The sequence below is a fragment of the Pelobates fuscus genome, chromosome 2 (genome assembly GCF_036172605.1).
Source record: "Pelobates fuscus isolate aPelFus1 chromosome 2, aPelFus1.pri, whole genome shotgun sequence".
Classification (NCBI taxonomy): Eukaryota; Metazoa; Chordata; class Amphibia; order Anura; family Pelobatidae; genus Pelobates; species Pelobates fuscus.
Window position 1 is genome coordinate 35,163,675 of NC_086318.1, and position 245,373 is coordinate 35,409,047.

A 245,373-nucleotide genomic window follows, 5' to 3' on the forward strand; every position below is an offset into this window, starting at 1 on the left:
CATGTAAAGGTTTATTCTTGTAAGCGGAGCAATCAAGGAATCAACAAACATGCATGAAAAATGTGTGGAGTAACAAAAGGAGCATGATAATCATTAACAGCAGGGAGAGGTAAATGCAAACTGTAAGAACAAATCTTACAGAACTATTGTGCAACTCCAAATAACCTCAGTTTGAGATATCAATAGGGACACAGATCTTTCATAAAAGGAGAAGCTTATTAAAAATAAGAATTTTTATTTTTATTATTAAAGAAACTTTGTCCAAATTTTCATCAAAAGGCTTGGAGTCTAAGATCCTCAACAAACAAGAATATGATTTTTTAAATGTACCCTGTCCTAAAATCCTTGTAATTTATCTTCTACATAAATTACATAAAGATGAGAAAAACCCTTCAGGGAGACCTATTGTCTCTGGTATTGATATCATATTGTCTAATATGTCTGAGTACATTGACATTCTCCTACAGCCTTCAGTCAAACTCATGAGCTCATATCTAAAAGACTCTATGACACTGCTTCATTTAAAAAAAAAAATATTTGGAATCCCGACTACATTTTAGTTACATGCAGTGTACTTCCGAATGACCAAATAGATGAATTGCCGAATTTCCAAAGTCCCGAAGTACCGAATTTTCGAAGTGTCGAAGTGCCGAAGTTCCGAAGTGCTGAAGTGCCGAAGTTCCGAAGTAGCTGAAGTTCCGAAGTGTCGATGTGCCGAAGTGCTGAAGTTCCGAAATGTCGATGTGCCGAAGTGCCGAAGTTCCGAAGCACAGTATTGCCTTGGTTGCTTAATCTTAGTGTTGCTTCTAAGTGTGTGTGGTTGGAGATATTCTGGAGAGTTTTACAGAAGCTTCAACTGTCTAAGAGTTGTGCTAAGAGTTTTCTTTTTTACTGTTACAGGTAAGATGCATCTGTAGGAAAAGGTTACTGATTGCACAAGGTTTTATTTCCTGTTGGTAATTATAAGGCATTTGATTTGATTAGTTAGCTACTTGCTGTTGATTGCTGTTTAAATTAGCTATTGTTTGCAAATAAGCAGAGGCCTACCCAGGTGTTAAACATTCCTTGTGGGTGGTGATTTTAGGAGTATATAAGGGTTGTTGTCATTAGCTTGGCAAATATAGCTTGGTTTCTTCATCTAAGTGTTGCTTCTAAGTGTGTGTGGTTGGAGATATTCTGGAGATAAACTGGAGGTAATCTGAGTTATTCAGGAGGATAAATAAAAAGTTAAAATTAATTTGATTTAAATTATTCACCTCATTGGAATGGCAGACTTAGTTCAGTGTAATAGTTGCTATGCATTTGTTTCACATTCCACTTTTTGGAGGTTTGGTATTTGTCTAATCTGTACACAGTTCTCTATCTTGCGGCAGGAGATTGTATTTTTGAAGTCTGAGATTTGTAAATTATCTGGTAAACAAACTCAGGCTGGAACTGCTGCAAAGCCACTGCCGCAGAGACATAATAGGAATGGCAGATTGATCACTGTAGGATCTGGTAGACTTAGAGTTGTGGATAAAAGGCATATTGCACAGTCTGTTGCTCTACATAATTAATTTTCTGCACTTTCAGAGTGTAATGGTGTTGTGGAGAGAGGCACTGAGGCTAGTGGTGTTGTGGAGAGAGGCACTGAGGCTAGTGGTGTTGTGGAGAGAGGCACTGAGGCTAGTGGTGTTGTGGAGAGAGGCACTGAGGCTAGTGATGTTATGGAGAGAGGCTTGGAGACTATGGTGAGGCCTAATAGAAAGCAGTTGCTGTTGGGGGATTCCATCATAAGAGGTGTGGAGATGGACAATGGTGGTCTTGTGAGGTGTCTTCCCGGAGCTACTGCTCACAGAGACAGGAGACGTATCTGTAATATTGTTAAACGAGCAAAGCAGGAAGGGGAATTGGATGTACTTGTCCATCTAGGGACAAATGACTTGGCTTGCAATGAGTTTTCAGAGGTTAAGGAAGTTTTTAGTGTTTTTGCCAATGATATACGGCAGGTTGCTTCCACACTGTCATTCTCTGAAGTTCTGCCTGTGCATAACACTCAGAATGACAGGTGGATACGTATTAGGGACTTTAACTTGTGGCTTGGTGAATGGTGTCGGAAGCAAGGAGTTGGCTTTATTTCTCATGGTAGCTCTGTTCGGAATGGAAATAAACTGTACAAAAAAGATGGTTTGCATCTTTCTCGAAAGGGAACAAATGTTCTCAGTGAGCAGTTCAGAGGTTTTTCTAGGATGTATTTAAACTAGGAGGAGGGGCAAAAGGGTGATAAAACATCAATCCAATTGTCCCCCAAAACAAGGACAGAAGGTGCCTGTAGCAAGTGTGTTAAAAAAATGATGAACTTAGAGTCATGTCTACAAATGCTCGCAGTTTAGGGAATAAGATCCGTGAACTTGTGGCAATAATGGCAACTGATAGTGTAGATTTAGTCGCTGTTACTGAGACATGGTATAATGAGAAAAATGACTGGGACATAGCAATACCAGGGTACTCTTTATATAGAAAAGACAGGGAAGGCAGGAAAGGGGGAGGGGTGGCCCTGTATGTGAAGGATAGCATAAAATATAGCCTAATAAAAGTTAGTGAGGTGAAAATAGAGTCCGTTTGGGTTACGTTAGAATTTGGTATTCACACAGTAATTCGTGTAGGTGTGATTTATAGGCCCCCAGGAAAAACTGAAGAGTGAGATAATCTACTAGTTGAGGAAATAGCTAAAATGACAATGAAGGGGGAAGTTATCATCATGGGTGACTTTAATCTTCCTGATGTGAATTGGAAAACAAAAATAGCTGCTTGTGCCAGTAGCACACATATTCTAAACTCCCTACTGGGATTGTCTCTAAAACAACGTCATCAGCTGTTGAGGGGTGTGGTCGGAAGCCGACCTTGATTGCTGCACACTAGGTGAGCTCCGGTAGCTCCAGGCTCTGAAGCACGGCTAAAACTGTTTTCTGAGAGCTTACCCTTGCACTATTAACCGGGCAAATAATTGGACAGTTGATCGATAAATGATTTGATTTGAATACTACCACTCTACAATAAGCAATAAGCAATAAGCCTATTTGTCTACAGCAAGACTATAAGCCTACAATGTCCAGACAGCGAGGAAAGAAGCTTGATAAATCTACCTTTTTTACGGCCAGAACAACTCAAATGAGACAAGCGGATTTTCAACCCCAAGATGGCGCCGATAAGTCAGATAACGCTGACAATAGCGACAACGCTGACTTAAACTCAGCTACAGATCAGCTTAAAGAAATTGGAAGAAATATTGAGGCAGATGCCCCTCTCACACAACGAGTCCTAGCATCCATGCTTCAAACTATGCTGGATACGGCAGTCTCTAGAATGCAGGCTACAGTTACAACTGCGGTAGCCGAAGTAAAAAAAGATATCCGGGAACTAGGTATTAGAACCATGGAAATGGAAAAAGAAGCAGAAAACCTACGTACTGAAGTAGGAGATTTGAGTGAACGAGTATGCAAGTTAGAGGAACTGCTATCCTCACAAGATACCAAAATCATGGCTATGGAGGACAGATTTCGACGTAATAATATTCGTTTGAGAGGGGTAACTGAAGAGGTGAGTGGAGAAAATTTAACAGCTTATATTACAGAATTATTCCAGGCACTACTTCCAGATACCCCTGCAGATTTTTACTGGATCGAACACACAGAATCCCAAAACCTCAACACTTACCTGCCTCCTCACCAAGGGATATCCTTATGAGAGTACATTTCTCCATGTTAAAGAGCTGATCCTGCGAGCCCATAGAAATAACAAAGAATTACCGAAGAAATTTGAAGGAGTTTTAATGTTTACAGACTTGTCGACAGAAACATTAAGGCGCAGACGTCTTTATAAGAACATCACAGAACATCTGAGACAAAATCGCTGGGGCTACCCAGCTAAGCTACTTATTACAAAAGAAGGAAATCTACAGCAAAAACACCAGCAGAAGGAATGAAGTTGTTACAACAATGGAATATCCCTTTAAATCTCATACAGAATATACAGGAAATACAAGAAACTTCAATCAACAAGAAGACCCAGGAAGATGGACGACTTCTTAGATCAAAAAAATCTCTCCCGAAAGAAATTTAACAAGACGTATATAAGAACGCAAGTTTTCACCCTGATATATTTAATGTTTAATGTTAAGACTGTATAGAGAATATGTTATATTGAAGTATAATTCAAGAGAGAATATAAAATAGAATAATTTAGAAGGTAAAAGAAATACAAAAGCAATGTATAATCCTTACGCAAACGGCTCAGATATAAATAGCAACATTAAGAGCACTAGGTTTAAAAACTTAGCTTTAAAGGCTCTGATACTGTTAAAGGAAAAGATGACAGCTCTAGAACTGGTTCTGAGATAATATCAGACATGCATAACTTTATATAAACCTACGGTAGCTCATGACGTTTAGATATATTGCTTATTCATTTCCTATTGAAAAGGAGTAGAACCACTCTAAAGCACATATATCAGATGCAGTTATTTCATAGCACACCTTTTCTTCACCCTGTCTTTTCCTTTTTTCTTTTCTATGATTGTAATTTAGAGAGAGGAAAGGAAAAGAGAAAATTTAAAGGATAGGCTGTTTGAGACAGGGTGGGTTATATGCTCACTTCTCCCCACCCACTACCCAGACGTACCTAGTATACAGTTTGATAGTTGCTTATAAATATTTACTCCACGCTTTAATAGTTCACTCTCCGTGATAGCAGGTTTATAATGCCACATTCTGTTCCATCGTAGGCTGGAGTTTTACTGCAGCTGGGCTTCTGAGTTGTACTCAGAATTTGAGGTATATGTTATCCAGCAGATATTCAGCAGATATTCAGCAGTCAGACAATCAGGAGTTACATTTGTAGCATGTTGTAGAGCAGGCATAGGCAACCTTTGGCACTCCAGATGTTTTGGACTACACCTTCCATGATGCTTTGCCAGCATTATGGGTGTTAGAGCATTATGGGGGATGTAGTCCACAACATCTGGAGTGCCGAAGGTTGCCTATCCCTGTTCTAGTGATTGACGACATGTATAATCAGGCTATTTAGCCATTGGATACAATGTTACACTACTCACATGTGATACAGACTCTTAATTTACTTGCTACTTTACCTATGTTACGATGAGCAGAGATGTAATTACCTTTTTAGTATCCCTTTGAATGTATTCAGAGTGCATTATTGAATAGATACATTGCAGGAAGCAAGGCTACTAAACGATAATTCTACGTAGCAGACTGGGATATGGTGAACGTTTAGAAGCCCCTGTAGCCTGATCTGAGTTGTTTCAGAGCTACTCTTTAGAGGTATAAGAACCATAGTATGACTCAGTGTCTTTTTTCTTTTCCCTTTTAGGTTATATCTCGAGCTATAGATTTTTTATACAGGAGAAGCCCTTGCAATCTTTGGCAGATTTTGGAGAAAACTAGTTGGGCATACCTTAAATTCATAAGATTGGCCTTTTGTGCCTCTCCAGCTTGTCTTACTGTATTATTATTTATAAAAATGAAAAATACTTTTTTTTTTCTCTTCCTTTTTGCCTCTTTAAATGGTGTGTTTGTCTTCTATAAGCTTCATATTTTTGTCTTTTAAATGAATTAATAAACGTTATATCTTAGCATTTATTATATCAGGACCTTCAGCTTTCAGTTTTTTTTTAATTTTTTTTTAGCTTTGCTTATCGCACACAAGTAAGGGTTATTCCCTTTAGGGTCACCCTAGACATACAAGCTACTAGTTCCCTTATGTGTTACTAGTTTATAAAATAAATTAAAAATAATTATGTTCAAACCACATGATGCTATAACTACAGTATATTAAGCTTAATTTAAGAGATAATTATCCAGACAGAGAATGGATTAAAGTAATAAAACTAGGAAGCATCAGCAGATAGCGGAGTATATGCAAGATTTCTCGGTATTCTACAAGGTAACCTGAACCTTTTTGTAATTAAAATAGAGAAGCGACATTTCAAATATTTATGTGCTTTTACACTTAACTTCCTTAAATAACTTTTGGAGCTTTAAGGGATTTAATAATTAATAAATAAGATGCTAAGTGGTGCTACAGATTATAGATTATAGATGATAGATGTAATAGAATAATAGTATTATAATAGTGCAATGTATTATTCTATAGATGTAATAGAACAAATGTATTATAAAGTGTTAAATGTTTATGTGATGCTACAATCTACAGAAGTAATAGAACAAATGTATTATAAAGTGTCAAATGATTTGGAAAATGTCCCAGAGATGTAAAATAAATAATAGAAACTTTAGTAGAAAAAAAAAACAAAAACAAATAAAACAAAACTCCAAAGTCTAAATAATAAGAGAGACTAATATATTTAAATTATTTGAGGCTGTTATGTATTAAGTCTTTAAAATAAAAGGAATTTATGTTAAGAAGGGACAGCCAACCAAAACAGAGCCAAAGTTGCTGTCACCAGGGCCCGAACCGCCCACTTTAGCCCCCACCGAGAAGTGCCAGTCTTGGCACTTGTTATTCAATTCTTATAATTTTGTTTCTCATTTAACTTCTCTTTTTTCTCTCTCTTTTTTTTTCTCTCTCCCCCTCCTTTTTTTTTCCTGTACCGTGATACACAAGTTAATAGTATCCTAGATTCGATATAGATTTGATTAAAGAAGTTATTAACTTTAATTTAACATACAGACCAAACATGAAAATATATACACATAATATTAGAGAATTAAATGTACCACAGAAGAGATATACGCTTTTAAAAGACCTAAGGATCTCTAGAGCAGATATTATTTGTCTCCAAGAGACTCACTTTAAGCATAATTCTAACCCGACTCTTAGTTTCAAAGACTTCCCACATCAATACCATGCAACATCCGCTAATAAAACAAAAGGAGTATCAATTTTAATAAGTCACCGCCTTGTCTTTGAACAAATAACAGCACATATAGATCCACAAGGTAGATTCCTTATCTTAATTTGCATACTGAAAAATGTAACGTATACTATAGTAAACGCATATTTCCCTAATGAAAACCAAACAAAATACATACATACTCTAATGAACGAAGTATTGAAGCTTCAATCCGGTATTACTATCATTTGTGGAGATTTTAACCATATCTTGGATCCCAATTTAGATTCTACTGCCCTTCATTCACGTAAAAGGAAAACCTCCCTACACAAGGCGTGTAATACTTTTAACAAGATACTAACATCTTATGGCTTATATGATATTTGGAGGACATTTCATCCCAATACTAGAGAATATACACACTACTCTCAAGTCCACAATACATATTCTCGTATAGATGGATTTTTAACGTACAGTTCACACCTACCTCAGATCAAGACTTGTGAGATCGCTTCATCCACGCAATCTGACAATAACCCTGTAATACTTACTATAAGCGATAAATATAATTACACTAATAAAAGACCGTGGATATTAAATGAAGAATTATTAAATAACTTAGAATTTACAGAAGAAATCCGACGAGAACTACAGCAATATTTTGATCTGAACAATACTGGAGATATAAGCCCAACAACACTATGGCTAGCACATAAACCCGTAATCCGAGGACTTTTGATAAGTAGGGCATCATATCTTAAGAGAACCACCCAAGTAACTTTTCTCAACTTGCTTGAAAAAATGTATGATCACCACAAACAAAATCAGATAAAGCCATCTATACAACTGCAAAACATTATACTACGAACACAAAATGATATTAATAAAATTCACTTACGACAAGCTACCTTTGCGTTGAAGAAATGTAAAGCTACATCATATTCATTAGGTAATAAAGCTACAAAAATATTAGCACAGAAATTAAGAAAAAATCAATCACAATCAAGAATACCATATTTGATCTCACAATCAGGACAAAAGATTATTCATCCTGAACAGATCTGTGAGGAATTTGCAAGATTTTATAGCACACTATATAACTTGAGAGATCAACAGCATATATCACAACCTGCTCTGACCACCATTCGTCAATACTTAAATAAATTAAACCTGCCTACCATACAAGAAAATCAGATAACGCAACTCATAAAACCTATTACTACAGAAGAAATAATAAAACATATAGAGGGACTGCCTAAAGGAAAAGCACCAGGACCTGATGGATTTACCAACTTGTACTATACCACCTTTAAACATCTCTTGGCCAAAGCTCTTACTCAGTTTTTCAATGAAGCAACTAAAATAGAAACATTTCCGAGCGAATTTTTATCAGCAAATATTATTACCATCCCTAAATCAGGAAAAACACCAACTATGTGCCAAAACTTTAGGCCCATTTCATTGCTAAATATAGATGCTAAGCTATATGCAAAAATATATGCGGAAATCCCTTCTTCCTACTCTTATTCACACAGATCAAGTTGGATTTGTGATGGCTAGACAGGGGCCAGACAACACAAGAAAGGTTTTAAATATCTACAACATCTTGAATCTGTCCAAACAAGAAAGCATAATACTATCTCTAGATGCCGAAAAGGCTTTTGAACTGCCAATTCAGGCTTTTGACCGCCTGAATTGGCAGTTCCTATACGAAATTCTAAGTGCCTATAGATTTCCATCTCAAATCCTTTCAGCGGTCAGAGCTTTATATAGCAATCCCATAGCTACAGTGATGAATATGGGCCTATGTTCTAAACCTTTTCATATTACAAACGGGACACGACAGGGATGCCCTTTGTCCCCTCTGCTGTATGTTCTGGCATTGGAACCTCTAGCTACAGCTATTCGTCATAACAAAGATATTCGTGGAGTTCAAATTGGGACAGAGGAATACAAACTCAATATCTTCGCTGACGATATCCTGTTAACACTCACACAACCACACACTACAATACCAAGCCTCAATAAAGAAATACATAAGTATAGTCAGCTCTCTTATTATAAGCTCAATACCATTAAAACCCAAGCAATGTGCTTTAATTTACCTAAACAAACAGAAGAAAAACTTAAATCTGAATTTCGGTTTGATTGGAGAGTAGACCACCTGGTGTACCTTGGAATCAGATTTACTAAACTACACAAAACTACACAAAACTACTTAAAGATATTGAAAAACAATTGAAATCGTGGGGAAACATGTTCCTCTCTTGGGTTGAAAAAATAGCAGCAATCAAAATGTCCATTATACCAAAATTTTTATATTTATTTAGATCATTACAAATTAAAATACCGCAAGTGTATATATCAACCTTGCAGGCGATATTGGTACGCTTCAGCTGGGGCGGGAAACATTCCCGAGTTCCAAAATAATTAATTCTTAGACAAGTAAAAGATGGAGGTATGGGTTTCCCAAACCTGAAATTATACTATCATTCGGCAATTTTATCTAACATAGTTAGTGCATTTTCAAGCAACAACACCCCTCAATGAGTAGCTATAGAGAATAGCTACAGTGGAACCTTTGACCTACCTTCCTTAATATGGATGCCTCAGCAAAGACGAAAAATATCCCCGAATATCTTACCCACTACCAGACTTCTACTTAGTATCTAAGATACAAATAGAGGAAAATTATGCTCGGCACACCCATGGTCATTGGCGACTCCTATCAAAATTTTATATGACTGCAACAACACATTTCCTTACGCACATTGGAGCAGAAAAGGAATTACACATATCTTCTATCTATACAAAACAGAAGCCTTAAAGCTTTTCCCTGATCTTCAGGCGGAATTCAAACTTCCTTCACAGTTTATTTTTTCATACCTTCAAATAAAAGCACTTATGATTAATAATAAGACAAGTACAATCCAACAAACTTTATGCTCCTCTTTTACAAAATTCGAACAAATGTGTGCAGCAATATCCCCACCAAAGAAAATATTATCGACTTGTTATGATAACCTTAATAATTTACAAGAAATTACTACATGGAAATTTATGATAGACTGGCAAACGGATATTCAAGAAACAATATCGCATGAAGAATGGAGGAAAATTGTTATAGCACATGAAGGACTCTCTTCATGCGCTGCACATTTTGAAACATCCCGAAACATACTATACAGATGGTATATGGTACCAACCCGTCTTAGATCAATTTACCCTGAAATAGAAGACATATGCTGGAGGTGCCATTTACATAAAGGTACCATGCTGCACATGTGGTGGTCATGTGAGAAAGTAAATACTCTCTGGAAATATATAGAATTAGTAGCTCAGGAAGTTACATCTTATAAGATTGAACACACACTGAAGATGATACTTCTTAAAGCCCTTCCAAGAAATATAGACAAAGTCTCACGAAAAATCATATTTCTTCTCTTATCAACAACAACAACACTAATAGCCAGAAATTGGAAATCTTCAAACATGCCATCTTTACAAGAAATAAAAAAAATTAATGACCACTACAGTGGACTATGAACTTATCATATGGAATCAGACAAAAATAGGAAAACTAACCCCTAAAGTAGCTGATAAGTGGCAGACTTATTTTCAATAACCTCCTTATTAATTACTAAACGTGAAAAGTGAAAAGATACTGGATCAGAATCAAAATCAAACTAACCAATAATTAACAAAAAAAATGTATATCGGCACAGAGATTTTATTTTCCCTTACCCCTACTTCATTCCTCCCCTTTTCCTTGCTTCTCCCCTCTCTTTATCTATTTATTTATTTTCCCCTTTCCCTACTTGGGACCCAAAGGGATTTATGATTTAAATATATTCAATATTAGAACTAGATACTAGCTCAAAAATATAAATATATTGAATATAAGATAAGTTAAACCTTAAGATAAATATCCATAAGACATTATTCTAATTTGAACACTATATAGAGATGATTTACATATGTTAAAAAAAGTGAATGTATATTAATTCAACCCCTTTTATTTCCCTTTTTTTCTGTACCCCTTTTTTGAATTTAAAGAAAAAAAAAAGGAATAAAATTCTAATTGCAAAAAAAAACAAAAAACAAGTCGTTGAGGAGCCAACTCGTAAAGAGGCCATACTAGATTTAGTGTTAACAAATGGAGATTTGGTATCCGATATTACTGTAGGTGAAAGTTTAGGATCCAGTGATCATCAATCAGTGTGGTTTAATATAAGAACAGTGCCTGAGTCACACCACACAAAGAAAAAAGTTTTAGACTTTAGAAAAACCAGACTTTTCTAAAATCAGAATATGGGTAAAGGAGTCATTATCAGACTGGAGCAATTTAAATGGCGTCCAAGAGAAATGGGATTATTTAAAAGTTGCACTACTAAAGGAGACAGAAAATTGCATTATGCTTGTCAGTAAAAGCAAAAAATTCAAGAAACCACTGTGGTACTCCACAGATGTGGCCAAAATAGTAAAAAACTAAAAGTTAGCATTTAGTAATTATAAAAAAAAACCAGAGTGAGGAAGACAGAATGATAGAGATGTCCCGAATAGTTCGCTGGCGAATTGTTCCTGGCGAACATGGCTTGTTCGCCACGGCGGGCGAACATATGCGATGTTCGGTCCGCCCCCTATTTGTCATCATTGAGTAAACTTTGACCCTGTACCTCACAGTCAGCAGACACATTCCAGCCTATCAGCAGCAGACCCTCCCTCCCAGACCATCCCACCTCCTGGACAGCATTTATTTTAGATTCATTCGGAAGCTGCATTCTTAGTGAGAGGGGGAACAGTGTAGCTGCTGCTGATTTAATAGGGAAATTGATAGCTAGGCTAGTGTATTCAGTGTCCACTACAATCCTGAAGGACTCATCTGATCTCTGCTGTAAGGACAGCACCCCAAAAAGCCAGTTTTAGGGCTAGAGCGTATACTGTGCACACTTGCCCAGTGCCACCACTCATATCTGGTGTCACAATAGCTTGCATTTAAAAAAAAACAAAACTTTTTTGACTGTAATATAATAGCAGTCAGTTTCCTTCACACGTGTGCGTTTCAGGGCCTGCCAGGGCACAGTGTCACACCAGTGCAACTCATATCTGGTGTAACAGTACTGTACATTAAAAAAAAAATAGAAATTTGACTGTGAAATAATAGCAGTCAGTTTCCTTCACATTTGTGCGTTTCAGGGCCTGCCAGGGCACAGTGTCACACCAGTGCAACTCATATCTGGTGTAACAGTAGTGTACATTTAAAAATAACAACACTTTTTTTTACTGTGAAATAATAGCAGTAAGTTTCCTACACACGTGTGTGTTTCAGGGCCTGCCAGGGCACAGTGTCACACCAGTGCAACTCATATCTGGTTTAACAGTAGTGTACATTTAAAAATAACAACACTTTTTTGACTGTGAAATAATAGCAGTCAGTTTCCTTCACGCGTGTGCGTTTCAGGGCCTGCCAGGGCACAGTGTCACACCAGTGCAACTCATATCTGGTGTAACAGTAGTGTACATTTAAAAAAAACAAAACACTTTTTTGACTGTGCAATAATAGCAGTCAGTTTACTTCATGCGTGTGCGTTTCAGGGCCTGACAGGGCACAGTGTCACACCAGTGCAACTCATATCTGGTGTAACAGTAGTGTACATTAAAAAACAAAAATACAATTTTGACTGTAATAGATTGAATAGCAGTTAGTTGTCTGCAAGCGTGTGTGTCAGGCCTACAGCGTCTACTCTGCCAACTTCTGCCAGTGCACAGTGCCACTCATATCTGTTGTCACAGTAGCTTGCACGCATAGTACCACTAATTGAAAAAAAATGACAGGCAGAGGCAGGCCACCCCGCAGGGGCCGTCGTGGTCATGGTGCTGTGATTCCCTTTGGCCCTAGAATAATGCCCAGTGTTCAGAGGCCACGTACCCTGAACTCGAAAAGTTCTGAGGACATAGTTGACTGGCTAACACAGGACACCCAATCTTCTACAGCTTCCGCTCGGAACCTTGACGCACCATCCTCATCCAGCTTAGCTGCGGGCACCTCTCAAGTTACCACTCTCCCGCCTGCCGCCACCACCAACACTAGCACCACAGCCGATTCACTTGATCTGTCAGAGGAGTTATTTACACATCAGTTGGAAGAAATGAGTGATGCGCAACCATTATTGCCAAAGGATGTAGATAACAGGGATATGTCTCAGTCAGGCAGCATTACACACATGGACGTACGGTGTGATGATGATGATGTTGTACCCGCTGCTGCTTCCTTTGCTGAGTTGTCAGATACAAGTTAAGCGGTTAATGATGACGATGCGTCCGTGGATGTCATGTGGGTGCCCGCTAGAAGAGAAGAAGAACAGGGGGAAAGTTCAGATGGGGAGACAGAGAGGAGGAGGAGACGAGTTGGAAGCAGGGGGAGGTCGTCTCAAGGAGCTAGTGGCACAGTCAAACAGCATGCATCAGCACCCGGGGTCAGACAGACAGCACGCCAATCAACGCATGCTGTTGCCACCACCAGAATGTCGTCATTGCAGAGCTCAGCAGTATGGCAATTTTTGTGTGTGTCTGCCTCTGACAACAGTGATGCCATTTGCAACCTGTGCCAAAAGAAACCTAGGTGGAAAGTCCAACACCCACCTAGGTACAACTGCTTTGCGAAGGCACATGATCGCACATCACAAACACCTATGGATCAACACATGAGTACAAGCAGCACACAAACTCAAAGCCGCCATCCTCCTCCTGGTCCAGCATCTTCAGCCACGTCAACCACTGCTGTTCTCCTTGCCACCTCTCAACCATCCGCCACTCCGTCTCTCGCCTTGAGCAGTTCCTGCTCATTTGCCCACAGTCAGGTGTCTGTCAAGGACATGTTTGAGCGTAAGAAGCCAATGTCACAAAGTCACCCCCTTGCCCGGCATCTAACAGCTGGCTTGTCTGAACTCTTAGCCCGCCAGCTCTTACCATACAAGCTGGTGGAGTCTGAGGCGTTCCAAAAATTTGTAGCTATTGGGACACCGCAGTGGAAGTTACCCGGACGAAATTCCTTTGCACAACAGGCAATCCCCAACCTGTACTCGATTGTGCAAATGGAAGTAATGGTATGTCTGGCACACAGTGTTGGGGCAAGGGTCCATCTGACCACTGATACCTGGTCTGCAAAGCATGGTCAGGGCAGGTATATCACCTACACTGCGCATTGGGTAAACCTGCTGACGGCTGCCAAGCATGGAATGCGTGGCTCTGCAGAGGAGTTGGTGACACCGCCACGACTTGCAGGCAGGCCTGCTGCCACCACCTCTACTCCTCCTACTCCATCCTCTTCCATATCCTCCTCGGCTGAGTCCTCTTTTGCTGCTGCGTCTTGCTCCACATTAACGGCACCCCGCCAGCTCCCCAGGTACTATTCCACATCACGGATACGGCTGTGTCAAGCCGTCTTGGGGTTGACTTGCCTGAAAGCAGAGAGTCACACCGGACCAGCACTCCTGTCCGCCCTGAACGCACAGGTGGATCAGTGGCTGACTCCGCACCAACTGGAGATCGGCAAAGTGGTTTGTGACAACGGAAGAAATTTGTTGGCGGCATTGAATTTGGGCAAGTTGACATGTGTGTATTCTGATCGTACAACGCTTTGTGCATAAGTACCCAGGCTTACAGGACGTCCTGAAGCAGGCCAGGAAGGTGTGTGGCCATTTCAGGCGTTCCTACACTGCCATGGCACACTTTTCAGATATCCAGCGGTGAAACAACATGCCAGTGAGGCTCTTGATTTGCGACAGCCCGACACGTTAGAATTCAACACTCCTAATGTTTGACCGCCTGCTCCAACAAGAAAAGCCATTAACGACTATTTGTATGACCGGGGTGCTAGGACAGCCTATGCTAAGCTGGGAATTTTTTTGCCACGTTACTGGACGCTCATGCGCAATGCCTGTAGGCTCATGCGTCCTTTTGAGGAGGTGACAAACCTAGTCAGTCGCACCGAAGGCACCATCAGCGACATCATACCATTTGTTTTCTTCCTGGAGCGTGCCCTGCGAATAGTGCTGGATCAGGCCGTAGATGAGCGTGAAGAGGAAGAGTTGTGGTCACCATCACCACCAGAAACAGCCTTATCAGCATCGCTTGCTGGACCTGCGGCAACGCTGGAAGAGGATTGTGAGGAAAAGGAGTCAGAGGAGGAATGTGGCTTTGAGGAGGAGGAAGACCAACCACAACAGGCATCCCAGGGTGCCCGTTGTCACCTATCTGGTACCCGTGGTTTTGTACATGGCTGGTGGGAAGAACATACCTTCAGTGAGATCACTGAGGACGAGGAATGGGACATGAGTAGCTCGGCATCCAACCTTGTGCAAATGGGGTCTTTCATGCTGTCGTGCCTGTTGAGGGACCCTCGTATAAAAAGGCTGAAGGAGAATGACCTGTACTGGGTGTCCACGCTACTAGACCCCCGGTATAAGCAGAAAGTGCCTGAAATGATACTGAATTACCGCAAGTCGGAAAGGATGCAGCAGTTCCAAAATAAATTAAAAAGTATGCTTTACACAGCGTATAAGGGTGATGTCATAGCACAACGGGAATCTAACAGGGGAAGAGGTGAAAGTAATCCTCCTCCTCCCACGACCAGGACAGGACGCTTTACAGATATGTTGTTGATGGAGGACATGCAGAGCTTTTTAAGTCCTACGCATCGCCACAGCCCTTCGGGGTCCACCCTCAGAGAAAGACTCGACCGACAGGTAGCAGACTACCTCGCCTTAACTGCAGATATCAACACTCTGAGGAGCGATGAACCCCTTGACTACTGGGTGTGCAGGCTTGACCTGTGGCCTGAGCTATCCCAATTTGCGATAGAACTTCTGGCCTGCCCCGCTTCAAGTGTCCTGTCAGAAAGGACGTTCAGTGCAGCAGGAGGTATTGTCACTGAGAAGAGAAGTCGTCTAGGTCAAAAAAGTCTTGATTACCTCACTTTTATTAAGATGAATGAGGGATGGATCCCGAAGGGACTGACAGTGGGCGATACATTCGACTAAAAAAGGCCTGATGAGGGGGACGTAACAGGGATTAAAATGATAAGAATAGTACTACTTAACACACCACTCCTATCTGGTGGCACATTATATTACAAGCGCAGTGCCCCAAATTTGAAGTAGGAGGACCAACCAAGCATCTTTTTCCATCTCCCGGTTCCTAAAATCGATGCCATATACACGTCCCCTGATAGGGGACGTAACAGGGATTAAACTGATAAGAATAGTACTACTTAACACACCACTCCTATCTGGTGGCACATTAGATTGCACGCGCAGTGCCCCAAATTTGAAGTAGGAGGACCGACCAAGCATCTTTTTCCATCTCCCGGTTCCTAAAATCGATGCCATATACACGTCCCCTGATAGGGGACGTAACAGGGATTAAAATGATAGGAATAGTACTACTTAACACACCTTATAATAATGCAGAGAGAGGCAACGAAGAGAGAGGAGTCTGAAGAAGAGGAGTCAGAGGAGGAAGGTGGCTTTGAGGAGGTGGAAGACCAAACACAGCAGGCGTCCCAGGGGGCTTGTTGTCACCTTTCGGTGACCCTTGGTGTTGTACGTGGCTGGGTGGAGGAAGAGACCTTCAATGACATCAGTGAGGACAAGGAACGGGACATTGCTAACTTGGTATCCAACCTTGTGCAAATGGGGAGTTTGCGGTTGTGCAAATGGACTGTTTGCGGTTGTTTGCGGTGCGTTAAACGGGGAGTTTGGTCTGTCACTGTGAAGCGGGCATAACCCTTACACTACCTGATCGATACAACATCATACCTGAAGTTTTAAAGCACGTTATTCCAAACAATTTAGGAATGTTAGGTGATTTATGCCCTTTATGGATTAAAACCAGACTCTGCATCAACTATGTAATTTTCCATGGGAGTTTTGCCATGGATCCCCCTCCTGCATGCCACAGTCCAGGTGTTAGTCCCCTTGAAACAACTTTTCCATCACTATTGTGGGCAGAAAAATTTGCCTGCCTTGAAGTCTATCGCGGTTCGCCCATTCGCGAACATTTTTTCGAACTGAAATTTTTATGTTCGCGACATCTCTACAGAATGATCTATAAGATTAGGCAGAAAGAGGCTAAGCAAGTTAGAAGAGCTTCCAAATCACACACACAAGAGAAAATAGCACAGTCAGTAAAAAAGGGGGACAAAACTTTTTTTAGATACATAAATCAGAAAAGAAAAGTAAAACAAGGATTAGTTAGATTAAAAACAAAAGAAGGAAGGTATGTAGAAGAGGATAAAGGTCTAGCTTACTGCCTCAATTAATATTTTTGTTCTGTATTTACAGATGAAAATGAAGGAGAGGGACCTCAGTTAAGAAAAAGTATAAATGCGTGATTTATTACACGTGAGTTTACAGAGGAAGAGGTTCTATTTCAGCTGTCAAAAGTAAAGACAAATAAGTCAATGGGACCTGATGAAATACACCCAAAGCTATTAAAAGAGCTTAGTGGTGTACTAGCAAAACCATTAACAGGTTAATTTAACCAATCATTGTTAACAGGAATAGTCCCAGAAGATTGGAAGTTGGCGAATGTTGTGCCCATTCACAAGAAAGGTAATAGGGAGGAGTCGGGCAACTATAGGCCAGTAAGCCTTACTTCAGTAGTGGGTAAAGTGATGGAAACCATGTTAAAGGATAGGATTGTTGAACATCTAAAACCACATGGATTTCAAGATCAGAGACAACATGGGTTTACTTCAGGGAGATCATGCCAAACTAATCGTATTGATTTTTTTTGATTGGGTAACTTTAAATTATAGATCAGGGTGGTACGGTAGAAATAGCTTACCTAGATTTCAGTAAGGCTTTTGACACTGTTGCACATAGAAGGCTTATCAATAAACTGCAATCTTTAAGTTTGGATTCCAATATTGTTGGATGGGTGAGGCAGTGGCTGAGTGACAGGCAACAGAGGGTTGTAGTCAATGGAGTATATTCGAAGCTTGGGCTTGTCACCAGTGGGGTACCTCAGGGATCTGTACTTGGACCCATTCTCTTTAATAATTTTATTAGTGATATTGCAGAAGGTCTTGATGGTAAGGTATGTCTTTTTGCTGATGATACTAAGATATGTAACAGGGTTGATGTTCCAGGAGGGATAAGCCAAATGGATAATGATTTAGGTAAACTAGAAAAATGGTCAGAGTTGTGGCAACTGACATTTAATGTGGATAAGTGCAAGATAATGCATCTTGGACGTAAAAACCCATGGGCAGAGTACAGAATATTTGATAGAGTCCTAACCTCAACATCTGAGGAAAGGGATTTAGGGGTGATTATTTCTGATGACATAAAGGTAGGCAGACAATGTAATAGAGCAGCAGGAAATGCTAGCAGAATACTTGGTTGTATAGGGAGAGGTATTAGCAGTAGAAAGAGGGAAGTGCTCATGCCATTGTACAGAACACTGGTGAGACCTCACTTGGAGTATTGTACGCAGTACTGGAGAACGTATCTTCAGAAGGATATTGATACCTTAGAGAGAGTTCAGAGAAGGGCTACTAAACTGGTTCATGGATTGCAGGATAAAACTTACCAGGAAAGGTTAAATGATCTTAACATGTATAGCTTGGAGGAAAGACGAGACAGGGGGGATATGATAGAAACATTTAAATACATAAAGGGAATCAACACAGTAAAGGAGGAGACTATATTTAATAGAAGGAAAACTACAACAACAAGAGAAAATAGTCTTAAATTAGAGGGACAAAGGTTTAAAAATAATATCAGGAAGTATTACTTTACTGAGATGGTAGTGGATACATGGAATAGCCTTCCAGCTGAAGTGTTAGAGGTTAACACAGTAAAGGAGTTTAAGCATGCATGGGATAGGCATAAGGCTATCCTAACTATAAGATAAGGCCAGAGACTAATGAAAGTATTTAGAAAATTGGGCAGACTAGATGGGCCGAATGGTTCTTATCTGACGTCACATTCTGTGTTTCTATGTAACTAATATACTTACCCAGTGGAAGAATGAAGAATGTTACACTGTATACAATTTTAAATAAAAAGTATACAAACATAGCCAGGATTCAGCTGTAAGCATTTGCAACACAACAATCAAGTAACACACATTCATATAAAATGTAAGTTACTTGGCCAGTCAATGTAATGACAGGAATGAATAAGTAGATCATTCCCAAGGTATTATGGAGCTATCTACTAAAAGGCTGAAAGACCTAAATTGGTCTTTCAGACAAATTTACTAATACTAAGTAAAGATTACTTAGTATTAGTAAATTATGCCCCTACTCACTATACAGCGAGTAGGGGCATGTTTAGTAAACAGTACAAACGTCCACCCCTCCTGAGCCCCCACCCGTGCCGCATGAGTGGGGGCTTCTAACCTAAAAGGGGGACCTATTCCCCCCCAAGGGGAACCTATTGCCCCCCCCCCCGTCCTCCACCCTTAACGGCGGGGGGGGGGCCTAAAGTAAAATAATGGGGGGGACCTATTGTCCTACTCCCTGGCCTCCACCCCTGAGCGGCAGGTGGGGGCTCTAAATAAAAAATTAACCTCCCCTCCCCCAGGTGACTAGGGGTCCCCAAACCTCTAGTCCCCCCTCCCAAAAAAACTAACCCCTACCTAAAAATAATGAGGGACCATTAACTAAGTACCTGTAAAAAAAATAAACTAAAACTTACCATTTGATGTTTTCTTTCTTCTAAAATCTTATTTTTTCAGCCCCAAAAAAGGCCAAATAAAAAATCCATAATAACCGACGCATCAAAAAAAAAAAAGAGCGAAAAACAAAATAATTTACTTTCAATCCACCAATCAGAGAGTTATGAGTCAAATTGTCTGCGCGGAACCCACCATGGGTGAAGAAGGATTATTTTTTTTTGCGCTCGGTTTTTTTAATTCTAATTTAGGGTCCCCACCCACTACTCAGGGGTGGGGGCCCCAACCCACCGCTCAGGGGTGGGGTCCAGGGGGGAGGACATTAGGTCCCCCCCTTATTATAATTTAGGGCCTCCAGCCGCTGCTATGGGGTGGGGGCCAGGGGGGGTCAAAAGGTCCCCCCCTTATTCTGATTTAGGGCCCCCACCCGCCACTCAGTGGTGGGTGCCCTTGGGGGAGGACAATAGGTCCCCCCCATTATTTTACTTTAGGGACCCCACCCGCCGCTCAGAGGTGGGGGCCGGGGGGGCAATTTTTTTTTTTTTTTAACAGTAAGCAGTCACAGGCTGCTCACTTTTTAATAGACATGCCCGTACTCGTGGTATAGTGAGTAGGGGCAAAATTTACTAATGCTAAGTAATTTTTACCATGGGAATTAGGGAGTTATCTACTATGCGCCTGCAAGAGAAGTCCCAAAGTGCCGAAGTCCCGAAATTCCGAAATGGCGAAGTTCTGAAATACCGAAGTGTCGAAGTGCCGAAGTTGCCAAAGTTCCGAAGTGTCGAAGTGCCGAAGTGCCAAACCGAACCGAATTGCCGAAGTCCCGAATTGCCAAAGTTCCGAATTTCAGAATGCCGAACCGTACATTTTCCCCATGCACATGCCTAATGCAGGGCCAGATTAACATAGGGGCTGGTGGAACTGCAGCTCCAGGCCCATGGTCATGTGGCATGCAATATGTAGGAGTGACCTCCAGATGCTTAAACCTAATGCTGTAACATTATTGTAGGATATCTAATAACTCCATATCCAGACATTTTATTAAACATGATAAAACATGATTTTGTCCCACACCTCTTTGCAGATACTCTCCAAGTCATTAATGTTTCGTGGCTGATGTTTGGCAACTCAAACCTTCAGCTCCCTCCACAAATTTTCTATGGGATTAAGGTCTGGAGACTGGCTAGGCCACTCCAGGACTTTAATGTGCTTCTTCTTGAGCCACTCCTTTGTTGCCTTGGCTGTGTGTTTTCGGTCATTGTCATGCAGGAATACCCATCCACAACCATGCCCTGGCTGAGGGAAGGAGGTTCTCTAATTTTAATGGTAGGCATATTTTAACAGTGAAAGACAGAAACCTTAATGACTTGGAGAGAATCTGCTAAGAGGAGTGAGACAAAATCACTCCTGAGATATGTGCAAACCTGGTGGCTACAAGAAAAAAAAAGAACTACAAGAAATGTCTGACCTATGGGATTGCCAACAAGGGTTTTGCCACCAAGTTGATAGGGTCAAATACTTATTTCACTCATTGACATGCAAATCAATTTATAACTGTTTTGACATGTGTTTTTCTGGATAAACTGTTACTGTCACTGTTAAAATGCAAATACCATTAAAATTATAGACTAATCATTTATTTGTCAATAGACAAACATTCAAAATCAGCAGGGGATCAAATACTTTTTTCCCTCACTGTATGTCTATAGTGAGCCCTAATATGACATCCCCCATATTGCCTTGTGTGAGGTCATGTGGTGCTATTTTTAGCATGTTCTAAGCCTTGTTAATTTATTTCTTTTTTTCACAAAGTGCTCCCTCTCCAAAGTATTTATTTATCATATGGTTTATATTATATTTTATAAAATGTTGCAAACATGGTAGTGACATCATTTAGGCGCCAAATTCAAAATTGATATGCCTGTCTTTTCTCTATATACCCTTGTCTGCCAGGTTTTACTTTTTATCTCCACTTGATAAAGCCCTGTGTTGGTGAAACGTGTTGTGGATGTATGAAAACTGTTTATAATAAAGTGAGGACTACTCCAAAGAATCCAAGGTGGGGATTACACCACTTACACCCTATTCATTGAGCGGTTTGCTGGCTCAACCACATGTGAGTTACCAATTGTTATCTTTATACTCCTGGTATTTTTTATACAGTGAGAACTTTTGTTGTTTCTTTTTGTTTTTATGATCTTCATATTGCTTTGACATCTGCCTAAGTATATCTCTTCACATATCCCATAAGTGGGGATTATACCATGGTACGCTATCCATACTAAGCTAGTTTTAGCTCTAAACTTGAGTGGGACTATATAAGACCTAATATTTATTAGAAACACATTTTTCTCGGATATATTGCACCGCATCAGTTGTTTTTTTCATTTTTTTTAATACGGATACCAAGGAATACCTGATATGGCACTTTCATAGAAGACTTTTCCTGACAGGATTTTGGCTGTTTCTCCTTGCAAGTTTTTATTAGAACATTATATTGGTCACTTTTATTATTTTACTGTATATTCTTCTGTGTTATTTCAACTGATATATTATCTATACTTTTTGGTGCAACGTTCCTTTCTTTTTGCATTGCTTTACTTGTTTCTGGAGTTCTGAGGGAGTTCTATCATTTTAGGTGTGCTGCCTCTCTTTAATATCTACTTGGTTTGGTTCAATAGCACTTATCCTTTTGCTTGTATTTTTTCATTCCTATATATCTATTTCATCAGCTGCTCCCATCTCCAGACCTCAATTTCCAGTTTCACCCACATCATCTCTAGACTCTATCTCACAGCTCTCTATCTCAGTCTAAATATATCATCTCAGTTGTTTGGTGCTGTATGCAACTATTATAGCAATAATATCGCTACACTCTCAAAGTTTCAGTAATGTGTGCTGGATACGTGAATGGAGGCTGGTGCAGGGTGAGGGGCACAGGCTCCATGAAAACTAATGCATTTAACCCCATGTGGTACTGGGTTAGATTAGTGGCCCATCCAACCCAGCGTAAGAGTGGCATGTTTCTTATATGTGTTAAGCTGTTCCACTGAATAGTTTGCCTGTATTACTATATATTTTTATTTTAACATTTTTGTAGTATGTTCCAGCTATTATATTCTGGTTTAAAATAAATGCTAGTTTATTAGGATACCATTAGAAAAAAAATATGAATTTAATTGTGCTCAAAGTTGAAATATACAGAGCAACAGAAACAACATAAGAGCAGTAAAAAAACGTATCTTAAATGAACAGATGCTCAAAATAATTTCATTGTAATTATTTTTGTCAAATTATAATAGATTAAGTTCCAGCACTGCTCATGTTTTTCATAGATCTAGTTTCGAGGTATTGCACACAAGTGATAGGGTTTTGGACTAGTGGCTATACCATCCTCATGGGTGAGATCAAGTTCTGCTCCAGGTGGGGGCTGGAAAGTGAATTTCTGCAGTAGTCGCGTGAAAAACAGGAACAACTCCATTTTTGCTAAATTCTCTCCAGCACAACTTCTTCGACCTAGAAATACAGAAAATTACTATACATGTTAAAACCCACTGATTATTTATGCATCGCTTAGCTATGTTTAATGTTCTAAAGGGTTTAATAATTACAAAACACTGTAATGTAAAAAAAATACATCTATTTTTAGTATTATGGTTCTTAGGAATGAGATTATCAGAACTCCCCTTGTAAAATAAAATGTAAAAAAAAAACATGTTTTTACTCATCTTTCATGCAGCACCATGAAGTCTCCCTGCTCCTCCTCTTTTGAGATCATCATTACTGATTATCTCTGGTGTAATCCAATGCTTCTTATAGAGAGGCATTTGGCACCTACTCTGAATGCATGGCAATACCGGTTCTCAACCATTTGGATGCTTCTCATGCATTGCATGATTACCCTGAGTGTGAAAACATTAAATTAGTTAAATTCTTCACTTAGATTCTAGTGGCTTTTTAGATTGACTTCCACTAGAGTCGTACTGATTCATGGCAATGTTTACAACTCTCAGACTGCAGGGCAAAGCATCTATGCACCAAACCCGCAATGAAAGCTATGGACGTTTGATACTCTGCCTTTCATGGGATTTCTATACCCATAAAAACAGATTTAGACCAATGTTGTTATGGTCACTTAAAAAAATCAAGCAATTATATTAATGCCTAATTATTGATGGCATTGTATCAAGCTAATATATGCTGCACTACTGACTGAAATATAGAAACAAAATGTGTCTTATATCTGGGGAAAAAAAACATTATACCTCAGTAGCTTTATGTAATAATTAATTAATTAATTAATGCTGTAACATTGTGTAGTAAACACAACTCAAATGAACAAGAGTTTTTTCATATCAAAGGTGATTAATCAAGCCTCGGTAATACTATGTACTCATTGATTAATCATTGTGGCTGCAAGGAGCTCTTATTAGTTTGAAGCATTTGTATTGCATTAGATTACACACAAAAGGAGATTATGTGTTTTTATGCCATGTTCAATATTTTATTGTTCTAACTTCAGTGACTTGGAGTGAAGGATCCAAAACCTACCTGGTATGTTTAACCAAGGATCCATGCCTACCTCCGATAGTGGAAAGTCCCAAATATGTCAATCAGGCTTGATTTCAATTGGAGAGTTGAGTTGTGGTAATCTTATGATACTGAGTAGGACTTGAAATTTATATATAATTTAAATTGTCAGGGATTCATATACTATAAATTAATAGTGAATTCAAATTTTTGGAACATTGTACTGTGTTTTCACTTTGGTTATTTTGGCTTGAAACTTGTAATTCACTTTGAATTCCTAACAATTCACCCAGTCTATATTTTATATCCAAAAATTTACACTATGGCCCTGATCTGCCCTACAATTAACTCAAATTAGAAATATTACAAAAATAGTAATAAAGTCAACCTCATTGCATACAGTGAGCTGTAAAATAATTTCCGTGAGTTGGATATGTGTACATTACAGATATAGTCACTGAAAAACATTTGTGATGCACTTTTTACACATTTCATATGCATTATTATACTTAATAATTCATATACATTATTACAATGTATATTAAAGCGAAAACTGTCCCCCACATTCATGCACATACGCATATCTACGCAGTCACAAATATAAACAGACACTTTCATTCACAGACACATTTACACACATTGGTACTCACTAACTCACATGTCTCTTCCCCCTTCCTTCCATTACTCTCTTACCCCCTTCCTTCCATGTTTCTTTTCTCCATTCCATATCTCTCCCCTCCTACTTCCATGTGTCTCTCCCACTTCTTCCATGCCTCGCCCGCCCGCCCCCCCCCCTCGTTCCTGAGCAGCAGTCAGCTGCTGCCCTTACAGATCAGGTGCATTAGGCAAAGCTAGTGCTGGCTCTGCTCACACACAAATTGGTGCTGCCCTCTCTGCTGTTTTACCTGTCATGGCATGGGAGGGGGCTCTCAATGCCTGGCATGCTGCCTGTAGTTTAAGACTAAGCACTGTGAAGTCACAGGTGCTGCACTGCTAAACTAGTGTGCGTGTGCGTCTCTTATGGAGCTGCACGCTACCTGAAAACCCTCTCCTCCAAAAAAATTATGTCAAACGTCAGATTAGGAAGGTAAAGTACCTTCCACGAATAGTGGACAATTCCATGAGGAATTTGCCCAATCAAAAGTAAGCAATGCCTATTTATACTTACCTCTCCCATTCCTTATTGCCCTTTTGTGGTTTCTTGATAGCCCAACAGTGCGTTCCTTCTGTTTGATTATTTGGCACCTTAACTGGCTTTTGTCTCTCGTTTATCCTACTCTCTCTAATTCTTTGATCTCGGATTATTCAATCGTTATTCCTTACCTCTGTAATCCTCTGACCTTGGCTTGTATTCTGACTCTGCTTATTTGTATAACCCGGCCATTCTAAGGGCCGGTATTGCAAATATTCTTGTTTGTGATTCTGTTTGTGTGTTCTGGTTCCCAGATTTCTGACATAGACACGTCGAAGGCAGAAGATTGCTGCTCCCCTTAAAGTGCTCCCTGGTTCCATAGGCCCAACTGGACCCATTGTAGGTCTGACTCGGCTAGTTCCTTTTCCAAAACTACATACGAAAATTCACCATTTTACTTATAAACCAAAGTCCTAAAAGCAAAAAACTTGTTTTCTGGTTACTTCCTATCAGCCTGTTTTTCCATAGCAATCTATCCTGTCAGGGTCACCCATCATTATCTGGCCAAATGTTATGACAAAGCAGGAAAGATATAGAGCAGGAAAGACGCTTACGTGTTTCATGCCAATAAGGCAATTCCTCAGGCATGATACACTGAGATAGAATAAAAATACGATTGTATTTTACAGGATTGAGTTCAGATGTCTGTCCTTGTGTAGGACTCGACATTGTTGCAGCTTTCATAAAATTACATTACCTGCGGAGAAAGGTATAAATGCTTCTTTTTTCACAAAATTTCCTTCAGAGTCAAGAAAATGCTCAGGGAAAAAGTAGTCTGGGTTCTCAAAGTGAGCCTTATCTTTCAGTACAGATGTTAGTAATGGAAGAACATGGGTACCCTAAAAAAACAACACAAAATGAGCATTCCAAACTGTGTTTTGAAATTAATCTGTGTAAATAAAATACAATGTTTTTGTTCTATATTACATTTTAGTTGCAAAATTTGTTATTAGTAAGTCACCTATATTTTCTCAGAATAGCCCAACCCCTGGTCACACACACACTTAATATTGTGTTGCATGGTGTAATAATGTTTGCTGTATCATTCCTGCACACTCCAATGTCTCCACTAAACAAGATAACAAAATAAATTTAAAAAAACAGTATGTGAGTAAGTAACACTGTAATAGAAGACATCTCCACTCCACTGTAATAGAAGACATCTCCACTCCACTAAAAATTAAACAGGAGAAGAATGTATAAATTGGCACACAAAAGATGTGTGAAATGGAACATGATGAAATGGAAGGAAGAACAAAAATAAAAAAATTAAAAAATTAAAAAAGCTGGAGAAAATACTGGACCAAAATTACAGAGAAGGAAGATGGCAAATGTATTAGCCTGGTGTACACCATGACCAGGCCTTTCGCATGTTTTTTGCCTTAATCTCTGTTAAGTAGGAAACAGTCTTACATAAGTATTTGTCTTCATTGCTTCTTTTATTTTCATTGCTTGGGGTTGTTAGGGTGAGGTATGATTTCCTATTGTGGGCATTAAGGGCATGCAGTACCTGTATTTACTAACAATCTTATTCAGTAACCTATCGACATGGGGGTACATCCTTCCATTACCGCAATACGCACAGTCTAGCTACAGTGCAAACCCTATGCCGCAGTTCCACTATAAGAGATGGTCATTAAGTAGAACCAAGAGGAAGACTGAGCTGAGGGTACCCACAACAAGTTACTCGGGGGGTCAAAGACCGGAGCTCCAAATTTAGAAATTTCAGAACCATATATGGATGTAGTTTCCTACTCCCAAAACATTAAGGGGAGTAGCCTGGAAAAAAATATAAGGCTTAGTTTTAATAGGTCTGAGTTTAGTACCTCATAAAATATTTGATTTTATTAAAGACACGGAGGCTCATATTATGCATAACTCTTTCTTTATTTCCTCAGCAGCAAAGATAGAGGAATATAAATATATCAAAATGAAAGAAAAAACTGTATAGGTACACAGGCAACCAATCACATAACAGAGGAAGTGACTATATAAGACCTGTGTCTCCCACAATCCCCCTCTTTCTTTGCTGCTTACCTCAGACAGCTAAGTATTTTGCTCTTGCTCTTGGATTTCTTTTCATGATTTAATGTTTATGGTTTGTTGTTATTGCCTGCTATTATTGCTTATGGTTATTTGTTTCTGGTTGCCTTTATCTGTGCAACCTTCCGCTGGTGTGCTCAGGCTATCCCCTGTCCTGTGCCCTGGGTTTCCCTCTCGGCTCTTTGGTTTTTTCCCCTGCGCTCTCCCTACCCCCTGCGGGTGCCGCGCGGGACCCTGTACTGTTTTCCCGGCCGCGGCTGTGTTTTTCTGCTCTGCTGTTTCTCCTCGATCGCGGGCTGCCTGCGCGGGTAAGGTGCACGCGCCCCTTCCCCCGCCGGGAGTCAGTCCGCGATCGTTCTGTTGCACGTGCGGCAGCCATTTTGGGCGGTCCGTCTAGCTATGATCGGTCTCTCACTCTGCTACCGTGCGGTTTGTCTCCCGGTCTCTGGGTCCCCTGAGTGCACCAGCGAGCAGGTTCTTCCCCTTTCCCTTGTACTTTATTGTGGGTTACTCAACCCTTCTGTTTTCGTTTATTTTAAAGGTACATTCCCTAGTCTACTATAGTTGTAATCTGAAAGATATATTTGCACATATATTTCTCTAGCCTTTGATACTTTATTCGCTTAAAGGTATATTTCCCTATTATTTTTGCCACCATGCAGGATAGGGATGATGGGCCTGAAGGCACCTCTGATGATTTTAATGCTGATAACACTGAGGGAGCTATGGCCTCCCATGAATTTCAGGCCCTGCTGGATGCCACTATGGCTTCTTCATTGCAAAGGCCTTTGCTTCAGCTATGGATGCTGTTTCTTCCTCCTTCTCTCAGTCCCTGCATTCTATGCTTATGCCCTCAATAGCTACTCCTACCCACCTGGGTGTGGGGTCCCTGCCCAGACTGTGCCTGGTGCCCATAAGGTGAAGGCTAAATCTAAGCACGTTGATTCCCACTCCTCGATGCAGGTTTTACCTGCCATGACTGACACACTGGATGTGATCACAGACAGCGCGCACCCCACGCGCAAGAGAGCCCCTGGCCGGGCTAAAAAGGCTAGACTGTGGAAACGGGCTACGGCCCTAGAGGATGAGTCGGATAGCGACCGGAGTGTGGAACGTGACTCTGATGCTATGGAGTATGACTCCTACGATGAGGACGAGTCATGCGAGGAATTACCCATTACGGGTGTTACCCCTTCTGGTTCCTCTGCCATTACCCTTGGTCAGGCTAAGATCCCCACTGGGGACAGTAGGGCACTTTTCGACCACCAGGGCAACCCCCTGTTCGACCCTGACGACCTTCGCTACCCACGGTCAGCAGAATGGGTCCCTCCGGACCATATTGCCCAATGTGTGGCTAAACGCCTGCGTACCCCCCTCTCCCAGGAGGGTCGCAACAAGCTACGTGCCGAATGCCCTAGGCCCTCTCTCCCGGGCTCGGCCTGTAAGACTCCGGATATTGATACCCATGTTGCCCAGTTCCTGAACAAGTCAGGCTGGAAGCCCAAAAAGGGGTTTGATTTTTCCCTCAAGGGATGCCAAGATAAAATATTAGATACCCTGGGCCCCCTGTCAAAATTGTATGAACTGCTAGATGCCGCTAGAGCGGGGGATTCCGTTTTGGATGTAGATGTGGCCATTGGATGGGTCCAGAGGGCGATCTGCCTTTTGGGGAACGCAAATACCGCCATGTCTTCGGAAAGGCGTAAGGCGATTCTCCTTAAAGAGCGACCCCAAGTTGGCTGCCATGTCGGTGGCGGAACCTGACCCCTCTGAAGAGGGTTTATTTTTCGGAACCTCCTTTGTTAAAGAACTAGGTTCCTATGTGAAGACCTTTAGCGGCCCTAGACAAGGCCCAGGCAAACATGAAGCGCATGTTCGCACCCAAGGTTTTCGGAGGGGCCGGGGCGTAGCGGGAACTGTCCACCCGGCCGCGGCTTCCGAGGCTCGTTTCGAGCCACCAGAGGTTCCTTCTTTCCTTCCCGAGGATTTCAGGATACGAGGACACCTCCCTTCTTCCCGGCCAGAGGGAGATCCTGGGGCTCCAGATACACCCGCGGTGCCACTTCGGGCAGACGTCCTTATGGCGAGTACCCCTTTTTTCCCCTCTCGATCATGTACGGGTGGCAGGGAGGCTAGCCTTTGTTTTATCGAGGGTGGTCAGAGATAACTTCGGACGCTTGGGCTCTGCAATGTGTGAAGGGTTATCACCCGGAGTTCGTTTCTATGCCTGTCCAAGTTTCCATCCCCAGAGAGTTGTCCCTCCCGCTGGATCAAGACGAAATGATTTCCGCGGAGGTGGAAGAGATGTTCACGAAAGGTGCTGTAGAGGAGATGCCGTTGGCCTCTCCAGGCTTCACGGGCAATCTTTTCCTGGTGCCTAAGACGTGAGGCGGGGTCCGCCCTGTGATTACTTACCTGGACGGCATTTTGATCATGTCCCAGTCCAGGGACTCCTTACTGTTACACTTGGATTGGACGATCAACCTTCTCCAGAACTTGGGTTTTCTGGTCAACTGGGACAAGTCGGTCATGACCCCTTCACAGTCGATAGAGTTCCTGGGTTTCCAAGTGGTTCCCATCAGGTAGCTCCTGTACTTGCCGGATTCCAAGATGAAGACCATTCAATAGGAGCTCCAAAGGGCTCTTCGAGTGCCGGATATGTCCGTCAGACAACTGGCAAGGATTATCGGTCTTCTGGCGGCTTCTATTCAGGCGATATTTCCGGGCCCGCTACACTACCGTGCCCTCCAACGGCTCTAAGGTTCACACCTCCGTTCCGGTCATTCTTACGAATCCCGGATACGACTGGACGAGGAATCCAGAGGCGAGATGGTGTGGTGGTTGGCCCACATGGAGACCTGGAACGGAAGAGCCATCTTCAGTTCGATCCCGGATATCGTAATCGGATCCGATGCCCGCTTACACGGCTGGGGTGCTTGTTGTGGAGACGTTTCCACGGGAGGCAGATGGTCCGACATAGAGAAGTCCTTACACATCAATTATCTGGAACTTCTGGTGGGGGCCTTCGCGATCCGCAGCCTGACCCCGGACCGAGCAAACTGCTGCGTTCTTCTCAAAATGGACACCGTGTCGGCAGTCCGGTACATAAATCACCTGGAGGGAACAAAGTCCAGAATGTTGGCACTGTCGGCGAAGGACTTTTGACAATTTTGTCTTCTCAACAATGTCTCGGTGCAGGCGGAACACATCCCAGGTCTGGACAATTCGGGAGACTTGGGGGTTTGACGCTTGCACGTTTTCCGTATTCCAAGGTCTGGACAGTCTATGGGGACGGTTCGAGTTGGACCTATTCACTTCACGCCTGAACACTCAACTCCCGGAGTTTTACAGCTGGAGGCCGGATCCGGCAACTGTGGCGACGGATGCTTTTCTCCAGGAATGGACACCAGGCCGCCTATATGCCTTCCCACCGTTCAACATGATCGCTCGCACGATCTCGAAGTTGATTCGTCACGATTGTTCCCTGGCGCTGATCACACCTCTGTGGAGATCCCGTCCATGGCTTCCACGCTTGATGGGGTTGTCGGTGGACTACCCCCAACTGATTCCGAACTTCCAGGACCTTCTTCTGGACCCGGATGGGAACTCGCACGGACTGGTACTCGGTCATCAGTTACCTCTGATGGCGTGGCTCCTTTCAGGGGATCCTGGGTTGTCCCGAATGTTTCGCAGTCTACTCGCCTGCTCCTCGATAACGCCTGGGCTCCAGGTACAAGATCGGCCTAATGCTCTTCATGGAACTCACGGTCTGGTTGGTGCATGGAACGGGCTATGGATCCCGTATCTGCCCCTCTCCATATGACTTTGGAGTTCCTCACATTTCTGTTTGATTCGGGCAAGGCGTATCAACCTTTTCCGTTCCGCTATATCAGCTGGACGTAGTGAATTGGATGGTTCGCCCGTAGGCAAGCACTCTTTCGTGTGTCGCCTTCTCAAGGGCATTCGCCTCGCTCGCCCTCCCAAGGCTCGTTTCTCTGCCTTTTGGGACGTTAACGTGGTGGTACAGTTTTTCTGTCGTCATGGTATCCTAACCAAGATTTGACCCTTAAGCAATTGTCCTCCAAGTTGGTCATGTTGCTTTGTTTGCTTTCGTGTAAGAGGGTCTCCGACGTCAGGGCCCTTGGCCGGGACACCATTGTTTTCACCCCGGGGGGTGTTAGCTTCAACATATTCAGGAGGACAAAATCAGCTTCTAAGTCGTTTGTGTATCCTAGATTCTCAGGGAGTCCGGCACTCTGTCCAGTGGATTGCCTAAAGGCCTATCTAGAAGCTACCCAACCTCTACGTTCATCGGATTCGCATCCCTTGTTCATTTCTTTTCGTGCACCTCACCGACCTGTTTCAACGCCAGCGCTGGCGCGTTGGGTAAGATGGCTCCTGTCTATGGCGGGTATAGACACCTCTGTCTTCACGCCGCATTCGGTTCGAGGGGCTATGGCTTCGAAAGCGTCTACGGTTGGATGTCGTTTGGAGGACATTATGCGAGCAGCGGATTGGTCTCGAGAGTCGACCTTCCGCAATTTCTACTTCAGACCTATTGTGCACATCGCATCTCAGGTGATAGCACAGCTTTGAACTTGCATAATATGAGCCTCCGTGTCTTTAATAAAATTCCCAGATTTTACTATTAACATGACGTAAAGTCATGATTTTATTAAAGACACGGAGGCGAGTATTATTCCCTCCCACCCTCCCAGTGTCGGGTATGGGGTGAGATGCGATTGGCATATTCAGGTATGTTGAGATTTGGTCTGTTTTTATTTGAATTTCATGTATTCTGTTTGGTTATATTGATTAATTATGTCTATTATGTTTTTCAGATTTCGGTTTTGTCATATGAATAATCGACAGTCTGTTTTGGTAAGCCCACAGTTTGGAGTTTGGTTATTACCATATTTCTCTCTCTCTTTTAGCTTGAAGTTATCGAATTGTTTCCGGTTTTGGCCAAGTGGGATATCGTTCTTCTTACCTGGTCTTCGGTTTTCGCAAGAAAGAGGGGGATTGTGGGAGACACAGGCCTTATATAGTCACTTCCTCTGTTATGTGATTGGTTGCCTGTGTACCTATACAGTTTTTTCTTTCATTTTGATATATTTATATTCCTCTATCTTTGCTGCTGAGGAAATAAAGAAAGAGTTATGCATAATACTCGCCTCCGTGTCTTTAATAAAATCATGACTTTACGTCATGTTAATAGTAAAATCTAGGAATTCCACTCATCTTAACAGTGGTGCAGAAAGTGTTTTTTTCTTAGTGGTATCAAAGTATCTAGCTCAAACCTCATCACTACTTTTGTGGCCGAAGTCTCTATCTAAAGTCATAGGTAGTTTGACTTCCCCATTTAGTTGGCAAACTAAAGTATGGAATTTAGAGAGAGACCCTTAACAGCAGACCTTAAAGGGACACTATAGTCACCTGAACAACTTCAACTTAATGAGGTTGTTCAGGTGAGAACTATAGCTCCCTGCAGCCTATCTCATGTAAACACTGTATTTTCTGAGAAAATACAGTGTTTACCTTGAAAGCTAGGAACACCTCCAGTTGCAGTCACTCAGAGTGAACCAGAGGGACTTCTGAGTTGATGGAGGCATAATATGCCTCCATCCACTAAGATCGGCTGTGCACGAGCATCCTGTGATTCAGTATCTCCTCCCACTGCATGCAGACACTGAACTTTCCTCATAGAGATTCATTGATTCAATTCATCTCTATGAGGAGATGCTGATTGGCCAGCGCTGTGTTTGAATCATGCTGGCTCTGCCCCTGATCTGCCTCCTTGTCGGTCTCAGCCAATCCTATGGGGAAGCACTGTGATTGGATCAGGCTATCACATGTCAGCAGACTGCTTGTTTTTCCTGAGTCTAACAGCATGCATATTTACAGATTCTGGCTTGAATACAGTAAGATTTTTACTATATTTATGGAGGCATGAGGGGCTTAGGGGGGCTAAATGGTCGTGTTAACACTATAGGGTCAGGAAAACATGTAGTTGCACTGGTGACTATAGTGTCCCTTTAACTTGACAAGGGTGAAGCTAAGACAAGTGATAAATGCTCTGACAAAAAAACAAAAACTACGATAGCAGGTAAGCAGGTAAGCAGTCATGCCTCTTGATTAAAGTACCAATAATAGGAACCAACTCCTTATGGGCAATGTGCCTGAAAGTCACAAGGTGATAACTCTAGCACCAACTGGATTCATCAGGGTGTGTCTTAAAGGGACACTCCAGGCACCCAGACCACTTCTGCTCATTGGAGTGGTCTGGGTGCCAACTCCCACTACTCTTGACCCTGCAAGTGTAATTATTGCAGTTTTTCATAAACTGCAATAATTACATTGCAGGGTTAACTCCACCTCTAGTGGCTGTCTACTAGACAGCCACTAGAGGTCACTTCCTGGGTTCTAGCACAGGAAACCTGTGCTAGAGCGTCGCTGGACGTCCTCACGCTGTGTGAGGACCTCCAGCGTCGCTCAAAACCCCATAGGAAAGTGTTAAGACACCTTTTGTCTTAATAAGTACGTCACCGTTTAGTCCACCTTCCCCTCTCACCATATCAAGTCCTTGTTCGTATACTGTATCATCCACGAACCGTAACCAGGGGAAGTAGTAATCTCTCGAGTAACGATATCCACCAAACGGCATAAGTTCCCAATAATAGTCCTTGAGCGTAAATAAGAATCCCCCCAATAACGAGACTGAAGCTCCGTGTTGAGGGTCAAAACAAGATCTGAGGACTGGAACATCCAGCCTGCTTTTTATTAGGAAGAAGCACACACAGGGCACTCCCAGGGGGAGGATGAAAATAACCAATTATACACAGGGTAACACCCCGACCTCTCCTCCCCTCAGATAATCACATAACACAATTAAACTGTACAATAATTCACCCCAGTTATGGATGTACCCCAAAACCAGGGGGTACACCCTTGAGTCCAGCACCGCTTGAAAGGTCTTGGTTAGGGGAACACTCTGTCCAAATCTCAGCCCATTCGGTTAAGGGGTTCGGGAGTTATGGACGATTGAAGTTTTGACCGACTGCACGGATCTTCTAGCCGAAAAGAGTTCCACAAGTTTTGGCCCTGCAGTCGGTCTCCGTTCGCCGGTTAAAATCATACGAAATCCTCATCATCCACAACTATCTCCGAGTTCGCTGGATTCCCCATAGCTGATTACAAGTAACTACCGAATGGCTCGTCGTTCGGTAGTTCCAACACGAACTTCTGGGTGTATGGAGGTCTCAGCGGTGTTCGCCTGTTTGGGTATCCGTTTTTAGTTCCACGCGTTCACAGGCAAACACCGCTGTTCGTACGCAAGATGGCCGCGAACACGTGCAACAGTCCCAAAATGGCGGCCACCCATATGTTAGACAGGGAGTTCGTGCGGAATGAGGTGAACGGCTGGAAAACAGGCTGGAGCGGTAAAACATGCTTTATAACATCACAAATCAGTCCTTTAGACGGATGGCCTAAAATAGCCGAATCCACGAAAGTACTAGACAGACGGATGGTTCCGTCACACGGCTCCCCCCTTGTGGAACACTCCGGCAGACCCGGCTTGACCCTGTGGCGGGTCAACTTGGGGATGTCCGGACTTACGAGGTGGTGGATATGTCGGTCTGTCGGGATAAGCCATCCGCATTTCCGTTCAGCTTACCGGGTCTGTAGCTAATAGTAAAGTTGTAAGGTTGTAATGCCAAGCTCCATCTCAGCAGTCTCCCATTGTCGCCTGAGACCCGGTTAAGCCAAACGAGGGGGTTATGATCTGTTACAAGGGAAAATTCTTGCCCATACAAGTAGGGACTTAACTTTTTCAAGGCCCAGACTAGGGCTAAACATTCTTTTTCAACTGCCGCATAACTCACTTCTCGGGGTAGTAATTTTCGGCTGAGGTATGCGACAGGATGCTCTCCTCCATCTTCCCCAACTTGGCTTAACACAGCCCCCAGTCCATACATGGAAGCATCTGTGTGAACGAGAAAGCGTTTGTTAGGGACTGGGGCAGCCAAGATAGGGGCATTCACGAGAGCTTGTTTCAGTGCCTGGAACGCAGCTTCACAAGCCGGGGACCACAGGACCTGCTTAGGCAAGTTCTTTTTCGTCAAGTCTGTCAGGGGCTTAGCAATAGAGCTGTAGTCAGGAACGAAACGTCGGTAGTACCCGGCTGTCCCTAAGAAGGCCAATACCTGGGTCTTAGTAGTGGGTGTGGGCCAGTTAGCCACCGCTTCTACTTTGGCGGGCTCTGGCCTCTGGTTCCCACATCCCACTCGGTGACCCAGGTACTGTACCTCTGCCATACCTACATGGCACTTTTCTGGCTTCAATGTCAGGCCAGCGGCCCGGATCTTATCCAGCACTACCCCTATGTGTACCAGGTGTTCCTCCCAGGACCCACTATAGATCGCTATGTCGTCCAAGTATGCACAGGCAAATTCTTGGAAGCCATCCAGGAGTCTATCCACCATCCGTTGGAAAGTAGCCGGGGCATTCTTCATCCCAAAAGGCATGACCCTAAATTGGTACAGGCCAAATGGGGTGACGAAGGCCGACTTGGGGATAGCATCCTCGGCCAGGGGAATCTGCCAGTAGCCCTTACATAGGTCTATGGTGGTCAGATAACGTCCCCTGGCAATACGATCCAATAATTCGTCTACCCGGGGCATTGGGTAGGCGTCAGTGGTAGTCCGCTCGTTGAGTCGCCTGTAGTCCACACAGAACCGGGTGGTCCCATCTTTCTTAGGTACTAGGACTACAGGCGAAGCCCAAGGGCTGTCAGAAGGTTCGATGACCCCAAGCTGGGTCATCTCCTGTATCTCCTTCCGCATTCCATCTCGGACTGCTTCAGGGATACGGTAGGGCGGCTGTCGTAAGGGGGTCTGTCCGGGGGTCTCTACCTTGTGTATAGCGAGGTGGGTGTAACCTGGATCCTGGGAGAAAGTTGCTTGCTTCTCCCATAACAACTGTTTCGCTTGGATCCTTTCTGTGGGGTTTAACCTGTCTCCTAACTGTACGAGGGAGGTGAGGTCAGTCTGGGGGTCCTTTTCTAATAGATCAGGGAGAGGCAAATTCTCAGGGTCATCTGTAGCTGGGGCACATACAGCTGCAATGTTCTCAGGTCGTTCTTGATACTCTTTCAGCATGTTCACATGAAAGGATCTCTGGACCCTTTCGTCTGAACAGCTGGCTATCAAATAGGTAGTATCGCAGATCTGCGCCACTGTCCTGTACGGGCCTTGCCAAGAGGCTTGCATCTTGTTGGCCTTCACAGGTTTGAGCACTAATACTTTTTGCCCCACCTGGAAGGCTCGCTGTCGGGCACCCTGATCGTACCACCTCTTCTGTTTCCCCTGGGCCGCCCGGAGATTCTCCGTTACCATCAGGGACAGTTTCTCCATGCGGTCCCGAAGTTCCAGAACATATGGTACTATGGGGGTCCCTTCTTGCTCCGTCTCCCCTTCCCTGTGTCCCCGGATGAGATCTAGGGGTCGCGGACCCGTCTCCCATACAGTAACTCAAAAGGGGAGAACCCAGTAGATTCCTGGGGCACCTCCCGGTATGAAAACAGAAGGTGCGGCAAGAATCTCTCCCAGTCCCTGCAAGTGTCCGTAAAGGTCCTCAGCATCTGCTTGAGGGTACCGTTAAAACGCTCGCAGAGACCGTTAGTCTGTGGATGGTAAGGCGAGCTAAGCAAGGGTTTAATGCCACATACTTTCCACAGCTGCTGGGTGAGCACCGCAGTAAATTGGGTTCCCTGGTCGGAGAGGATCTCTTTAGGGAACCCAACCCGGGTAAAAATCCTAACCAGGGCATCAGCAATCGTCTCTGCCTCTATGTTCGACAGCGCTACTGCCTCTGGATAGCGAGTGGCATAGTCCACTACAGTAAGAATATACTTCTTGCCTGATGGACTAGCCCTGGCCAGTGGACCCACAATGTCAACAGCTATGCGGGAAAAGGGCTCCCCTATAATAGGCATCGCTGATAGTTTAGCCTTAGGGTGGTCCCCTCGTTTTCCTACCCGTTGACATGTGTCACAAGTACTGCAATATATCCGTACAGCCTGGTTGAAGTTGGGCCAAAAGAAATTCTGGGAGATCCTATAGGCTGTGCGACGTGACCCTAGGTGTCCGGCTAAAGGGACATCGTGCCCTATCCGCAGCAGCTCCTGCCGGTATTTCGCGGGCACCACCAGCTGGTGGTTCTGCGGAGGGGCTATCTTTTTCTGGGAAGGTTTCGGGATCCTGTATAGCCTGTCCCCCACCCACTTATACCGCTCTCCGTCTATCCCTTCCTCTCCAGCATCTGCTCTGTCCCTGTACTTTTGTAAGGTAGGATCTGCCCGGGTTTCCCTCCCAAACTCCTCTGGGGAATCCCAACGTAAGGGGGTCTGAGCTAAGGTGTCAGTCGGGGAAAGGGGTCTTACCTGGGCCTCCTCGGCAGGTGGGCTGGTTCCAGAGGCACGGGTCTGAGAGCGAGTAGTCACTGGGTTAACGTCCAAGGGGCCCATTGGAGCATAGGCCGAAACCAAAGGGGCCAAATCATTACCAAGAAGCACATCAGCGAGCAAGTCTTTCATAACCCCAACATCCACGTGTCTAGCGCCCACTCCCCAGTCCAGGTGAACACGGGCAACAGGTAACCGGAATACGGCTCCCCCTGCTACCCTCATGGCCACTGTGTCTCCGGTGTGCTGGTGTTCTGAGACCAAGTTCTTTTGGAGCAGTGTCATGGTGGCTCCTGTGTCTCTAAGTCCATTTACCACTCGGCCATTTAGTTTCACAGTCTGCCGGTGTTGCTGGCGATTGTCCTGATGGGCGGCTTGCACCGGGTCGGCTTCGTGCAAGATACCCCAGAATTTCTCCTGCTCTACACAGTGAGCAGCAGGCTGTGGTGGTCGCTGATTCGGGTTGGCTGATCTCCTCCAGGACTGAGCTTGGTTAGCTTGGTTCAGCGGACACTCCGGGCGCTTGTGTCCCAACTGTTTGCACAGAAAGCACCGGATGGGTTGGGAATAATCCCTGGCATTAAATTTGGATGGCTGTACATAATTATTGGACGGTGGTACTACTGGGCTGCGATGCACTGGGGGTTGGTAGGTTGTTGGCGTCGGAGGGGCTGCTGGTCGGTATTCCACTCTGGTCGGAACTTTAACAATGGTACTGTCCAGTTTGCGAGCATCAGTATATTCGTCTGCCAACCGGGCCGCCTCGGGTAGGGTAGAGGGTTTTCTATCTCTGACCCACTCCCGGACCCCGGTAGGCAATTTCTCGAAACAGTGTTCCAGTAAGAATACCTGTAGTACCTCTTCCCCCGATACTGCTTGGCATCCTGCCATCCAGTGGGCTGCAGTACGGTGAACTCTGCAGGCCCATTCCACATACGAATCGCCACTTTGTTTGTTGGTTTCCCTGAAGCGCCGTCTGTAAACTTCTGGGGTCACCGCATACCTGGCTAGGAGCGCATCCTTCACTGCCCGGTAGCTGGTGATCTCCTCCTCTGGGATGGCCCGAAATGCGTCACTAGCCCGGCCGGATAATTTCCCAGAGAGGATGGTGACCCATTGGTCTGTGGGTACCTGATGGAGGGCACACTGCCTCTCAAAATCGGCCAGGAACCCATCGATCTCTCCTTCATTTTCAATAAAATTTTTGAATGCAGCAAATGGTACCTTTTTCCTTCCGGAATCGTTATTGGGTACCTCTGCTGCTGCAGCTCCTCTTCCTTGGAGTGCTTGGTGTGCTGCTACTGCGGCTTGCACACGTTCCACAATGTCTGCTGAGGGGTTGGGGCCTTATTTGCACTGCCCGGTTAAATTGTATCTCCTCGGGTGTTAAATCCAAACTGCTGGGCACATTAGCGTTCTCCGTTCCCTGTGTTGCATCCATTTCCCTTAGCAAAGCAATAATTTCTCGTTTCTTTAAATTGCTTGCTGATCGACCTCGGCGTTCTATTATGTCCTTAAGAGTAGCACGTCTTAACTGTTCATACTGCATTTCTTTCCTTCTGTGTTGTGGGATTCATCCCGTCGCTTGCCACCAATTGTTAAGACACCTTTTGTCTTAATAAGTACGTCACCGTTTAGCCCACCTTCCCCTCTCACCATATCAAGTCCTTGTTCGTATACTGTATCATCCACGAACCGTAACCAGGGGAAGTAGTAATCTCTCGAGTAACGATATCCACCAAACGGCATAAGTTCCCAATAATAGTCCTTGAGCGTAAATAAGAATCCCCCCAATAACGAGACTGAAGCTCCGTGTTGAGGGTCAAAACAAGATCTGAGGACTGGAACATCCAGCCTGCTTTTTATTAGGAAGAAGCACACACAGGGCACTCCCAGGGGGAGGATGAAAATAACCAATTATACACAGGGTAACACCCCCACCTCTCCTCCCTCAGATAATCACATAACACAATTAAACTGTACAATAATTCACCCCAGTTATGGATGTACCCCAAAACCAGGGGGTACACCCTTGAGTCCAGCACCGCTTGAAAGGTCTTGGTTAGGGGAACACTCTGTCCAAATCTCAGCCCATTCGGTTAAGGGGTTCGGGAGTTATGGACGATTGAAGTTTTGACCGACTGCACGGATCTTCTAGCCGAAAAGAGTTCCACAAGTTTTGGCCCTGCAGTCGGTCTCCGTTCGCCGGTTAAAATCATACGAAATCCTCATCATCCACAACTATCTCCGAGTTCGCTGGATTCCCCATAGCTGATTACAAGTAACTACCGAATGGCTCGTCGTTCGGTAGTTCCAACACGAACTTCTGGGTGTATGGAGGTCTCAGCGGTGTTCGCCTGTTTGGGTATCCGTTTTTAGTTCCACGCGTTCACAGGCAAACACCGCTGTTCGTACGCAAGATGGCCGCGAACACGTGCAACAGTCCCAAAATGGCGGCCACCCATATGTTAGACAGGGAGTTCGTGCGGAATGAGGTGAACGGCTGGAAAACAGGCTGGAGCGGTAAAACATGCTTTATAACATCACAAATCAGTCCTTTAGACGGATGGCCTAAAATAGCCGAATCCACGAAAGTACTAGACAGACGGATGGTTCCGTCACAGAAAGCATTGAAATGATTTTTCAATGCTTTCCTATGGGGAGATGTAATGCGCATTCGCGGCATTTCCGCGCATGCGCATTAGGTCTCCTCGGCCGGCGGGCGAGATTAGTCTCGCCCACCGGCCGACGCAATCACTGGGAGGAGCGTCGCGGAGGCGGAGACAGCGGCGAGGGACATCGCCACTGTCCCAGGTAAGTGACTGAAGGGGTTTTCCCCCCTTCAGTAACCGGGGATTGGGGGGTGGGAGGGAGAGGGTCCCTCCAGTGCCAGAAAAACGGATCGTTTTTCTGGCACTGGAGTTTCCCTTTAAACCAAGTGTGGAAGGCTAGGCATGCATTTCTCAGCAGTGGTGCTGATACAAAGAACAACATTTATACAAAATACAGATTAAGGAACAGACCACACACAAAAAAATAGAGTTTTAATTCTTATAAGATTACTTAAAATCTCTTATCTTAGAAAATAAATATTTTTTTCATTTGTCTGTGCGATGTGTTTGGATATTTTTTATTCACTAAAAAAAAAATGGAACATAGTAAGTGTAGTATGTATAAACCTATATTTATAAATAATAATAAAAACATTTAATTAAACAAAACACCTGCCTTTGGTATAAAATGTCCTTTGAGTGTGACATCTTGAGTGGTTGCATGTGGAATGTTACTCGGTGCAATATCGGCAAACCTCTGGATTTCATGAATAACAGCATAAGTATAAGGCATTTCTTTGCGATGTTTTGTCTGAGGTTGGGCTGATCCAACCACTTCCTCTATTTCATTTTGTAGCTTTTCTGTAACATGCAAAAAAAGCTAATTAAAATACATTGTGACATATATGCAAAAACAAAGTAATTAAAGGGACACTATAATGACCAGAACAACTACAGCTTAATGTAGCCCTGGTGAGTATAATCATTATATGCAGGCATTTTCATGCAAAAGGCATTTAGAGAAAAGACAGTGTTTACATTGCCCTTAGGGACACCTCCAAGTGGCCACTCATCAGATGGCCACTGAAGGTGCTTCCTGGGGCATTGCTGCACAGTAGGCAGCACTGCCGTTCAGCGTCTCCACGCTCTGCATGGAGATGCTGAATTTTCCTCACAGAGATGCATTCTCTATATGGAAATGCTGATTGGCCAAAATGGTGTTTGGCCATGCTCCCTTGACAATTTTAGCCAATCCAATGCTCCCTTGACTATGTCACCAAGGGGGTGGGGCCAGCGCCGGCGGACCCGTGCGCCGCTGGAAATAAGGTGCAAGGTGTGTTTTAATTCCTTTTAAGGAAGCTAAGGGGGGGGGGGGGGAGGTAAGCCACCTAAATGGTGAGTTTAGCACTATAGGGTTAGGAATACATGTTTGTGGTCCTGACCCTATAGAGTTCCCTTAAAATACATTGTGACATTATATAACTGCTAGGTAACATATGATTCTTATTAAGTCCTAATATATAAAACCATAGGATTTAAAGGGGGCATACTTTTTTTTCTATGACTGTATATAAGTATGCACACTTAATTTACTTACTAACAATAAATAATATATCATAAATAGTAAATTATCAATTAATCTGCAATTTTGATTTGCCACATGTGTTATGATTTAGAATATAACTAGTTATTGTTGTGTTGCATACTGATGGTAGGTCTAATAGCAGGTTTTTTTTAAATCACAAACTGTTAAAAAATTGAATCAGTTAAATACAGCTGCTGCTTATAAAAATAGGAAACAAACCCTTACTTTTGCAGGTAAGATGACACCTACAAAACAACCAACAATCATGGACCCGATGTGCCAGGGCAAAAAATATCGCCACAAGCAAATGCAAGATATTGACAACCATGAGGCACACTCTCCCTCCTCTGAAGGACCTTCTGAGGCTATACTCACCTGAGGAGGCTCCAGTTACAGAAAAATGCCTTTTTAAAATGCTGAAAAATCTTTGAGCTATGCTTCAAGCATACTTTAAACAAGTTTGGGACTTTAAACAAATTGCCACAAACCTACGCAATGACCTAGCTAAACTAGGTGACAGAACTAGCCACCTCGAAAAGTAAACTGAAGAACTTTGTGCAGCCCACAATGAAGGTATAGATAAACTCCACAAGCTTGAAAAAGAGTAGGCAACACTGAAACAAAAATTGGCTGACCTAGAAGACAGGTTGAGACGTAACAATAGTACGTGAACTCTGCCTCGACAGAAGCCTTAACAGGCTGCATTAAGGCCGTGTGCAAAGCAATTGTAAGTGATCTAGAAGAGTCAGCATGGACCCTAGACTGTATTCATCACTTGATGAGACCTTCCAATTTTACTGTGGATACCCCACAGGATGCCATTGATAGTTTTCATTACTTTCATTACTTTTTGCATTATCGGAGCCCTACCAAGGAATCAACATCCTTGTGCACTTGTTAAGCACCAAAATAACCAGAAGGTGGGAGTTTACAAATGTCACCAAAATATTGTGCTATAACCAAATCCCGTATAATTTGGATTACCCCACAAAATTGTTGGTATGGTGTGGGGGTAGAACCAATGTGATCTTGGAACCAGGTGATGGAATCAAGAAGATGAAGGAATAGAGCTCTCTTCACCCCACCGGGCTCAACTCTTCATCTAATTTTTACCTATTGTTTTTATTTACTGTTTATTGTTTCTTAGCAGTTCTGCTCTCTGTGATTTCCCATTATGCATCCCAGGCTGAACTTATAGGAGTTTTTAACACTAACTCCGTGTTTGGCCATATTCTTTGCCCTAATTGCAAGGAACAATTGTATATACTGTGTTTAGTATTTGTTTTATTTATAAAACTATCCCTGCTTTTGCTTCTACTGTACCCCTCATTCCTTAGATGGCTCTGTGTGTATCGGAAATATTCTCCATCTAACTGCAACTGGGGAAAATAAACAACTGAGCTCATATGTTTGATACTTAAGTGTTCGACTATGTTTTCTAATTCTCAATTATTCACTAGTATGCCTGCACATGTTATGGACATATACTACATGGGGCATTAACTCAATCTGAGGCACTAAGAAAAAGGGTTAGCTCATTCTTTCCCATCTTCTTTTTTCTTAGGGTCTAAATAGCCCACATAAGAGATGATTCTCAATACAAGACATGTACAAATCAGAAGCTGCAGCAGTATGATTCCAGGAGACTAATTTCTGCATGCCCAAACCTCCCCAAATAATTTAGAAAAAAAGCCCTCAGGCATTCAACATTTATTCCCCGCATAAATCAAAAGAGTTATGTATTTTCTTCCATGCAGGCTGGATGTTTCAGACAGAAAAACAATATTCAGATTATATATATGTGTATATATATATATATATATATATATATATAAAATATATTATTCATTCTAGTGTGTACGCTAAATGGATTCCAGGTTACTATTGCTTCTTTATATGCGTCAAACAATTCTCAAACATATTTCTTATGTAAAGCCCTAAAAAAAAATACCTCCCTAAGTCAGGGCAATATTATAATTTGCAGAGACTTTAATTGCACTTTAGACCCAGATCTTTATGACACTTGGCTCAATATATTATATCTGTCTGAGAAGGACATAGAAATATAGAATGTGACGGCAGATAAGAAGCATTCTGCCCATCTAGTCTGCCCATTTTTCTAAATACTTTCATTAGTCCCTGGCCTTATCTTATAGTTGGGATAGCCTTATGCCTATCCCACGCATACTTAAACTCCTTCACTGTGTTAACCTCTACCACTTCAGCTGGAAGGCTATTCCATGCATCCACTTCCCTCTCAGTAAAGTAATACTTCCTGATATTATTTTTAAACCTTTGTCCCTCTAATTTAAGACTATGTCCTCTTGTTGTGGTAGTTTTTCTTCTTTTAAATATAGTCTCCTCCCTTACTGTGTTGATTCCCTTTATGTATTTAAATGTTTCTATCATATCCCCCCTGTCTCATCTTTCCTCCAAGCTATACATGTTAAGATCCTTTAACCTTTCCTGGTAAGTTTTATCCTGCAATCCATGAACCAGTTTAGTAGCCCTTCTCTGTACTCCTTCCAAAGTATTTTCCCCCCGGTACATATGATATACACTAGTATAGATATGTGTGTTGTAGATAAAGAAACCCTATCTAATGTAGCTGATGTGTCCATATATCAAAGATCCTGGTCAGATCATGCCCCAGTTATAGTCACATTCTAATCCATTTATCCTGCCCATGGTAGGGTAAATGGAGGTAAACTAAACATTACTAGACCCCGCAACTTTAATGTCTAAAATTAATAAAGTTGTTACAGATTATTTCTTTGAAAATCCAGCTGAGACCTATTCTGTGCCAACAGCATAGCCTTATCTTACATAGCCCCTTTACCAAAGAAGTGCAAAAAACTATACTTACATTACCAAAAGTCCTAAGCTATAGCTAACAAGGTTGTTTAAATTTATAGCAAGAGAATTTCCATAAACATGCAATTCTTAACCACATTGGTGGGATCCAGTCATTTGAAAGTCATGGCACCCCTGTGGACAGCAATATTCCTGCACTACTTTGGATGAGGGATGCAGATACGCTTAAACCTACTTACTACCTGTTATTTTGCTCCATTCCTTTCTGTTTCTTTATTTTTTCTCTTTTTTTCATTCACCCTCCCCCTTGTAATTTTGTCATTCCCACCACTTTATTTAATTTCGAACAGTTATTAATCATTTTTATTAGATATAAAATAGGGTTGTTATATGTTTAACTCATACTTATTAGATTTCAACATATATATATATATATATATATGTCTGAACAATAAGTCATGTTAAATTATGTATCACTTTTATGTATGTTTATGCTGTTCAACAAACCTATGTACCATAAAGATATTAATGCTACAGTGTTAAATCAACATTGTCTATATGGTTATAAGAACCAATTCCTTTTTTGTCAATGCCACCAATTCACGCTTATTGTTATTATATATTATATAATTATTTCAATAAAATGAGACATGGGAAAAAAACTCTATGAGGATTTTACATAGGCAGACATGTATCATTAAATCATAATTCCCTCTTATTACTGGGAATAAGAGAATGCATAATCATAATAAATTATATTAAAATATTCCCCTCCCTGGTACTTAATTCTCTTGGATTATTCGTTCTATTTTTCTAGTACTAATTAGAATGTGGAACACTGTGTAACTATACGAAAACCGCAGACTAATTGAAAGCTCCTAGGTGGCCATCTTGTCTCCCGAACGCAGCCAGCGGGACTTGGTCGTCGAGTGCCTGGAAACTGCTTTGGCCATGGCACTCGCACGAACCCCGGTCTATATGGAAGTCCCATGCGTACTACTTCTCAATACGGTATACGAACGGCGTTCGGGGGTTTGAATCAGACGAACAAGAGGAGCATTCCACACGAATCAGCTTTACTCCATCTATGGCGGTTTTCGTATAAATCCATGTAAACGGAGACCGGCTCTTGCTTCCAATTCTATGGAACTCTTTTTTCAGATTCAACCTCGTGGCAGACTGGTCAAACTTCCACATGGTGCTGTTCAAAAACCACCAAACGGATTTGACTGAATTATGTTACCTCCATCAAGCTCAGCTACCCAGGGATATGTTTTTTTTGTGGGGTTTTTATGTATGTATATAGTATTTCTGAAAAATTTGAAATTGTATTTTTTTTCTGGCCAGCAGATAATTGAGTTTAGTATGTTTCCAAAACTCAATTATCTTGCTGGCTCAGAGGAGGAGTTTTATGCTGTATAAATTGAATGCCTTTGCCTGTCATTAAACCAGTCTTGTTCCAGCATTAAGCTTTGGCTCATGTGTGGATTATTATGCAACACCAGCAATATTATACCCTGTGGATTATTGGAAATAGTACTTTATGGGAATAAGGGAATGACAGATGGTAACACATATTCTGACCATCACCGGAGCACAAGCACTCAACCCCATACCCATGAGCAGCATTCCTACAAGCATGCACACACAACCTATGCCAGCCCTGTCCTACTTATCATCCAAACAAACAACTACCTAGTTGTATTCACTATTCAATGGGGGAACTAGAGTCAATAGCATACACTAAGCATTATGACATAATAGGCATAACTGAAACATGGTGGGATGAGACCGTTAACTTAAATGGGTACACACTATTTAGGAAGGATAGAAAAAAAACAGGAAAGGTGGTGGGGTATGTTTATATGTCAACCATGAGTTAAAGCCAAATCATAAACAAGTGGAAGGTGATGAGGAGAATGTGGAAGCTTTATGGGTAAAAATCTGCTTGGGGCAAAATAAAGGAAATCAATTATTGGTTGGGATATGTTATAAACCACCTAATGTTAATATTGATGAGGAACAATAGCTGTTTTAGCAAATTGAGAAAACTGCAAATCTGGGTAACACGTTAATTATTGAAAGTTTTAATTACCCGGACACACACTGGGACTGAGGGACTAGTAGTTCAGCAAAGGGAATTATGTTTTTGAACTTGTTAATTGACACCTTCATGTCACAACTCGTACAAGCACCAACTAGAAAGGATGCTTGTCTGGACCTGGTTCTAACAAACAATGTTGATTTTTTGACCATCATTCAAGTAGGTGAGCACTTGGGAAATAGTGATCACAATATAGGATAGTTTGAAATGAATAAATTCAAAAAAACAAAAGAACATGGGGTATACTAAAACATATGATTTTAAAAATTTCAGTAAGCTAAGAGGAGCTTTACAATATATTGATTGGCATAAACTATTTAGTGAAAAGAACATGGAGGATAAATGGAATATCTTCCAACAAATATTTCTCCATATGTACCATTGGATAATAAATATAAATAAACAAATTGAAACCAATGTGGCTTAGTGGGAAAGTGAATCAAGAAATTACAAATAAGAAAAGGGCATTCAAAGCCTTTAAATCAGACAAATCAGAGGCATCTTATATAAAATATAAGGAAGCCAATAATGTGTGCAAAAGGCAATTAAATTTGGTAAACTTAAAAATTAATAAATGATAGCCAAAGAGAGCAATACCAAACCCAAAGTATTTCTTAAGTACATAAATTCTAAAAAAAATAAAAAAATGGGATGGGGACGTTAGTTAATGAAGACCAGGAAAAGGCAGGAATTTTAAATAACTATTTCTCCTCTGTATATATTAAGGAAAATCCTATGGCAATAGATATGCAAATGATTGCTACAAAAAAAACGTGCAGAAAAATTGTACCGTATATACTAGAGTATAAGTCGAGTTTTTTGGCACATTTTTTGTGCTGAAAAACCACCACTCAACTTATACTCGAGTCAATGTCTGTATTATGGCAATTTACATTGCCATAATGCAGACTGGGGGCTGGCAGGAAGCTCTTACTTACCTTTCCTGCAGCTCCTGTCAGCTCCCTCCTCCTCCGGTCCGGTCCGGTCAGCTCCCCTGTCAGCACCCAGTGTAAGTTTCGCGAGAGCCGCGGGGTCATAGCGCGGCCGCGAGACTTACACTGGGACTTGCAGAGGGAGCTGACCGAACCGGCGCGGAGGAGGAGGGAGCTGACAGGAGCTGCAGGAAATGTAAGAGCTCTCTGACAGTCCCCCTCCACTGAACTGCCAATGCCACTGGACCACCAGGGAGTGAGAGCCCCCCTCCCTGCCATGTATCAAGCAGGGAGGGGGGACGAAAAAAAAAAATATAAATAATATTAAAATAATATTTTAAAAAAATAATAATAAAATAAAAAATAATATAACCAAGAAAAAATGATTAAAATAATAATTAAAACAATGCCCACCCCCCACCAAGGCTCTGCAACACATACACAAACACACACTGCACTCATACACACACACTGCACTCATACACACACACTGCACTCATATACACACTGCACTCATACACACACACTGCACTCATACACACGCACTGCACTCATACACACACACTGCACTCATACACACACACTGCATTCATACACACACACTGCACTCATACACACACACTGCACTCATACACACACACTGCATTCATACACACACACACTGCATTCATACACACACACTGCATTCATACACACACACTGCACTCATAAACACACACACTGCATTCATACACACACACTGCATTAATACACACACACTGCACTCATACACACACACACTGCATTCATACACACACTGCACTCATACGCACACACTGCATTCATGCACACACTGCACTCGTACGCACACACTGCATTCATACACACACTGCATTCATTATATACACACACTGTAAATAAATATTCAATTAACATCATTTTTTTAGGATCTAATTTTATTTAGAAATTTACCAGTAGCTGCTGCATTTCCCACCCTAGTCTTATACTCGAGTCAATAAGTTTTCCCAGTTTTTGGGGGTAAAATTATGGGCCTCGGCTTATATTCGGGTCGGCTTATACTCGAGTATATACGGTAATTGGCTAACTCAAGACAAGGTGCTGCAGCAATTAAAGAAAGTTAATATAAACAAAGCTCCAGGGTCTGATGGTATTCATCCACTAGTAAAATAAAAAAAGTGTGGAAATAAGTGAATATACAAAAAGAAAGGGGGAGGGGGAGGAGAGAAAAAAAAGACCTGTTCCTGAATTAGAGTGTGCACCAAAATCTCAAAGAGAATAGTTACAGATAAAAGAAAATACTTTATTTATAGATATACATCAAAATAGCTATCCCGGCTATAGTTGTCTGACTGGGTACAAAACAATAGTAGCAGTCAACTAGCCGAGAACCAACAAGTTCATAAGTAAAGGGGAAAAAAAAAAAAAATACACTGGTTGAAATATCAAGTGTATGGTGTGCTGGGCTGGGTGACGGACCCTCTCTGTAGGAATAAATGAGAGAGGGGACGGTGGGGGATTTTTTCGTAAACAGGTGCTGGGGTAAATAAACTTTCACAGTATTCTAATCCACCAGTCACCCGTGGGTTAACACCCAAAACCCAGCTCAATGAGCAGTAGGTTAATTTCCATATAGTCTTGTTGTGGCCACCAGGGGGCCAAACTCCTAGTAATTATAGCGATACGGCCCTTAATATCAACATGTCACTATTAATTGAAATATGATACTAGGAATGTCGGATGTATCAAGAGACTCAGTCTGATACTACGTGACATATGCCCATACATGAAGACACAACCCTGGTCGTGGTTCCCAGACAACTTTATCGTTGTAATCTGCAGTCGGATTTCAGGAAACCATATGTCTGGTTGCGTATTTTGTGAAGTAGTGGGGCGGGTGGCCAGTTCCCTCTGTCTACCTTAGCCGATGTCTCCTATAAAGCCTGAGGTGCCTCAAATGGCCAATGCCATCTACTTTAAGTGCAGGGAAAGATTAACTCCAGTCCTGCACAGTAGTGGGTAGCCATAGGGAGCCCAGTATACCTAGGTCGGCTGGAGAGCTTGCGTGCCCCGGTTAGGTCGTTGCCGTCCGCTCTTAGTGCTAACATATAAGTTATACGGCAATCTAACGAGTGTCATAGAAGGGCACTCAGAGTATCGCGTCCCAGTTTGACGAGTATATATAGAGAGCAACAAAGTTGGAAAGGTGCCTTCGAGGGCAACCGGGGATAGGAAAGGTAGTAACGTAGATAAAGGAGGAGTACAGAGTTTGCTATAGGAATATTAACGTAAATCCACTAAATCCTGCTCATAGGTAATAAATAAAAGGCTATTAGTTTGTCAACAAATGGACATGAAAGTCTATTTTGGTGCTAGATTGTTCATTGACACAGAGCTAGTGGTTCACTGGTACGTGTAATGGTGAACTGTAGTAACTAGTCTGTGTACACAGCAGAACAACTTATAAAGGGCACGTCAAAGAGACAATCAATTGTGTCCACATCAATTTGCGGGACATGCGAAAAAATTATATCTGTCCCGCGTCCCGCTATTAAACCCTGGTCGGTAAAGTCTGAAGTGCCCCAAATGGCAAGTACCGTCTACTCTAAGTGCAGGGAAAAATTCAATAACGTCCTGCACATTAGTGAGTAGCGGTAGGGAGCACCGTATGCCTAGGTCGGCTAGAGAGCTTGCGTGCCCCGGTTAGGTTATTGCCGTCCACTCTTGGTCCCGTCCCCATGTTTGAAGAATTTGTCACAACCCTTAATGAAAATGACATCAACCTCAAGCTGACACATGTCATACACGAACATGAATTGGTGTTCCTGGACCTGAAAATATTGCTAGAACAGGATGGAACCATCCAAACGAAATTATTCAGAAAAACCACATCTACCAATAGTCTCCTGCATTGGGAAAGTCACCACCCCTTCAGACTAAAGGCCTCCATCCCCTATAGCCAGTACTTGAGAGCTAGACGGAACTGCTCGGTGGACCAGACTTTCTACAACGAGTGCAAAGCCTTAAAATTACGCTTTAGGGAACTAGGATACCCCAAAGGGATCTTAAAACATGCCTTTCATCGAGTCTGTGGTATCGATAGAAATTCCAGCCTGAAACTTACACGACCTAAACAAGAATCGAAGACTCCGCGCTGCATTGCAACATTTGACCAGGGTTGGAGTCCCATGTCCCAAGCCCTAAAGAAAAACTGGCCAATACTTCTATCGAATCCAGAACTCCAACGGGTCCTTCCAAAATACCCACCTCTTACTGCACGCAGACCCTGCAACCTACAAGACCTACTGGTCCATAGCCACTTGGCATCACCACAACCACCAACCAACTGGCTATCAAGCACAAAAGGAACCTATAGATGTGGGCACTGCAAGGCTTGCCAATATATCACACCCTCAAAATTCACCACATCTACCCAAACCCACATCAGAGTCGAGACAAATGCCCTGATCAATTGCAGCTCTGTACGAATAATCTACCTGATCACGTGTAGTTGTGGGACCCAGTATATTGACAAGACCTTTCAACAGTTTCGCCGTAGGATCCTGCAACATATCTCCTCCGTTAAGAACACCACTACCCCGACTCCTGTAGCTAGACACATTATCAATTTCCACGCGGGCAATCCGGAGAACCTAAGATTCCAGGCAATTGAGAAACTATTACCGAACCCTAGAAAGGGAGATTTCAATAAAAGTCTGCTCAGGAAAGAATCTCAGTGGATCTTCTCATTCAAGACCTTAGCCCCTCTAGGTCTGAATGAGGAGTTTAACTACACACCATTTCTACACCGGTAATTGATTCATGAAACCATGAATCCATCCACACACCTACTGTCCTGTATTGCCCTGAGGATTGGCTTCAGTACAGTATAATATAAATATCCAGTCTACCTTGGACCTCAACTGGCAAACCCTTAGGGCCTCACCATAGGTCCTAATGGACCTTATCTAACCTCTAACTATAGTACTCCATTGTCTCATCAACATATCTATCCCAATTGATCTTTTTGGGATTTTGGTCTATAGACACGAGTTAACCCTCCTCTCATGGACCATACAACACCAGACTTTTTCTGCGGTGACCCACTAGAAGGATAGGAGCCATGGGAGTAAACCACTTCTTGGTTTCTCCCCTTCAAAGGCTTTTCCTCCTCCAAGGTCTTAGTATGAACTAATGTCACCCACAAGACATGTATTTTTCCACTATATGGAACTATGGGTTCCCGGCATTAAAGTGCAACTGGAGAATTTCTCCCACCTAACTCTAGACACCTTTCTGAGCCATACCGGCCACCGTACAACCCTTCTTGGTTTCAAACTACAGGGAACCAATGAAAGTTAAGGGCGGGCTATTTAGCCCTGAGAAACTGACGAATCAGTTCCCCCTGATGAGCCTGTGAGTCAGGCGAAACGCGCGTCGGGGCGCGATACTCTGAGTGCTCCTCTATGCTACTCGTCAGATTGCTGTGTAACCTAGTGTTCAGCACCAAGAGTGGACGGCAATAACCTAACCGGGGCACGCAAGCTCTCTAGCCGACCTAGGCATACGGTGCTCCCTACCGCTACTCACTAATGTGCAGGACGTTATTGAATTTTTCCCTGCACTTAGAGTAGACGGTACTTGCCATTTGGGGCACTTCAGACTTTACCGACCAGGGTTTAATAGCGGGATGCGGGACAGATATAATTTTTTCGCATGTCCCGCAAATTGATGTGGACACAATTGATTGTCTCTTTGACGTGCCCTTTATAAGTTGTTCTGCTGTGTACACAGACTAGTTACTACAGTTCACCATTACACGTACCAGTGAACCACTAGCTCTGTGTCAATGAACAATCTAGCACCAAAATAGACTTTCATGTCCATTTGTTGACAAACTAATAGCCTTTTATTTATTACCTATGAGCAGGATTTAGTGGATTTACGTTAATATTCCTATAGCAAACTCTGTACTCCTCCTTTATCTACGTTACTACCTTTCCTATCCCCGGTTGCCCTCGAAGGCACCTTTCCAACTTTGTTGCTCTCTATATATACTCGTCAAACTGGGACCGCGATACTCTGAGTGCCCTTCTATGACACTCGTTAGATTGCCGTATAACTTATATGTTAGCACTAAGAGCGGACGGCAACGACCTAACCGGGGCACGCAAGCTCTCCAGCCGACCTAGGTATACTGGGCTCCCTATGGCTACCCACTACTGTGCAGGACTGGAGTTAATCTTTCCCTGCACTTAAAGTAGATGGCATTGGCCATTTGAGGCACCTCAGGCTTTATAGGAGACATCGGCTAAGGTAGACAGAGGGAACTGGCCACCCGCCCCACTACTTCACAAAATACGCAACCAGACATATGGTTTCCTGAAATCCGACTGCAGATTACAACGATAAAGTTGTCTGGGAACCACGACCAGGGTTGTGTCTTCATGTATGGGCATATGTCACATAGTATCAGACTGAGTCTCTTGATACATCCGACATTCCTAGTATCATATTTCAATTAATAGTGACATGTTGATATTAAGGGCCGTATCGCTATAATTACTAGGAGTTTGGCCCCCTGGTGGCCACAACAAGACTATATGGAAATTAACCTACTGCTCATTGAGCTGGGTTTTGGGTGTTAACCCACGGGTGACTGGTGGATTAGAATACTGTGAAAGTTTATTTACCCCAGCACCTGTTTACGAAAAAATCCCCCACCGTCCCCTCTCTCATTTATTCCTACAGAGAGGGTCCGTCACCCAGCCCAGCACACCATACACTTGATATTTCAACCAGTGTATTTTTTTTTTTTCCCCTTTACTTATGAACTTGTATTTCTTTACTGTATATTATGTTGTTGGTTCTCGGCTAGTTGACTGCTACTATTGTTTTGTACCCAGTCAGACAACTATAGCCGGGATAGCTATTTTGATGTATATCTATAAATAAAGTATTTTCTTTATCTGTAACTATTCTCTTTGAGATTTTGGTGCACACTCTAATTCAGGAACAGGTCTTTTTTTCTCTCCTCCCCCTCCCCCTTTCTTTTTGTATATTCAACATATCGGGTTACCCCCATCTCTGTTCCCGGACCCCCTCTTTTTGCAAGACCTCCAACTTGGCCAATTCTTCATAACTGGAAATAAGTGAACCTCTGTTTTAAATCTTTCAAAATTATTTTCTTTCAAAATCCTTGCCTGGAAATTAGAGACCTGTGAGCTTAACTTCTGTTGCTGGGAAAGTATTTGAAATGTCAATGAATAATATTAAAGAATTCCTTGAGAAAAATGTGGTTATCAGCAAAAATCAACATGGTTTTATGAAGCACAGGTCATGTCAAACTAACTTGATTGCATTCTATGAAGAAGTAAGTAGAAGTATAGACCAGGGTGTTGCAGTGGATGTGATCTATTTGGATTTTGCCAAGGTGTTTTATACAGTTCCGCACAAAAGATTAGTATTCAAACTCAAATAAATTGGTCTAGATGCAAATTCTAGTTCTTGGGTAGAGCATTGGCTTAAAAATCAAGTACAGAGAGTTAATAGAGCTGGCAAGTGGTGTCCCTCAGTGTTCTGTTCTGGGACTCCTTCTATTTAACATGTTTATAAATGATCTTGAAAAAAGCATTGGAAGTCATGTTTTAGTGTTTGCAGATGACACAAAACATTGTAAAGTTATACAATGTGAGCAAGATATGATTTTGCTGCAGAGGTTTTTAGATAGACTGGGGAACTGGGCACTCAAATGGCAGATACCATTAAATGTAGAAAGATGCAAACTTATGCACGCCGGTGTAAAGAATGCACAAGCAACTTATACCCTTAATGGAAGCAAACTAGAGATAACAACACACAAAAAGGACTTGGGAATTGTTATAAACAACAAACTATGGAACAATGTGCTTTGCCAATCAGCAGTGGGTAAGACCAGTAAAGTATTGTCTGATTTATTTAGACTGAAAGAAATAAGATTTAGTCTAAAGCAAAGGAAAGGTTTTTTTTTTTTTACCATAAGAACAATAAGGATATGAAATTCTCTGGCTGAAGAAATGGTTTTATCAGAGTCCGTACAGATGTTTAAACAGCAACTAGATACTTGCAAAAACAGAATATTCTCGGGGGATGTATGACGCATGCAGCATGGACGTCATGAGGCGGAGCTACGGGAAGCCACAAAGTGGGCACACTGAAATGGCCGTGGTTATACTTTGATACCGTGAGCCAGGAAAACTGAATAACGCCAAAAGGGAACTACCTACACAAAGAGTCCTGGAAGTATCAACTTAAGTAGCACAATCTAAGTATGCAGTTAGAACAGTAGCGGAGTCCATGATGCAGAGACGGGTACACAAAGAAGAAGCAAAGAAAAAGCTAAGTACTGCTGGAAGGGTAAACGGATTAAATAAAGTAGGAGAGAATTAGTGGATAGGAGGAAGTAGTGGAAATGCCGTAATGTGGGCAAAATTGTCAAACACTGTATTTCTGTTTAAGGCTGCTTGCTACAACTGATTCATTAATCGTATTAAAGTGGCATAATATGTTACATGGGGGTACCATAACCACTGTAGAGATTGTGTTTTCTGCAAAATCAAGGTAATAGACCTGGGTCAACATATTAAGGTCTAAAAGACAATTATCTCAAATTAAAGGGAAAAGAGATAAATAAATACACACTATATCTAAAAACAAAGAAAAGTTCTCTAATCCTGCATACTCGCTTGAATAAGCGTGCAGAAATAATGGCCTCAAAGAAAGAAAAAGAAGGAAAGAAAAGATCCAAATACAGAGAAAAGATTATCTGGTTTCTTCTCCCTTCTCAAAATAAGTATCAATCGTTAAAAGAGAGAATGGATGAATCCCCTAAGAGCAGTGTGTCAATGGAAAGTTTAATACAAGTCCAAGCAAGTGTAACAGAATAAACACTGTCAGTATGTTAGAAATAAAACAAGAATCAAAAAACATACACGAAAAACTAGCCGTTATGGAAGTTAATTTTGCCAAGATGGAGCTGCAATATACTCAACTGCAGGAAATGAACACACTGATGAAAAATAAAATAATCCCCCTTGAAACCAAAATAGAAGAGCCAACATTAGAATCCACAACATACCAGAAGGCATTTCAAATAAAAATGTACAGATATATCTGCAAGAATTTTTTAAAAACATCATCCCTAATGGAGATACAAATGACTATTTAATCGACCGCTTCCATCGTCTACCGAGACTCTGCAACATTCCAGAGTCTATGCCACGGGAGGTAATAGTTAAACTGCACCGCTTCCATATTAACCCCTTAAGGACACATGACATGTGTGACATGTCATGATTCCATTTTATTCCAGAAGTTTGGTCCTTAAGGGGTTAAAATCAAAATTCTGTAGTCCATGAGGAAAACAACTATTTTAGATTATAAATTTAAAAATATACTGATATTTTTTTTTTTTTTTAATTCTTTATTTTTGTTGTGCAAGTTATACATAGCAATGTCAGACGCCACAACAGCGTGTCCAAGCATGTACTTAGGTTGAACAGTGGCAAGAGGAATTGCACATTTTTGTATATTTATACTAAACATTAGCTTGGCTAAACAGTGAAGTCATTAAAATAAAAATGAAAAGGTAGGTTATTATAACCGTTATAACTGAATATATCCTCGCTAAAGTTACTGTGGTTACCATAAAATAACATACGAAATGATTGGTACAGGCTAGGTCTAACTGCAACACATGGGTGAGTCACATATAGTTAAAAGTCATTAAAATAGAGATGAAAAGGTAGCTTATCATAACAGGTATAGCTGAATATATCCTCGCTAGAGTTGCTGTAATTACTATAAAATAACATATGAACTGGTTGGTACAGGCTAGGTCTAGCTGTAACACATGGGTGGGTCCCATGTAGTTAGAAGTCGTTAAAATAGAGATGAAAAGGTAGTTTATCATAACAGTTATAACTGAATATATCCTCGCTAAAGTTACTGGGAATACCATCAGATAACATTTGAACTGTTTCATACAGGCTAGGTCTAGCTGTAACACATGGATGAGTCACATATAGTTAGAAGTCATTAAAATAAAGATGGAAAGGTGGCTTATCACAGTTATAACTGAATATATCCTCGCTAAAGTTGCTGTGAATACCATAAGATAACATTTGAACTTATTTATACAGGCTAGGTCTAGCTGTTATAAATGGGTGAGTCGCATATAGTATTAACAGGCTGAGCGTGTGTGCTTGAAGTTGCTGACTGCATGCCATGTTGCAAGCAAAATGTTAAGGTAAGGGAGACTCTCACTTGCTTCATTGCTTAACCCTGCATTGTGGAGGCAGGTCTCCCCATTAAATATTAGGTGTGTGCTAGACTGAGGGTAACACCTATCGATATTGTTATTATACTGTTACAGTTATTCGAGTGCAGGTGGGCTTCAGGTGTTAAAGGACCACTCTAGTGCCAGGAAAGCATACTCGTTTTCCTGGCACTAGAGTGCCCTGAGGGTGCCCCCACCCTCAGGGACCCCCTCCCGCCCGGCTCTGGAAAGGGGAAAGGGGTAAAAACTTACCTTTTTCCAGCGCTGGGCGGAGAGATCTCCTCCTGCTCTCCTCCTCCGATCCTCCTCTTCTCCTCCCCGTCGGCTGAATGCGCACGCGCGGCAAGAGCTGCGCGCGCATTCAGCCGGTCACATAGGAAAGCATTCACAATGCTTTCCTATGGACGCTGGCGTGCTCTCACTGTGAAAATCACAGTGAGAAGCACGCAAGCGCCTCTAGCGGCTGTCAATGAGACAGCCACTAGAGGACATAGGGGGAAGGCTTAACCCATTCATAAACATAGCAGTTTCTCTGAAACTGCTATGTTTATGAAAAAATGGGTTAACCCTAGAAGGACCTGGCACCCAGACCACTTCATTAAGCTGAAGTGGTCTGGGTGCCTAGAGTGGTCCTTTAAGTGTTAGGTTGCATCTTGCTGTGAGATGTGGGATCAGTGCAGGAGGCAGGCATTTAACCCCGTGGCAGCGTGATGGCTGTTATGCCTGCCGGGTGCCCATAGTAGTTCAGCCAATACCTAAGGGGTGTTGGGTACAGTCCAGGTGCGTGTAACAGTTCGGATCTCCAATGCCGTGGGTCAAGAGCTGTGGGTGGTCTCCACCGTTGCTTCCCAGTCTCCTGTGAGTGCCTCGGGTGACGGGGAGATTCCTTCGGTGGCGTGTCAGCGTTCCTGCTCCCCCAGCTGTTGTCCTTCTGGAGGCTGGTTACGGCTGTGTAGCGCCATAGGCGGGTGATGCGCCGATATGCCTTCTTTGCGTCTTCTGCCGAAGGCCGAGTATAGGTCCGTCGGGTGTGTTTCCTTTTTATTTTGTGTAGTGGCGGGCTGTGGGGAGATGATCTCCGAACCCGGCGGTGCTCGGGCTGATGATGTCAGGTAAGCGATGTGCAGCTTTGAGGTCTGGGCTGAGCCCTCTTTGCCCCCTGCTGTTGCACTCTGGTTGGTGGCTTGGCTGTGCGTTTTGGTGCCAGGCCATGTGCAGGTAGGTTGGTGGATATTTGAGCGGCCTGTGCTGTTGTTCGGGGCTGTGTCGTTAAGGCCTGCCATCTCGTCCAGAAACGGTCGAAGGCCGCTGCTATGTTGTCCGTGTTAGTCAGCCGCAGTGGTTGAGTCTGGGCGGGTTGTAGCCCTAGGGCCTGGTCGGCATCCGCCATCTTGGCCTCCGGCTGTGGGTTGCTAGCTATAACGGAGGCTTGTTGGGTCCCGTGGCCCTGTAGGGATTGGACCGGGATGACCCCCGCCTGTCCATAGGGGGGGGGATACGGGCTCCTGGTCGCCGAGGTAGCTGATTGTGGCGGCAGGAGAGCGTCCGTCTCTCCCGCGCTCGCCATGTGAGTAGGCCTCAGATGCCAGATCTGTGAGTGTTGCCAGTAATGGCGCTTGTGGGGTATCATTTTGTTTTGGCTTATGTCCCCGTTCTATTGCTGGCCTTCGTGGCCCGAGCAGTCGCTTTTAAATCCATGGATTTAGTTTTGATGCAGCTTAATGCAGGAGCTCTGGGGTCACACTTCTTCACTGCTCTGCGGCCAGGCCCCGCCCCCCATATACTGATATTTCATGACCTTTAATATATAACCAGGAATTGGCGAAGAGGATTAATCCCCATACTAGCCACGTTGAGACAAAATAACATTATCTATAGATGGGGATATCCCAAACTGCTCAAGGTATTAAGGAATGACAGGGTGGAAATGTTTGATACCCCAGAAAAACTCTCAAATTGGGCAAAAAAATCTTAATATCACATGATCGTCAAAATGGAAGGGAGGAGAGAGAAAGAGAAAAAAGGGAGAAGGAGTTGATAACAAGATATTGAATTATTAGTGTTGTATATTTATTATAGGGTTAAGGTATGAAGAATACATAACCATACAGGAGTACAGTTAACATTTTATTTGACATGTTATTTTTAGATAATAGATAGGAAAATAGTGAGCAATAGGCTCTTAAGAGCACAAAATTATGAGAGTTGTATTATAGGTGAAAAAATGGAAGTTATAGATTCACATTCAAATATTAATAACTCACAGACCGTTAATTTGAAATGAGTACACCACACAACTCTTGAATCATATTTTGCTTATTAATTATATTTTTTATATCACAGTTTCGATGGTATATAGTAGACTTACTAAAGTAAGGTTAGGCAGAACAGAAGGGGTAAAGGTGAATAGTAAAGTTTTATTGATAGGTAGTACTAAACAAAAAAGTAAGCAATAGATGATGCACAATTTATGAAATCACAGTGAGAATGTATACATGAATTCATAGGAGTTATATATAACAGTGGACTCCTGCATTTGGAATCGTAGTTAATAGCAGAGAGGTTTCAGGTATATGGTGTCAATTATTTAAACAATATTGGTTATTATGGGAATTCTCTGAGAATATGGTTGGAATAGACATGGAAATGGATAAAGAATATCTGACGTTTGTATCAAATTCAGGTGATATTGAAAAACTTTAGAAGTTGGTATTGTTTACTTTTCTTTGTGTTTTTTGTTGTTTTTTTCTGTCACATTTTAGAGAATTATAGTGACTATGGTGAATGGAAGAATGATTATAATTCAGTACTGTGTTCACTAATCCACTATAACAAGATACTGAATTAATGGTGTTGGATATGGATTTATAGGGTAAGGTATGAAAAATATGTAGCCATGTAGGAGTACAGATAACTCATTACATTTTACGTGTTTTGCTTAGACAGCAGAAAGGAAAATAGTGTGCAATAGGCTCTTACGAGCATAAAACTATAGCAGTGGTATTACAGATGAGAAAATGGAATTAATAAATTTATGCATTTATATCAATAACTCACAGACTGTTAGTGTGAAATGAGCACAATGTACAGCTCCTAAATCATTTTCGTTTAATTTAAATTTTCATACCACAGTTTGGACAGTGTATACTAGACTTACTAATGTAAGGTATATGAATTCATAAGAGTTACATATAACTGTGGACTACAGAAGTTGGAGTTGCAGTCAATAGCAGAGAGTTATGAGGTATATGATGGAAATTATACAAACAGTACTGGTTATTATGGCAATTCTCTGAGAATATGGTTGTAATAGGCGGATTAAGAATAGCTGACATATGTAACAAAGTCTGGTGATATTGAAAACCTTTAGAAGTTGATATTGCCTTATTTCTTTGTGGTTTTTTTTTCTGTTCTTCGCACGTCTCTTATGAAAAGAAAGAAACTATAGGGTGTGGTAGTTAAGGAATTCCTCTTGAAGTAATGCTCTTACGAACAACTCCCATAAAATGAATTACTCAGTGGCCCTGCCAGGCAGGACCCCCTATTTTCACACCAAGTGGCCAGCAGTGAGACACAAAAAACAAAAAGGTATTTAGTTTTATACTCAATTTTCAAAAAAATGGCACCGATCAACCAGAAAGTTGGAGGTAGGCCATTTTCAGGCCAATTTGATCGAGCTGATCAATTGGCTACATTTTGTGTTTAATGTATTTGTCTTTGTCAAATTGTATGTAGACACACCGCTTTGGTTCTTGGGGGCTGTCTGCATAGAAGTAAAATGGCTAGAATAATAACAGTGAACACTCAGGGCCTTAAACCTACAGCAAAAAGATCATTAGTCTATAACTTTTTAATTAGGGAAAAAATAGACGTAGGCTTCTTGCAAGAGACTCTTTGGGGGGGCTAATGAGAATATTAAATAGGAAGGAGTTAGATTTCCAACTTTCATTTACACGTCTATTAAAGATAAAAAAAAACAGGGGGGTAGCAATTGTTTTTTCTCGATCAATTAAACTTGATCTTATTTACCAATATATTTACCAGAAAGAAGATTCCTTATTATAGTATGTAAAATTAATTAAATTAAATGCACAAAAATTAAATGCACATTGGTTAACGTGTTTCTGCCAAAACTGTCTCCAGGGGTAACATTGAAAAAAATTCTGGAACAAGTGGAACAAATAAAAAACAGCTTTTGCCTCATTGCAGGTGATTTTAACTGTGTTCTGGACCTGTGCAATGATAAGAAGTTAGCTAAAAATAAGACAATTAACCAAAATCTTATTAAAATGTTGAAATATCTTACTAGTACTATACATAGATTTGACTATTTTGATTGTTGGAGATAATTAAATCCAGGCATACAAGAATTTACATAATTTTCAAGAGTCCATTTTTCGCATTCAAGAATTAATAATATCCTCTGGGGTGTAATGCCTTAGCTGTTAATAATCTACAAAATATTAAAACAATCGTAAATACATGTTTAGATCACAATATAGTTAAGTGGTCGATGAAAGACCAATGGTCAATTAATAATAGTAATACTTGGAAGATTAATGATGCCCTACTCTATCAGTCTAAATATCTAGAGGCACTTAAAAATCAAATTAAAATATTCTTCAAGGAAAACAAGGCAAAGTACACTTCCCCATCTAATAATTGGTGCATGTTAAAATCTACTATGAGAGGGAATTTGATTAATATAATTTAATTAATCTAAAATCACAGTATAAACATTTTTTAATAACATGGACTTGGCGTCCTTATTTGTCGAATTAGATGAGGATTAGATAAGAAAATCTTAGAAAACAATGTTAAAATAATGGAAAATTTAAAGATGAACTATTACAGTAAGGGTAATAGGGCAGATAGGATACTAACGGAGAGATTAAGGGAAAAAGTAGCAGATAATAAAATTACAAAAATTAGAAAAGCTACTGACGAGTTTCATACCCCAGAATCGATAGGCAAGTGCTTTAATTAATTTTACAGTCAGTTTTATGATTTGCCGCCTTCTAACAGTCAAAAAGATAATTCTTTGAATCAAATTAAAATTCCGTCAATATTGGACAATCCAAGAAAACAGCTCAATGGTCCAATTTCGTCTCAGGAGGTGATAATAAATGTAAAAAATAAATGATGGTTTTTCAAATCTATTTTAGAAAACATACGCTAAAATTATTGTGGAACACATGGCAGATTTTTACCAGAAAGGTTAAAGGATCTTAACATGTATAGCTGGGAGGAAAGGGGAGACAGGGGGGGTATTATAGAAACATTTAAATGCATAAAGGGAATGAACACAGTAAAGGAGAAGGCTATATTTAAAAGAAGAAAAAACACCACAACAAAAGGACATAGTCTTAAATTAGAGGGTCAAAGGTTTAAAAATAATTTCAGGAATTATTGCTTTACAGAGAGGGTAGTGGACGCATGGAATACCCTTCAAGCTGAAGTGGTAGAGGTTAAGACAGTGAGGGAGTCTGCGCATGCGTGGGATAGGCATAAGACTATCCTAGACTTAAAGGAACACTATAGTCACCTAAATTACTTTAGCTAAATAAAGCAGTTTTAGTGTATAGATCATTCCCCTGTAATTTCACTGCTCAATTCACTGTCATTTAGGAGTTAAATCACTTTGTTTCTGTTTATGCAGCTCTAGCCACACCTCCCCTGGCTATGATTGACAGAGGAAAAAAAACTTTAATTTTAATTTACCTTAAATAATTGTATCTCAATCTCTAAATTGAACTTTAATCACATACAGGAGGCTCTTGCAGGGTCTAGCAAGCTATTATCATAGCAGGGGATAAGAAAATCTTAATTAAACAGAACTTGCAATAAAGAAAAGCCTAAATAGGGCTCTCTTTACAGGAAGTGTTTATGGAAGGCTGGGCAAGTCACATGCAGGGAGGTGTGACTATGGTTCATAAACAAAGGGATTTAACTCCTAAATGGCAGAGGATTGAACAGTGAGGCTGCAGGGGCATGTTCTATACACCAAAACTGCTTCATTAAGCTACATTTGTTCAGGTGCCTATAGTGTCCCTTTAACCCCTTAAGGACACATGACATGTGTGACATGTCATAATTCCATTTTATTCCAGATGTTTGGTCCTTAAGGGGTTAAGATAAGGCCAGGGACTAAAAAGTATTTTGAAAAAAAAATTGGGCACACTAGATGGGCCAAATGGTTATTATCTGCCATCTCATTCTATGTTTCAATGTTTCTATATAATCAGGTCGCTTCCCTACTGAAATTCTTAGAGCAAATATTCTACTGATTCCAAAGCAGGACAAAGACCCTACTAGGGTAGAAAATTATAGACCTATTTCATTGATACACATGGATGTAAAGATCTGCTATATTGACAAAATGATCGAAGGAAATTTTGAACACTATAATTGATCGAGATCAAATAGGCTTTGTGCCGGGAATAATGGCTTCAAATAACACCAGAAGAATGATTGACATAGTGGACCATGTGAATAAGAAAAAAATGCACTGGTACTCTTAGCAATAGACGCGGAGAAGACATTTGACAGGGTCTGCTGGGAATTCCTAAGTAAAGTATTGATAAGATTCGGTATTCAGAGCTGGATTCATCAAGCAATCATGTCCCTGTATTCCAGTCCTACTGCAAGAGCAGTTGCCCCAAACATATGTGGGGATTGGTTTAAAATACATAATGACATAAGACTTTGCCCCCTCTGTCTCCAATTTTATTTATAACTATGGAGGTACTGGTGATTAAAATCAGAAGTAACGCCCTCATAAAAAGTGTCTTGACAAAATATAAAGATTTAAAATTAAATCTATATGCCGATGATTTGATTTTGACCCGACCAGACCCTGTCAATTCCTTACATAACTTCATGCTCGAGGTGGAGGCATATAGTGATATATAAAATGATAAAATCAATGTTAACAAATCGATCCTTATAGATATAAATTTAGATACAGTTAGTAGAGAATCACTTAAGAAAAGTACAGTTTTATATGGTCCAAAAATAATCTCCATTACTTGGGTATTATTTTAACAAGAAACCCAATAGATCCAATGAAGTCTAACTTTTTAAATCTTCTAAGAGTAACACACGGTTTACTAAAAAAATGGAAACATATTGAGGTCTCTTGGTGGGGGCAAATAAATATAGTTAATGCTTATATATTAACTAAGTGGGCCTATATGTTCAGACTGATACCCTTGAAATGATATAGGGCTTGGCAGGATATGATTCAAGTGCATTTGTAAATTTAATTTGGAAAGATAAGATACCTAGAATCAACAACAAAATTATAGGATTTCCAAATATTGAATACACATATTTCTCTAATATAATATTTCATATTTATATGACTCAAATGGAAGTCAATAAAAAAGAAGTGTGGTATTTTTTGGAGATGGAGAATAGTGGTAGCTCGGAATTAGGTTCTCTTATGTGGTGCCAAAAGAATGACTCACAACTAAATATAGCTAAAAATCCAGGGTGCTTTTAGATTCCATACTTGGATGTTGGAAAAAGGCAAGGAAAAAATGTGGAATAGAACATAGAGTACCATCGAACATCAAACTATCATATTTAGCCTCATATATTATAGATCTGCCTCTAAATAAGTGGATTCAAAATAGTATAGCAAGAGTTGTCCAACTACTTGTGAGAAATAAACTTAAGCCTTTTCTACAAATACAACAAGAGTTTAATCTGTCTAATTTTGAATACTTTACCTAAATTAGATTTAAATATTCCCTAGTACATAATATATTCACTGAGTCCACAGATGAAGTTAGGGCTATTTGTGAACTATTTAGTTAACACAGTTGCTTCCAAATTTAGGAGTGACTTACTTAGAGGTTAAAGAGAATAATCCAGCATTGGAGAAATAGAAAAAAGATCTTAAGGTAGCTTTATCAAGAGACAAATGGAGCTCAGTTCTATCTAAAGCATGTAAATATATTCACCGTTTAAATTTGGTTGAGGTATTATTTAAGGTAATGTATAGATAGTACCTAGAGCCTACTAGGATGGCTAAGATGTATAATGATTGCTCTCCGATGTGTTGGAGATGCAATACGTTCCCTTGTTTATTTCCCCACATTTGGTGGGACTGTGATATTATAAAAGCTTTATGGACAGAGGCCTTCTATCAATTAAGAAGCTTGCTTAAAAAGATCATACCAAAAGATCCAGAGAATGCCATACTCCATATGAATATAGGAAGTTTGAACGCTAATGAGTTATTGATATATATACACACTACATGATTGCAGTTAAAATACTTGTAGCAAGAAATTGGAAGTCTTAATCCCTATTTATGTTGGAATCATTGAATACACAAGTCCAATTCCAATTAAAATGTAAGCTTCACTTTATAAAGCACAAGGATTGGATCAACTTAATTCAATGTAATTATGAACTATGGTATAAAAAAAAAATGTGATTTAGGTAATCCCTGAGTAATTCAGTCTATGCAAACCCAAGAACTAAGGCAATGTGTATATGTGCATTTGTAAATGTAATGTCTCGGTTTAAATGTGTTACAATGTGAGTGTTGTTGTTGTATGTGAGTATGACCAGTTATTAAGGAAGAAATTGCTGGTAACTGCTTTGATTCCTTTCTCTTTTTGTATTAATGAAATTAAAATAAAGATATTAAAAAAAAAAAACTATAAAAAAAAAAAAAAAACAGAATATTCAATGATATAATTTTTAAAAAAGCATAATAGCTTCTTGATCCAAGGATAAATCTGACTGCCATTCTGGGGTCAAGAGAGAATTTTTTCCTAGTTTGTTGAAAAAAAACTGTGGGGGGGTGGAGGGGGGGGGGGGGGGCATGTCTCTTTTCAGCCTATGTAACTATGTAACTATGTAATCATACCCCAAACTATATATATATATTGGGCGGGAGTGCATTGAGAAAACTGGCCTTGGGGCAGCAAGGAGAGTAAATCCAGCCCTGAATAGATATTCTTGACTTTTATGAAAATACTTTTTCTAATTATGTTTTTTCATATTCTAATATGGGACAAGAAGATGCAAATGATGGGGAATCTAATGGACTCGCATTTGTTTTGTTCCCTGGCCCAATTATAGTGCTACACATAATTACATCACAAAATCTACATTTTCTCACTTTGAATTTCTGGGTATTTCATCATTAGCAGAAGACCCCATTGCAGCGTTACAGCGACCGTCTCCATTCCAGCAAAAAGTAAATCGGTCACAAGCTTTGTAAGGTTCCTGTCATGGAAATATATTTCAGGACTAGGTTTCTCCTGTTTGTACAAGAAAAAAAGATAAAACATTATAAAACATGGTATATGCTTCGTAATAAAGCAAATATGCACATCTCAAAAAACCAAACATTTATTGCATAATCATCTAATTTAATTTTTGTATTAATTCATTTGAGGAAGAATTGGTTGTTATTGTTTCTAACTGATATTAATATTGACTTATTATACAGTGAAATAAATCAAACCAAAAGGTCTCTAATAATATGTGTTTACCATTACACATTAACTCCTTTGCAACCAACAATGGAACAATTTCATCATGGTTGTTCTACCCAAAGAACCAATGATAGAAATATTATGGCAACTGTTATCATGGGGTTAATACTGTTGCAGGGTGCCTTGGCATCCGTGGTACACCAGGAACAGCAAATACCAATGTCCCAACACAAGCGATCGCTCTTACAGCCGGCCTCAGTTCTGTGAGTGGGGACATCTTATCCGCCTCTTTTCTCCTCACACTAAGTTGTGAAGTGGAAAGAGATAGATCAGTATCACATTGTGTTCCTGAAAACTTAAAATAGAATACAATGTTGGGCTCCCTCGGCGCTGGTGACCTCTCCTCCCCCTGCCGATGTTAGATCCGAATGCGCATGCGCGGCAAGAGCCGCATGTGCATTCAAACTGCCCATAGGAAAGCATTACTCAATGCTTTCCTATGGACGACCAGCGCCTTCTCACAGTGAGTTTTACAGTGAGAATTGCGGAAGCGCCTCTAGCGTCTGTCAGTGAGGCAGCCACTAGAGGCTGGATTAACCCTCAGTGAAACATATGTTTTCAGCTGCAGGGTTAAAACTAGAGGGACCTGGCACCCATACCACTTTATTGAGCGGATCCTTAGAAATAGCATAGGAAAGGGATTTGAGTTCAAAAGATGTAGCGGCTAGGGCAGAGGTTTTGTAGAAGGGGGCCAGGGCAGATGTTTTGTAGAAGGGGGCCAGGGCAGGGGTTTTGTATAAATGCGCCATTTTTGTAGAAAGGGGAAGACCAGTGCTTTTGTAGAAAGGGGCTGGTGAGAAACTTCTAGAAAACTCCTCCCCTGCCCCTTTCTACAAAGCCCCTGGTCTCGCCCCTTCTAGAAAACCCCTGCCCTTCGCCCTTCGCCCTTCATATAAAAACCCTGCACACTGATCACATAAATTTCATACACTCCCTACACATAAAAACCCTGCACCCCGATCACATAAATTTCATACACTCCCTACACATAAAAAACCCTGCACATCCCCCTTAATTAAAAAAAAAGCTGCACACCCCCTTAGAAAAAACAAAAACCTGCACAACCCCCCTTAATTAAAAAAATCCTGCAAACCCTTAATAAAAACCCTGCACACCGCCTTAATAAAAAACAAAAACTTTCACAACCCCCCTAACAAAAAAACATGCACACCCCCCTTAATAAAAACCCTGCACACCCCCTTAATAAAAAACAAAAATCTGCAGTGCACATCCTCCCTTAATAAATAAAATACTGCAACACCCTTAATAAAAAAAAACCTGCACCCCCCCTTTAATTAAACATACCCCCTCTAAATAAACTTCCCCCGTGCTGCACCCCCTTTAATTAATCCACATCCCCTTTAATTAATCCACATCCCCTTTAATTAATCCACATCCCCTTTAATTAATCCACCCCCTCTTTAATTAATCCACAACCCCTCTTTAATTAATCCACAACCCCTCTTTAATTAATCCACCCCCTCTAATTAATCCACCCCTCTCTAATTAATCCACCTCCCTCTAATTAATCCCCCCCTAATTAATCCACCCCCCTAATGAATCCATCCCCCTCTAATTAATCCACCCTCCCTTTAATTAATCCACCCCCTCTAATTAATCCACCCCCTCTAATTAATCCACCCCATCTAATTAATCCACCCCATCTAATTAATCCACCCCCTCTAATTAATCCAACCTCCCTTTAATTAATCCACCCCCCTCTAATTAATCCACCCCCTCTAATTAATCCACCCCCCTCTAATCCACCCCCTCTAATTAATACACCCCGTTCTAATTAATCCACCCCCTCTAATTAATCCACCCCCTCTAATTAATCCACCCACCTCTAATTAATCCACCCCCTCTAATTAATCCACCCCCTCTAATTAATCCACCCCTCTAATTAATCCACCCCCTCTAATTAATCCACCCCCCTCTAATTAATCCACCCCCCTCTAATTAATACACCCCCTCTAATTAATACACCCCCTCTAATTAATACACCCCCTCTAATTAATCCACCCCCCTCTAATTAATCCACCCCCCTCTTATTAATCCTCCCCCCTCTAATTAATACACCCCCCTCTAATTAATACACCCCCTCTAATTAATACACCCCCCTCTAATTAATACACCCCCTCTAATTAATACACCCCCTCTAATTAATACACCCCCCTCTAATTAATACACCTCCCCTCTAATTAATCCACCCCCTCTAATTAATACACCCCCTCTAATTAATACCCCCCTCTAATTAATCCACCCCCTCTAATTAATCCACCCCCCTCTAATTAATCCACCCCCTCTAATTAATACACCCCCCTCTAATTAATCCACCCCCTCTAATTAATACACCCCCCTCTAATTAATACACCCCCTCTAATTAATACACCCCCTCTAATTAATCCACCCCCTCTAATTAATACACCCCCCTCTAATTAATACACCCCCATCTAATTAATCCACCCCCTCTAATTAATCCACCCCCTCTAATTAATACACCCCCCTCTAATTAATACACCCCCCTCTAATTAATCCACCACCCTCTAATTAATACACCCCCCCTTTAATTAATTCAGCCCCAGACATAAAATAACTACTTTATACTTACATTTTGATGATGCCTTGCTTGCCCGCCGAGTCCGACCACTGGGTGCCTCACCACCCGGAAATGGATCCTTCCGCTGAAGATCCGTGAAGGCGGACTGACGGCGCTGCACACGTCGTCATCACGTTGCGCGACGCCGCGGCCCGCAACGCTCCTCCCCCTCCTCCTCATAAAGAAGGAAGTCCCGCCGGTGTTTGGCCGCAAAGGTGCTGCGGCTGTGCGCAGCATAATGATGGGGGGGGGTGACACATGACACTGGAAGTCATGGCACCCCCCTAGTCAGTGGCACCCGGGGCGGGCCGCCCTCCCCCCCGCCCCCCCCCTTAGTACGCCACTGCCCAGATGAAAGCTATTATCAGCCTGAGTCTGTAGGGCTGACAACAGAAAGTGCTGATTCACCTAGTACTGCCCATGACGCAGATGACTGTACACCACCTGATAATTTAATGCCAAATATTCCCCCTTTCACAGCAAATATTACGCCCTTGTTCGTAATTAGATATGATGAGATTCTTAAATTTAAAAATAAATGTGGCCATTGTGGGGTAAAATGAAATCATGAGCTGCTGAAATGCTCTAAAATGAGAGAAAGGCCTATATAAAATGTGCACCTTTTCAAATTCACATGCACACTTGAATGTTTAATTGACAACATTGTGGCTTAGTGTGCAGAAGTTTAACTGGAAACCTGCTAAAATGCTTCAAAATGGCACACTGACCCAATATCAACATTCATAGTTTGAAAAAACTGAAATGACTAGATCTCAAATTTGCCTCTTCAGCATCCACATATTATTATTTATAGTTATAAAGCGCCAACAAATTCCGTAGCACTGTACAATGGGTGGACTAATAGACACGTAATTGTAACCAGACAAGTTGGACGCACAGGAAAAAAGTGGTTGAGGGTCCTACTCAATGAGCTTACATACTAGAAGAGGTGGGGTATAGTGACAAAAAAAGTAAGGGTGAGGGTAAAAAAGTAGTAGTTTGCTAGAAAAGTATACACTGAGGGCATAGTGTTTTGTTTTGTTTTTTGGTTGACAGTTGCAGGAGAGGAATCAGGGTGCAGTGAGGAAAAGCTGTTAACAGTTTAATTGAAGAAGTGAGTTTTCAATGATTTTTTGAAGCAAGGGAGACTGGGTGAAAGTCTTAATGAAAAAAGGAAGGGAGCTCCACAGGAATGGTGCAGTGCTAAAGAAGTCTTGAAGGTCAGCATCAGAGGTGGGAATATGAACCTAATCCGTGTGCATATTTAGATAAATGGGGACTTTTAGTTCCACTCCAATGGCCATTAGATGTAAGCCCACCTATAGTAAAAACCAAAGAAAAAAAAAGTTACCTGCGCTCTCTCCTTAATCCCTATGTATATTTAGACAAATGGAGGTCATTTAGTTACTCCAATGGCAATTGGAGGGAATGCCCGCCCGCCAACGTCAAGGCAGACCCCCCTAAGTGGGTCCTAAAAACTGACCCTTCACCTTGCTTCCTTGAGCTTCCGGCAAAGATATCTCTAATGAGACAGAGAGGGGTATTTTTTATATACACCCCTATACTTATTAACCCTTAATAGGGAACACATGGGTGGCAGCATTGTAACAAAGCTGTGTGATACAAAAAGTGAATACAAATACAAAAATATAAGTCCTGCGCTCACTCCCATCACTCCTGGCAAAAAAAATCTCTAATGAGACAGAGAGGAGTATTTTTTTTAAACCCTTACATAATTATTAACCCATAATACATGAAATGGGCAGCAGCACTGTAACATGGCTGTATGATACAAATACAGAAATCAGATTCTCACTACTCCTGGGCAGCAGCAATGACATAGAAACATAGAAACATTGAATGTGTCGGCAGATAAGAACCATTCGGCCCACCTAGTCTGCCTAATTTTATAAAATGCTTTTGTTAATCCCTGGCCTTTTCGTATAGCTAGGATAGCCTTATGTCTATCCCACACATGTTTAAACTCCTTCACTGTTTTACCTCTACCACCTTAGCTGGAAGGCTGTTCCATGCATCCACTACCCTCTCAGTAAAGTAATACTTCTGGATATTATTTTTAAACCATTTCCCCTCTAATTTAAGACTATGTCCTCTTGTTGTGCTAGTTTTTCTTCTTTCAAATATAGTCTTCTCCTTTACTGTGTTGATTCCCTTTATGTATTTAAATGTTTCTATCATATCCCCTCTGTCTCGTCTTTCCTCCAAGCTATACATGTTAAGATCCTTTAACCTTTCCTTGTAAGTTTTATCCTGTAATCCATGAACCAGTTTAGTAGCCCTTCTCTGAACTTTCTCCAAAGTATCAATATCCTTCTGGAGATACGGTCTCCAGTACTGTGTACAATACTCCAAGCAGGCCCGGACTGGCCATCGGGCACACCGGGCAAATGCCCGGTGGGCCGCGATGGCCGTGGGGCCGATGCCGGCAGGGGAGATCACAGGATCTTCCCGGCCAGCCGCTGCAGGAGGGAGGAGAGAACACCGGCGGAGCTCTATCCAGCAGCTCCGCTGGGTCCTCTCGCGGGATTCTCGTGAGAGTGAACTCTAGCCCACTGGACCACCAGGGATCAGGCAGAACGGCCCTCCTCATGGTAGCACGACTCCCCACCCCCCTCCCAAGCTAAAGGTAAGAAGGGAGGGGGGGATATAACTTTTTTTTTTTAATTATTAATAAAAAAAAATATTTAAATTTAAATTAAAAAATCACACTAACAGCCCCCCTCACACACACATCACCCGCAGACACACACAGCACCCCCAGACACACACAGCACCCAGACACACAGAGCACCCAGAAACACAGAGCACCCCAGACACACACAGCGCACCCCAGACACACACAGCGCACCCAGACACACACAGCGCACCCAGACACACACATCACCCCCAGACACACACAGCACCCCCAGACACACACAGCACCCCCAGACACACACAGCACCCCCAGACACACAGCACCCCCAGACACACACAGCACCCAGACACACACAGCACCCAGACACACACAGCACCCACAGACACACACAGCACCCCCAGACACACACAGCATCCCCAGACACACACAGCACCCTCAGACACAGACGGAACCCAGACAAACAGAGCACCCAGACACACACAGCACCCAGACACACACAGCACCCCCAGATACACACAGCACCCAGACACACACAGCACCCAAACACACACAGCGCACCCAAATACACACAGCGCACCCAGACACACACAGGGCACCCAGACACACAGATCACCTTCAGACACACAGCACACATCACCTTCAGACACACACAGCACCCTCACTCACACACAGCACCCTCAGACAGACAGCACCCTCAGACAGACAGCACCCTCGCTCACACACACACACACATATATATATATGAATATATATATATATATATATATATACATATATTATTATTATTACCCTCAGTGAGTTAACATACAAAGAAAATTAGAAACCTAGAATGTGATGGCAGATAAAAACACCCTCACACGCCCGTGGTATATTAGATATCCCCGGTCTCGGGGGCGCGGCGATGACGTAGACGCAGGCACGCCACGCACGGGCGCTCGATGGGGCGGAGCTACGTGGGTCGCAAGTGGATGAGAGTGGCGGGAAACTAGGAGAGGACTAATGCGGTAAAATAATCAGCAACGCCAACGCCGAGCAGGGAGCCGTGAGAGGGTGCCAGTTGACTCGGGGAAAAAGCACGGAGAAATTATACAGAGGAAAGGGGGAAGACAAGCGTAAAAAGGAGACACCACTCCAGCAGATAAGTGCATTTATACATTTTAGATGTGATTCAATATAGAGTGTATCGAAGGAGCAATAATAGCACTGAATAACATTTGGAACAGCACAATATAAAGCCACAAAGTGGAAGGCAATAGCCAAACAGAGCTAATATTTTAATCAGGAGTGGATTGTCCCCAATGCCCGTATAACCTATATATAGACACCATCCACTATTTTCCTCCTCCATTATAAGTTAACAAGTTTTGTTTTTTCTTTGCTGGTACTGTTTCCTTCCTATTCTACTTGCTATATAGTTAAAGACCAGATTTACATAACAGCATCCTATTGCAGAGATGACTTCCAAAATACAGGAGAGAGCCACCTTAAAAAGGGACAAGAAAAACCCTAAAACAGGAAGGGAAGTAATCAACTTTTTCTCACCAGAAAGTAAAAAAAAAAGCAGAAGAGGATGTTTTAACAACTTCAAGATTAGATCAGACACTAAACAGCTCAGAAAACTATGCGAGTAATCAAATCTCGGCAGAGTTTTTGGAGCGATGCCTACATTCTCAATCAGAGGTATTAATGAAGCAAATAAATGAGAACTCAGAGGAGATTCTAAATCAAGTGCAGCTCCTAACGGAAAAAATAACTGCGGTTGAAGAAAAAATAAATCATTTGGAATTCCAAGAGAAATTAATGAAAGATCAACATATCCATATGGAAAAAAAAATCAAAGATTTGGAGACAAAAATAGGTGATCTGGAAGATCGCTCTAGATGAAATAATTTGCGACTAAGAAATATTCCAGAAAGAATCACCCAGGATAAGATTCCAGAATTTCTGGATAAGTTATGGAAAGCTTGGGGGATAGAGAAAGACAAATTCAAAAATTCCCTAGAAAGATACCACAGACTGTACAGAGCTAAAAATATTCCAGAAACAAAACCAAGAGATATAATTTGCTGTTTCCAATCATTCCAATTCAAAGAGGAAATTTTGAAAACAAGCAAAGTTAGGAAACCATCAGATGATGAATTTAAGGATATAATCGTATTTTCAGATATATCCTATTTCACCAGAATGCAAAGGAAAGCATTCTCTTCTGTCACAGAAATTCTGAGAGCCAAGAAGATCAAATATACATGGGGGTTCCCTATGTAGCAGGGGGAGCACAGCTTCTTTTAGCAGCTGGCTCACACACAGATGACGACATGTCACTAGATGTGCTGCTAAACTGACCTGGGTCAAAATCGGACGCAGTGTCAGTGGCGTCAGAGTCTGACGCCAAGAAGGCATATGCCTCCTCCAAGCTGTACATGCGCTGCATGTTTCACACTAACAGACTAAACTAACAAAATACTAAACACAATTTTTTTTTATATATTTTTTTATATATATATATTTTATTTTTATTTTTTTTTTAACACTAAAACAGACTAAAACAGACTAAAACAGTAATCCCTAAACTAACTCCTGTTACAAAAATCTAATGGAGATTTGGGGGAAGGAAACTGACTGACTACGACAGACTACGACAGACTACGACAGACTACGACAGACTACGACAGACTACGACAGTCTAAGACAGTCTAAGACAGTCTAAGACAATCTAAGACACAGATCTTTAAAATAAAGTTAACCCTTAAGGGCAAAAAAAAAATACAGACAGTACCAATGCACTGTCTGTAACAGATCTGGCAGGGAAGGGGTTAAAAAGGGATTTTTTTTCACTACAGATACTTTTGACAACTCTGGAACAACTGCTGCAACAATATATCACGATCTCTGTCTCTCTCGCCTCACAAAACGCTACAGAGGGGAGAGAGGCAGAGATCAGTGTCAAAGTGAGTGTTTGTAACACCCACTTTGACACCAGCCAATTGGGAGCGATCGCGGATCGCTCACATGCCGCAATTGGCTGTTACTATCTGCCTGGGATGTCAGGCAGATAGTAACAACGTGATTTCGGCGGAAGTTTTCGCCGATCGCTCCTGCCACCCGTTTTCCGTTAGGACGGTTCAGGACCGTCCTCGGTCGGCAATGCAAAAATGCCGAGGACGGTCCTGAACCGTCCTGCGTCCTGAAGGGGTTAAGATTAGAGACCACAGCAAAAAAGTTAGTATGACTGTGTGTGATTGGATATTGAGTATGGAAGGCTTAGCGCTACGGGTTTATAGAATTTTTCTGAGGAAAGGTCAAGTGCGAGAGAAACAGGATAGAATATGGTAAAATTCGCCACAATTAATATACAGGGCTTAAATATTCCACATAAGAGATTAGCTTTCAGAGATTATTTAATAACAGAGAAAATCCAAGTATTTTTGATACAAGAGACGCATTGGATCTCAGGCGAAAGTATAAGATGGTTCGGTAATAATTTCCCTCTAATAGTGACTTCCTCTAAGAAAGAAGAAAAAAAAAGCTGGTGTGGCTATAGGTTTTTCCAAATCACTTCAAGTAGAAATTAAACATAAGGATATTGATATAGAGGGTAGATTTATAATATTGATTTGCGAAATTAATGGGGAATTGTATACAGTGGTGAATGTATATTTACCGAATGTAAATCCGATGAGACTGTTCTCCTATATATTAGAAAGAGTCGAAAGACTAGCTATGGGAAGTGTGGTAATAGGGGGAGATTTTAATTGTGTTTTGGACATAGAACTGGATAAAACTAACAATAACAAGATTTTTGTGGATAAAAATAGTTTGAGAAATACTAGTACCTTCCAAAATATAATCAAGAAAAATAATCTTTATGACATCTGGAGAGTTAAGAACCCATTAGTAAAAGATTATACATTTTATTCTTGGCCACATAACTCACATTCAAGAATCGACTTTTTCCTAGGAGACCCTAAAATATAGATAAAGTAAAATATATACAGATAAATATAATGATTTGGTCGGATCATAATATTGTTATAATGGATATAAAGGATGGGAAACACCTCTACCCTAGAACCACTTGGAAATTAGACGACTCAATATTATATAATATCGAAAACCTGAATATATTAAAAACATGGTCACAATATTTTTGGGAGGAAAACAAGTCAGAGGACACTTCAGAATTAAATACCTGGTGTACATATAAAGCCGCTATTAGAGGACAATGCATAAACATTAAAAGTAGAGTTAGAAAAAAAAAAGGATTGGGTCTAGCAGAATTATATATCCAATTGTATAAAGTCTCCAGAGAATATAAATTAAATCCAAATAAAGAAGGGCAATTAAAGATAGCCAATCTCAAACAAATTATCAAGAAAAAATATCAGTAACCATAGAAAAGAAAATGATTAAATTAAAAATTAGATACTATTACAGACAAAATAAAGCAGATACAATTTTATCAAATCAACTGAAAAAGAGACAGGCAGATAATCGTATAGATAAAATTGTCCATGAAGGTAATACTTATAGAGCCCCAAATGAAATTGGAGAGATCTTTAATCAATACTACAGATCACTCTATAATCTGCCAGATAGATCTTCGGATGAATCCATAGATATTTATATAAAAGATAGTGTACTACCAAAAATATCTACAGACCAACTAGATCTAATAAATAAGGACATCTCCAAAGAAGAAGTCATAGATGCAATAAATAATTTAGTTAACTATAAAACTCCAGGACCTGACGGTTTTAGTAATAGATTTTACAAATTAATGAAAGACATAAACGTTGAGCCGTTAACAAGATCCTTTAATGAGGCTGTACAAAAAGGAGCATTCCCACAAGAAATGCTAAGAGCCAATATCTTACCAATTTTGAAACCAGGCAAAATAGCAACAGATGTCAAAAGTTACAGACCGATTTCACTGATAAATGTGGATTTCAAGATCTTTGCTACAATTATTGCAAAAAGACTTAAAATTATTTTGCCTGGAATTATTAACTTAGACCAGGTTGGATTTGTTCCTGGTAGAAACTCAGGAAATAATATTAGAAGGCTATTGGATTCAATAGATCTGTCTGACAAGACATGTAATCCCCTCCTGATCCTGTCATTGGACGCAGAAAAAGCGTTTGACAGGGTCAGTTGGGGATTCATGTTTAAATCTCTGGAGGCTTTTAATATTAAAGGATGGGTATCTGATGCGATTGGTTCTCTGTATAAGAAGCCAATGGCAAGGTCCGTAGGCCAAAATATCTGCTCAAACTGGTTTAGTTTGGTAAATGGTACAAGGCAAGGGTGTCCCCTGTCGCCAATTCTGTACGTTATAACGGTAGAAATCTTTGCCTCAAAAATTAGACAAAACACATTAATCAAGGGTTTACCAATTTCAAAAGGGGACCTAAAGATTTCTTTGTATGCGGACGATACTTTGCTATATGTTGCCGACCCAGAAAAATCCCTCTCACATGTGATAACAGAAATAGAACAATACAGTAAGACATCTAATTATAAACTGAACCTCTTTAAATCTACTGCAATGTATAGGAATATATCTTCAGATAAGATAATTAAACTACAAAATAAATATAATTTTGCTCAACCATAAGAATTTATCTACTTGGGGATAAGAATAAACAAAAAATTAGAAAGAATTATGCAATCTAATTTTATACATCTCCTGAAAAACACAAATAAAGACTTAAAAGAATGGTGCCAGACAGAGATATCATGGTGGGGCAGAGTTACCACTCTGAGATATTATGTGCTCCCTAAGTGGACCTACTTATTCAGGATGTTGCCATGCCCTGGATAAAAATGATTAAATCTTCTTTTGCCAATTTTGTGTGGAGGGGAAAAAAATCCAGAATCAAATTAAATACTATGAGTTGTAAGATAGACAGAGGGGGTTTAGGCTTCCCAGATATTGAAAGATTCTATGAAGCCGGTATAATCTATCATATCACAATGCTACAAAGGGAGATTTATTTAAAAGAGGCTTGGGGGAGGATAGAAGCAGATTTATGCCAATCCAAAAATTTATCTAACATTATATGGAATAACAAAATATATGATTACTCATTATCATTTGTGCTGAATCAAATAATTCCTATATGGGAAAAAAGAAAAAAAGAAAATAGATACTAAGAACAAGGTATGGGGTTTTCAAAATATAGAAAGTCTTGAAAAAGACATAACAAATATCTCACTAAAAGTATGGAGAGATGTAAATATCAGGAAGGTTGAAGACTTAATGTTGAATGGTGAGTTAAAGACTTTTGAGCTATTAACAAGTACATTTCTCCTCCCGAATAGAGAGGTCTTCTCTTATTTAAGAGTTAGGAATTATTTGAAACATAACATTTTTATAAATAGTTGGGAATTATATAATATGTTAAAAGTGATATTCACCAAAAAAGACTCAAAAAACCTTTTTGCTAAATGTACAAAACTATGCGATATAATAAAAACAGAGAACCGCCCAATGGCAATAAAAAGCTGGGAAAAAATTCTGAAATGCTCTATAGACTTGGAAGAATGGTTCGCTGCCATATCTAAAACAAACAAATATGTACATAGTCTTTCCTTGATAGAAACTCACTTTAAAGTGATTAATAACTGGTATCTGGTTCCCTCAAAAATATCGAAAATGTTGGCCCTTTTGTCCTCTGGTATCTCACTTGTGGAGACACCAGAGACAATTTAAAAGCAAACACAGCGCAAGCATGTTATTAAATTTGCTTGTGCTGCGCAGAACAAATACAGGGCCTTTTTTCTAATGCCAGAGCTCTTCAGCGGTGCTCTGTGCATTGAACCAACTTGCTCACTTTGAGAGGGGGCGTGCTTGTCATTAGTGATGACAAAACACACCCTCTCTGTCCCAGCCCCCTTCTTAGGGGGCCGCTCTGATTGAAATATGCCCGGGCCTAATTTTTTTCCCAGTCCAGGCCCTGACTCCAAGTGAGGTCTCACCATTGTTCTGTACAATGGCATGAGCACTTCCCTCTTTCTACTACTAATACCTATGCAACCAAGCATTCTGCTAGCATTTCCTACTGCTCTATTACACTATCAGTCTACATTTTAAGTTATCTGAAATTATTCCCCTAAATTCCTTTCCTCAGATGTTGAGATTAGGACTCTATCACATATTCTATACTCTGCCCTTGGGTTTTTATTTCCAATATGAATTATCTTGCACTTATCCACATTAAATGTCAGTTGCCACAGCTCTGACCTTTTTCTAGTTTACCTAAATCATTTGCCATTTGACGTATCCCTCTTTGAACATTAACCCTGTTCTATATTGTTGTATCATCAGTAAAAATACATACCTTACCATCAAGACCTTCTGCAATACTAATAAAAATATTAACGAGAATGGGTCCAAGTACAGATCCCTGAGGTATCCCGCTGGTAACAAGACCTTCCTTTGAATATACTCCATTGACTACAACCCTCTGTTGCCTGTCACTCAGACACTGCCTTAACACATTTAACAATATTGGAATCCAAACTCAGAGATTGCAGTCTATTGATAAGCCTTCTGTGTGTGACAGTGTCAAAAGCCTTACTGAAATTTAGGTAAGCAATGTCTACTGCACCACCCTGATCTTTTATTTTAGTTAACGAATCAAACAAATCAATAAGATTAGTTTGACATGACCTCCCTGAAGTAAACCCATGTTGTCTCTGATCATGAAATCCATGTGATTTTAGACGTTCAACAATCCTATCCTTTAACATGGCTTCCATTACCTTCCCCACTACTGAAGTAAGGCTTACTGGCCTATATTTGCCAGACTCCTCCCTACTCCCTTTCTTGTGAATGGGCACACCATACGCTAATTTCCAATATTATAGGACTACTCCTGTTAACAATGATTGGTTAAATAAATCCATTAATGTGTTTTACTAGTACACCACTAAGTTATTTTAATAACCGTGGGTGTATTCCATCAGGCCCCATATATTTTATTGGTATGACAATAGTACATATACGCCCAAATACATACAATAAAAACCAAAGAGCACAGGGGACTAGACAGGACATAAAACTGGCAAAGCTACACATAGGAGTATTGCTGTACTCAGAAGACATAGCTGAATATGTATAAAGTGTTAAAGGACCACTCTAGGCACCCAGACCACTTCAGCTTAATGAAGTGGTCTGGGTGCCAGGTCCAGCTAGGGTTAACTAATTGTTTTATAAACATAGCAGTTTCAGAGAAACTGCTATGTTTATCAATTAGTTAAGCCTTCCCCCTAATTCTCTAGTGGCTGTCTCACTGACAGCCGCTAGAGGCGCTTGCGTGATTCTCACTGTGAAAATCACAGTGAGAGCACGCAAGCGTCCATAGGAAAGCATTATGAATGCTTTCCTATGTGACCGGCTGAATGCGCGCGCAGCTCTTGCTGCGCGTGCGCATTCAGCCGACGGGGAGGAACGGAGGCGGAGAGGAGGAGGAGAGCTCCCCGCCCAGCGCTGGAAAAAGGTAAGTTTTACCCCTTTTCCCCTTTCCAGAGCCGGGCGGGAGGGGATCCCTGAGGGTGGGGGCACCCTCAGGGCACTCTAGTGCCAGGAAAATGAGTATGCTTTCCTGGCACTAGAGTGGTCCTTTAATATGTGTGCTACAGTAGTCTAAGTGTTACACAGCTATAACACACATTAGGATTACAAAATATGCAGCAAAATATCCTCAATGTGTCAGAAAGGCAGAAAATGCTTCTTACCACTACGTTTGGCAAAAATTTGCACAAAAAAATGTTATGGGGTATGCATACATTTCTTTAAAGGGACCCTTAAAGCACTTTAGCTTGCTGAATACCATATACCATAAACCATGCAAGCAATATGTACTGCTGTAACAAATGGGAAATTATATACAATGAAAATGTTGTAAATTGATCATTTTAACTGTAGGGGTTTTATTTATGATGTATTTTAGCTTGTATGCATCAAGGTTGCATAAGGTTGTTTGCTTGAATACCTCTTGTTGCTTGACAAGAAATGCATCAATAAGGCTTCTTTGGTCATTTGTATCTAATCGATCCCTTTGAAATCTGAATGCCTCTCTGATGAAGTTCTCCAGCTCAGCAACATTTTTAAAGATGGCTTTATGGCTTCCAGGAAACCAGCGCAATAAAGATGGGAATGCGTTGTACAACTTGAGGAAATAAACGAGATGTAAAATTATTATAAAATGTGTATTGTATTCTAGTTATGTATAGCTAAAATACATTTTATTATATATGCATCTCTGACATCTTCAAATGTTCATTGCTTACTGGTTGAAATTGCTTACTTTTTTTTACAAATTAAACTTTTTTTTGAGGATCCTGGAATCTGGTTCACACAATGGTCAGATGGTGACTTATTATTTTACATGATTTGAGGACCAGTGAGCAGAGGTTACAAGGGGTACCCAGTGATTGCCGTGGCCCCTAAGTCACAAGGTTCATGAACTGTTTAACTTGTCTAATCAACATACACAGCTTCAAACTAGATCCTATATTCACTGAATTCTGTTTTTGAGGAAAGTACATACATTTTACTGGTACATAGTGATAGACATATTCCCACCAATTAGAAACAAAACATGTAATCTTCATACCCTCCTTTTTCTGTATGTGGCAATATGTTCCTGCAATCCAAAATTATAGATGGGTCATCCCATATCTACTGCAAGGCTGCAATTAGGTGAGCTGTATTTAACTTATTTATAGTTGACACCTCTTTGACGAGCATAAAAAACAAAATAAAACATTGACAATGTACGTATTTAGATTACCAATGACATCCAGCTTCCCAGGTGTCTTTTTTTTTCATCCATTAAGTGCAAGAGTCTCAAAAATGTTGGATCCTCATATTCAAAACGCTTATTGAGAAGTATAGACACAATTATATTGGTTGCAGCTGCAGTTATTATCGACTTATTATCAAAAGACTTTCCTGGAAAGAGAGACAGAAAATACAAAATATGTTTAGCACCAAGTGGCAAATATATTTGGCCAAAAAAATATAATGAATAAGAGCAGTTTTTTGAACAGTAGATGTTAAATGTTCGGTTTAGATGTAACACCTTATGAGACAACTCTTCAATGGTAAAGTAGACATCAACAGCATTTGGCAGCAATAGTTTCCTTTCTGGAACTTTAAAAGCCAGACTCCATATCTTGTAGAAAACCAATCCTCACCCATGTCACCCAGAACTCTGTGGACTGCACACAAGCTGGCAATTAGAGGCCTTCTCATTCCAAAAGCATCTCACATAAATGTACTTCCCATGTTTAAAGGGTGAAGCTGCATACTCACTTGAGTTACTTAGATAAACAAAACAAAGCTACCCCCAGCCTGGCTCTCCAGACTCAAATCAAGGATCTTTTGGCAAGAATCAATGAGGTTGCCTTATCTAAAGTCAGCCTTATGATGAGAAAGCCCAAAGCATTAAACCATGTCTAAGGAAATAAAGCAAACAAAGCTTGGAAACAGAGACTAAAAACACACACAAGCCAAAAGCAGAGTGCCCTACCTTATCTCGGTTAAAGTAGATAAAATTATATCCCCCCCAAAAATCACCTATAATTTTGCTAAATATTATGAAATTCTATACAACTTAAACACAGATGTTACCACTCCACAGTCATCATTAGAAGACATAGAAAATTATTTGAGAGACATAGATCTCCCAGGCCTACAACTGCTCACATAGAAATATTGCAGTATCTGATCTCCCAACAGGAGATAGAAAAAATTATTTAATCACTTCCACCCAAAAAGGCGCCTGGCCCTGACTGATTCTTGAACCTGTACTATAAAAAATTTAAGACGATTTTATCGTCATATTTAGTCTCACTTTACAATGATGCAACAAAAATTGGTAAACTGCCCAAGGAGGTCCTGCAGGCACACATGAAAACACTACCATACCGGGCAAACCACCAATGCATAACCACAATTGTCGGCCAATATCCTCCTGAATATCGATGCTAAACTTTATGCCAAGATATACGCCAACAGGTTAAATTACATTCTCTTCTCCCTAATATGCGACTATCAAGTGGAATTCATAAAAGGGCAACAGGGATCAGACAACATCTCTAATGTCCTTAATATAATACATATCATTAGGAGGATGAATCTTAGAGGTCTTCTAGTCTCTTTAGATGCAGAGAAGACTTTTGATCACCTGAGCTGGATCTTCCTGCAAGCAGTCCTATGCAAATTTTGGAATGTCTCCCTTATTTTATGTCTTAGCTTTAGAGCTGATGGTTGCAGACATCCGAACATACCCCTCTAGTAAGGTGACAATGAGTCTGTTTGCAGACACTGTTTTCTTAACCCTAACTCAACAAACAATCTCTCCCCCCAATTTAATGACACAGTTCAGCACTTATTTCTCACTACTATTATAAATTTAATGAAAACAAAACTCAGGCTGTTCAAATAAACTTACCAGGAATGGTGATGGAGGGGTTTAAAGCTGAATTCCCTGTGGACTGGCCCCGCCCCTGATCCGCCTCCTTGGTGACTCATCATGATTTACCAATTTTAGCCAATCCAATGCTTTTCCATAGGAAAAGCAATGATTGCATGTATTTTTTTCCAGCACTCCACATTTGTGTTTATAAGTTAAGCACTTGTAAATCGTTTTTATCTGTAGGGTTGAGGGACAGAAGGTATTCCTTCAAGTTCTTTCACTTTGTATATTATTGAAGAGCACACAAGTGTAAATAAATATGAAAAAACTAAAAAAAACTAAAGAAATACAATATTGATTAGGTAAAGTAGAACATGACACAATCTAGATTAAGAAAAGAACAAAACAGATAATGTAAAACAATACAATAAAGGAGTAACATACCCTCCGAATACGAGACAACATTTCCCGAGGATAAATAGTGTAACTACACCAATAAATGGTGGTAAAAGAGTGAGCATTCACCCTAGAGAAGATTTACCTAAAATAAATGATTCCCAAGCTATGAAACACAGAGTCAAATAGCTGTGAGAAATGATCAGGAGGTCAAGGTAAGATCTAAGGAAATTTGAAAACATCACATTAAAGTGCACAGTAAGAAATATTTAGGACAAGAACTCCTACAGAGAAATAGGTGTGAAGCTTTATCAAGACTCAAAATCAAAGAAAAGGTACAATGTCTTAGACCAATTCAAGTCCCCAGCAAAGAGGTGGAGAACCACAGAAGGAGGCAAACTACGGGAGGAGTTATGGTACAGAGGAGATAAAAGAGACCGGCAGTCTCATTAGAGAATTCTGAGAAAGAAAAGAGTATTTTTTAACCTGACAAATAAAACTCTAATGCAATCACAAATAAAATTATTGCAAAACATAAAACCCACTGAGAAGGGCAGAGGAATTGTTTTACTTAACACAGAGGACTACATTAATGAATCAATGAGGTTACTACATGATTATAATACCGCGAAGATCCAACTGTAGACATTAAAGAGAGATCTCTCATCTCTTTGGGTGTGGATCATGCATTGCATATATAAGCACCAATTACCAAAAAAGACACATAAAAACTTTAAAAATCTCCATCAAAAAGACAGAAAACTTTGTTATTTTTTGTATAATATATTAAATACATTACTTAATTAAATTAAATAATAAAAACCTTAATTATCTAATTGTTTGATTCTATTTTTTTTTTTTTTTTAGATATTAACAATATTGAATGGCATTCTGATATATGGTAATAATATTCAAATGTTATTCTAATAAAAATAAAAAATAACAATGCTAGTATTATTCTTTTACATTTATTTAAATGTTATCTAAATACGGTAAATTAACATTGAATATCCTAATAAATGCCATTCAAAGGTTTTTAGACAGCATTTTATCATCATGGTTTTATAAGTTAAATTGTTCCTTTATTTAACTCTTTGATTTTTAAGCTCCAATATCACTATGTCACTTTGATAGCAAAATTGTATGTCACTCTAATGGAACTCCAAGGGAAAGGGAACATGCCACGGTGTTAGAGAGTCCAAAGTTTCCAGACTTAAGCAAGAGCATGTGAAAAGTAGTTAAAAAAAATAAATATATATATATATATATATGTATATATATATATATATTTTTTTTTTTTTTTAAATCAATGGGTCTATTCCATGGGCATGGGCCTGGAGCCGCAGCTCCATCAGCCCCATCAGCCCCATCAGCCCCATCATCCCCATCATCCCCCATATTAATCCCACCCTGCTTAAGGGCATTACTCCATAGAGCTTACTCAGTATTATCTTTGTTTATTGAAGATACATTGCCTCTCTTCATTCTACATTGGAAGATAAACTGTGTTTTAACAGTTGTCTAATTAATTATATCAGGTGATTTAAAAATGATTTGCTATATGTAGTTTTACTGCTGTCATAAGATGCGAAATACTTATCTCAGCTTGATTCAACCCTTCCAGGAACATATGAAGAAAAGCCCTAATTGGTGTCGGAGCAAATTTACATTGTTGCCAATTCGAGAACAATTTCCTCGATTTGAGCCAAATTAACCTTAAATGGGATCATCACTATATATGCAACTGAACACCTCTTGACGAGCTGAATATCAAGCATTCATCAATGCTGTTTGGGTACATTTTAGCAATACTTACAGGTACTAGGTGCCACCTATTCATCAACTTCAATTGCATTTTTTTACGTTTTAAACAATTAAACACCCTATATGTTAGTTTTAAGAAATAATTCCAATATGATTGTGAAATGGAATATTGTAGATCATGTTGCCATTTTCTAATTGCCGCAGGGGTATGCTTTAACTTCAATGCCTTTACGAGCCAGTGGCACCTAGTCATATGTTTTTATAATCCTTCTGCTGGATCGTGTTACTAAAAACTGGGTGGGTGTCCCCTTGTCACTTGTATCAAGATACATATTCAGAATACCCTTTTATTCTCAAGTATTTGAAAGTTTAATTCTGGGTCAGTCTGAATTCAGTATGTTTATTAGTCAATTACTTTAATTTGTAACCTTCCAACAGGTCATATTTACAAAACAACCCCTTTTTTTTTTTTACTAAATAATGAAAGATCCAAATCTTCTGTTATATATGTAATGAATACCAATGGTAGAGAGAGCAAGATTTCTTTTCGTAAACTAAGCTCTTTTTCTAGTCATTTTCCAATTACCTGAGATCACTAACCTTCTATCCTGTTTTATTTGAAATGGTTTCCAAAAGAGCCAGGCATGTTCTTTGTTTATGTTTGCAGTATTCTGTTTAAGGTAGAACCAGTGTTGTTTTATGCTGTTCTTATTGTGTGTTATTATTCCATGTATTAACATAGCTGTGCATCTTTTACCAAGGGAATCCCTAGACCTCATTTCTCCTTTTTTTTTGTTTGCCAAGAGTTGTAATTTCAGTCTACATTTATCCTACCCCACCATGATATCTCTAAATCCTTCCATTTCTTTAATGATCTATTCATTTGTCTAATCATTTTTATTTTGTGCCAGTGCAATAGTTTTTCCTAATTTTTACTTATAATTTGAGACTCTACTATATACGTCAATAACCTTTCATCATTATGCTCGTTGTTACGCTCACAGCATTAAGGAGCCAAAGGAGTGAGGAAGCGTGGGAGAGTCGATTCAGAGATACCGCCACCAGTGGATAGAGATTTTCATAGGGGGTAAGAAGAGAAAGCACTTGAAACTCTTAATGACAGCCCAAGCTTATATCGAATTGAACACTGAATTTCCCCATTGACCTCGCTACAAACCCAGGGAAACATTCAGCAGCTCGAGGCTGTGAAACAAGAAGGCACAGGGGAAGGAAAGACAGTGTAACAAAGAGAAATTGGACACTAAGGAAATACAGGAAAAGAATAACTAAATAAGTTATATTATTTTGTTATATGTGGCTGTGAGAACTTTAGAACTTTTCTGCATCTTTTTCTCTCTGACTCTTTGAGAACAAATATTTTGGGATGCCAATGGGATATTGTTTGGATCTACTCTCTATATAGAATACAATTGAGTGATATTGTGAAAACAAGAGGGATAGAAAACCAGAAGTTACATAATTTTGGCATTAAGCGTTGATGCCCTATGACTCTGGAAAACTAATGTCAAAAGATGACCAAGCATCAAATTATCAAATCCTAAGAAGATGGGAGAAATACATTGATATACACTTATGTACAGTTTCAAGTTTGTGTTTCAGAAATAAGCCAACCAAAGGGGACAATCCTAAAATTTCAACTACGGTGACTTCAGATCTCTTCAGAGAAATCTTCAGCAATTTCTTAAGGAGTGTATGAAATCCACTTTTTTTTTCTTTTATCATACATTTAAAATCCCAAAAAGTTGTGTATCTCTATGAGAAATGTAGAATTACAAAATAAATAGTTGCTAAGAAGGGCCAAGAAACTAAACAGTTGACTAAAAAGGAAAAGAAGGAAAGGATCAAAAACTGGAGAAACACCTCTCCTTTTTTTCAACTCAGCTATCAAAATCAGAAGGAGAGAAATCAGCTCTGGAGGATCAGCTAAGTAATCACCATTGTAATGTACCTACAAATTGTATCAAATGTTTTCATTATATTAGTACGTTCTACAAATGTTATGTACCACAATGTAATTATATATGTACAATTTCAAATGATGTACTGTGTCACGATTGCTGAAACCATTGTTATGATAACAAGGATCAATAAAAATTGTCAAATAAAAAAAGTCAGGCACTGATCTCTTAGAGTGTCTTCGGTTGTGGACATAATTCCAAAGAACACATTACAGAGCTATTTATTGAGCATTTATGATCCTTTTCCAGAGACCATGCAGCCAAAGATTGTAGCTTCTGACTTAAATGCAGATGGATGATATTCATTTATTCAAATTTAATTCTCAAACAGTTAGACAATATTTCAGAGATCGTGAGATATTATGAATATTATTGTCTAGAATATTCTGTTAGACATTTGTTAGAACATAGCTGTTGATGTTTTGTGTGTGTGATATGTAGACCTACTTACTACTGTTGTCCCTCAATATATTATATCGATCCCCATTCTCAGGCCTGTAAAGGTTGGAAGACCCCCTACTCCATAGGTGGTGGTCCATACACCTGGTTAGTTTGGAGGAGTGGGATTATTAAAGGTGACTAAATGGTATGTGGCATTGAGTCAATCATCCATGTAGGAATGAGAGTGTGTATTTGATATTATATGCGACCACCTGGTCCAAGTCAGGAGACAGGGAGTTTGTGTCTGGTTCTAGGTGAAGAAGGATGTGCATGTTGAGTAGGCCTCTGTCCCTTCCTTCTGCCACCTTGATCATTGGGGGAGAGATGAAGTTGGCTCCTGATTATTAGGACAGTAGCAGTCCGAAATATATCCATCATGGGGAAATCCATCTTCTTAAAAAGTCCGACATGGTAGCTTTAGTGGACATGGTGAGTTGAGAACAAAGATAACCCCACTGATACTTTATCTTCTGCTTGAGGCACAGTATCGTGATAGATCTGAGTGCTCTCCTACCTAGCAGAGTCAGCCATGATAAGTCTGGGTACATTTGTATGTGGCAGTCCTCACCGTGCAAAAATGGAGATGTTTTAACGTTCCAAAGAATTTCCTCTTTTACTTTAAAATAATGTACTCTGCATATTTAGTCTTTTGGGGAGTCTAGCAATATCCCCTTCTGTCTTAATGCCCTGTGGACTCTGTTGAGTAAAATAGGGGTATAAGGTGGGTTTTGTAATATATTATTGAAAAGCATTTGCATAGTGGTACAGATGCCGTTATTGGGGTCTGTGGATTCTGAGAGGCCTCTTATTCTGAGGTTGTTTCCTCCTCTCTATTACACAGATCTTCAAGATGGTGTGTCATGTGGGTAATTCTATTCTTCTGTCTGGTTTGTAGTTTGAGCAGTTGAGAGTGGATAGACTATCAACTTCCAGGTCTGAGACCCTGTGCCCAATCTGTTTTACATCAGCAGAAATTTTGCTAGTTGATCTTGGAATGAAGCCTCCACGCGAGCCAGCATATTTGCCCTGTCATCCTTGGAATGTAAGTCTTCTAAAAGTTAGCAAAGATCAAATTCCCTAGAAAGTGTGGAGTTCTCTGAGATGGCATGGCTCCTAAAAGGAGAATTTTGTGTTAAAGATGGCAGTGCCATGCTGTCCTCTGCATCCACTGCTAAAATCCTAATTTTCTCTCTCAAGTATTTACAGATGTAAATGAAGGAAAAGGACCTCAGTTAGGAAAAAAAGACCAAGTCATTTGTTACGTGTGAGTTTATAGATGAAGAGGTTCTATTTCAGTTGTCTAAGGAAAAAAGACAAATATGTCAATGGTGTCTGATGGGATACACCCAAAGTTATTAAAAGAACTTAGTAGTGTAGTAGCAAAACCATTTACGGATTTATTTAACCAATCAGTGTTAACAGGAATAGACCCAGAAGATTGGAAATTAGTGAATGTTGTGACAATTCACAAGAATGGTAATAGAGAGTAGTTGGGTAACTATAGGCTAGTAAGCCTTACTTCAGTAGTGGGGAAAGTGATGGAAACCATGTTAAAGGATACGATTGTTGAACATCTAAAATCACATGAAATTCAAGATCAAAGACAACATGGGTTTACTTCAGGGAGATCATGCCAAACTAATCTATTTGAATTTTTGATTGGGATACTAAAATAATAGATCAAGGTGGTGCAGTATACATTGCTTGCCTAGATTTCAGTAAGGTATTTGACACTGTCGCACATAGAATACATTAATAAACTGCAATCTCTGAGTTTGGATCCCAATATTGTTGAATGGGTTAGGCAGTGGCTGAGTGACAGGCAACAGAGAGTTGTAGTCAATGGAGTGTAATTGAAGCAATATCCTGTTACCAGTGGGGTATCTCAGGGATCTTTACTTGGGCCCATTATCTTCAATATTTTTAGTGATATTGCAGAAGTTAACAGCTCTCTCTTTGCGGAGATAGTGAGTGATACTCTAAAGTGCCTGAACAGAAGAAGCAGCTCAACACAAAAAGTGTAATACCCTAATTCACAGTAAAGTGCAAATATTCAAAAAAGAGAGGTATAGACTATATACCAACAAGTGGAGCGCTATATTAGGTATAAATGGTAAGGGGGTACACTCACCCCTCCAGTACAATGACAATCTTGAAAATATATATCCGAATGTACATACAAAACAAAACAGCAAAAAGACAATATAGTGCAGATGGTTTACAAAATAAAAGTGAGTGATAGTGACAAATGGCTAGAACCACTCACATGGGCTGGAGCCTATATGGTATTGGCTCCGTAAGTAACTCCTTTTTGCTTTTGAGGCAGCAACACACCCCTTTGTCCCAAACGGTATTCCTCCGGGGATATAGAGCAAAAAATATAAATAAACCAGATGGGTAGTACTGTATGGAAAATGGATATAATATTGGTGATAATGGTTATGCTCACCTTAAGCAGAGCCTTAAATTCCCGGCTCTAAGGTTGATTGGCAGTATGCTAATTTTATCGGGATAGCATTCCCCACATGAGGGTAGTGGATGCATGGAATACCCTTCCAGTTGCAGTGGTAGAGGTTAACACAGTGAAGGAGTTTAAGCATGTTTGGGATAGGCATAAGGCTATCCTAACTATAAGATAAGGTCAGGGACTAATGAAAGTATTCAAAAACTGGGCAGACTAGATAAGCCGAATGGTTCTTATCTGTTGTCACATTAAATGTTTCTATTTTTAAATCTCCTGGTGTTTTGCTAGAAGTTAGCTCAGGTCCCATTCCCTATTCCCTATTCCCTATTCCCCATTCCCCATTCCCCATTCCCCATTCCCCATTCCCCATTCCCCATTCCCCATTCCCCATTCCCCATTCCCCACAGCCTCCCATATGGTCTAGTGGTTAGGAATCCTGGTTTTAACCCAGGCAGCCTGAGTTCAACTCCCAGTATGGGAATTTTGAATTTGGATGGTTCTTACCTTCCATCACACCCTGTTTCTATTCTCATTGTTAATGCTTTTTTCAGCGAGTTTCTGTATCTGTCCATTTGGAACTCACAAAATTCACATCCACTCCCATGAAGCCGCCAGTCCCCCCCTCCCCCAAACAACTCCTAGTTACATTCTGTGATCAGTCTCCTTACAATGTACCTTCCTAATATAGTATCTCAAACCAAACCTTGAAAAAAAGTACCAATGAAGAGACTGTTTCCAATTCACCCAACTTGAAATCTCAAGGAAATGTCAGAATAAATAATATTTTATGTGTATTAACACTAACCATTGAATGAGCAAAACTTTTCAATTAATGAGTCACATTCTTCATATATTTTGTTTTCAATTTTTTTTGTTCCCATTCCAAAATCTCGGAGTGTCGAAAGAGTAAATTTTCGCATTACCTTCCAGTTTTCACCACTGGAAAAAACAATACCTGAATCGTTTAAAAAGAAAAAAAAGTTAGTAATACATATCTAATAGGAAGAAATCATATACTGCAAACTATATTAAAAGAGATACCAACTCCACAACCAAAAAGTGAATGTCTGTCTCTGCCTGTCTGTCTGTCTGTCTGTCTGTCTGTCTGTCTGTCTATCTATCTATCTATCTATCTATCTATCCATCTATCCATTTGAGGGTTATTGTCCTCTTATTTTGTATGTTTTTGTATCCCTATTTATTTTTTGAACTTCTCTTTCACTTTTTTGTATTTTTATTGTTTTGTCCCTCTTAAGTTCATGTTTTATTACCTCCTTTATTACCTCCTTTTCTATGTGTATGGCACTGGCCTGTAGCATTTTGTTTTTATTATTGTATATGCTCTACATTCATTCTATGAAGTTAAATTTCCAGGCCAACTCTATGCCATCTATTGCAATCATACACATCCCTCCTTCCATTAATGTCTCTGAACATTATTGGTGATCACTTTAAAAAGCAGGAACAAACCCTTTCAATACATTATAGCAAACATGTTTAAATCAGTTACCATGTCCGTTTGAGATTTCTTCAAACAGTTTTATTTTGGGTCTTGCAGCAAATGTCTCCGCATGATTAACAAGAGCATCCTTCACTGTCTCATAACCACAGAGGACAACAATAGTCTCTGATCCTAGATGAATAGTGAATACTGAGCCATATTTCTCTGATAGCTGCAAAGCAAAAATAAAAAAAGAATATGGGGTTACATTTTAAGGTCAATGATTTTCATTATGTGGTATGTAGGGGCATTCCTATATGTGTTAACAGTATAACTAAATGTTTTATTCAGTGATATGATAATTTATGATATGATAATTTACCATTTACCATTTTCTTAACAGTTGATGATACACAGCAAACCCAGGAGGTTATTTTAATGGAAATTTGCACACAAATTATATAAATAGTTCCGAAAACGAACTAACTCTTTATCAATGTTTACATTTTAAGACCACTGCACATTATTTCAAAATGTATATACCTGCTAACACACAAATACAGTATGGCCAGCAAGTCATTCTTTCATTTGTGCACTGCCACACTACTGTCTTGGTCCTAATGACATCACCTATTCTACGATTAGATAACGTCACGTCAAACCTTCAATTTATGAAAGGGGGATTGTATAACAACTTTAAATTTAAAAATATTGCATTTGATCCAATTTTTAAATGCACCTCTGTGAGATATATATCTCTATAGATGTAAAAAACAGTGAACATTCTACATAAAAGAGGGTGATAGGCACTTGTCAGATGACAAATACTATAGAAAACTAAATGAAGACCCCACCAAGGAATATACATCACAACTTAGCTCATTAAATCCTTCCCTGAGAATTTACATCTAGAACTGCAATCACTCATACCAACTAGTCCCTGCATGGGCACTTTCTATATGCTTCCCAAAATTCACAAAGCAGGTAATCCTGGAAGACCCATAATTGCAGGAATGGGAACTCTCACAGAACATATTTCAGGACTGGTAGAAAATACCCTAAAACCTCTAGTCACCAACAGCAACAGCTTCATAAAAGACACAACCGACTTCCTCAACCAACTCAGCCAAATCACCAATCTCCCTGCTAACAACATCCTTGTAACCATGGATGTGGAATCTCTATACAGCAACATTCCACATACAGATGGCATCAATGCTTGCTTCCATTTTCTCTCTCATGTCTACAACCAAAAATACAGCCCCCAAATTTTCACAGAACTGGCACTATTTATCCTCACACATAACTACTTCAGTTTTAACAATGAGTTTTACCTACAAACCATGGGCACTTCTATGGGCACTAAGATGGCACCCCAATATGCTAATCTGTTTATGGCAGATCTTGAACAGAGATTCCTAGAAATACAACACACCAAACCATACAAATATTATCGCTATATCGATGATATCTCCATAATTTGGACTGAAAGCGAAGAAAAACTGATACAGTTCCATGACTCTTTCACCACATTCCATCCATCAATCAAACTAAAAATGGATATTTGTGAATTTTCTGGACACCACTGTGACATGTAACAATAGCACAATCCATACGTCGGTTTACAGAAAACCCACAGACAGGTGCAGTTACCTACACAGCTCCAGCTTCTACCCCTCCCATACTAGACAGGGCATTATCTACAGCCAAGCCACTAGGTACCATTGCATATGCTCTGATCCTAATGACCGCAATTCTTATCTAAATGTACTCTCCCAATCTATGAGACAGAAAGGCTACAAACCAAAGACTATTACCAAAAAAATCAACTCTGCTTTAAAAACTCCACGCACGCTCCTGCTACAGTACAGAGAGAAAAAAAATATGTACACGAGTGCCACTTGTGGTCACCTACAACCCAGCTCTTGAGGAAATACGGAATATCATCAAAGACCTACAACCAATATTAACAGAAGATGAGACTCTGTGGCACCACAGAGAGAACCACAAACCCAGAAGCATCTGAATTTATTCAGGTATTGCCTAGCATTTTGCTCAATTTTATATCCATAAGGAACTCAAGAGACAGGGACTTGGGCTAATCAACCCAAATTTGTTTGAATCTTAATTCAGCCAAAACTGAATGCATAAGTCTAATATTAACACTTGTTTCTTTATTTTAGAAAACTCAAAAATATTGAACTCTGTTATATAAACTTTATATCATTTATGGTGAGTACTTATTTACTAAAAACTAGATTAGAAAGTGTGCATTCTGTTTAAAATCAAGTTAATTGAGAATGTATTCAAAATTATTACTCCATATGTAAAACAAAAAAAAAAGTTTCCTGCTACTGCTTATTAATTAGTTAAACAATCCCTGCAATGATCCCATGTTAAATTATTGTTCCAGTAATTATTATTATTGAAATTACAATGCTCATTGTTGTCATAAGTACAAAAACCCTCAAAACTGAAGATTGGTTTAATGAAGATGCAACAAATAGCAACAATCAGGGTTATTAATTAAACATTACCTGCGTCATAGTATTAAAAGGTTTATTAAGATCTAAAATATGTATATTTCCAATAATTGGTAAAGGTTTTGGTCCCGGTGGAAAATTTTGATACTTATTTTTACTTTGTCCATACAAAAAATATAGGAGACCTATACAGATGATGGAAAACAGGATTGTAATTGGTTCCATTGGAAAAATATTTTCATCAAATCCTGTATAGAAAACACATATTGCAATGTTTTAGTAAGTATAATTTAAATTTCATAATGGGTTTGATACAGTGATATAGCCTGTAAGACATGTTTTTTTTTCAGAAGCAGCATACTCAAAGGTTGTAAAATTCTGCTGCTGCAGAGTAGCATTAAGATGCAGAAATAGAGAGAGAGAGAGAGAGAGAGAGAGAGAGAGAGAGAGAGAGAGAGAGTGTAGTCCTGGGCTTAATGAAAATCATACTATAGAAACTTCTGAAGCTACCAGATATCAGAGTAACCATATAAAGACAACACACGCTTGTGGACAGCATTTGTAAACAAGCAAAGTTAAAATAAAAAACCTCAAAATGCAACAACACCACCTATGCTATAGCATCTATGAAAGAGCACTGAGCAGAGGAGTAGCTGGCCTATGTAGCCTCCAATGTCTTCCCAGTAATCAGCCATATTGTTTGAAGGTGATAAATGGCACCTCATTAGAGTTGGCGTTAATATATAGTTTTAGCATAGATTAACCAGTGGTGAATGTTATCTATTCTAGTACCCTGGACAGGGCCTGCACTATCATTAGCCAAACTAGGCAGCCACCTAGGGTGCACCAGCCCTGGAGGCATAATCTCCAGGTGACTGCACAGCGCTCCCCCCCCTGCCAGTCCTTGCATGCAGTGTAGTTTAGCAGACCGTGGTAGAGGATCTTCTGTATCCTTAACCCGGTCTGACAAGGAAGCTGCTCGCTGAGAGCACCAAACAGCTTTCTGTCAGACTGGGTAGAGGAAACAGAAGATCCCCCACCACGGTCTAGTTGGCCATGCTACATAAATGTACAAAAATACACAAAGAGGGATGGGGGCAAAGAGACACACAGATGGGGCTGGGGGAACATGCACACAGAAAGCTGGGGGGGGAGGGGAGAAACACAAAGGAGTCTGGGGGGGCAAAAGGGCAAACAGAGGGATCTGGGGGACAAAGAGACACACAGATTGGCTGGGGGCACAAAGAGACACAGAAAGCTGAAGAGACAAAGAAACACAGAGGGGCTAGAGGGACAAAGAGACACACAGAAAGCTAGGAGACAGAGGTGCTAGAGGAAACAAAGAGACACACATAGAGTTGGGGTGGACAAAGAAACACAGAAGTGCTGGGGGACAAAGAGTCACACACAAGGGCTTGTAGGACACAGAGACACACAGAGATGCTGTGGGAAAAAGAGGCAAACAAATGTTGAGGGATACAAAAAACACACACAGAGGGGCTGGCAGTCAAAGATACACACATATGATTGGAAAGGGCAAAAAAAAGAAGAGGGTCTGGGGAGACAAAGGGACACACAGAAGGATGGGGTGGACAAAGAGACAAACAGAAAGCTGGGGGGACAAAGAAACACAAGAGGGCTGGGGGGACAAAGATGCACAGAAAGTGGGGGGACATATAGACAGACAAAAAGTCCCCTAAAAGAGAGGGACTTGTGTGGTGTGTACAGGGATCCAATTAGGAGTAAACCCTGTACTTGCACATAGATAAATAAATAAAGGAATGTCCAAATGACCTAAAGTCAGGAGGACATGGTGAGGATACCTAATTGATTAAAACGCCCTATGCAATATCAATCTTTATTGGAAACATAAAGTAAGAGATAAATAATAATAACCAAAATGAAAAATAATAAAAAGTAACCACAGAGTGACTGGCAGTAGAGGATTCAGGTTATACCTTTGTATTGTGTTTGAAAAGGCAGGACATACAAGATGCGGCATTCACTTAGAGTGAAATTATGTAGGAGCCTTATGTGCAATCAGTGCCAAAGTTTATACATACTTATTGTTATTTGGAAATGTTTGCTTACTTAAAATAGTCTAACACTTGGTGTGAAGCAGTTTTTCATCACTATTGAAGGACTATCCTTAGAAGGACGTAATCATGTCCTTATTTATTGCTCAAAAAGGATTAATATATATTTATGCTGACTGCTACCAGGTTCAGAATGCAGACTGTTAATTTCCATGCATTGCATTAAACTCACTGACTGGGTGAGTGTATGGAGAGATTTTATTATTATCCATTTGGAAATTAACACTGTGTTGCAATCATAAGTAAAATGTATACATCAATGTTTGTTATGATTACCAAATATTACTCTCTCATGTTGCAATAGGACACAACACCTCATAATGCAGTTTTGCATGTTCCTTGCAATAACTGCATTTTCTACGAGGATATATCTTGTAGACATAATAGTGTCCTTGCTTATTAGTAAAGCCTGATTTTTCCCGAATTGCTAAGGATTCAATGGATTCATAAAGCTACCTATTGGTTTTCATTTGATACATTGAACACTCTGACTGAGTGTGTGTGTAAAAGGATATATTCTTTTTACTATTTTATTACTATCCCTGTGGGGATTTTACAATAAATTACATTATTTACAATATTTAGAAATTCAAGGTCTGGAGTGACACATTAAGTACCGATAAAGGGGGAGAAAGTGAATCCCTCGTTCAGTCCTCTAGGTGCCAAGGTATCTAGTTTATGGATCCAAAAGCATTTTCTTTTTCTGAGGGCTAAGTCAAGGTCACCTCCTCTTTTCCCTTGTATGACCGTCTCTATTCCCATGAATCTCATGCCACTCGGAGAGTCATTGTGATGTGCTCTAACATGCCTGGCCACTGGAGTGTCTTTGAGGGTAGATACCGAATAGGCATGTTCCATAATCCTTCTCTTAAGTGGGTGTATTGTTTTGCCCACATATTTTAGGCCACACTCACAGGTTAACAAGTACATAAATAAGGAGATGACTAAGTCCTTCTAAGGATAGCACCTCAATAATGATGAAAAACTGCTTTACACCAAGTGTTAGACTATTTTAATTGAGCAAAGATTTCCAAATAACAATAATTATGTATAAACTTTGGCACGGATTGCACTTCACACTCCTACATAATTTCAGTGAATGCCGCATCGTGTATGTCCTGCCTTTTCAAACATAATACATGGGTATAATCTGAATCCTCTTCAGCTTTCCTCCTGGATTCTTAACATCATCATATCCCAATAGCGATGTTCGGCGGTGTAATAGTTACGTCACCACTTATGGATTCATTACCATCTATAGAGTGAGTTAAAAATAGGAGGATTTAGAACAGAAACATAGACGCCCCATGAGTAATCTCATTGGCTATCAATCTTGCAGGTCCAACCACCAACCATTTAAAACGCGACCTTACCGGGCGGCTCATTTGAATGCCCAGGATGAAAGCACTTAGGTAGCGCTGAAACGTGCTCTGGTTCACCTAGTCTTTATGACTTTCTTTTAGTTTTTGGTTCACTGCACTTTTTAGCACCGTTATGTTGTAGAAGCAGGAGGTTCTCTGGGGGGGATTTCGCAAGCAGTTGTGGCAGTATTAGGACTATTACGGAAGGGTATTTCAGATATAGGGTGTGTTTAGGAGGAAATATCTCGGACGCCCTTCAGCTGGTGTGCTAGATTTATCACTCAGATTTGAGTATAGTGTCTAGACAGTACCTTCGAGCAAGCACTTCTACCAAGTTTACCTATACAGAGAGGAACATACTGACGTGCACTATTCAGATATAAGTAAAAGAGTACAGATACCAGACAGCACTTTCGAGCAACTATTATTCTTACAAGACTCCTTTATACAGACAGGAGTATACTAGTATGTACTAGAAATTTATATTAGATAGCTCTGTGCAAACAATTGGGGAAGTGGTCGCTGCTTAAGGGCTAGCCTATTGTTCCTACTTGTCTATCATTTGTTGGGTTAAGATGTTAACACCTATATTATCTTGGGATCTATTTTAGATTATTGGTTAACCTATACAGCCTACGACACAGGATACAGAGCTGCCCTACAGGATATTTTGTATCAATTGTAGGCTACAACCTTTCTCTAGTGTTACAGTAGCAAATCTACATGGCAAGTTGCAGACATTATTGCTCTGTACAGATATAAAGCTGTTTTTTTTGGATTACTACTCCTATCTCCCTCCCTACTTCATTTACCCCCACCTAGTCCTACCTACCTACTCTCCCCCCACCCTAGTGCCAGTCACTCTGTGGTTACTTTTTATTATTTTTCATTTTGGTTATTATTATTTCTCTCTTACTTTATGTTTCCAATAAAGATTGATATTGTATAGAATATTTTTAATCAATTAGGGATCCTCACCATGTTCTCCTGACTTTAGGTCATTGGACATTCCTTTATTTCTTTATCTATGGACATTTAGACAGGCAGAGGGCTAGGAGGGACAAATATACACACAGAGGTGCTGGGGAACAAAACGATAGACAGAGGAGCAGGGGGGCGACAAAAGGACAGACAGAGAGAAACACAGATTGGATGGGAGCACAAAGAGACACACATAAGACTGGGGGAGAACAAAGAAACACACAAAAAGCTGAGGGGACAATGAGACACATAAAGGTGCTAGAGGAAACAAACAGACACACAGAAAGCTGGGGGACAAAAAGAAACACAGAAGGGCTGGGATGACACAGAGACACACAGAGGTGCTAGGGGTAAAAAGAGACACACAGAGGTGCTAGGGGTAAAAAGAGTCACAAAAGCTGAGGGAGACAAAGAGACACACAGAGGGGCTAGGGGGACAAAGAGACACACGGAGGGGCTAGGAGGACAAAGAGACACACGGAGGGGCTTGAAGGACAAAGAGAACCACAGAGAGGCTGGCAGGACAAGTAGACACACAGAGGGGCTGTGGGGACAAAGGGACCCACAGAAGGGCTGGGGGTCAAAGAGACACACAGGGGACTGGAAAGAACAAAAAGAAACACAGAGGGTCTGGGAAGACAAAAGGGACACACAGATGGATAGGGTAGACAAAGAGAAGCACATAACACTGATGGGACAAAGAAACACAGAGGGGCTGGGGGGGACAAAGAGGCACCCAAAAATGAGTGGGCAAAATAGACATTCAGAGGGGCTGTGGGACAAAAAGACACATAGAGGGGCTGTGGGGACAGAGAGACACACAACAACGGAGCGAAGGGACACAGAGGGACAAACACAGAGAGGCTGGGGGTACACAAACACACAGAGGGGCTGGGAGACCCAAAGAGACACACAGAAAGATGGGGGCACAAAGAGACACACAGAGGAGTTTGAGGGACACACATACACAGAAATAGGACTTGGGAAACAAACAGGGAAACAAACAAAGAGGATGGGGGTAAAGAAAAACATATAAAGGTGCTGGGGGGCAGATACACTAACAGAGGGGCTGGGGGTGCAAAGAGATACATAGGTGCTAGGGGATAAATAGACACACACAGAGGGACTGGGCCCCACCAAAGAGTCACACAGAAGGACTGGCGGAACTTAGAGACATACAAATGACTGGGGGGGACAACGAGACACACAGAGGGCTGAGTGTGAAAATCAAAGTTGGCATTTGTTGTTTTGGTGTGGGGGGGAGTGGGTGCTTGTAGCTGGTCTTGTCTAGGGCACAAGACAAGACCACTCTAGCACTTGCCCTGACCATGGACAACTTACAAATTATACACCAAGCTGTGATGTAGTACACCAAGCTGTGATGTAGTTGTATATCTTACAGGCTTACTCTTCAATTTTCTTTTTACGTGGATAAGATTGTGATATTTAAAACCTAGTCCCAAAAGTGGGCTAGGTGATAAATAGGAAGGACTCATCTAAAATGGCAGAATAATGCGTTTTTGAGTTAACATAAATATTGAGTCTGAATAAAGACTTAAGTGGATCATATTCAGTATTTGATGCACCTCTAGATGTTTATTGGGTATAAGTATTGCAGTTTTCCAGAGGCCCAGTTAATGAGCTATTAAAACCAAAACCCACTGTGTGAACAACATAAATGGATGTAGGAATGGTAAGAGGGTCACAGAAGAATAACTTCTACATAAACATAAAAGTCTACCAATGCATGGAGGAATTGAATAGAACGGGGGACATTAGTAATGGTGCAGCCACAGCAGAGGGGCAAGTAAGATTTCCCTTTATTTTCACTACTAGAACAGAAATAAAATACTAAACTCCACCAGCGTCTGCCTTTAAACTATCTGTATTAATGTGGTTAATCTAGTCACTGTTTAGTGGATATGCCCACACTGATGGTATGTTGGTGGATAAAATCATTACTTTAGCTAAATGAGGATCATAATGACAACATTGATTTATTTGTTGAATTGAATTAAATTTGTATTTATTTAGTTTTTGTAGTAGCTCGTTATCAAGAACTAGCCAGCCTCCATGTGATGCTGAGGGTAAATAGTTCAAATGTTTTAAATTCCGGTCTGGATTTTAACAAACTGGTCCAGGGGTTTCAGCTGTTCCGTTCCATCCAAACAAGTTAAAATCTGGTGAACGTTCAAGTCCATTTTGATAATGCTTTGTAAAATCCAAAAATGTATATATCTTTTGAAGATTGTAACCCCAATTTTTTTGTGTGTGTGTGCAAATTTGCAAATGTTGAAACTAAACCTCATTATGTTCCCTAATTCCAGTGTTTTTTTTTTTTTTAGCTGAGTGAACTGTATTCTGCATGCTGTGGCAATTGTTCCCAGTTGCACACGTATAAAGTATGCATGTTCAGGTCGGTGTACACATTCTGTTCTACATATATTAGTATAGTTAGTATGACTAAATCCTGGTTTTGCACCCCTCCCTTTAACAGGTGTTTAATGACAGAACCCTATTTAAGCCCTGCACTGGCAAATGCAGTAAAACAGTGGATGTTGTGTGTAACAGGTTTAATCTTGTTAGAGTAATAATATGGAAAGTAAAAAGTAGAAACTGCCAAAAAAATGATGCATTGGTAGTTGCGAAAGGCTTAGTAAAGTTAGGTGTTTAAGGGATATTTTTTTTTGCAAACTTTGTCTTGTGGGGAAAAAAGTCAGTTCCTGTGAGTTTGCCAGGGATCTCTTGCAGTCACCTAACATAAGAAAGCCTATAACAACTAATATGATCTAAGTGGCTCTTGCTCTGTTTGTTCCCAGTCGCTTACAATGCAGGACATACTACAAATGTGTTTTCAGAAAAGTCCTTCCATTCAAAAGATTGCTGTGCACTCACCAGCCGGGTTAATATATATAATTTTTATTTTTATTTAAATCTACATTGCCAAACATGACGACAACACTTTAACAGCTTACTACATGCATCAGCTGCATAATAATTGTCATAATTAGACTGAGAAGGAAATCAGCACTTTGTTCTGAAACACAGTAACAGACAGGGTTAGATAATCTCTGGAATACTTTAATCTCAGGGCCCTAAATGTTCAAACTAGGCCAAACCAACTGACTGTAGTATCTATGAGCAGGTGGGTTGTATGTGTGGGAAGTCTCTATTCATCCTGTTTAATATTTTAAAGATATACTATTTCATAAGTAACCAGGTGTGTATCTATTTCTATATCGTATTTAGTATCCATTTTATCACTGCAATAAATACTTTAGGGGGCTCTCCCATTAAATACTATATATTTTTTTTTTCTTTTTCATTCCTCCATATGTTGAAGATACAACTAGGAACCTGGCACATTAGATCATATATGGTGGGACTGTATTACACTAGACAACCTTATTAAATTAGAAGTTTAAAAAAAAAAAAATAACTGAATTTAAATATTACTTATGTTTCTGAAAGGTTCTTAAAACACGTAGGATTCACAAGACCATCTAAACCTTTGCTTTAATTTAGAATTCACGTTTTAATGGCTGTGAAACTTTATATGTCTAGAGTCTTAGTTTAAAGAAAATCAAAACTCAAATTCCATTTCAAGCAATAATGGAGAGAGCTGTATATTTTAACTATGGCAATACATATTTTAAAATCAGGGCAAAACTGCCGTACAGTAAGTAGGGTTCAATTCCAATAGGTTCTATAAATGCTAGGCATAGACTCACTAAATAAATATCTTGGCATGTTAAATCTGTTTAACCCTAAGCTGGTCTCTTAAATGTACTATCTTCGGAGCAAGCATGGATGGTTAAGTTACGTTATCCCTTTCTCCTTCGATGTCTTAATATAAAATTTTTGCACTACTTATGTAATATGTTTTGTCATGTTCATTTTGAACAATATATTATGTATTGATATAGCACTTTATTACTGAAGACTAAACTTAAGTGCCAGTTCCATAGATCTTTAACTTTTGTTTAATACTAACACATGTAATTTAAGAAAAAAAAAACTTTACCGGGATCTGGGTAAATGTTTCAGTTTGAATTGAACATGTGCTGCTCAGTAAAGTGAGTGAAGTTGCATCGTTGTCTTATGTATAAGAAGTGCAGAATTTCAGTACAGGGTTACTTACAGTGATGTGGAAATGGCAAAGTGACTCTCAGCCTCTCTGGAGAATGGTCTATCTTCTCAGGGATGATAACATTTTTCTTAATGAGCCTGTTGCTCTCAAGACTAACTACTTGTCTCTGCCACTTTGTCAGTAACCACTCCCGAAGCTATTTAAAATGCGGTCACTCATGTAATTTGTATTTATGTAATCTTGAAATAGGATTGTTCCTTGCCAGCTGCAGTAACGTGTCTTTAGGAGTAATTCAAACAAAGGACACGAGATCTTGCCTTGGTAAAACTAAAAAAAGAAATGCCCAATTAGGGCGTTTCTTATAAATGTTTTTTGGTTTTTTTCTGCATCTACTACAAAAGCTGCGAATGAAAGTCTGTGTACAGGGAGTTACACAGCTATAGTATGAGGGAAACCTATGTTGGTTATCTGAAGAAAACGCCACTTGAAAACTACATTGACTAAAACACCTGTCTCTAGTGCAACTCCTAATCTCAGCCAAGGGAGATGAGAAAATTTAAGGTTTTTAAGTGATTATCTTTAAATATCTGATATCTTGCTGGTTAGGTTAGTATGGGTTATTTAAAACTATAGAGCATGAATAGATATAACCTCGGGAGGGAAGAACCAAAGTTTGGTTGAAAATGCTCTTTATTGGAGAATTTATCCCTGTCTACAAAAAACGTGCAGAGTGGGAACTCTGCAATGCAACATCATGTGTGGGATGAAGGCTTATTCACTAAAGGTAAAATTGAATTTTAACTGAATTTTTTTTAAATTTAGGCCACACTAGATTGAAATTTAAAATTTCTCAGTCTGTTATGCACTTTGAATTCCTGACGATTGGCACTTTTTGGTGAATAATTATTTCTGTGCTTAAGTAGCTTGGGCAGGATTCATAGCAATATAGGACCTTACTGGTCGTAAGAGATGGGGGATACGTCAGAACAGTGTCTGAACCAGTTATTTATTTATAGTGCCAGTTGGAGAACAAGGTTACAATGTAATAATTGTGTACCATTATCAAAATGCAACTCCACCTACTGTTCCTGTGATGCAACTCCAACAGTGACTCATATAAGGTATCCTTTTGGCAGCAAACATGCTTGGAATTGGTCAGTGTGATGTAGGAAAACAGTGTCAAATATAAATATATCTGCCACCGGCAGAACGGTTTTAAAAATCGTTATATTCCAAAAAAGGTTAAAGTTGTGCAGCACTGACGATCGATTCAAGGATGTTAAATCCAGCTGCCTGTCCTCACAGGAAACAGTCTGGGGTACACTGTGCTTGTCAGTCCTTTACTCCAGTTGGCCTCAGCAGCTTAATCCGCGCACTCCCCCTCGACACTTACAGGTTTGGCACAAATAACTCTAGAATTTCTCCTAGTACACACCTAGAAGCAGTGCTTAGATGCAGCAAACCAAATGGCTAAGATGCTAAATAGTTCTATATATTGGAATATTTATTTGAAGAAAAAAAAATAGAAAAACAATTAATTCAGTTGTAGTTTTTTAGAAAATTAAATTATGAATGTTTTGCCTCTAAATCTAATTTTAACCAGAGTATTGCTGGACAAGTTGTATGCTACAGAACAGTTTGTACAAAAACAGTCTCAGGATTTGGTAATTATTGATACAAATAATTACATTTTAACAAAAGAGCAGACTTTCACAGCCTTTATTCCTGATATTGTAAAACATTTTTTTTTTTTCTTACACTTTAAATCGTATAAAGCAAGTTGAATATTTACACTGTGGACCTGTGAGTTCATTCAATGGCTCAAATGTATTCAGATTTATTTAGCAAAACTCCATAGTCTTCTTGTGAACTGATCACATATCTTCCTGATAATAAAAATGAACATTGTTGTGTTTACATTTTTTTTTTTTAATCTTAAATTCTTAAGTACATATGTTTTTTAAAAAAACAAACTTCAAGCCCCCCTACCATGGGTTCAGGTTATCCAGGTCGTGCATTATATAAAAGACTCACTCTGTCCAAAATCGGTGACCGTCAAATTCCCAGATATATTTAATTATACTTCTGCCAATAGTGATATTGTGGGGGAGGAGCTAAGGAGAGAAACCGTGACTTTCTCTCCAGCTCCTCTGTGGGGTGGTCTGGGGAAGTACAATTTATGAAGCCAGCCGATGCTCTGGACCCAACAACCTGCGGCAACTCTAGCACTAACAATAAAATAACTCTGTACAAAACTTCCAAGTCAGATTTAACTCCTTTTGTCATCCCAATTTACGAGACTGGCTATTGCCCACTGCAGAAAGGAAAGCACTATAAGAGTTCATGCATTATCCGTTCTCTTGCCGCTCTTACAATTCAGTCACACAAATCTCTATAAATAAGCACTACAACAGTGCTCAGTATGTGGGCAACCCCAATTGGCTTGTATTCTGGGCTGACTCAGAACCGAGGGCTATATGATCCAATTTCCAGTTCCTACAGTTCTTTGGAAATTTTGGAATTTGATCTTCTAGCCCTTCGTGGCATCCAAGAGTGCATAATACAGAGCCTGGGGTGGCTGAGTCATGTGAGTAGAACTCCTACCCCATCCCTTTTTTATTGTATGCTTTCAAACAGTTCACACCATTGTGTATTTTCTGTTTTTAGGTTTCTTGTGATAGTCATATTCACAATATACATTTTGTATTCTCTTGTCATAGGGTTTTCTCCTTACTAGTATATATTCTTTATTAACTGAATATATCTTTACTGTCCAGCTAAACATAATCTTGATGACTTGGTTGGAATTACTAATGCATTGTGGAACTGCTACAAGTATTGATCATACAGGGATTTTCTTGAGCCAGTTTGCTAAACTAAGACTGTCATTCATTAAATCTAAGTGAATTTAAAGGGACACTACAGTCACCAATAAAACGTTAGCTTTATGAAGCTGTTTTAATGTATAGATCACGACGCTGCAGTCTCTCTGCTCAATTCTCTGCCATTTAGGAGTAAAATCACTTTGTTTATCCACATCTCCCTGCATATCCTTTCTAATAACTTCCTGTAAAGAGGCAACTAATGTTTACACTTCCATTAATGCAAGTTCTGTTTTAATGTAGAATTTATCTCCTGCACGGTTATGTGTGCTAGACATTGCAGAAGCCTCCTATGTGATTTAGAATTCAATTTACAGAGCAGGAAAAACTTTTTTTTTATTAAAATAAGTTAACATCTGAAAATGGAACTTTTTTTTATGCAAACTGTGTCACAGCCAGGGGAGGTGTGGCTTGTTTTGCATTAACCCCTTAAGGACCGGACTTTTTTTGCGATGTTGTACATTTGCGACCAGGCATCTTTTTGACACTTTTGTGGTGTTTGTGTTTAGCTGTAATTTTCCGCTCTCTCATTTACTGTTCCCATACAAATTATATATTGTTTTTTTCAGGACAAAAGGGGCTTTCTTTACATACCATTATTTATATAATCTCATGTAATTTAATTTTAAAAAAATTAAAAAATATGATGAAAAATTGAAAAAAAATACACGTTTTTTGAATTTTAGGTGAAAAATCTTTTACTCATCTACAAAAGCGAATGGAAAAAAACAGCTAAATGAATTCAAAATGTTGTCCTGAGTTCAAAAATACCCAGTGTTTACATGCTTTTTGCTATTTTTTTGCATGTTATAGGGCTATAAGTACAAGTAGGATATTGCGGTTTCAAAACATACATTTTTAAAATGTATCAATAGTGACATTGTAACACTATTATCTGTCATAAATTGCTAAATAACACCCCACATGTACATATTTTTTTTAAAAGTAGACAACCCAGGGTATTCAATGTGGGGTATGTCCAGACTTTTTTTAGTAGCCACTTAGTCGCAAACACTGGCCAAAGTTAGCGTTCATATTTGTTTGTGTGTGAAAAAAGTAAAAAACTAAATTGAACACTAATTTTGGCCAGTGTTTGTGACTAAGTGGTTACTAAAAAAGACTGGACATACCCCATTTGCAATACCTTGGGTTGTCTTCTTTTGCAAATGGTATGCCATCATGGGGGTAATTCTCATTCCTGGGCTACCATACGCTCTCAAAGGCAACCTAACCAACCTGGCCATTTTCAATGTAAAAATTTTTGACCCATATATTTGACCCTGTAACTTTCAAAAACGCTATAAAACCTGTACATGGGGGGTCCTGTTCTACTCAGGAGACTTTGCTGAACACAAATATTAGTGTTTCAAAACTGGAAAATGTATCACAACAATTATATCAGTAAAAGTGCTGTTTGTGTGTGAAAAATGCAAAAAAAAGTCACTTTCACTGACAATATCATCGTTGTGATATGTTTTACTGTTTTGAATCACTAATATTTGTGTTCAGCGAAGTCTCCCGAGTAAAACAGTACCCCCCATGTACAGGTTTTAGGGTGTCGTAGAACGTTACAGGGTAAAATACAGTGATAGCAAATTAAATTCTCTGGACTTTCGGCCTGGGTTGGCAGGCAGGTCCCTTAAATTGCAATCAATAAAATAACTTAATTATGTAAAAATATTACATAAATACGCACGTAGAATTTAAATATATGCATATTTATATATTTGAAGTCTACGTGTATATTTATATAATTATTTATGTAATTTTGTATATGGACATATGAATAGTTTGCATTCTTTTTATTTATTTATATATACATAGATATATACAATTTCATTCTAAGTGTATTTTGATATAAATATATATATATATATATATATATATATATATTTAATATCAAAATACAGTTATAATTTCGTATAGATATATAATTTTTTTTTAATTTTTATTTATTTTTTTAATTTAATTTAAATTATTTATTATTCGTATTTTATAATAATATATATATACAATATATATAGTTATTATATATATTATATATATATGTGTAAATTAATTATAAGTGTATTTTTATATTAATATATGTACATATCAATATAAAAATACACTTAGCATGACATTATATATATGATATATAGACATATATTATATAGGTATAATATATGTCTATATATCATATACACATATATAATATTTATTTTTTTATTTACTTTCACTTTAAATTTTTTTTTGATTTTACAGTTGCAGGGAGACTGCCTGTCAGCACAGACAGTCCCCCTGCAGGCAGAGACTAGGACACCTTTTGTGACCATGTGGTCGCCCTGTTGGGCGATCACATGGCCACAGGGGTCCTAATCCGCCATGGGGAGACTGTCTGGGCTGCAGGCAGTCTCCCCACACCGGGAGCACCGCCGATCGCTGCCAGGGGAACGACGGTGATCGGGTAAGTACATTGGACGGTTCAGGACCGTCACCGGTCGGCAACGCAAAAATGCCGATGCCGGTCCTGAACCGTCCTCCGTCCTTAAGGGGTTAAAGGAAACAAGTGAGTTGTGATAAACGCACCCTACTCCAAGACTGTGTGTGACGTAGTTGTAGTGGTGAAAGGTTTAAAGTTCACTATTTGTCTGCACTAGACCGGAAATAATGACAAAATCCCTCTTACCACCCACACTTAAACATAATATAACTGTTACTATTTTAATGCTGCAACCAAGACCATTTTATAAATGGGATGCCTTGGTCCCCCAGGTAAATGAATCCTAAACCCCACCAAATATTACTTGACACAATACTTATGTAATTGCAAAATACTAATTAAGAGAGAACGGACAGCAACTGAAATAGCCTGCCCTTCGGTAGGTCCCCGCTCAGAACTCAAGCTGGTTTTAGCTCATCTTGTGCCATTACAGAGAGAACATATCTGAAGCATATCAGACTGGTCCCACCCATACGGGTAGTCCAGATCCGAAATGCCAGCAAGTTCTCTCTGCACGAGAGATACAGCAACCCCAGACGATCGTTTCAGCCTTGTTAGGCATCATCAGTGAGGCATAGCTAATATCTCTCTAGGCACCGTGAGCAAGGGGTCCACGTCTGGATTACCCTTTAAACTTATGGAGAGAAAAAACGGGTCGCAAGAGTATTCTGAGAACGGACAGCAACTGAAATAGCCTGCCCTTCGGTAGGTCCCCGCTCAGAACTCACTAATTAGTTTCAGACAAAGGCAAAACTTAATATAGGAATGTTTATTATGAGCAAAAAAGTCAGTGTATTTAAAAAATTATATAATTTACACCAACAGAGAAACAAAAGGTTAAAATAACAGCAGTCCTAATTACTCACTGGCAAGAAAGGATGACGGTGACTAAATCAAAATTAGATCTTGGCCTCAAGCAAGTACACAAACACGTGTGGTTGAAGAGAAAGGAGAAAGAACACTGCCTAAACAAATATACTCTAAAATATAACTTTTAATAGTAAATGTAATACAAAGTGATCATTTCACACATGATCTTGGTGTGTCTAGATATATATATATATATATATATATATATATATATATATATATATATATATATATATATATATATATATATATATATACCAAGACGTAGAGAGATAATGTGAGAAAGATAAGATTGTAAAAGTCTGACAGACAGTATCTAAATATCAGAGGCGTAGTTAGCAATTTCTGTATAGACTTAAGTATCTGGCTCTGAATAGAAACTGTCTAATGTTTGTCTGCTCTTGCAATTTGACAGGAGTACTCTATTACAGTTAATCAGGTTTTGCAAATAGAGATCGTTTGCTGCTGTAGTTAGTAAAGAATACTCTGTTGCAAACTGATCAAAGGCGAAATTATAACACTAAAATAGTGTGACAGTATCTAAATACCTTTGATCAGTATCCTGTGATATGTTGTTCAAGTGTCAAAAAAGTTGTGTTGTAGCCTCAAATGGTATGAGCGGCTAAATCATTTACAATTTGACCGGAGTACTCTATTATAGTTAATCAAGATCTGCAAATAAAGATCATTTGCTGCTATACTTTATAAAGGGTACTCTGTTAAAAATTGGTCATAAACGAAATTGTACACTAGAATAGTATAACAGCACAGGAATATTGTCTGATACGATTCCTAAATATAGGCTGCAGTATAGGTGTTCACAAATTAATGTGAACAAACCCTATGTATGAGAGAGCACCTTCTGGGAGTAATCCGTTTTATATAAACCCCAATATAGATATAGTCAGAAGGTGAAGATATAACTGTGCCTTCAAGGGCACCTGTCAGATAGAAGAACTAGCTGTAAGTAATGAGGAGAAGAAGAGGAGAGAGAAAAAATATCCTCAATATGTGGCGGTGCCTTCATGGACACCTCTCTTCTAAGTATAACAAGTAGTAGCCTCAAATAATCTAAGCGGCTAAATCCCTCCCAACATGCCCAAGGTCTAAACTCTTTACGGAGATGTAGCTGTCTAAAGAGTGATTACTGCAAATACAAAGGGTTTAGTATGAGGAGGGATTGGAGAAAAACCCCGACGCGCGTTTCGCCGGTAAGGCGGCTTTTCAAGGGGAACTTGGTCACAGCCGGTTAGGCTTTTAAATAGGGCACCCAAAAATTTGATTGGAGTCCCGAAAATGTTAACATCATCAATTGTGACTGACGTAAGACGGTGGTCAGAAAGGACCATTTTACTTTATTCAAAGTTGAATTGCATGTTTCCATATTTGCATATAAGCAGAGGAGATACGAAGAGTATATAATAGGCGATATGAATTTAGTGCAACCTACATAATACACTAGTGTATCATAGTTGTTTTGCTGGTCCCATTATTGCCTGATAAGTGTGTTGTTACTACATAGATTAATATACCTTGATGTAATATAAATATAAGACAACAGGAATATTTGGGATACGGCTGAGAAATCTATAATTGAAACACAAGTGTACATAGTGTAAATCTACATTAAATCATTGGTAAGTGATCATGAAATGCACTCACGAGATGTAGATGAAAAGACAGCGTTGCTAAGGTGCCTCCCCCGATTGTGATGGGGGGCTGATGCCTTTCTCCACTTGCTCCAAACGATAAGTGAAAAAACAGGACTTCCAAGGTGGTGGAAAAAATAAAACAATTTATTCAGGATGAAAAATCACCCAACAATAAAAGTAGAAATACAGGCTTAAAAAAGAGGTCCTACGCGTTTCGTTCACAAACTGGAACTTCCTCAGGTACCAAATGAATAAAATTACATACAGAAATGACAGAATGAAAAAATACAGCCTACTCCCACCCTCCCACCAGTCCTGTTTTATAGGGCTAGCCCCTGAGTTAATTGGTGATCATCTGGGCGTCCTCTTTTGTTTCCTCCCTCATTGGTGGAACAGTAGGTCATATCCAGCTGATTTCTTTCAGTATTAGTTGAAATTCCCGCGTTCTGTATCGGCCGAAAACCGGAACCGGAAGTGGACCATCACTTCCGCGTTCCACTGAATCATGCGTTCCAACAGTGAAATCCAAAGAGGTTGGGAAGTGTAATGATGTGGCCATCTGGTGGTCGCCAGGAGAACAGTCCCAGAGAATAGGAATTTTAAACAGATATGAATCTATCAAGAGAAAGCATAATAATATCGGCAGCAAAAATGGAGAAATGGGTTTATGCAACATATATCGCTTGTGCCCCATAGAAATCAATGCAAAATGCAATTTATTTATAATTTTATGTTAGAATAACTATAATATATGAATTTGAAACAATAGTACTTACATCTATATAGATATTATTTACTAAAGTGCCCTGTTTATATTCAAATATATTTAATTTCTAATATATGGATTAGTAATAAATTTATTTGTAATATAAATATGTGTGTATTATTCATGATAGGCAGGTGCCATATAAGGAGCTAATCACTCTGCTCCTAAAGTAGGTTTATCAATAAGACATATTGATGTTATTAGATCCAATCAAGCAATTATGTTACCTTTTTGAATGTGGCTCCTATGTAGTTATAGAAGGGGATGCATATCTTAAAGGTACAGGGATGCACATTAGTAGATTAATGAAGGTTTTATGCAGATATATGCTGTATTTAGCGTATAATATACACATTTTTATTATTGATTTTTTATTTTTATTCTTAATGGCATTGCCTTTTGATCTCCTGTTTACTTTGATAAATAGAATGGAAGAAATATCTCGATGGGTATGAGATAAGGGACAAATTGCTGCTTAAAAGCACAGCAGGGGGCGCTATAAATGATAATTATCTCTGTAGTGTCTTATATTCCAAGGTGGTGAATTATTAGTTATAAAAGTTCAAAATCATTATGAATTGTTGGTCTAAAGGTATCAATATGTACATATAATCAGAATGTACTCAAAAAGTCCCACAAATTGACAAAAAACAGGGAAGTTGTTATCATGTCTTAGAACCGAAGTTCAAAGATGTTAGTGTATAAACGGTGTATAATTGAATTCCTCATTAAGTCCCTGTGGAGTAACGGTCCTAAATGAGTATATCCATTTGGATTCCTTTTGAAGTAGCTGTTGGTTGAAATTCCCTTTTCTAGGGTTAAATGTCAATTTCTCAATAGCCTGAAATCTCAGGTTGTCAACATTGCCATGATGAAAATTCATGATATGTCTTGCTACAGGTGTAGGGGTCATGGTATTTATCAAATTGATGTGTTGAAGAATCCTTCGACGAAAGGGTTGGATAGTCTTACCGATATATTGGATGCCACATTTGCACGTGATCAGGTACACTAACCGAGTAGTGCTACAGTTGACCAAGGTGTTAGTTTTGATGGTAATTTTTGATTGTGTAGATGTTGTTGATTGAGAGGGAGTAATGAACTGTCAGGCTTTACAATGGCCACATCTGTATGTTCCCTTAGTGTTTGTAAGCCAGTTAGGTTCTGCTGGAGTGGAGGCCAGAAACCTATGGACTAGAAGATCTTTTAGATGCTTTGATCTTCGAGCAGTGATTTCTTCAATGTGGGGTTATGCAAAAGGATAGGCCAATGATTGAGAATGTCTGTGCCATTTTCTCCCAGCCACTGTCAAAAGTGGCAATGCATCTCGGGGTCAAGGAACTTGATTTTAGACGTGTAGTCTTTAGGCTCTCCAGTCTGTTTGTCCCGCTGGCCCGTTGATATGCTTTCTAAAGAACTCTGTTGGGATACCCCAAAGGTTTGAAACGGAGTTTCAAGGATTGACACTCTTTATAATATGCTGAGTCCTCAGAGCAGTTCCTCCTTGCTCTTAGGTATTGTCCATAAGGAATGGAGGCCTTCAGCATATAAGGGTGGTGGCTCTCCCAATGGAGGAGGCTATTAGTTGAGGTCGACTTTCTAAAGAGTTCAGTATGAATAGTCCCCTCTTCCATTAGAAGGATCTTTAGGGCCATAAAAATTAATTCTTTATCATCGATGACATGAGTAAGTTTTTTTTTTTTTTTTTTTTTTTTTTTTTTTTTTTATTTATTTATTTTTTTTTTTTTATTTCAGACAGTACCTGCCGGTAATTTTCTGTTGCCATTCATATAGTTCGGGCTATGGTACTAAGTCATCATTAATATTTCGCATTATCAATAACAAAAGAGAAAAAAAAAAAAAAACATAAAGACAATACGCAACAGACATACAGATGGTGATTACGATCCTCAGTAATGTTCCCATAATAATAATTAGAGTAACTAGCTAATTATCTTAGCATATATTTCTTTTATAGGTTAAAATGCACACAACTTATTTAGCCATTTATCTATTTCCACCTTTTTTTTTTTTTTTAGGTTTACATTTAAGCCGCTTTCCATTTTTAGCTGAAATGTTAACTGATTTTTTATGGTTTCCCAGTTTGGTATATTATTAGATCTCCATCTTCTGGCTATAGAGATCTTTGTCGCTATTAACGCATGCATAAGAAAGTATTGAAGGTCCATATTATATTGGCTAAGATTTAAGTGTAATATGAGTAATTCTGGAGACAGAGGTATTTTAGAGTCGGTTATTTCTTGAATTTTGTCTATAAACATTTCCCATAATTCTATTATCAAGGGGCAGCTCCACCAAATGTGTAGCATGTCTCCCACCACATGAGTAAGTGTTAGATTTATTTTGTTCAAAATTTTGACAATCTTCAAAAGTTTGTACCGAACCTGTCCAAAGTATTAGCATGTCATCGATGTATCTGTACCACTTTAAGATGTACTTTTGGTACAAATTGTACTTAGGATCTCTCCACATTTGGTCCTCCCACCATCCTAAAAAGAGATTTGCATAGGTAGGGGCACAAGTCGTACCCATAGCGGTCCCGGTCTCTTGCAGGTAGTATTTGCCATTGAATATTAGATAATTGTGGGTCAGAATAAATTCCAACAGAGACATGATGAAAGAAATCTGTGCCTCCTCGTATGAGGCTGTTTCTAGAAATGATCAGCATGCTTGTATACCTGCTTCATGCGGGATGTTACTATACAGTGACACAATATCGAGGCTTGCTAGTAAAGTATATGGTGGTACTTGAAGCCCTTCTAGGATCAATAAAGTGGACTTTGTGTCCTGTATATAGGAAGGTAGGTCCATGACGTACGGATGTAAGATTTCATTGACAAACTTGCTGGCTCTTTCAGTCAGACAGTCGTTGCCTGAGACAATTGGTCTCCCAGGGGGTGTTGTGATGCTTTTATGCACTTTTGGCAAGCAATAGAGGGTGGCTACAGTAAGATGTTTATGTGGTAGTAAGTATTTGATCTCCTCCATGTTGATAATTTTTTGTTCCAACGCTGTGGTGAGTAAGGCTTCAAAATCTCTAATATACATCTCCGTAGGATCCGAGGGGAGAACACTGTAGTTGGATGCGTCACTAAGATGTGCCATGCACATATCAATGTACATGTCCCGATTTTAGTAAAACAATGTTACCCCCTTTGTCAGCTGGTTTTATGATAATGTTGTCTAATGATTTTAATTCTTTGAGAGCTTTACGTTCATTGGTGGTCAAGTTGTTATTTGATGGACGTTCAAGGTGCATTTTTGCCAGGTCGCTGGTGGTCATTTCGACAAAGATCCACATTTGGATTGTCCTTCAGGTTGGGGGTAAACCAACTCTGGGGCTTTAGTTTTGTTAGGGGTTTTAAAGGGTTCTGTTCCTCAAGTAATTCTGTCAGTATTTTGGAGAATTCAAAGTCCTCCAAGCTTAATCCCAAATCGTTTGCCATTAATAGATCCTTTTGGAATGCATAAGATTTAGTGCAAGTTTCCTGCCGAAAAGGTTTATATCCTTTGACCAATCAAACTTGTTGTATCCAGGGGTGGGTACAAATGTAAGGCCTTTGCTTAAAAGAGATGTGGCGTGGTTGTAGTGGGAAATTGGACAGATTAATGATTTTGGTGGATATTAGAATCTCTGACCCCGTCCCTGTCTCTTGTAGGTCCAGCGATCCCTGTCCCTCAGTCACCCCCTCTGAGATCCTGTCCTAAAAAAGTCTTAGAAGCAGTTGAGTTTATGCTATCAGAGGTAATTGGGGCATCTAAGAATGCAACAGATTTATCAGTGCTTTTCAGAATGCCCCTAGTAGGTGAATGATTTGGGATTGGATCGTTGTTCCGTGTACTCCTGTTATATTGCCTTTGTCTAGACCTAGAGGGACCTGCATCTGAATCCGACCATTCAGTGTCTGCAGATGTTGAACCTCTCTGGCTGCTAGTGTGTTTACGGAATTTGCGTTTTTTACGAAAGATTTCCCCCTCTTTAAAGTCGTTGAAATCTCTTTGAAATTTAGTGTGTTTTTTTAGTTTTAGATTTTATCTAAAATGTTCAATTTTGTTTCCATAGATGAGAAGAGATTATCTGTTTTTAAATATTTTTATTTGTGCGATCTCATTTTGTAATTTGGTGTTAGTTTCCTCTAGATGTGTGGTTTCTAATTTCACTAACAAAGTCATTAGTCTAGCGCATGGTTCGTCAACCTGGTCCCTACCGCCCACTAGTGGGCGTTTCAGGATTCCAGGTGGGCGGTAGGGATTTCCAGGTTGGGCGGGCGGGTGTGAGCCGGCGGTACCCGTGCGACTGGGTACCGCCGTGACCATTTGCGGCTCCGGCCCGCCCGGTAAACCGCCGGGGCCGCCTTCCAAAGTGTCCATCGGGTGGCCCATGCTGTCAGGGCCACCCAATGGATGCGGATTGTAAGGGGGCCCGGTCAGCGCTGGGCGCTTTAACAGCGCGACCGGGCCCCCTGTGATGACATCAGAGCTGGGAGGAAGTGATTCCCCGGTCACTCCTCCCAGCTAAAACTGAGAGCCGCGCGGGAGGAACACCAGGGAGTCAGAGTGGGAACTCTGACTCCCATCCACCTGAGCCACCACTGGACCCCAGGGAAAGTCACCCTCCTGCACCTTAAAGGTAGGAAACAGGAGGGTGACTTAAATATAATGTGTGTGTTTGTTTGTGTGTGTGTGTCTTTGTAGGTATGTCTTGTGTGTGTGTGTGTGTGTGTGTCTGTCTGTCTGTCTGTATGTATGTATGTATGTATGTATGTGTGTCTTGTCTTTGTATGTATGTGTCATTGTATGTGTGTGTGTCTATGTATGTCTTATGTGTGTGTCTGCATGTGTGTGTGCATGTTTGTATGTATGTGTCTTGTGTGTGTGTGCCTGTCTGTGTCTTTGTGTGTGTATGTATGTGTGTCTGTCTGTGTCTGTATGTATGTCTTGTGTGTGTGTGTGTGTGTGTGTGTCGTATGTGTGTCTTGTCTTTGTATGTATGTGTCATTGTATGTGTGTGTGTCTATGTATGTCTTGTATGTGTGCCTGTCTGTTTGTATGTATATGTCTTGTGTGTGTGTCTGTATGTGTGTCTTGTGTGTGTGTGTCTGTGTGTGTCTTTGTGTGTGTGTCTTGTATGTGTGCCTGTCTGTTATAGTGGACTATAGTAAGTGGGCTACCTAGCTCAGCCTTCCTACTGGGCATTGCTATAAGGACGGTTAAAAAATAGAAAAAAGGGGAAAAAAAGGTGGGGAGGGGAATTGAGGAGGGAGAGGAGATGAGCTGACGCAAAAATGAGAAATCATATTATGCGCAAACAGAGAAGTTGTCTGAATATCACTGAAAGAGACCTTCGTTTGTTCCTTACGAAAATCGAACCAGATATCAAATATTTAGTCTCGCAGCATCAACCTCAAGGATCTCATTAATCACTAGTAAAGGTAATTTCAATTTACTTTATTGTTTTCTCATTAAACGTTATAAAGTTAAAAACCTTATAAACCTGCATTAAGTAGAAATAAAAAGATAAATGTACGTACATTTATTTTTTTTAAAAACACCCTCCTTTCTTAAAAATATTCCGCATTTGCGCGAAAACTGGTGGGCGGTAAGAAAAATTTTTCAACCAAAAAGATGCATTAGTGGGCGGTAGGTAGAAAAAGGTTGACTACCACTGGTCTAGCGGAACAATCCAGTAAGATGGCATTCCATTCATTTTGTTGTTCCTCTGTTTGAATTTTGTCTGGTACAAGAATGTCTGGTCGTAGGCCTCTAGGAACTAATTTCTGTGCTATGTATTGATTTTAAGCTTGTTAGTTCCCAGAAACTTCTGATGTGTTGTTGATACAATTTCTGTATTTCCAAAAATGCATCATTGATATCAGTGTTGTTAGAACTATTCGTCAAATGATTTATAGAGAACATTTTGAATATCGTCTAGATTGATAGCAGGGTCTGACAGTTTATCCAAAAGGTCAGTCATTTAAATTGGAGTACACAAACACCACTCCAAATCATTGGATATATACCCTGTGTATTATAAAGTCTTACCCAGGGGTGGAGTTAAGGCATACCTATAGAAATAAGTGATCACCTCCTTTTGTTCCAGACCAACCTCAATCCAAATGGAAACATTTGGCTCTATCTTCTTATGTACTTGCCACAGAAATAATTGCATCTACAAATTTATTTTCCCATTCCCTTGACATGTCGCACACCCTACCTGTGATCCATTAGGACAGACATCACAATTCCTTCCGCTATGGTCAGGCTACTCATGTTTGGGCTTGTTTAGAAGATAGCGCTTGTTACATTCCAAATAAAACACATGAGGCTTAATTATTCTGTGGGGCAAATAGGAATGCGGTTTCCCTTCCTTTGGATATGATACTGGAACAAGCCCAATTGCCATTACCATATTAAAGGATTGAACGATCAATTGAGTTTCAAGCCATATGGTCAGTTAGTTTACATTTAATCTAGACATATAGGTGGCTCATGTGTAAAATGTCTCACCTTGCAGGGCCTTTGATAGATCAAAAAGGGCATTCCTTTTCACACCTTGCAGAATACCTTTTTGAACAAAATCGCAATTCCTGTCATTTGTCCTTGTAACGGACCGTTTCACTTACAAGAGGATAAAACCCAGTTTAGGCGATAATCCCCTTTCCAGATGCACAGGCAGCTACTGCAAACACCATTCTCCCGACTGGAACCACACGAACACTGGAACAGCTGAACAAGAAAAGCAGACATCGGCTTACACTCTTGGCAGTCAGCATACAATCCCATTCCCCCAAAGACCGAGACGACACATCGCTTTGAGGGTTAAGCAAGAACTCAGGACTGGGACACCCAGTCTGGCTTTTATTACAACCAAGTACATACAGGACACTCCCAGGGGGAGGATGAATTTAACCAATCACATGGATGTACCTCCCACACATTTCCTCCCCTTAGATTAGCACTTAACATAATTAACAGGGACACATTTTTACCCAAGTTTTGGATGTACCCTAAATACTTGGGGTACATCCACAAATCCAATATCTCCAGATAGCCCTAGTCTGGAGGGACAACATATGTTAAAATCAGCCCATTCGGATAAACGGTTCGGGAGTTATGGGACTTTAAAGTATTGACCGACCGCATGGGTAAAGTATCCGAAAACAGTTCCATGCATTTTGGCCCTGCGGTCGGTCACAAACAAGGGAACGCAAACAGACGAATTACTTGGGTTATAGAGACTAAGGGGGATTCGCATGAATCCCCTAGTTCGTATGGTTCTTTCTACCGAACGACGGGTCATTCGGTAGTTTCTATACGAAATCCTGAAAGTCTGGAGGTCTCAGCGGTGTTTGCCTAGTCGAGTGTCCGATTTCAGTTCCAGACACTCGACGGCAAAACACCGCTGTTCGGCAGTTAAAGATGGCCGCCGCCACGTGGTTGTTTCCCGAATGGCGGCCACCCAGAGGACACATAATACATTACATGGATTGCCAATTACCTGTTTGCAACATTGTTGCAAACGGTAATTGGAGGCACACTTAGTCCTGGGTGGTCTGGTTGTTCGGTAGTTTCCTCCATACAATGAATGGAGTGTTTCTACCGAACAATCAGATGAATGCTGTACATATATATATAACCCAGGTTAACTGCATACAACAATACATACATGACATTAAAGTATTAAAGGCAGGATTACTGTGCTACGCTCCACAGTCTTAAAGGTACAGTAGTCCCAAAAGTTCCAATATGTCCCTCGCTGCTTTTAAAGGGCCAGCAGCAGCAATACAAATTATTACCTGCCCAAATATAGTCTTTAAAGTGCAATATGTCCAGGGGCCATAGTCAGCGGGCAGGAGGCCAGCAGCCAGGCCTCTCCAGTTCACAGTGGCGAAGCTGGTTTCGCCACAGTCCTCTACCCAGGGGTCAAATTATTGATGCCCTATACAAGTTATATTGAAATACAATATTCCATAGTGCAATCATAAATTATGCACCCTTGCGATGACCCCCCCCCCCCCCCCCAAATAAGACGCAATGGGAGGAGGCTCTTATGCCTCAAACTTGTGTATTGGGTGGAGACTTCCCCGGCAGGACAGTCCGTGTTGCAATGTGTACTTTCCCGTGCTGTATGGTAAACTCGTATTACTGGAGAACCAGACTCCATCTGAGGAGTTTCCAATTTCTTCCAACCACCCTATGTAACCAATGTATGGGGTTGTGAATGGTAAACTGGTGCCCATACAGGTACGGTTACAGTTTTTGCAAGGCCCAAACTATGGCTAAACACTTTCTCTACAGTGGCATAGGCAACTACTCTAGGTAGCAGCTTACGGCTGAGATGCACAATAGGATGCTCACCCCCTTCTCATCCACCTGACTCAGCACTGGCCATAATTAGAGGCATTGGTCTGTACTAAGAAAAGTTTGTGGAAATTAGGGGCCTGTTTTTAAGGAGTTGAAGGCCACTTCACAGTCCACTTAACCACTCGAGTGCTTTCTTAGTGAGATCGGTTAGGGGTTTGGACAGGGTACTATAATGTGGTACAAATTTCTTATAGTACCCAGGAATGACATCACCTGCTTTTTGGTCTGTGGGGCAGGCCAGGCCATTATAGCCTCTACCTCACTGGGTTTAGGGCGAAGTGTCACCCCTCCCACTCTATGCCCCTCCTATGTCGTGCCCAGTTGGCACTTATCTGGTTTTATGGTGAGCCTAGCTATTATGTGGTCCACAACTTGTGTTAAAGGGAGCTGGTGTTCCTCCCAAGTATCACTGAACACCGCAATATCATCCAGATATGCTACCGCATGCCCCTCGTGTCCCTCTAGCAGGTGATTAGCTAGATGCTGGAAGGTGGCAGGGGCATTTTTCATCCCAAAGGGCTTCACCTGGAACTCATATAGCCCAAAGAGTGATAAAGGCCGACCTCTCTTGCACTTCAGGGGTCATTGGGATCTGCCAGTACCCTCGGCTGAGATCTATAATACTAAGGAACTTGGCTCCAGCTAGTTGGTCTAGCAATGCATCAATGCGTGGCATAGGATATGCATCAAATGCAGTTACCAGGTTCAACCGCCGGTGTGGTATTTTGCCAAACTCTCTATAAATTATGTACGCGTACACAAACTATTGTCTGTCTAATTTAACAAATATTTATTCAGAGACAAAACATACAAATAATGACACACTCCAACTACCAAATCTTATAAAGTCTCCAGATCCAACTCACAGTTCACCATGCTAAAAAATAGTCTGTGTCTGCTCAGTAGCACAGCCAAGAAGGAACAGGAAGTAATGGCAATAGGGGGGAGTGGTTATCTTTTTCCTGACTTGAAGAGGTATTGAATTACCCAATTATCATATCAAAGGATAAAGCTTACTCACCTGTAAGAAAGGCATACATGAGCTTGGTCACATGACCCCTGGTCCCTCACTTTTTATTATGTTGAGCACATTTAAAAATAATATATCCCTCTTATCTATCTAAACTATGAGATCTGAAGTAGGAAAGGGAGCACAGGAATAATATTGATTTGAGATGAGCAAGGTAAAAGAAAACCGTCAAATAGGGTGTGTATCACCCGACATCCTCCCACTTTTTCTTCTATGTTGCTCCTTTATCTAGTTATCCCTCTAGTACAAGAGCACCTAGTGGGAGCAAAAACCTCATCTACACCAGATTCAACCCACCATCCCTCGAATAGTTCTCTCAGTGACCTAAATTCTCCTGTACTTTTCTATGGCTGTCAATTCGCATTCTACAAAGTGTCTCAAAAAACTGAAGTTAAAGCATTAGTATATAGTTGATAGAATTTAGATGAGTGAGAAGTTTATGTATATGCAATGTTAAACTTTATTTAAGAATGTATGAGAAAATATATCCCCCTTTTTGAATTTATTTCTCCTCTATTTTATTGCCACACAAGTATAGTGTTATTACTTGAATTGAGGATGAGTACTAGCGACAGAGTTAGTAGGACTGGATGTGTCTCTACATTGGTAAGAATAATCCTTTTTAATAGTGTCCTATAAATCTGCAAACAGAACCAAATATGACAGTTCCCACTTCTTAATACTGTTGGCAATGGAAGCAATATTTTCCACCAGATGTAGGTTGTGGGCAATAGTGTGTATCCACATTGTCTTCTCACTATAAGAAACTCTGCTTTCCCACCTATTTTTGCTGAATTTGCTGAATTCCATACTCCCAATCCAGTTCCAACTCCTGCCAGAACTGCAAATATGTCCCGCTTTTCCTAAACCACTGCCGCTGTGGTTCCTGACGCCTTGGAGGAATAGGATTATTAAAATGTAGACTCTAATCTTTTTAAACTGTCTCCCTTATTTGCAGTATCTTCAGGCTGTATTGTCTGTCTCTCCATCCCTACTGTGATACAGCTTATACGTATCCATCCTGTTACAAGGATCCACCACAATCTTCTGTTGACACACATCATCCTAATACAGCTTTGCCTTACTCTGTGGGAACACTAGATCTCATTAGAAATGTATAGCTATATGGGAGACTGGAAGTCTTACAGAAAAAACAAAACAAAAAAAACTACATACAGATGTAGAGAACAAACCTTATGGGAGTTAATTGCTGGGACCCCCCCCCCCCCCCCAATTGATCAATCTTTTCCCTCCTCTCATCTGTTCCCTAAGCTCTTTCATATCTGCCTCCAATCTCTGTCTCTTTAGGTCCCAGTATTCTCTATTCCCTTCTTTATTCCTCCAATTATCCCAATTGCGTCTTATCATCTGATGCTCATCCCATCTATGGTTCCTTCTCCAATTATTCTCCCAATAACTGTTCCTGTTTGTTTTTCTCTCCAACAGTTTTTTTCTCATTTATCTCTTTTTAGCCTCTCCCAGTTATTCCAATTATTGATTGCCTGAGGCTCCTCCAATCTATTTCTCCCATTACATTGCTTCCTTTAGCACTGTCCCTATTCCTACGGTCCCTCTGTGGATCTCTCCAACTTTTGTCAAAGTCCTGTTTTGGACTCCAGTTATAATTATCCCTCTTGTTCTGGGGTACATCCCACCTCTGGTTTCTCCGTATACTATCTCTATCTCTACCAGACTCAACCTTTTATGTTTTTATGGCTGGAACAGAGCAGGCCTGTTCTGTGAAAAGATGCTTGATCCACCAATTGTCGGCTCTAGTTAGTACCATTTCTAAGTGGTGTTGGATCAAAAAGCCTGACAAATTCCCAGGGAAGGGCTTCCAACACCAGAGGCTGAGGTTGGTGTAGTATATACCAGAAAAATATAATGTGAGCTACTTCTCTTGGACCATCTGTTGGCCTCATGGTAATATTTGCGATTTCTTTCTCTATGCTGAGTAGATGGAAATTAGTTGCAGCAATTATTTGCCTGATCAAACACACTGTTATTAAATCCCAATAGTTTACCAGCCAAATGACCCATAGTATATTCTAACAGTTCTGTCCATTCTTCTAAGTTAATACTTCCTTTTTTAGCTTTGTTCCCCCTCACAAACCAATGTGTAAAGGTATTAAAGTTTTTATTTGGCATACTTCCCCCACCATTTCTGAATATTTTCTATGTCTGTCATTGACATAGTCCTTGTCTGCCTAGAGAAGCTTCTAGGCATTTCTCTTGCATTAAAGTGTTCAGTTCTTATAAGTGCTTGTGGGACACAATTTACAATTGACACATTCCCCATGGTTCCGTGCTCTCAGATATAAAATAGGACTGGCCGGCGCATACTTTAGGAATCTCCTTATCCCATTTATTTATTTTCTTTAGTCTTCATTTTTATATTCCATCACTAGGTTTTGGATTTCAGTGACTTTAGCACCATATGCATCTGTTCTATTTCCTTTAATTCCTTATCCACCCCCTCAATTATTGTTTGTTCTTAGGATAGCTATGTTAAAACAATCTTTCATCAAAAGCAAATTCAATTTTATTAGTGGTTACTAAATTATCTTGCTTCAATTAGAGTAAAATGCTTGCCAAACCCACTATTGCAGCAACAACCGCTTACATAGTTACATAGCTGAAAAGAGACTTGTGTCCAAGTTCAGACTTCCTCACATTTGTTTTTTGCTGTTGATCCAAAAGAAGGCAAAACTCAGTTTGAAACACTTCCAATTTTGCAACAAGCCAGGAAAAATTCTTCTTGACCCCAGAAAGGCAGTCAGTTTTATCCTTGGATCAAGCAGTTATTACCCTACATGTAAACATTATATCCTCGAATATTCCGGTTTTTTTTTTGGTTTTTTGGTTTTTTCAAGTATGCATCTAGTTGCTGTTTAATTATCTGTATGGACTCTGATAAAACCACTTCAGGTAGAGAATTCCACATCCTGATTGTTCGTACAGTAAAAACACCTTTCCTTTGCTTTAGAAAAATCTTCTTTCTTCCAGTCTAAACGCATGACCTTGTGTCTTATGTAAAGTCCGGTGTGTGAATAGATTTCCACACAATGGTTTGTATTGGCCTCGAATATATTTGTATAGTGTTATCATATCCCCTCTCAGGTGACGTTTTTCTAAACTAAATAGGTTTAAATTTGTTAACCTTTCTTCATAGCTATGTTCCATTCCTTTTATTTATTTTGTAGCCCGCCTCTGCACTTTTTCTAGTGCCATAATATCCTTCTTTAGAACAGGTGCCCAAAATTGCACAGCATATTCAAGTGATTTTATAAAGAGGCAAAATTATATTCTCATCTCGAGAATGAATGCCCTTTTTCATGCATGACAATACCTTACTGGCCTTAGCCACTGCTGATTGACATTGCACATTGTTGCATAGTTTGTCTCACCATTCCCAAGTCCTTTTCATTGGTTATCCCTAATTTGCTTCCATTAAGGGTATACGTTGCTTGTGCATTCTTTACGCCGAAGTGCATAACTTTGTACTTTTCAACATTACATTTCATCTAAATCCCTCTGCAGCAAAGTAATATCTTGCTCACATTGTATTATTTTAGAGTTTTGTCATCTGCAAACACTGAAACAATACTTTCAATGCTTTTCTCAAGATCATTTATAAACATGTTAAATAGAAGGGGTCCCAGAACAGAACACTGAGGGACACCACTTGCCACCTCTGTCCAGCTTGAAAATTCACTATTAATGACAACTCTATTTTAAAGCCAATATTCTACCCAAGAACAAGCATTTTCATCTAGACCGATTTTCCTTGTTTGAACACTAATCTATTGTGTGGAACTGTATAAAACACCTTGGCAAAATCCAAATAGATCACATCCACTGCAACACCCTGATGTATACTTCTACTTACTACTTCGTAGAAGTAATCAAGTTAGTTTGACATGACCTGTGCTTCATAAAACCATGATATTTTCTGATAAGGAATTCTTGAATATTATCCCTTTTTAATAACCTTTCAAATACTTTTCCAGCCACAGATGTTAAGCTCACAGGTTTATAATTTCAAGGCAAGGATTTTGAAATTCTTTTTTGAATATAGGAACCACATCTGCCTTCCTCCAATCCTCCTGAACACTTCCTGAAAGAAAATCTTGAAAGACAGAGGTTCACTTATTTCTACACTTGGTTCCTTAAGTACTCGTGGATGGATACCATCAGGCCCTGAAGCTTTGTTTTATATTAACTTTCTTTAGTTGCTGCAGCACTTTGTCTTGAGTTAACCAGTTACAATTATTCTGCAAGTTTTTAGTAGCAATCCTTTGCACATCTATTGCCATGGGTTCTTCCTTAATATATACAGAGGAGAAATTATTTCAAATTCTTGCCTTTTCCTGGTCTTCATTAAAAACCGCATTTCAGTTTTTAGTGTACCTACAATCTAATCGCCTTTTTGCACTCATTATTGGCTTCCTTATATCTTTTTAAAGGATTCATCTGATTTTGTCTGATTTTTTTTTTTTATGCTTAAAATGCCCTTTTCTTTCTAATCTCTTGTCTTACTTCTCTCCTAAGCCACATTGGTTTTATATTCATTACTCAATGGTACATACTGAGAAATTTACCTTTCTAATTTGTTGGAAGATGTTCCATTTATCGTCAGTGTTCTTTTCACTAAAGATTTGATGCCAGTCAATATATTGTAAATCTGACCTTAACTTGGCTTTTTAAATTGGCTTTTTTTTTGTTTGTTTTTAGTATACACAATGTGCTTTTATTTTTTTGTTTATTTCAAAGGACACTATTGTGATCACTATTTCCCAAGTGCTCACCTACTTGAATGTTGGTCAAAAGATCAACGTTGTCTGTTAAAACCAGGTCCAGACAAAGCGTCCTTTCTAGTTGGTGCTTAAAAAGCTTAATTCCCTTTGCTGAGCTACTACTCCCTCTGTCCCAATTTATGTCCAGGTAATTAAAATCTCCACTAATTACCCAGTGTTACCCAGATCTGTGGTTTATAACCTATCCCAACCAATAGTTTATTTCCCTTCTTTTGCTCCAAGCTGATATTTACCCATAAAGCTTCCATATTTTCCTCATCCCATTTCACTTGCTTAAGATGGTTAACATACAAACATACCCCACCACCTTTCCTGTTTTTTTTTTTTTTTTCTTCTATCCTTCCCCAATAGTGTGTATCCATTTAAATGAACTGCTCAGTCATGTGTCTCATCCCACCATGTTTCAGTTATGCCTATTATGTCATATTTAATGTATGATATAGCCTCAGTTCTCTCATTTTGTTATTTAGGCTCCTTGCATTAATAAGCATACACTTAATATCGTGAGTCACTTGTACTTTTTGTGAATTATCAACATTAGATACTTCTCTGTTCTGAGCTTGCCCCTCCCCCGTCTCCACCCCCCCCTTTATACTGAGCTAAAGCCCATCTCCTTTCTGTCCTATCTCCATTTTGTAGATTGCTATAACCCTCCCCCACTACTAGTTTAAAATCTCCAACCTTCTAGCAATTCTATTCCCAGCACTGCAGACCCTCTCCCATTTAGGTGCAATCCATCACTACTATAAAGGTTGTACCCAAGCACAAAGTTGGCCAGGTGCTCTAAAAAACCCAAACCCTCCCTCCTTCCTGCACCAAGACTTCAGCCATGCATTGACCTCTTATCTCCCGCTGCCTTTCCACTGCAGAGGTAATATCTCAGAGGTACTTTTCTTAAGTTTGCTACCCAATTCCCTGAAATCATTCTTTAGGACCTTCCATCTTCCTCTTACTTTGTCATTGGTACCAACATGGACCATAACTGCTGGGTCATCCCCAGCCCCTCCCAATAATCCATTCACTGTCAGAAACATACTGGACCCGAGCACCCGGGAGACAGCAAACTGTCCGGTTGAGCCGATCATAGCGACAGATTGCCCTACCACCACAAACTGTCTAGCCTTCCTTACACTTTGATCCCCACCTGTACTAGAGGGGCTCTTAGAAGGAACAGCTTCCTCCAATACAGCTACTCCTGAGCTGATGCTCCCAACATCTTCATTCAAACAGGCAAATCTGCTAGGTTGCACTAAATCAGGACTAGCTAGCACTTTCCTCTTCCCTTCCTCCCCCCCTACTTCCTCCCCCACTGTCACCCAGCTACATTCCTGTTCCCCATCTGCCTTATCTCCTCCCTCTCCACTACCTGTCCCCACTAAACTCTGCTCAGTAAGCAGCAGACTCCTCTCATAACTGTCAATCTCCCTCAATGTTGCCATTTGCTTCTCGAGATCTCCAATATGAGCTTCCTGAAAAGCCACTCACACAACCGTCAGAAGTATGGACCCTTGACAGGTACATCCAGGTATGCATACATGCAACAAGATGTGCATGGAGTCAAACAACCAATCTTGCTAACACTCATTTCCCCAGATACAGAACAGTGAAACAATTACCTTGTTAGTTTAAACCCCTTGTTTTCTAACTCCTTCAAAATATACAAGCCAATAAAAACAGGTTTACATTCAGACACTCCCATACAGTGTACACAATCCCTCCCCACTGCCTGTAATACAATTAATGAAGACGATATACTAACTCCATTAACTTTAAGCAGAAATAACATACATTTTTACAAAGTCTGGAAAACACCCCAAAACATAACCATTCCCTATCCCTATCTTACACCCCCTGATAGCCCTGATCTGGGTGAACAACATATCCAAAAATCACCCAGATCAGAGCAGGGGTTCAGGAAATTCCTGGAAGTCTTTGACCAATCAGTCTATTTTCAATGTTAAAAGTGCACTATAGTACAAGGTGGGGTGGGGTCAGACAATAGCAAGGGCTGATGGGGAAATTGAGGGACAAAGCAGCCAGTTTAAACTGGTCTGGCAGTGTCCCTGGGACAATGCCCTGCTGGAGAAACATTAGGACAGGAAAAAGGGGGAGGAGAAGAGGCACATTTTCCCATGGAAGTAACTTTTTTAACATGTCTTTTTGCAGGGCCCATAGTCTCTGGGCAAAAGGATGGCCATTAGTTCTCTCCAAAATCCAGTGGCGAAATTGCTTTCGTCACACGCCCCCTACTCCAAGAGTGTGTGTGATGTAGTTGTAGTGGTGAAAGGTTTAAAGTTCACTATTTGTCTGCACTAGACCGGAAATAATGTCAAAATCCCTCTTACCATAGTACGAAAGAGAATGCACACCAAAAAGTCACAATAGTAACTAACCTGGTTTTTAATGAGCCAATATAAACAAAATATACAGGCAAAATAACGAACAGTTGTAAATAAAGTGATACAATAGGCACAAGGAAAAAATCAATAGTTACCAAACAATTCTCAAAAGCCTAGTAGGGCAGAAAAAGGAAACAAAAAATATCCCCCCAACGTTTCGGCCCCTTCCTGGTAGCCTTTATCAAGGGTGTATTATATTTGATTAAAGAAAGTACAGATACATCATGTGGGATACGTGGATATCAAATGGTATACCCACAGAGTAGCAATCCATATTAGAAAATAAAATGTAACCTTTAACAAATTTAAAACCAAAGTGATACAATCACTTACTGTCCAAAATAAAATAGCAACAGGAGAGAGGGAGAGTATATTGGAGAAAAGAAAAATCGGACCGTGCCAATTCTGTCAAGTAGTAATGGAAAAAATAGGGCTTAAATAGTAGCTAGAGCCCAATAGCCCCACGTTATCACCCCACTTCTGTCTATCCTTGTCTGAGGCAACTCCAAACTCTCAGCTCCTAATGCTAAGGAAAAAAAAAATAACACATTTTTGACGTGAACGAAATCTTGAGTGACTACACGTCTAATGTCCAATACAAATCTAGTGGAGAGGGTGGCTGTTAAATTACAAATTCATTGCTGCAGCATAATCCCTGTCTCCCTCCCACACCCTCCACAACCAAAGTCCCGACGCGCGTTTCGCCGAGAAACGGCTCTTCAAGGGGAACCGGATTAGTCCTCAACCGTAGTTTAAATAACCCGCCCTCTCTCTGGATTGGCTGATGGTCTAGCCAGGGAGAGAGAGGGGGGTGGAGCCTATCTTCCCTCGCAATTAACCCTCAGTAGCTCGGTCTGAATGCGAGGGGGGGTAGGAAAAAGAATACAATGCAAAAGTTTATATAGCAAATTCAGATAAATATAGCTGAACAAAACTGGATCTCAAATAATATAGTCAATATTCTGGTGAAAATAAATCGAAAACAAAACACAAGTGGTAAGGAAGAAATGTCCCTCATGTTAAAGTACCCTATTCTATGGATACTACATCATCCAAAGGTGAAATAAAATAAACTAAATAAAGTAGAAATCCAAAGAAAAGTGGTGCAACATAACTAAGTCCAATATATTATCCCCTAAGGGTGCAGACGTATTTGACATAAAACTATATCTATTTCGCTCATTTGAGGCCCTCTAGTTCTTCTTTGTATTTTGAATCATACCTTGAAACCTTAGTATCTAAACTGTAAACACATATTGAATCTTTTGGAACTTACAGTGGTTCCTAGAGAAATATATTTAATAGTTAAGTGATAGATACCTAGGTTTACAAAAAAAAAAAGTTAACCCCTTAGGTTTTATACATGAATAAATGGAGTAAAGTTAAACTCCTCATTTAATCCTTTAGGGTATAGTGTCTGAAATGAGTAAATCCAACGGGACTCAGCCTTTAAGAGGGCGATATTGATATCTCCTTTGCGGTGATTTTGAAATATTTTTTGAATCACCTGAAATTTCAATACATTGGATTTGGAGGCATGATTTAATCGTATGTGTTTGGCAATATGGGTATCGATATGTAGATTTGTAATAGAATTGATATGCTGCAAAATCCGTCGACGTAGTTGTTGATACGTTTTGCCAATGTACTGTAAGCCGCATTCGCATGTTATAAGGTAAATCACATTAGTGGAACTACAGTTAACAAAGGAATTCACCACTATGTCTTTCGATGTTCTTTTATTGTGCACAATTTTGGAAGGAAGAATAAAGTCACAGGCCTTGCAATGGCCACACTTGAACAGACCTTTAGTTTGAAGCCATGTAGAGGTAGTTGATACTGGTTTCAGGTGACTGTGTGTTAAGTGATCGGACAATTTTTTTTGCTCTTCGATAAGTCATTGAAGGCTGTTCTGTGATAGTGTTCTTAAGGCACATATCATACTGTAATACCGGCCAATTTTAACTCAACACCTGTAGTGCCTGGTTCCAATCTTTGTCATAAGTGCCTATGAATCTCGTGACACCAGAAGTCGATGTATTTCTGGGAGGTCTGCGTAGGCTCCCTTGTCTGTCTACAGCTTTGGTTCTTTGATAAGCTTTCTTTAATATTCTATTGGGGTAGCCTAGATTTTTGAATCGATTTTTCTTAATTCTTTAGCCTCCTTTTCATAGTCTTCCTGGTTAGAGCAATTTTTTTTTTGCTCTTAGGTATTGGCCATAGGGTATATTGGCCTTAACATGATGTGGATGGAAGCTTTGCCAATGAAGCAAACTATTAGTTGCCGTGGACTTCCTAAAGAGATGTAGTGATTTGTCCATCAAGGATGTTAATCATTAAATCCAGGAAAACTAGTTGTTTCTCATGTATAACATGGGTTAATTGGAGATTGATCTGATTGTCGTTTCGAGTATCTACCATCTCCTTAAACAACGTAAAGGAGCCTAAGCAGAAAATTAATACGTCCTCTATATAGCGATACCATTTAAATATAGATGACGTGTAAATGACATTAGAGCTGGTGAATACTGTAGTCTCTTCCCACCAACCCAGAAAAAGGTTGGCGTAACTGGGTGCACACAATGATCCCATCGCAGTGCCCCTGAGTTGTAAGCAAGTATTTACCATTGAACATAAAGTAATTGTGTGTTAGCACAAACTTTAATAACCACAAAATAAACCGTGGTTCCTGTTCATTAAAGGTCTCAGCCTTTTCTAGAAAATAGGCAACACCAGCTAGTCCTTTTTCATGTGGTATGTTATACAGTGCCACCACGTCCAGACTTGCCATGGACGTATATGATGGCACTGTAAGATCTTCCAAAACCAATAGCGTTTGTTTGGTATCGCGTATGTGGGACTTAAGGCCTTGCACCAAAGGTTGTAACAATTTGTCCAGAAAATGACTGTCTCTCTCAGTTAAACTGTGGTTGCCAGAGACTATTGGTCTCCCAGGTGGATTACGTAGGTCTTTATGCACCTTAGGGAGACAATAGAATGTGGCTATAGTGATATTGGACTGAGAGACAATGTAGCTAGATTCATTTTGTGTAATAACATTGTCTGTTAGGCCTCCTTGTACCAAAAGCTGTAATTCTTTAAGGAAACCTTTTGTGGGATCTTCCTTCAAGGTCTGATATACCTTCTCATCTGATAAATGCTTCATACACATATCAATGTATTGGTCTCTTTGCATAAGAACTATATTCCCTGTATATTACTGTGTATTATATTTGAACTCACCATAAATCCCCTTAAATAGCTGTAAACCACCTGATGGCCATCAGTATGATGGGGGAGAGCCGAAACCGGAAGTGACATAATCACCTCCATCCGCGGTCACACCCCCTCCATACAACATACTATAAATCATACATAGTTCATTAAATAACAATAATATGGTATTAGCATAAATATCAAACCTCATGGTAGGTTATACTTTTAAAGAGCAATAGTATATTCATTTAATACGGAATCGCACGGACGCGCGTGCGCAATAAAGATGCTCATTTCGCCATTGTGATTACTGGAAAACTCCCCTCTTACTAGTCGCGCATGCGCAATGATGTGCGCAACACGCAAACCGGCGCACAAACGCGCAAGCGCTTGCAAAACGGCCGCGACATTATCACTTATACACTACCGGGCAGAACATTATCATGAAATGTACTGCACCTGCACCAGCAACTCATCATAGTAAAAAATATTATCAATCATGCCAAAGAACTATATTAAAGGGGATAAAGTATAACCATAATAAAGTGAAAAGAAATAAAGTATGATGTAATCTACTTACTAATTAAAGGTAGGAAGTAAAAAGTAAAAAAGGGGAAAATGGTGACAAACATATAGGGTTACTCATTATACCCAAATACTAATATTATTGGTAATAAAACACCAATATCTTAAAGAAACACACCAAAGAAAGTGAAAAACTATATTTATAAGTGCATCAAATGTTTATTAATTATCTTATGTGAAAGCTAATCAGGAATTGATTATTCAAACAAATGCTTAAAAAAGTTATTTAGAGACAGAATTAGATCAAACAAAGATTGTACATTCATATGGTAATATGCATAGTATAATTCATATATCGGGTATATAACAATATCATAAACATATCGAATCTACTCATAAAAGGTATATCTTCCATATTGTTTGAATCTCTTAAAAGAAAAGAACAGATGACTAAAGCCTCACTAACCATAATACAAATAATGAGTATATGGCTATGCTAGATATAATTTATAAATAGACTGTCATCCATTAACACAAAGTAAATACAACTGGAATCCTCTAATTGTATATACATGGTATAAAGATCAAATTACAATATCATATCTATACTGTTATATATAAGAGTTCATCCTATTATAATTTAAACAATACTCTGTACAAAGAGCTGCTATAATTAATTATAACACTCATATAACAATGAGTCAGTAAAAAAATGTATCACATAACATATACAAGATAGACAATGCAGTGCTATCCACTCATTTATCCTTTAGGATCCAAAGTGGTCACTGCAGATATGCACATATCACATGGTGAATCTTCAAAAATTATTCTCACGATCCATATCTCGATATAAAGAGCATCCAGAAAGCTACACGTAAAGATCTAAATAAATAAATGAAAATAAAAACAATCAATCAAGATACAAAACTATACACTAGCAAGGTAGATGCCCATAATGTCGTAAGAAGAATCACAAAAATCGGGAAAGATCCTATTCTTCATTGAGGCCCTTAGGATATAGGGTCGGTAACTCGTATATCCAGTACAATTCACGCTATTTCAACAACAATTCTCTGGAACCCCCCCTAACCAGGGGTTTCACCATCTCTAAGATCATGTATCTCAACTGAGACACAGCATGTAGTTTCTCCATGAAATGTCGAGCAACTGGATATTGTAATTTTCCAGTCCTAATACTGCTTTTGTGTTCTCTCAATCTCGCAGTAAATTTCCTAGTGGTCTCCCCCACATATGCTAGGCCACAAGGACACTTAAGCATGTACACTACAAATTCCGTTTGGCAATAATGAAATTCCTTAATAGGATATCTCTTGCCAGTTCTCGGATGGACAAAATAGTCTCCAGTGATTACACCACTACAGTTAATGCAGTGTCCACATCTGTACATACCCACTGGTGCCTTGAGCCATGTTTCATTGTCAGTCTTGGTTACTTGCAGATTCACATTCCGCATGAGCCGATCCCTGAAGTTTCTGTGCCTTTTAAATGAAAATAATGGTTTCTCATTAAAACAAGATTGCAACTTAGAATCGGATTGTAAAATATTCCAATGTCTATTTACAATATGTATAATCTCTTGCGAGTGTGTTGAGTAAGTCGTCACACACGGGATAACACTATTTTTATTTCTTATTTGTTTGATTAACAATTGTTCTCTGGGCAATAATTTCGCCCTATTCTTAGTCATTCAAAGTCTCAGTATCGTATCCCCTAGTGGAAAAAGCTGTTATCAAGTCTTCAGCACGTTTATCAAAGTTGACATGTTCAGACACAATGCGTCTCGTCCTGACAAATTGCCCATAAGGTAGATGTTGAATAAAATGAGGTGGGTGGAAAGAACTAGTGTGTAAATAAGAAGCCCGATCTGTGGGTTTTTGATAAAGATCGAACACAATACGCCTATCACTCACCTCCATTGAAACATCCAAAAAATGCATCCTCTGGGCAACATATTCTATCGTGAATGATATGGTGTCTAATCTGGTGTCCAATTTTTCTTTAAAGAGAAGCAATTCCTCGATACTACCTGTCCAGAGAAAGATGTTGTCTATATACCGTAACCAATTAACAACAAATTTTTGAAACAAGGAGTCAGGATAAACAAAAGTCTCCTCAAATGCTGCCATAAATAAATTGGCATAGGACGGGGCCACATTGGACCCCATCGCTGTTCCCTGTACTTGTAAATAAAATACATCCTGAAACACAAAATAATTTCTGTGCAACACCATAGACAACAATTCCATCAGGAACTCTCTGTAGTTCTCACTTATCTCAAGTGTCTAGCTCCAAAAACCTCCTCAATTCCCTCCTCGTGATGTATTGAGGTATATAGACTAATGTCCTTTGTGCACAAAAGAGTACCAAAAGGAACGTTACCAATCAATTCCAGTTTATTGATGAAATCCGTGGTATCCTGTACAAATGAACGCATATTACAAACCAATGTTTGTAAGTGTGTATCAACAAATCTAGATAGAGGTTGTAACACTGATCCACACCCTGAAACTATGGGGCGGCCAGGAGGATGTCTCAGATCTTTGTGAATCTTCGGGAGTAGATATATAAACGGGATTTTAGGATAATCCACATTCAAAAAATTATAATCTCTCCTTTCAATCAATCCATTATCAAGTGCTACCCCAGTAATCTCTTTAATCCTCATTTGTAGTTCACCTGTTGGATCACACTCGAGAATCCTGTAGTGTTGTGTGTTAGTCAATTGAATTTGTCGATCCATTTCGGCCATGTATTCGCCAGTATCCATAACCACCAGGGCTCCTCCCTTATCCGCCGGTCTTATCGAGATGGTTCTATCATTCCTTAATGCATTAAGTGTAGACCATTCTTGTCTATTCAAATTCATTCTTCGTTTTCTCCCCCAGCGTATCCTATTCACATCCATTTGGCACAATTTTATAAAAGTTTAGACGCTTGCATTAGTTAAGGGCGGGAGAAACTTACTCTTAGGCCTACATTTATGCCTATCAAATTTAGCAGATTCGGATACAATTCCTTCAACCTGAATAGTAGGAGTATCCTGTAAATGAAAAAAACTCTTAAGACGTATAGTACGAAAGAAACGTTCCATTTCAATATCCAAGGTAAGTTTGTCCCCTTCAAACGTGGGCACAAACCCAAAGCCCTTTTCCAATACACTCACCTGTGCCATGGATAATTGTTTGTCAGAAATGTTCACTACCAGCGTTTCTGCTGTTGTCTCGTCCTCCCTGGGTATCGTCTCTTGGGTTCGGTCGTAGCTGGAGTCAATTTGTTTGGACCTCCTCATCCTTCTACCACGCCTCCTCTTTGTGTTCCTCCTAAAAAAGGGGATTCCTACTGAAATCCGATTCCCCAGAGGTCGCTTCAGTATCTGAAATACTCGTATCGTAATTAATCCTGTTATTCTTATTACGCCACTGTGAGTTCCGTGCTGTACGAGTATTATGCCAAGAATACACCTTATCTTCCAGATAATCAACAGTATCTCTTCGAAATTTATCCAATTTTCTTACTAAAATTTCTTCTTTATATTTAGGTAATTTAGTTGTTATAGTTGCAAGTTTCTCTTCAACCACTAGTTTGTCCTCACCCTCAATCAACTTCTTTTTCATCTCAGATAATGAGTTGTCAATCTCCGACAATTCTTGCTGCAAACCTTCTATAGTAAGTGTTATAAGGTCCAGACTGCACTTGTTCAAAATTCTAAACTAATTCTTACAAAAATCTTTATTAGTTTTACAAAAGCTAGGTCTAATGTTCAGCCTCAAGCCCCGTGGGATTCTTCTAACTCGTAAGTATTGTACCAAAGTCTCAGTGTGCAACTGATAATTAATTTTTTTTTTTTTCTTCAAATATTCAACTCGCCGATAAATGGTAGTCTGATCAGTAACAAATACACTCTCATGAGTACTATATTTAGCAATTATGGCATCTACCTCTGCCTGTGTATAAATCCGTGTTCTGCCCTTTTATCACTAATGCCACCTATGTCAGCAAAATACATATCTCTCAACATACAAAAGGGACTCAATAGTCATACAAGAAATAAAGTATGGAAAGACCAATGAACAAAAAGCATAACCACCTGTTACCACCCACACTTAAACATAATATAACGGTTACTATTTTAATGCTGCAACCACCAAGACCATTTTATAAATGGGATGCCTTGGTCCCCCAAGTAAATGAATCCTAAAACCCCACCAAATATTACTTGGCACAATACTTATGTAATTGCAAAATACTAATTAGTTTCAGACAAAGGCAAAACTTAATAAATTAATGTTTATTATGAGCAAAAAATAGTCAGTGTATATAAAACTATATAATATACACCAACAGATAAAAACAAAAAAATAAAATACAGAAGTCCTAATTTTTAAAGTACAACTTCTGCCCAGGAGGTCTCTGGCAAGGAAGGAAGGTGACTCGATCAAAATTAGATCTTGACCCCAAGCAAGTACACAAGTCCTTTCAATATCCTCTGTTATATACCCTTTAGATTAATCTCAAGTTCCCAGCCTTCCCAGAGGCGGAGATGAGGCATACCTATAGCCACTCCCTTGTTTTCCAGAAAACAACAAGCCAAATATAAACTTTTGGTTTTATCTCCTCTACTGTACTTGCCACAGAAATAATAATTGACTCTACGAATGTTACATTTTTCCCGTTCCAGAGATATATCACATGATTTACATGCGACCTTATATAGCAGACCTTACAACCCCTGCCAGTGGGTTTAAGTTGTATAAGTGGTGTTTAGACTTGATTAAAAAGCTGTGCTCATCCCATTCTAAATACAATACAAATGAGGCATAATGATTAATCTTTGGATAAGTATTGTTTCTCTTGGATATGATACTAGAACATACTGGTCTTCATGAAATGAATACCATTACCATATCAAAGGATTGAATGATCAATTGAGTATCAAGCCATATGGTCAGTTAGTTTACATTGAATCTAGACATACAGGTGTCTCATGTGTAAAATGTCTCACCTTGCAGGGCCTTTGATAGATCAAAAAGGGTATACCTTTTTGATCAAAAGCGCAATTCCTCTCATTTGTCCTCTACCCGGGGGTCAAATTATTGATGCCCTACACAAGTTATATTGAAGGACAAAATTCCATAGTGCAATAATTTATGCACCCTTGCCATCACAGTATCCCTTTAAGGTCAAGGGTGCATACATTATTGCACTATAAGCATAGGTGAGCATAGACCAAATCCGCTATTGTGATCTTAAATATGACATTCCATTTTGAATTCCTGACGATTTCATTTTAGTGAATAACTCTGTATTCTGACTGGCTATTTGAGCTAGCAGATAAACCTTTATTGGTTTTTAATTACTATAGAATTGTGGGGGGGAGGGGAAATCTCCTAGTATTTCAGTTACTCTGGATAAAAATAGAATTTATTTTGCCAGTTCTTCACATTTAGAATAATTAAAGCCTTTAATCTTTAAATCTTTCAAATTATTTGTCTGACAGTCTCCAACACCAAATGTAACAATTAGTCAAATATAATACCCATTTGCTGTCATTTCATGTATTCATCTCAGCTTGACAAAAAAGCAAAGTAAATTAAGAGATCTAAAGGACAATTACTTAATATTTATATGAATTTGATGCTATGCAGTCTATTCAAAACCTACATCAAAGCCAAAGTGGATAATTAGTCATTTTTGCATTCGTTTTCATTGTCAGTGCACTGTTTTAGTTAAAATATAATAATTTCTTGTAATTTAAGAAAAATCTGCAAATTTTGAGCTGGGGTTGGTAGTTTAAAAGGTCTAAATAAAATAACAGGGGAAAGGAGTCTGTCTGTCTGTCTGTCTTACAGAATACTTCCTTCTAAAATTTGTTTAATTTTTTTTTTTTTGCCCAAAAATAATGGAATAGGGTGTTGAAAGAATTAAAAATTGATAAGATTAGTTGACTTGCACAATTTCCGTATCTGTTCTCAAGTTAGACTTCTTCCATCTTTGGTTAAATTCTTAAATACCCCTAGTGAAACCGGGATTAAGCTTGTTTCAAATTATTTAAATATAGAAACATTGCCACAGCTTGTCCTTAATTATTACTCTTACAGCATTTATAATTGTAAAATGTAAAATCTGAGTACTTAGTCATAAATCTGTACTAGCAAACTATAGGATTCTATTGGCTTATTTTCACTTGAAACCATAAGGAACACTTCTATCATGCCAGCAGGCAGCAGTGTCTATGGTGCCAGGAGTGCAGCGACGCCGTTCCAATGGAAGTCTAAATATTGCCAAACAGTAAGTTACCTAAGGTCTATTCACCAAACTGTGAAAGTACTTTACCAGTCATTAAAATATTTCAGCAATGAGGGGACGTGTATTCACAGCTCACCGAGATGGCCGCGTGAGCTGATGGTTCCCAATAATGGCGACTAATTCCTGCCGGCAACTCCAGGAAAGTGAAGGAAACATTCCTACACACCATGGCTCAAAATTCGGCCAATAAAAACAAACCTTACAAATCTCTGCATTGCCGTCACCACGCACGCAAGATGGCACCGACCACAGCGACATCACCTGTATCTCAACACATACCTCGGTTCCAATGATGGACTCCTTGGTTAAAAAAATGCTCTTGGAACTATTCCACCATGCAGGCAGAGTTTGCAAAATTGGCCAGAGACATCCGAACAGACATCCAAGCAATAACAGAATGGACAACGCAACTAGAGGACACAACAGAAGAAATAATTTAAGCACACAATCTGGCTGACTCATACTCAGAACTTCACACTAAAATAGACTGCCTCACAGAGAAAGTAGCGTATCACGAAGATCATGCCAGACGTAGTAACATCCTAGAGGAATACCGGAGGAAATCTCCCCACAGGAGCTGGTGCCTGAAATAACCGAACGTGAGCTCCTACTAGCTTGCATTAATTGACTGCCAAGGCCACAGAACTTGCCTCAATCAGCCCTCAAGAATGTCATAACAAAGCTCCACTACTTCACCACAAAAGACAGGATCATGCAGGCCTCAAGGCTCGTAAAACCTTAAAACAAACAATATATGATATATATATATATATATATATATATATTACAAAGCTTGGCCTCCCTGTTGGAGAGAAGATGGCACAATACCATGGGTAACAAACTACTAACGCTCAAGTTACTAAGAGAACCCTACTTACCAATATGGCGTTAATTATAATGCCTATAAACGTAAAGGGACTAAACTCCCACAACAAGCGCAGGTTGACACTGACAGAGGTGAAAAACCACAATGCTCACATACTATTCTGCCAGGAGACCCATTTCAAATGGGCACTCAGCCCAAATTAAACTCCAAACACTACCCATATGATTTCCTTAACCCCTTAAGGACCAAACTTCTGGAATAAAAGGGAATCATGACATGTCACACATGTCATGTGTCCTTAAGGGGTTAAAAAGGGGAGTATTAGTGTTTATTAGTGGAGCTGTCTCCTTCAACTTGGTAAAGAAAATAGGGGACAAAGTAGGCAGATTTCTACTGTTACAATGTTACATGAATAATGAACCGTACACACATTCAGAAATGTCTATGGTCCACATGATTGCCATCTCTCTTTCTTGTCAAAATGTATGCTCTGGTAAAACTGCACAAGTTCGGGGAGGTGATAATTGGGGAGACACCAATTTTATACTGGATCAATCCCTCGACTCCACCTCAGACAAAATTTCACATTCCACTTGCAAGAAGAGGAAAACGTCTACAGCCAAAATAAGACAAACTTACAACAGAATTACTTAGATGCTTGGTGTGTATTGCATCCATTAGAGAGGGATTTTACGTAACACTCTATGGTTCACAATACCTACACTAGGATTTATAGGTTCCTCCTGCCCAAATCACTCGTAACGAAAATACAAGACACCAAAATCAGATTTATAACCTGGTCAGACCATGCTGAGATTATCTTAACCTTATAACAAAGGTACCCTACCTCAGGCTCGGGAACATGACGGCTTAACGATACTGTTGTACAACGCAACCATACGTAGGGACTTAGAGGATTATCTTAAGCTAAAGTCACCAGACACATATAGAAAATTTCTGGCAAGCCCACAAAGCGGTCATAAAGGGAAGCTTCATAAAGGCAGCTAGCTCTGCAAAAAAACTCAACCTACACTGAAACTATTCAGGAACTCATCGACACACAAACTAATTTGACCCCTCTCCCACCACCCAAAACCATTTACAGCTTTTACAAAACAAACAAAGAGCTAAACTTATCAAACACAACATATATGCTCCGATTTGGCCTCCCAGTTGAGAGCCTACATGAATCATTCAAGAATAGCACATATTGTATCACTAGAGAAGGGTAAGATTCTGAATACCCAAGAAACTGTAAACTTATTTGCATCATGCTACAGCTCACTGTACAATCTTAGGGACGACGCCAACGCTGACCGGGGCAGATATCGAAGCGTTTCTAGAACCTGTATCATTACCTCACCTCTTACCTGAACAGAATGAACAGATCTCAACACCCTTTAGCAAGGAGATCTCGGAAGCCATAAAACACCTCCCAGCACATAAAGCCCCGGGCCCAGATGGCTATACCAATAACTACTTCCAAACTTTTGTAGAGATCATCTCACTGCACTTGGCAACCCTTTTCAATACCTGCTATGCTAAACTTGCCCGTCCAAGCACAATGCTCTTGGCTCACACATCCACCCTACCAAAGCCAGAAAAAAATCCCACTGCCTGTCCAAAATTCAGTCCTATCTCCCTCTTGAATGCAGATGTGAAATTATACGCCAAAATACTGCCGAACAGAATGGTGACCATTATACCACAAGTAATCTGGCTTTGTCCGCAATAGGCAAGATTCAGATAACACGCAAAAAATACTAAACCTTATTTCACATATGAACGAATTGAAGAGGACAAGTCTTCTCCTGGCACTAGATACAGAGAAGGCACTCAATTGGAAATACATGGAGTCAGTCCTTGGGAAATTGAGTTTCCTGAGAGCGATCACAGCAGGAATCTTAGCTCTATATCATTGCCCAGCCGCTAACGTCTCTAACGCAGGATTTATTTCTCTCATTTCCAATTACAAATGGTTCTAGACAGGGTTGCCTGCTCTCCTCTTTGTTCTATTCTTGGAGCCATTGGCAATGACCGCTACTGCCTGTATTTAGTAATTAGTCAAAGTGTTGCAAGATTAGCAGGTTACTTATTCTTATCCTGGATGGGTAATAGACAGAGTTGAATGTGTTTCACAGGGAAAGATAGTAGAGTAGTAGGATACAGGGCAGTCTTACATTAAACCTAAAATTGTGGTGTGGAAAATGGATCAATTAGACTAGACCGGATTAATTTGTAAATGTGTACATATCCTGTAAATATCAGCAAGTCTAAATTTATTAAAGCAATAGTACTATGTGGGGGGTAAATGAAGATTTGGGAAGGTAGATGTACTACCCCCAATAGTGAGTAAATACTTAATGGTACGGTAGAGGGGTGGGAGATGCAGGTGGTGAAAACTCACTCAGTCAAACCACTGCTAATAGCATGGGGTACTCCTACACAGAGCACTCCAAACCTAGAGTATAGCAGTGTGAAATATGATCTCAGTTAAAATAAGTAAGGATAAAAGGGGTCAATTGTATACTTAACTCTGTGTTCTCCCCTATTACTGAGTTAGGTTGCCCCTATTAGGGGAGCACTCCAGATGATGATAAAAGTATCGGAGAAGGTATATTGATCAGCCCTGGCTTAGTCTCACTTGTTTGGATTACCTGTAGTACGGTGAGCTAACCCTCTATAACATAGGATACTAGTCTCCTGCAAATGTTGAATCTGGGGAAAGAGATCCCATACAGAATGATAATATAAATAAAGGATAGTAAAAATAGTAATAAAGATAAATAGCTAATGAAGTCTTCAGATGAACAAACCCCCTCCTATGTCTTAACGCCCAGTACACTGGAGCGGACAATCTCACGTGCAGAGACCACCCAAGAAGGGACAGGAGATGGGGCTTCTCTTATAGTAAAGGTATACCTAGTGCTACTAGAGCAGATGACCCCTATGTCTGGAGTTGTCCACGCGGGTAAGTAGCCATGATAGAGTACAGCAGAGGGGGAAGGAGAGCTGAAGGCAAATGCAAATTGAGTAAGTGAATAAATAAATCCTTAGCTATATGGAAGCTAGAAACACCCCCCTGCACTTCCCTACTGATACAAAGAAAAATCCCCCTCACCCATAGTGATGTCCCGAACGGTTCGCTGGCGAATAGTTCCTGGCGAACATAGCGTGTTCGCGTTTACCACGGATGGCGAACATATGCGATGTTTGGTCCGCCCCCTATTTTTTTTTTTTGGCCAAATTTACTAATACTAAGTAAAAATTACTTAGTATTAGTAAATTGTGCCCCTACTCGCAATACCGAGAGTAGGGGCATGTCTAAACAGTGAGCAGCCTTTGGCTCACTGTTAAAAAAAAAAAAAAAAAGGTCCCCCCTCCCTGAGCGGGTGGGGGCACTAAATACCAATAGGGGGGACCTATTGTCCTCCCCCCGGCCCCCACCCCTGAGCGGTGGGTGGGGGCCCTAAAAATAACAATAAGAGGAGGACCTATTGTCCCCCCCGGCCCCCATCCCTGAGCGGTGGGTGGGGGCCCTAAATACAAAGGGGGAGACCCTAGTCACCCCTCCCCCCAAAATTTTTTTTATCTCCCTACCAACCCCCCTCATCCTAAAAATGAGGGTGGGACCTTTAACTAAAAACCTGTAAAAAAAAAATTAGATAAAAACAACTTACCATTCGATGTTTTCTTTCTTCTACAATCTTCTTTTTTCAGCCCCAAAAAAGGGCAAATAAAAAAACCTAACCGACGCAATAAAAAAAAAGAGCGCACAAAAAAAAATTCCATGTTCACCCATGGAGGGCTCCGCGTAGACTGAGCTCTGTAGGGTGGGGGAAGGCTTATAAAGCCTTGCCACGCCCTAAAATTAGGCTAAGAACACTCTGATTGGCTGGTTTAAGCCAATCAGAGTGCTCTTTGTCATTTTACACAGCGTGGGAAAATTCCAAAGAACTTTCCCACGCTGTGTAAAATGACACAGAGCACTGTGATTGGATGGATTTCAAGTCATCCAATCACAGTGCTCTTTGTCATTTTACACAGTTCGCGACATTACTACTCACCCATATGAACCCAAACTCAGGATCAGAACAGAAAAATAAAGTATAAGCATCGGTAGCCTGACACACATTTCGGCGGTAACTCCGCCTTTCTCAAGAGCTAATAGCCGGCATCTGCAGCGAGTCAGTTTTTTAAAGGTAAGTAGCTCCCACCCTGGGGTGGGAAGGATCCAATCAAAAAGGTATCTCTAATGATGTCAGCATTTCATTCCTTCCAGAGAAGGGCTCCAGTGCGCATGTGTGAACACATAAGTTTTAACAACCCAGTAAATTTACCTTGACATACCGAGGTTTCTGTATAGGCATATTCAGTCTTCTATGTATATCACAAAAGTACTTTGATAGTATTATACACAAAGTCCCTATGTACACAGGATTACAAAATAAGTTGTGTGTGTGTATATATGTAGATGTATGAATACAAACATTAATATCAGTGAGTGTTATCCAACTAATCAACCAACTGTCCATTTAACTGGATGTAAATCACAAGATTTCAAGAGTACATATCGGAAAATTTACAGTGTATGTGTGGTATCCGGGAGTTGGTCATTAGTTTAGCCATTTAACTTACATGGCTATTGTGTGGATGGTGGCTCCACATTGGTGATATTAGTAATCCTAATATCTTAAACTATATTAAAATATTTTTTTAGTTGGATCAAGGTATCCGAACTGTATATAGTTATGAAAAGCTTTGAGTGGAAATCTGAATGGGTAATTATCATAGAATTGATAGAGTGGTATCCAAGTAGATACATAAACATAAAATAACTGAAATACAGTACATTAGTAAATATAAATGTGGGTTTTGACAAATCAAATTTAAACTTCTTGCCGTAATGTCGATATGTGGACCGAGAACTTTCTTTAGGTGTATGTCATTGAGTAAGATTGAAGAAAATCTGTGTATAGAATTCCTGACCTCGTGCCACCCCGTATCATGTGGCTATCATGCGGATGTTTTTTTTGTTGAATAACTTTACTCTCAAAACGCTTGGACAGAAGGTCACTTCTGTCTGCTTTGAGGGCCCTCCTATATGCCCTTTGAGGCATCTATTGGGGTAACATTTTTCCTTAAACTGCTGTCTAAGTTTGTGGGTCTTTACTTTAAAATCAGATGTTACTACAGTTCCTACGTAATCGTAGGTATTGTCCCACAGGTATTCCCTGTTTCAGAGTTATTGGGTGGAAACTTTCCCATTGTAGTAGGGAATTGAAGGCTTCCTAAAAAGGGTTGTTTGGAGTGTACCCTTGTCCGAGATGGTAAGATCCAAGAAATTTAGGGAACGACCCCCAAATTCAGATGTGAATTTGAGATTTTCATTGTTTATGTTCAGGAGTGAGACTAGATCATAGAATTCCTCTGGGGTACCCTGCCACACAACAAGGATATCGTCAATGTAGCAACACCATAAAAGTATCTTGGGTAGGTATTCTGTCAAGGTGTTAAGAAATTTAATCTGTTGCTCCCACCATCCAAGGTTAAGGCTGGCGTATGAGTGGGCACACGCCGACTCCATCGCAGTTCCTCACCTGGTGGTGGAATTTGTTATTGAACAGAAAGTAATTGTGACAGGATAAACCCCAGGAGTCTAATTGAATGCAGTGTCATGTTCTGGACCCAGACATGTTCAATGCCTCTGACATGGGGGATAGATGAGTAACGATTCAACATCAAAGCTACACAAGTAAGCTGTATTTGGAATTTTCAAACTTGTGAGCATATTTAGGGCTTAGAGATAACTCGTAGAAAAGAGAGTATTAGTTCCCAAAAAAGAGAGTATAAAAATAAATATCTCATTGTCAGTTTCTTGGTAGGAACTAATACCATATAGGCAACCCATAAAGTTTACATATATAGTGAATATAATTGATATTAAAATGTACCTTTTAATAGTAAGCATTAAAAAATATGTCAAAACATAGTGACAAAAAATATATATATAGTAAAACAAATAGGGCTATAAATAGCAGTCCGATAGGTAAGCAGGCTAAATAGCCTTTAATTTTTAGCAATGAAAGTGGGTATAATAGTGGGGTAGAGAGGAAACATAAATAGTAGAAGAAATAACTACTAAATGTATGCTAATGTCCTGTGACAGAAGAACTCCCCTCTAGATTATAGAACCACACAGGAGAAATAAAATACGAAAAACTCCTTATTATTGCATAAATTGCGTCCCAACCGCCAGGTAACCTAAACAGCTATCTGTAGAAGCTCGTATACATATAGTCTGACAACTGGACTAAAGCAGGATCGATAAAGTCCACTGGGTGCCCCCCAAAATCCTAGGAGGAAAAAACTTATTGGTAGCTGAGTGTCCCTGCGGTTAGACTCCCTACCGGCTGTTAACTAAGCTTTTTTACAATTTGAAGAGCTGGTTGAGAAGCTCAATCACAATGAAATAAACCTCCAACTCACTCATGTTATAAATGAGAAACATCTGGTCTTCCTGGATCTGAGTATTAACATACATGAGAATGGGGAAATAAGTACCTCATTATTTAGGAAACCAACAGCAACAAATAGCCTATTACATTGGCAGAGGTACCATCCACACCATCTTAAAACCAACATACCGTATGGCCAATATTTAAGAGCTAAGAGAAATTGATCCAATCAGGAAGATTATGAGAAGGAGGCAAAAGAGCTCAGAATAAGATTCAAATCATTGGGCTACCCGAACAGAGTTATAAAGAAAGCTTACCAGAGAACTAAAAATGTGGACAGATCTGAAAGTTTACATAGACCACCCAGAGAACCCTCTACTACTCCCAGCATGACCAGGTTCATAGGCACTTACGATAAACATTGGAATACAGCACAACAAGTATTCAGCAGAAACTGGCCGGTACTGCAATATGATACCAGCCTGAGCAATACCATCACAAAACAACCCTCAATGACATACAGACGAGCGAACAACCTAGGGGACATCCTAACACACAGTCATTTTAAACCTATCCAAAGTACACCTCCTTCTTCCACCTGGCTTCGGACGACCAATGGTCTTTACAAATGTGGCCATTGTAAAGCCTGTAATTTCATTCTACCTACAAAATCCGTTGTCAATAAAAGAACATCCAAAGAAATACGCATTGATGCCTTTGTTAACTGTGGTTCCACTAATGTCATTTATATTGTGACTGTGGATTACAGTACATAGGCAAAACCTACCAACAATTACGCAGACGGATCCTACAGCACATTAACTCAATTACTAATTTACGCATTGATACTCCGATTTCGAGGCATGTAAGAAATAATCATGCCTCGATACCAGGGGTCTTGAAATTTCAGGTGATACAAAAACTGTCCCTCAATCACCGAAAAGGTGATATTAATATTGCTCTTCTAAAAGCAGAATCCCGCTGGAACCAGGAAAGGTTAAAGGATCTTAACATGTATAGCATGGAGGAAAGACGAGACAGGGGGGATATGATAGAAACATTTAAATACATAAAGGGAATCAACACAGTAAAGGAGGAGACTATATTTAAAAGAAGAAAAACTACCACAACAAGAGGACATAGTCTTAAATTAGAGGGACAAAGGTTTAAAAATAATATCAGGAAGTATTACTTTACTGAGAGGGTAGTGGATGCATGGAATAGCCTTCCAGCTGAAGTGGTAGAGGTTAACACAGTAAAGGAGTTTAAGCATGCGTGGGATAGGCATAAGGCTATCCTAACTATAAGATAAGGCCAGGGACTAATGAAAGTATTTAGAAAACTGGGCAGACTAGATGGGCCGAATGGTTCTTATCTGCCGTCACATTCTATGTTTCTATGTTTCTATGATTTATTCTTTCCAGACCCTATATCCCAATGGACTCAATGAAGAGTTCAATTTCACCCCGTTTATTCACTCTTGAAATAGAAACTAATATGAGGGTGTCTAGAATTGGGAATTTAGGTTCGTTTGTTAATGCCATAAACGAGTGAATACTCCCTTTGGGTGCTCTTCACATCTGAACCTTTGGGGTTCTTACATTTACCACCTGAATGGTGGTCCAGAACACTAAAAACTTCTAACTGTGAATTATATTATTGGGTCTCAGGATACATCCTATCCACCAATGATTATCACTTTCTAAGAAAGGTGGAACTAAGAACTAGATGTGACTGGTGACTGGATATACATACACATATATATATATTATCATTTTATAAAACTGTTCGTGTATGCCCACATCGAGCTAATTTAATTCTACCAATATTTTATCTCTTTATTACTGCTTCTACTTTAAATGATTTAATAGCGCTACATCAGTACACATGTAATACTTGAATATCTACATGTAACAAGATACAAGGTTCTATTTCTATTTCTTGCTACATTTGTAACTGGTTTGGTGGAATTCCAGCTGATAACATATACAATTTACAACTTTAATGAATCACTACCTTGTGACTCTGTATTTTATTTCCATTCTGTTAGGGATCGTTTTTACCCTTTCAGATGAAGGAGTTTTGTCAATTGCAGCTACTTGCCTAATTAATCATTTAATTTTACCAAATATGCCAATTGATACCCGGCTACAAAGGGTTAAACTTTCCTTGTCTTTTGTCCCTCCCCTCTCAATAACGGCTGATGGAAGTACCAGCCAATTGCAGCAGAGGGCGGGATATTTAAACTACAATTTTTCTTTGACCCGGTTCCCCTGGACGAGCCGAGTCACGGCGAAACGCGCGTCGGGATGCTGAATATTTAGCTAGCTTTGGAGTTGCAGATAAGGGACAGACAGAATGAATGTCGATACTATGTCTCCAGAAAAGCTTTAGCCGATTTTAATCTTTGAGGCTTAGTTAACAGCCGATAGGGAGTCTAACCGCAGGGACACTCAGCTACCAATAAGTTTTTTTTTTCCTCCTAGGATTTTGGGGGGCACCCAGTGGACTTTATCGATCCTGCTTTAGTCCAGTTGTCAGACTATATGTATACGAGCTTCTACAGATAGCTGTTTAGGTTACCTGGCGGTTGGGACGCAATTTATGCAATAATAAGGAGTTTTTCGTATTTTATTTCTCCTGTGTGGTTCTATAATCTAGAGGGGAGTTCTTCTGTCACAGGACATTAGCATACATTTAGTAGTTATTTCTTCTACTATTTATGTTTCCTCTCTACCCCACTATTATACCCACTTTCATTGCTAAAAATTAAAGGCTATTTAGCCTGCTTACCTATCGGACTGCTATTTATAGCCCTATTTGTTTTACTATATATATATTTTTTGTCACTATGTTTTGACATATTTTTTAATGCTTACTATTAAAAGGTACATTTTTTTTTTTTTTTTAATTCTTTATTTTTGTAGTGCATATATTAATCACAGGCATACATATGGTACCCCAACGGCATTCCATATGCAGGTTTCAAGACATTAGTTACAGTAGGGGGTAGATAGACAATGCACTTTTTTTTTTTTTTTTTTTTACATATATTACTGAACGCATTACTGGAATCAAGATTATATAAACATGCCTAAAGTACACATCTAAGCTATGCTTCCGACATAAGTTTGCAAAGGATTAACGCTCTAGATATGCATATAAACAGGTTAAAGTAAATAATTAAAGCAAGTTTCACAAATCTGACACAGAATAGGCTATAATAGCTGAGTTGCAGCAGGGTATTGAAGCAAGGCTTAAGTAGTAGGCCAAGGTTAAAGGCTGTGTGTCATTTTAAGCTATACACTGCAATATTGTGGACTAGATTTAACGTTGAGATACAGTGAAAGAGAGTGTCCGTGGGTGCTTGCCTTGCGTTAACCGATGCCTCTTCTTAGCTGGGTGCATCCTTCCAGTGTGTGTGGGCTCAGGGCTCCTGTGTTATGCGGCGATGTGGCTGCTTGTTGCGCTGGTTTTTCATGCCTGGAAGTGGAGCTGGAGCAAAGCCCTGTGCTTTTGGGTGCAGGTGCTTTCTTGGGTCTCGCCTGTCGGGTCGTTCGCCTAGGCTGTGTGCGTGTGTGGAGGGGCTCCTCTGTCGGCGCCATCTTGTGGTCACTGTCGGGCGGGAGTCGTTGCGGCCGCGACAGGTACGTGCGGAATGCTTGTGGAGTGTGTGTACCGGTAATTCGGGCTGCCGTCCTGTCCGTGCCTTTGTCAACTCCCAGCTGCTCGGCATTCTGCTTTTGCCAGGAAGCGTCCTGTGGAGGCACTGGCCCTATCGCCTGTGCATGTGGCCTCCGCCATCTTGGTGGCTGCGTCTGGGGTTTGAGTCTTGGCGGCCCTGTAGTTTCGCCTGCCGTGCTTGTGGCGGTTGGGTCTTGAGAGTGGGGACCGGGATCACCCCCCCCGGTCCAGAGGGGGGGGTACGGGGCCGGTTCCTCGCGGGTCCGACTGAGCGCTGAACGGCGTGCAGCGGGGCAGCGGCCGTCCGCCCCGCTCGCCTCCGGAGTAGGCCTCAAACGTGTCGGGTAGGATTCCTCCCCCAGGGGACTGAAGCCTATTGGGCCAGCCTCACCCTGGGTCCAGGGCTCTCTGTCCATTGGGGGCCGCCGTTGCCGGTCAGTTTTGTGCCAGGGAAACTTAAATATAGTGCCTGTCAGGCCTCAGGTTGCAGGAGCTGGTCTCACTTGCGGCCATCCAGCTCGGCGGTCCGGCCCCACCCCCCTAAAAGGTACATTTTAATATCAATTATATTCACTATATATGTAAACTTTATGGGTTGCCTATATGGTATTCGTTCCTACCAAGAAACTGACAACGAGATATTTATTTTTATACTCTTTCTTTTTTGGGAACTAATACTCTCTTTTCTACGAGTTATCTCTATTATCCACAGGGGTTACCCCCCAATATATCTATGGCAACCTGACAATCTCTCTCTACTCTATTTTCTTTTTGCATTCATATTTAGGGCTTGTTTGATATCCCTAATATATGAGGGAAGATGTTCTACATAGGGTCACAAGATTTTGTCAATGTACAGACTACCGTTCTGGGTGAGATTATCCACTCACAATACAATGGGATGGCCTGGAGGGTCCTCCAGATTTTTATGGACCTTCAGCAGGCAGTAGAAGGTTGCTATTCTAGGGTGACTATTCAAGATACTTATTAGTCACCCGATAGCAACACCCCACTGCGGCAGTGTACTACTCCTTATATTTGCATAGGAACTCAGTTGTGGGGTCAGGTTTTAAAACCCCATGGGACTCGGAGTCGCCTAGTACTCTCTGGGCCATATTAATAGTTGTCGACATCCATTAGCACTATATTCCCCTCCTTGTCAGCCGGTTTAATAATAAGATTAGTATCTTCTTGGAGTGATCTTAGGACTATCTGTTCCTTCCCAGAGAGGTTATCATTAGGATGGAAGTTAAGGGACTTCTTCTCAATCTTGCTTTTGGCAGCTTCCAGGAAAAGCTCAATATTCCAAAAGCTAGCCAGATTTGGGGTATAGCGGTTCTTAGGTTTGAGTTCTGTGCGGTCATGGGTCATATCACTGTCATTTTTGTCCAGGAGGGACAGAAGAGTGGTCATACATTGGTAGTCTTTGTATGTAAGGCCTAAGCCTTAGTTTCCTCTCTATGCATAACGTGTGTAACTTGTGTAGAGCAAGTTTGCACACAAATAAGTGTAGGTCCTTGATTCATACAAATTTATCAAAAGGTGGGGTTGGTACAAAAGAGAGACCCCTTTCTAGGACACTAAGGTGATCAGGGTCTAAGTTATGGGCGAATAGATTAAGTACTTGTGGTTTTGGATTGATCGTTCTAGATGGAAGTGTTCTAATTAGTAACGTCTCCTCCCCTGGGGTTCCGTGTTTGATATCTTGTTCTTTGACTGGGGAACTTCTCCTGATGACCTAATGCTAAAAAATGAACCTCCGTGTTTTTTTTTTTTTTTTTTTTAAGAATACCCGTTGGGTTGGTACCTGTTCCAGATGTAGGAGTCTGCGGCTGGGGTTCAGGGGGGTTATATTGGCTTTGAGTCATTGTCAGAGGAATCGTACAGGGAGTGCAGAATTATTAGGCAAATGAGTATTTTGACCACATCATCCTCTTTATGCATGTTGTCTTACTCCAAGCTGTATAGGCTCGAAAGCCTACTACCAATTAAGCATATTAGGTGATGTGCATCTCTGTAAGGAGAAGGGGTGTGGTCTAATGACATCAACACCCTATATCAGGTGTGCATAATTATTAGGCAACTTCCTTTCCTTTGGCAAAATGGGTCAAAAGAAGGACTTGACAGGCTCAGAAAAGTCAAAAATAGTGAGATATCTTGCAGAGGGATGCAGCACTCTTAAAATTGCAAAGCTTCTGAAGCGTGATCATCGAACAATCAAGCGTTTCATTCAAAATAGTCAACAGGGTCGCAAGAAGCGTGTGGAGAAACCAAGGCGCAAAATAACTGCCCATGAACTGAGAAAAGTCAAGCGTGCAGCTGCCAAGATGCCACTTGCCACCAGTTTGGCCATATTTCAGAGCTGCAACATCACTGGAGTGCCCAAAAGCACAAGGTGTGCAATACTCAGAGACATGGCCAAGGTAAGAGGCTGAAAGACGACCACCACTGAACAAGACACACAAGCTGAAACGTCAAGACTGGGCCAAGAAATATCTCAAGACTGATTTTTCTAAGGTTTTATGGACTGATGAAATGAGAGTGAGTCTTGATGGGCCAGATGGATGGGCCCGTGGCTGGATTGGTAAAGGGCAGAGAGCTTGAGTCCGACTCAGACGCCAGCAAGGTGGAGGTGGAGTACTGGTTTGGGCTGGTATCATCAAAGATGAGCTTGTGGGGCCTTTTCGGGTTGAGGATGGAGTCAAGCTCAACTCCCAGTCCTACTGCCAGTTTCTGGAAGACACCTTCTTCAAGCAGTGGTACAGGAAGAAGTCTGCATCCTTCAAGAAAAACATGATTTTCATGCAGGACAATGCTCCATCACACGCGTCCAAGTACTCCACAGCGTGGCTGGCAAGAAAGGGTATAAAAGAAGAAAATCTAATGACATGGCCTCCTTGTTCACCTGATCTGAACCCATTGAGAACCTGTGGTCCATCATCAAATGTGAGATTTACAAGGAGGGAAAACAGTACACCTCTCTGAACAGTGTCTGGGAGGCTGTGGTTGCTGCTGCACGCAATGTTGATGGTGAACAGATCAAAACACTGACGGAATCCATGGATGGCAGGCTTTTGAGTGTCCTTGCAAAGAAAGGTGGCTATATTGGTCACTGATTTGTTTTTGTTTTGTTTTTGAATGTCAGAAATGTATATTTGTGAATGTTGAGATGTTATATTGGTTTCACTGGTAAAAATAAATAATTGAAATGGGTATATATTTGTTTTTTGTTAAGTTGCCTAATAATTATGCACAGTAATAGTCACCTGCACACACAGATATCCCCCTAAAATAGCTATAACTAAAAACAAACTAAAAACTACTTCCAAAAATATTCAGCTTTGATATTAATGAGTTTTTTGGGTTCATTGAGAACATGGTTGTTGTTCAATAATAAAATTCATCCTCAAAAATACAACTTGTCTAATAATTCTGCACTCCCTGTAGTTAGAGGTCAGGTTGTTTTCAAAGGTAAGTCTAGTACGGCAGTTGTAAAATGTATACATGTTTCCAGTCTGGTAATCCTTTTGAGTCTCTTAGAAATTTTTGATGTTTTCTGGCTTTAACAGACTCTTGATACTTATCTAAATTTTGTTTTAGTCTAGATTCCAGGTAAACAAAGTTAGGGTCCTCCTGAAAAATTTTCTTAGACACAACTCTCCTTGAGATTAAAATTTCGTGATCATGGTTTGTAATAAACAACACACTTGTTCTCTCTCTTTCTTCAATAATAAAAGCTTTAAAAATAATTAAAAATACATAATAAATAAGGGATAATGAATATATGTAGCACATCTGTTTAACCCCTTAACGACGAGTAACGGACGAGGTCCGTCACTCAAAGGATTGCCATAACGACGAGTGACGGACCTTGTCCGTCAGCTGTTAAAATTAACCCTGCATCGCTGGGTTAATGGTGCTCCGGTCTGCCTCTGTATTAGAGGCAGACCGGGAGCACCGGATTGCGCTGTCCCAGCACATGTGCTCGCTCTGACAGGCTGTCAGAGCGAGCACATGTGCTGTGTACTCACCTTCCACCTCCCTGCACTTCCGGGTTCACTGTGAAGTGCAGGGAGATGGATCATCAGTGATCCTGCCCCCTGTGTAAAAAAAAAAAAAAAAAAAAAGTTTAGTTAAAATTCCAACCCCCTTTACCCATTTTAATAAAAATTAACCCCTTCCCTGCCAACTGATCACTGACTACAGTGATCAATTGGCAGGGATTGCATATTACTATGATCTGATCTATTTATTTTTTTAACCCCTGAGGTTTAGTTCTTTTCTTTTTAACCCTCAGGGGTTACATTTATTTTATTTAAGTATTTTAAAATTATATATTTAGCTAGCTGGGGAGGGTGGAAGTTAGTGGGGAATTGGGGGATTTGGTGTTAGGCTAAGTAGGGGTTAACATTAAAAAAAGTTTTAAAATAAAAAAACACCCCCCTTTACCCAGTCCAAATAATATTAACCCCTTCCCTGACAGTCTATCACTGCCTACAGTGATCAAAATACCAATCACAGTATTAAACTGTGATCTAATTTTTTTTTAACCAAGAAAAGAAAGTATATACACTAGAGGTGAAGAGAACGTATAACTGAAAGTGATCCCAGGTGTACTTCACAGCCACCTAAGAAGATATATACATATACAAAAAAGTGGAAATCACCCAGAATACGTATAGATATAATATATAATAGAATGACCTGTATTTAGGTAGATTCTCCAGACATATGCTCTGTGTGAATAAATCAAATAACTAACATAGCGTAAAATAGTATATAATAAAGATGTGAAATAAGTATGATGTGAATACACTCACAAACGAATGGGATAATCCCGCCTTTCACCCACTCAGGGGTATTTGAGTATGAGATGAGATGTAAATTCTTCCAACCAGATATATGAAATAAAAAGATTGAATATAGTGAAGTACGTATAAAATAATATGTAACAAATTTATTGGTCGCACTTACACTTAAGAAGTATAAAAACAGTGTATCTCCAAGTTAATGTGCCCTCCTGGATGGATGTTTTCTTTCAAAGTCACCACAGTAGGGATAAGGAGCCGCAATATATTACAGCAAAAGGTTAAACAAATACATATAAATAAAAGAAATGTCCACAAGGGGTTAATCCAACGCGTTTCGTCCGGTCAAATATTTGGACTTCTTCAGGGATGTTTTCGAGTTCGTCCTTGTGGGTTTTTATAGCTGATGTAATTTTCCAATCCTCTGGACAGCTGTCAGATCCGTGTGCGTTCCATTCGTGGAACGCAAAAAAGCGCCAAGCGTCCGGGATTCTCTGTTGATAGTTCCAGGTTTATCTGTGAGCATGCGCGTGTCACGCGAATGCGTAGGTAAAGAATACCGTAACCTACGAGGGACATAAAGTGTATGGCAAAAGCGCCTGAATGACTGATTAAAATACACAATACACAATACTAATTTATAAAATAACACTAGAACCACCAATGTATATTAAAGGGCAGGGATATGAAACTGATGAATGGAAAAGGCATCTATCTGCACACTTAAATGTATTTACAGAATTAGGCTATTGAATGGTGAAATAAAAAAAATATATATACATAACCTAAACAATAATTAATAAAATATATTAAAAGGAATTCACTAGTACATTATACATAAAGTAACTTGATGTATCATATTAAGACAACTGTGCATAGTATGGTTATGTATATCCAATGATTATGGGGAATATGGCTGATGTATCATACAAAAACCACTATATATAATATTATGAGGTTATGCATGTCTAGTAACTATAAAGAGTATTGTTCAACCACATACTAGAAAAGTAATACCCAATTAAGCTCAACATATCCAAGTGCACATAATCCGTTAATGATACAAACATGAGTCTATGTGTATGTCTCTTAATAAGAAACATAAAGAAACCAGAGTTATTTAAATAAGACCTGATAGGTCAATTTCTTGATTTAATCCCAAATCTAAAGTTTTTAAATTAAAAATCCACGAAGCTTCCTTTCTGGCCAATTCCTGCATTTTGTCTCCTCCTCTCCATCCCAATTGAACAGAGTCAATTCCAAAAGCCTGGAAAGTATTCCAACAAAACAAAGGGCATGAGTTACAGTGTTGAGGTACACTGTGGTCAGGCTTATGTTTTTTTATATTGTTGAAATGTTCCAGGATTCTGGTGTGAAGTTTTCTAGAGGTTCGGCCTACATATTGGGCTCCACAGCCACATTGTAGCAAATAAATAACAAAGGAAGAAGAGCAATTGACATGTTTTTTTAGTGTAAGTACCCAAAAATCCTTGATTTTCCTTTTTTGGTGTTTACAAGTTGAACAACGGCCGCAGCTGTAAAAGCCCTGTATCATAATTTTTGAAAAATGGTTACAGGGAGGTGTACTGGGTAATAAACTAGGTGCCAGTTTTGTTTTTTAGGTTAGTGGATTTTTTATAAATGACCTTTGGAAAATCAGGTAGCATGTGTTTTAAGATGTCATCTCTTTTCAGGATGTACCAATGTCTTTTTAATACTTTTTCAATTTGCTTAGCTTGAGAGTTAAATTGAGTTATAAAAGCAAATTCAAAACTGTTCTTCATGCCTTTCTTTTTATTTTTATTTTTGTGTGTAAATTTGTTTTTAACTGTGTGTTGTGGAACTGTTAAATGGTCGTCTTCCTCTTTATTTTTATCTTCCAAAAACATTGCTCTATCAGTGTTTAGTATTTCAATTTCTGACTTATCCATACTTTTACTATCATAGCCCTTATCTGTGTATCTTTGCTTTATAATTGTAGATTGTTCCAAGAAAACCTGCGTGTCTGTGCAATTTCTTCTAAGTCTAGTGAGCTGACTTTTGGGAATATTAGAGAGCCAGGGACGGTGGTGATTACTTGAATATTCTATGGCCGTGTTGCAGTCGGTGGGTTTAAAGAAAGTTTTTGTTTTTAACTGATTCTGTTCTATATATATATGGTTAAATCCAGGAAGTTTATGGTGATGTTAAATTCATGAGTGAATTTTAAGTTGTAATCATTATTGTTGACCTGAGTTAAAAAAGAGTCTAGATCTTGTTTAGTACCATCCCAAATGATTAACACATCGTCGATGAAGCGTCGCCATAGTACCAAACTGCCCCCGTTTTGGTGGCCCAACCTGATATGCTTGAGTTCCCAATGGGATACATACAGATTGGCAAAACTGGGGGCAAATTTGGTACCCATGGCGACGCCGCATCTCTGAAGAAAGAATTGTTCATTGAACCAGAAAAAATTCCTGGAGAGGACAAATTGAATACAGTCAATCAAAAATTGGATCTGGGTGTCCTGTAAATCCTGTTGTAGTTTGGGTGTGTCTTGTATACAGGCAATACCCTTTGAGTGCGGGATGTTGGAATACAGTGCAGTAATATCTGCAGTTGCCAGAATATATGAGGGCTCCCATTGTATTGATTGTATCACCTGCAAAATATGTTTTGTGTCCTTAATATAGGTGCTTTGTAAAGGCACATATGGCTGTAGAAAAAAATCTACATATTCAGATAGATTGCAGGATAGGGAGTCGATTCCACTGATAATGGGGCGGCCGGGGGGGGGGTTTCTAAGTTCTTGTGAATCTTTGGTAAGAAATAAAAGACTGCCACTTTACAATTAGGGTTATAGATGAATTTAAATTCATCTTGGTTGATCACCTGTTTTTCCAAACCCGTTGTTAGTAGTGTTTTCAGTTCTACCAAAAATTCACAAGTAGGATTTCTTTCCAGAATTTGATATGTATTTGTGTCATTTAAGATGTTGTAGGCCTCCTGCAGATAATAGGTCTTGTTCATGATCACGACTCCCCCTCCTTTATCAGCCTCCTTTATAACTAGGTTATGGTTGTCTGTTAAAGATTTTAGTGCTACTTTTTCTTTACGTGTGAGATTTGGTTTCAATTTGTGATCAACAATTTTGTTTAAGTCCTCCTGGACTAAATCGTTAAATACTTCTAAAAATTTACTCTTAGCTGCCCAAGGGAAGAAATTAGATTTTGGTTTTAAGCACGTATGTATAAATGTAGGTTCATCATTTATAATCTCATTATCGTTGTTAGTTACGTCAATGGAATTAATAACATCTGGTTCTTTTTTAGTTGTATTTAAATCTTTTCCTTTAAAAAATCTTTTCAGTGTTAATTTTCTCAGGAATTTTTGATTGTCCAAATAGAGGTTAAAAGGATTGCAATTAGAAGCAGGGGCAAAGTTTAAACCTTTCTTTAGCAACAACAATTCCTGAGAAGATAAGATGGTGTCTGATAAATTAAAAATGCCCTCAGAGTGGTTTAGTTTTGTCTGTATGAGAGATGTAGTGGAGAGTCCTCCTCCTCCATCTCTAGGTGCGGTCTCTTTTTTATGGGAGATTTTAGATTTTGAAACCTGTTTTGCGTGTGTATTGAGTATTGCGTTTGATCTGCTTTTTGGTCTTGCTCCTTGTCTAAAAAAAACTCTTGATTTCTTTTAAAGTATCTAGGTTGGTTGGGGGAGTGTCTAGATATGTAGCTCTTAGAAGTTTGTGGAAAGGGTTTAGAATAATGTGTAGGGTTGGGGTGTTTTGTTGTTTGGTCAGAAGAGTTGGAATAGAAATTAGAATTTGGATTTGAAAATTGCCGTCCAAATGGTTTTTTTGGACCTGAGACCGGGAATCTGGAGGTTGTTTGGTTCCGTATGGGATAGCTGTTAGATTGTCTAGATTGTCTAGGGTCATTTATAGATCTAGACCAATTTCTTTGATTTCCCTGTTGGTAGTCATCTTGGTCTCTTTTAAATTTAATAGATTTTGTATTTGAAATTTTTTCGTCTACAACTTTTATTTTGTCTTTTAAGACTTTATAGTTGTTTTCCACTGCTTTTGTCTCTATGTGTGTGGAAATATCTATCTCTACTTGATTAATTTCTTCCTCCAATGATTTTAAAGATCTCTTCTGATAATTGATTAAACCAACCATATATTTTTTGGAACATTCATCGTTGGCGTTGTGCCAATCTTGCATTAATATTTTGTCCTCTAAGCCAAAGGCTGGAACTTTCAATACCCTTAGGCCGCGAGGAATAATACCATAAGCTAGATATTGTTCTAGGGACGTAATTTCCCACCATTTACGGGTTTCTTTTTCTAGCAAGCGTTCCAATTGAATGAATTTATGGTTTAAGGGACTTTCTATAGGTCTAGATCCCCCCCTGAACAATGCTTCAATTCTTTGTTTTCTTTCGTTTCTCATTTCATCATAAACATTTTGTGAAGCCATGGGCTTAAACAACAATAGTGATATACAATAGTGAAGTAACAAATATGTAAAACCAAGAAAAGGAAGTATATACACTAGAGGTGAAGAGAACGTATAACTGAAAGTGATCCCAGGTGTACTTCACAGCCACCTAAGAAGATATATACATATACAAAAAAGTGGAAATCACCCAGAATACGTATAGATATAATATATAATAGAATGACCTGTATTTAGGTAGATTCTCCAGACATATGCTCTGTGTGAATAAATCAAATAACTAACATAGCGTAAAATAGTATATAATAAAGATGTGAAATAAGTATGATGTGAATACACTCACAAACGAATGGGATAATCCCGCCTTTCACCCACTCAGGGGTATTTGAGTATGAGATGAGATGTAAATTCTTCCAACCAGATATATGAAATAAAAAGATCGAATATAGTGAAGTACGTATAAAATAATATGTAACAAATTTATTGGTCGCACTTACACTTAAGAAGTATAAAAACAGCGTATCTCCAAGTTAATGTGCCCTCCTGGATGGATGTTTTCTTTCAAAGTCACCACAGTAGGGATAAGGAGCCGCAATATATTACAGCAAAAGGTTAAACAAATACATATAAATAAAAGAAATGTCCACAAGGGGTTAATCCAACACGTTTCGTCCGGTCAAATATTTGGACTTCTTCAGGGATGTTTTCGAGTTCGTCCTTGTGGGTTTTTATAGCTGATGTAATTTTCCAATCCTCTGGACAGCTGTCAGATCCGTGTGCGTTCCATTCGTGGAACGCAAAAAAGCGCCAAGCGTCCGGGATTCTCTGATAGTTCCAGGTTTATCTGTGCGCATGCGCGTGTCACGCGCATGCGTAGGTAAAGAATACCGTAACCTGCGAGGGACATAAAGTGTATGGCAAAAGCGCCTGAATGACTGATTAAAATACACAATACTAATTTATAAAAGAACACTAGAACCACCAATGTATATTAAAGGGCAGGGATATGAAACTGATGAATGGAAAAGGCATCTATCTGCACACTTAAATGTATTTACAGAATTAGGCTATTGAATGGTGAAATAAAAAAATAAAAAAATTAAAAAAAAAAAAAAAAAAAAATATATATATATATATATATATATATATATATATATAACCTAAACAATAATAAATTAATAAAATATATTAAAAGGAATTCACTAGTACATTATACATAAAGTAACTTGATGTATCATATTAAGACAACTGTGCATAGTATGGTTATGTATATCCAATGATTATTGGCTGATGTATCATACAAAAACCACTATATATAATATTATGAGGTTATGCATGTCTAGTAACTATAAAGAGTATGTGGTTGATACATCAGCCATATTCCCCATAATCATTGGATATACATAACCATACTATGCACAGTTGTCTTAATATGATACATCAAGTTACTTTATGTATAATGTACTAGTGAATTCCTTTTAATATATTTTATTAATTATTGTTTAGGTTATGTATATATTTTTTTTTTATTTCACCATTCAATAGCCTAATTCTGTAAATACATTTAAGTGTGCAGATAGATGCCTTTTCCATTCATCAGTTTCATATCCCTGCCCTTTAATATACATTGGTGGTTCTAGTGTTATTTTATAAATTAGTATTGTGTATTTTAATCAGTCATTCAGGCGCTTTTGCCATACACTTTATGTCCCTAGCAGGTTACGGTATTCTTTACCTATGCATGCGCGTGACACGCGCATGCACACAGATAAACCTGGAACTATCAACAGAGAATCCCGGACGCTTGGTGCTTTTTTGCGTTCCACGAATGGAACGCACACGGATCTGACAGCTGTCCAGAGGATTGGAAAATTACATCAGCTATAAAAACCCACAAGGACGAACTCAAAAACATCCCTGAAGAAGTCCAAATATTTGACCGGACGAAACGCGTTGGATTAACCCCTTGTGGACATTTCTTTTATTTATATGTATTTGTTTAACCTTTTGCTGTAATATATTGCGGCTCCTTATCCCTACTGTGGAGACTTTGAAAGAAAACATCCATCCAGGAGGGCACATTAACTTGGAGATACACTGTTTTTATACTTCTTAAGTGTAAGTGCGACCAATAAATTTGTTACATATTATTTTATACGTACTTCACTATATTCAATCTTTTTATTTCATATATCTGGTTGGAAGAATTTACATCTCATACTCATCAAATACCCCTGAGTGGGTGAAAGGCGGGATTATCCCATTCGTTTGTGAGTGTATTCACATCATACTTATTTCACATCTTTATTATATACTATTTTACGCTATGTTAGTTATTTGATTTATTCACACAGAGCATATGTCTGGAGAATCTACCTAAATACAGGTCATTCTATTATATATTATATCTATACGTATTCTGGGTGATTTCCACTTTTTTGTATATGTAATTTTTTTTTAACCCCTGACGATAAACTTTTATTTATTTTTTTAACCCTCGGGTTCAATTTATTTAATTAACTAATTTAAATATTGTATAATTAAATATTTTGCTAGCTGGGGTGGTGGGAGTTATGGGAAAATGGGGAATTTACTGTTAGTGCTGCTTACTGCCAGTTAGGGGTTAACAGTAAAAAAAAAAGCTTGGAAAAATGTTAAACCTGTAAAAAAAAAAAAAAAGTTTTGAAAGTTTAAAAAAAATTAATAAGCAAAACAAAAGTTTTAAAAAGTTAAAAAATACATTTAAAAAAGTTAATTACCACTACACCTGGAAAATAACTAGAGAAAAAATGATCCCACGCTAAGGTTCAAAATATGCCTTTTGAATTACCCCAGGTGTATTATTTAATAAATATTATGTTTGTGGGGACGTTTCAATAACCAACCATCTAAACTACTCCAAATTGGAACATGGACACAGCGTAAAACTTCAAAGTTAGAAAAAAAACTGAATTGCTGCATCTCAAATGTGCCCCTTCAACATAAACATATTCCTGGCAAAGGTACATACAGGGGTATTTTTGTACTCAGCCGACATAGCTGAGCAACATATGAAGTATTATACAGCGGTAGCACACGTAAGGTTTGCAAAATATACTGTGCAAACTCACTATGTGTCAAAAAGGCAGAAAAAACGCTTATTCCCACTACACTTGGTACAAGTTAGCGGAAAAATGATCCCACGCTAAGTTTCAAAATATGCCTTTGAAATACCCTGGGGTGTCTACTTTAAGAAATGGTAGGCCTTTGTGGGGTAGTTTGAATTTAAAACCTGCAAAGATGCTTGGAAATTGCACATAGGCCCAGAGTCAAAATTTAAAGTTTGGTAAAAACCTATATGGCTTGGTCTCCTATATGGCACTGTAGCTTCACGAAATACATTAATTGGCGGTTTCTTTTTACTCAGACTTAGCTGAGCGTAATTTGGGGGTTTTGAACTTAGTGGCACATATGAAATATACAAAATGCCCAGCAAAAATGCAATCCGTATGTAAAAAAAAAAAAAAAAAAATGCCCAAAATTATTTACCACATACTTTGGCATATATTGGTGAAAAAATGGGGGCATGCTAAGGCACAATATGCACCTTATGAGATACCCTGGAGTGTCTACTTTTACAAATGGTAGGCATTTTTTTTTTTTGAACAGTCAAACTACTATAATACCCCAAATGGAGGCATAGGCTCATTAAATCAGTCTCTCAAAATTCTACTGTGAATACTGAAAAGGACAGGTCTCCTATATGGCACTGTAGCTTCACGAAATAGTGCCAAAGACATACAATGGGGGTGTCATTTTACTCAGCAGATGCAACTGAACACAAAATAAAACTTTGTACAGGAATAGCACACACCAACTTTACAAAATACACATGAGAAGTTCTTTGTTATAAGTTTGTGTGCCAAAACCCCCAAAAAATACAATTTTACTCCAATATTTAGCAGAGGTTGACGGTGAAATGGCTACGTAGAAAGTGTCAAAACAACCTTAGGTAAATAGCCTGTGGTGTCTACTTTATATAAATATATACTTTTGTGTGGCAATTTTGTTTTATTTTAAGGCTATTAAGCTTACAAGACAAACATACCAAATTCTAAAATCGCTCCACATTAAAAGTTTATTTTACTCCTTGTGCTTTGTGACCTGTAACTACCAAAAAAAACTTAAAATCCCAGACACATTATATATTCAGAAAATCAGAACTAAATGAATTTATTTTTAATTACTTTCCTTAACCTGCACTAAATGTGCACACATTATTGCAAAAACTGTATACATTTTTTTTTTTGCATTTTTCTGTATTTTTTTTATAAGTATGTATGTGTATATGTGTGTGTGTGTGTGTATATATATGTGTGTATATATATATATATATATATATATATGTGTGTGTGTGTGTGTGTGTGTGTGTGTTGTCATTAAGTGAAAGACAAGCTTCTGAAGCTCTGTCCTTAAGGGGTTAAATGAAGATCTAAATTAAGAATTAAAAACATTTGGGGAATAAACATTTAAAAATCCTCCCTTCTGTTTTGATTTGAAGTGAGAGAATTTTAAGTGTAGCCTTATTTTGCAAATTTGTAAATCTTGAATGGGATGTCCTCCATTATACATCAAAATGCAATTTCCATACAATTTTTTTATATAAAATGTAGCGGAGCTGCAAGGTTAAATCTCAAAATCTCCGCTGGTACAGAAAGTAATCCAAATAAAGCGCTGGAAATGAAGGCAATATCCCCAATCCCCCAGTAACCGGACGAAACACAGTTCTGGGAGTCAACTGACGATTTTATTCACAGCTCCAGTATTTAGGTGGTTCCCCATGCAAGGGGTTTCCTTAGTCACATTACAGGGGTATTACACTAGAGGACTACATGGGGAACTGAATATACAGAGCATTTCTCCCACCATGCACTGCTGTACGAGAGGGATACTCCCACTAGAATATCCCATTAAGTGGATTATCCCTCCGTACAGCAGAACCGGATTTTAACATAAAAATGTATAACTTTAACATTTTTCGTGGGATTATAATAAATGACCAGTAGATAGCTGGGGTCTGAGCGCATACCTTGTGAAAGTACCGCTCAGATCCCAGCATAAATAGCCGAACGCCGCACGAAACACACTTAATATCACATTCTCCTAAAAGTACCGAATACCGATTGGGGAACAATCCGAACGGCCTGCAAGTCCAGTGGTGTTCGCGCTGTCGAGTAGACGATTTTAGTTCCAGGCGCTCGTCGACCAAACACCACTGGGCTAACAAAGGATCCAAGATGGACGAGCGCTGTGTGGTCGGTAGTTGAACAACAGCCACCCAGGAAAGCAATTAACCGCCGATTGCTACAATGTTGCAATCGTTTAATGGGAGCCACATGACCCTCTGTGTGTGGGCTCCCATTCGGTACTTTATTAATTTCACAAACAGTGTGTAAAGTCACTGTTCGTGAAACTACCATATGAATGCTAGCGGCTTTCGCCAGTTAGCATACGAATGCTCTATATTGCAAAATTACATGAATACATTTATACACAGAATTACAGCGGCTTTTACAGACAACCTTCAAATGTAAAGCCGTATGACCTAAAGTGGCTAGGTGTGCCACATAAAAAAATTGAAAGTAAGGGTATAAATGAAAGAATTGTATTTATATTAAATAGTTATAAAATGATAAAAAGCTGACCTTGAAATAAACTAGTTGAAGAAGGAAACTGCATGTTGATGAATAGATGGGGAAGATAGGTTGAATATGTAATTATTATTTTTTTATGAGAATTACGAAGAACCAACCATTGTGTATATTTTTTTTTTCTCCACAAAAAGAGACTACTGATTAAATTCTCCTAAGAGATATGGACTAGCGCAATATCCCTGGCGACCACCAGAGGGAGATAAAAAGAACACTAACAATGGCTATAATGAAACGCACAGCCATCTTAATCAGCTAAAACTATGGAATGCATGGAAGTGCATCATTAGGGGAAGATGTCAACCCTACAGGAAGTGAATCACAATGGGGAGAAGTAGAATTTGCCGCGTAATATCAACCGGCGATTATGAAAAGCTGAGGAAAAGACAGAGGTAATCTGCCGACGGATAATTGACCCAATCACAGGAGAAGATGAGAACTCCTACCACACCACCAATAGACTTCCAGTATCCACCTTATTTAAGGGGAGGGAATGGGGGAGGAATTAGGCTTGTTGGTACTTATATATTTTTTTTTGTGTATATTATTATTTTTTACAATATTGGTACCTGAGGAAAAAGAAGAACGAAAGGAAAAGGAGCAGGTTGGGGTAAGATTTAAATATTTGGTGTATGAAGGGATTGGTGGAGAAAATATGGATATGTATGAGAAAAGTGCATGGGATGAATATAGAGGGGAGGGAAGTAAACAAGGGGTGTTGGGTATTCTTTTACTGACTTCATTGGAGAATGCTTTTACATCAAGAAGTTTGCTTGTCTCTTTCTTTGTAACTCTCAGGTCTGCTATAGTGCGGTTGCTAATATCATATTGCTCACATCCTGTAACACTAGGAGCAACTCTGCAGTGTATCCTTCTTCTTTGCCAGGGGATTAGCGACTCAAGTATTCGATTCCTAGCAGTCAGGATATGTTAGCCAGTCAAGCTAGCGGCAGTTTGAGCAGGCGATACAAGGTCCAAACTGTTATACCTTTGGTAACCGTGAAACATAAGCCATATCACTTCAAACTGAATCTCCAGCGAGGAGAGATGCTGCATTCACAAGCAGGAAAAATACAGGCTAATGAAAAGAATGCCACGGGCAATACTAGGCCCAAACTGGCCCACCTTCAGGGTCAGAGACGCCAGGGTCTATATTGTCAGTTAAATTTTTAAAGATGGGTCAGAAACACTGAGTGAGTGTACCAGAATATGACTTCAGATTATCATGGCTTTACTGCAATTATTTTCCACAAATTACTTTTGGAAATGTATATTTATGTAATAATTTTAGGGAAAAACAAAGAAAAACATGTTACTTGCGCTCTCTCCTTTATCCCTATGTATTTTTAAAACAAATGGAGGTCTTTTAGTTACCTCCAATGGCCATGAGAGGTTGAGCCCACCTGCCACATCAAGGCAGACCCCCCTAGGTGGGCCTAACTCTAACCATTCACCTTGCTTCCTTGAGCCTCTGGCAAAAATCTCTAGCCACACCTCCCCTGGCTATGATTGACAGAGCCTGCATGAAAAAAAACTGGTTTCACTTTCAAACAGATGTCATTTACCTTAAATAATTGTATCTTAATCTCTAAATTGAAATGTAATCCCATACAGGAGGCTCTTGCAGGTTCTAGCAAGCTATTAACATAGCGGGGGATAAGAAAATCTTAATTAAACAGAACTTGCAATAAAGAAATCTTACATAGGGCTCTCTTTACAGGAAGTGTTTATGGAAGGCTGTGCAAGTCACATGCAGGGAGGTGTGACTAGGGTTCATAAACAAAGGGATTTAACTCTTAAATGGCAGAGGATTGAGCAGTTAGCTGCAAGGGCATGCTCTATACACCAAAACTGCTTCATTAAGCTAAAGTTGTTCAGGTGACTATAGTGTCCCTTTAAGGTGTATATTGTGCCTTAACTTGCCACCATTTTTTCACTAATGTATTTCAATGTTTGTGGTGAGGTGGGGAAAAAATGTCATTCATATATGTTGCATTTCTGCTGAGTATTTCTTACACTTAATATGTACCACTGTAATAAAAATCCCCAAATTATATTCAGTTCACCTTCTGAGTAAAACAATATGCCCAATGTATGACTAATAATAATAATAATGCAGAAAGATAAGCCCTGCGCTCACTCCCATCACTGGGCGGCTGCAAATGACTACAGTACACATCAGCCCCAATATATAGTAAAAACCAACCTGCACTCTCTCCTTAATCCCTATGTATTTTTAAACAAATGGAGGTTTTTTAGTTATCTCCAATGGCCATGAGAGGATGAGCCCACCTGCCAACGTCAAGGCAGATCCCCCTAGGTGGGTCCTAACTCTAACCATTCACCTTGCTTCCTTGAGCCTCTGGCAAAAATCTCTACTGAGACAGAAAGGGGTATTTTTTTTTTTATATACACCCCTATACATTATTAACCCTTAATAGGGAACACATGGGATGGGTGGCTGCATTGTAACAAGGCTGAGTGATACAAAAAATGGATACAAATGCAGCCACTCAGTGATGGGAGTGAGCTCAGGATTTATCTTTCTGCATTTGTATCCATTTTTTTGTATCACTGAGCCTTGTTACAATGCAGCCGCCCATCCCATGTGTTGCCTTTTAAGGGTTAATAATGTATAGGGGTGTATATGAAAAATACCCCTTTCTGTCTCATTAGAGATTTTTGCCAGAGGCTCAAGGAAGCAAGGTGAATGGTTCGAGTTAGGACCCACCTAGGGGGGTCTGCCTTGATGTGGCAGGTGGGCTCAACCTCTCATGGCCATTGGAGGTAACTAAAAGACCTCCATTTGTTTTAAAAATACATAGGGATAAAAGAGAGCGCAAGTAACGTGTTTTTCTTTGGTTTTCACTATGTATTGGGGCTGATGTGTACTGTAATAATTTTAGGGAACCCAAGTCATCCCAATTATGTCATCTGTCCTGCAAGATAAGGCTTATTTTGAGAAAAAAGTTTTATCCTGAGCATTTTCTAGATTCAAAAGGAAATTTTGTGAAAAATGAAGCATTTCTTACGTTATCAGTTGGTAAGATTAAACAAATTGTTTTAAAAAAGTGTTTTACAACTGATTTTTTTTTAATATAGAAATATATATATATATATATATATATATATATATATATATATATATATATATATATACACACACACACACAGAACATATTAAAAAAAATTAAATCAGATGGACAGCTTAGTTAAATGTAACTACAAAAGCATGTGTATAAAAAAAAAAAAAAAACTTTTTTTTTTAAAAGCTTACAGTATATAATAGACAGTATTTTAAACCAGTTTGATTTACACATAATACAGTTTCTCTTTAATACCAATATAATTCGCCTTCCACATATGATAGGAAGCATGATCAGTACTGCTGACTTACTACGGTTTGTTTATTTGTACCAGGGCGAAGAAGCTGTGCCGGAGAAACATTGGCAAAAATTGAGTTATTCATCTTTTTTACAAGGCTTATGCAGAAATTCACAACCCAACCTCCATCTGGGGATAAGGTGGAGCTCATCACTAACAGTGGATTCACCATGAGTCCTTTAATGCAAGAAATGTGTTTTTTCCTAGAAACTAGAGAACCTAAACAAGATGCCTAATAAAAATTAGTTTGATTTTATCTTTTATAATCACCTTGTTGCGCGTGTGTGTGTGTGTATGTATGTATATATGTGTATATATGTATATAAATATATATATATGCAAGTTTGTATAATTAAAAGTTTTCAGTGTTTTTGTATATATTTTGTATGCCAAAAATGTGTCCAAGTATTACATGCCCAAGTTTGATTGAGCAAACTATCAGAAATCAAGCTAGAAAGAAAACATTTAACACACAATACTATTATACAATTTGGTTGAACTACATTTCAATGGCAATTATTTCATGTAATGTATAATGGTCATGTTTTGTTTTGAAATTCTTATTTTTAAAGTTATTTGCCAACCCAAAACACTGTGTTTGGATGGAGCAACCCTAACTGGCATGAATCCCTCTCACAAAAATATATTAATATATAACCTAGAAACACAGAATATGACGGCAGATAAGAACCATTCGGCCCATCTAGTCTGCCAAATTTTCAAAATACTTTCATTAGTCCCTGGCCTTATCTTATAGTTAGGATAGCCTTAGGCCTATCCAACGCATGCTTAAACTCCTTTACTGTGTTAACCTCTACCACTTCAGCTGGAAGGCTATTCCATGCATTCACTACTCTCTCAGTAAAGTAATACTTCCTGATATTATTTTTAAACCTTTGTCCCTCTAATTTAAGACTATGCCCTCTTGTTGTAGTTTTTCTTCTTTTAAATATAGTCTCCTCCTTTACTTTGATTCTCTTTATGTATTTAAATGTTTCTATACTATTCCCCCCCGTCTCGTCTTTCCTCCAAGCTATACATGTTAAGATCCTTTAACCTTTCCTTGTAAGTTTTTATCCTGCAATCCATGAACCAGTTTAGTAGCCCTTCTCTGAACTCTCTCTGGAGATATGGTCTCCAGTACTGTGTATTATACTCTAAGTGAGGTCTCACCAGTGTTCTGTTCAATGGCATGAGCACTTCCCTCTTTCTACTGCGAATACCTCTCCCTATACAACCAAGCATTCTGCTAGCATTTCATGCTGTTCTATAACATTGTCTGCCTACCTTTTATGTCATCCGAAATAATAACCCCTAAATCCCTTTCGTCAGATGTTGAGGTTAGGATTCTTTCAAATATTCTGTACCTATCCATATTAAATGTCAGCTGCCACAACTGACCATTTTTCTAGTTTACCTAAATCATTTGCCATTTGGCTTATCCCTCCTGGAACAACAGCCCTGTTACATATCTTAGTATCATCAGCAAAAAGACATACCTTACCATCAAGACCTTTTGCAATATCACTAATAAATATTAAAGAGAATGGGTCCAAGTACAGATCCCTGAGAGTCCTTCCCATCCAGTATCTCCTTTTTTATGGAAGCTGGAATGGAGTGAGCAGGTGAAACACATGGGGGGGGGGGGGGGGGGGGTGGTATGGTTGGTGGGGAGGGAGAGTAAAGGGGTGCCAGACGGAACAGTAAGTATTACCAGGGGAGGACCTGAAGGGCCTGGTAGGTCACCTGAGGTGGCTATGACTGATTCCACTTTTAGCAGTAGGCTATTCATGGTTTGGAGGTTGGCCAGAATAGCTGTCAGGGTCTTCTGTATAGAATCAGAGGTGTTGGTAGACAGCCCTTGTGAGCTAGTGCCGGGCCTAGGTTCGTTGGCCTGAGCCATCAAGTGCCTCTACAGCTCTGCCTTTCTAGTGGTGGCTGAAAAGGGGATACCCCTGAGTTTTGCTAGAATTTTTGGGATAGTCAAAAATCTCAGGGACCTGGGGGTAGAGGGAGTGAGGGATTCATCTGGAGACCCAGGCCTGACTGGCGTTCTGGGTACTTCGTCCAGTGATAGATCGTTAATGGGAATAGATTCTTGTTGCATTCTGAAAAAGGAATAATGATTTAAATTAAGTAGGGTAGTGGGAAGGAGGAACGAAACCTTCGGAGAACTGGCCTGCTGACTAGTGCCAAGGTGAAGAACTTAACTAAAACCAAGTGGCGGTGAGAGGCTGTACCTATGATTTTTGGCCGAGGGAAGTCGTGGCCACTAGAATGTGGTGGCGGGATGTTGGCTTCTCTATGACCGTAGGAGATTAAATAAGTGTGGCCATGACTTGGGAAGCCCTAGCTGTAGCCCTAAAGAAGGGAAAGCGAGGTGGCTAACTATGATGTTGGCCATGTTGCTGAACCTCCGTGTTGAGGTGGGGAGTAGGCCTCGCAGGACTGGTGAACTTAGTTAGGGTTGCTAAGGCCAGCACCTATCCCTAAATGCCAGTTCTCTAACATGATGGGGTTTGTCTCCTTAATGATGTGCCCGAACACATGTAGATACTAACCTTGAGTATTACTTAGTGACTGACACAGAAGGTCTTGAATATGATATGAAAAACAGGTCCAACCAAGGTATCCTAGGTAGATGCTAGTGGGCCTGAAGCATGCCACTGGTATGCATGATGTATGTAAAAAGATGTCAAACGTATGAAGAGGTGTGTATGAATGCTACTGTAATGTAAGAACCCATGTAAGATGAGGGACCTGAACGTTGGTCCATACCTAAAGACAAGCCCCGTATTACCATAATTAGGTAATGTAATGAATGGTTGGGAGGTGGTTGTTAGTGAGATCATAGTGAGGGGTCTTCAACGTGGCCCATGTAGAAGTTTAGAACCTGCCTGGGAGGGGGGGGGGGGGTTCCTGTGGAGGCTGAATGAGGCCTCAGGGAAAGATAAATGTAACAAGTAAACCACTATACCTGATACTGTAAAACAGGATACTGGAATGACACTTCCTGAAGTCTACTTGAAGGAAATGTAGAGGAGCCTAAAATCATACACGGGGCTAAGTACCAGAACCATTATAAAGCTTAGGAGAAACAGTGATTGAGCAATTTGTGCCTATGGACAGTGCTGTGCCTGATGAAAAGGAACCATGGTGATTGTATTTGGGAGATATGCGTTAACAGATATGCATTAACAGTTGTAAGAGCTTAACCTATTGGCATGCTTCAAAAAGATAGTAAACGTATGATTTATTAGGAGAGAAACTTAGTTAGTGAGACTAATCATGCAGTCATGTTAGGTAAAAATAAATTAATGGTAACATGTGAGACAAAATTGACTGACAAAATTGAATCAACAGTGCAGGGTGACATTTAGTATAAATCCCTGAGGATGTGTTCTACCCAGGTAGTACATCTAAGTGGGTTGCATAGTATATTGTGATTTATGTCCCATTTAATGCTAAACATTGCCATGGCATGGTGCAAGATAAGGGATTTAAGCAGTAATTAGCAGGCTGTGTTGGGAAAAGAACTGTATGCATACATGGTGCCTGCGGTTGGCTGTTAGGCCACACGAAAGAATGAACGAAAGTGAGTGTACCCTGCGGGCGGCTGTTTAGCCACACAAACCGCTGAAGTACATGAACAGGTACTTATGCACAAAACAGGTAAAGTATTGGTAAAGGAAGCCTAGCCCCACGTGTTTAGGCCCGAACGTGGGCAATAGCCGAACACCTTTTCCCACATTATGCTTACGTGGACGCAGCGGTCTCATGACCGGAAGCCGGGTACCGAGGCCAGGGAGAAGCCGGGTGGCAGGAACGGAGGTCGGAGGCAGAGGAAACTGCTGTCGGCAGGACTCCCGCTGGAAACTTGAATTTTGTGGCGGGAACTTCGGACTGGGAGTGCTGGTTGCAAAGGTGAGTAGGGGCTAGGAGTTTAAGTAGACTGGCAAATTATTGTCAAGCACTGTGCTCTTCACAGATGAAAGCAGGTTCACACTGAGCACATGTGACAGACTTGACAGTCTGGAGATGCCGTGGAGAACATTCTGCTGCCTGCAACATCCTCCAGCATGACCGGTTTGGCAGTGGGTCAGTAATGGTGAGGCATTTCTTTGGGGGGCCGCACAGCCCTCCATGTGCTCGCCAGAGGTAGCCTGACTGCCATTAGGTACCGAGATGAGATCCTCAGACCCCTTGTGAGACCATATGCTGGTACGGTTGGCCCTGGGTTCCTCCTAATGCAAGACAATGCTAGACCTCATGTGGCTGGAGTGTCAGCAGTTCCTCCAAGACGAAGGCATTGATGCTATGGACTGGCCCGCCCGTTCCCCAGACCTGAATCCAATTGAGCTCCATCCACCGTCACGTTGCACCACAGACTGTCCAGGAGTTGGCAGATGCTTTTGTCTAGGTCTGGGAGGAGATCCCTCAGGAGACCATCCGCCACCTCATCAGGAGCACGCACAGGCATTTTAGGGAGGTCATACAGGCACGTGGAGGCCACACACACACTACCGAGCCTCATTTTGACTTGTTTTAAGGACATTACATCAAAGTTGGATCAGCCTGTAGTGTGTTTTTCCACTTTAATTTTGAGTGTGACTCCAAATCCAGACCTCCATGGGTTGAAAAATTTGATTTCCATTTTTTAATTTTTATGTGATTTTGTTGTCTGCACATTCAACTATGTAAAGGACAAAGTATTTCAGACAAATATTTAATTAATTCAGATCTAGAATGTTATGTTTGTATTCCCTTTTATTTTTTTGAGCAGTGTATGTATTAATTATTTTCACTTTTAATTAATTTGTCACATTTTTTTTTAAGTATATACATGTATTGTTATTCATATATCCATTTATAGTGCAAACATAATGTCTGCATCTTGTTATAAATGTACTGGGAAGTTTCTGCCTTATTTTTATCTTATTACAGTTAAAAGTGGCTTTGTTTATTATGCTTTCCTTTATACCCGCGCTGCTGTTCTAATCATGGGCGTGCGTGCACCACTTTTCCTATGTGTCTGATGGACAGCCGCGAACCGGAAGTGACATCGCTATACAGGAAAAGTACTGCGTTCCACGCTGGAATGCATGCGAATGCCAGCTGATGGGAATGGTCTGAAATTATAGCCATATGTAAGCGAAGACAGAAGGACAAGGTCCCAGATCCCGGAGGAAGTCAATACAATGGATGAAACGTGTTGGTTCTCCTTTACTGTTTACAGCTGCCAGTTGATTATCTACTCCACACATACCCCATTTTGCGGGGAGTCAAGCCTGAATTTCCAGATGTCTTGTGAGTTTTCTCACTTTCCCATTTCCCCTCTTGCCTTGTACTTTACTGTTTAACGCTATGTACATTTTTTTTTTATAGATATTGTATTATCAGATGGTATTAATTTCCTTTTACGTGGAACTTTATCTTCTTATACTCTGTATAAGTATTGTTTTTTTCATAAAATGTTTGTTAGATAACCTGTTTTAAATGATCATTAGAAACATCCATGATATTAAATAGCTTATTTTATATAAAAATAATAATGGGGGTGAGGCCCAGCTACCAAGCAAGCAGGATGGAGGCTGAGGGAACCCCTCATTGTAGCCTGTGATTTAAAGTTCATAACTCCTAGAAATCCTGGAAAATAGTAGCTTCAAATGCTTCTTGTTTTAAAGAGGGACTCTGGGCACCTTCTAGACCAACGTTAGCAGATCCACTGAGCACTTACCAGGTCTTGTTAAGGGACCTAAGAAATCACATCTTTGTCCAGAAGGTTTCATACATATTCCTTCAGATACCTTTGAGTCATATGTCTGAATTTTCTTGTTGATATAGAGACTCTCATGTCTGAAGCTTCAGTGCTATACCTTATTCATAGCTCTATTAGAACTTTGAAAGGCAAGTAACCAATTGCCATGAGCTACCTCTGGAGTATACCCTGCAGGGTCAGTAATTCCATGTATCTCAAATGCTGGTCACTGGAGGTTCTCCTGTCTGACCCTGAGGAGCCAGATTCTTGGATCTTCAGACCTGAGGTACAGATACCTTGCAACCCTCCGCTGCCTTTTAATGGATTCATCAAAAGCTTTCCAAACTGCTGTAGAAAAAGCCCTTGTTGGAGAGAATATCCTAGTTACATCTAATGAAGCTTCTGTGAAGAAGTCACTTGTAACCTAAAGACTCCTGGTTGTATTTTCAATCTTAGCTCTTAATATCTCAATCCACAGGAGCATTTAGATCTTTAACCCCTTAAGTACCAAACTTCTGGAATAAAAGGGAATCATGACATGTCACACATGTCATGTGTCCTTAAGGGGTTAAACACTCTTTTCCAGCTGTGAAAACTACAGCTGGGTGACAACCTGCATCTGCAGGTATATAAATTTGGACAGGTCTGCATCCACGTTTGATCCATAGGCTTGCGTAAAAAAAAAAGCAGAGTTGTCAAGCGGTAGCATCGTCCCACCGGTCATGTGGCTGCGCTGGTATAGGTAATGCTGAAGCAGCTACCTTATGGAGACAGTCAGAGCATAACAGTTTTCTTACACTGCTTTCTCATTAGAACCAAAACATGGTGTAGATTCAGAAAATACGGTGCGACTTCCTTTGTAAACTATGCCAGCATGTCCTGTGACAGTGCTGCTGGTATAGCTGAAGAGGTTAAGCTGAAGAGGTTAAGCTGAAGAGGTTAAGCTGAAGAGGTTAAGCTGAAGAGGTTAAGCTGAAGAGGTTAAGCTGAAGAGGTTAAGCTGAAGAGGTTAAGCTGAAGAGGTTAAGCTGAAGAGGTTAAGCTGAAGAGGTTAAGCTGAAGAGGTTAAGCTGAAGAGGTTAAGCTGAAGAGGTTAAGCTGAAGAGGTTAAGCTGAAGAGGTTAAGCTGAAGAGGTTAAGCTGAAGAGGTTAAGCTGAAGAGGTTAAGCTGAAGAGGTTAAGCTGAAGAGGTTAAGCTGAAGAGGTTAAGCTGAAGAGGTTAAGCTGAAGAGGTTAAGCTGAAGAGGTTAAGCTGAAGAGGTTAAGCTGAAGAGGTTAAGCTGAAGAGGTTAAGCTGAAGAGGTTAAGCTGAAGAGGTTAAGCTGAAGAGGTTAAGCTGAAGAGGTTAAGCTGAAGAGGTTAAGCTGAAGAGGTTAAGCTGAAGAGGTTAAGCTGAAGAGGTTAAGCTGAAGAGGTTAAGCTGAAGAGGTTAAGCTGAAGAGGTTAAGCTGAAGAGGTTAAGCTGAAGAGGTTAAGCTGAAGAGGTTAAGCTGAAGAGGTTAAGCTGAAGAGGTTAAGCTGAAGAGGTTAAGCTGAAGAGGTTAAGCTGAAGAGGTTAAGCTGAAGAGGTTATCTTCAGAAGACAATCAATGCATACGTTTTCCTACCACTGCATTCCATCACAATCAGAACATGGTGTAGATTCAGACATAAAATAAAGCAAAAAAAAAATATTACATGTGGCGAAGTTAAAAAGTATAAAAGGGCACTGACAAATTTTATAAACAAGAAAACAGTCAAACAGATCTAAACTGGCTGAAAACTGCACTTACCCATGTCTGGAGAACCTGCAAATACTTTCCAAATAAGTTTGGGATGTTAACAGTAATTTTCCCTCCATTTTAGGTACTTACTGGCAATTGCCCGAATCCAAGATGGCTGTCTCAATCTGTATTCCCTTTATGCAATTCATCGGTATTGGGCCTTTAAGGCACAAACTGCACATGCGCGGGTGTCTTCCAAGTGCATTTGCTGACAAGGTACCAGGGAGAGAGTTCAGTCTGCAGCATACATAGCCTCTGAACACCCAGGGAACTGGGAATAAATCTCCAGGACCGAGGGGAAGCATAAAGTAAGAGTGCCTGCAAGCTGATAAAAAGGCAACAAGGTGCAAAAAATAACCAAAGTTAAAGGCATCTTAGTAAAAAAAAAACAACAACAAATTAATGAAGAGAAAAAACATACATGTCCATGAGTAAAGGGAGCAAAAATGCTCACATCCTAAGGGCTGCATGACAGGAAAGACTGAGGGACCTATGCAAGGATACTCATTTTAAAGGTTTTGTTTTATTCTTATCGGCTGTAAGGGGATTAGCTAACCCATGTGTATATGCTGCCATGATTAGCCAGGAAAAACCTAATATCTCTTTATGACGCTGAAGGCAATTTGCTTCCCACTTTCAGTTCAACCTGTTGGGGTTTCCATGGATCTTTACTATCTGAGAGGCAGGAAGTAACTCACAACTGCTAAAGATAACCCCCACCCTGGTTGATCATTGTCATACTTTGAACTCTGACTCTTGATTCACCTATCAACGTTCCACACAAGTCCCACCTCTAATGTTTCCAACACTACTAGTGAATATATTTACGGACATTTTTCATCCTTTTAAAAAAAAAAAAAAAAAAAAACCTTCAAATTCAGTTTAGTCCATTGGGCTCCAAGTTTTTCGAAAAAGAAAATTGAGAGATGCAATGCAACATTTTTGTAGAAAATACAGTCTTCAAAAATCAAACTCTTAATTGATCTAAATATTTTTTTTTTCCCAATGAATTTTTAAAACAAAATCCCTTTGCAATTTGAATTGCCTCAGAATTACATAGGGTTGACTAACTGGTTTTACTAAGGGAACAAAGTCTTCGGAAATTTCTGAATTGGCTTAAAATTGCCCATCCATTAATGTTCTCATTGCCTTCGCAGTTGTAAGGTAGATTCATAAAAGCAGATACCCAAGAGTTTTCATTTAATTAGGGGAGGACTGCACATTTTCATAATTTCCCTCTCCTGATCTGAGACGTTCCCCTGCTATGTACAAGTGAGAATAGACAAACACTTTTTCCTGCACCCTGTGTGCAGGGTGTGAATATTTTGTTAGCTGAAAGAACAGATGGACAAGCCCACCCACTCACCGAATGACCCGCTCTGCTTAATGTGCAAGGTGATCTATAAAATTGACAAATTTGGTTTCACAAATGCATTCATTTTGTGCATGTGAGCCATTTTCTTATATATATATATATATATATATATATATATATATATATATATATATATATATATATATATATATATATATTATTTTTTTTTTTTTCCCTTTTTGCACTTCTTTTTTTACAGGCCTACTCGTACGTTGGTTTCGGCACACCTCAACCAACTTTTGCTTCCCCTTTACATTTCATTACGTATTAGATAAATTCCGAGCACAAATATATATATATATATATATATATATATATATATATATATAGATATATATATATATATATATATATATATATATATATAATTACTTTTCCCTTTTTACACTTTTTTTGTAATTTTTTTTTTATTTTATTTTTTTTATTCCCCATAATTTTACCATTGATTGACTTCACAAATTAAGACATATAAGTACTATTACTAAACCGAGACATGCACAGATTTAAAAGATTTTAAAGACTAGAAAATCTGCACTCTGATAGAGGTGGGGAAAAAAGCCCACTCTTACATCTCATACTTATAGGGGGACTATAAATCCCCAGCACTATGGGGAAACACCAACTGTATTCATAGTGTTTCTTTAACTGAGATTCTGTAAATGACTACTGCACCCATTACCTATCCTTCTATTTGCGTTATGAACCCATAAACTTTGTAGTACGTTTTATTCCATGCTGATTTTTTTTTTTTTTTTTTACTTGGAATTCTGCCAGAAGATCAAAGAAATTGCATCTCTTCATAAAATAATCTTATCTGACTGTGCCAGTTTGAGATACTGACAAACAAAGGAACTCCTATTTCTTCAAACATTGCATTTCAGTCAAAATTATTTTAATAACCACTAGTTATAAGAAAACTACAAGATTTTTCCCAAAATAAAACCCATATACAGTGCATAATCTCTGTGAATTTCATCAGCAGCAGAAAAAAAAACCCTTTGAAGAGTGGTGGAAGTTGTTTCTTTTCACACTCTAAATAAACTGTTAATGAAAGTTTTTTAAAATTGTCACTGTGGAAAAAAAAATATTGGGATAGGGTTTTTCTTGTAGAGCACAGAATATACATGTTAAAATATTTTTCCTTTATCGTCTTTATAGTGTTTGGAAAATAATTAAATTATGTATAGGTTAAATAAATGTATAGGTTAGCATTAGCAATATTTGGGTCTAAGATGTACCATCCAGGATTCTGTGGGTTTTCAATTTAATGACTTGTCTACATGCAAAATCTTTTAACCCAAACTGCCCATAAACCTACATCACTGGACTGTCCCTTCATAGCAGAGAATATAGCACTTTCATTTATTAATGATATTTATATAGCACCAACTTATTCTGTAGCATTTTACAATATTGTAAATAGGTAACTTTAAGAAATGAAACAATTACAATATGTTACAGAAACAAGACTGATGAGGATTCTACTTACAATATAGAGGAGGTGGGGTATAAAAAAACGCAACACAGTGGGATAACAACAAAGTGACAGGGTGAAAAAGTAGCCCATGGTGTGTGTATCTGACATATTTCAACCATTTTTAGAAGTGACCATTTTAATCAAACCTACACTTACATGTTGTCTTGCAGGTCTGTGTGGGTCTTTTTTTTTTGTCTTCCAGATGGATTCAATTGAAGAGTTCCTGGTAGGAGTTCAGGCCTTCGTGAGGGACTGTGGGTTTGCATAGTTGCAGGAGAGGATTGGTGAAGCAGGGCCTTCCACAGGCATCGCCGGTGGTCCCAACATGCCAGCATTCATGGAGGACAAAGCCTCCACAGCGCCTAAGCACCTGCAGAGTGCAATCTGAGAGAAGATGGAGGAGCCCATCCACGCCTGCTGATGGCGTTGCTGAGTCTGGTAGCAGACAAGAGGGCTTGAGGAGTTCATCTGCAGCAAGACGACCTGCAGCGGCTGGTCATCCCTCTGCAGGCTAAGATCTAATGACGTCACAGCCGTGTCTCATGGCTTGGAGGGCACCCCCGTAAAGCGGCCAGTGGGTGCGGTGTGATCGGGTCGGCAGTGGGCTCCACTATGGCTGGGAGTGCTGTTGGGTTGGAGGACACCACTGGAAGGACTCATCTCAGTCCCGGTGAGTCATAAGGGCACTATTGATGTGGGGCAGGATAGGGACTCCTGGGCTCAGAAGGGCCACCTCGATATCTGGTGTGGGGAGGGCTGAGGTAATGGCCCCAGTTACCTCTGGGCCAAGGATTGCAAGTGCGGCAGCTGGCTCAGAACTGAGCAGCCAGGCAAGTAGTATTGTGGCCAGGGTAGGGCCTAGTTGGTGCAGGCAGGGTGCAAAGAGCCAGGGAGTAGATGCGGCTCTGCTAGGGTCAGAGGCACAAAACTCGGAATGGCATCAGCGTGCCAGGCCGTTCTTAATGAAATTGATGACCCAGAAAACTGTGCCATTTCATGGAGGGGCTATCGGGAGTTCGTTTACCACCTAATTGGCTGGTCAGTAGAAAGGGTTTTGCTGGCTGTTTAACAAGGACCAGTGTAAATAGGGTGCCTCATGCAGATTCAAGCATGAATGCTCCGGCTGTGGGGGATGCTCTCAGTTTCAACAGATGCTTCAAGCGTGGTGTAACGGATCCTTCCGTTGACGGATGCCCTAGCGCTTCCTGAGGACTCCAAGCACTGCAGACGACACCACAACCGCAGACTCCACAACCGCCGTAGCTTAACTGGAGCCGCGCCATCTTCCTTCCTCCTTGTATGAACCTCCAGCATCCAGGACCGTGTGGGGAAGACCTCTCCTCCAAGGGGAGCGTAACAGTAGCAAGCTCTCAAAAGAGCTAAGTGATTAAAGCTCAAGGGAGTATGCAGCGCATTGCAATCCCCAGTGTGAATATAGCTGTCCCCTCCAATCACGAGACAAGACTACGTGTTGAGGGTCAAGAATAGTGATGTCGCGAACACGAAATTTTCGGTTCACGAACCGTGAACTTGAACTGCCATAGACTTCAATAGGCAGGCAAATTTTAAAAACCCACAGGGACTCTTTCTGGCCACAATAGTGGTTGAATGGGGGGGAGGAGACCTACTCTCCTCCCCCCCCAGCCCCCACTCCTGGGCGGCGGGTGGTGGCCATAAAGATAATGAGGGGGGACCTACTGTCCTCCCCCTCTCCGGCCCCCACCCCTGTGCGGCGGGTGGGGGCCCTAAAAATAACAATAAGGGGGGGACCTACTGTGTAAAATGACACAGAGCACTGTGATTGGGTGGATTTCAAGCCATCCAATCACAGTGCTCTGTGTCATTTTACACAGCGTGGGAAAGTTCTTTGGAATTTTCCCACACTGTGTAAAATGACACAGAGCACTGTGATTGGATGGGTTTCAAGCCATCCAACCACAGTGCTCTGTGTCATTTTACACAGCGTGGGAAAATTGAACTTTCCAAAGAACTGTCCCACGCTGTGTAAAATGACACAGAGCACTGTGATTGGATGGCTTGAAATCCATCCAATCACATTGCTCTGTGTCATTTTACACAGCGTGGGAAAGTTCTTTGGAATTTTCCCATGCTGTGTAAAATGACAAAGAGCACTCTGATTGGCTTAAACCTTAAACCTTAGCCTAATTGCAGGGCATGGCAAGGCTTTATAAGCCTTCCCCCGCCCTGCAGAGCTCACTCTGCGCGGAGCCCTCCATGGGTGAATATGGATTTTTTTTTGCGCTCGTTTTTTTTTGTTTTTTTAATTGCGTCGGTTATTATGATTTTTTATTTTGCCTTTTTTGGGGCTGAAAAAAGAAGATTTTAGAAGAAAGAAAACATCAAATGGTAAGTTGTTTTTATCTAATTTTTTTTTACAGGTTTTAGTTAAAGGTCCCCCTCATTATTTTTAGGGTGAGGGGGGTAGGTAGGGGCATATTTTTTTGTGGGGGGGTGACTAGGGTCCCCCCCCTTTGTATTTAGGGCCCCCACCCACCGCTCAGGGGTGGGGGCCGGGGGGGACAATAGGTCCCCCCTTATTATTTTTAGGGCTCCCCACCCACAGCTCAGGGGTGGGGGCTGGGGTGGGACAATAGGTCCCCCACTTATTGTTAATTTTAGGGCCTCCACCCACCGCTCAGGGGTGGGGGCAGGGGGGACAGTAGGTCCCCCCTTATTGTTAATTTTAGGGCCCCACCCATCGCTCAGGGGTTGGGGCTGGGGGGAGGACAATAGGTCCCCCCCATTGGTATTTAGGGCCCCCACCCGCCGCTCAGGGGACTCAAAATATTTAAACTACTCCATGTAGGCATATAAAAATGTTGACCGGTCAATTTGAGTTCCCAAAAGTCATAACAACACAGGTAAAAACCTTTGTCCATGGTTTTCTGATCCTACATTCCATGAACAAAATTGCAAACCCACTTCTGCACAGTTTGGGTCACAATCAATAAAATCTCAGCATCCCCATGCAACATTTTACAGATTTTCACAATGCTACAGAATACATACAATGTCAGAGGAGCTGCCCAATCCTTTCTCCCTGGGGAGGGGGTAAAAGGGAGCTTTATGGAGCAGTGGGAACCCCTTGTCCCTGCTTGGGGAGGTCTAACTATCACAGCAAGGATAGCACCCAAATCATTATTATCTTTAGGGGACAGGCTGGGAATAATGAGTATGGTTGTAATCAGGAGGGAGTAATGATTTGGAGTTGTTAAAAACAGTCTCGTTCCCATTTTATTTATCTTAACCCCCTTATCACAGACTTCATGCTTAAAATCAGAGTTGCACAGTCACATAAAAGAGCACATAAAGTAGCAAGCTTGAGTTGGCAAATATCCATCATCCACAAAGGGTCCGGGCTGATTTAATCCCCAACAGTTTTAATTATGCTTTTTTCCCTACCAGAATTTGGTGTCTGTCCTTTGTCCTGGTTGCTTTTTGTTATGCAGGGATAGTTTAGCCCTGTCACATTTTTTCAGTTTTTTTTCTGGTTTTTCAGTTGGGCTTTGACCCCATGCAGTTTGGGACTTGTTCATTTAGAATGGGGGCAGCAACTGAGGCATCTCACCTCTGGTTCGGTATGGTTAGGTGGGAATCCGTACCGTTCAGGACCTATTTGCAGCCAAATCAGCTTGTATGAGATATGGGTATAGAGTTGGGGATGTGTTTGGAAGTCTATGTTGTGTCATTAACTTTGTTTTAGGTTGGGTAACCTGATGGGTGGGCAACTATTACATCTACTGGGAACAGAAGAGAGCCACAGTTTGGTGACTTGGATTGCAGCTAAGCTTTCCTCTCGTGCATGTCACGACAGTGACCCCTTCACGCAGAGTGCAACCTAACTATAGAACGTATACCGGACCTTAGAATGGCCGGGCTCACGTTAGAGTAGTCAAAATGGATAGCCAGAGGTCAAGGGATAACAGAAGTCGGAATAACGATTAACAAGCCAAAGTACAGGGAACCAGAGAGTAGAATAGTCAAAAAGAGTAGCCAAAAGTCAAATACCAGGAGAGAAAATCAAGATAACATAAAGAGCACTAAGGGAACCAGCAAGAACCACACTAGGGCGTCTTACTGCTGTCAAGACAGCCCTTTTATAGTGTGGTGTGTTTTGCTTTAAAACCACGCCCCCAAAAGGTCCGGGTGCGTGGTTGCGTCATGATCTTGTCGGCTTCCAGCCGACGGCAGTGGCGCGCATGCGCCGAACTTAGAAATTCCGCTCTGAGTGAGCGGCCGGCGTCAGAGGTGCCGTGCCGCTCAGTGAAGGAGGATGTTGTACAGCGTGGGTCCGAGGATGACAGGTAAGGTATCGTGACAGTACCCCCCACACAAGGACCGCCCCCAGGGCGGTTAGAACGCCTCCTTTCAAATAAACGAATCAGGCAGGGGGCGTGCACATCAGAAGCGTCCACCCATGAACGATCCTCAGGACCATAACCCTTCCTGTCTAAAAGGTATTGAAGTTTACCCCTAGAAAAACGAGAATCCAAAATAGACCTCACCTCATATTCGTTTTGTCCCTCCACAACTTCAGGAAGAGGAGGAGGGGTATTACGAGTAAACCGATTACAAATTAATGGTTTGAGAAGTGAGACATGGAACGAATTCGGTATTTTCATATTAGAGGGCAAACGAAGACTGTAACAAACAGGGTTGATACGTTTGAGAACCTGAAACGGACCAATGAATCTGGGAGCGAATTTCATAGATGGGACCTTAAGTCTAATGTTACGGGTACTTAACCACACTTTATCCCCGATCATGAACGTGGGAGCAGGTTTACGATGCCTATCAGCATTGGCTTTGTACACACTAGCCCTTTGAGTCAATATTTGTTTAACCCCTAACCAAGTCTCCCTCATGTTCCTAACGGTGTCATCAACACTTGGCACTCCGGTAGAATGAATGGAACTCGGTAAAGTTGTAGGATTAAACCCATAATTTATAAAAAAAAAAAGGGCTGTGTAAAGTGGACTCATGGACATGATGATTGTGAGCAAATTCTGCCCATGGTAACAAGTCCGCCCAGTCATCTTGATGAACCGAAGTGAAACAACGGATGTATTGTTCCAGGCATTGGTTCATCCTTTCTGTAACCCCATTAGATTGGGGATGATAAGAAGAGGAAAGGTTAAGGTTGATACCTAACTGTCCACAAAATGATTTCCAGAAACGATAAATAAATTGAGGTCCTCTATCAGAGACAATATCATGGGGTACCCCATGTAAACGGACCACTTCTCTTATAAATATATACGCCAGTTCAGATGATGTAGGCAATTTATAAAGAGGAACCAAATGAGACATCTTGGAGAATCTGTCAATTATCGTTAATACGACAGTGTAGTTTTTTGAAGGGGGTAGGTCTACTACGAAATCCATAGCAATACTTGACCATGGAGTCTCTGGAATAGGTAAGGGCATGAGGAGTCCTATAGGACGACCCTTAGGCGATTTTGTAGTGGAACAAATATTACAAGCAAGGACAAACTCACGCACATCCTTCTTGTAGGAAGGCCACCAGAACCGTTCCGCCAGCAATGATGTGGTTTTATGTATCCCTTGATGCCCTGCCATTTTGGAGTCATGCATGAGGGATAGTACTCTATTCCGATAGGTTAATGGCACATATAGTTTTCCTTGTGGAACAGTCAAGGTAGTACGATCTTGGAATGTAGAGATCTCTTCTATTAATCCCGATGAGACTTTAGCATGGACAGTTGCTACAATACGATTATGAGGGATTAAAGAGGACATAACTTCATTGGAGGAAGTAACAGGTTCATATTGGCGGGATAGAGCATCAGCCTTAATATTTTTTGACCCTGGCCTGTATGTAACAACAAAATTGAAGCGATTGAGGTATAAGGACCAACGTACTTGTCTGTCAGACATTTTCTTGGCTTCACTGAAGTAAGAGAGGTTTTTATGATCTGTAAAAATGGTAACAGGGATGGGTGACCCTTCAAGCAAGTATCGCCATTCTTTAAGGGCAGAAATAATTGCCAACAACTCTCTCTCCCCTATATCGTATCTCTTCTCGGTTTCCGTTAATTTTTTCGAAAAAAACCCACAAGGATGCAATGGTTGATCATCCGAAGGTCTTTGAGATAGTATTGCTCCTATCCCTGACTCGGATGCATCTACTTCTAGTATGAAAGGACGAGAAGGATCAGGGTGTCTTAATACTGGTGCTGAGGAAAAGGCTTCTTTCAATAAATCAAAAGCTCTTCTAGCTTCAGTACCCCATTCCCTGTGATTTCTTCCCTTCTTAGTCATAGCAGTAATAGGGGCTGTTATTGAAGAGAATCCTTTTATGAATTTTCTATAGTAATTGGCAAACCCCAAGAAGCGTTGGATTGCTTTAAGTCCAACTGGTAAGGACCATTGCTGAATGGCTTCTAACTTTTTCGGCTCCATTTGGAAACCCGTACTAGAAATGATATATCCCAGGAAATGCACTTCTTCCTTGTGGAACAAACATTTCTCCAATTTACAATAGAGACCATTCTCTAATAACCTTGAAAGAACCAATCTGACATGTTTATAGTGTTCGTTCATGTTTTTAGAGTAAATCAGGATATCATCCAAATATACGATTACATACATTTGTAAAAAGTCTCGCAACACATCATTAATGAAGTCCTGAAAAACTGCTGGGGCGTTGCAGAATGATAACCTCCCTATGAAGAAGACCTGTAGATAATACTAGAGGAATGGTCTCCTGGGTAATAAGAGGTATCGATAATGGTCTACCATCTATGGCCTCAACGGCCAAGGGTGCCGATCTTTTTTGGAATGGAAGGGTATTTTTCTGCCCGAATGAGAGATCTACAAAATTCTCAGCAGCCCCAGAATCGATTAAAGCAAGGGTGGATACTTTCTTTCCCTCCCATTCTAAAGTAATAGGTAGAAGAAGCCGGAGATCTTTTTTATCATTGAAGGAGGACATACACATAACACCCAAGGCCTGTCCCCCTTGTGAACTTAGGTGCGTGAGTTTTCCGGCCGGTTAGGACAATTCACTCGTGTATGTCCCTTCCTGCCACAATACAAACATAAACCTTCCCTCCTACGGTATTGTCTCTCTGTTTCAGACAATCTTGTAGCCCCTAATTGCATGGGTTCTGGAGGGGTTTCGGACGAGGGGTAGGTTAGAGCAAGACGTTCCGGTATTCTCCTAGGTCTCTCTCTGGTATTCTGCCTATACCTAAGACGTTCATCAATATGAGCTAAATAGGTTATTAGTTCCTCTAGAGTATCTGGTAAATCTCTTGTGGCCACTTCATCTAGGATTCTATCAGACACTCCATTCAGGAACACATCTACGAATGCTTGTTCGTTCCATCTGACTTCTGCAGCTAAAGTACGGAATTCCAAGGCATAATCTACTAGAGAACGGGTACTTTGTCTTAGACGCAATAAGGATTTGGCAGCGTTAGTCTTTCTGCCTGGGGTATCAAAAGTTCTCCTGAAAGCTGCAACAAAGTTAGTGTAATTAAAGACTATGGGGTTGTCATTCTCCCACAAGGGATTAGCCCAGGTTAAAGCCTTATCTACTAACAGGGTGATAATATACCCGATCTTAGCTCTATCGGTAGGGTAAGCTCTAGGATGGAGTTCAAAATATATGCTTATCTGATTTAGGAACCCCCTGCATCCGTTAGGATCACCCCCATACCTGAGAGGTGCGGTAGCCTGATTGGAAGTGCCTGTAGGTGGCACTTCCATGGGATGTTCTTGGGGTCTCAGACTAGGAGTCTGCTCCTCCGGCTGGAGATAAGCAGTGCGATTGATTAATGTTTGTACGGCGAGGGCGATCTGGTCCATACGATGGTCCAGCTCCTCAAACCTATTGTCCGCACCAAGCCCAAGAGGGTTAACACCTGCAGGGTCCATGGCCCTAGTGTAATGTCACGACAGTGACCCCTTCACGCAGAGTGCAACCTAACTATAGAACGTATACCGGACCTTAGAATGGCCGGGCTCACGTTAGAGTAGTCAAAATGGATAGCCAGAGGTCAAGGGATAACAGAAGTCAGAATAACGATTAACAAGCCAAAGTACAGGGAACCAGAGAGTAGAATAGTCCAAAAGAGTAGCCAAAAGTCAAATACCAGGAGAGAAAATCAAGATAACATAAAGAGCACTAAGGGAACCAGCAAGAACCACACTAGGGCGTCTTACTGCTGTCAAGACAGCCCTTTTATAGTGTGGTGTGTTTTGCTTTAAAACCACGCCCCCAAAAGGTCCGGGTGCGTGGTTGCGTCATGATCTTGTCGGCTTCCAGCCGATGGCAGTGGCGCGCATGCGCCGAACTTAGAAATTCCGCTCTGAGTGAGCGGCCGGCGTCAGAGGTGCCGTGCCGCTCAGTGAAGGAGGATGTTGTACAGCGTGGGTCCGAGGATGACAGGTAAGGTATCGTGACAGTGCAGGGTTCGCTGGTGTGGTTGGGTTTTAGGGGCTTTAGTTGGCGGGGCATTAGAGGGGAAATCTTTACATCGAGTGATTGGGGTGTACCCCTGAATATATCGTTGATACACGCTGTGGGTAACAACTTGGGGCTGGTCCGACAGAGGGTCTTAGTTCAGAGGATAAACATGGATTTAGACTGACTGTGGGAGCTAGTTCCATGTATGGTGGTCTGAAATGGTTGCATGTTTCCATTGGAGGCATGCTAGGAACCTGGTTGCAATGGATCTTTGGAGGGGAAAAGTTAATAACCCAATGAAATCTGTGTTTGTCAGGAAAATAGAGGGTGTAGCAGTGAGGCATCGGGAATTGGAATAGTTGCTTCCCTGGTATTTGGGATGGTGTTCATCTATCAGATATGGGGTGTGTAACGGAACACCTGGCACCCCGACTGGGTACCTCCGTTAATGGATGCTCCTAGCGCTTCCTGAGGACTCCAAGCACTCTGGCAGACACCATAATCACCGAATCCGAGAAACCTTTAAATTCTCCCAAGCGTATGAATGCTGTAGACCATTGAATAGGAACCATACGAATAGGCTTGTACTCCTAGCATTAAACATTAAATCCTTCCCCCAATAATGAGACGACACATTACTTTGAGGGTAAAACAGGAACTCTCGACTGGCTCATCCAGCCTGGCTTTTATTACACTAATCCACATACAGGCCACACCCAGGGGGAGGCATAAAATAACCAATCACATACATGGTTCAGCCCACACATCCCCTCCCCTCAGATAACATTAAACTCAATTATCCGGTACACTTTTTCAGCCAAGTTCTGGATGTACCCCAAAACCCGGGGGTACACCTTTAAATCCAGCATCGCTGGATAGCCCTTATTCAGGGGGACAACATATCCAAAATTCAAGTAATTCGGATGAATGGTTCGGGAGATATGGGGTTCCAAAGATTTGACCGACCGCATGGGTAAAGTATCCGAAAACAGTTCCATGCATTTTGGCCCTGCGGTCGGTCACAAACAAGGGAATGAAAACAGACGAATTGCCTGTGTTATAGAGCCTGGAGAGGGTTTGAATGAATTCCCTTGTTTGTGGGGTTCTTTCTACCGAACGGCGGGTCATTCGGTAGTTTCCATACGAATTTCTGGAAGTATGGAGGTCTCAGCGGTGTTTGCCTAGTCAAGTGTCCGATTTTAGTTCCAGACACTCGACGGCAAAACACCGCTGTTCGGTAGTTTAAGATGGCCGCCGCCACGTGTTTGTTTCCCGAATGGCGGCCACCCAGAGGACAAAGAATACATTACACGGATTGCCAATTACCCGTTTGCAACATTGTTGCAAACTGTAATTGGAGGCACACTTATTCCTGGGTGGTCTGGTTGTTCGGTAGTTTCACTCAATATAATAAATGGAGTGATTCTACCGAACAATCAGATGAATGCTGCATACATATCCCAGGTTAAACTTAATACACATATACACATATAATATTACAGGCAATATACTAGAATATGTATCACAGTCTTAAAGGGACAGTAGTCCCAAAAGTCCCAATATGTCCATAGATGCTGTTAAAAGGGCCAGTAGCAGCGATATACAGTACAATATGCCCCAAATAACCCAGGGGCCATAGTCAGCAGGTAGGAGGCTAGCAAACAGGCTTCTCCAGGGCCCAGTGGCGAGGTTGGTTTCGCCACATTTCTCCCCTTTTCCAAACAGACTAACAGGGTACCTGACCTCTTGCCGGTCAGTGCCCTTGTTAGTCCAGCAGCCCACCCACAAAACAGAAACAGCAGTACAGCCCACCCACAATAAATGGTTACTACACCTGAGTAAGAGAAAAACTTGACCAGGTCCAGGTGCCTCACCATGGCTGTGTGGGGGACTGGTAGGCTGTTTTGGTGGGTTGCTGAGTGGGCAGAGCCCAGCGGTACTCTGCCCTGGTGCCAGCACTACCCCGGGAGTAGTCTGGTTGGAGCCTTGCTGGAGACCGACTGCCTCCCCTTTAGCTGCGCAGCTCTGCTGCTGGAGACCGACTGTCTCCCCTTGAGTTACACAGCTCTGCTGCTGGAGACAGACTGTCTCCCCTTTGGCTAAACAGCCCTGTTGTGGGGGGGCAGGACCGACCGTCCCTACCCCCTGTGCTGGAAGTGCAGAGACCACGGTCCCATCTGCACAGGTGTGGGGCTTACAGTCTCCCCCTGGTACATTAAGCTGCCGCTGGGGAGAGGTGGTAACCAGCTCCTCTCCCATTAGAACACTCTGCCCATCGATGATCCGTCGCTGGGGAGAGGTGGTAACAATCTCCTCTCCCATTAGAACACTCTGCCCATTGATGGTCTGCCGCTGGGGAGAGGGGGTAACAATCTCCTCTCCCATGCCTACTTTCAGTCTTTGTGGAGGGAGACCGACTGTCTCTCCTCCCAATTCAGTGTCCTGCTGCTGGGGAATAGAGACTGGGCTCTCTATTCCCAAACAATCATGCTGCTGCTGGGGGGTAGGACCAACTACCTCTGCCCCCTGTAACTCAGCCTTCCGCTGGGGAGGGAGGACGCTGCTCTCCTCTCCCTGCACTTCACACTGCCTTCCCGGCATATCACTCTGCTGCTGGGGGGTAGGACCAACTACCTCTGCCCCCTGTAACTCAGCCTGCCGCTGGGGAATGGAGACTGGGCTCCCAATTCCCAACAAATCACACTGCCGCTGGGGAGGGAGGACGGCTCCTTCAGCTCCCTGTAACTTGGGCGCAGAGACCACGGTCCCATCTGCGCTGGTGTGGGGCTTACTGTCTCCCCTTGGTGTGCTAAGCTGCCGCTGGGGAGAGGGAATAACAAACTCCTCTCCCTTACACACCTTCAGCCGCTGGGGAGAGGGGATAACAGGCTCCTCTCACTGCACCGTAGACTGCCGCTGGGGAGCAAGAACGGCACCTTCAGCTCCCTGTAACGCACACTGCTGCTGGGGATCTGGGCCGACTGCCCAGCATCCCTGTAGGGCCGGTAGAGAGACCGCAGTCCCATCTCCACCTGCCATCTGTGGGTCTTCCCAGGACCAATCCGTGAGGCCCTGCAACATTTGTGAGTAAGGGCCCGGTGGAGAGACCTTGGTCCCATCTCTACCTGCCTGTTGTGGTTCCTCACAAGACCAGTCTATGAGGACCCCCACTTCGGGTTCCTCCCGCCGCCTCAGGGAAAGACGGCTAACCTCCTCGGATGCAGCCTCTACTCGGCTGCTGTACCGCTCCTGCTGCTGAGCATACTTCCTCTCTTTTGCCAACCGGAATTCTCGGTCCAGCCTTGTGTTTCGCTCAGCCATGACCTGGTTCCAGATCACCCGGCGTGTCTCCATGGGTATATCATCCCCATACTCGGCCACTCGCTGCCTCACCTCGGCCAGCCAATCATCTTCAGAGCCAGAACCTTCCATACTTGTCTGCTCCCAGGGGCGCTGCACGACTGCTAGCGTTGCCCTCAATTTGTAAATCCAAACAGTGTCTCTGAGCTGCTATACCTCGCACTAGGACGCCATCCCACCGCTTGCCACCAATGTAACGGATCACCTGGCACCCCGACTGGGTACCTCCGTTAATGGATGCTCCTAGCGCTTCCTGAGGACTCCAAGCACTCTGGCAGACACCATAATCACCGAATCCGAGAAACCTTTAAATTCTCCCAAGCGTATGAATGCTGTAGACCATTGAATAGGAACCATACGAATAGGCTTGTACTCCTAGCAGTCAACTGGAACGGCATACATTAAATCCTTCCCCCAATAATGAGACGACACATCACTTTGAGGGTAAAACAGGAACTCTCGACTGGCTCATCCAGCCTGGCTTTTATTACACTAATCCACATACAGGCCACACCCAGGGGGAGGCATAAAATAACCAATCACATACATGGTTCAGCCCACACATCCCCTCCCCTCAGATAACATTAAACTCAATTATCCGGTACACTTTTTCAGCCAAGTTCTGGATGTACCCCAAAACCCGGGGGTACACCTTTAAATCCAGCATCGCTGGATAGCCCTTATTCAGGGGGACAACATATCCAAAATTCAAGTAATTCGGATGAATGGTTCGGGAGATATGGGGTTCCAAAGATTTGACCGACCGCATGGGTAAAGTATCCGAAAACAGTTCCATGCATTTTGGCCCTGCGGTCGGTCACAAACAAGGGAATGAAAACAGACGAATTGCCTGTGTTATAGAGCCTGGAGAGGGTTTGAATGAATTCCCTTGTTTGTGGGGTTCTTTCTACCGAACGGCGGGTCATTCGGTAGTTTCCATACGAATTTCTGGAAGTATGGAGGTCTCAGCGGTGTTTGCCTAGTCAAGTGTCCGATTTTAGTTCCAGACACTCGACGGCAAAGCACCGCTGTTCGGTAGTTTAAGATGGCCGCCGCCACGTGTTTGTTTCCCGAATGGCGGCCACCCAGAGGACAAAGAATACATTACACGGATTGCCAATTACCCGTTTGCAACATTGTTGCAAACTGTAATTGGAGGCACACTTATTCCTGGGTGGTCTGGTTGTTCGGTAGTTTCACTCAATATAATAAATGGAGTGATTCTACCGAACAATCAGATGAATGCTGCATACATATCCCAGGTTAAACTTAATACACATATACACATATAATATTACAGGCAATATACTAGAATATGTATCACAGTCTTAAAGGGACAGTAGTCCCAAAAGTCCCAATATGTCCATAGATGCTGTTAAAAGGGCCAGTAGCAGCGATATACAGTACAATATGCCCCAAATAACCCAGGGGCCATAGTCAGCAGGTAGGAGGCTAGCAAACAGGCTTCTCCAGGGCCCAGTGGCGAGGTTGGTTTCGCCACAGGGTGTGATCTGCTTAACCTGGGCTTTCAAGAGGGTATTGCCAGGGCCCTGTTTTTGTGTGTTGGGGGGCACTCAGGAGCTTTAGGTAGTCAAGTCCTGAGCTATGGTGGGGAATGGACAGGTTAAATTAGTAGCTACATGGAATAGGAAGTGGGGCATGGATAGGTTTAGTGTGGTTTAGGCAGGATTTTACAGTTGGTTGGTAGGGTCGAGCTTTCTGGTGGCTCTGAACCTGGGGGTGTAGGGGTGTATCAGTTGGAAAAGTGGTCGTTTGGACTGCCGTGTTATGTGTTATTTATATTGTTATATACGGTTTCTTGTTGGGGTCATTGCCAGGGGAATCTTATTACAGAGGGGTTGTGGCTTTAAATGCCATGATGTTTTTTTTGGCAATGACCATATTTTTTATAATTTATATATTTTATAAATATTTAATAAAGCTGTGGACAGAATCCCAACAATAGAAACCTGTGTCTGTGGTCTTATGCGGTTCAGGATAAGTGGTTATTAAATATGCCGTAGATACGACTGTGCATGTCAAGTATCAGAAGGTGAGAATGGAGTGTGGTCCTTTTAAGAGAGCAAGAGACCGGTTTGTGAAATAAGTTATCCTCGGAGGCCATAATCTATTCTGAAGAGATCGGTTTTAAAGAACTTCTTAAATGATTGAAGACTAGGGAAGAGTCTGATGGGGTAGACAGGCTGTTCCAAAAGAACAGAGTCACACAAGTCTTGTGCACATTTATTTTTTCCCCTGCAAGGATTATCCAATAGCTATTTTCATTTACCATTACATTGCCTTCTGAAAGTGAAGTTTACTATTATGCAATGTACTGTGATAGCTCATTTTAAAGTATAATTTCATCTTGTGCCATGTGTTTAATAAAGGGATATTAAACTCTGAGTTACTATTGTTTCAACGTTAATCACTAGAATACAACAGTTCATTATTTCCATTGGCACTTACATAACCTTATTTATTTATTTTTTTCTTTTTTTTTTTTTCTTTTTTTTTTGTAAATCTTTTAAATGAGTTCTTAGCTCCGGAGAAGATTGTAGTTTATTCATTTTAGAACATGAATAAAATTCAATATATAAGTCAGGCAATTTTGTACCCTTCTTTTTCTTTAGGAGATGATCAATTTTGATTATATAGCCCCTCATTACGGATTTATGAGTACACCAATTATTAAAGGGGAAGTATCATCCGGGTTATTTTCTGTCCAAAAATACTCCAATAGTTTGATCAGATCCTCCCTATTATTTGAGTCCTTTAAAATGGCATCATTCAGTCTCCAAGTGTTACGGAGGAAAGGGGGAGAATTGCCAAGGTCAAATAAGACATACCGTATATACTCGAGTATAAGACGACCCGAATATAAGCCGAGGCCCCTAATTTTACCCAAAAAAACTGGGAAAACTTATTGACTCGAGTATAAGACTAAGGTGGAAAATGCAGCAGCTACTGGTAAATTTCTAAATAAAATTAGATCCTAAAAAAGTTATATTAACTGAATATTTATTTACAGTGTGTGTATATAATGAATGCAGTGTGTGTGTGTATGAATGCAGTGTGTATATGAATGCTGTGTGTGTATGCAGTGTGTGTATGAATGCAGTGTGTATATAATGAATGGAGTGCAGTGCGTGTATATGAGTGCAGTGCGTGTATATGAGTGCAGTGCGTGTATATGAGTGCAGTGTGTGTATAATGAATGCAGTGCAGTGTGTGTATGAGTGCAGTGTGTATGCAGTGTGTATGAGTGCAGTGTGTGAGTGCAGTGTGTATATAATGAATGCAGTGTGTATGTATGAATGCAGTGCAGTGTGTGTATATGAGTGCAGTGTGTGTGTATGAGTGCAGTGTGTATGCAGTGTGTATATAATGAGTGCAGTGTGTGTATATGAGTGCAGTGTGTATATAATGAATGCAGTGCAGTGTGTGTATGAGTGCAGTGTGTATGCAGTGTGTATGCAGTGTGTGTATGAATGCAGTGTGTGTATATGAGTGCAGTGTGTGAGTGCAGTGTGTATATAATGAATTGAGTGCAGTGTGTGTATGAGTGCAGTGTGAATGCAGTGTGTGTATGTGTGTATGTATGCAGTGTGTATGAATGCAGTGCAGTGTGTGTGAGTGCAGTGTGTGTGTGTGTGTGTGTGTGTGAGTGCAGAGCATTGGTGGGGGTGGGCATTTTATTAATTATTATTGTAATATATATATTTTTTTTAATGTTATTATTTATTTATTTTTTTATTATTATTTTTTTTTTCGTCCCCCCTCCCTGCTTGTTAGCTGGCCAGGGAGGGGGGCTCTCACTCCCTGGTGGTCCAGTGGATGGGCTGTAGGAGGGGGGCTGTCAGGAAGCTGTAACTTACCTTCACCGCAGCTCCTGTCAGCTCCCTTCTCTCTCCTCCGTCTGTACAGCTCCCAGGTCAGCTTCCTCTGCAACTCTCGCGGCCGCGCGGAGCGTTGCCACGGTAACCCGTGGCAACGCTCTGACCCCGCGGCTCTCGCGAGATTTGCAGAGGGAGCTGACCTGGGAGCTGTACGGACGGAGGAGAGAGAAGGGAGCTGACAGGAGCTGCGGTGAAGGTAAGTTACAGCTTCCTGACAGCCCCCGGTCCTTGTCTGTATTATGGCAATGAAAATTGCCATAATACAGACAACTGACTCGAGTATAAGACGAGTGAGTGTTTTTCAGCACAAAAAATGTGCTGAAAAATTCGTCTTATACTCGAGTATATACGGTAACTGTGTTCTGACCATGTATTTTCCTTGAGATTAATGTTATTAAAAAGCGGAATTGTATTAGCGTTTGTTAGACAGAAGTCAATCCGGGAATAGGTGCCATATACACCCGATAAGTGGGAGAAATCTTTTATACAGGGATGCAGTAATCTCCATATATCGTATAAATTGTACTGCTTACAGATATTTAGTTTTTTCGCTTGCTTAATATGCCCTTTGTTATTAGACAGGGTGGATATAGTGGTTCTATCCATAGATGGATCACTGACACAGATAAAATCACCAGCAATGATCAAATATCCCTTATTAATTTTGTCAACTTTATCCATTATCAAAGAAAATTTTGCCATTGGATCAACATTAGGTAAATACACATTGACCAATGTAAAGATTTTATCTTCGATCTTACAAACCATAATAATAAACCTCGCTTCTGGGTCTAATTCGATGTGTAAAATGTCTAGATTAATGTCTTTTCTAAATATAATTGCCACACCTCTTTTTTTTATTTTTTGTTAATGAGGCCTGAATCTCAGTTGAAAAATTATGTCCACCCCATGTTTGTCTGGTATCTTTAAGCCAGTGCGTTTCTTGTAAAAAGGCAACCTGTATATTTTGTACTATTAAAGAATCATACAATCTATGCCTTTTCTTGTTTGTGTTAAGCCCTTGAACATTCAGGGATAAAAACTTCAACATAGAAATATATCAAAAGAGTATTTTTTGACTTCCTGATAAAAAAGAAACAACGAAAAAAAAACAAGAAAACACATCACACTAAAAAAAATAAAAAAAAACAGCACATAAGCTACTTATCGTAGGGCTCTGAGTGAGACCCACGTTAACAGTCATCCAACACTTGGGTGAAGACCCAATGCTATAATAATCACTGACAACCATATTGGTGCAATGAAAAGTAGAGTAGCAAAACTACACCAGAGTGGAGACCCCAAGCCATGTCTGCACTTGAGACCTGTCGCTGGAACGCCCTGCCTCTTTTCCCAATAAAAATCTCCCTTATGTGTAAAGGGGGAAAGAGAGAGAGAGAGAGAGAGAGAGAAAAAAAAAAAGGAAACATATATATATATATATATATATATATATATATATTACAGTAATTTTTGATTACATTTATAAGTAGCTTCATTGGTCAATCCTTGCCTTAAACAAAGTGCATATAGTAAAGACTATTTTGTGCTAGTTATTGAAAACTAATATGTTTTGTTCTTATGACAAAAATAGTAAATTGTTAGTATATAAAACCAACTCGGGCAACATTTAAGTGTTGCTTATTTAAAGCGTTAGTTATTTCATAAAAAATTATTACTTTAGTGTATATAGAATGGTAGTGACATTTCCTTAACCGTGAATTTCCTTCTTATAATTCGGCACCGATAAGATGCCGGGAAAATTGCGTTTGTAAATACCTTCATTAGGCTGTCATTACTTTAAACATAGTGCATATACTATAAAACTAATTTATACTGGCCATGTATAGCTAATATATTAGACTTGTGAAAGAGTTGATAAAATTAAAATATATAAAGACTCCCTAAGCGGCAAATAAGGGAAGCCTCTTAAAGAGTAAATTTACTCACAGAAATTTTAGTGAATATAGAGTGATAGTGCCCATATTTAGACATAAATATCCTTCTCAAAGTACAGCACAGAAAAAATACCTCTAGTGATTGATTCAGCCGATTGATAAACTTATAATTTATATAAACCCAAGAGTCACGAGTATCGGAAAGAATAGCGAGAAAGTTGCATTTATAAATACCTTTGTTAGTCTCTCTTTACTTTAAACATAGTGTATATACCATAAACTCATTTATACTAGTCATTAATAGCTAATATGTTAGACTTATGGAATAATTAGTAAAATTAAAATATATGAAGACTCCTTGAGCGGCAAATAGGTGATGCCTCTTAAAGTGTGAATTAAGTCACGGAAATTTTTTTTTAGTGGATATAAAGTAATAGTGTCAATATTTAAACATGATTATCCTTCTCAAAGTACAACACAAAAAAAAGAAAAAATACCTCTAGTGATTGATTCAACCCATTAATAAACCTATTATATATATATATATAATACCAAAAATCACAAGTATTAGGTTGTTTTTTTTTCAGAGGTTGGTTATTTCACAAAAATTTTACCTTAGTGAGTATAAAGTGAACCTAAGATATTTCCTAAGAAAATTTTACCTTAGTAAATCTAGAGTAAATGTAAAGTATTTCATAAATGAGTATATAAAAAAAAAAATGTTTTCCTTACTTCTCTTGTCAACCTTTTTTAGTTTCTCTCCTCTGTCCATCGCACATTTTTACATTTGCCCCCTACAGTAAAGAGTTATAAGGCTACAACAGTAATTTGTTATTTTTGAGCCAATCTATTAAAGGCGCATTGGTCTCAAATGTTTCTCTTTTGCCTTCATATGAAAGGCTCAATTTTGGAGGGTAAAGCCACTTATATTTTATATTGTGGCTTCTCAGAGTTCTGGTAGCCAGACTGAATGCTTTTCTTTTTGTTCTGGTTTCAAAGGATAGATCTTGAAAAACTTTGACTTTCTGGAAAGAACCCTCGGAGACTTGATTAGTTCTTGCAAATTTTAAGATGGTTTCTTTGAAGTCAGACGAGAAGAAACTTGCAATAATATCTCAAGGGGAATCATTTTGAATTGCTTGTGGTTTATATGTCCTGTGGCATCTTTCTATTATCAGATCGGAAGATTTAAAGGGAACACCTAATATAGATAAGTACTCCATCACCGATTGCTTTACATCTTCTTGTCTACCTTTTTCTGGAATATCTCTGAAACGTAAGTTTTTTCGCCTAGATCGGTCTTCCAAATCAGTTCATTTATTTTGCAAATTTAAAATGTCCTGGTGTGTCTTATCGCGATCTTCTGTTACATTTTTAACTTGAAAATCTAATTGTTTTAAATGGTCTTCAAATCTCTCAATTTTTTGCTGCTAGAACATTTATTTCAGTTTTAATGTCCAGTTTGATTTCTGCGGCAGCTGAGGCCAATTCAGCTTTAAAATCATCTAAGTTAGCCTTAAGAGTAGTCTGGAGCAAAGAGATGGTTATTAAATCTTTATCAGGCTTTCTTATTGGGTCTAGGTCCAGACTTTCCGAGGTCAGATCCATATCTGTTAATCTCTGTTTGGAGTTCTTTTGATTGTGGGGAGAGAAATACGTTGTTAATGATTTGTCATGGGATTTTTCTTGGAGGGATTCCTTTTTGTCTTTCCTTGTTGAGGGTTTAGTTTCTTGAGATTTTTTCGAGGCCATATTATAGCGGCACACCACTACACGTGGATCAGACCCTTAGCAATTGGTCTCTCTCTTATTATTCTTATATTCTTATTTATTATTTGTAAAGTGCGGCACTAGCTCTTTCTGTCTTCTCATGAATGGGCAATGAGATTCCTCTGTTCATTTACATCCACTGTGGTTATCACAAATACACCAAACATACCTAAAAAAAATAATCATAATAGAGTCTAACAGTATTAGTACTGTATAGCTGAGAGTCCACTATTTAATCAGGACTAGGCTTCTTCCTGGCAGGGAGACCATATATGGGAAAATGCAAAAATGATTTTTTTTTAATTTAAAAAAAATAGAAAAAAGGAAAAATTTAAAAAAAATGAAAAAATAAATATTTACAGTCCTAGTGTGTACACACCTAACAGTAGTTGTGAGTGTCCTGTATCAATAATATTTGGATAGATCTCACCAATATGCTGGCTGATGTCCATCCTGCAGAGGGTAAGGCATTTAGGAGCTGTGGCTTATTCAAGCCCTTAAGTAAGTGCTCCTTCGTATCCTGTACAAGGTGATGGTACTCCTCAGTGTGGTTCTCCAATTGAATCCTCTTCGATGAATTGTCCAAGATAGGGGGTCTCTGTCGAGGTTGGTGGGGTACTCAGGCTGCGCGCTCGGGACCCAATAGTCCCTTCGATGGCCCTGAGCTATACAGTACTAATACTGTTGGACGCTATTGTTTTTTTTTTAGGTATGTTTGGTGTATTTGTGATAACCGCAGGGGTTATGGTAGGATGAGGTGTATATAACCAATTGTATATATCACATTGGTTTAAGCAACTATTCGTTGCCATATGGCAATTAAATAAAAATTAAGCTTTTTTTCTAAACAAATATTAGTGTGGTTACATGTGCTTATATAAAACTTTTTTCTAGCAAACTTTACTAAAGCAATTTTGAATGCAGTATCATATGTTTATATGTTTTCAAATTCATCGGATTGACCAGCCTTTACGTCTAAACGATAATGTCTGATAAATGTATTTGAAGACGACCAAGTGGCTGCTTTGCAAATCAGTTCTGTAGAAACTTTTGCAGCAGCTGCCCAGTATGAAGAGAGAGAACGTGTAGAGTGTGCTTTTAAATCTTCAGGGATTCTTCCTTTAGGTGCTTTATAGGCTTGGATAATAGCAACAGAATGAACCTTATACGTGAACAGTATAGGGGGAAGTAAGAGGGAAAAAGACCTTAGTTTGGAGCTCTGAAACTGGAAAAATGTATAGGGATCCACTAAACCTATAAAAATAGTAAGCTGGAGAAAAGTAGTGCTATAAATATAACGGCAACAAATCCAGGAGCAAATCCAAAGATGAAAGGCTAAGTGTGTTAGAATGTAACTGCAATGCAGAATTAGTTCTATACTACAATGTTATTTAAAGTGTCAAGCTGTTGCTAGTAACTATTTAAAGTAATCACTATATTCCTTTATAGAATAGCGAGGGAATAAAATAGAATACAATAAAATAGAATAGAATAAGAATAATACTAATAATGGAAATAAAGAAATAAAGAGATACAAATAATAATAATAGAAAAGATACAAATGAAGAAAAGATAAAATATCAGTGCTGGTATAGAGAACTCGGGCTTCTTGGTATATGTGGATGTCTGTATGGCATGGATAACTTCAACCTAGGAAACGGAAAATTCCCAAGGTCAGAACATCCTTATACCAATTGATATACTTTCAAGTGATTTATTAAATGAAAAATCCAATAATCTTATTGGTAAAAAATCAATAATAGTAGAAGATATCTTTGTCATATAACTTAAATATATCGTGGCAAAAACCAGTAATAGAAAGCTGGCTGCCGTAAGCAATTCGAAAAATCGCCAAAAACAACTGGGGTTATAATATAGCAAAAATATTTATTAAAGATAAAAAATATATATTAAAAATAAAATCACAATAGCAGCAAAAAACTGTTGGGTAAAAATCGCACAGAAAAACCTTTATAAAACACTCGGATGGATGTGGATTATCATTCACTCCAGTGTCTCTATTTAGATCGCCGGTGAGGACGGCTTGCGTACCACAGTGCGTTCCACCTCCAGCCTCACTTGGGGGGAGACTGTACTGCTTGTCGGATGTCGATTCTGAGACGCCTGGATTCCGGAATGGCTGTTAGGCTCCTGTGCTGATACCTCAGTCTGCTGCTTCTGTGTGAACGTGCTATTTTGCCGCCTGACGCGTTTCGTAAGGAATCGCCTTACTTCTTCAGAGACGTATAATACGTGCTATTTTGCCGCCTGACGCGTTTCGTAAGGAATCGCCTTACTTCTTCAGAGACGTATAATACGTCTCTGAAGAAGTAAGGTGATTCCTTACGAAATGCGTCAGGCGGCAAAATAGCACGTTCACACAGAAGCAGCAGACTGAGGTATCAGCACAAGAGCCTAACAGCCATTCCGGAATCCAGGCGTCTCAGAATCGACATCCGACAAGCAGTACAGTCTCCCCCCCAGTGAGGCTGGAGGTGGAACGCACTGTGGTACGCAAGCCGTCCTCACCGGCGATCTAAATAGAGACACTGGAGTGAATGATAATCCACATCCATCCGAGTGTGTGATAAAGGTTTTTCTGTGCGATTTTTACCCAACAGTTTTTTGCTGCTATTGTGATTTTATTTTTAATATATATTTTTTATCTTTAATAAATATTTTTGCTATATTATAACCCCAGTTGTTTTTGGCGATTTTTCGAATTGCTTACGGCAGCCAGCTTTCTATTACTGGTTTTTGCCACGATATATTTAAGTTATATGACAAAGATATCTTCTACTATTATTGATTTTTTACCAATAAGATTATTGGATTTTTCATTTAACAAATCACTTGAAAGTATATCAATTGGTATAAGGATGTTCTGACCTTGGGAATTTTCCGTTTCCTAGGTTGAAGTTATCCATGCCATACAGACATCCACATATACCAAGAAGCCCGAGTTCTCTATACCAGCACTGATATTTTATCTTTTCTTCATTTGTATCTTTTCTATTATTATTATTTGTATCTCTTTATTTCTTTATTTCCATTATTAGTATTATTCTTATTCTATTCTATTTTATTGTATTCTATTTTATTCCCTCTCTATTCTATAAAGGAATATAGTGATTACTTTAAATAGTTACTAGCAACAGCTTGACACTTTAAATAACATTGTAGTATAGAACTAATTCTGCATTGCAGTTACATTTTAACACACTTAGCCTTTCATCTTTGGATTTGCTCCTGGATTTGTTGCTGTTATATTTATAGCACTACTTTTCTCCAGCTTGGATAATAGCAAAACTATCCATCTACTGATAGTGGCTTTAGAAGCTTGAAGGCCCTTCCTAGAGCCATTAGGAATGACAAAAAGCCTCTTAGAAATACGCCATTCTGAAGATCTCTGCACATATACCTTGAGGCATCTCACTAAGTCAATAGCGTTCCAATCGGCGTCTTCTCCGTTGTTTGATTCTTCTGAAAATAATGCAGGTAGTACTATTTCTTCATTTATATGGAACCCCGAAGTCACCTTAGGATGGAATTCAGGAACTGTTCTTAGGATGACTCTGTCTTTATGGAATATAGTAAAAGGTTCCTCAGCAGAAAGAGCCTGAAGATCTGACAACCTTCTACCAGAGGTTAAGGCTACTAATAGAACCATCTTGATAGTGAGAAGATAAGTAATAGATTCCAATGGTTCAAACGAATCTGTTTAAGTGCTTTAAGGACCAGAGGAAGATCCCATGGTGGAGTAACAGGCTTAATGGGGGGCTTGATCTTAAAGACTGTCGTCATGAATCTTGCTGTGTCCGAGTCCAATGCCCTTTTGTGATCCATCAAAGCAGAGAGGGCTGAAAGCAGCAGATGCAAGGAGGTCAAGGTATTATAACTCAACCCTTTCACCAAGCCAGATTGTAGAAAATCCAAAAAATCATTGGTTGATTGATTCAGAATATCCATAGGTCTTGATCTGGCCCAAGAAGAAAATACATCCCAGATTCTGAGGAAACCAAGGCCTGAGTGGCTAAAAGGGGGCTATCAGAATCAATGAGACCTTCTCTTGTCACAGTCTCCTCAGTAGTGGAAAGATGAGAGGATTCGGAGGGAATATAGATACAGACAAAAAAAAGGGTATAGATGGCGCTATAAATAAAACCATGTATATATCCCAGTGCATCTCAAACCACACAAGTGTTATGTCACCTTAAACACTTACATCAAGTTTTGATGCAAAAAAAGAGAGGTTGGCGCACATGATGGATAACTTTGCAACAATCTGTAATAAATATAACAGAAATACAAACAAAATCACCCGTGAAACAAAGTGATTAAAAAACTTAACTTCTGGGTACACAGCTCCCAAGGTTATTTCCCAGTTGATAACCGTTTAGTAGGATAGTATAAATATAACAGAACCTTCATAGGGCAACATATATAAGATAATGATCAAATATACGTATAACTGGAAACACTCACAATTTTGAGAGCCATATAAGTCGGCTCTCTACTGTAGTAGCATGTAAGTAATTCCAATACAACAAATAGCCGCAATGATGGTGGTCCCCCAGGAAAAAGAAAGCTTCAACTCCACCTGGATAGAAGTTCAGGAACCAAGGATAGCTAAAATAGTTCTTTATTAAATAAAGGTAAATATAAAAAGTACTAGCACAACGCGTTTCGATCAATACACTGGTCTTCCTCAGTTGCATTAAAATCAAATGAAAATAACAGGTTTAAATACCTAGCAAACAAAGTGAAAATACAAAACAGATGTAAATAATTACAGAAACCCCTCCCAACATGTCCATATATGGTAGTTCAGTTTGTACCATTCCTCCTCCAATATGGTGGTATGTGATATATCCTCACTAATAGACATAGGGAGCCGACCTCTTCATGATGGCCACACGGACAGGACGCCAGTGGCAATCAGTCATTACAACGGAACGTCACTTCCGGTTAGTTTCCGTTCGGGAGTGGAAAGGGGCGGTGCGTCCTCACCATAGTTCGTTTCAATCAAGATAGCTTAGTTCTTATGTCCTGATCAGTCTAAAAAGCTCATAATCCCATATATATAAATAACACATAACACGGCTGTCCCATATTTGTAATGGGAAAAGACAAGGCAAAAAGGGCAAGGAGATAAATAGAATTAATGAGAGGTTATAAAAAATGAAAATAAGACAAATTACAGTCTAATCATAACAAATAAATAAAAGGATACAGCATATATCAATCCTTATATTAAAAATTCAAAAAGGAGAAGCACATATAAAACATAGAAATAATTAAACCATATAAAATCTAATCAATATTAAAAATGTAATAAAAATATAAATATAATGGGGAACTACAAAAATAATAAATAAAAAATGGATTATAAAACATTGTAAATGTTTATAAAATGAGTCCAATATCAAAATCAATATTCAATCCTTTTGGAAATAACGTTTGTAAATCAAAAATACAGGAACTCTCTTTTTTACTAATATTTTGTGCTTTATTTCCACCCCTCCAATGGGTGGAAATTCTCTCTCTTGCCATAAATTCTAAATATTTAGGGTTTGAATTATGTTTTTCTAAAAAATGCTTTGATATACTATGGTTTAAAAATCCTTTTTTTATGTTCCTGATATGCTCTCCAATACGGATTTTAAGGGGTCTGGAGGTTTTACCCACATATTGTAATCCACATTTACAATTTAAAAGATAGACAACATTATTCGAATCACAGGAGATAAAACCAGGCACCGTAAAAGACTTATTAGTAACTACAGACATAAAATTCTCTTTTTTTCTCTTATTAATAGTAGTGTTTTTACAAGCATTGCAATTCCCACAATGAAAAAATCCTTTTTGCCTTTTAGACCAGTAGTCTAAAAAAGTCTGTTCCTTCTCACTATCTACAAAGCTTGATGTTAAAATCTGTTTCAAGTTTCTAGCACCTCTAAAAATAAATTTAGGCTTATGGCCTATAAAATCTTTATCATGTTCTTGTTGAAGAATATGCCAATTTTTATTAATAACCTTTTTCAAGGTGCCTATATTAGTACAATAATTGAAAATAAAGGGGATTTGATTAGTTTTGTCTGTCTCCTTTTTTACTTTATATTTAAGTAATTCTGATCTGTTAATTTGGTCAACGTTTTTAATACTATCATTAATCATTTCTTCTTTATAACCCTTTTGTATAAATAGTTTTTTCAGGAGGGACAATTGGTTCTGGAAATCAATTTGTTCTGAGCAATTCCGTTTTTAGCGTAAAAACTGTCCCTTAGGTATATTTCGTAACCACAGATCATAATGACAGCTTTTCGTTTCTATAAAACTGTTAATATCTACTTGTTTAAAAAAAGTCCTAGTTTTGATTTGGTTGTCATAAGTAAAAATATTTAAATCTAAAAAGTCTATGGAATTGTGGCTAACATGTTTAGTTAATTTAATGCCCCATTCATTTTTATTAAGATAATTAAAAAATATATTAAAATCATTTTCTGTTCCTTTCCATATTATAAAAATATCATCGATATATCTTTTATAGAGGACCAAGTTTGCCCTATATTCATGTCCTTGATATATGAAAGTCCTTTCCCAATATGACATGAATAAATTAGCATAACTTGGGGCAAACTTGGAGATAAGTCATTATCAAACCAGAAATAATTATCCGTTAAGATCATTAAAGATTAATTTAATTAAAAATTATATTTGTGCTTCTGTAAATTCCCCAGATTGTTTTAAATAAAACTCTGCAGCCTCCAGTCCTTGTCTGTGTTTAATAATAGTATACAGACTAGTCACGTCACATGTAATTAAAAGATACTTCTCTTCCCATACAAAATCATTTAAAATATTTAAGAGTCATTGAGTCTTTCAAGTAAGCTGGGCAAGATTTCACAAGTGGTTGAAGAAAAAAGTCTATATACTGTGATAACTGCGTTAAAATAGAGTCAATTCCTGAGACAATAGGCCTACCCGGTGGATTCAGTAAACTTTTATGGATTTTAGGTAAAATGTAAATAACGGGTATTTTTGGATGTTCTACTTTAAGAATGTCATAGTCATGATTGTTCAAAACATCGTTATCCAATCCTTCCTTTAATAAATCTTCATATTTACTTTTTATTTCCATAATAGGGTTTTTGTTTAATTTCATATATGTACTTTCTTTGCTTAACTGCCTTCTCACTTCATTAAGATAATCACCCTTGTCACCTGGCTTAATTATAATAGAATTATTTTTGTTTGAATTCCTTAATAGCTTGTCTTTCATTAAAAGTAAGATCATGGTTACATTTGGTAAGTGGTTTAATTTTATACAGCTCATCCAGACAGACCTTTTCAAAAACTTTCATACTTTGAGTTCTTAAAAATTGGGAGAAAAAAAGATTTTTTCTTAAAATGTGAATGTTTATCGGGGCTATCAATATTAGTGATGTCATTAGGAATTTCCTGTTTACTATTTTTAAAAAAGACAATTTTCTAGTAAACCTATTAATATCTATAAAAGCCTCAAATTTATTTATGGGGCAACTTGGTGCATATTTGAACCCTTTTGTTAAAATATTTGAGCTGGTGATAAAATAACTTTAGACAGATTAAAAATCTTTATCTCAAGTCAAAGAATAATAGAGGAAATAGAGTAGGGAGAGATAAAGAAAAAAGAAAGAAAAAGATAATGAGAAAGAGTTTTAACTTTTTCCATTTTGAATTTCCTTATTTATTTATTTATTTATTTATTATTGCCATTTATATAGCGCCAACAGATTCCGTAGCGCTTTACAATATTATGAGAGGGGGATTTAACTATAAATAGGACAATTACAAATAAACTTACAGGAACAATAGGTTGAAGAGGACCCTGCTCAAACGAGCTTACATTCTATAGGAGGTGGGGTGTAAAACACATTAGGACAGGAATTTACAATCAAATAAGGTGGGCTGCCCTTTAGGAGAGGGCAAGAGACAGGTATGTGAGGTAAGGGTTAGTCTTGGAGGCCATAAGCTTTCCTAAAGAGATGGGTTTTAAGGCACTTCTTAAAAGATGCAAGACTAGGGGAGAGTCTGATGGCGGTAGGCAGGCTATTCCATAGGAAGGGAGCCGCCTGTGAGAAGTCCTGCAAGCGCGAGTTGGCCGTACGAGTGCGGACAATGGACAGGAGGTGGTCACGGGCAGAACGGAGAGACCGAGAAGGGACATACCTATGGATCTGTGAGGAGATATAAGAGGGGCTAGAGTTGTTCAGTGCTTTATAGGTGTGAGTTAGTACCTTGAATTGACTCCTATAGCATACAGGAAGCCAATGTAAGGACTGGCAGAGGGGTGAGGTGTGAGAGAAACGACTAGAGAGGAAAATCAATCTAGCAGCAGCATTCATTACGGACTGTAAGGGTGCAGTACGGCTATTGGGAAGACCAATCAGGAGAGGGTTACAATAATCCATGCGGGAAATTACTAGAGCATGGACAAGCTCCTTGGTAGTATCTGGTGCAAGAAAGGGGCGGATGGGTCCTTATGTTTAAGAACTTGTTTAGCTTGCTTAGGTCTAGTATTGGTCTCCATCCCCCTGTGGATTTTCTTGTGAGAACGATATGGAAGTAAAACCCATGTGTCTGTTGTGCCCGTGGAACTTAAACAATAACTCCATCTTCTTGAAGGGATGAGATAAATTCTATTAGGGCGTTTCTTTTCTCTATATCTCCTGGCCAATTGTTTTTTGAAAGGAGCGAGGTGGAGGTGCTCTGGAGAACTCTATAAGATAACCTCTTTGTATAATGTCCAGCACCAGAGGCAGCTCTCTAATTAGGCGGTTTAGGCGGCCGCCTAAGGCCTCGCGCTAGAAGGGGCCTCGCGGCCGCCTAAACCGCCTAATTAGAGAGTTGCTGCAGGGCGTTCTTTCCCAGAAAAAATTAAAATAAATATTATTGAAATACTTTAATGTCGGCCGGCGGCCGCATCAAGATTGCCGCGGCGCCGGCGATATTAGAAGATGAAACCCTCTCACATGGGTTTCCCGTGCAGGAGTGAGTCCCCTCCCCTCCTCCTGCACACTAGCTGGTAATCGGCCAATCCGCGATGCCGATGGTGATGACGTCACGACGTCACAACGTAACCCCTCCCTGCATCCCCCGCCTGCGGTACCGAGTAGCTGCTGCTGAAGAAGAAAAGAGAGCAGAGGAGAAGAGAGAAAACGGAGATAACTGAACAGAAGGACTCAGGAGAGCAGAGGAAAAGGTAAGGAGAGCAAAGAAAACTAAATTAAAGGAGAAGGGAAGAAGGAGAGCAAAGGAAAATAAATTAAAGGAGAAGGGAAGAAGGAGAGCAAAGGAAAATAAATTAAAGGAGAAGGGAAGAAGGAGAGCAAAGGAAAATAAATTAAAGGAGAAGGGAAGAAGGTGAGCAAAGGAAAATATATTAAAGGAGAAGGGAAGAAGGAGAGCAAAGGAAAATAAATTAAAGGAGAAGGGAAGAAGGAGAGCAAAGGAAAATAAATTAAAGGAGAAGGGAAGAAGGAGAGCAAAGGAAAATATATTAAAGGAGAAGGGAAGAAGGAGAGCAAAGGAAAATAAATTAAAGGGGAAGGGAAAGAGCACATGGAAAATAAATTAAAGGGGAAGGTAAAGAGCACATGGAAAATAAATTAAAGGAGAAGGGAAAGAGCACATGGAAAATAAATTAAAGGGGAAGGGAAGAAGGAGAGCAAAGGAAAATAAATTAAAGGGGAAGGGAAGAAGGAGAGCAAAGGAAAATAAATTAAAGGGGAAGGGAAGAAGGAGAGCAAAGGAAAATAAATTAAAGGGGAGGGGAAAGAGCACATGGAAAATAAATTAAAGGGGAAGGTAAAGAGCACATGGAAAATAAATTAAAGGAGAAGGGAAAGAGCACATGGAAAATAAATTAAAGGAGAAGGGAAAGAGCACATGGAAAATAAATTAAAGGGGAAGGGAAGAAGGAGAGCAAAGGAAAATAAATTAAAGGGGAAGGGAAGAAGGAGAGCAAAGGAAAATAAATTAAAGGGGAGGGGAAAGAGCACATGGAAAATAAATTAAAGGGGAAGGGAAAGAGCACATAGAAAATAAATTAAAGGGGAAGGGAAAGAGCACATGGAAAATAAATTAAAGGAGAAGGGAAAGAGACCATGGAAAATAAAAAAGGAGAAGGGAAAGAGACCATGGAAAATAAATGACAGGAGAAGGCAAAGAGCACATGGAAGATAAATTAAATGGGAAGGGAAAGAGCACATGGAAAATAAATTAAATGGGAAGGGAGAGAGCTCATGGAAAATAAAGGAAAGGTCCCTTTATCCCTGCAGGCATTTTCATGTAAACACTGCCTTTTCAGAGAAATGGCAGTGTTTACATTACAACCGAGGAGCACCTCCAATGACTACTCCTTAGTCTGCCAGTACAGGTACTTTCTGGGTTAGTGCTGCACTGACGTTCAGCACCTGCATGCTCTATTAGGAGATGATATTTAACCATGGCAGTCGCCCCTGACTTGACTCCTTGGCTGACATCAAAATTGAAGATCTTAGCCAATCCAATGGGAAAGCATTGTGATTGACTGAGATCATCAGTTTAGATTATGTTAGCCAATTGGGCGGATCCGGCGCTGGCGGACTTGTGCAGCTCTAGAAATTAGGTAAGTTTTTACTACATTGGGGGGGGGAGGGGGGGGCTAAATAGTTCAACACAGTAGGGTCAGGAAAACACATGTGTGTTCCTGATACTGTAGTGTTCTTTTAATACTCTGTTGACAACTTTATTTCAGTTTTAGGAGACATCAACAAGAATAACTAAGTAGTCAGCCACAAACCTTTTATATATACCCAATGTTTGTGTATAGGTATTTTGTAGAATAATTTAATAACAAAAATAAGTTTGTGAATAGTGAGATTATGAGGTTTATTAATGTTTGCCTTAAAATATGCAATTTATACAGTTAATTTTAATATCGCCTGCTTATTATTTTTATTTTTAGCGCGCGTGGGGGGGGGGGGGGGGTGCTCTTATTTGATTTTCGCCTAAGGCCTCCAAAAGTCTAGAGCCGCCTCTGTCCAGCACCCATCTGTCTTGAGTTGAATGTTCCCAAATCTTTTGGAATAGTAGGAGACGAGCACCTACTCCTCCAGATTGGGAAGCGAACCTGTCATAAAGGCTTCTTGTGGAATGAAGAACCCCTGGATTTACATCATCTGCTGGAATACTATCCTCCTCTCCATGGTAGGGATCTTCCATATTCTCTTCCAGGTCTATATGATCTGGTATCTCGAAAGGAAGGCTATTCAGAATACCTTCTAGCTCGAAAGGATCCACAGGTTTTTCGGTCTTGTGGAAGAAAGGCTGTTTTCCCTTCTGCGGCTCTTTTAATACACTCATCAAGGTTTTTTTCCCAAACAGCCTCTCTCCATGAAAAGGAAGGGCACACAGACTAGATTTTGATGATAAGTCTGCAGACCAAGATCTGATACAGAAAGATCCATGATTCTTGCCAGAGCTTTTACCATATCCACCGGGGACTCTGAGGTAAAGTCAACGGCCAGTTTAATATCATTTAACCTCTCCAGAAGAGATCTGCTTCTCCCATCTCTAATATCTTCTTCCAAGTTCTCGATCCAGATTTTCAAAGCCCTAGATACTGATGTGAGGGTTATTGCAGGGTGAAAGCCTGTACCTGCTGCTACACATGATTTTGAAAGATGTAAATCCTTCTTCTTGTCCATTGGGGGTCTGAATGAGCCTGCATTGTCAACTGTGGTGTGCTTTGCCAGTCTAACTACTACAGCGTTAGGGGCGTTATCCCAATGGCATGAATCAGATTTTCCAAAAGGATAGAGGCGTGTGACTTGTGACAATTTTTTTTTTAATCTGTGTTGGATCATTCATCCTTAATTAATTCCTTGATAGTATCATGTACAGGAAAGGTTGCTCTTTTCTTCCTCAAGTCAGAGAAGCAACGATTAGAAGTTGATGGTTTTGTAGCTGCTTCTTTAAGACTCAAAGATTTACGGACTTTGGGGATAAGATGATCTACATGAGCCAGTTCTAGAAAATCTGGGGGAGCCTGAGTTTCTTCTGAAGAGAAGAGATTTTCTTGGTATGACTCCATATCCATGGATTCGTCTGATGAATCGTCCTGTTGATAATCTGAAGGGTCATGTAACCGGGGTCTTTTGGTTCTTGAACCTGCTACTTTAATACCGTGAGACACCGCTTGCTTTATAAACTGCATAATATCAGTAGAAGGATTAGATGTTGGGGCTGCCTCCGATAAACATTCTGCACATAATCGTTTGCCTTCCAGCGGTCTTTTATCAAAAAGAAAAATTCATATTTAAAAAATAATAATTTAATATTACCGGTTAAAAAAAAAAAATTAATAATAAAAATGCCCACCCCCCACCAAGGTTACACACTCTGCATTCATACACACATACACTGCATTCATTATATACACACACTGTAAATAAATATTCAATTAATATAATTTTTTAGGGATCTAATTTTATTTAGAAAGTTACCAGTAGCTGCTGCATTTCCCGCCCTAGTCTTATACTTGTGTCAATAAGTTTTCCCAGTTTTTTGGGGGTAAAATTAGGGGTCTCGAATTATATTCGGGTCGACTTATATTCAAGTATATATGGTATAATATGAAGAGAAATGGAGGTATGTGAAAAACTGTTTAGGCAGGAGGGGTAACCCACATATATATAGGCATACTAAATACAGTATATAAAAGTATTTTTGTGTATTCATACATGTGGGCTGTCAATATGGAGAAATTTAGGGATCCTTCCAGGATAGATTCTTCTCGCCACTTCCTGCTACCTCTTGGTCACTGCAGGGAATAAGAATTATTGGCATTTTTTCTCTTGCTACCCCTAAGGTCACAGCAAGTAAACCCCCGGTCACTAAGGGGGTATCTTCAGGGGGACACCTTTGCACAGGGCCTGGTACTGAAACTTCCCAAGGAAGAGAGGCTGAACTCCCTTGGGGGCAGAAGGTAAAGACCCTCAGGTAAGCTAAAAAGAAAACTGATTATAGTCCTGTAATAGACTAATTTGGTCCTATAGGGATAGGGCAGGAACAAAAAGACTGAGGGAGGAGGAGGTAGGAGTGTGGTGTATCACCGAATTAATATAAATATTACACAAGGTTCGTCTACATTAAAAGGTATTTATTTAGAAGGCAACAACACAATACTATAAATGTATCACAAACACACAGCCCAGACCCACGGAGCAACAACCCTTTTAAATCTATCTATCTATATAGTAATCCCCTTCCCCACATGTTTGATCTCATCCACGGTTAGGCCTTCACATCTAGTAATGGCTCACTGCTGCAAGTCCAACATCACATCCACCAAGGAAGAAAAGGAAGCAACAGAGTATAACATGGTTCACCAAGATAGCACATGGCGTCTGCACATCTGCTCTGCAGCACAGCCAAGAAGGAACATAGAGAGATGAGGATAGTGGGGGGAGTGGTTATCTCTTTCCTGACTTGTAAATTACCATATCAATTACCATATCAAAGTAAAGCTTATCCCCCTGTAAGAAAGATCTACATGAACTTGATCACATGACCACTGGTCACCATGCTAGTTTGATGACAGAATGTCACCACAAGGAGGGGGTATTTGTACCTTTATTTTAATTAGTTCCTGTCTAATTAGGGATAGGAGAGGAGCTACCCATTGTTGTGCTGCCATGGATATGGCCAGGAAATATATATTCTATTCATATATGTATAATTAAAATGCAATACAACTAGGTGCACTTAGAGTAAATGGTCTTGATCCTGTAAAAAACATAACTGTATAATAAAGTGCAGGTGAATACAGTACAATTAGGTGTAATTGAAGTGAATAGTCAGAGGGAATAGCCAGTGAGTACCAACTGATAAAATGCCCAACAAATCTCAATGTGATTAAGAACTATATAAAAATAATTTTATATTGAATATAAAACTCAATAAAAATATTTAAAAAATTGAAATTAAAAATATGATCGAATTAATAAAACATATATTAAAATATAAAAATGTTATTTACAAAAAATGACACAGCTCAAAATCATCATTGAGGCCATGTGGTTGCATTGTGTTAAGGTTGAAGATCCTTTGCATTTCTTTTTGTCCAATTTTCTTATTGAAATTGCCCCCTCTCCAGTCTGTTAATATTTTCTGAATTGTAAAGAACTGGTGGTGTCTGGGATCACTGTTGTGTTTTTTCTTAATATGTAGGGATACACTGTGTTTCTCAAATCCTTTTGTAATCCTTTCGTATATGCTCCTGGATTATTATGTGTAGACTTCTAGTTGTACGTCCCACATAAAGTCTACAGGGACAGGTAAATAAATAACTTTTTTTTGAATAGCATGTTATCACCTCATATATTTGATATTTTTATCTTGAGGCTGTAGAAATTATTTTATCAACCTTTTCTTTGTTATTTGAATTTTGGGTCATTACTTAAAATCGGACTATATTTAGAAATAGTGATGTCCCGAACGGTTCGCTGGCGAATAGTTCCTGGTGAACATAGCGTGTTCGCGTTCGCCACGGATGGCGATTATATGCGATGTTCGGTCTGCCCCTATTCGTCATCATTGAGTAAACGTTGACCCTGTACCTCACAGTCAGCAGACACATTCCAGCCAATCAGCAGCAGACCCTCCCTCCCAGACCCTCCCACCTCCTAGACAGCATACAATTTAGATTAATTCTGAAGCTGCATTCTTTTTTTAGTATTTTTTTTGTGTTTGTGTTTATTATACATTATCCCCCATAGCCAGTAACCTGTGTTTATTATACATTATCCCCCCATAGCCAGTAACCTGTGTTTATTATACATTATCCCCCATAGCCAGTAACCTGTGTTTATTATACATTATCCCCCATAGCCAGTAACCTTTGTTTATTATACATTATACCCAATAGCCAGTAACCTGTGTTTATTATACATTATCCTCCCCATAGCTAGTAACCTGTGTTTATTATACATTATCCCCCCATAGCCAGTAACCTGTGTTTATTATACATTATCCTCCCATAGCCAGTAACCTGTGTTTATTATACATCATCCCCCCATAGCCAGTAACCTGTGTTTATTATACATTATCCTCCCATAGCCAGTAACCTGTGTTTATTATACATTATCCCCCTATAGCCAGTAACCTGTGCTTATTATACATTATCTCCCCCATAGCCAGTAACCGGTGTTTATTATACATTATCCCCCCACAACCAGTAACCTGTGTTTATTATACCGTATCCCCCATAGCCAGTAACCTGTGTTTACTATACATTATCCTCCCCATAGCCAGTAACTTGTGTTTATTATACATTATCCTCCCCATAGCCAGTAACCTGTGTTTATTATACATTATCTGGTGTAACAATAGTGTACATTTAAAAAAAAAAAGAAATTACAGGGGCTTGTTGTCACCTTTCGGGGACCCTTGGTGTTGGCTGGGTGGAGGAAGAGACCTTCAATTACATCAGTGAGGACAAGGAACGGGACATGGCTAGCTTGGTATCCAACCTTGTGCAAATGGGGAGTTTGCGGTTGTGCAAATGGACTGTTTGCGGTTGTTTGCGGTGCGTTAAACGGGGAGTTTGGTCTGTCACTGTGAAGCGGGCGTAACCCTTACACTACCTGATCAAAACAACATCATACCTGATGTTTTAAAGCACGTTATTCCAACCAATTTAGGAATGTTAGGTGATTTATGCCCTTTATGGATTAAAACCAGACTCTGCATCAACTATGTAATTTTCCATGGGAGTTTTGCCATGGATCCCCCTCCGGCATGCCACAGTCCAGGTGTTAGTCCCCTTGAAACAACTTTTCCATCACTATTGTGGCCAGAAAGAGTCCCTGTGGGTTTTAAAATTCACCTGCCTATTGAAGTCTACGGCGGTTCGCCCGGTTCGCCCGTTCGAACATACGCGGAAGTTCGCCGTTCGCGAACGTAAAATTTCATGTTCGCGACATCACTCTTTAGAAATGATTTTCTTAAATTCTTTATTCTTACAGTTAAAATCACATATTAAATTGAGTGATAGAGGCTCTATATCATTAGTTGCATTCTTATATTTAATTACATCATTTCTATCTTTTTTTTTGTGACCTCTTCATAAGCTTTCTCCAACAGTTATTTATATCCATTCTCTTTAAAATCATTCATAATTCTATATGCTTGTTCTTGAAATGTAATACCTTCTGTGCAATTATATTTTTTTCTAAGGAGTTGTGCACTAAGTGTGTTCAACAGCCACAGGGAAAAGTGGAAACTGTTTTCCCCTAAGTAGCTGTTGGCGTCTACTTTTTTTAAAAAAAGTGCAAGTTTTCAGTCGTGCATCTTCAACATAAACATTGAATTTTAAAAATTCTACTGAAACCTTGCTAAAATTGGTCATAAGCTTAATGCCCCAATCATTATTGTTAAGATGTGTTAAAAATGATTTGAGTCATATCATCGCCTTGCAAAATAAAAATGTCAATGTAATGGCGCTAGACAATGAGGTACGCATCCTATCTACGGTCTTCATAGATTAATTATTGTTCCCTTAATGCCATAAATAAATTAGCGTAACTGCGCGCGAACCTTGTGCCCATCGCCGTTCCACATGTCTGTAAGTAAACATTTTCTCTAAGCCAAAAATAATTGTTGCTTAAAATCCATTTAATACCTTTTGACTAAAGAAATCTATCTGCAAATCCAAAAATGTCTGTGAATGTTCTAAAAAGTATTTAGCAGCTTGGCATCCTCTTTCATGGGAAATAATAGTATACAGCAAGCTGACATCCGCTGTTACTAAAAACACAATTTTCATTCCATTGGTGATCTGACAGCACTTGTAAAACATTCAAGGTATCTTTAAGATAGCTGGGGCATTTGCATACTATTGGTTGAAGGCACTTGTCCATGTATTGGGAAAACTTACTTGAAATTGACCCAATTCCAGAGACAATAAGCCTTCCTGAGGGTTTATTTCTATTCTTATGGATCTTCGGTAAATGATGAAAAAACTGTATCTTTGGGAGTGCAATGTTTAAAAATGTATATTCATTTTGATTAAGCATTCCCAACTTTTTCCTTCTATTTTTCATTTCTCTAGTTTGGTCTTAAAATTTTATAAGTGCTGGCGTCACTCAGGAGTCTAAGGGCTTCTTGTATATAATCCTCACTATTTAAAATCACTATTTAAAATCACTATTCCCCAGGGCCGGCCTTAGGGGTGTGCGAGCTGTGCGGCCGCACAGGGCGCCATGGAGCAGGGGGCGCTGTGCGGCCGCACAGCCGATTTAAAAAAAAAAAAAAAAAAAAAAAATTTTTTTTTTTACATTTGCAGCGGGGGCGGAGCTAAAAGCGCCGGAAAACGGCTGCAGGGGAAGCAGGAAGGAGTCCCTGCTTCCCCACCAAACAGTCACCAGGAGCTGCACTGCCTCAACAATGAACTCCACAGGTAACTGTGTGATTGTCAGGTGAGTGTGACTCTCTGCCTGTGTGTATGACTGTCTGCCTCTGTGTGTCTGTGTGTATGACTGTCTGCCTCTGTGTGTCTGTGTGTATGTGTGTGTGTGTGTGTGTGTATGACTGTCTGCCTCTGTATGTCTGTGTGTATGACTGTCTGCCTGTGTATGACTGTCTGCCTGTGTGTGTCTCTGTGTGTGTGTGTGTGTGTATGTATGACTGTCTGCCTGTGTGTGTGTGTGTGTGACTGTGTGTGTGTGTGTATATGACTGTCTGCCACTGTGTCTGTGTGTATTACTGTCTGCCACTGTGTGTGTGTCTGTGTGTATGACTGTCTGCCTCTGTGTGTATGACTATCTGCCTGTGTGTCTGTGTGTGTGTGTGTCTGTGTGTATATGACTGTCTGCCTCTGTGTGTGTGTCTGTGTGTATTACTGTCTGCCTCTGTGTGTGTCTGTGTGTATTACTGTCTGTGTGTGTCTGTGTGTATGACTGACTGTCTGCCTGTGTGTGTCTGTGTGTATGACTGTCTGCGTGTGTGTGTGTGTATGACTGTCTGCCTCTGTGTGTGTGTCTGTGTGTATTACTGTCTGCCTCTGTGTGTGTCTGTGTGTATTACTGTCTGTGTGTGTCTGTGTGTATGACTGACTGTCTGCCTGTGTGTGTGTGTGTGTGTGTGACTGTCTGCCTGTGTGTGTGTGTATGACTGTCTGCTTGTGTGTGTGTGGATGTCTTCCTGTGTGTGTATGGCCGTCTGACTCTGTGTGTGTGTGTGTGTGTCACATACAACCAATACACGCATATCACACACTGTTAATATACCCATTACAAATATCACACATAGCATACATATCACACACAGTCATCACACGTACTATTACATACACAGACAACACAAACATAACAGCATACATGGATGACGGGGGGGGGGGGCGCGCTGTGAAGATTTTTCGCACAGGGCGTCTAAATGCCTAAGGCCGGCCCTGCTATTCCCCCACCCTTGTCGACTGGTTTTATCACTATGGAATCATCTTGTCTCAATTCTATAATTGCTTGTCTTTCACCAAAGTTAAAGGGAAACTCCAGTGCCAGGAAAACAATCCGTTTTCCTGGCACTGCAGGTTCCCTCTCCCTCCCACCCCCAATACCCGGTTGCTGAAGGGGTGAAAACCCCTTCAGTAACTTACTTGAGGCAGCGACGATGTCCCACATCGCTGCCTCTCCCTCCGTGCCGCTCCTCCTTCTGACTGCAACGGCGGGTGGGCGAGATTGATCCCGCCCACCGGCCAGGGAGACCTAATGCATTGGCGCTCCCCATAGTAAAGCATTGAAAATGCATTTCATTGCTTTCCTATGGGGAAATGAGCAACGCTGGAGATCCTCACACAGCGTGAGGACGTCCAGCGACGCTCTAGCACAGGTTTCCTGTGCTAGGAACCAGGAAGTGCCCTCTAGTGGCTGTCTGTTAGACAGCCACTAGAGGTGGAGTTAACCCTGCAAGGTAATTATTGCAGTTTTTTTTATAAACTGCCATAATTATTACACTTGCAGGGTTAAGAGTAGTGGGAGTTGGCACCCAGGCCACTCCAATGGGCAGAAGTGGTCTGGGTGCCTGGAGTGTCCCTTTAAGGTTATACTGACTTTGATGTGGTTTTTTAATTTTATCAATATCCCTCATGACAATTTTTTCAAAAGTAGTCATTTCCTCAGAGATACTAAATCTAAGGTAGAATGTCGAGTTTTCCATGAGTTCTGTATGTTCAAAACCAGTATTTTCTACATGAAGTAATGACCTTTCAATTGGATTTTTTTAAAAGAATTTAAGACACATTTTTCTTTTGGATTTATTAAGATCCACATATACACTAAATAAGGTTTCGTAGCCGCGAACTTTAAACCTTTTTCCAATATTTTTTTCTAGTGGATTAGTAAGTACTTTATCAGATAGGTTAAAAATACCTTTACTTTTTACAGCCTGTCTTTTTTCCCTTTTTTGTAAATGTATTCCTCCTCTATTCCCCCTTCTTCCAAACTCCTTCTCCTTTTCCCTGGGGTTTCCTAATTCAATGGGTTGTCCTTGAATCGGCCCCTCATGTGGCTGTGCCAAAAATCCTCATCCCTGTGTTGTGCATTAAATGCATTAAATCTATTATAGGTAGGGATACCCATACTGGCCTGAAGACTTTTGACCCTCGTAGTGAAACACTAAGATAGGGGTGGGAAATGATCATTTCTATTAATTAATGGGTAGTTTTACAAGGAGGAGTTGGAATACAATGGATTGTAGGTGAATCAATGGACATTGATTTTTTTTCTTTTTCATGCTTTCCTAGAGATTTCATAGATATTTCCTCAAAGGCAATTTCAATCATGTCTAGAGTATTTGTTCGGACAGCTTTGAGACAAGAGTTTGTGTGGTTTTTGAAGATGGACAAATACCAAGGACTGAAAGAAGAGCTACAAACACGGGCGGACTGAGAACCCTCAGGGCCCCCGGGCAAAATAAATCAAGGCCCCCTTACAGGCCCCACCCATGCGCAAGCCCCACCCTTGTCCCGCCTCCATGCCCCGCCTCCAACCACACCCTACACAATCTTTAGACACAAGGAACAAAAGTGCAATAATCCCCTCGTGGCCCCAGTAGAGACTACAATTGAGGGCTAAAGGGGCCTGGAGGCGGGTCTCTCCAACACTCTGGTTCCTATTCACAATATAGCAACACAACATAGCTCGCTGATACCTAGGCCAAGTTGGCTCCTCTTACCTTAATTACTGTTGCTGGCTGGCAGTCTGTGGTCTTGCTGGAAGGCTGTGGCTGGCAGGCTGTGGCTTGCTGGCAGGCTGTAGGTTTGCTGACTACTGCCGGCAGGCTGTGGATTGCTGGCTATGACTGGCAGGCTCTGGGCTTGCTGGCTGTAAGCCCATGGCTTGCTGTAGGCATGTGGGCTGGCTGGCCTGTGGGCTGGCTGGCTGGCCAGTCTGTGGGCTGGCTGTCTACTGGGGCACTTGTAGATTATTTAAAGAAATAATCCATGCACAATAACCACTACTGCTGTGTAGTGGTTATGGTGCCAAGAGGGCCGGGACCCCCTCCCAGAGTAAGTAGTCAAACAGTTGGACAACTTACCTGGGGTTTGCTGGGATATGGGGCTGTAGTAGGGTATAGGAGCAGTGGTGCAATGTGTGAGGGGTGCAGTGTGTGTGGGGGGCTGTGTGTGTGTGTGGAAATGTTAGTATGGGGGTCTGTGTGGGTGGGTGGGCAGTAGTGTATGTGTGTGTGAGGCAATGTGTGTAAATGTGTATGGGGCAGTGTGTGGCAGTGTGTGAATGTGTATGGGGGAACTGTGTGTGTGGGGGGGGGGCAGTATGTGTATGTGAGCAGTGTATGTATGGGTGGCAGTGTGTGTGGGGGCAGTGTATGAATGGGTGGCAGTGTTTGGGGTTTAGTGTATGTATGGGTGGCAGTATTTGTGGGGCAGTGTTTGTGGGGCTGAGTGTGTCTGGGGGGCACTGTATGTATGGGTGGCAGTGTGTGTGTGTGGGGGGGCAATATGTGTATGGAAGCAGTGTGTGTGTGGGGCAGTGTATGTATGGGTGGCAGTGTTTGTGGGGCATTGTGTGTGTGGGGCAGTGTATGCATGGGTGTAAGTGTTTGTGGGGCTTTGTGTGTGGGGGCAGTGTGTGTGGGGCAGTGTGTGTGTGGGGGGGGCAGTGTGAGTATGGGGGGTAGGTTTTTTTATATCAATTTAAATAAATATATTTATGTCCCCCCTCCCTTCTTACCTTTACTGAGGGAGGAGGAGGGACTTATTTCGATCCCTTAGCTCCAGGGCTAGAGTTCACTCTTGTGAGATTTGGAGCGTTGCCATGGTAACCACAGCAACGCTCCGTGCTCGCAAGAGTAAGACCCAGAGGAGCAACAGGCTGACTCCTCTCTCACTCCCTGCCGGCTGCCAGCACAGTTCTGATCTCCCCTCCAGTCCGTGAAGGAACATTGCAGGGCTGGCACTTGGACAATGCGAGCCCTGCATTAGCCAGCAAGGGAGATTGCCCCGTTGTGTCCCCCCCCCCCCCCGATCCGCCACTAGGGTGGCAGCCTCGCCGGTCCGGCGGCACTCCTGTTTCTAATGCTGAAGACTGAAGGAGGGAGGAGCATGTCTCTCTATAAAGCTCCCTTGCGGTTCCCACAATTCCCAGCACAGTGTACTGTGCATACTATGCTGGGAATCGTGGAAACTGCAAAGGAGTATGATACAGAGACATGCTCCTCCCTCCTTCAGTCTTCAGCATTAGAGACAGGAGTGACGCCGGACCGGCGAGGCTGCCACCCGGCGTGGAATGCGGCCGCCCAGCCCCCTCAGAGTGTGCCACCAGACCGGCCACCCGGTGGCACCTACTTGCGCAGCCCCCAGATGCCACAGAAATTTTCCAGTGGGCCACACCAGCCTTGCCGCAGGGCCCCCCTCCCAGCCGGACCCTCGGACCATGTCCGAAGTGCCCGACCGGTCAGTTCGCCCCTGGCTACAAAGGATGTGGACAGTGAAGGCATTAGTAGTTGCAGTTGTGATAGGAGCACTTCAAAATGTTAAGTTAAAATGGTAGCAGACTTCTATTCTATTTTTTCAAGTCTGGATTTTATGGCCTAAATATTTACAGTCCCCATAGTTGGTCATTATAAGATCAACCTTTATGAAAGCTTCAGAAATATTATATTCAATGAAATATTGTACATAAGGAAATATAAAACCATGCAGTCATCATAAGATACACACGATTAAAATGTCAATACATATTAAAAATAATTTTAATAAGAGTATAATATATAAATAAACTCATGACACTAAATTTATATTACATATGGCCATTGTGCAATAAATATAAACTTTATACAAAATGATCTTACAAAATGTCCCTTTTTGTATTTAAATTAGAATTGTTCCTCATGATGATCAGGATTTACGAGGTAAAGCACACATTTCAGTCATTAAAGGACTCACACTAGTCCTAGTCTTTGGAATGAGCTCAATTGTAGCATAAGGTGGAAGCTGAAATGTGAAGTTCTGCAGTAGCCTTGTGAAGAACAAGAACAACTCAATTTTTGCCAAATTCTCACCGACACAGCTTCTGCGACCTAAGGAAAATAAGAATGGCAGTAGTAAATCTGCAGTAAATTTGTTTATGGAAATAGACACTTGGCATTCTGTGGGCCTAAAATAAGAGAGAGATTCCCTGTAGAAAAGGGAAAGCTCTGACACAAAAGCATGTTTAACTAGGCAGAGCTTAGTCAATTTTCCATACATGTAGGTTGCTTTAACCTGTTGAGTTAAAGGAACATTATAGTCACCTAAATTACTTTAGCTAAATAAAGCAGTTTTAGTGTAGTGTAGTGTATAGATCATTCCCCTGCAATTTCACTACTCAATTCACTGTCATTTAGGAGTTAAATCAAGTTGTTTCTGTTTATGCAGCCCTAGCCACACCTCCCCTGGCTATGATTGACAGAGCCTGCATGGAAAAAAAAAACTGGTTTCACTTTCAAACAGATGTAATTTACCTTAAATAATTGTATCTCAATCTCTAAATTGAACTTTAATCACATACAGGAGGCTCTTGCAGGGTCTAGCAAGCTATTAACATAGCAGGGGATAAGAAAATCTTAATTAAACAGAACTTGCAATAAAGAAAGCCTAAATAGGGCTCTCTTTACAGGAAGTGTTTATGGAAGGCTGTGCAAGTCACATGCAGGGAGGTGTGACTAGGGTTCATAAACAAAGGGATTTAACTCCTAAATGGCAGAGGATTGAGCAGTGAGGCTGCAGGGGCATGTTCTATACACCAACACTGCTTCATTAAGCTAAAGTTGTTCAGGTGACTATAGTGTCCCTTTAATAATAATAATGAGTGTCTGTTGGGTTAATAATGCTGAATAAGTAGTACAGTACATCCTGGTGTGAACATTTATCTAGCTACTTGGCACCTCTATGTTTAGTGAGACATTACTGAATAAATTGAACTGTATATATCCACAGCAATCCTTTCTTACTTCTGTTGTAAGTATGCATAAAAAGTTACACTCTGTTTAGAAAATAAAATTTTAAAAAATTGCCAACTTGATTCTGAATGAACGTACCAGCTGAAAAGGGCATGAATGCTTCGTTCTTCAAAAACCTCCCTTGAGAATCCAGAAAGTGCTTAGGATAAAATTCATTTGGTTTCTCAAAATAAGCCTCATCTTGCAGCACAGATGACAGAAGTGGAATAATGTGGGTCCCCTATAAATAAATACAATTATAATTAAATCCTTTTTTTTAATTATTATTACGCTATTATGAATTTTTAAGCCTGTTCCATATTTTCTAATGATCATTCCTGGAAACCTATCACCTTTTTTTTACAGGTTATATTTCTTATAGCCCACACTTTCAGTGGAAATCTCTTTTCCTTCTAACTCTGTCTCTTTAGCTTGCAGTCTTTGCTGAACTATATTTTTATTTTCCTATTTCAAACAATTTAATGGAGAGCATACATAAAAAATAAAAAGAATAAATGAAAGCATGCATAAAGACAGATTCCATAGATACAATGTCAGTGCATATGATTTTTAGAGCATTAAGCATATAGAATATTAGGCACACATAAGGAAAGAACCCTACTTTGTTATACATTAGTGTGATGTAGAGAATACATCTTTTAACATCATTACCACAAAAAAAATTAAGTTACATAACTTTACTTTTTAAAGAAAAGCTATACATCAGTTAAACAATACAAATGCAAGCAAATTGAATAGCATAACTAAATGGATATAGTATGCCAAATTACTAACCTTAGGAATAAAATATCCCCTAAATGTGACATCACGGGTGGTTGCATGTGGAATGTTCAGCGGTATAACATTACCAAACCTCTGGATTTCATGAATAACCGCATCTGTGTATGGCATTAACTTTCGGTGATCTGTTTGAGGTTTGGCAGAACCTATCACTTTGTCGATTTCATTTTGAACATTTTCTGCATTAGTTAAAAACAATATTAATTTACGTCATTCAAAAAAAAAAAAAAAAAACTTCAGTTATCCCGAAAATGCAAACTCAAAATGTGAACATGACATAAAACAGTTTTTCCATTATCTTTACTGTATACGACAACGTAAACTCAGATCTTCATAACTACAATGTCTAATTGCTTGGATATCTAGCCTCTATTTAATCGTATTCAATTAAACTTATGCAACTATGATTTCTTTTTTTTTTACTTTGTAATATTTGGTTTACATTTTTTAATATAAACTTTAAAATAAAATTATCTTAAATCAAGGCCATGGATGGTGTTGTAACCATCATGTCTGGGTTTGATCTCTACTTGTCATTCTACTTACTGTGCTTTTTTTAATGTTTGATATGATGGATCATTTTGATATAATATGGTCATCAATGGGGGCTTGTAAAGTTTCATGATGATGGGAAGCTATACTCTGACAAAGCATAATAATGACAAAGCATCAAGGGAGATGTAGTCTACAACATATAAAGTACCCAAGGTTGCCTATCACTGCTATTCGTACATGTATTGAGAGAGCAGCCACGAAGCGGTTACCAAAGGAGTCTTAAATGCGTTCAATGTACAGATATCTTTTCTTAGAGTGTACCGAATCTTATGTCAATGGGTGATATCAGAAATGCCAATAGAGCAAACTAGGTAATTTTTGGGGTGTACCAAGAAAATTGAATGAGCATACTAAAACTTGGCACGGTTAGTTTTGCGGTTTACTTTGATAAGTTGGATGCACAGAAACAGATGGTGCACAAACAAGCTTACATTCTGGTCTACAGAAGTGAGCATGTAAACATGTTTCTTACTTTGGATCTCTGGATGTGTCATCATTAGAACAATGCTCCATAGAAGAGTTGTGGCAGTTGTCTCCATTCCAGCAGTTAACAGATTACTCAAAATCTCTATTAAATTTTCATTCTTGAAAAACAAGCCTGAGTTGTCTTTCTCCTGAAATAAAAAAAACACAATATGTTTTGATGTTTTTTATAGAGCAATTTATTTCTGCTTTTAGCATGTTCTTTAGGCAACAACCTCTTTTTCTAACATAGTACAACGATTTTCAGAAATGTATGTTGTATAGATATATGTAACATACACACGTTGGCCAGGAACTATAACCCATGACAGATAACTATCAATATATTGGTGGTTTTAGATCAGTACCTGATGCTGCTTGAAAACGAATGCATCAATAAGATTCCTCTGGTCATTTATATCTGCGTGGTCCTTGTCGACTACGAATGTCTCTCCAAGAAAGTCTCTTAAATCTTTACTTTTTTGGAAAGCTGTCTGGTGACTTCCACGTATCCAGCGCATTAAAGAGGGAAAGGCATTGTATAACTGATGGAAAAAAAAATATAGAGAATTTATTTTTATTTTTATTTTTTATTCAAAATAGAAACTAAAAACTTCAGAAGGATATTTCTGCATTTTGATGTTCCCTTGAATATAACTATTTGTGAAAGTGTTTAATGATTTAAAACCCAAGATGTATAGCTTTTGGCTATTTTTGGTAGTTATACTAACCCCCGCCCTAGGGCACTAAGGCTTTAGCTGCATTTAGTAAACAGTATTCAATAGAATTTGTATATTTCTTTGAGTTTGGGGGAAAGATGTAGGCAGCTTTCAGTAAATGTACTAGGTTAAGGGATCTTGGTGACCTGGGCGATAAGTGGAAGGACCTCCTTCCAATACCACTGGATGACAGGGCAATCCCATCATATATGGGAAAAAGTTCCTCTCCCCTCCCCGCAAAATGGTATGCAGGTGTTCCCGAGTAAAACTTAAAAGTAAAATTGGGTTAAATTATATTGGGGTTAGTGGCGAGCATTGACTAGTGAGTAGGTATCCCTTAGCAAATTTCCTACATAGATGGAGCAGGGGGGTGATCGTGGGGTGTTGTCGAGGACACAGCGAGTAGATAGGGGTAGTCTGCCAAGGTAGTGTGGCTAGGGTTGAGTCAACCCAGGATTGCTCCATGTCCTTCCAGTGTTTTGTACTATATTCGGGTGAGTTGGGTAGCTAAATAATATTTGAAAGGGTCTGGCATCCCTAATCCCCTTTACATTTTGGTCTAGTTAGATTTGAAAATGCTAATCTGGGCTTCTTATTGAACCATATATAGTCCAGAAACATTCTTTTCAAGGATGCGAAGAAGGAGGAAAGTACTTAGATGGGGAGAGTCTGATATATGCACAGGAGACGAGGCAGGGCATTCATCTTTAAGATATGAATTAGTCCCATCCAGGAGAATTAGGGCTTATTCCACTTTGCCAAGTCTCATGTAATAGAATGAATCAGTGGTAAGTAATTTTGACTATAAAAGGTCCTTAGTGCCAGACGTGATATTCAGCCCTAGGTATTGACATATGTATTGGTGACATTTATTTTAATTCACCTTTTCAGAGGATTATTGCAGGTGGGAGGGAGGAAAATTAATATTTGCTTGCATTATATTGTATACTGTAGCATGGAATATATGCATAAGAACACAGATTTGTAAAATTATCCCACAATGTAAAACAACGAATAGGTGTTATGACGTAGCACCTGGCACCCCGACTGGGTGCCTCCGCCAATCGATGCTTCCTAACTGACGCTGAGGACCATAAGCACCGTAGCCCCCCACCCCCAGCTGCCACAGATTGGCTGATGTCACACCGTCCCTTCCCACCCTGGACCAAACTCCTGAATCCAGCTCTCAGTGGGAAGGCCTAGTGGTTATAGTAGTATAGCTGTTCCCTACAATCACAAGACGAGGCTGCGTGTTGAGGGTGAAGTGGACTGGTTTAATGGAAGCCACACTGGCATTTTATGCAATTATCTCCAGGCAGAAAAAACACATATTTAGCAAAACCCCAAAAGTACCCCAAAAACACATAATATTCCCACTGGTAGCCCTGATGTGGGTGACCAACATATCCAAAAATCACCCAGATCAGTTCAGGGGTTCAGGAATTTCCTGGACATTTTTTACCGACCGCACGAATGGTCCCATGCCCAAAACGGTTCCATAGAACCACGGCTAAGTGCCGCTGGGGGACTGAGCGAAAACAGAGAGCTAGCGTTCGTTTCTATGGAAAGTGCCAAACTAGGGGAACCAGGGGAAATAAAATATGGGTCTTTACAGTCGTTGACTTAGCCCATAGTCTTTAAGCAAGAGGCTGGCAAACAGGCCCCTCCAAAAACCAGTGGCGAGGTTACTTTCGCCACGTGTGTTTATAACCTATATACAGGAAGTGCAGTTACTGAGCTTTTTGAACAATACATGATATTGCAGGCTACTATTGTAGCTTGAAATAATGCCTGTAGAATGTGAATTATGGTCCGAGTAAGTTTAATTATCAGGACGTCCGCAAATAGTTTACAACAACACTATAATGGTGCATGCACATTGGAAAATGTGGGAACGCTCTCCTTAGAATTTATACAGGTTGTCCTGGATTGAATGTAGTGAGACTACACCACTGATGCATAATTATATATACATATATATTTCTTACCACAACCATGGGACTTGCAAAAAACCTTATATTTGCATTAACCATCCAAATGAGCTTTTCAAATGTGGGATCGTTGTAGTCAAAGCGGTGGCCATGTAGAATGGACACAATGACATTGGCTACAGCAGCATGCATCAAGGATGTGTCTTCAAATGGCTGGCCTTGGATGGAAAATAAATGTACATTAGTAATGTTTTGGAGACATTTGAAGCACATTGTATGGTGAGTAATATTACAAGTTCATTACTTTTGGAAAGGTATATTAAATTGTCCCCTACAAGGGTATTTGAATACTATGGCTATGGGTATTAATTGTATAACCCAAGGTGGCCAAGAAGAGGCTTCACCAGATGTTGCAGACCTACAACTTCCATGATGATTTGCCAGCATCATGGTTTTGGCCTTAATTCAGAGAATATTTAATATAAACATTGGGAAAAAGATATTAATTCTGCTTTCATTACGTATAAATTCACAGATACATGCAAAACTACTTCTGAAATGCCGTACATTAATTCACTTTAATACGGCATTGGACTGATTTCTAGATCATGCAAGTGGCATTTAATTGCCTTATATTTAAAAGGTACATATACATACTATACTAACTGTATATGCATTGTATTTGAGCAAAATCAGCCCTCCTGATGGAACCCCATACACCTCCCAAACAAATGAGACATCAGAAGGAAAATGTGTGATAGAACCATATTAAAATTTTATGAAAACACATTACAATAAAACTGTGCAGTTTAAGATTTTTTTTTACAGAAAAACCATGTGCAAACGTAAAAGTCTATGAAAATTATCACTGAAAAAAATATTTAAAAAAAACTAGGTTCTCAACTCATGGAGCCTTGCAAGGAGGGGGGTTAAGAAACAAATACACAACCACCAGTACTCCGATGTAAATGCACTTCTAGTAAGCCAAGGAAATGAAATTATTCTCAATAAATATATGTTCCAATGTGATAGTTTTATTTCAAATTTCTTTATTTGTTATAAAGTCATATTTTAAACTATTTGCTGCAATTTAAATAGAATGAACACATAACTAACCATTGTAGGATTTAAAGACGTCCACCAATGCGTCACATTCTTCAATAATTGTGTTTTCAATTATTTTCTTTCCAACACCAAAATCTCTCAGAGCCGACAGGGTAAATCTTCTCATCACTTTCCAGTTTTCACCATGAGCAAAGATTATACCTAAATACACAGACAAACAACCATGATTATTAAAATATTTGAGGAAGACAATTAAAAAATGCTTACCACTTTTAATTGGAATTTCGGTCTAAATCTCGCAGGTCTTTTCAAACATTATTCCTGTTAGAGATGTGCGCCTTGTATTGCATGTTCGGTGAAATTTTGAGAAGAGAAGTTGTAGAAAAACTGGATAAAAAGGATCCTTAGAAACTTACAAAATATTCAAATGATAACTCTGCATTTTATCATTATACATAAGTACGTCTAATACAGCCTCCCTAGCTATTTAGAGTGTTTTCAGACACATTCCTCATTTTTCATATTGCAGCTTTATCTTAGTTTGTTTATACATTTTTCCTGTCCATCTACAATAAAATTCCTAGTTGTTCTCATATGCATGTCAAGCAGGAAACTGATGGGTCTTTCTTCGCATAGAAACTCAAATCATGTTTCCACAGCTATCCCAAGTCCAACTTGAGATGTGCAAGTGATAGATTACAATCTATATTTTAAGTTATATGAGTGCCAACTTAACCTTTAAAATCACTTATAATATGATCATGTTGCGCATGGACTGAGAGTACTAATATTTTTTTAATGTTATAGATGCTTGTACAAGGCATCAGGATATATGAACACACTAGCTGTCCATTACCTGCATTTTTTGGGTGGATTATACCATTATATATTTTGTTTCTAACCACAATTCACCAATTCACCTCGTCCTTTTGTGGTTTCCTCAATCGCTGGTATGATGGGTCTCTCTGAAAACACGTCACCATGGTTTACAAGGGCATCTTTTACCACGTCATAGCCACACAGTACAACAACTTTTTTAAATCCCATCTGCATGCTGAATATTGGTCCATATTTCTTTGACAGCTGCAAAATTTATTTAAAATAGGTGAATGTAGTATGCAGTTCTATTTATTTTCAGTAATTGAACAGCAAATGATTGACAGTTCTCATACTAAATAATTGTCTAATGTTTCTGCATATAGTAAGCATGTTGAATTCATTGTCGGCTTTAGTTAGTCAGTAACTCACTTACAAAGGTTGTCATATGAATGTTACTGTACTGACGCAGCTATGAAATTGCTATTAAGGGTAAGCAAGGGTGATTTTTAGCTTGTCTCTGCAGTCAAAAAAAATCCATGCATCCCTCACTGTACACAAGTCATTCCATCCCAAAATTATAAGCAAGGTGTAAGCAATATGTGAACCTTTTTCACATCATAAAGAACAAGGCGCCTGCAGCTGACTTTGGTTACCGATTTCCTATCATTCTATTAGAGGATTGATGACTGGTTACAGATTAAAAATCAAATGGTGCAACAACAGCTGCTCTATAATCTGACTTCTAGATAGGAATTTAGTTGGCAAAGATTTGTGTTGATAAATCAATAGGTACTTCCTTTATAGGGGATTTAAAACAATTAAAAAAAAAATTGTAGCAGAAATGTTCAGGTGCGTACTCTGGTTACATATTCACTATATATTATTTTTTAAAAAAAAGTATTATGGGATAATTACACTTTGTGTTAATTTCTTTAAAATACCAGATAAGACAGTTCTAGCCAGTTCAATGCATTGGACAAACCAGTGCAGACTGTATTACTCTCCTGATGCCAATCTAGCATTAGCCTCATCTTCTTCTAGTTTTATGTGGGTTTGCTGCTGATAATCTTACCCATAGCTTTGATTTTCTCCCTCTTTTCGTGGTGGTGTGCTTTTTTTTGTTAGTTTTTTTGTTTTAATTACCTTTTGAAAAGTTTGATGTGGCCTTAGTTTACTGGTGAGCAGAATGTGCATATTGCCAATCAGAGGAAACTTTTTCGGTCCAGGAGGAAACTTCTTGTATAAAGATCTCTTCCAGTCACTGTAAATATTAATCAGTAATAGGACTAGAACAACAGACAGGAGTACCGAAACTGGGTCGATGGCAAACATGACTGCAGAGAATCTAGAAGGGAGGGGGAAAGAAATTAAGACATTCATATAAATAACCTCAATCCACACATTTAAAGATGCACAAATCATGCCAAACTGAGGAACAATTTAAAGGGAATTGGAAATATTAATGTGAAATTTTCAAAATCAAAAAAGTCTTAATATATCTTTTTTGTACGCAAGTGAACATATAACCATATACAGTATGATTTCTGTAGTCTCCTCGTCATTGGGTTTCACTTAGCGCTCTACATCTTGCTATTAAATCTATCTTCTGAATGCACATTCATTTTAATGATTATTTTTAATGCACAGAGGAATCTGTTTCAGGTATGTCTGAAGAGTCATTCATTCAATCCAGGACAACCTGTATAAATTCTAAGGAGAGCGTTCCCACATTTTCCAATGTGCATGCACCATTATAGTGTTGTTGTAAACTATTTGCGGACGTCCTGTTAATTAAACTTACTCGGACCATAATTCACATTCTACAGGCATTATTTCAAGCTACAATAGTAGCCTGCCATATCATGTATTGTTCTAGGTTTCCAGCCAGTGAACATCACGATTAAATGACCATAGCTGGTCCCCTTCCTGTTTTTGGCTATTTTTAGTTCCCCACTAACTTGGCTAAAGAATAAAGAGAGACCAGAACATTTATTGATTTGATAGTAAGAAAGACAAGTATCTTTTTAGGATTTTATTTCTGTCATTTTAGAACGCTCCATTTCCCACATCCAGACAATGTCTGTAACCATGACTACTATTATTAAAAGCTTCTACACTTATCATTCTCCAGATATCAAGTTACATCTGACTATTTACTATCCTGATTTTACAAATTGGATACAAATTCAGCCAGTAGGAGCATGCTTTGTAATGATAACCGCGGGTGGAAAATACAATTGCTTGAAATAAAGAAACATAAACAATTTTAGGTTTAAATGTGATACTTTGCGTAATTTTGAGTTTGTCCTGAATATTGCTCCAGGGATCACAAACCTTTAATTTTTCCAAATGTATACATTCTATGAAATTTGGGATAAATTTGCTATTTATTGAATATCTAAAATACATAGGCTTTGTAAAGAACAAGCGCATTTCTGGTTTATTAGCAGACATGTGATTACTTCAAATTGTATAGATAGTTATTCATTTATTAAACTAACCTAAACTGCGTGTAGCAAAACCCTGATTGTAGCACATTTAAAGCTATAATGTCTAAACCTGCCTCCTCTTAAATTCCCAGGTAACTGGTAAAAAAATAGACTATGGATTACCATTGCACTGACATAGAACATCAGGGTGGAATCCTATGAAAGTATTTTAAAATAGGTAAAATGCTACATAGATACACAAGGGCTTCCAATACAATTAGCTAGGTCTCTAATTGGCTATATTTATTTCTTCACATGGTTAATGGTTAATGTTTTAGCAGGTTTTAAATTTACCCCATTCATAAGTGTAATTCATACCAGACCATTTTTTTAATGACATTTGGACTCCAGAGTGAAATATTGGCCAAGCTATCATATCTTGTCAGTAGATAAATCAGACCAGCACAGTCACAATATCAATATCAATACGATGATCCTTTATCAATGGTGTTAAAAAAAAAAAAAAAAAAAAATCACCACCTCATTGAGATTGGGACTGTGCTGAACTCCTCTTTCTACTGTTGTTGTTGTTGGCAGAGCCTTTTGCCTGTGTACCCCAGGTGGATCTTGATCCTTATGATAAAAATAAATACCAGATAATATCTCATTAGACAGCTGTGAATGGGCTTGCATTGGTGGAGAGTGAAAGCCGCACATCACAACATAGATTGAATCACCTACTGAAGATGTCAAGTATGGGCAGCTATGTCCACACACAGGTCTCTGCTTGAAGTGATATTGTATGGCTATAAACATATGGCAATTTATCCAATCAAATGTTTCTCATGAAGCCCAAACTTTGTAAGATAAAAGTTCAATACAGGAAAACCTGAGGTTGCCAAATAATTGCACCAAGACCTAAACCCTGTAATATTTCACAGTAGCGAGATCTACTAAACTCAATTCACATACTATTCGTGATTTACACAGTGACAATCATTCTATGCAGTATGGGTTTGAATACACGATCCCATTGAAATAAAAGGCAGATCATGTTTCAACTCAGCTGAAAACCATTCCCTGCACCCGTAGTGAAACTCCCTGCACAGCAGCTCCTGCAGTGATATTGATAACTACTTAGTTGGGAATTCCTGTCCAACTGGTTTCCTATCTCACAGATAAAAGGTTTTATCTCCTGGGAGAGGATGGGGGAAATGTTTACACAAAGGAAGGTTACAGACAGTTTAACTCCCTGTGCAGTATATGAATCACGTGGGGAAAGAGGCATGTGTATGTTTGTCTTTAACACGTATATAACCTTTATTTATATAAAGGTTATGGGCTGTTGACCTTAGTCCATGTGGATATAAATGTCTATCTTCACACAGCCTTGGGAAGGGTAGAACAGATGTATCAACAAATCCATTGTATTCTTTCCCAAACCAAATGGCTTTGGGAATATACAGTAATATTGCAATTATTAATGTTTTTTTACTAAATCCAGAATTGTGAGGTATACGTACTGTATAGCTGGACATGTTTTCACTTGGTCTATGTAGACCTACAATTTAAAATATTGACTAAACTGGGAAGTGAGGGAAAACACAATGATCAAATTATACATATTTTCAGGATTTAGGCTTATCCTTTCATTTTCTTGTGTATAAAACCTAGGCCAAATTATCTCTGCTACCTTAAAACAAATGACTAAACCAGTGCTAACTTTTTAACCAGGAAAAGTACATTTAGGCTTTTTCCTAATTTCTATAGAATTCCTGGGGTCTGCACATTGAATGTGTTTGTTAAAGCACATTTACCATGACAATAGGGTCCTTTAGAGGATAGACTTTATTTTATCTGCTGCGTGGGTGCTATTATCTCTATAAACAAAGATAAATTATGCAGTGCTGAGGATGCTATTCTTGGCAAATTAATCTGCATTACAGTATAATTGGGGTTTGTTCACTTAATTGGTAACTGTGGTAATTTTAATGAGGCAAACTGTAACCACAATTGTCTAGATGGAAATATACAATAATTCCCAGTTTAATGAATAATCTTATTAGGCTAGATGGTTAGTTAATAGCAGTTTTTTTTACATACAATTCAATGGAGAATTCCAATTCCGCAAATAGAGAACTTAATCCAAATATATCACTAACGCTATACTTCTGCTGACATTTGTTCTAAAACATATTCACCATCATTAAGATTTCTCTGATAATTAAATATATAAAGCGTTTACATGCTGTAATGCTGCTGTAAAGGAAAAGGAATTTGTTTTCTCCTTTTTCAGTAAAAGGTGAATTAAAGAAATTTTAAAATCCCGTTGCAAAATTGTGGTCATAATATTTAAATATGTTCCGTATTTAAGCTCATTTCCAATTTTTTTTTTCGTTTTCTTAATTGACCACAATGCAAATCCTCTACTATTGTATTCAAATAAAAACGACCAAACATGATATGATATATTCAATTTAACAGATATATGAAACTTGCTATAAATATGCGGAGCAGTACATTGATATTCAGATAAGAAATACAAACCTGGTATGTCTTTATGAAGGTCTGAATGCTATTTGCTTCCTGCTTTCAGTTCTAATTATTGGGCTTTCCAGAGGTCTTTCCTGAGAGGCAGGCACTCAATAGAGCATGTGTATCCCCCAACCTGGGTGATCCTTAAAGTATTTAACTGTGTTGATCTTTCAGAGGATCCACCTATCAACATTCCACACAAGTCCCACCTCTAATTCATGCTTACAAAACTACTGGTAGTGACTTTATTTAGGGACAGGATTTCATCCTTAAAAACAAAAAAAACAAGCTGTTTTAAATCTAAGTTTTAGTTAAGTGGTCTCCAATTTCTTCCACATTGTTGAATAAAAAAATAAAATAAAAAAAATGTAACGGGGAAATCCAGTCCCCAGTGATCCAATTTGAGAAATATTCAGCTCAATTAAGATGTGACATTCCATTTTAGCCTCAAAATGAAATTGGGCAGACTAACTCAGGATTTTCTCAGGAACATGTTTTGAATTGGCCACCCAATAATGTTCTAGGATATGTTAAGATACATGTGGGGGGATTTTTATAAAAAATGATGCATTCACTTTAACTCTTTCTATAATATGCCAAAATCAGTCTTTCTGGCATTTTACTCCTCTTTTTGATATTTTTTTTCTGATATATTTATATATATTTTTACCATGAAAAGACATGTATTTGCTTTTTCAATAATTTGTAAAACCATTTTACCTGATTTAGAAAATCTCTCAGTTTGGCACTGGTAAAAGGGAAATGGCACATTCCTGCATCTCATTTCCAGGAGGACTGGGTATCCCCAGCAATACATAGTTTACAGTGTATAATTATTGCAATCAGTCAACCACCAGCTCTGTATTAAACATTCTGAATACTTAATGCCAAGGTGCTGGGCATATGCAGTACACTAGGTGATGGGAAGACATTGTGATAGTGAAAGGATCTTCATAAAAGTAATCCTCAGCATGGCACATGGGGTGTAGAAATAGGAAGAAGTCCATGAATTATTCACTGAACCTTTTTAACTTTATTATTGGGTACTGAGATAAGGAGACAGGTGGTCCAAAAGCTCCTCTTCCATCACAGAATAGGAATGCAGATGGTTGAAATATTGAACATTCTACAGGGAGTGGGGCATAGTGAGATCCGGGTAGGATGCATTTCATGTATGACAAAAAGTAGGTTGCTCGATTTAGTTTACAATGAAGGGCTAGTTTATTGAATGACACAGTTGCAGGAGAGTTAGCAGGGTGAGCTACCAAGTGTGGTGAGGGCAAGCTATTAACAGGTTAATTGATTTGTTCCCTAAAGATGTGAATTTTTTAATATCTTTTGAAGGAACTGAAACTGAGTGAGTGTCTAACAGAACAGGGAGTTTCATCTGCTTGGATTGACTTACGATGTGCCATGCATGTGTAAGGAGATACGGGGGGGGGAGGAGGCACCTTATTGTAGTGGTCCCCTATACCACCAAATGTAATACTCTGCCCAATTTGGAGTTTGTCCTGAATATTGCTCCAGGGATCACAATCCTTTAATTTTTTTAAATTGTTCTAAACTTATAAATTCTATGAAATTTGGGATCGATTTGTTATTTATTAAATATCTAAAATACATGGGCTTTGTACAGCGCAGACACATGATTGCTCCAAATTGTATAGATAGTTATTTATTTATCAAACTAACCTAAACTGTCTGTAGCAAAACACTGATTGTAGCACATTTAAAGCTGTAATGTAAAAACCTGCCTCTTATTGGAAAACACTAAAGGTCATATTATGTCCACTTTCTGTTTTAATAAAACCCACAATACACACTTAAGGGAAACTATAGTGTCAGGAAAACAGTTTTTTTTCCTGGCACTATAGCTCCCTATGGTGTGTGTGTGTCCCATGCAGTACAGAAGGGGTTAAATACCGCTTCTGTTACATACCGAGTCCTACCCCGACGCTTTTAGCTGGCGGGGGAGACCTAATTCACATGCACGGCATGTGCTGGCATTAGAATTTCCTCATAGTAAAGCATTATACAATACTTTCCTATAAGGATTCCAGTTATGCTGGATGTCCTCATGCAGAGTCTAAGGACGTCCAGCCTCAGTGAGGCAACCACAAGTCACCTAACAGCCCGGAGGTCCCTCCAGTTGCTCTGGTAGACAGCCACTAGAGATGGAGTTACCACACAAAGCTAATTATTGCAGTTTATAAAAAAAACAAACAATAATTAGTTTTGCATGGTTAAGGGACCTGGAACACTGCACCCAGACCACTTCAATGAGCTGAAGTGGTCTGGGTGCCTATAGTGTCCCTTTATTTTCCTGTATAATTAGGGGGAAAAAGACAGCACAATATAAACAGACTAATACAAAAGGTAAAAAGGCCTTACCCGTGAGCCGTGATCTATCCTCTGATGATCTTTTGTACAGTGTACTTTTCTAGATAAAGTTATCAATCTACAAGTTGTAGTAAGTGATGATCTAGGGTTTTTCAGCTGGGCTAGAAAAGGATGGGTACTATTGATGATGTCATCACAGTTCCAGCTACATGAGGGGTTAGGAAGCAAACTATTGGACCATATCACTGTCATATATGTGAACTAGGCCGCACTATAATTTGTTTTGTATGCATAGAGCTATGTACATTAACACACATTTTTGTTGTTTTGTGTTTTTATTCTATTAACACCTGCTTGTCTCATCTTGTGCTTTACTATTTATCACTGAAAAAATATATTTTTGAATAAAAATTAGATTTAAAAAAATAAAAAAACAACAAACTAAAGGTTAAACTTGGTAGTCGAGATAAGAAGTAGCGGGGAGAGTTTGGAGGTGATGGCAGAGAGAATAAAAACTATAATTGCAGCCAACGGTTACATGTCAAAGAGGTAACGGAGAGTGGTGTCAAAACAGCTGGAAAAGCATGCTATAAAATTAGATGGAACCAGGGTGGTCTAGAGGAGGGACAGGTAGTTACTTTGTGTAAAATAGGCTTTCTTTCTGGAAATGGGGGAATTAGTTCTAAGGAAAAGAGAACACAAGCACAGGAATTTGAAGGGATTTACAGAAGTAGGGGCAGACATTTATTTATGCAATTGAAATATTTGCTAACCAAATTCTATCAGGCAATATATTCATATGAACATGTAACTGTAAACACAGAAAATTACAGTAGTGGACTATAGGTAAAAATGGTAACATTGTTTTAGTAGATAAAAAAAATATTGTGGTAACAGAAATAAAATAACCTTAGTACCTTAAAGTTTCAAGGAGAGGTGGACATGAAGTAGATGTTACTTGCTTTGTGAAATTAAAATCTAATATCTACATGTGGTAAGATGGAAGCCCGAATTGAATATCTTGAATAACTGATATTCCTGCTGTAGCATTTGAATTCTACATACCACAGGGGGGGGGGGGCAGCAGTTTTATGATTCCCACTAGTACAAGGAAATGATAGATGTCTGGGAAACAATCACTGATCATGGAACCTTCATTTCCAATGTAATGCTGCAGTAGAGATCTGAAATATATAAAGAAAATATTTTAAAAGAAGTAAGCCTCCATAGGACCCTCTATAACTCCCTCATTCTCCCCCCCATAACTATGTGATGAACAGCCACAACCATTCACCAAGTGACAACAGACAAACTCAGTATAAAGTCACAAGTCTCCTGTGTGAAAATGAGCAGGAGATCCCAAGATTATAGTTGGGTTAAGCAGGATTCAAGACCCGGGACATACTTGAAAATAAGAGAAATCTCAATGTATCCATCCTGGTAAAATATTTAATAAATAAATAAATGTTTACCAATATGGTATATAGAGAACAAGTAGACCCCCTTTGCCTTACAATACAGTATATATGTGTGTGTGTGCACTAAATGTGTAACGATATTGTAAAAATAAGTACATTTTGAAGAAATTAAAAGCCCTTGCCATAAAGAGGTAAATACATTTTTGTTTGTATTTATACAAGGTATAATTCCTCATAAAGTACAGCCCAAATCACACTATTTAAGGAAATGTGTGGCTTCACATGAGCCCTTCAGCACCCTGCGCCTGGTTTTAGACTTTACAGGACAGATTATCAACATTCAGCATGTGTGCAGATTTGCCATGCCCCCTGTAATACCACCAGCAAATAGCATCAATCTAATGCCCTCATGCCAGCAATGCCCCCACCTGTCCAGGTATTGTTATACTTCTTGTAAATTAACATTTCAGGTTTTTGTCTTTACTTTTTTTTTTATTTGCCCTTTTTTCCTATTGATAAAACAGAAGTAGTGTAATAGTGACTCTCTACAACGTGCAATATAACTCATAAAAAACATAAACAATGTAAGTAACAAATCCGTGCCATGGAGCAATGGGACGAATTGAGTGAGTTAACGAAGTCCCTAATTTTCTGACAGCAAGTGAATGGAGTTTAACATACAATGAATATATTTTAAGATTGTTGTAGTTATAGAAATACTGATGTTGCTTTCTGCAATACCAGAATAACTCTTGGCAAATTTCATGCTGCCCTTATTAATGCTCAACTGGAAAAGCATTGAAATCTCTGCATCAGTTTCTGAAAGTTATCAATCGTTTTTTATTATATTTAGGGAGGACTCTGGGGTTGTGGAGATTGGAAACTTCTTTTCTAGTCCACTTTTTTTTTTCTCCTTAGTGGGAATGATGTTAATATAGTTAATGCAATTTTTAAAGAGGGGAATGATGTTCATGTGTGATGTGAATGTCAGAGCCGGATTAACATAGGGGCGGATAGAGCTGCAGCTCCAGGGCCTGCCTATGGAATAGGCCCATTGATTAAACAAAACAGTTCACATGCTCTTGCTTAAGTATGGAAACTTAAAGGACCACTATAGTGCCAGGAAAACATACTAGTTTTCCTGGCACTATAGTTCCCTGAGGGTGCCCCCACCCTCAGGGTCCCCCTCCCGCCGGGCTCTGGTGTGAGGAAGGGGTTAAACTTACCGCTTTCTCCAGCGCCGGGCGGGGAGCTCTCCTCCTCCTCTCCACCTCCGATCCTCCCTTTCGGCTGAATGCGCATGTGCGGCAAGAGCTGCGCGCGCATTCAGCCGGTCTCATAGGAAAGCATTTACAATGCTTTCCTATGGACGCTTGCGTGCTCTCACTGTGATTTTCACAGTGAGTATCACGCAAGCGCCTCTAGCGGCTGTCAGTGAGACAGCCACTAGAGGATTTGGAGGCTGGATTAACCTTATTATAAACATAGCAGTTTCTCTGAAACTGCTATGTTTATAAAAAAAAGGGGTTAATCCTAGAGGGACCTGGCACCCAGACCACTTCATTAAGCTGAAGTGGTCTGGGTTCCTAGAGTGGTCCTTTAAGAGGGATGTAGGGGAACAAAACGTGTGTGGACTGGCTGACAATGAAATTAGGTAAAGCTGACTTTGCGCACTATGCAAATGCTCTTGCTGCTTCAGTCTCTCTAACACTGTGGCATGTTCCTTTTCTTCTACACCCACTACATACACTTTTTTCTCTGTCCCTTTGTGCAGTTCTGTTTACGTGATTCACATTAGTGGCCCATTCTTTTACTCCGCCCACCGAAATCCTGCTTTACCAGACACTGCTGTTAGGGGTATGAATTTACGTAAAAGATGAAAGTGAGAGATTATCATGGGGTATGTGTTTTCTGATAGCTATATCCTGTGAGTTTCCCTCCAACACCACCTGCACCAAATACATGATGCTTGGGAGGTATAACTGTTTCAGTGTTTTCTGTCGATAAGATTCTGTAATTAGGCCCATCATAATTGTCAGCACCAGGACCAATGGGCTCTTAATCCGGCCCTGGTGAATGTGGTGTCAAATTGTTGGCATTACCAATACCTTAGACCAGACTTCCCAAACTCCGGCCCTCCAGATGTTGCTGAACTACAACTCCCATGATTCTCGTCCTATCTTTTTCATTCATAGAATCATGAAAGTTGTAGTTCAGCAACATCTGGAGGGCTGGAGTTTAGGAAGTCTGCCTTAGACTGTATACAGAAGGGCAGACTGTCCATGCTTACGTAAGGATCATTATTTGCTAAGTGGCAACATTTTAGGTCAGTCAAGACATCTTAAGGAAGCTGTAACGGAACCGCTGGCACCCTGACCAGGTACCTTCTGTTGATGGGTGCTTCTAGTGCTTCCCAAGGACTCCAAGCACTCTGCCAGACACTATAACCACTGCAGACCCCACGAACCGCCGCAGCTTGGTTTGGGTCTCGACGTCTCCACCCACTCTGGACCCAAGACAGGGTCCAGCTCAGTGGTGTATCCTGGTTTTGTGCTGCCCTAGGCAGGACAAAACTCAGGCGCGCCCCCCCGCGCGACACCCAACCCTTCCCCCCCGCGCGACACCCCCACCCAACCCTCCCCCCCCCCCCCGTCCCGCCTTCTAAATACACACACACAAATTCACTGACAGATACGCATACACTAGCTAACAGACACACACACTCACTAGCAGACACACACACTCACTGATATATATTATATATATATATATATATAATATATAATATAATATTAATTATATAATATATTATATATATTATAATATATAATTATATATATATATATATATATATATATATATATATAATATATAATTAATTTAACCTACCCCCCCAGCCTCCTTACCTTTGGTAATGCTGGGGGGGGGGTTTCTTTACCTCCCTGGGGTCTAGTGGGGCTGCCGGTCGGGCTGCTGGGCGGGCGGCTGGCGAGGGAGCTCTTCCTCTGAGCTGTCTGCTCAGCTCCCTCGCGCGCCGCAGAGTGAGGCTGGGAGCCGGAAGATGACGTCATCTTCCGGCTCCCAGCCTCACTCTGCGGTGCGCGAGGGAGCTGAGCAGAGAGCTCAGAGGAAGAGCTCCCTCGCCAGCCGCCCGCCCGCCCAGCAACCAGCCCGGCAGCCCAGTTAGCCGCAAGGCTAACAAGGCATTTGCCCTGGGCATTTGGGGGCGGCGTTTTTTGCTGCCCCCTGGAAAATGCCGCCCAAGGCAAATGCCTTGTTTGCCTCGCGGCTAATACGCCCCTGGTCCAGCTTCCAGTAGGTGGACCTCTCCGAATTCCAGAGAGAAGGAACAGGAACAAGCTCTTAGCAGAGCTCAGTGATTATATGTATGAAGAAGAAAAAAATGCACAAGACAAAAAAAATATATATATACACAAGTACACCTAACCAACTCAATGGTAGGAATATGCAGAGGTACTTAACTGCGTATAAGATGGATACAGCTTCCCAAGAGGTTTCCCCCAAACGAACCTCAAATAGAGATATGTGTATGAACAAAAATGGGATACAGCTGAATAACTAGAAAAAAAAATACATAGCACATAGTGAAGTACATTAACAATAATTGGATTTAACCCACAAAGATTGCACTCACGAAATAGTGTAGGGTAATGCGCCTTTAAGCCCACGATGGGCTGAAATGGTATTCGCCTTCCATGGGTAGGTTGCTCTGTCTTTCACAGGAATGGAAGAATGCCAATTGAAATGTAAAAAAATCCTTTATTCAAAAGGCAAAAAATACCCTTGAAGAATCAATCTGATTGGAGAATTATCTCCTGGAACCACTTCTTCAATCAGGGCATATTGCCGCCAGATGGCTTTCACTCGGCAAATTCGCGGCAAAAAACGTAGCTGTTGTCCGTCCGTCTGTGCAATCTTAGTTTGCGTTCCAAATGTCCGTTTCCGGTTGCGTTCCATGCGCATATTTCCGGTTGCGGACGGCAACGTACGTCATGACGCTGACGTTGCGTTCCAAAATACGACATATGCGTTCCAAGCATGAAAAAGCCACTCAAGTGGCTGAATAACTGAAAATAATCTCAAAGTAATAACAACAGTCATTAGACTTCCACAATAAAAGTAAAAACATATAAACAACAAAGAAATATGCCATCATCCAATAGAACTGTAGGACTTTCATCTTCTGCCAAATGCTAACCAATATAGTATAAATATATACATAAACTATGAAAAAAATATATAATTTACAATAATGAAAATAAATTAAGATGCAAAAAAAATTATATATATATTAAAATAAAAATGAAAATACATAATATATATAAATAAAATATATATAAAAATGAAAAATAAATATGAATATAAAAGTAAAATAAAATTATAAATAAAAATATAAATAAAAATAAATAAATAAAAATAAAAAGTAATATTTAATTTAAAGAAAAAATATATAATAAATATAAAATAAACTAAAAATAAAATGAAATAAAAAATAATAATGAATAATAAAAATAAAAATAATAAAAATAATAATAATAAAAAAAATAAAAATAAAAATAATAATGAAAATACATGAAGAACCAATATAAAAAATTAATGAAGAACCGATATAAAAAAATAGAATATAAATCTAAAGAAAAATCTATATGGCAGAAGGTGGAAATCCCCCTTTGGATCAAAGAACATCTTTAGAAAAAACGAAGGAAAATACCATTATACCATGAAACTTGCCAAATCCACATCTATATTTAAACCCTTGGGTGTTAAGGTATCCAATTGGTAAATCCAATAGGTCTCCCGTTGTGCTAATTTCAATTCCCTATTTCCTCCTCTCCAGTGGGAGGGTACATGTTCTATACCACAACCCTTAAAATCTCTCCAATTAAAGGCCTGGCATGTATTACAGTGAACTGTCACTGAATGGGTTATGCCTTTCCTTATATTATTAATATGTTCCATGAGGCGTACTTTCAGGGGTCTTTTTGTTTTTCCCACGTACTGTTTGCCACACGGACACAGTAATAAATAAATCACAAAATCCGTGTGGCATCCAATACTAGACTTCACTGGAAACGTAATTCCAGAGATATAGCTTGTAAACTGAAGAGTTAGACCTAGGTTCATTCTTGAGCAAGCCCGGCACATTTGGCATCCCTTAGATCCCTTTGTATATGGGATAACTTTCTTTTTAGGGATGTCTTTTCTAGGGAAACTGGGAGTAACTAGATCTTTAAGATTTTGACCCTTCATATAAATAATAGATGGACGGTCAGGAAGAATGCTTCCAAGAACTGGATCCTGGAGTAATATGGGCCAATGTTTTTTAAGGCACCTATTAATTTTCCAATGGTCTGTGTTATATTTCGTTATAAATGAATGTCTAAAGTGTTCACAATTATTGTTTTCATGAGGGTAAATTTTACCTACAGTTGACAGGGAACGCCATGGGAACCAGGTTCGCCCCTAGTTATGCCCACATCTATATGTGCAGATGGGAGGACCTATTTGTTTGGTGTGGGCATGACTGGCGGGCGAGCCTGGTCCTATGGCGGAGATTTATCGATGACGTGATTGTCATCTGGAAGGGCATTCAAGGATTTTTTATTGTTTGTACAGTATTTAAATTCCAACTCTTTTAATTTGAAATTTACACCGGATTGGCACAAAGACACTATAAATTTTTTGGACTTAAGTTTATATTGGGAAAGAGATAAAATTAGGTCCAGATGTTACTTTAAGAAAACCGATGGGAACAGTTATGTCCATAGGTCAAGCTGTCACCATCAACCCTGGCTGAGAGGCATTGCCAAAAGTCAACTAACAAGGGTACGTAGAAATTGTTCTAATGCTCAAGATTTCGAAGTTCAGGCGAAACATATAAAAAATAAATTGGTGAGTAAAGGTTACGACAAAAACACGATTGAAAAAGAAATTAGAATACTTAGGAAAAAAGATAGAAGTGATTTATTGACTAAACATCCAAAAAATAATTCAAATGAACACGTTAGACATTCATTTATAACGAAATATAACACAGACCATTGGAAAATTAATAGGTGCCTTAAAAAACATTGGCCCATATTACTCCAGGATCCAGTTCTTGGAAGCATTCTTCCTGACCGTCCATCTATTATTTATATGAAGGGTCAAAATCTTAAAGATCTAGTTGCTCCCAGTTTCCCTAGAAAAGACATCCCTAAAAAGAAAGTTATCCCATATACAAAGGGATCTAAGGGATGCCAAATGTGCCGGGCTTGCTCAAGAATGAACCTAGGTCTAACTCTTCAGTTTACAAGCTATATCTCTGGAATTACGTTTCCAGTGAAGTCTAGTATTGGATGCCACACGGATTTTGTGATTTATTTATTACTGTGTCCGTGTGGCAAACAGTACGTGGGAAAAACAAAAAGACCCCTGAAAGTACGCCTCATGGAACATATTAATAATATAAGGAAAGGCATAACCCATTCAGTGACAGCTCACTGTAATACATGCCAGGCCTTTAATTGGAGAGATTTTAAGGGTTGTGGTATAGAACATGTACCCTCCCACTGGAGAGGAGGAAATAGGGAATTGAAATTAGCACAACGGGAGACCTATTGGATTTACCAATTGGAAACCTTAACACCCAAGGGTTTAAATATAGATGTGGATTTGGCTAGTTTCATGGTATAATGGTATTTTCCTTCGTTTTTTCTAAAGATGTTCTTTGATCCAAAGGGGGATTTCCACCTTCTGCCATATAGATTTTTCTTTAGATTTATATTCTATTTTTTTATATCGGTTCTTCATTATTTTTTTTATATTGGTTCTTCATGTATTTTCATTTTATTTTTTTTATTATATGTCATTTCATTTTTATTTTATATTTATTATATATTTTTACTTTAAATTAAATATTACTTTTTTCAATTTTCATTTTCATTTTTTTATATTTATTTTTATTTTCATTTATTTTCATTTTCATTTATAATTTTATTTTACTTTTATATTCATATTTATTTTTCATTTTTATATATATTTTTATATATATATATATATATATATATATATATATATATATATATATATATATATATATATATATATATATATATATATATATATATATATATATATTTATCTAGAAACAGGAGCATAATTCAGAGGTCCTGGGTCTGACTTTGTTTCTGGCTTGCTAGTTCCTCGGAATAAAAGCCGCAGTGCAACTCTTGTAGAAGGGAGAACAGTCTCAGTCAGCTTGGGTAGGTGCCACTGGAATCAATTGAGAAGAATCCCCTTGATTAATGAGTACAGGATCAGGAGCACTCTGCGAACCCTCCTCCTCAGATCGCAGAAATGCATCAAGGGACAGCTCCCCCAATCTCTCAGAGCATGAGGCCAGCCGAAGCAGGGATGACTCTCTCTCATACTGATTCAATTCTGTAACAGATAGAGATACCTGGTCACTTAGATCATTCTCTTCGTTTGGAATTTGGTTAAACTGCTGATTAGAAGAGTCTTCAATGTTATGTTCAGGTACAAGTGTGGTAGTTTGTGCTTCCTCTTGCAGCAGGGAAATTGTCCTACCAGGGCTTGTAATTTGAAGAACGGGGTTAGACTTGCCTATAACTGTAGATTCTTCTTCAGACTGTGGGTTCTGAACAAGCCTGGTCTCATTCAGATCCTTTCCGTGTTTGTCACGTTGCACCAAGTTTGACTCTGTCATCCTCAAGTGGAATTCAGTCTTTTTTACTTGGTGTCAACTCATCTTTTACAGTTGCGGTTGCAAAAGAGGTGCCAATGCTCTAACCCCCAGAGGCAGAAGGGTTAGAATTGGTATCATCCAACCTCTCCATATCAAAGTTGTGAGCTGCCTTTGGGACGATAACTTCCTCTTCCACTGATTGCTCTGAAGCTTCCACCTCAAGTTTCTCAGCCTTCTCAGACAGTGTTTTTGAAGAAGTATGTCGTTTGCCACGTTTCCTATGTGGTGGCCTTTTGACAGGAGGATCATCTTCTATGAGATTAGCTTCCAACTTCAGTGACCCAGCCTTGTCGTCAATTGCATCGCCCGAAGCAACTTTTATAGGTGACTCTCCCAGTTTCGAGTCTCCGGTATTAGATGACTCAGGAAGAGGTGTAGAAATTGGAACTTCTGTTTCTATGGATTCAGTATTGTCCCTCGGAGCATGAACTGCGTTGTCCTTTGTGGGACTGATATCCAGATCAGATCCAGTTACCTGGTCAAGGTTACTGGTGGTCTCCTCAATTGTCACGGTGATGGAGGAATTTGTTTCTCTGGTTGATGTCTCAGGTGAGTGTTTCTGCTTCGTGGCTGGGCAGACTTTGCTTGAGACACTTTCTGACCAGACTAGTACCCTCCTGAACGGTGTCAAGATCGCTCATCTTGGTAGTCAGTATTCTCACTCTGGGAATAGGCGAGTGGATCTTGCAGAAGACAGACGGTGGCATAAGGGCACTGTGGGTCTCTGGTACCGAGACAATATTTGAAAACTGCATACTGGTACAGCGTTCATGTTCAGACTGCTCGTCATCCAGAGCTGCTATACAGCGAGCTCCAATATCATCGAAGATCTGGTCCATGAGGGGATCGCCCGTGCTATACAACCCTTCCATATCGTCTTCTGCAGTTTGGGAAAAAAGCTTTCAGCTTTTAATTCGTGAGGAACTTCGGTTTTGCAGGCGGGAGGACCAACAAGCCATTTGCCCAAGTCAGAGTCAGGAGGATTAGTTATGCTATGTACATCAGAAAAGGGAATACCATCATTATTAACAGGCATAAAGACAGTCATTCTTTCTTGTACAAGATCAATAAGAAATTGAACTTCGGGTAATAAGGCAACAAAATTATTGTGCATTACTCTTACTTGTCTCTGCAAATGAGACAGATTTTTTATGTGATATTTCTTTAAGAGACATACGGATAAGTGTATACACCCTACTTATCACAGGAGACTTTCTCAACCATTTATCGCAATCAGGTAACTGAGAAAGCAACGAGTCACATATATTTTTGTGAAAAGTTTGAAGTTCATTGATAAATCCACATAATACAGATTTCTGGATTTGACAGGAGACGTCTATAGTAGACGAGCATAAATTAGAGGCCTTTCCAATCTGCCGCTGAATTTGTCTTAACTGATTATAACAAGTCTTAATGAGAGCATACTCTTGCTGTGAATCATCATGAATACCAACAATGTTATCCATTGTGATCCTAGACATTATTCTCTGCTGGTTCCAAGTGGTCAGATCATTCTGTAAGGACATGAAGGGGTGCTGCCCTGCGACAGCACTGTCCCTTTAAATGTGGGAACCAACTTAGTAGAGAAATAATGCAAGGACACGATGAATGGAGCAATTAAGAAAATGTATTAAAGAAAACCAAAGGATATATATACACACAAAACAAAATATTTACAATGCCATAAATATATACAAGAAATCAATATAAATACAATAGAGCAGGCAGAGTACACGTGATAGTCCTTAGGCAAAAGTAAAGGCTTTAGGCAGGATAGTGTAGCCACCACAGAATATAAGTGAGGCACAGATCCTAAGCCACCAAACACTAAATAAACACCAAGGA

General features: G+C 39.8%; 1 protein-coding gene across 1 annotated transcript; it reads right to left on the reverse strand.

Annotated features, from left to right (window-relative positions):
- Positions 1-22,874: 22,874 nt before the first annotated feature.
- LOC134586126 (cytochrome P450 2K1-like) lies at positions 22,875-228,868 on the reverse strand. Its single transcript, XM_063441636.1, has 13 exons — positions 228,840-228,868; positions 228,182-228,383; positions 227,140-227,302; positions 226,271-226,420; positions 225,212-225,372; positions 91,818-91,980; positions 91,113-91,262; positions 81,635-81,795; positions 80,834-81,010; positions 66,204-66,345; positions 40,993-41,177; positions 25,957-26,098; positions 22,875-23,053 (listed from the first exon to the last, which is right to left on the reverse strand). Exons 1-13 carry the CDS (start codon positions 228,866-228,868, stop codon positions 22,875-22,877), a joined length of 2,004 nt encoding a protein of 667 aa, XP_063297706.1.
- Positions 228,869-245,373: the final 16,505 nt, after the last annotated feature.

Coding starts and splice junctions, on each gene's coding strand:
- LOC134586126 (XM_063441636.1), bottom strand. CDS start 228,868: ATGCCTGTAGAATGTGAATTATGGTCCGA. Junction 225,373..226,270: donor CGTCTTTAAATCCTACAATG/GTTAGTTATGTG, acceptor TTTCCATCCAAG/GCCAGCCATTTGAAGACACA. Junction 91,263..91,817: donor AGAAATCTCAAACGGACATG/GTAACTGATTTA, acceptor TAAACGATTCAG/GTATTGTTTTTTCCAGTGGT.